At 45.9% G+C, this 288358-nt stretch overlaps 4 protein-coding genes across 8 annotated transcripts in view; 2 read left to right on the forward strand and 2 right to left on the reverse strand.

The window, feature by feature from the left end:
• Positions 1-12016: 12016 nt before the first annotated feature.
• ercc3 (excision repair cross-complementation group 3) lies at positions 12017-37739 on the forward strand. Its single transcript, XM_067986961.1, has 15 exons — positions 12017-12173; positions 15399-15607; positions 16572-16808; positions 19360-19409; positions 20465-20606; positions 21350-21517; positions 22485-22689; positions 25080-25394; positions 26022-26206; positions 28105-28307; positions 31550-31646; positions 34505-34622; positions 34945-35063; positions 36522-36674; positions 37411-37739. The coding sequence occupies exons 1-15, from the start codon at positions 12146-12148 to the stop codon at positions 37534-37536; spliced, it is 2355 nt and encodes a 784-aa protein (XP_067843062.1). The 5' UTR covers positions 12017-12145; the 3' UTR covers positions 37537-37739.
• pecr (peroxisomal trans-2-enoyl-CoA reductase) lies at positions 35604-63036 on the reverse strand. Of its 3 annotated transcripts, none has more exons than XM_067986962.1 (8): positions 62901-63036; positions 62119-62252; positions 58594-58759; positions 57583-57664; positions 47997-48093; positions 40263-40373; positions 39609-39720; positions 35604-36895 (listed from the first exon to the last, which is right to left on the reverse strand). In XM_067986962.1, exons 1-8 carry the CDS (start codon positions 63010-63012, stop codon positions 36660-36662), a joined length of 1050 nt encoding a protein of 349 aa, XP_067843063.1. In that variant the 5' UTR covers positions 63013-63036; the 3' UTR covers positions 35604-36659. The 3 variants fall into 3 exon arrangements, with proteins under 3 accessions (XP_067843063.1, XP_067843065.1, XP_067843064.1); XM_067986964.1 differs by lacking the exon at positions 35604-36895 and adding an exon at positions 38161-38304; XM_067986963.1 differs by lacking the exon at positions 35604-36895 and adding an exon at positions 38621-38859.
• A 13976-nt stretch (positions 63037-77012) lies between these two features.
• LOC137323251 (vimentin-like) lies at positions 77013-181036 on the reverse strand. The gene is made up of 9 exons (XM_067986743.1): positions 180708-181036; positions 150930-150990; positions 134063-134158; positions 127408-127566; positions 121984-122070; positions 105374-105567; positions 92626-92660; positions 79760-79827; positions 77013-77164 (listed from the first exon to the last, which is right to left on the reverse strand). Exons 1-9 carry the CDS (start codon positions 181034-181036, stop codon positions 77129-77131), a joined length of 1065 nt encoding a protein of 354 aa, XP_067842844.1. The 3' UTR covers positions 77013-77128.
• A 20772-nt stretch (positions 181037-201808) lies between these two features.
• The window catches only part of abcb6a (ATP binding cassette subfamily B member 6 (LAN blood group) a), a 183288-nt gene continuing 96738 nt past the window's right edge, over positions 201809-288358 (forward strand). For 2 of the 3 annotated variants that reach the window (XM_067986965.1, XM_067986967.1), the window contains exons 1-14: positions 201809-201930; positions 202935-203466; positions 216608-216745; positions 223839-224028; positions 240727-240819; positions 241870-242062; positions 251651-251772; positions 258072-258181; positions 260809-260874; positions 264590-264715; positions 266841-266917; positions 275283-275346; positions 277222-277307; positions 287194-287251. In XM_067986965.1, the coding sequence (XP_067843066.1) occupies positions 202951-203466; positions 216608-216745; positions 223839-224028; positions 240727-240819; positions 241870-242062; positions 251651-251772; positions 258072-258181; positions 260809-260874; positions 264590-264715; positions 266841-266917; positions 275283-275346; positions 277222-277307; positions 287194-287251 (1839 nt within the window). In that variant the 5' untranslated portion in view covers positions 201809-201930; positions 202935-202950. The remainder of the gene's footprint in view (positions 201931-202934; positions 203467-216607; positions 216746-223838; positions 224029-240726; positions 240820-241869; positions 242063-251650; positions 251773-258071; positions 258182-260808; positions 260875-264589; positions 264716-266840; positions 266918-275282; positions 275347-277221; positions 277308-287193; positions 287252-288358) is intronic. The other variant, XM_067986966.1, reaches the window with a different exon arrangement.

Here is a 288358-nt window from a genome sequence, read left to right on the forward strand (position 1 = left end):
CCTGAAGGTGTCGACTCTCGTTGGGGTACAGTTTCCATAGGGGTCAGGCACCCCCCTCGTACTTTGCCCATTTGGAGGACGGCTGCGCCAGAGCCACTGGGAAGGGTAGGGGGAGGTGTGTGCTGGTGCTTGGGGTGGGGGAATCCCTTATCGGTACACGGTCAGTGGGGTGGGGGGGGAGGTGTGGGCTGGTGCTTGGGGTGGGAGAATCCCTTATCGGTACACGGTCAGTGGGGTGGGGGAGGTGTGGGCTGGTGCTTGGGGTGGGGGAATCCTCTATCGGTACACGGCCAGTGGGGAATCCTCTATCGGTACACGGCCAGTGGGGAATCCTCTATCGGTACACGGCCAGTGGGGTTGGGGGGGAATCCTCTATCGGTACACGGCCAGTGGGGTTGGGGGGGAATCCTCTATCTGTACACGGTCAGTGGGGTTGGGGGGAATCCTCTATCGGTACACGGCCAGTGGGGTTGGGGGGGAATCCTCTATCTGTACACGGTCAGTGGGGTTGGGGGGAATCCTCTATCTGTACACGGCCAGTGGGGTTGGGGGGGAATCCTCTATCGGTACACGGCCAGTGGGGTTGGGGGGGAATCCTCTATCGGTACACGGTCAGTGGGGTTGGGGAGGAATCCTCTATCTGTACACGGCCAGTGGGGTTGGGGGGGAATCCTCTATCGGTACACGGCCAGTGGGGTTGGGGGGGAATCCTCTATCGGTACACGGCCAGTGGGGTTGGGGGGGAATCCTCTATCGGTACACGGCCAGTGGGGTTGGGGGGGAATCCTCTATCGGTACACGGTCAGTGGGGTTGGGGAGGAATCCTCTATCTGTACACGGCCAGTGGGGTTGGGGGGGAATCCTCTATCTGTACACGGCCAGTGGGGTGGGAGAATCCTCTATCTGTATATGGCCAGTGGGGTGGTCCACACCCCTGGGGTCTACCTGCCGTTCTCTGCCACGTTCCCGGGCTATGGGAGCCTTCTCTTTGGCACGTTTTCCATACTTCCTTCTGCTATTCTGCTGTAACTATTTACATCTCCTCTGGGCCCATCTTTTGTTTCCATACTTGTCTCATTATCACCTCATTTTGCCTTGCACCGCCGTCCCTTTTGTCATTTGATCACTCCTGCCCTCCTCCCTAGCACAGACTTGCCCTCTTATTCTTTTCCTGACGCCCTTTTTCCCCGGCTCTGCACTTGCTAAACAGCTGTTCATCTCTAACGTCTTCCAGTTTCTGACGAAGGGTCATCGACCTGATACATTAACTCTGTTGCGCTCTCCACAGATGCTGCCTGACCTGCTGAGTGTTTTCCAGCATTTTCTTTTTATTTACAATTTTTCATGTCTGAGCCTAGATAGTGAGTGTCAGCGGACTATTCAACCACGGTAGTAATCACGGCCTGCCTTCCCTCACCTGACGTCAGCCTCATGCACTTTCTACCTGGGGTCGTTGGGTAGGAAACAGGAGCAGCAATCAAGGAGCTAACTCAGCGACATCGTGGCCAGTTACAGTGCCAGTGCAAGCTGAGCGGAGTGAACTGCGCAGAGAGCGGGGATCAAACCGGGGCACGCTGCTCGGAGTGGCTCAGTTGTGCGCCGCCTTTACAAACTGAACAAACCACAGGTCCAGGTCCGTCATTCCCGACCGGTCGAGTTCACAATCTCAGCCGAGCTGTCGGTGGGGGGGGGGGAAAAGTGCCGAGTAAAAATTAAGAATTTACAGGGAGGGAAGAGTCGGATAAATTAAGCCAAACAATCCGATATCTGGGAGAGGACTGGCTACAGATCCTGATTTACAGACCTGGGCCCAGGTTGTCTGCTTACAGCTCAGTTAAGGAACAGAGTGTGAGCGAGGGGTGAACATGCAATGCCCCTGGTCCTATAAGTGCTCGTCCTGTTGTACGGGAATTACCAGTGTCTGTTGCTGTATCGTTGAATCATAGAAAGGTTACAGCACGGAAGGAGGCCATTCAGCCCATCGAGTCCGCACTAGCTCTATGCAAGAGCATTCCAGCTGGTCCCCCAGTCCCCCGCCTTATCGTTAGCCCTGCAAATTTTTTTCCTTTCAAGTACTTATCCGGTTCCCTTTTGAAGGCCATGATTGAATCTGTCTCCACCACCCCCTCGGGCAGTGCATTCCAGATCCTAACCACTCGCTGATTTAAAAAAAAGTTTTTCCTCATGTCATCTTTGGTTCTTTTGCCAATCACCTTAAATCTATGTCCTCTGGTTCTTGACCCCTCCGCCAATGGGAACAGTTTCTTTCTATCTACTCTGTCTGGACCCTTCATGATTTTGAATACCTCGATCAAATCTCCTTGCAACCGTCTCTGTTCCAAGGAGAACAACCCCAGCTTCTCCAGTCTATCCACGTAACTAAAGTCCCTCATCCCTGGAATCATTCTAGTAAATCTCTTCTGCACCCTCTCTAAGGCCTTCACATCTTTCCTAAAGTGCGGTGTCCAGAACTGGACACAATACTCCAGTTATGGCCGAACCAGTGTTTCATAAAGGTTCATCATAACCTCTTTGCTTTTGTACTCTATGCTTCTATTTATAAAGCCCAGGATCCCGTATGCTTTTTAACCACTTTCTTAACCTGCCCTGCCACCTTCAACAATTTGTGCACATATGCCCTCAGATCTCTCTGATCCTGTACCCCTTTCAGAGTTGTGCTCTCTAGTTTATATTGTCTCTCCTCGTTCTTCCTACCGAAATGTATCACATTGTATTTTTCTACGTTAAATTTCATCTGCCTTGTGTCCACCCATGCCACCAGCCTGTCTATATCACCTTGAAGTCTATCACTATCCTCCTCACTGTTCACTACCCTTCCAAGTTTTGTGTCATCTGCAAATTTTGAAATTGTGCCCTGTACACCCAAGTCCAAGTCATTAATATATATCAAGAAAAGCAGTGGTTCCAGCACTGACCCGTGGGGAACACCACTGTACACCTCCCTCCAGTCCGAGAAACAACCGTTCACCACTACTCTCTGTTTTCTGTCCCTTGGCCAATTCTGTATCCATGTTGCTACTGCCCCCTTTATTCCATGGGCCGCAATCCTGATAAGCCTACCGTGTGGCACTTTATCAAACGTCTTTTGAAAGTCCATATACACCACATCGACTGCATTGTCCTCATCGACCCTCTCTGTTACCTCATCAAAAAACTCTTATCAGGTTAGTTAAACACGATTTGCCTTTAACAAATCCGTGCTGGCTTTCCCTAATCAATCCACACTCGTCCAAGTGACTGTTAATTCTGTCCTGGATTATCGTTTCTGAAAGTTTTCCCACCACTGAGGTATAAGTTAGAGTTGGCTCATTGTGACCTTAGCTGCAGTTGAGGCGAATTAATGTTCTTCCTTCCAGTGTCACTCGGTTCAGATAATAACGCCTCAGTAAACTGGCCAGTATTGGATGCTACTGTTACACAGGCACTGCAGCCTCAATCCAAAGTGGTTTTGGTTGTGAATCAGAGCAAAGGTTTGTCTCTGGAGACTGCCACTAAAGCCCCAAGGTGTGAGACCCCTTGAAGGAGCCGTTCCCCTCAGCGATTTTTGCAGTTTACACCGAGTGAGGTCTAACTCCAACCTGGGATCCAGTGCCCTAGTGATTGAACTCTAGGCCCTGCTGTGGCCTAAAGGTTTGTGCCAGTCTTCATGTGTTTTAGGGTGACGGATAAACGCATTGCTTTTAAAAAAAATTATGATTTAATCTGTGCCAATGATTGAATTGATTTCAAGGCCAGCTACTGTGAGGAGAACTTGCAGCTTTGCAAAACGAGGGTTGTCAGATCGACCGCCTGTTACACACCACTCCCCATTACCCTTTACGTTGAAGTCAGTGGAAAGGGTAATCGGGCGGGTGTATAACGGGCGGCTGATCTGCTACCGCCCGTATTATGCCCCCCGCCCGAAGCTGAACACTCCGCCCAGTATGCCACCTTTCCCTTCCCAATGCCATTCGATCTGTTGCAGTGCTACTGATCAATACTTGACTCTACTAACCTCAGTGTCGGTTTAAGGGATGCCCATTTGACGATGTAAATGGTACTTGCGAGGTTGTTACTGGGTGTAACAGATTTCTATCTATAATCGGACAGAGTTCAGTGGAACTCTTAGTGTAGCGTGGGCTTGTATAGTTTCTTTGTATCATCATATTGTTAAGGAGCCTATGGCATCTTCGATTACTTGTATTGATGCATTTAAAAAATAATTTGGAGCTGTATTTTATATAATGGTACTTTCAAACCATTTAGTTTTGTTTCCACTTCTGGTAAACTGTACTGAGAATCGCACCACCTTCGATTGTGTCAGATCATTGGCCTTAAAGATTGTACGGTGTGAGTCTGGGGGAGGCTGGGGTTATTGCCCACTGTGTGTATGGGGCTGGGGTTATTGCCCACTGTGTGTATGGGGGGGGCTGGGGTTATTGCCCACTGTGTGTATGGGGGGGGCGGGCTGGGGTTATTGCCCACTGTGTGTATGGGGCTGGGGTTATTGCCCACTGTGTGTATGGGGGGGCTGGGGTTATTGCCCACTGTGTGTATGGGGGGGGTGGCTGGGGTTATTGCCCACTGTGTGTATGGGGGGGTGGGGCTGGGGTTATTGCCCACTGTGTGTATGGGGGGGGCGGGCTGGGGTTATTGCCCACTGTGTGTATGGGGGGGGTGGCTGGGGTTATTGCCCACTGTGTGTATGGGGGGGGGCTGGGGTTATTGCCCACTGTGTGTATGGGGGGGGCGGGCTGGGGTTATTGCCCATTGTGTGTATGGGGGGGGGGGGCTGGGGCGATTGCCCATTGTGTGTATGGGGGGGGGGGGGCTGGGGTTATTGCCCACTGTGTGTATGGGGGGGGCTGGGGTTATTGCCCACTGTGTGTATGGGGGGGGCTGGGGTTATTGCCCACTGTGTGTATGGGGGGGGCTGGGGTTATTGCCCACTGTGTGTATGGGGGGGGCTGGGGTTATTGCCCACTGTGTGTATGGGGGGGGCTGGGGTTATTGCCCACTGTGTGTATGGGGGGGGGGGTTATTGCCCACTGTGTGTATGGGGGGGGGGGTTATTGCCCACTCTGTGGGGGGGGGCATTATTGCCCACTCTTGAGATCAATCACAGGGGGATGGATTTCCTCTGGTCAGTATTTCGTAGTGACCAGGACAATTCTCCCCCTTCTCATCTGTCAGACATCCCTGTTCTAACGGGGTTTCCTTGAATTGCTTCCTTCAGCTTCTCCCAATCATGTTTAATTCAAACATTTAGATTTTAAAACATGTCCGAAAATGGCATTATTTTTTGTGAGTGGGAGGGTAAAGTTTGTACTGAACACAATCCGGAGAGACAACATGAATCTGATGCGTCCAGGTTCATGCTTCTGGGGGGAGGGAGGGAGGGAGGGAGGGTGGGTAGCAAATTGGAGGCCAATCAATGCAACAGAACAATTTATTTATATATGTGTGTGTGTGTGTGTGTGTGTATAAATTACTGAGTGACCTCCACGTACAAATGGTTAATGGTTATTTAGTTTAAACGCCTCCGTTAAATTAGCGGGGAGAGGAATTTGAGAGGAGCCATTGTTTAGTATGAGGACAACGCTCACAGTAATTTTGTCGTGTTATTTTTTTTTTTGTCCAGTCTGGACGGAGGTTTTGCTTCGTGAATTTGGGGAATAAAGAACACCGGCTCGTTCCAAACACTTTCCCATTGACAAGGCGCTAGGATAGGGCAGGATGGAACAGGCCAGATACAGGGTGGTATTGAACGCACTGTGTGACCAGCTGTTAAACACCACTCTGTTTAAACTCCGTATACAGTGTAGGGCCAGAGTCCTCTGCTGGTTGTACATTATGACTGTGTATTACATTTCTAATTGTACAGGTGTATAAAATGTTTGGGATTTTTATTTGTAATTATTCCTGATGTATTTACCTTCACTGCTTTTATTGGTTCTTTGTATCTATTGTAAAAGAAAGCCATGTTTATATTCGGTTTGTTACCAATAATCTTGTTTCTATGAAATCTGTATATTGGTGGTACGCATTCTTGTTTCGATCCGATTCTGCATGAGTTCAGTGGGACTAGTACACAGGAGATTGCCTTTTATGTTAGTCAAAGTGCGCAGGTTACTGCTCTGAACTGGAACCCTTTATGGGGGTCAGAGAGTCCACGGTATTTAGCACTTTGCAGAGCATTAATAAAATATTTATTTCACAGCTCCGTCCATTTGATTTCCATTCATTGTTTTTCTTTTAAACCCGAGGTTTAACAAGTGTCTTCTGATTGCACCAACTTCAAGCTCCGGTTGTCAGCAAAAGGGGCACAATGGGCCGAATGGCCTCCAGTGCTGCAAACGCGTACGGTGCTGAGTCTGGTCAGAAAGTGCTGTGTCTGTAATGCAACTCAGATATTGGAATTCAAAGTAAACTTGAAGAATAATTCTCCCCCTTCCAATTTTCCCTGCCTCAAGTGTTGACCCTTCTGGTTCATTGTCTGTCAGTTGCCTTCTGTATCTCAGCCAAGTAGTCCTCCTTCAAGTGTGATCCTGGACGGTAGCATTGTGGAACTAATGGGGGAGGTGTCGGCCGCCCAAGGCTTCAACCCACAATCAGCATCTGTCACACAAGGGCCCGACCTCCCTGCTTGGGCCCGGGCTGTCCGGCTCAATATTGGGACCTAGTATTCGGCTCCCTGACCAGTATTCCGGCCATTATATCCCTTCCACCGATGCAATCTCCACAACCTGTCCGAGCATTTGCCTCAGGTCCTTGAATCAAGATCTCTCTCCAGGTCAGTTTGAACACCAAACAGCTGCCTGAGAGCTTCTCCCACAGCCACAAGCAATCCTCACAAGAAGTGCAAAGAAAGCCGCAAGCGAGGAATTCCCTCCCCCCCACTCGTCCTCCCTAATGTCCACTCTTGTTTGGATATGTTAACGATATAGGCCCAGGGCATTGAGGATGTCCCAAGTAGCCCGTTGTCTTCAGAGACCAACCACCTCACCACACGGGCACCTGGTGTTTACTGATTTTCCAAGTGAAACTTGTACCCTGAAACTGGGCCATAATCTTGAAATAAAGCGATCAGATGGGAAGGATGGGCCGTGACTTCTGTGGCAGCAGTTAACTGTGGTTTACATGCAAACATCTCTGATTTTCTTCATTGCTTAGCCATGTGCCTTGGATACCAGTATCTGTACTCGGAGTAATTTCGAAGGGTTTAAAAACCACTGCACACGGTGATGTGGAGAGGGGAATCCTACCTCCGATTCGGTTTGAAGGAAAAGACAATTTTTTATTATCGACCTTTCGTGATCTCCCAGAACGAATTGAAAGTCTCTCTGTTGAACCTTACTGGGAGTTTGATCTTTTGTCCGTCAGTCTTCTCCACTCCTGGAACCATTGAATCTTTCCTTGGTGCTGTTCAACGAGCACATGTTGCTCAAGTGTTTCAAAATTACAAATTAAAAGAAATCTTTACGGAGGAAAATCTACTGGAGACTGAAACTCTGTAGCTCAGCTACCATCCAAAGCCACAGGGATAGGGCAACACGTCTCCCTTACTGTCCTCGGTTCACCTCACCCTCTCCCTTACTGTCCTCGGTTCACCTCACCCTCTCCCTTACTGTCCTCGGTTCACCTCACCCTCTCCCTTACTGTCCTCAGTTCACCTCACCCTCTCCCTTACTCTCCTCGGTTCACCTCACTCTCTCCCTTACTGTCCTCAGTGCACCTCACCCTCTCCCTTACTCTCCTTGGTTCACCTCACTCTCTCCCTTACTGTCCTCGGTTCACCTCACTCTCTCCCTCACTGTCCTCAGTTCACCTCACTCTCTCCCTCACTGTCCTCAGTTCACCTCACCCTCTCCCTTACTCTCCTCAGTTCACCTCACCCTCTCCCTTACTCTCCTCGGTTCACCTCACTCTCTCCCTTACTGTCCTCGGTTCACCTCACCCTCTCCCTTACTGTCCTCGGTTCACCTCACTCTCTCCCTTACTGTCCTCAGTGCACCTCACCCTCTCCCTTACTGTCCTCAGTGCACCTCACTCTCTCTCTTACTGACCTCAGTGCACCTCACCCTCTCCCTTACTGACCTCAGTGCACCTCACTCTCTCCTTGTACCTAGAACAGTAATCTCACTCCTCCCCTCTCTCTCGCTCTCTCTCTCTCTTTTCCCCTGTTCCTAGCTCTTTCCCTCCCCCCTCACTGCTTGTAGCTCTACTTGCTCAGTAACAGCTTGCATTTATATAGCGCCTTTAACGTAGAAAAACATCCCAATGTGCTTCACAGAGGGGAATTCAGACAAAAAAATGGATACTGAGCCTAAGAAAGAGATGGTAGGGTCTTAAAGGAGGACAAGAAGGTGGAGAGCTGAGGGGTTTCGGAAGGGAATCCCAGAGTGAAGCCTGAAGGTACAGCCACCGAGAGAGGGGCGAAGGGAGGGGGAATATTTGACTCAGGAAGGGAGGTTAGAGGGCGGGAGCAGGGATTGTGTTGGGCTTCAAGACTGGACTGAGGGTGGAGTGGGAGGTATGTCTGAGATGGAGGATTTACGAGGGGGCAAATGGTAGCTTTCATAATACTCAGACACAGAGAGAACATTTTATTCCAGCAATTGGATTAGTGTGTGGTTTCTTGTGGTTAACCTGCCCCAATCAGCAACATTAGTATCTCATTACGGTTTACAATCCCAATGCATTCTACTCTTAGACCCATTGACTCAAGATCAATGTTTGATCCCTGAGTACCACCACGGGGGATGAACGAGTTCACTAACAATCTCTTTACATTCTATTCTTAATGGGAAATTTGTGAATTTAAAAAGTTACAAAAGACTAACTCTACAAATTCAGCTGTCACATGTACACCGCCCATCCTGCGGAGCCTTCCACTGTACGGAACACTTCCAGTGAACCTGCGCTCAATATTCTGGCCGAACACCAGCAGTGTGGGAGAACCTGTAGTGGGAGCAGTCCCAGAGTTCCGGTGAGGATCTTCACTGAAGTGGATGTCGTGGTTCCTGGTGTTTTTTTTCGGCACTGGGATTTCAGTAACAATTTGCATTTATATAGCATCTTTAATGTAGTGAAACGTCCCAAGGCATTTCAGAGGAGCCTAATCAGATGGAAAAGAAATTGACACCAAGACAAAGGAGGAGACTTAGGGCAGGTGACCAAAAGTTTGGGCAAAGAGTTAGGTTTTAAGGAGCGTCTTAAAGGAGGAGAGAGGTTTCGGGAGGGAATTCCAGAACTTAAGACCTAGACAGCTGAAGGCACGGCCGCCAATATGGGGGCGAAGGAAGGCAGGGATGGAGAAGAGGCCAAAATTGAAGGAATGCACAATTCTTGGAGGGTTGTAGGGCTGTTGGAAGTTTCAGAGAGAGGGAAGGGTGAGGCCATGGAGGCATTTGAAATCGAGGATGAGAATTTTAAATTCGAGGCATTTTAAAAAATTTGTTTATGGGATGTGGACGTTGCTGGCAAGGCCAGCATTTATTGCCCGGACCGGGAGCCAATGTAGGTCAGCGAGCACAGGGGTGATGGGTGAATGGGACTCGGTGTGAGTTAGGATACGGGCAGCAGAGTTTTGGATGAACGCGCATTTATGGAGGGTGGAAGATGGGAGGTCGGCCAGGAGAGCAGTTGAGTCTGGAGGTAACAAAAGCATGGATGAGGGTTTCAGCAGCAGATGGGCTGAGGCAGACGATATTATGGAGGTGGAAGTAGGTGATTTTTGTGATGGGAGAGGAAATGGGGTCGGAAGGTCAACTCCAAAACTGCTTGGCTTGTTAGGTATTGTTCCTGCATAAGCACAGAGGACTTGCTTTGGTAGTAAGGGAGTCTTGCGAGTGAATCAAAAATATTGGCACGTAAAATCAAGGAAAACCCAAAGATGTTTTTATAAATACATTAAGAGCAAGAGGATAACTAAGGAAAGAGTAGGGCCTATTAGAGACCAAAAAGTTAAACTGTGTGTGGAGGCGGATGATGTTGGTATGGTTCTTAATGAATACTTTGTGTCTGTCTTCACAAAGGAGAGGGACGATGCAGAGATTGTAGTTGAGGAGGAGTGTGAAATATTGGATGGGATAAACATAGTGAGAGAGGAAGTATTAAGGGGTTTAGCATCTTTGAAAGTAGATAAATCACCGGGCCCGGATGAAATGTCTCCCAGGCTGTTAAGAGAAGCAAGGGAGGAAATAGCGGAGGCTCTGACCATCATTTTCCAATCCTCCCTGGCTACAGGCATGGTGCCGGAGGATTGGAGGACTGCTAACGTTGTACCAGGCCAGTCAGTCTAACCTCGGTGGTGGGCAAATTATTGGAATCAATTCTGAGGGACAGGATAAACCATCACTTAGAAAGGCACGGACTAATCAAGGACAGTCAGCATGGATTTATTAAGGGAAGATTGTGTCTGACTAACTTGATTGAATTTTTTGAGGAGGTAACAAGGAGGGTCGATGAGGGTAGTGCATTTGATGTAGTCTACATGGATTTTAGCAAGGCTTTTGACAAGGACCCACATGGCAAACTGGTCAAAAAAGTAAAAGCCCATGGGATCCAAGGGAATGTGGCAATTTGGATCCAAAATTGGCTCAGTGGCAGTAAGCAAAGGGTAATAGTCGACGGGTGTTTTTGTGACTGGAAGGCTGTCTCCAGTGGAGTTCCGCAGGGCTCAGTACTAGGTCCCTTGCTTTTTGTGATATATATTAATGATTTGGACTTAAATGTAGGGGGCTTGATTAAGAAGTTTGCAGATGATACAAAAGTTCCGATACACATTTAAACATAACTTCATAACACATCACATCATGCATGTATATACTGGGATACTTCTAGGTCGATTATATTACTATTTTGACTATTTCTTACTGTGTGATTGATAGTGAGGAGGAAAGCTGTAGACTGAAGGAAGATATCAAGGGACTGGTCAGGTGGGCAGAAATGTGGCAAATGGAATTCAATCCAGAGAAGTGTGAGGTAATGCATTTGGGGAGGGCAAACAATGCACAATAAATGGGAGGATACTGAGCGGTGTAGAGGAAGTGAGGGACCTTGGAGTGCATATCCACAGATCTCTGAAGGTAGCAGGACAGGTAGATAAGGTGGTTAAGAAGGCATATGGAATACTTTCCTTTATTAGCCGAGATATAGACTATAAGAGCAGGGAGGTTATGCTAGAACTGTATAAAACACTGGTTAGGCCACAGCATGAGTACTGTGTACAGTTCTGGTCACCATATTACAGGAAAGATGTGATTGCACTAGAGAGGGTAGAGAGAGTTACGAGGATGTTGCCAGGGCTGGAGAATTTTAGCTATGAGGAAAGATTGGATAGGCTGGGGTTGTTCTCTTTGGAACAGAGGCGGCTGAGGGGAGATTTAATTGAGGTGTACAAAATTATGAGGGGCCTAGAGTGGATAGGGAGGACCTATTTCCCTTAATAGAGAGGTCAATAACCAGGGGGCATGGATTTAAAGTGATTGGTAGAAGGATTAGAGGGGAGCTGAGGAGAAATTTTTTCACCCAGAGGGTGATGGGGGTCTGGAACTCACTGCCTGAAAGGGTGGTAGAGGCAGAAACCCTCAACTCATTTTAAAAAGTACCTGGATGTGCACCAGAAGTGCCGTAACCTACAAGGCTACGGACCAAGTGCTGGAAAGTGGGATTAGGCTGGGTGGCTCATTTTCAGCATGCGTGGATATGATGGGCCGAATGGCCTCCTTCTGTGCAGTAAATTTTCCTGAGATACTGCCACATAAATGATCTTTTTATGTCTTTGCTTAGCAGATTTTCATTGGTGTCACTGCAATAAATTAGCCATTTGACTGATTCAAATATATATATATATATATATATAGTTAAGTGTCCTCCACCTCTGCACCAGCTGTGTTGCTCTCAGGATCAGGCTCCAATTTATCAATGGGTGAGAGTGCCTCCACCCCCAGTCTCGCGATACCCTGGGTTCCCAGTCTCGCGCTGGCGGTCTCTGTCATGCGCAGTGGATCTACCTGAGTCTGCGCATGCTTGGCAGGGACACCGGGAGGCTCGGGCCTGGAACTATCTTCCGCTGAGCGGCGGACCCGGAGCCGGAGCCGGAGCCGGGGGCAGCCGGCGCCTCGGGCGCTGAGCCCGGACTATGGGCAAAAAGGATAAGTCGGACCGAGGTGAGGGCCGGAGTTTCAGGGGTCCCGGGCCGGGCGCAGGTACAAGGCCGGCGGGGCCTGAAGTAACAGAGAGCGCTGGACCTCCCCCCCCCCCGGACCCGCGTATTACCCCGCTCCCCGGCCCCCGGCCCCCGCACCCCGCTCCCAGACCCCCCACCCTCACACCGCTCCCCGGCCCCCGGACCCGCGTATTACCCCGCTCCCCGGCCCCCGCTCCCCGGTTTCGAAAGGCAGTTCTTGCAAATGTGCATTGACACTACTGGTCTGCTCAAAAAAAAAAATCAGACTGTCCAAAGCTCTGACTATTTTTTGATGAATTCTCGAGATGTGGGCGTTGCTGGCAAGGCCGGCATTTATTGCTCATCCCTTGTTGCCCTGAGAAAATGGTGGTGGGTCATCTGCTTGAAACACTTGTCGCGGTTTTGATACAACTGAGTGTTTTGCTAGGCCACTTCAGAGGGCATAAGAAATAGAATCATAAAACCATAGAAGTTACAACATGGAAACAGGCCCTTCGGCCCAACATGTCCATGTCGCCCAGTTTATACCACTAAGCTAGTCCCAATTGCCTGCACTTGGCCCATATCCCTCGATACCCATCTTACCCATGTAACTGTCCAAATGCTTTTTAAAAGACAAAATTGTACCCGCCTCTACTACTGCCTCTGGCAGCTCGTTCCAGACACTCACCACCCTTTGAGTGAAAAAATTGCCCCTCTGGACCCTTTTGTATCTCTCCCCTCTCACCTTAAATCTATGCCCCCTCGTTAGAGACTCCCCCACCTTTGGGAAAAGATTTTGACTATCTACCTTATCTATGCCCCTCATTATTTTATAGACTTCTATAAGATCACCCCTAAACCTCCTACTCTCCAGGGAAAAAAGTCCCAATCTATCCAACCTTTCCCTATAAGTCGAACCATCAAGTCCCGGTAGCATCCTAGTAAATCTTTTCTGCACTCTTTCTAGTTTAATAATATCCTTTCTATAATAGGGTGACCAGAACTGTACACAGTATTCCAAGTGTGGCCTTACTAATGTCTTGTACAACTTCAACAAGACATCCCAACTCCTGTATTCAATGTTCTGACCAATGAAACCAAGCATGCCGAATGCCGCCTTCACCACCCTATCCACCTGTGACTCCACTTTCAAGGAGCTATGAACCTGTACTCCTAGATCTCTTTGTTCTATAACTCTCCCCAACGCCCTACCATTAACGGAGTAGGTCCTGGCCCGATTCGATCTACCAAAATGCATCACCTCACATTTATCTAAATTAAACTCCATCTGCCATTCATCAGCCCACTGGCCCAATTTATCAAGATCCCGTTGCAATCCTAGATAACCTTCTTCACTGTCCACAATGCCACCAATCTTGGTGTCATCTGCAAACTTACTAACCATGCCTCCTAAATTCTCATCCAAATCATTAATATAAATAACAAATAACAGCGGACCCAGCACCGATCCCTGAGGCACACCGCTGGTCACAGGCATCCAGTTTGAAAAACAACCCTCTACAACCACCGTCTGTCGTCAGTCCAATTTTGTATCCAATTGGCTACCTCACCTTGGATCCCATGAGATTTAACCTAATGTAACAACCTACCATGCGGTACCCTGTCAAAGGCTTTGCTGAAGTCCATGTAGACCACGTCGACTGCACAGCCCTCATCTATCTTCTTGGTTACCCCTTCAAAAAACTCAATCAAATTCGTGAGATGATTTTTCTCTCACAAAACCATGCTGACTGTTCCTAATCAGTCCCTGCCTCTCCAAATGCCTGTAGATCCTGTCTCTCAGAATACCCTCTAACAACTTACCCACTACAGATGTCAGGCTCACCGGTCTGTAGTTCCCAGGCTTTTCCCTGCCGCCCTTCTTAAACAAAGGCACAACATTTGCTACCCTCCAATCTTCAGGCACCTCACCTGTAGCGGTGGATGATTCAAATATCTCTGCTAGGGGACCCGCAATTTCCTCCCTAACCTCCCATAACGTCCTGGGATACATTTCATCAGGTCCCGGAGATTTATCTACCTTGATGCGCGTTAAGACTTCCAGCACCTCCCTCTCTGTAATATGTACACTCCTCGAGACATCACTATTTATTTCCCCAAGTTCCCTAACATCCATGCCTTTCTCAACCGTAAATACCAATGTGAAATATTCATTTAGGATCTCACCCATCTCTTGTGGTTCTGCACATAGATGACCTTGTTGATCCTTAAGAGGCCCTACTCTCTCCCTAGTTACTCTTTTGCCCTTTATGTATTTGTAGAAGCTCTTTGGATTCTCCTTTGCCTTATCTGCCAAAGCAATCTCATGTCCCCTTTTTGCCCTCCTGATTTCTCTCTTAACTCTGCTCCGGCAATCTCTATACTCTTCAAGGGATCCACTTGATCCCAGCTGTCTATGCATGTCATATGCCTCCTTCTTCTTTTTGACTAGGGCAGGAATATAAGATATTAAGGGGAACAGATAGGGTGGATAGAGAGAAACTATTTCCGCTGGTTGGGGATTCTAGGAGTAGGGGGCACAGTCTAAAAATTAGAGCCAGACCTTTCAGGAGCGAGATTAGAAAACATTTCTACACACAAAGGGTGGTAGAAGTTTGGAACTCTCTTCCGCAAACGGCAATTGATACTAGCTCAATTGCTAAATTTAAATGTGAGATAGATAGCTTTTTGGCAACCAAAGGTATTAAGGGATATGGGCCAAAGGCAGGTATATGGAGCTAGATCACAGATCAGCCATGATCTTATCAAATGGCGGAGCAGGCACGAGGGGCTGAATGGCCTACTCCTGTTCCTATGTTCCTATAATAGGCCAAACGGCCCCTCGAGCCTGCTCCGCCATTCAATCAGATCACGGCTGATCTTCGGCCTCAACTCCACTTTCCCACCCGATCCAGTTAAGAGTCAGTTACGTTGGTGTGTGACTGGAGTCACATAGGCCCAGACCGGTTAAGGACGGCAGGTTTCCTTCCCTAAAGGACACTAATGAACCAGCTGGGTTTTTACGACAATCATATGGTCACACTTACTGCTACCAGCTTTTTATATTGAACTGAATTCACATTCTTAAACTGCCATGTTGGGACTTGAACTCACGTTATCTGGATTATTAGTCCAGGCCTCTGGATTACTGGTGCATCATACCCTACAGTGAATGCTCTTTATAAAGTGCTTTAATCATTTTAGTTGAATATTTTTTGATCAGATAAGAAAAAATTGAAGAAGCGTCGTAATGAGGAGGATGAAGAGGATGAGGATGAGCTCTCTACAGGAGTGGAGTCCCAGGAAGCTGTCCCTTCTGCTGCTGGTAAACAGGTGGAGCAGTCTGTGGTTAAGGAAGATGAGTACGGAGCTAAGGACTACAGGACACAGATGAATCTGAAGGACGATCACTCATCTCGGCCACTTTGGATGGTAGGTTATGGTGTGGAATGAAAGCGTATCTTGCCATACAGTCCGTGCTCTGTGCTCAATTAGCTGATCTCGGCCCAGTTGGCACCAACAGTTGGCCTCAATGCCCTGGTTGATGGGAACGGGGGGGAGAATCAGTCTGGATTCTCGCACCTGATTGCAATCCAGCGACCCTACTGGAAAGTGTGTGTGTGTTCGTCAGGCGAGGATTGGATTGGATTCGGCTGTGATGCCCCCGGCAGTGTAATAGTCTGCTGACACTTGCTGTCGGCTCACAGTTGCCAATGGAACTATCTCCGGCGCAAGTGAGTGCCTTTAGGAGTGGAAGGAATGGGGAAGTACATGTGATGCCTTTTTTTGTCCTGTTCACTTCGCTTTGATAATCAGTCAGTCATTTGGTGAGTGGCCTCCTGCACCAGGATTAACCCAAGCCTACGGGCAGTACTTCAAACCTGTCTGATCAAATTTCCAGGGATGAGGGACTTCAGTTATGTGGAGAGACTGCAGAAGTTGGGATTATTCTCCTTAAAGCAGAGAAGGTTAAGGGGAGCTTTAATAGAGGTGTTCAAAATTGAGGCGTTTAGATAGAGTAAATAGGGAGAAACTTTCCAGTGGCAGGTCAGTAACCAGAGGACACAGATTTAAGGTAATTGGCAAAAGAACCAGAGCTGAGATGAGGAACAATTTTTTTGCGCAGCGAGTTGTTATGATCTGGAATGTGCTGCCTGAAAGGGCGGTGGAAGCAGATTCAATAATAACTTTCAAATGGGAATTGGATAAATACTTGAAAAGGAAAATATTACAAGGCTACGGGGAAAGAGCAGGGAGAGTGGGATTAATTGGATAGTTCTTTCAAAGAGCCGGCACAGGCACAATGGGCCGAATGGCGGCCTCCTGTGCTGTATCATTAGCATTTTGCCTAACTTATTTATTAGTTCCTTTAATTGAAGTTTTTTTTCCCTTGCAGGCTCCAGATGGCCACATTTTCCTTGAAGCCTTCTCCCCAGTCTATAAATACGCACAGGACTTTCTGGTGGCCATCGCTGAGCCCGTGTGCAGACCCACCCACACCCACGAGTATAAGCTGACAGCGTACTCACTGTACGCGGCTGTAAGTGTCGGACTCCAGACTAGCGACATCATCGAGTATCTGCAGAAACTGAGCAAGACCACAATTCCTGATGGGATCCTACAGTTCATTAAGGTGAGTGGGTTTTTTTTAATATTGGTTCTCGGGACACCGGCAAGGCTGCATTTATTGCCCATCCCTAGTTGCCTTGAGGGCATTAAACGTCAACCACGTAGTGTGGGACTGGAGTCACGTGTAAGGTAGGGGTCGGCAGATTCCCTTCCCCGAAAGACATTAGTCAACCAGTTGGGTTTTTATGACAATCCGACAGCTTCATGTTCATTTTATGCCGTGCCAGCCCACAAATCACCAGATATAATGAATTCAATTTCCCAATTTGCCATGGTGGGATTTAGAAAAGACATACTTGCTCTCGAGGCAGTACAAAGAAGGTTCACTCGGTTAATCCCGGGGATGAGGGGGCGGACATATGAGGAGAGGTTGAGTAGATTGGGACTCTACTCATTGGAGTTCAGAAGAATGAGAGGCGATCTTATTGAAACATATAAGATTGTGAAGGGGCTTGATCGGGTGGATGCGGTAAGGATGTTCCCAAGGATGGGTGAAACTAGAACTGGAGGGCATAATCTTAGAATAAGGGGCTGCTCTTTCAAAACTGAGATGAGGAGAAACTTCTTCACTCAGAGGGTAGTAGGTCTGTGGAATTTGCTGCCCCAGGAAGCTGTGGAAGCTACATCATTAAATAAATTTAAAACAGAAATAGACAGTTTCCTAGAAGTAAAGGGAATTAGGGGTTACGGGGAGCGGGCAGGAAATTGGACATGAATTTAGATTTGAGGTTAGGATCAGATCAGCCATGATCTTGTTGAATGGCGGAGCAGGCTCGAGGGGCCGATTGGCCTACTCCTGCTCCTATTTCTTATGTTCTTATAACTCACGACCTCTGGATTGCGAGTCCAGTACAAGAACCATTAGGCTACCATATCCTCCTTACCTTGGTCCCAATGTATATTGTACACGTACAGGAGCTAACACAGCGACTCCTGTAAGCAATTATCAGGTACTCGGTCTGCTGTTTGTTTCCAGAACAATTGTGCCTTTCGCTCGCTCCCCTGATGACCTAGGTGAGTAAAGTAACTGCCCTCTGTAGCTCCAAGTCGTATGGACCTAAGGTTCGGTTCTTGGTCTGTTAGCTCTGAGATGGGGCTGCAATTCTGGCGCTACAATTAACCTCAACACTCCTTATTAGGGATGGGTAATAAATGCCGGCCTCGCCAGCAATGCCCACACCCCATGAACAAATTTAAAAAAAAATTACCTTGTAGCCCCCCTGCTGGAAAGTGCGTGTGAGAACAAGATCAGGCTCTGCTGTGAGGCCACCCACGGTCGGACAGTCTGCCGACACGCACAAAGAATGTTCATTTCCAAAGAGCTGCCGGGACCTCTCAACGAGAGTCAGCACCTTCGGGAGAGAAGGGGGAATGGGGAAGGAATGTAAAACGTGTTCTCAATTCCTAATACAATGAAATGAAAACATTTTACCTGTCGCTGATCCTTAAACTTAAGTTCATCCAAAGCACTCCAGTGGAATATCACGGAAGGGAAGGGGAGGGAGTGTGCTGGTCTGACTTACACGTGACACTCTGTGACTAGCATAATGCCCTCAGGGCCAAGAGTGAGGCTTTGTCAACATCGCCCACATCCAAAAAACAAATAAAGATACACTTTGGCAAAACTCACACTTGAAGCGAGTCTCCTCCTTCATTGCGAGGGTCGCTGGTTACTGTAATCCTCACGTGGCGGCTACAGGGTGAAGATCATGCAAGCAGGAAGTGCCCATTTGGGCACAGTGAATTGATGGCGATGTACACTATTTGATTCTGTAGCAGGATTTTCACTGTGTGAAAAGGAGGCCAGAGGAAAAATGGGGGAGAATACTATCCCAAAATTCCCAGTAAAAAATTCCTGACATCCCGGATAATAAGCCAGTGGCCCTGATTATAGGAACAGCAGCTGTTTGTATAATACAGACATGGAAAAATGGACAGATGCACAGAAAGCGGTCCCCAATAATCTCAGTATAATACGCATGGGATTTGATAGTTACTTTAACCAGCGACCCTCTCAATGAAGGAGGAGACTCGCTTCAAGTGTGAGTTTTGCCAAAGTGTATCTTTATTTGTTTTTGGGATGTGGGCGATGTTGACAAAGCCTCACTCTTGGCCCTGAGGGCATTACGCCAGTCACAGCGTGTCACGTGTAAGTCAGACCAGCGCACTCCCTCCCCTTCCCTTCCGTGAAGGACACGTGTGAACCAGTTGTGTTTTTAATGTTGCTGCCAGCCCAAATAATTGCCAAATTATTGAATTCAATTCTGCTGCTGGCAGTGGTGGGCTTTGAACCCGAGACCTCCAGGTTAGTCCAGTGCCATAACCGCTACCCCATGCCCATACCCAATACCCTGATGGTGAGTTCCATGTACAGCAGGTGCCAATTGGAGGACAGATGCTTCGGCTACAGGGAGGGAATGTTGCTGGAGACGCCTCCCCCACCTTTGGACCATGATTGTTCCAACTCCTGGGAGAAGGGGGGAAAATAATTGACTTTCTCTTCTGATAAAATGAATGTGCTTTGCAGAGTGTTCATGCCGTGTTTGTTCCTACAGCTCTGCACCGTTAGTTATGGGAAGGTGAAGTTGGTCCTTAAACACAACAGGTAGGGAAACAGTTTGATCTTCATGCTCAATTTCTCAGCTTGTTAAATAGTATCTTGAGTTTTTGGAGAAGAACTAACTTGCATTTATACAGCACCATAATCACATTCTCAGGACGTCCCAAAGTACTTCGCAGCCAATTATTTTTAAAGCGCAGTCACTGTTGTTATGTTGGAAAACACGCCAGGCAATTTGCAGTGGGTAGCATGCTCTCCTCTGAGTCAAGCAGGTCGTGGGTTCAAAACCCACTCCAGAGTCTTGAGCACATCTAGGCTGACACACCCGGTGCAGTACGGAGAGAGTGCTGCACTGTCAAAGGTGTTGTCTTTGGGATGAAATGTTAAACCGAGGCCCCATCTGAGCCCTCAGGTGGACGTAAAAGAAGAGCAGGGGAGTTCTCCCCCATGTCCTGGCCAATATTTATCTCTCTGAACTTCACCAAAAACAGATCATCTGGTCATTATCATATTGCTGTGTGTGGGAACTTGCTGTGTGCAAATTAATTACTATGTTTCCCTACAGTGATTAGACTACACTCTCTATCTAACCCATGCTGTACCTGCCCTGGGAGTGTTTGATGGGACAGTGTAGAGGGAGCTTTACTCTGTATCTAACCCGTGCTGTACCTGCCCTGGGAGTGTTTGATGGGACAGTGTAGAGGGAGCTTTACTCTGTATCTAACCCGTGCTGTACCTGCGCTGGGAAAATTCTGTTCCCCACCATAAAAGAGCACTTCGTTCCCAGACTCCGCCAAATCCCAGGGTTGTAGGATCCTAACCAGTTTACCCAGTTTGATTCCTGTTTTGTATGCAGCTGTTCTGTCTTTGCCGGTACCTCGTTGGATTACGTATTTCATGGGTGTTGGCGCCATACTGAAATGCACCTGATAAGAGGAATCAGCAGGCAGCTACTCTGCGCAGTGTACTGATGCTGCATTTTGCACGGGGATATTCAGTTTGTGGATGTTTGAGGCAGGAGGTCGTGTGAGGCTGACTGGCTGTGACCTCTCGGTATGGTCGCATTCTTTGGTTTGACAGAACCTCTTTTCCCCGACCAGGTACTTTGTGGAGAGCACACATCCAGATGTGATCCAGAAAGTGTTGCAAGACAAGATCATAAAGGAGTGTCGTCTGAGGACAGCAGAAGGTGACGAGACTGAACTCATTATGGGCACAATCTCCAGTAAATCTGCCATGTTGGTAAGTGAGTGCCCTTTATTGTGTGATTCAATCCTGGAGATGTAATGTTCCCCACTGGGAGGTGGGGGGTGATCGAGCTTTCTGGTCTCTTGGTTGCTTCATTTGAATGCACAAAATCTCAGCAACAGGAAAGGACCAGTAGGACCATCTGCCAGCTTGCTTGCTGTCTCCTTCGATCCTTTCTCAGCACAGGTTAGATACACAGAGTAAAGCTCCCTCTACACTGTCCCATCAAACACTCCCAGGGCAGGTGCAGCACGGTTAGATACAGAGTAAAGCTCCCTCTACACTGTCCCATCAAACACTCCCAGGGCAGGTACAGCACGGGTTAGATACAGAGTAAAGCTCCCTCTACGCTGTCCCATCAAACTCTCCCAGGGCAGGTACAGCACGGGTTAGATACGGAGTAAAGCTCCCTCTACACTGTCCCATCAAACACTCCCAGGGCAGGTACAGGGTTAGATACAGAGTAAAGCTCCCTCTACACTATCCCGTCAATGCCCCTCAGTCTGAGTTAAAGAGTGCCCCCTACTGCATTGGTGCGGCATTTTTCCACATCTGCCATGTTGGGGCCTCGCTGAGTGAGATTGCCAATTGGTGTTGAATTGGGGGTCTGGATTATCCACAGCCTAACATGTTTGGGATTGGAGTGGAAGCTTTTGATATCACTGCGGCTCGTGTGGACAGTCACAGGTTTCGGGACTCCATCCTGGCAAAGTTACAAACAGTGCTCTTTTCCACAGATGCCCAAACCTGGTCAGAATAACGGAGCTGCCTCAACCTCACAGAGCGTGGAGCCCACCCCCAGTAAGGCCGATGTCCCGGCAGACCTGATCGATTTCTATGAACAGATGGACAAGGAAGAGGAAGAGGAGGAGGAGTTGCAGACCGTGTCCTTTGAAGTCAAACAGGTGATCATTTATAATTTCATTCAACTAATAAACCCAATAGGGAATTCAGGAGAAACTTCTTTACCCAGAGAGTGGTGAGAATGTGGAATTTGCTATCACATGGAGTGGTTGAGGCGAATAGCATAGATGCGTTTAAGTGGAAGCTCGATAAACACATGAGGGAGAAAGGAATAGAAAGGTATCCTGATAGTGTGAGATGAAGAGGGGAGGGAGGAGGCTCCTGTGGAGCATAAACACCAGCACAGACCAGTTGGACCGAATGGCCTGTTTCTGTGTTGGTAATTCTGTGTAACTGGCAAATAAACCACACAGACCAGAGGTTCTAGGTTCCAGGTGCTGAGTCAGATGGTCTCAGCTGGGTAACACTGGGACACTCAAACTGGGTCACACTGGGACACTCAAACTGGGTCACACTGGGACACTCAAACTGGGTCACACTGGGACACTCAAACTGGGTCACACTGGGACACTCAAACTGGGTCACACTGGGACACTCAAACTGGGTCACACTGGGACACTCAAACTGGGTCACACTGGGACACTCAAACTGGGTCACACTGGGACACTCAAACTGGGACACTCAAACTGGGTCACACTGGGACACTCAAACTGGGTCACACTGGGACACTCAAACTGGGTCACACTGGGACACTCAAACTGGGTCATTGGTTAATACAAGATTTATTATCAGGGTTTGAATATCTACATAATACATTAAAAATCTCGGCTCTGTGTGCACTTCCTGCCCGTTTTTACCATTATAAATTCCTGTGTCCATATTTATAATGGAAACTGCCTATGTAAACTTGACACGCAGTAATTACACCCTCCTGCCTGTAGAGGCTCTGTTTTTCCAGTTGAGCCGGAGCCGGGCCACTCTAATCCCAGGCTGTAAACAGTAGAATGTGCTGTGATACAATCTGTGTTTTGTAATTCGTGGTTTTCCGGCCTGTACAAATTCCCGCAGGAAATGATTGAGGAGCTGCAGAAACGCTGTATTCAGATGGAGTACCCGTTACTGGCAGAGTACGACTTCAGGAACGATACCATCAACCCTGACGTTAACATCGATCTGAAACCCACAGCCGTGCTCCGGCCCTATCAGGAGAAGAGCCTGAGGAAGATGTTTGGGAACGGCCGGGCCAGGTCGGGAGTTATCGTGCTTCCCTGCGGTAAGTGTCGGGGGCTGTGTTCAGAGTTCCGGGTTCTGGATCTTCTGTCTCGCTTGTTGTACTAGATTGCGGCTGTCTGTTCTAAGCAGGAGCCCCGCTCCAGAATTTGGACAGATGTGCTTCTCACCAGATAGGCCCATTTGAGAGTGTTAACCAAATTAGCCAGGCTGACACCTGTATAAATGATGGATAATATATCATCCATCATCTTACTTTCTAATTTTGCAGTGGAGTATGAACTAAAGCCTCCTTTATGCGTGTCGAGAACATGTCTGATCAGAAGGCAAATGAGTCCTTGATGGTTTTGTGGCTGAACTTTTTGTCGGAGGCTTTAGATGCTCAGTAGAATTAAAACAGACCAGCCCTGTTACAGTCGGCCCAGCTGGTCTCTGCCGGTGTTTATGCTCCACATGAGCCTCCTCCCTCTCCCCTCTTCATCTCACCCTATCAGCATATCCTTCTATTCCTTCCTCCCTCATGTGTTTATCTAGCTTCCCCTACGTTAAACTGAGATCTCCCTCTCACGTGGATGTAAAAGATCCCATGGCACTATTTCCACGAAGAGCAGGGGATTGTCCTCAGTATCCTCTTAAAAATAAAAGCAGATGATCTGGTTATTATCACATTGCTGTTTGTGGGATCTTGCTGTGCACAAATTGGCTGCCGTGCTTCCTACATAACAGCGACTGCTTCAATAAGTATTTCATGGGCTGTGGAGTGCTTTGGGACATCCTGAGGTTGTGAAGGGCACGATATAAATGCAAGTCTTTTGTTTTATGTGGTAATGAGTTCCACATTCTCGCCGCTCTCTGAGTGAAGTGTATTTTTTGGGGGGGGGGGGGCAGGTTCTTTCTGTGGGCACGAGGGCAACATCTTGCACATGTCTGTAAATGCTGGGAGGCCATTGAAGATTGGTGTACAGTGGTGCAGGAGTTCTGTGTTACTGGACTAATAATCCAGAGAACGTGACTTTAAATCCCATCCTGGAAGTTTGAGAATTTAAATTCAGTTTAAATAAATCTGGAAATTAAAAGCTGGTCTCAGCAAAAGTGAAGCTGTCGGATTGTCGTAAAAACCCAACTGGTTCACTGATGTCCTTTAGGGAAGGAAACCTGCCGTCCTTACCCGGTCTGGGCCTATATGTGACTCCAGTCCCACACCAACGTGATTGACTCTTAACTGCCCTCTGAAGTGCACAAATCACTAAAAGTAGCAACACAGGAAAATAAGGCAATAAAATAAGCAAACCAAGCAAACATTTCTAGAGGGATAGAATTGAAAAGCAGAGAAGTTATTTTAAACTTCTGTCAAACCTTGGTTAGGCCACACTTGGAGTACTGTGCACGGAAGGAGGCCATTCGGCCCATCGAGTCTATGCCGGCTCTATGCAAGAGCAATCCAGCTAGTCCCACTCCCCCGCCCTATCCCCATAGCCCTACACATTTTTTCCTTTCAAGTGTTTATCCAGTTCTCTTTTGAAGGCCGTGATTGAATCTGCCTCCCCTCGGGCAGCACATTCCAGATCATAACCACTCGCTGTGTAAAAAAGTTTTTCCTCATGTCACCTTTAGTCTCTGGACCAGTTCTGATCTCCATAATATAAAAAGGATGTAGAGTCACTGGAGAAGGTGCAAAAAAGATTCACAAGGATGATACCAGAACTAAGAGGTTACACCTATCAGGAAAGGCTGAACAGGCTGGGGCTCTTTTCTCTAGAAAAGAGAAGACTGAGAGGTGACCTGATTGAGGTCTTTAAGATGATGAAAGGGTTTGATAGGGTAGACGTAGAGAAAATGTTTCCACTTGTGGGGGAGACCAAAACTAGCAGCTATAAATATAAAATAGTCACTAATAAATCCAATAGGGATCTCCAACAGGAGGAACTTCTTTACCCACAAAGAGTAGTTGCATTTAAGGGGAAGGTAGATAAGTACATGAGGGAGAAAGGAAGAGATGGATTTGCTGATAGGGTTAGAGGAAGAGGGGAGGGAGGAGGCTCGTGTGGAGCATTAACACTGGCAGGGACCAGTTGGGCGAATGGCTTGTTTCTGTGCTGTGGACTTTATGTAACTCGATATTTGTAGCCTAGCACTATTATGAAGAGTAGGCGAGTTCTCCCTGGTGTCCTGGCCAATATTTATCCCTCAACCAACATCAGTGAACAGATGATCTGGTCATCCTCTCACTGAGCTCAAATTGGCTGCTGCGTTTCCTACATTACAACAGTGATCCCACTTCAAAAGTGCTTCATTGGCTGGAAAGCGCTTTGGGACGTCCTGAGGTCGTGAAAGGCGCTATATAAATGCAAGTTCTTTCTTTCTTCCTTTATCTGATGATCTTTATCGATCCTTCGATTGGGTTTGAAGATGTGTTTCACTTGATCCCCCTAGGTGCCGGGAAGTCCCTGGTGGGGGTGACTGCGGCCTGCACCATACGGAAGCGGTGCCTGGTCCTCTGTACCTCGGCCGTGTCGGTGGAGCAGTGGAAGTCGCAGTTTAAAATGTGGTCGACCATAGACGACAGCCAGATCTGCCGTTTCACTTCTGATGCCAAGGACAAGCCGATCGGCTGCTCGATTGCCATCAGCACCTACTCCATGTTGGGACACACGACTAAACGTTCCTGGGAAGCGGAGCGCGTGATGGAGTGGCTAAAGAGCCAGGAATGGGGTCTGATGTTGCTCGATGAGGTGCACACCATTCCAGGTAATGACCCGCTGTACAGTGCAGCAGTCCATCAAAGCCCAGCCGCGGCCGCTGGATAGTGCGTACTGTAAATCAAAACTGGAGTTGGGGCAGAGTAACCGACAGCAGCAGTTTTCAAACTTGTGTGTGGGACATCCCCTGCAATCGTGAGCACAGAATGTCCTGGAGTGTTTGATGGGACAGTGTAGAGGGAGCTTTACTCTGTATCTAACCTGTGCTGTACCTGCCCTGGGAGTGTTTGATGGGACAGTGTAGATGGAGCTTTACTCTGTATCTAACCCGTGCTGTACCTGCCCAGGGAGTGATTGATGGACAGTGTAGATGGAGCTTTACTCTGTATCTATCCCGTGCTGTACCTGCCCTGGGAGTGTTTGATGGGACAGTGTAGAGGGAGCTTTACTCTGTATCTAACCCGTGCTGTACCTGCCCTGGGAGTGTTTGATGGGACAGTGTAGATGGAGCTTTACTCTGTATCTAACCCGTGCTGTTTGATGGATGAGTGCCTGCGGCAGAACGTTAATGAGCACAAAATTGGCACACATGATTCTTGAACAGTACTGGTATGTCGTGCCGTTGTGTACTTGGTTGCTGTGTTGATGGCGTTGATCCCAGTGCTCTTCTTTCCAGCGAAAATGTTCCGGCGTGTGCTGACCATCGTACAGGCCCACTGCAAACTGGGACTGACCGCCACGCTGGTCCGGGAAGATGACAAAATTGTAGACCTGAATTTCCTCATTGGACCAAAACTCTTTGAAGCCAACTGGATGGAGCTGCAGAACTGCGGTTACATCGCCAAGGTGCAGTGTGCTGAGGTGAGTCTCACTCACAGTGGTGGGAATCAGTACGGTTACTTCTGGCCAGAAAATATTGCTGGTAATCTAACGAGCTGCAGGCTAATTGGGCAGGCTGTCGTCTGGATCTTGCTTCAGATATGACCCAGAAAGGGTATGGTAGCGTCACGGTTATGTTACTGGATTAATAATCCAGAGAACTTGAGTTCACTTCCCACCCTGGCATTGTTCACAATCGGTGTCACCCTGCTGCAGTATACCAGCAAGATTATTTATTTTATTTCATTCTCAGGATGTGGAAGTCACTGGCAAGGCTGGTATTTATTGCCCATCCTTTTTTAAATTTTTTCATGGGATGTGGGCGTCGCTGGTGAGGCCGGCATTTATTGCCCGTCCCTAATTGCCCTTGAGAAGGTGGTGGTGAGCCGCCTTCTTGAACCGCTGCAGTCCGTGTGGTGAAGGTTCTCCCACAGTGCTGTTAGGAAGGGAGTTCCAGGATTTTGACCCAGCGACGATGAAGGAACGGCGATATATTTCCAAGTCGGGATGGTGTGTGACTTGGAGGGGAACGTGCAGGTGGTGGTGTTCCCATGTGCCTGCTGCTCTTGTCCTTCTAGGGGGTAGAGGTCGCGGGTTTGGGAGGTGCTGTCGGGCCTCCTTCCTGAACCACTGCAGTCCGTGTGGTGAAGGAGCTTCGACAGTGCTGCTTGTGATTCTTTGTCGCGATTCGATACAACTTGTTCGGCCACTTCAGAGGGCAGTCAAGAGTCAGCCAACGTTGGCGTAGGACTGGAGTCACATATAGGCCAGACCGGGTAAGGACAGCAGGTTTCCTTCCCCTCATTGGACAGTAGTGAACCAGTTGGGTTTTTACGACAATCCGTCAGCTTTATGGTCACTTCTACTGAGACCAGGTTTTTATTTCTAGATTTTTTTCTAAAAAAACTAAACTCAAATTCTCACACTGATAATAAGGTACTGTTGCGATTATGCTATTGGACCAGTAATCAAGGGGCTTGGACTAATAATCCAGATGAACGTGAGTTTAAATCCCACCATGGCAGTTTGAGAATTTGAATTCAGTTTAAAAAATCTGGAAATAAAAATCCGGTCTCCGTAAAAGTGACCGTGAAGCTGTCGGATTGTCATAAAAACCCAACTGGTTCACTAACGTCCTTTAGGGAAGGAAACCTGCCGTCCTTACCCGGTCTGGGCCTATATGTGACTCCAGTCCCACACCAATGTGGGTGTCAGCCGTGGCTCAGTGGGTAGTACTCTAACCTTGAGCCCCACTCCAGAGACTGGAGCCCATAATCCAGGCTGACGCTCCCAGTGCAGGACTGAGGGAGCGCTGCACTGTCGGAGGTGCCGTCTTACGGATGAGACGTTAAACCAAGGCCCAGTCTGCCCCCCTCGACTGTAGAAAATCCCACGGCACTAATTCGGAGAAGAACAGGGGAGTTCCTCCCGGTGTCCTGGGCCAATATTTATCCCTCAACCAACATCATTATCACATTGCTGTTTGTGGGACCTTGCTGTGCGAAAATTGGCTGCTGCATTTCCTACATTACAGCAGTGAGTACACTTCAAAGAAGTACTTCATTGGATAAAAAGCAACTTGGGATGTCCTGAGGTCATGACAGGCACTATATAAATACAAGTTCTTTCTTGTATAATTGGTCTTTCATCTGTGACAGAGTGTGCACGAGGCGGCACCATCTCATGAACAGGGTGAGATGGCCCTGGCGCTGTCTTCTCCCCACATCCTTTTCGTATATCGCACTTGTGGGATCTTGCTGTGTTGAAAATGGCTGCCCACCGTGGCAGTCACTGCACTTTGCAGTAAGTGATTGTAGGTGATGCCGTTTGAGAGGGGTGATCAGGCGCTTTCTTAATGCGAATCCCTGTGTGTTGTGTAGGTCTGGTGCCCGATGTCGCCCGAGTTTTACAGGGAGTACGTCGCGATTAAGACGAAGAAGCGGATGCTGTTTTATGTGATGAACCCCAACAAGTTCCGGGCTTGTCAGTTCTTGATTCGCTTCCACGAACGGAGGAACGACAAGATCATAGTGTTCGCGGACAACGTGTTTGCGCTGAAGGAGTACGCGATCAGACTAAATAAGTAAGTAAAATCCAGCAGGACCCTGGCTCTTCTGGTGCCTTTTCAGAGATCTGGGTCAGAGTGAAGCCTCGGTCACTGAGATGTAGAGAGCAAGACGGTCTTAGGTTTAACGGGGATGTCACAGTGGGCCTCAGTGCGCCTGGGCGAGGAGGGGGAAATCGGGCCGGGATGTCGCTCCTGATATGTGGACATTAGATCAGACTGGCATTGTGCATGAGGTCTCTGGCACAGCCCCCTGGTCAAACAGTTCGCTGACCATCAGTCTTCAGGCTTTCCCTTTCCTGCCTGGTGTAGACATTGTTTTTGCAACCTCTGAACTTCAAAGTCTGCACCACTCCCTTCCCAGGTTTTATTATTTCCAGTTTATACCTCAGTGCCATTGGAAGAAGCTCTCCTGAAATCTATGATTTCTTCCATTGCCAGGAAGCTGAGGCCGTGGTCTACTCACTGGTACTGCAAACTGTCCAGCTCAGGGTACCTCTAATTCCTGCACTGAGCACACTGCCTCCTCACTTGTTGCCCCATTGTTGAGGATCAGTCACCTCATTCCACGTATTTACCCTCTCCCTTTGAAAGCTCTCTAGCCTCATCCCACTCTAATTCCGGGTAGATGATTAGTCCGTCGTAAATACCCAGACTTTGTCCAGCACTCTTTCCCCCCCCCACCCCTCCCATTAGCTGCTTCCCTTTCACCTGATGGTCTTCAGTGATGCACAATTACACACAGAAGCAACTTGGTATCGGCCAATAGATATACAGAGTGAAGCAGACACCACCCTGCTGTGATCACTGAATCCAGCTTTCCTAGCAGACCAGACAAGCAAAGTATTAATTCAGCAGAAATCAGTGACCAATGGGTCAAAATTGAAAACCTCCCTGTTCCTGGAGGTGACTTAACATTAGTGATAATATCCTTTATTAAAAATATGAAGAATCTGATTTGACAGCTGTTTGAACAAGACTCAGTTGGCTTATACAGGACTCGGGCTTGTTATTGGCTGATTTTCCCGTTACAGGTGCTACAAAAGGGTTAATCCTTCAATAACTTCCACATGTGACTCAGGCACGAGTGGTTATTAAACAACAAGCTTTAACAGATTGACTCACAACAGTATTATATACAACTGCCTTCAGATTACATTAAATGACAAGCATTCAATACAATCTGGTTTACCCGCAAACTCAGACTGATCAGATCTGACCTCTGTGGGCAGCCTGGGCGGTGAATTTCCGATCGTCCTCATGAGAGCTCTAACCTTTTGGGAGGGAGCGTGCCCTATCTTTGTGCTATTCGGCTGCTATGTTCTGCACGTACACATCTCTGTCCTGCTCATAAATTACCCTCTCAAGCTGATGCTGTATCAACAACCCACAAGAGTTGTTCTCTGTTGTGTAGCTAATCGCCTAAAGCTGCATCTCTGTTGTTACAAACTATTACTGTCCTCTCGGAATGTGTGGCCCCCTTCCTTATCTGTGTTTTATAACCTCGAGTACCTTGTTTCGCTCCATAACTATTACTTTCTCAACAGTTACTGAATACTATCAGTTCTGTGAAAATGTTGGTTCCTTGGTTACCACAACTCCTAATTAAAGTGTGTCTCTGTAATTCTTTCTTGTGTTTTCTATTCTTATGGACTATCGGCCTCTTAGCAACTACATCTCTTATCTAGGTACTGTCCATCGCTGTTTTATAGTTCTGTCTTTGACAAACTGTCTTTGCTGTCACCCACAGAGACACGATTTTGCCTCTCCCCACCCCAAACATCCGTCCTCTTACTAAACTGCTGGGGAGCTCGATGTGACCTGTGCAAGATGGGATATTTGACCATGCTCGGTTTTAAACAATATTCTTACACTTGTAGGGAGCTTGTGGTTGGCGGCGGGGGGGGGGGCTCGGTGGGCCAGTGGGAGAGGTTTGGGGGGGGCGGTGGGCCAGTGGGAGAGGTTTGGGGGGGCTCGGTGGGCCAGTGGGAGAGGTTTGGGGGGGCTCGGTGGGCCAGTGGGAGAGGTTTGGGGGGGGCGGTGGGCCAGTGGGAGAGGTTTGGGGGGGGCGGTAGGCCTGTGGGAGAGGTTTGTGGGGGGAGGCTCTGTGAGCCGGTGGGTGGGGGCTCGGTGGGCCCGTGGGAAAGGTGAGGGGGGGCTCGGTGGGCCCGTGGGAGAGGTTTGGGGGGTGGGGCGGTAGGCCTGTGGGAGAGGTATGGGGGGGGGCGCGGTGGGCCAGTGGGAGAGGTTTGTGGGGGGAGGCTCTGTGAGCCGGTGGGCCCGTGGGAGAGGTTTGGGGGGTGGGGCGGTAGGCCTGTGGGAGAGGTGAGGGGGGGGCGCGATGGGCCAGTGGGAGAGGTTTGGAGGGGGGGGGGGGGCGGTAGGCCTGTGGGAGAGGTTTGGGGGGGGCGCGGTGGGCCAGTGGGAGAGGTTTGGAGTGGGGGGGGGCTCGGTGGGCCTGTGTGAGAGGTTTGGGGGGAGGCTCTGTGAGCTGGTGGGTGGGGGTGCGGTGGGCCTGTGTGAGAGGTTTGGGGGGGCTCGGTGGGCCAGTGGGAGAGGTTTGGGGGGGCTCGGTGGGCCCGTGTGAGAGGTTTTGGGGGGGGCTCGGTGGGCCAGTGGGAGAGGTTTGGGGGGGCTCGGTGGGCCAGTGGGAGAGGTTTGGGGGGGCTCGGTGGGCCCGTGTGAGAGGTTTTGGGGGGGGCTCGGTGGGCCAGTGTGAGAGGTTTGGTGGGGGGCTCGGTGGGCCAGTGGGAGAGGTTTGGGGGGGCTCGGTGGGCCCGTGTGAGAGGTTTTGGGGGGGGCTCGGTGGGCCAGTGGGAGAGGTTTGGGGGGGCTCGGTGGGCCAGTGGGAGAGGTTTGGGGGGGCTCGGTGGGCCAGTGGGAGAGGTTTGGGGGGGCTCGGTGGGCCCGTGTGAGAGGTTTTGGGGGGGGCTCGGTGGGCCAGTGTGAGAGGTTTGGTGGGAGGCTCGGTGGGCCAGTGGGAGAGGTGAGGGGGGGCTCGGGGACCCCGTGTGAGAGGTTTGGGGGGGCTCGGGGAGCCTGTACGTTCAGTGAAAGTGTCGATCAGTAATCATACTAATCTGACCCCAGGGTTGAGAGTTCAAATCCCACTGTGGCAAGTTATGAAATTGAATTCAATAAATCTGATAATTCTGGACTGGCAGTATTTTAGTTTTTGGAAACAAAAACTCGTTTGTTGTGCTGAGATTTGGTGTAACCGGAAACACCCATCGTGGCATTGTGGTTTTTTTTCATTTTAGGCCTTACATTTATGGCCCCACATCTCAGGGGGAAAGGATGCAGATTCTGCAGAACTTCACACACAACCCAAAAATCAACACCATCTTCATCTCAAAGGTGAGCGGTGAAAGCTGGAATTTATCGCTCGGTTACGTAGGCTAAATATGAACTAAGAGCAGGAGTAGGCCATTCGGCCCCTCGAGCCTGCTCTGTCATTTGATAAGATCATAGCTGACCTGATTGCGACCTCGACCCTACTTTCCCATCTACCTTTGACTCCGTCGTTAATCAGGAATCTATCTAACTCAGCCTTAAAAATATTCAATGACCCTGCCTCCACCGCTCTCTGGGGAAGGGAGTTCCACAGACTCACGACACTCTGAGAGAAAAAAAAATTCTCCTCATCTCCATCTTAAATGGGAGAGCCCTTATTTTTAAACTGTGGCCCCTAGTTCTAGACTTTCCAGCCAGGGGGAACACCCTCTCAGCATCTACCCCTTCTAGTCCCCTCAGGATCTTATATGTTTCAATAAGATCACCTCTCATTCTTCTAAACTCCAGTGTATACAGGTCCGACTTATCCAACCTTTCCTCATAAGATAACCCCCTCATCCCAGGAATCAGTCGAGTGAACCTTCTCTGAACCGCCTCTAAAGCAATTATGTCCTTTCTTAAATAAGGAGACCAAAACTGCACCCAGTATTCTAGACGTGGTCTCACCAATGCCCTGTACAACTGTAGCAAAACATCTCTACTTTTATATTCCATTCCCCTTGCAATAAATGACAACATTCCATTTGTCTTTCTAATCACTTGCTGTACCTGCATACTAACTTTTTGTGATTCATGTACAAGGACACCCAGATCCCTCTGTACCTCAGAGTTCTGCAATCTCTCTCCATTTAAATAATATACTGGTTTTCTATTCCTCCTGCCAAAGTGGACAAGGTCACATTTTCCCACATTATACTGCATCTGCCAAATTTTTGCCCACTCACTTAACCTATCTATATCCCTTTGCAGACTCCTTATGTCCTCTTCACAACTTATTTTCCTACCCACCTTTGTGTCATCAGCAAATTTAGCAACCATACATTCGGTCCCTTCATCCAAGTCATTGATATAGATTGTAAATAGTTGAGGCCCCAGCACTGATCCCTGTGGCACTCCACTCATTACATCTTGCCAACCTGAAAATGACCCATTTATGCCTACTCTCTGTTTCCTGTTAGCTAACCAATCCTTTATCCATGTTAATATGTTACCCCTACACCATGAGCTCTTATTTTGTGTAGTAGCCTTTGATGTGGCACCTTGTCAAAAGCTTTCTGGAAATCCAAGTACACCACATCCACAGGATCCCCTTTATCCGCTTTGCTTGTTACTTCCTCAAAGAACTCTAATAAATCAGTCAAACACGATTTCCCTTTCATAAAGCCGTGTTGACTCTGCCTGATTGCATTGAGATTTTCTAAGTGCCCTGCCATAACCTCCTTAATAACAGAGGTCGAAGATCAGCCATGATCTGATTGAATGGCGGAGCAGGCTCGAGAGGCCGTATGGCCGACTCCTGCTCCTATTTCTTATGTTCTAGCTGTTCCTGTATCTCAGCTACAGCTGTGTTCTGCTGGTTAGGGAAAAGGAAGGCCGCCTGAGTAGGGCAAGAAACAGCTTCAGGTGTAGTGTCGACACATCTGAAGCTGTAAATTCTGTCCTCATTTATTCATTCTGGGTTAAATATTCCCATGTGACATTCCTGGCGGAGAATGGTGCGCACGCAGGCCCACATTTCCGATGCATGCTCCCGGCGGGAGAGGCTCACGGGTCGGAGCATGAAGTTGGAAATGGTCCGTACTGTGTCACTAACCACGCCTGCCCGTGATTATAAGGTGTTCCAGTTCCTGAAGGGTAAGCAAGTTGGGTTTGTTTAGTTTGGAAAAGAGACTTTGAGGTCACCTGACTGATGAATCTGAGCCAGGCAGGTCATTCAGTGTAGTGAGATGATCAAAGGTTATAAAATAGGGAGTTAGGAGTGAGACGGAGATTCAGGGTGTGGAGCAAGATATTGAAGCAGCAAAGAAAATGAGATCTGTTTCCGGAGAGAGAACTGATTGAGGGATATGGGACGGGGAGGTGGGGTCGACCTGATAGGCTTTTCCTGTTTTTACAAGTCAGCATTCAGTGAGAGGTGTCTGATCAACTGCAGAGATTCCTGAAGGGATGGGCACCCCTGTATTTTCTGGGTTACATTGTGTGCCCCTGTGCCCGGGTGGGGGTTGGTGCCCCTGTGCCCGGGTGGGGGTTGGTGCCCCTGTGCCCGGGTGGGGGTTGGTGCCCCTGTGCCCGGGTGGGGGTTGGTGCCCCTGTGCCCGGGTGGGGGTTGGTGCCCCTGTGCCCGGGTGGGGGTTGGTGCCCCTGTGCCCGGGTGGGGGTTGGTGCCCCTGTGCCCGGGTGGGGGTTGGTGCCCCTGTGCCCGGGTGGGGGTTGGTGCCCCTGTGCCCGGGTGGGGGTTGGTGCCCCTGTGCCCGGGTGGGGGTTGGTGCCCCTGTGCCCGGGTGGGGGTTGGCGTCCCTGTGCCCGGGTGGGGGTTGGCGCCCCTGTGCCCGGGTGGGGGTTGGCGCCCCTGTGCCCGGGTGGGGGTTGGCGCCCCTGTGCCCAGGTGGGGGTTGGCGCCCCTGTGCCCGGGTGGGGGTTGGCGCCCCTGTGCCCGGGTGGGGGTTGGCGCCCCTGTGCCCGGGTGGGGGTTGGCGCCCCTGTGCCCGGGTGGGGGTTGGCGCCCCTGTGCCCGGGTGGGGGTTGGCGCCCCTGTGCCCGGGTGGGGGTTGGCGCCCCTGTGCCCGGGTGGGGGTTGGCGCCCCGGGTGGGGGTTGGCGCCCCTGTGCTCGGTGCGGGCAACCCTGGACCTGTCTGTTTCCCGCACTGTGCTCACTGTTGGGGGCGTGGTGAAGCTGTGCTGATACTCTGATCTCCTGTAGGTGGGTGACACCTCATTCGATCTCCCTGAAGCCAATGTGTTAATACAGATATCGTCACACGGAGGGTCCAGGCGGCAGGAGGCCCAGCGATTGGGCAGAGTACTGCGGGCAAAGAAAGGTGGGTGAGGGGATTCCCTGCTCTGGGAATGGGTGTGTGTGTGTGTGTGTGTGTGTGGGTGGGCGGGCGGGCACAGGGGTGGAGGTGTTTGTGTACGTTGTCCCAGTCAGTGGTTTAACACTCTGGGTTGAGCTGTCCACACTATCACTGTTCTACTTGCATTTCATGCAGTTGGAACTGATTGTAAATTAGCTGCAAGTCTCAGTGTTTGAACTGTCGCACCCGTCTATAAACTAAGAGGTCACAAAACGATCTTTGCCTTTTGCTTTGTGCTGCCCCTGATTCTCACGGAGATGTGTCCTGGATCTTGTCCTTTTCCCAGGGATGGTTGCTGAGGAGTACAATGCATTCTTCTACTCCTTGGTGTCACAGGATACGCAGGAGATGGCCTACTCCGCAAAGAGGCAGAGGTTCTTGGTGGACCAGGGCTACAGCTTTAAGGTAAGCTGGGCTGAGAAGGGAGCAGAGGGGCCCCCTTGGTGTTCGGGTTGTCTCCGTTTACGATAAATCTGGGTCACTGGTGTTGTCTGAAGCCTGAGGTTGAAACCTCTTGTTCTTGGACATTTTTCCCCTCCTATAAGTGTTTCCCCACCCTGTTGAATAGCAGCTGTTGGTGGTGATGGCGCACAGGGCTGGCTGTGGTATTCCAGTGCGATTCTGCAGGGTCTGGTCACCTCACCCACCCCCGCGGGACTCTGCGATGTCGCCTCAAATGCGAGTAGCAGACAGAATCTTTAGTGTCCGAGAGCTGAAACGGTTGGTGAAAATGGTCAAGATTATTGTCAACACTTGTGTAGGGACACGATGTGACGGTGTGACCGGGAAATGGTCCTTTGGTCAAGGTACGGAGCTTGCTCACACCGTCATCTCCTGGTGAATTTGACACCAGGTTCTTAGAATAGGCTTTGAGTACTTTGTTGACCGGAGGTCACCGGTTACGGTTATTGGCTTAGTACAAAGAGGAGAAGATTCAACGCTCTCTTAACTCTCAATTCGCTTTATTCACGCCGTTAGATCATATACATATAGCTTATACGTCTGGTTAGATATAGACATGCAGTTTGCACCAGGTTATACAGTTTTATACCCAAACTAGGATCTAAATGCTATACGTCTGGTTAGATACAGACATGCAGTTTGCACCAGGTTATACTGTTTTACACCCAAACTAGGATCTAAACGCACACCCACTAGGTTTCTCTGACACTCCGAGTGGTCACAGAATATAAAGGATAATACCCGAAAAGGAGAGCTGACGCTGGCCAGGCGTTCCGTTCTCTCTCTCTCGACGTCGTCACTACGTCCCTGACGTAGGTTCTTCCACTTCCACGATGGTTGGTCTCCGGAGTCTTCGCTCTGGCTCCACGCCCCAGATTCTTCATTCTTATTCCGAATCTTATCTCTTCAAGCTATGCTGTCTCTCTCTCTCCCTTTGGTTTAGGCTTGCTCGCCTAGTCTGTGTCTTCTCCTCATTGGCTCTGTCCCAAGGACTTAGGTAGCATTACCTCATTACTCCTTTTCTAAATAAGGACTTGTGTCTTATCACATCTCCTTTGTCTTTCACAAAACTTAGTTAATTCAAACCGATTCCAGCCAGCTCAGGCCAGCGACTGAACTCAGGTTACTTCAGTTCAAAAGTTGCTTTTGCCTGTGTGTCAGCAGTTTGGAATAAACTCCGTAGATTCTGCAGCCCCTGGCCAACAACGTCCACCACTTGAGTTTTCTCCATTTGATTTCCTGAAGGGTCTCTGCCACCCCCCCCCACCCGCGCTTTGCCCCAGGGGCTCACTGTCGTTTTGGTGCTGATCTTTAATCGATGCCCTCTAGATCCGGACTCACTGATTTTAGTCAAATCATCTCAAACAATGAATGAGAATGAGAACGTTAATCTCTCTCCAGGTGATTACAAAACTGGCTGGAATGGACGAGGAAGATTTGGCCTTCTCTACCAAGGACGAACAGCAGCAGCTTCTGCAGAAGGTTCTGGCAGCCTCAGACCTGGATGCGGAGGAGGAAGTGGTGGTTGGGGAATTTGGGTCAAAGATGGGACAGGTAAGAAGTTCCAGACCGATTCCTGAGCTGCTGAATAGGGCAGGAATTCCAGGAGAGGAACTGGTGGGAATTCCCGTGACCGGGCATAGGTGGGGATTCCCAGATTGGGCGTAGGTGGGGATTCCCGTGACCGGGCGCAGGTGGAGATCTGTTTTTGATGGCAGTTGAGGGGTGAGTGTTGTCCATGGCAGCGGGAGAACTCCCCTGCTCTTCAGGTATTGCTGTGGGATCATTAACAAACACAAACAGTGAAGGATGGGGCCTCGGTTTAACGTCTCACCTGGAAGACGGCACCTCCTACAGTGCAGCGCTCTCTCATTACTGGCCCTCCGACAGTGCAGCGCTCCCTCAGTACTGGCCCTCCGACAGTGCAGCGCTCCCTCAGTACTGGCCCTCCGACAGTGCAGCGCTCCCTCAGTACTGGCCCTCCGACAGTGCAGCGCTCCCTCAGTACTGCCCCTCCGACAGTGCAGCGCTCCCTCAGTACTGGCCCTCCGACAGTGCAGCGCTCCCTCAGTACTGCACTGGGAGTGTCAGCCTGGATTATCGGCTCGAGTCCCTGGAATGCGACTCGAACTGACAACTTTCTGACTCAGGCGAGTGTTACCCACTGATCCTCAGCTAACAAGTGATCAGAGGAGCCATCTTTGTACCCATGATCGCTCGCTGACTCGATCACCCACTGCAGCGCTGTGTTAAATTGTGACGTCCTCCTGTGATTTCTCTCCCGCTTTAGGTTTCTCGGCGTTTTGGTACGATGAGCTCCATGTCGGGGGCAGATGACACGGTTTACCTGGAATACAGTCGGTGCAAGACAATGGGCAAGAACATTCACCCTCTCTTCAAACGCTTCAGGAAATGAGAGTGGGTGAACTGCGCAAAGCGATTCTAAGCCGTGAGAAGCAGGCACCAGGTGTTAACAGAACGGCCATTCAGCCGGCTCATCTCGAGTACCGGCACGAACAATACTGCCCACTGTTCCATGTGGGAAAGTCAATGTGCTGAGTGATTTTCAGGTATTATTGTTTGGAGAGTTATTGGAATAATTAAATATTTTTTTCTAAATGTCTGTTTGTTTTTTAATGCACAGTCCCGCGCTCTCCCGGTCACGCGGTGCCGCGCTCTCCCGGTCACGCGGTGCCGCGCTCTCCCGGTCACGCGGTGCCGCGCTCTCCCGGTCACGCGGTGCCGCGCTCTCCCGGTCACGCGGTGCCGCGCTCTCCCGGTCACGCGGTGCCGCGCTCTCCCGGTCACGCGGTGCCGCGCTCTCCCGGTCACGCGGTGCCGCGCTCTCCCGGTCACGCGGTGCCGCGCTCTCCCGGTGCCGCGCTCTCCCGGTCACAAGACTTCAGGATCCAGATGTTGATGTGCTCTCACTGGGACATACAGCCCTCTGACAGATGCTTGTGGTTCTGGCCACTGAAGTGGGGTTCTGCTACTGTGCAGACTGAGTCTCCATCACTACAGCCAGCGTGCCACACGTTACCTGCCACATTGTGAATGGGCACGGCTGGGGAAGTTGTACCATGTTGTATTCCAACTCTGTCAAATGATCAGAGGAGTATCCATCTCTCTAAATCGGTCTCCGACAAGTGATCCTTTCATCAAACTCTGCAACTCCTGTATGTTGCTGAATGGATGTGGAAAATGAAAATAATGGTCACTGGTGTGGTCGGGGGGGGCACAGTGCAAAAGATGGAGCAATGCACAGTGATTGACGGGGCAGTGTAGAGGGAGCTTTACTCTGTATCTAACCCGCGCGGTACCTGCCCTGGGAGTGTTTGAGTTGAGTTGCTTTGGTTGAGACTGTGAAAGCAGCAATGGGGATCTGGCTGTCTGGAAGGATGAGCAAGAAAGGCCTTAATCATCCAAAGGATACCTGTGTACTTTGTATGCTCTGGCTCCGTGTCTGTGTTTAAAAAATCAGTCCTTTCGCCTAATAATACTTCAATTTTTCAAACATTTATTCCTTCGACCTCTTATCAGGTAAACATTTTGAGAAATTGTAACATAATAAATCAGCATAAATTGGAAGTAAATAGTTGCTGACACTGGAACAACCTGCTCGACCCTGCAGGAACTGCCCAGATTGCTCACAATTTCGAGGGAGGTTTCCAGGCGAGAAACACAACCAGAGCGCTGCCGGAATTCTTGCTTTCAGGAGCCGGTGGCCAACGATCGTGGTCTGATGAGGATTTAAAAGCAAAAATCGAAGATATGAGGGCCTTTCTACCCGACAGGGTGGTGGGAGCGGTTAACGGAGGATAATTGCCCCTCAGCTCAGCTCATGCTGACGGGGCATCGTTATATCTTACTGCTATTTAAAGGGCAAATGGTAAAACAAAAAGACTTATATTTATATAAACTGCGGGACGTCCCAAAGCGCTTTACGGCCAATTAAGTATTTTTAAGGTGTTGTAATGTGGGAAACGGGGCAGCCAATTTGTGCACAGCAAGATCCCACAAACTGAAATGAGATAAATGTCCAGATAATCTGTTTTAGTGATGTTAGTTGAGGGGGAAATAATGGCCCAGGACACTGGAAATGTTCCCTTGCTTTTCTTTAAAATAATGCCGTGGGATCTGACCCTCCGACTGTGTGGCGCTCCCTCAGCACCGGGCCTCCGACAGCGCGACGCTCCCTCAGCACCGACCCTCCGACAGCGCGGCGCTCCCTCAGCACCGACCCTCCGACAGCGCGGCGCTCCCTCAGCACCGACCCTCCGACAGCGCGGCGCTCCCTCAGCACCGACCCTCCGACAGCGCGGCGCTCCCTCAGCACCGACCCTCCGACAGCACGGCGCTCCCTCAGCACCGACCCTCCGACAGCGCGGCGCTCCCTCAGTACTGTACTGGAGTGTCAGTCTAGGTTTTGTGCTCAAGTCTCTGGTGAGTGAGTGAACAACTCGAATGCCGAGAAAGAGGACTCCTTACCCGGTATTTCCCAGTTGCTGTGGTACAGGCTTTGGGCGGCGTCAACTCTCACCGTCTCACCCGTTATGAAGGAAGCGGCAGGAGAAAGCAAGAAGCAAACGGCAGGGGAAACCTGGGGGATGGGGGAAAAACACAAACACAGAACTTTGTAACCGTCCGGATTCAGGCATCGGAATTGTCTGTGAAATGCAGTAATTGGGGAGACGTCAGACACCCCGAGAAACAGGAATACGTTACCACCCCTCAAAACACAGGCACCCGTCAGGAGTCTCCACAATCCTACACAGGGCGATGGGAGAGAAGGGTTTAGAACGATGAAAGGATAAGTCAGGGTAGATAGAAGCAAACTGTTTCCAGTCGTTGAGGGGCCACAGATACAAGATTAAATGGAAGAGATTCAGAACAGAGGGCAGGAGAAACACAGAGTTGTGGGGCTGTGGGATTCACTTTCAGGGTTAGTGGTTGAGGCAGAAACGATGTCAACACTCAAGAGTAGATTGGAGAGATGGATGAAGGGATACGGGAACAGGGCGGGTAATTGTGATTATTTTCTTGTGCGGAGGGTGAACGCCGACACGGACTGGATGGGCCAAATGGCCTGATTACGTGTTGTAACTCTATTAAGACAGTACTATTCAAACATTGAGGCCTCACCTCCTCTGGGACACCGAGTCTCTTCGCTGGGATTTTCGGGATGTAACTTTTTAAGAGTTCGGGTCCCAACACCCCGTAGTTGGCAGCTGCTGTTTCTGAGAAAATGGTCCCCTGGTAAACAGAAGGAAATGGAGTTTAGGGGGGTCACGGGGACAGAACGTCCTCAAATCTGCTCCCGCTTTGCCGCACTGACCTTGAGGGAAATGCAGAGGAAACCCTGTTTACAGGCCTGGTTACAACGGAGCAGGAGCAGCACTAAAGGAGATCGGGACCAGGGAGTCAGAGCAAGCGAGAGACCGGGACCGAGAGTGCGAGAGAGAGACAGAGCGAGAGACTGAGACCGAGAGTGCGAGAGAGACAGAGACTGAGAGTGCGAGAGAGATAGCGAGCGAGAGAGAGAGAGACAGCGAGCGAGACAGCCAACGAGAGAGAGAGACAGAGAGCCTGAGACTGAGAGAGAGCAAGAGACCGAGACCAAGAGTGTGAGAGACAGCGAGTGAGAGAGACAGTGAGTGAGAGACTAAGACTGAGACGAGAGAGAGACAGTGAGCGAGAGACCGAGGGAGCAAGAGACCAAGATTGAGAGCAAGAAAGAGAGAGAGAGCGCAAGTGAGAGACTGAGACCGAGAGTGCGAGAGACAGAGACCGAGAGTGCGAGAGAGACAGCGAGTGAGAGAGAGAGAGAGAGAGAGACAGCGAGCGAGAGACTGAGACCAAGAGACAGCAAGCAAGAGAGAGAGAGCGAGCGAGCAAGGGAGACAGAGAGCCTGAGACCGAGAGAGCAAGAGACCAAGACTGAGAGCAAGAAAGAGAGAGAGAGCGCAAGTGAGAGACTGAGACCGAGAGTGCGAGAGACAGAGACCGAGAGTGCGAGAGAGACAGCGAGTGAGAGAGAGAGAGAGAGAGAGAGACAGCGAGCGAGAGACTGAGACCAAGAGACAGCAAGAGACAGCAAGCAAGAGAGAGAGAGCGAGCGAGCAAGGGAGACAGAGAGCCTGAGACCGAGAGAGCAAGAGACCAAGATTGAGAGCAAGAGAGGGAGAGACAGCGAGCGAGAGTCTCAGCAAGAGAAATCGAGAGGGACCAGGACCGAGAGAGAGAGACCGGGAGCGAGAGACCACGAGAGCCAGGGACTGCGAGAGACCGGGAGCGAGAGAGACAGAGAGCGAGAGCCCTACATCAGTGAAAGCCACAGAATTGGAAAATCAGTGACAATGACAGAGCGAGTGAGAGGCAGCATCAGAGAGTAAGACTGAGCCCAAGAGGGCAACAGCCACAGACAGACAGACACCTGGTGCCCTGCCCTATAAAACCATAAGGGATAGGAGCAGGAGTAGGCCATTCGGCCCCTCGAGTCTGCTCTGCCATTTAATGAGATCATGGCTGATCTGATTTTTACCTCAACTCCACTTTCCCGCCCTTTCCCCATATCCTTTGACTCCCTCGCTGATCAAAAATTTGTCTAACTCAGCCTTGAATGTATTCAATGACTCAGCCTCCACAGCTTTTTGGGGTAAAGAATTCCAAAGGTTCACGACCCTCTGGGAGAAGAAATTTCTCCTCATTTCCATCTTGAACAGGCGACCCCTTATTCTGAGACTATGCCTCCTAGTTTTAGATTCCCTCATGAGGGGTAACATCCTCTCAGCATCTACCCTATTGAGTCCCCTCAGAATCTTATGTGTTTCAATAAGATCTCCTCTCATTCTTCTAAACTCCAATGAGTATAGACCCAACCTGTTCAATCTTTCCTCATAAGACAACCCTTCCATACCCGGAATCAACCTGGTGAACTTTCTCTGAACTGCCTCCAATGCAAGTATGTCCTTCCTTAAATAAGGGCACCGGAACTGTACGCAGTACTCCAGATGTGGTCTCACCAGCACCCTGTACAGTTGTAACATGACTTCCCTGCTTTTATACTCCATCCCCCTAGAAATAAAGGCCAATATTCCGTTTGCCTTCCGGATTACCTGCTGCACCTGTATGTTGACTTTTTGTGTTTCATGTACGAGGACACCCAGATCCCTTTGTACCGCAGCATTTTGTAGTATTTCTCCATTCAAATAATATTTTGCTTTTTTATTTTTCCTCCCAAAGTGGATGACTTCACATTTTCCCACATTATATTCCATCTGCCAAATTTTTGCCCATTCGCTTAACCTGTCAATATCCCTTTGCAGACACTTTGTGTCCTCATCGCAACTTGCTTTTCCACCTATCTTTGTATCAGCAGCAAATATGGCCACAAGACATTCTGTTCATTCAGATCTGATCCCTGCGGCACCCCACTAGTTACAGATTGCCATTTTGAAAATGACCCTTTTATCCCGACTCTTTGTTTTCTGTTAGTTAGCCAATCCTCTATCCATGCCAGTATATTACCCCCAACACCATGAGCTCTTATCTTGTGCAGTAATCTTTTATGTGGCACCTTATCGAATGCCTTTTGGAAATCCAAATATACTGCATCCATTGGTTCCCCTTTATCCACCCTGCCCGTTACCTCCTCAAAGAACTCTAATAAATTCATCAGACATGATTTTCCCTTCATAAAACCATGTGGACTCTCCTTGATTGTATTATGAGTCTCCAAATGTCCTGCTACTACTTCCTTAATAATGTATTCTAGCATTTTCCCAATGACAGATGTTAGGCTAACTGGTCTATAGTTACCTGCTTTCTCTCTCACTCCCTTTTTGAATAGGGGTGTTACGTTTGCGGTTTTCCAATCCGTTGGGACTTTTCCAGAATCGAGTGAATTCTGGAAGATTGCAACCAATGCATCCACTATCTCTGTAGCCACTTCCTTTAAGACCCTCGGATGCAAGCCATCAGGTCCAGGGGACTTGTCAGCCTTTAGACCCATTAGTTTACCGAGTACTTTTTCTTCAGTGATAATAATTGTTTTTAGTTCCTCCCTCCCCTTTGCCCCTTGATTTTCTACTAATTTGGTATATTATTAGTGTCTTCTACTGTGAAGACAGATACAAAATATCTGTTCAATTCCTCTGCCATTTCCTTGTTTTCCATTATTATTTCCCCAGTCTCATCCTCTAAGGGACCAATGTTTACTTTAGCTACCCTCTTCCTTTTTATATACTTGTCGAAGCTTTTACTGTCAGTTTTTATATTTCTTGCTAGTTTACTCTCATAATTTATTTTCTCCCTCTTTATTATTCTTTTAGTCATCCTTTGCTGGTTTTTAAAGTTTTCCCAATCTTCGGGCTTACCAGTAATCTTTGCCATGTTGTATGCTTTTTCTTTTAACCTGATACCATCCTTGACTTCCTTAGTTAGCCATGGTTGGTTCACCCTTTTTGTGGAGTCTTTCCTCCTCACAGGGATATATTTTTGTTGCAAGTCATAAAATATCTTTTCAAATGTTTGTCACTGCTTATAAGAACATAAGAAATAGGAGCAGGAGTAGGCCAATCGGCCCCTCGAGCCTGCTCCGCCATTCAATAAGATCATGGCTGATCTGATCCTAACCTCAAATTTAAATTCATGTCCAATTTCCTGCCCGCTCCCCGTAACCCCTAATTCCCTTTACTTCTAGGAAACTGTCTATTTCTGTTTTAAATTTATTTAATGATGTAGCTTCCACAGCTTCCTGGGGCAGCAAATTCCACAGACCTACTACCCTCTGAGTGAAGAAGTTTCTCCTCATCTCAGTTTTGAAAGAGCAGCCCCTTATTCTAAGATTATGCCCCCTAGTTCTAGTTTCACCCATCCTTGGGAACATCCTTACCGCATCCACCCGATCAAGCCCCTTCACAATCTTATATGTTTCAATAAGATCGCCTCTCATTCTTCTGAACTCCAACGAGTAGAGTCCCAATCTACTCAACCTCTCCTCATATGTCCACCCCCTCATCCCCGGGATTAACCGAGTGAACCTTCTTTGTACTGCCTCGAGAGCAAGTATGTCTTTTCTTAAGTATGGACACCAAAACTGTATGCAGTATTCCAGGTGCGGTCTCACCAATACCTTATATAACTGCAGCAATACCTCCCTGTTTTATTTTCTATCCCCCTAGCAATAAAAGCCAACATTCCGTTGGCCTTCTTGATCACCTGCTGCACCTGCAAACTAACTTTTTGATTTTCTTGCACTCGGACCCCCAGATCCCTTTGTACTGCAGTACTTTCCAGTTGCTCGCCATTAAGATAATAACTTGCTCTCTGATTTTTCCTGCCATAGTGCATAACCTCACATTTTCCAATATTGTATTGCATCTGCCAAATCTCCGCCCACTTACCCAGCCTGTCTATATCCCCTTGTAGGTTTTTTATGTCCTCCTCACTCTCTATTTTCCCTCCCATCTTTGTATCATCTGCAAACTTTGATATGTTACACTCGGTCCCCTCCTCCAAATCGTTAATATAGATTGTAAAGAGTTGGGGACCCAGCACCGACCCCTGCGGAACACCACTGGCTACTGGTTGCCAGTCCGAGAATGTACCATTTATCCCAACTCTCTGCTTCCTGTTAGACAACCAATCCTCCACCCATGCCAGAATATTACCCCCAATCCAGTGATTCTTTATCTTGAGCAATAATCTTTTATGTGGCACCTTGTCGAATGCCTTCTGGAAGTCCAAATACACTACGTCCACTGGTTCCCCTTTATCCACCCTGTAAGTTATAACCTCAAAGAACTCAAGCAAATTTGTCAGACATGACTTCCCCTTTGTAAAGCCATGCTGACTTTGTCCAATTAAATTATGTTTATCCAAATGTTCTGCTACTGTCTCCTTAATAATAGACTCCAAAATTTTACCCACCACAGATGTTAAGCTAACTGGTCTATAATTTCCAGCTTTCTGCCTACTACCCTTTTTAAATAAGGGTGTTACATTGGCAGTTTTCCAATCTGCCGGGACCTTTGCCGAGTCCAGAGAATTTTGGAAAATTATTACCAAAGCATCCACAATCCCTACTGCCGCTTCCCTCAAGACCCTAGGATGTAAGCCATCAGGTCCAGGGGATTTATCCACCTCGAGTCCCATTAATTTACTGAGTACCAATTCCTTAGTGATTTTAATCGTATTTAGCTCCTCCCCCCCTCAAGCCCCCTGTTTGTCCAGTGTTGGGATATTCTTAGTGTCCTCTACCGTAAAGACTGAAACAAAATATTTGTTCAGCATTTTTGCCATCTCCATGTTTCCCACCATTAATTTCCCGGTCTCATCCTGTAAGGGACCTACGTTTGCCTTAGTCACCCTTTTTCTTTTTATATAACTGTAGAAACTCTTGCTATCTGTTTTTATATTTTTTGCTAATTTATTTTCATAATCTATCTTCCCTTTCTTAATCAATCCTTTTGTTACTTTTTGCTGTCTTTTGAAGACTTCCCAATCTTCTATCCTCCCAATAAGTTTGGCTACCTTATATGTCCTTGTTTTTAGTCGGATACTATCCTTAATTTCTTTACTTAGCCACGGATGGCTGTTATTTCTTTTACACCCTTTTTTCCTCAATGGAATATATATTTTTTGAAAGTTGTAAAATAACTCCTTAAATGAACACCACTGCTCATGTACCGTCCTACCCTTTAATCTATTTTCCCAGTCCACTTTAATCAATTCCGCTCTCATACCATCATAGTCTCCTTTATTCAAGCTCAGTACGCTTGTTTGAGAACCAACCTTCTCACCCTCTAATTGGATATGGAATGTAACCATGTTATGGTCACTCATTCCAAGGGGATCCTTAACTAGGACATTATTAATTAACCCTGGCTCATTACACAGGACCAGGTCCAAGGTTGCTTGCCCCCTTGTTGGTTCAGTTACATGCTGCTCAAGAAATCCATCCCTAATACACTCAATAAACTCTTCCTCAAGGCTACCCTGCCCAATTTGATTTGTCCAGTTAATATGATAGTTAAAATCCCCCATAATTATAGCTGTTCCCTTATTACATGCCCCGACTATTTCCTGATTAATACTTCTTCCAGCAGAGTTGCAACTATTAGGAGGCCTATATACTACGCCCACTAGTGTTTTTTTCCCCTTATTATTCCTTATCTCTACCCAAACTGTTTCATTGTCCTGATCCTTTGTCCCAATATCTTTTGTCTGTATTAGTGATTCCTTCCCTTATTAACATAGCCACCCCACCTCCCCTTCCTTCCTGCCTGTCCTTCCTGATTGTTAAATACCCTGGCATATTTAATTCCCAGTCGTTGTCACCCTGCAGCCATGTTTCTGTAATGGCCACAAGATCATACCCATACGTAGTTATCCACCATCATCCCATCTAATCTGTTTACCCAGTCCACTTTAGCCAATTCCGCCCTCATTTCTTTATAATTGCCCTTATTTAAGTTTAATACAGTAGTTTCAGACCCAAGATCCTCGCTCTCAAACTGGATGTGAAATTCTATCATGTTATGATCACTGCTTCCCAAGGGATCCTTTGAGATCATTAATTAATCCTGTTTCGTTACCTATTACCAGATCCAAAATGGCCTGTTCCCTGGTTGGTTCCTCAACGTATTGGTCTAAGAAACAGTCCCTGATACACTCTATGAACTTCTCCTCAGGCTATTTTTGCCAATTTGATTTGTCCAATCTATGTGAAAGTTAAAATCGCCCATGATTATTGCATTACCTTTTTTACAAGCCCCCCTTATTTCCTGATTAATATTTTGCCCTGCAGTGTAGCTACTGTTAGGGGGCCTCCATTCCACTCCCACCAGTGATTTCTTTCCCTTGCTATTTCTTACCTCCATCCAAATTGATTCAAAATCTTGATCTTCTGAGCCAAGATCATTTCTCACTACCCTGTGGGACTGGGCCCTTCCCCTGGTGCCCCGAGGGACCGGGCCCTTCCCCTGGTGCCCTGTGGGACTGGGCCCTTCCCCTGGTGCCCCGAGGGACCGGGCCCTTCCCCTGGTGCCCTGTGGGACTGGGCCCTTCCCCTGGTGCCCCGAGGGACCGGGCCCTTCCCCTGGTGCCCCGAGGGACCGGGCCCTTCCCCTGGTGCCCCGAGGGACTGGGCCCTTCCCCTGGTGCCCTGAGGGACTGGGCCCTCCCCCTGGTGCCCTGTGGGACTGGGCCCTTCCCCTGGTGCCCCGAGGGACCGGGCCCTTCCCCTGGTGCCCCGTGGGACTGGGCCCTTTCCCTGGTGCCCTGTGGGACTGGGCCTTTCTGTTGGTGCCCTGTGGGACTGGGCCCTTCCCCTGGTGCCCTCTGGGACTGGGCCCTTCCCCTGGTGCCCCGTGGGACCGGGCCCTTCCCCTGGTGCCCCGTGGGACCGGGCCCTTCCCCTGGTGCCCCGTGGGACTGGGCCCTTCCCCTGCTGCCCCGTGGGACCGGGCCCTTCCCCTGCTGCCCCGTGGGACCGGGCCCTTCCCCTGCTGCCCCGTGGGACCGGGCCTTTCCCCTGCTGCCCCGTGGGACCGGGCCCTTCCCCTGCTGCCCCGTGGGACCGGGCCCTTCCCCTGCTGCCCCGTGGGACCGGGCCCTTCCCCTGCTGCCCCGTGGGACTGGGCCCTTCCCCTGCTGCCCCGTGGGACTGGGCCCTTCCCCTGCTGCCCCGTGGGACTGGGCCCTTCCCCTGCTGCCCCGTGGGACTGGGCCCTTCCCCTGCTGCCCCGTGGGACTGGGCCCTTCCCCTGCTGCCCTGTGGGACTGGGCCCTTCCGCTGACCTGTGCACACACAGACACAGATGCAAATTCACAACCACGTGCTCATGAGATAGACACACAGACAGATGTACCTACAGGAGCCACAGAGTTGACTCGTACCCCGCTGGCCGCCCACTCAATGGCCAGGCTCTTGGTCAGGTTGTCCACGGCCGCTCGCGCTGCTCCCGTGTGCCTTTGAATTAACAGAGTGAAACATGTGAGTTAAACGTCAGCGCCGACTGTGAGTCGACACGAGCTCAACGCTGTCCGCTGGAGGCTCTCAGACCAGCCGCACGTCTCACATCACCTCCTGATACAGCACAAGAGGCTCAACTCTCCAAGTAACCCAGTCAGATACACCTTCCAAACACAGTACAGTGAGATACGCCTTCCAAACACAGTACAGAGATACGCCTTCCAAACACAGTAGTGAGATACGCCTTCCAAACACAGTACAGTGAGATACGCCTTCCAAACACAGTACAGTGAGATACGCCTTCCAAACACAGTACAGAGATACGCCTTCCAAACACAGTACAGTGAGATACGCCTTCCAAACACAGTACAGTGAGTTACGCCTTCCAAACACAGTAGTGAGATACGCCTTCCAAACACAGTACAGTGAGATACGCCTTCCAAACACAGTACAGTGAGATACGCCTTCCAAACACAGTACAGTGAGATACGCCTTCCAAACACAGTACAGTGAGATACGCCTTCCAAACACAGTACAGAGATACGCCTTCCAAACACAGTACAGTGAGATACGCCTTCCAAACACAGTAGTGAGATACGCCTTCCAAACACAGTACAGTGAGATACGCCTTCCAAACACAGTACAGTGAGATACGCCTTCCAAACACAGTACAGTGAGATACGCCTTCCAAACACAGCACAGTGAGATACGCCGTCCAAACACAGTACAGTGAGATACGCCTTCCAAACACAGTACAGTGAGATACGCCTTCCAAACACAGTACAGTGAGATACGCCTTCCAAACACAGTACAGTGAGATACGCCTTCCAAACACAGTACAGTGAGATACGCCTTCCAAACACAGTACAGTGAGATACGCCTTCCAAACACAGTACAGTGAGATACGCCTTCCAAACACAGTACAGTGAGATACGCCTTCCAAACACAGTACAGTGAGATACGCCTTCCAAACACAGTACAGTGAGATACGCCTTCCAAACACAGTACAGTCAGATACGCCTTCCAAACACAGTACAGTCAGATACACCTTCCAAACACAGGACAGTGAGATACACCTTCCAAACACAGGACAGTGAGATACACCTTCCAAACACAGTACAGTGAGATACACCTTCCAAACACAGTACAGTGAGATACACCTTCCAAACACAGTACAGTCAGATACACCTTCCAAAGACAGTACAGTCAGATACACCTTCCAAACACAGTACAGTCAGATACACCTTCCAAACACAGTACAGTCAGATACACCTTCCAAACACAGTACAGTGAGATACACCTTCCAAACACAGTACAGTGAGATACACCTTCCAAACACAGTACAGTGAGATACACCTTCCAAACACAGTACAGTCAGATACACCTTCCAAACACAGTACAGTCAGATACACCTTCCAAATACAGTACAGTGAGATACACCTTGCAAACACAGGACAGTGAGATACACCTTCCAAACACAGGACAGTGAGATACACCTTCCAAACACAGTACAGTCAGATACACCTTCCAAACACAGTACAGTGAGATACACCTTCCAAACACAGTACAGTGAGATACACCTTCCAAACACAGTACAGTCAGATACACCTTCCAAAGACAGTACAGTGAGATACACCTTCCAAACACAGTACAGTCAGATACACCTTCCAAACACAGTACAGTGAGATACACCTTCCAAACACAGTACAGTCAGATACACCTTCCAAACACAGTACAGTCAGATACACCTTCCAAAGACAGTACAGTGAGATACACCTTCCAAAGACAGTACAGTGAGATACACCTTCCAAACACAGTACAGTGAGATACACCTTCCAAACACAGTACAGTCAGATACACCTTCCAAAGACAGTACAGTCAGATACACCTTCCAAAGACAGTACAGTCAGATACACCTTCCAAACACAGTACAGTCAGATACACCTTCCAAACACAGTACAGTGAGATACACCTTCCAAACACAGTACAGTGAGATACACCTTCCAAACACAGTACAGTCAGATACACCTTCCAAAGACAGTACAGTGAGATACACCTTCCAAACACAGTACAGTCAGATACACCTTCCAAACACAGTACAGTGAGATACACCTTCCAAACACAGTACAGTCAGATACACCTTCCAAACACAGTACAGTGAGATACACCTTCCAAAGACAGTACAGTCAGATACACCTTCCAAAGACAGTACAGTCAGATACACCTTCCAAAGACAGTACAGTCAGATACACCTTCCAAAGACAGTACAGTCAGATACACCTTCCAAAGACAGTACAGTCAGATACACCTTCCAAACACAGTACAGTGAGATACACCTTCCAAACACAGTACAGTCAGATACACCTTCCAAAGACAGTACAGTCAGATACACCTTCCAAAGACAGTACAGTCAGATACACCTTCCAAACACAGTACAGTCAGATACACCTTCCAAACACAGTACAGTGAGATACACCTTCCAAACACAGTACAGTGAGATACACCTTCCAAACACAGTACAGTGAGATACACCTTCCAAACACAGTACAGTCAGATACACCTTCCAAAGACAGTACAGTGAGATACACCTTCCAAACACAGTACAGTCAGATACACCTTCCAAACACAGTACAGTCAGATACACCTTCCAAACACAGTACAGTGAGATACACCTTCCAAACACAGTACAGTCAGATACACCTTCCAAAGACAGTACAGTCAGATACACCTTCCAAAGACAGTACAGTCAGATACACCTTCCAAACACAGTACAGTCAGATACACCTTCCAAACACAGTACAGTCAGATACACCTTCCAAACACAGTACAGTGAGATACACCTTCCAAACACAGTACAGTCAGATACACCTTCCAAACACAGTACAGTGAGATACACCTTGCAAACACAGGACAGTGAGATACACCTTCCAAACACAGGACAGTGAGATACACCTTCCAAACACAGTACAGTCAGATACACCTTCCAAACACAGTACAGTGAGATACACCTTCCAAACACAGTACAGTGAGATACACCTTCCAAACACAGTACAGTCAGATACACCTTCCAAAGACAGTACAGTGAGATACACCTTCCAAACACAGTACAGTCAGATACACCTTCCAAACACAGTACAGTGAGATACACCTTCCAAACACAGTACAGTCAGATACACCTTCCAAACACAGTACAGTCAGATACACCTTCCAAAGACAGTACAGTGAGATACACCTTCCAAACACAGTACAGTCAGATACACCTTCCAAACACAGTACAGTCAGATACACCTTCCAAACACAGTACAGTGAGATACACCTTCCAAACACAGTACAGTGAGATACACCTTCCAAACACAGTACAGTCAGATACACCTTCCAAAGACAGTACAGTGAGATACACCTTCCAAACACAGTACAGTCAGATACACCTTCCAAACACAGTACAGTGAGATACACCTTCCAAACACAGTACAGTCAGATACACCTTCCAAACACAGTACAGTCAGATACACCTTCCAAAGACAGTACAGTGAGATACACCTTCCAAACACAGTACAGTCAGATACACCTTCCAAAGACAGTACAGTCAGATACACCTTCCAAAGACAGTACAGTCAGATACACCTTCCAAACACAGTACAGTGAGATACACCTTCCAAACACAGTACAGTGAGATACACCTTCCAAACACAGTACAGTGAGATACACCTTCCAAACACAGTACAGTGGGATAGAATCAGAGAAGTTTACAACATGGAAACAGGCCCTTCGGCCCAACATGTCCATGTCGCCCAGTTTATACCACTAAGCTAGTCCCAATTGCCTGCACTTGGCCCATATCCCTCGATACCCATCTTACCCATGTAACTGTCCAAATGCTTTTTAAAAGACAAAATTGTACCCGCCTCTACTACTGCCTCTGGCAGCTCGTTCCAGACACTCACCACCCTTTGAGTGAAAAAATTGCCCCTCTGGACCCTTTTGTATCTCTCCCCTCTCACCTTAAATCTATGCCCCCTCGTTATAGACTCCCCTACCTTTGGGAAAAGATTTTGACTATCGACCTTATCTATGCCCCTCATTATTTTATAGACTTCTATAAGATCACCCCTAAACCTCCTACTCTCCAGGGAAAAAAATCTCAGTCTATCCAACCTCTCCCTATAAGTCAAACCATTAAGTCCCGGTAGCATCCTAGTAAATCTTTTCTGTACTCTTTCTAGTTTAATAATATCCTTTCTATAATAGGGTGACCAGAACTGTACACAGTATTCCAAGTGTGGCCTTACTAATGTCTTGTACAACTTCAACAAGACATCCCAACTCCTGTATTCAATGTTCTGACCAATGAAACCAAGCATGCTGAATGCCTTCTTCACCACCCTATCCACCTGTGACTCCACTTTCAAGGAGCCATGAATCTGTACTCCTAGATCTCTTTGTTCTATAACTCTCCCCAACGCCCTACCATTAACGGAGTAGGTCCTGGCCCGATTCGATCTACCAAAATGCATCACTGGCCCAATTTATCAAGATCCCGTTGCAATCCTAGATAACCTTCTTCACTGTCCACAATGCCACCAATCTTGGTGTCATCTGCAAACTTACTAACCATGCCTCCTAAATTCTCATCCAAATCATTCATATAAATAACAAATAACAGCGGACCCAGCACCGATCCCTGAGGCACACCGCTGGTCACAGGCCTCCAGTTTGAAAAACAACCCTCTACAACCACCCTCTGTCTTCTGTCGTCAAGCCAATTTTGTATCCAATTGGCTACCTCACCTTGGATCCCGTGAGATTTAACCTTATGTAACAACCTACCATGCGGTACCTTGTCAAAGGCTTTGCTAAAGTCCATGTAGACCACGTCTACTGCACAGCCCTCATCTATCTTCTTGGTTACCCCTTCAAAAAACTCAATCAAATTTGTGAGACATGATTTTCCACTCACAAAACCATGCTGACTGTTCCTAATTAGTCCCTGCCTCTCCAAATGCCTGTGGATCCTGTCTCTCAGAATACCCTCTAACAACTTACCCACTACAGATGTCAGGCTCACCGGTCTGTAGTTCCCAGGCTTTTCCCTGCCGCCCTTCTTAAACAAAGGCACAACATTTGCTACCCTCCAATCTTCAGGCACCTCACCTGTAGCTGTCGATGATTCAAATATCTCTGCTAGGGGACCCGCAATTTCCTCCCTAACCTCCCATAACGTCCTGGGATACATTTCATCAGGTCCCGTAGATTTATCTACCTTGATGCGCGTTAAGACTTCCAGCACCTCCCTCTCTGTAATATGTACACTCCTCAAGACATCACTATTTATTTCCCCAAGTTCCCTAACATCCATGCCTTTCTCAACCGTAAATACCGATGTGAAATATTCATTTAGGATCTCACCCATCTCTTGTGGTTCCGCACATAGATGACCTTGTTGATCCTTAAGAGGCCCTACTCTCTCCCTAGTTACTCTTTCGCCCTTTATGTATTTGTAGAAGCTCTTTGGATTCTCCTTTGCCTTATCTGCCAAAGCAATCTCATGTCCCCTTTTTGCCCTCCTGATTTCTCTCTTAACTCTACTCCGGCAATCTCTATACTCTTCAAGGGATCCACTTGATCCCAGCTGCCTATGCATGTCATTTGCCTCCTTCTTCTTTTTGACTAGGGCCTCAATCTTCCGAGTCATCCAAGGTTCCCTACTTCTACCAGCCTTGCCCTTCACTTTATAAGGAATGTGCTTACCCTGAACCCTGGTTAACACACTTTTGAAAGCCTCCCACTTACCAGACATCCCTTTGCCTGCCAACAGACTCTCCCAATCAACTTCTGAAAGTTCCTGTCTAATACCATCAAAATTGGCCTTTCCCCAATTTAGAATTTTAACTTTTGGGCCAGACCTATCCTTCTCCATAGCTATCTTAAAACTAATGGAATTATGATCACTGGTCCCAAAGTGATCCCTCACTAACACTTCTGTCACCTGCCCTTCCTTATTTCCCAAGAGGAGGTCAAGTTTTGCCCCCTCTCTAGTCAGGCCATCCAAGAACAGACTGAATGAGAAATTCCTCCTGAGTACACTCAACAAATTTCTCTCCATCCAAGCCCCTAATGCTATGGCTGTCCCAGTCAATGTTGGGAAAGTTAAAGTCCCCTACTATTACCACCCTATTTTTCTTGCAGCTGTCTGTAATCTCCTTACATATTTGCTCCTCAATTTCCCGTTGACTATTTGGGGGTCTGTAGTACAATCCTATCAAAGTGATCTCTCCCTTCTTATTTTTCAGTTCTACCCATATAGACTCAGTGGGCGAACCCTCGGATATATCCCCTCTCACTACAGCCGTTATGTTCTCCCTAATCAAGAACGCAACTCCCCCTCCTCTCTTACCTCCTGCTCTATCTTTCCTATAGCATCTGTACCCTGGAACATTGAGCTGCCAGTCCTGCCCCTCCCTTAGCCATGTTTCAGTAATAGCTATAACATCCCAGTCCCATGTGCCCATCCGTGCCCTGAGTTCATCTGCCTTGCCCATCAGACTTCTTGCATTGAAATAAATGCAGTTTAATCTAGACTTCCCTTGGTCTTTGCCCTGCTTTCTCAGACCATCTGTCTGGTCATGTTTTGTACACTCTCCCTTACTGCCTTTTGTTTCTGTCACCACTTTACTTCCCACTGACTTCCTGCATCGGTTCCCATCCCCCTGCCACATTAGTTTAAACCCTCCCCAACAGCACTAGCAAACACTCCCCCTAGGACATTGGTTCCAGTCCTGCCCAGATGCAGACCGTCCAATTTGTACTGGTCCCACCTCCCCCAGAACCGGTTCCAATGGCCCAGGAATTTGAATCCCTCCCTCTTGCACCATCTCTCAAGCCACGTATTCATCCTAGCTATCCTGTCATTCCTACTCTGACTTGCCCGTGGCACTGGTAGCAATCCTGAGATTACTACCTTTGAGGTCCTACTTTTTAGTTTAACTCCTAACTCCCTAAATTCAGCTTGTAGGACCTCATCCCGTTTTTTTACCTATATCGTTGGTACCTATATGCACCACGACAACTGGCTGTTCACCCTCCCCCTCCAGAATGTCCTGCAGGCGCTCCTAGACATCCCTGACCCTTGCACCAGGGAGGCAACATACCATCCTGGAGTCTCGGTTGCGTCCGCAGAAACGCCTGTCTATTCCCCTTACAATCGAGTCCCCTATCACTATAGCTCTGCCACTCTTTTTCCTGCCCTCCTGTGCAGCAGATACACCTTCCAAACACAGTACATTGAGATACACCTTCCAAACACAGTACAGTCAGATACACCTTCCAAACACAGTACAGTCAGATACACCTTCCAAACACAGTACAGTCAGATACACCTTTCAAACACAGCAGTCAGATACACCTTCCAAACACAGCACAGTGAGATACACCTTCCAAACACAGCACAGTGAGATACACCTTCCAAACACAGCACACAGTCAGATACACCTTCCAAACACAGCACAGTGAGATGCACCTTCCAAACACAGTACAGTCAGATACACCTTCCAAACACAGCACAGTGAGATGCACCTTCCAAACACAGTACAGTCAGATACACCTTCCAAACACAGTACACAGTCAGATACACCTTCCAAACACAGTACACAGTCAGATACACCTTCCAAACACAGCACACAGTCAGATACACCTTCCAAACACAGCACACAGTCAGATACACCTTCCAAACACAGTACAGTGAGATACACCTTCCAAACACAGTACAGTCAGATACACCTTCCAAACACAGCACAGTCAGATACACCTTCCAAACACAGCACAGTGAGATGCACCTTCCAAACACAGTACAGTCAGATACACCTTCCAAACACAGTACAGTGAGATACACCTTCCAAACACAGCACAGTCAGATACACCTTCCAAACACAGCACAGTGAGATACACCTTCCAAACACAGTACAGTCAGATACACCTTCCAAACACAGTACAGTGAGATACACCTTCCAAACACAGTACAGTCAGATACACCTTCCAAACACAGTACAGTGAGATACACCTTCCAAACACAGCAGTCAGATACACCTTCCAAATACAGTACAGTGAGATACACCTTCCAAACACAGTACAGTGAGATGCACCTTCCAAACACAGCACAGTCAGATACACCTTCCAAACACAGCACACAGTCAGATACACCTTCCAAACACAGTACAGTGAGATACACCTTCCAAACACAGCACAGTCAGATGCACCTTCCAAACACAGCACAGTGAGATGCACCTTCCAAACACAGCACACAGTCAGATACACCTTCCAAACACAGCACACAGTCAGATACACCTTCCAAACACAGTACAGTGAGATACACCTTCCAAACACAGCACAGTCAGATACACCTTCCAAACACAGCACAGTGAGATACATCTTCCTAACAGAGTGCAGTGAGATACACTGTCCCAAACACATTGCAGTGAGATACACCTTCCAAACACAGTACAGTGATATATACCGTCCCAAACACAGTGCAGTGAGATACATCGTCCCAAACACAGTGCAGTGAGATACACCGTCCCAAACACAGTGCAGTGAGATACACCGTCTCCCCAAGCACAGTAGTGAGATATGCCATCCCAAACACAGTACAGTGAGATATGCCATCCTAAACACAGCACATTGAGTTATGCCATCCCAAACACAGCACAGTGAGATACACTGTCCCAAACACAGTGCAGTGAGATACACCGTCCTAAACAAAGTACAGTGAGATACACTGCTCTAAACACAGTACCGTGAGCTACACCGTCTCCCCAAACACAATACAGTGAGATACACCGTCTTCTCAAACACAATCATGAGATAACACCATCCGAGACACAGTACAGAGATTCACCGTTTCCCCAAACACGGTAGTGAGATACACCATCCCAAACACAGTAGTGAGATACACCATCCCAAAAACAGCAGTGAGATACACAGTCCCAAACACAGCTCAGTGAGATACACCATCCCAAACACAGTAGTGAGATACACCATCCCAAAAACAGCAGTGAGATACACCATCCTAAAAACAGTAGTGAGATACACCATCCCAAAAACAGTAGTGAGATACACCATCCCAAAAACAGTAGTGAGATACACCATCCCAAAAACAGTAGTGAGATACACCATCCCAAAAACAGTAGTGAGATACACCATCCCAAAAACAGTAGTGAGATACACAGTCCCAAACACAGCTCAGTGAGATACACCATCCCAAAAACAGTAGTGAGATACACAGTCCCAAACACAGCTCAGTGAGATACACCATCCCAAACACAGTACAGTGAGATACACCGTCCCAAACACAGCTCAGTGAGATACACCGTCTCCCTAAACACAGCTCAGTGAGATACACCGTCCCAAACACAGCTCAGTGAGATACACTGTCTCCCCAAACACATTTACGAAGTGCTCCAGACTCCTGGCTGCGATCTCAGGGACACTTACGACATGCCCGGGAATCCTTTCCACATATCTGCCACAATGTTCACGATCGCTCCTCCGTTCTCCTTCATCCAGGCTCGATACACTGAAACACAGAAAGAACCAGCTCAGAGAACGGAGTGAAAACTCCCAGACACCCCAGGCCACTCTGCTCAAACCATCACAGCTCAAAGATGCTGTGGGATCAGGCTGGGCGATGGGCCGGAGAGAGGGCACAGTGTCCCTCAGCTCGGGAGAGGCAAAATCAGACAGGCTTCTTCCTCCGCCCCCCAACCCCCCTCCACCCAACACACCCTGCCCCCCACCCCATCCCCCCCACTCCCCCCGCCCCCCGCCCCATCACACTCCCCCCGCCCCATCACACTCCCCCCGCCCCCCACCCCATCACACTGTCCCCTGCCCCCCACCCCATCACACTGTCCCCTGCCCCCCACCCCATCACACTCCCCCTGCCCCCCAGCCCCACACTCCCCCTGCCCCCACACACCCCATCCCCCCCACACACCCCTGCCCCCCACACCCCCCTGCCCCCCACACCCCTGCCCCCCACACCCCTGCCCCCCACACACCTCTGCCCCCCACACACCTCTGCCCCCCACACACCCCTGCCCCCCACACACCCCTGCCCCCCACACACCCCTGCCCCCCACACACCTCTGCCCCCCACACCCCTGCCCCCCACACCCCTGCCCCCCACACACCCCTGCCCCCCCAGCCCCACACTCCCCCTGCCCCCCCACACCCCCATCCCCCACCACCCCACCACCCCACCACCCCATCCCCCACCCCCCACCACCCCACCACCCCATCCCCCACCCCCCACCACCCCATCCCCCACCACCCCACCACCCCATCCCCCACCACCCCACCACCCCATCCCCCACCACCCCACCACCCCATCCCCCACCACCCCACCACCCCATCCCCCACCACCCCACCACCCCATCCCCCACATCCCCCACCACCCCACCCTCTCTCTGTGCCACCCTCCTCCTCAGACCCCAGTGCCTCTACCTTCCCTGGAGCAGTAGAATGTTCCGGTCAGGTTAGTTTCGATGACGGCATTCCAGCCTTTGGCCGTGATGTCTTCGGCAGGACTGGGAAACTGACCTCCTCCGTTATTGACCAGGTAATCAATCCGGCCGTGTAACTCCAAGGTCGCTTTCATCAAACTCCTCACCTGAACAGATAAAGATGTCAGGACACAGGAAACTCGAGCTTCGAATGCCTGAACAGAGCTGCGTTATAGTGACCCCACCATTCCCGGCCAGAATGGAATTCCCTCGTCAATCACGCCTGGAGCCCGCACTGCTGTAAGTGACTGGGATTGATTTTATGCACATAATTTGTATTATGTAACTATCCTCCACTCACTGAAATTTGCTGGAGATATAATCCTGCTTTTATCGGGAGAAGTTGCTGTAGTTTCAGTCGTGGGTTCTGTTTGCTGTAGTTCGTAGAGACTCTGTTTAAATAGACTTTGTTTGCTGTAAGTCCTGCTATAAGTCCCACCCCGTCTCCAACTCCTTGGCTGATGCAGTGGTGCCAATACTCACTCTGCCTGAACGCACTGCTGCTTACCACGTACGGTCTCACCAGACAGTCAATGGCTCAGCTACACTGACCCACAGGTCCCCGGTTTGAATCCTATTTCTGGGTTGAGTTGGCTGCTCTCTACTGGACTGGAAGGGGCACTGTAGCTGACTCCAGCGGCCCAGGACTCCAACGGAGAAATAAAACTCTGCCAGGTTCCCACTCTCGACCATAACTGAGTGACCTGTGTGTCTGGACAGTGAGTGAGCACAGGATCAGACTCGGGCCCGAGATCCCCACACAGCCAAATACAACCTTGGTTAGACCACACTAGGAGGACTGTGAACAGTTCTGGTCTCCATATTATAAAAAGGATATAGAGGCACTGGAGAAGGTGCAAAAAAGATTTCCAAGGATGATACGAGAACTGAGAGGTTTTACCTATCAGGAAAGATTGAACAGGCTGGGGCTCTTTTCTCTAGAAAAGAGAAGGCTGAGGGGTGACCTGATAGAGATCTTTAAGATAATGAAAGGGTTTGATAGGGTAGATATAGAGAAGATGTTTCCACTTGTTGGGGAGACCAAAACTAGAGGTCATAAATATAAAATAGTCACCAATAAATCCAATGGGGAATTCAGGAGAAACTTCTTTACCCAGAGAGTGGTGAGAATGTGGAACTCGCTCCCACAAGGAGTAGTTGAGGCGAATAACAGAGATACATTTAAGGGGAAGCTGGATAAACACATGAGGGAGAAAGGAATAGAAGGATATGCTGATCGGGTGAGATGAAGTAGGGAGGGAGGAGGCTCGTGTGGAGCATAAACACCGGCACAGACCAGTTGGGCCGAATGGCCTGTTTCTGTGTTGTAAATGCTATGTAATATCCTTCAGACATTCACTGTCCAGGCTGAGACAGAATGATAATTCAGGTAAGATTCAAGGAGGGGACTGATCCTGGGGCTGGGTCGATAGTGAGGGGTTTTCAGGAGATGGTTGATGGGATTGAGTAGACGCTGGAGGAGGCGGGGCCTGTGGAATGTCCGGAATTGGCAGCAGGGTCAATGCTGGGCAAATGATACTGAAATACATTAACTTGCTTACAGTGGAGTGTTGCGTGGAGAGGGGTCTTGGCTAGTCTCAGCTTGGTTCAGTTGGTATGACTCTTAGTTCTGTCACAAGGCTGTGGGTTCATGTCCCCTTGCCTATGGACTTGAGCAAATAAACTAGACTGACAGTGCTGCACTGTCGGAGGGTCGGTACTGAGGGAGCGCCGCGCTGTCGGAGGGTCGGTACTGAGGGAGCGCCGCGCTGTCGGAGGGTCGGTACTGAGGGAGCGCCGCGCTGTCGGAGGGTCGGTACTGAGGGAGCGCCGCGCTGTCGGAGGGTCGGTACTGAGGGAGCGCCGCGCTGTCGGAGGGTCGGTACTGAGGGAGCGCCGCGCTGTCGGAGGGTCGGTACTGAGGGAGCGCCGCGCTGTCGGAGGGTCGGTACTGAGGGAGCGCCGCGCTGTCGGAGGGTCGGTACTGAGGGAGCGCCGCGCTGTCGGAGGGTCGGTACTGAGGGAGCGCCGCGCTGTCGGAGGGTCGGTACTGAGGGAGCGCCGCGCTGTCGGAGGGTCGGTACTGAGGGAGCGCCGCGCTGTCGGAGGGTCGGTAGTGAGGGAGCGCCGCGCTGTCGGAGGGTCGGTAGTGAGGGAGCGCCGCGCTGTCGGAGGGTCGGTACTGAGGGAGCGCCGCGCTGTCGGAGGGTCGGTACTGAGGGAGCGCCGCGCTGTCGGAGGGTCGGTACTGAGGGAGCGCCGCGCTGTCGGAGGGTCGGTACTGAGGGAGCGCCGCGCTGTCGGAGGGTCGGTACTGAGGGAGCGCCGCGCTGTCGGAGGGTCGGTACTGAGGGAGCGCCGCGCTGTCGGAGGGTCGGTACTGAGGGAGCGCCGCGCTGTCGGAGGGTCGGTACTGAGGGAGCGCCGCGCTGTCGGAGGGTCGGTACTGAGGGAGCGCCGCGCTGTCGGAGGGTCGGTACTGAGGGAGCGCCGCGCTGTCGGAGGGTCGGTACTGAGGGAGCGCCGCGCTGTGGGAGGGTCGGTACTGAGGGAGCGCCGCGCTGTCGGAGGGTCGGTACTGAGGGAGCGCCGCGCTGTCGGAGGGTCGGTACTGAGGGAGCGCCGCGCTGTCGGAGGGTCGGTACTGAGGGAGCGCCGCGCTGTCGGAGGGTCGGTACTGAGGGAGCGCCGCGCTGTCGGAGGGTCGGTACTGAGGGAGCGCCGCGCTGTCGGAGGGTCGGTACTGAGGGAGCGCCGCGCTGTCGGAGGGTCGGTACTGAGGGAGCGCCGCGCTGTCGGAGGGTCGGTACTGAGGGAGCGCCGCGCTGTCGGAGGGTCGGTACTGAGGGAGCGCCGCGCTGTCGGAGGGTCGGTACTGAGGGAGCGCCGCGCTGTCGGAGGGTCGGTACTGAGGGAGCGCCGCGCTGTCGGAGGGTCGGTACTGAGGGAGCGCCGCGCTGTCGGAGGGTCGGTACTGAGGGAGCGCCGCGCTGTCGGAGGGTCGCGACTGAGGGAGCGCCGCGCTGTCGGAGGGTCGGTACTGAGGGAGCGCCGCACTGTCGGAGGGTCGGTACTGAGGGAGCGCCGCACTGTCGGAGGGTCGGTACTGAGGGAGCGCCGCACTGTCGGAGGGTCGGTACTGAGGGAGCGCCGCGCTGTCGGAGGGTCGGTACTGAGGGAGCGCCGCGCTGTCGGAGGGTCGGTACTGAGGGAGCGCCGCGCTGTCGGAGGGTCGGTACTGAGGGAGCGCCGCGCTGTCGGAGGGTCGGTACTGAGGGAGCGCCGCGCTGTCGGAGGGTCGGTACTGAGGGAGCGCCGCACTGCACCATGCCGTCACTGCCCGGGCTGATTTATGTAGAACGGGCACTTGGGTTGACAAATGCCCAGTACCCTGTGAAACCCACAACCCAATCAGAGTCAGCCCTTTAAGGGGAGGAGAGAATTGGCAATAAAAAGAAATCCTTACCTCGTCCTCCTTGCGAATGTTACACTGAATTGGTGTCACTTTGGCAGGACTTGATGCCGGGATGGTAGCAGAAAGTTGCTTTGCAGCTTCTCTCAATCTTTCAATTTTACGGGACGCAATCACAACATTACATTCTGAGGAGATTTAAATAAGGAGCTTAATCATACAGCGAGCACAACCAGAGAGGCAAACAACTCGTATCTGTGCCTCTACTTAACTCGTTCTGTCGCAGAAGTGGCCCTTGAGTAGAAAATCGACTATATTTGAATTAGAAACTAATGGGTTTTAATGGTTCCCTCGCTCAATATCCGGCATCGCCAAATGGTCAGTGTTTAAAGCAGGGTGAGGGTCACTCACTGATGAGGTGCTGACCCCTGCATCCAGGTGATGACCCCTGTCACTGGTGATGACCTCTCCCCCCTGATGATGACCCCTGTCACTGGTGATGACCCCTGTCACTGGTGATGACCTCTCCCCCCTGATGATGACCCCTGTCACTGGTGATGACCTCTCCCCCCTGATGATGACCCCTGTCACTGGTGATGACCTCTCCCCCCTGGTGACAACTCTTCCCCCTGGTGGTGACGCCTGACCCCATTGATGACCCCTAGCCCCATTGATGACCCCTCCCCCTGGTGATGACCCCTAGCCCCAATGATGACCCCTGGCCCCCTCTCTTTTCAATGGTTTTTCATCCATAAACCCCGAGCTCCGCTGGGCCGGCGGAGACTCCGTGTTTCCCAGGCCAGGCCCGGGCCTTCCATTAATGTTTAACGCCAGACCTAATCCCAGCAGCTCGGCGGCCACGGCCGCGCCGATCCCGGTCCCTCCGCCCGTCACCACGGCCACTCGGTCCCGGAACAAACCCGCGCGGAACACACTGCCCGCCGCCATCGCCCGCACCACCTGACACAGGGTCAGAGGTCACAGAGCGCCCGGGGATTCCCCTGACAGGGTCATATGTCACAGAGCGCCCGGGGATTCCCCCTGATGGGTCAGAGGTCACAGAACGCCCGGGGATTCCCCCTGACAGGGTCACATGTCACAGAGCGGCCAGGGATTCCCCCTGACGGGTCAGAGGTCACAGAGCGCCCGGGGATTCCCCCTGACAGGGTCACATGCCACAGAGCGGCCAGGGATTCCCCCTGAAGGGTCAGAGGTCACAGAGCGCCCGGGGATTCCCCCTGACAGGGTCACATGTCACAGAGCGCCCGGGGATTCCCCCTGACAGGGTCACATGTCACAGAGCGGCCAGGGATTCCGCCTGACAGGGTCACATGTCACAGAGCGCCCGGGGATTCCCCCTGACAGGGTCACATGTCACAGAGCGGCCAGGGATTCCGCCTGACAGGGTCACATGTCACAGAGCGCCCGGGGATTCCCCCTGACAGCGTCACATGTCACAGAGCGCCCGGGGATTCCCTCTGACAGGGTCATAATAACTACGTATGGGTATGATCTTGTGGCCATTACAGAAACATGGCTGCAGGGTGACAACGACTGGGAATTAAATATGCCAGGGTATTTAACAATCAGGAAGGACAGGCAGGAAGGAAGGGGAGGTGGGGTGGCTATGTTAATAAAGGAAGGAATCACTGTAATACTGAGAAATGATATTGGGACAAAGGATCAGGATAATGAAACAGTTTGGGTAGAGATAAGGAATAATAAGGGGAAAAAAACACTAGTGGGCGTAGTATATAGGCCTCCTAATAGTTGCAACTCTGCTGGAAGAAGTATTAATCAGGAAATAGTCGGGGCATGTAATAAGGGAACAGCTATAATTATGGGGGATTTTTAACTATCATATTAACTGGACAAATCAAATTGGGCAGGGCAGCCTTGAGGAAGAGTTTATTGAGTGTATTAGGGATGGATTTCTTGAGCAGCATGTAACTGATCCTACAAGGGGGCAAGCAACCTTGGACCTGGTCCTGTGTAATGAGCCAGGGTTAATTAATAATGTCCTAGTTAAGGATCCCCTTGGAATGAGTGACCATAACATGGTTACATTCCATATCCAATTAGAGGGTGAGAAGGTTGGTTCTCAAACAAGCGTACTGAGCTTGAATAAAGGAGACTGTGATGGTATGAGAGCGGAGTTGATTGGAGTGGACTGGGAAAATAGATTAAAGGGTAGGACAGTACATGAGCAGTGGTGTTCATTTAAGGAGTTATTTTACAACTTTCAAAAAAAAAATATTCCAGAGGAAAAAAGGGTGTAAAATGACAGCCATCCGTGGCTAAGTAAAGAAATTAAGGATAGTATCCAACTAAAAACAAGGACATATAAGGTAGCCAAACTTAGTGGGAGGATAGAAGATTGGGAAGTCTTCAAAAGACAGCAAAAAGTAACGAAAGGATTGATTAAGAAAGGGAAGATAGATTATGAAAATAAATTAGCAAAAAATATAAAAACAGATAGCAAGAGTTTCTATAATTATATAAAAAGAAAAAGGGTGGCTAAGGCAAGCGTAGGTCCCTTAGAGGATGAGACCGGGAAATTAATGGTGGGAAACATGGAGATGGCAAAAATGCTGAACAAATATTTTGTTTCAGTCTTTACGGTAGAGGACACTAAGAATATCCCAACACTGGACAAACAGGGGGCTCTAGGGGGGGAGGAGCTTAATACGATTAAAATCACTCAGGAATTGATACTCAGTAAATTAATGGGACTCGAGGCGGATAAATCCCCTGGACCTGATGGCTTACATCCCAGGGACTTGAGGGAAGTGGCAGTAGGGATTGTGGATGCTTTGGTAATAATTTTCCAAAATTCTCTGGACTCGGCAAAGGTCCTGGCAGATTGGAAAACTGCTAATGTAACACCCTTATTTAAAAAGGGTAGTAGGCAGAAGGCTGGAAATTATAGACCAGTTAGCCTAACATCTGTGCTGGGTAAAAATTTCTAGTCTATTATTAAGGAGACAGTAGCGGAACATTTGGATAAGCATAATTTAATTGGACAAAGTCAGCATGGCTTTACGAAGGGGAAGTCATGTCTGACAAATTTGCTTGAGTTCTTTGAGGACATAACGTACAGGGTGGATAAAGGGGAACCAGTGGACGTAGTGTATTTGGACTTCCAGAAGGCATTCGACAAGGTGCCACATAAAAGATTATTGCTCAAGATAAAGAATCACTGGATTGGGAGTAATATTCTGGCATGGGTGGAGGATTGGTTATCTAACGGAAGCAGGGATAAATGGTTCATTCTCGGACTGGCAACCAGTAACCAGTGGTGTTCCACAGGGGTCGGTGCTGGGTCCCCAACTCTTTACAATCTATATTAACGATTTGGAGGAGGGGACCGAGTGTAACATATCAAAGTTTGCAGATTATACAAAGATGGGAGGGAAAGTAGAGTGAGGAGGACTTGAAAAACCTACAAGGGGATATAGACAGGCTGGGTGAGTGGGCGGAGATTTGGCAGATGCAATACAATATTGGAAAATGTGAGGTTATGCACTTTGGCAGGAAAAATCAGAGAGCAAGTTATTATCTTAATGGCGAGAAACTGGAAAGTACTGCAGTACAAAGGGATCTCGGGGTCCCAGTGCAAGAAAATCAAAAAGTTAGTATGCAGGTGCAGCAGGTGATCAAGAAGGCCAATGGAATGTTGGCTTTTATTGCTAGGGGGATAGAATATAAAAACAGGGAGGTATTGCTGCAGTTATATAAGGTATTGGTGAGACCGCACCTGGAATACTGCATACAGTTTTGGTGTCCATACTTAAGAAGACATACTTGCTCTCGAGGCAAAGAAGGTTCACTCGGTTAATCCCGGGGATGAGGGGGCGGACGTATGAGGAGAGGTTGAGTAGATTGGGACTCTACTCATTGGAGTTCAGAAGAATGAGAGGCGATCTTATTGAAACATATAAGATTGTGAAGGGGCTTGATCGGGTGGATGCGGTAAGGATGTTCCCAAGGATGGGTGAAACTAGAACTAGGGGGCATAATCTTAGAATAAGGGGCTGCTCTTTCAAAACTGAGATAAGGAGAAACTTCTTCACTCAGAGGGTAGTAGGTCTGTGGAATTTGCTGCCCCAGGAAGCTGTGGAAGCTACATCATTAAATAAATTTAAATCAGAAATAGACAGTTTCCTAGAAGTAAAGGGAATTAGGGGTTACGGGGAGCGGGCAGGAAATTGGACATGAATTTAAATTTGAGGTTAGGATCAGATCAGTCATGATCTAATTGAATGGCGGAGCAGGCTTGAGGGGCCGATTGGCCTACTCCTGCTCCTATTTCTTATGTTCTTATAAGTCACACTGTTCCTGGGGATTCCCTCTGACAGGGTCATAAGTCACACTGTTCCTGGGGATTCCCTCTGACGGGGTCGCAGTTCACACTGTACCTGGGGATTTCCTGCCAGTCACAGGTCACAATGTCCCTAGGGATTGCATGTAACAGGGTCACAGGTCACACTGTTCATGGAGATTCCCACTGAAAATCATGAAGAGTCTAGACAGAGTAGATAGAGAGAAACTGTTCCCATTGGCGGAAAGGTCAAGAAGCAGAGGACACAGATTTAAGGTGATTGGCAAAAGAACCAAAGGTGACATGAGGAAAAACTTCTTTGCACAGTGAGTGGTTAGGATCTGGAATGTACTGGTGGTGGAGGCAGATTCAAACATTGCCTTCAAAATGGAACTGGATAAGTTTTTTTATTTGTTCATGGGATGTGGGGGTCGCTGGCGAGGCCGGCATTTATTGCCCATCCCTAATTACCCTTGAGAAGGTGGTGGTGGTGAGCCGCCTTCTTGAACCGCTGCAGTCCGTGTGGTGACGGTTCTCCCACAGTGCTGTTAGGAAGAGAGTTCCAGGATTTTGACCCAGCGACGATGAAGGAACGGCAATGTATTTCCAAGTCGGGATGGTGTGTGACTTGGAGGGGAACGTGAAGGTGGTGTTGTTCCCATGTACCTGCTGCTCTTGTCCTTCCAGGTGGTAGAGGTCGCGGGTTTGGGAGGTGCTGTTGAAGAAGCCTTGGCGAGTTGCTGCAGTGGATCCTGTGGATGGTACACACTGCAGCCACTGTGCGCTGGTGGTGAAGGGAGTGAATGTTTAGGGTGGTGGATGGGGTGCCAATCAAGTGGGCTGCTTTGTCCTGGATGGTGTCGAGCTTCTTGAGTGTTGTTGGAGCTGCACTCATCCAAGCAAGTGGAGAGTATTCCATCACACTCCTGACTTGTGCCTTGAAGATGGTGGAAAGGCTTTGGGGAGTCAGGAGGTGAGTCACTCGCCGCCGAATACCCTGCCTCTGACCTGCTCTTGTAGCCACAGTATTTATGTGGCTGGTCCAGTTAAGTTTCTGGTCAATGGTAACCCCCAGGATGTTGATGGTGGGGGATTCGGCGATGGTAATGCCATTGACTATCAAGGGGAGGTGGTTGGACTCTCTCTTGCTGGAGATGGTCATTGCCTGGCACTTGTCTGGTGCGAATGTTACTTGCCACTTATCAGCCCAAGCCTGGATGTTGTCCAGGTCTTGCTGCATGCGGGCACGGACTGCTTCATTATCTGAGGGGTTGCGAATGGAACTGAACACTGTGCAATCATCAGTGAACATCTCCATTTCTGTCCTTATGATGGAGGGAAGGTCATTGATGAAGCAGCTGAAGATGGTTGGGCCTAGGACACTGCCCTGAGGAACTCCTGTACTTGAAAGGAAAAAAACTGCAGGGCCACGGGGATTGGGCGGGGGAGTGGGACTTGCTGGATTGCTCTTGCATAGAGCCGGCACAGACTCGATGGGCCAAATGGCCTCCTTACATGCTGTAACCATTCTATGATTCTGACAGCGTCATAGGTCACACAGCTCACACTGTACTTGTAGATTCCCTCTGACAGGCTCACAGCTCACACTGTTCCTGGGAATTCCCTCTGACTGGGTCACAGGTCACACTGTACTTGTGGATTCCCTCTGATAGGGTCACAGCTCACATTGTACCGAGGGATTCCCTGTCAGTTCAAGAAGGACTGCAGTCAGTAGTAATTGGGTATTACTCCCTTTTTGAAAATTGTATCATTTTTAAAAAAAGATTTACATGAAAGTCTGTTGTAGGAACCCAAATGACTCGTGTGTTTATTTAAAGCTTTCACAAACTGGTTCCAAACTGCTTTGTTATTTAAACTGACTTCCTCAATTGACTGTTACTATTTGTTGCTGTAAATGATTTGATCTGTGAATAAACTCTTCGGTAGTTTTAGACAGACTACCACCCTAATTATTTGATATTATTCTCTATACTGATCTGAATCTGCCACATACTGGCCCAGTCACCTATACGATCCAAATACTTCTAAACCCTGTTACATTGTCCCTGATTATCTAGTCTGCAAACGTGGAGATTACTTAAGACAACTTTCACTACTCTATCTACAAAGTTAAAACCTGTGCCTCTGGCGGTATCCACAGGGCAAGGGAAATGATGTTCGTATGGAGCAAACCAAACCGATTGGTACAAATTTTCAAGAAACAATCAAGAAACCCTTAAACATTGACTTCACTCTCTCTCAAGATACCTCCAACCTTCCCAGTCCTTTCAGCAGTCGTGTTTTGTTTATCCACCCCTCTACATTTCCCTAAAAATAGAATTTATAATATAAACACCTAGAAAAATCAATGTTTTAGAAAAGCGCACACAGCTGACCAATGAGGTTACCACTAAATGTTAGAATACCTTTATCAACTTTCACGCCTACGGGCCTCTCCGCTCTCATGAACCTTAGGCTTGCTACTGTTGTTTTTATATTTGTGGACGTGCATTTTTTGCTGCTTGGTATCTTTTAGGACTCAGCCACTCCTTCACCTGCAGTTTCTATTGTTTTCTCTTTTCTCTTTTAATAAGTAAATAGGAGTGCTCCTATTTACTTATTAAATTCTATCCATCCGCCGTTTCTATTCGCTTGTTTCCTTCTTTCAGTGGCAGTCATTCTTATTCTTTCGCCCCTTAATGTTGGTTTCATGACTTCTGTGCTTGCATTGTTTTCAGCCTGCTCTGCCTTTTGGTGCAGGGTTGTTCCTTTGCCCTGTCCATTCTTGCTTAAATCCTTCATTCTTTCTTGCTTGAGCCACTTATATTTATAGTTCCATGAGCAGGAGCATGTGAGATCCACCATATCATTGTAGTAAGTACAGGAGGAGCCCATTCAGCCCACCCCTATATTGTATAAGAATATATTATGTCACATGAAATTATCACACTTTCTATTATCAATGTGTATTATGACAAGGGAGCAATGCTGGGGGAGATCTGTATAATGTTATACCAAAGTAGGTACAGCACAGGAGGAGGCCATTTGGCCCATTGTGCCTGGGCCAGCTCGTTGAAAGAGCTATCCAATCTGTCCCATTCCCCAGCTCTTTTCCCTTCAAGTATTTATCCAATTCTCTTTTGAAAGTTACTGCTGAATCTGCTTCCACCGCTCGTTCAGGCAGTGCTTTCCAGACCATTACATTTCGCTGCATAAGAAAATATTTCCTCATGTGGCCTCTGGCTCTTTTGCCAATCACCTTGAATCTGTGTCCTCTGGAGTCCCTCATCTCTGGCACCATTCGAGTAAATCTCCTCTGCACCCTCTCTAAGGCCTTGACATCCTCCCTAAAGTGGTGCCCAGAATTGAACACAATACTTCAGCTAAGGCCTAACCAGTGTTTTATAAAGGTTTAGCATAACTTCCTTGCTTTTGTACTCTATGCCTCTACTAATAAAGCCCAGGATCCCATTTGCTTTTTTAGCAGCCTTCTCAACCTGTCCTGCCACCTTCAAAGTTTGTGTATGTACATCCACAAGTCTCTCTGTTCCTGCACCCCCTTTAAAATTGTACCATTTAGTTTATATTGCCTCTCCTTATTCTTCCTACCAAAATGCATCACTTCACACTTTTCTCCATTAAATTTCATCTACCACGTATCTGCCCATTTCACCAGTCTGTCTATGTCCTCCTGAAGCCTGTTACTATTCTCCACATTGTTTACTACATTTCCAATTTTTGTGTCATCTGCAAACTTTGAAATAATACCCTCTATACTCAAGTCCAGGTCATTAATATATATCAAAAAGAGCTTCGTTCCTAATACTGACCCCTGGGGAACACCACTGTATACTTCCCTCCAGTCTGAAAAACAACTGTTCACCACTACTCTCTGCTTTCTGTCCCCTAGCCAATTTTGTATCCACGCTGTCACTGTCCCTTTAATCCCATGGGCTTTAATTTTGCTAACAAGTCTATTATGTGGTACTTTATCAAATGCCTTTTGGAAGTCCATATACACATCAACCACATTATGCTCATCAACCCTCCCGTTACTACATCAAAGAACTCAATTAAGTTAGTCAAACATGATTTTCCTTTAACAAATCTATGCTGACTTTCATTTATTAGCCTATGCTTTTCCAAATGCCATTTAATTTTGTCCTGGATTATTGTCTCTAAAAGTTTCCCCACCTCCGACGTTCATAAAATCATAGAAAGTTACAGCACAGAAGGAGGCCATTCGGCCCATCGTGTCCGTGCCGGACGAAGAAGAGCTATCCAGTTTAATCCTGTAGGTTATGGCACTTCAAGTGCACATCCAAGTACTTTTTCTAATGAGTTGTGGGTTTCTGCCTCTACCACCCTTTCAGGCAGTGAGTTCCAGACACTCACCACCCTCTGGGTGAAAAAAATTCTCCTCAGCTCCCGTCTAATCCTTCTACCAAATACGTTGAATCTATGCCCCCTGGTTATTGACCCATCTGCTAAGGGAAATAGGTCCTCCCTATCCACTCTATCTAGGCCCCTCATAATTTTATATACCTCAATTAAATCTCCCCTCAGCCTCCTTTGTTCCAAAGAAAACAACCTCAGCCTATCCAATCTTTTCTCATAACTAAAATTCTCCAGCCCTGGCAACATTCTCATAAATCTCCTCTGTACCCTCTCTAGTGCAATCACATCTTTCCTGTAATGTGGTGACCAGAACTGTATGCAGTACTCAAGCTGTGGCCCAACCAATGTTTTATACAGTTCTAGCATAACCTCCCTGTCCTTATATCCTATGCCTCGGCTAATAAAGGAAAAATCCCGTATGCCTTTTTAACTACCTTATCTACCTGTCCTGCTACCTTCAGAGATCTGTGGACATGCACTCCAAGGTCCCTTTGTTCCTCTACACCTCTCAGTATCCTCCCATTTATTGTGTACTCCCTTGCCTTGTTTGCCCTCCCCAAATGCATTACCTCTCACTTCTCTGGATTGAATTCCATTTGCCACTTTTCTGCCCACCTGACCAGTCCATTGATATCTTCCTGCAGTCTACAGCTTTCCTCCTATCAACCACACGGCCAATTTTTGTATCATCTGCAAACTTCTTGATCAAGCCCCCCACAGTCAAGTCCAAATCATCAATATATATCACAAAAAGCAAGGGACCTAGTACTGAGCCAATGCGGGACACCACTGGAAACAACCTTCCAGTCGCAAAAACACCCGTCAATGAGCCAATTTTGGATCCAACTGGCCACTTTCCCTTGGATCCCATGGGCTTTTACTTTTTTGACCAGTCTGCCATGTGAGACCCTGTCAAAAGCAGTGCTAAAATCCATGTAGACTACATCAAACGCATTACCCTCATCAACCCTCCTCAAAAAATTCAGTCAAGTTAGTCAGACACGACCTTCCCTTAACACATCCATGTTGACTGTCCTTGATTAACCTGTGCCTTTCTATATGATGGTTAATACTGTCTCTCAGAATTGATTCCAATAATTTGCCCACCACCGAGGTTAGACTGACTGGCCTACAATTGCTGGGTTTATCCCTCTTTCCTTTTTTGAACAGGGGTGTAACATTTGCAATCCTCCAGCACCATCCCCATATCTAAGGAGGATTGGAAGATTGTGGTCAGAGCCTCCGCAATTTCCACCCGTATTTCCCTCAGTAACCGAGGATGCCTCCCATCTGGACCAGGTGATGTTTCTACTTTGAGTACTGCCAATTTTTTAAGTACCTCCTCTTTATCTATTTTTACCCGATCCAATATCGTTACTACCCCCTTTACTGTTACAATGGTGGCATCCTCTTCTCTAGTGAAGATGGATGCGAAGTATTCATTTAGTGCCTCAGCCATGCCCTCTGCCTCCACAAGATCTCCTTTTTTGTCCCTAATCGGTCCCACGCTTCCTTTGACTGCCCTTTTATTATTTATATGTCTATAAAAGACATATGGGGCCCGATACTACCATGGCGGTGGGTTTGCGGCAGGGGAGTCGATTGGGCGCGTGGGTAACGCGCCTGGTGAAATCAGTCTCCCCCGCGCGCAATCGCAGGCTGATTGGATCCACTTACCTGTTGTTCCGGGTTCCCCGCTGCTGATCTGCGCGGCGGGCGGACTGCGCATGTGCAGTAAGGTCTGTCAGCTGGAGAAGCTCTATTTAAAGGGGCAGTCCTCCACTGACTGATGCTGCAAGAAATAGGAAAAATTACAGCATGGAGCAGCCCAGGGGGAAGGCTGCTCCCAGGTTTAATGATGCATCACTCCAGCTCTTATTGGATGGGGTGAGGAGGAGGGGGAGGACAGAGATCTTCCCACCGGCGGGCGGGAGGAAGCGGCCTGCCTCTGCCACCAAGGCCTGGCTCGAGGTGGCAGAGGAGGTCACCTGCACCACCAACATACAGTGCAGGAGGCGCTGCAATGACCTAAGTAGGTCAGCCAAAGTGAGTACACTTACTCATTCCCCTACACTCCGTCTGCCACATCACCGCCCCCACACCACATCTCCTTCTGCACAGCCAACATTACTCTGTCACATCACCCCTCACACCCACACAAACCTCATTCTCATCTTACCTGCACTTACTCACCTCGCCAGTACTCATCCCGCCACTACCACTCAACCCAATCCTCATACAATCTCACGGCTCTATCTCATACTCACCCTCTCATGCATCTCTTTCACAGTCAGCCTCACTCAACCTGCCACTACCTGTGCTGCAGCCACAGGGCATGCATCACATATGTGCAGTGAGAAGCATAAGGCAAACGTGTCGTGAGCATGAAGAGGATGCACAAGGGTGTTTGAGGGTTTGTCATGGTTTTTACTTATATTTAATTTCTGACCAACTCACATCACATATTATATTGGCACCACTACTGCCACGTCTTTGTGAATCTTGTCTGATTTGTGCAATAATCCCCTTTCCTGAGGATCACAATGAAGACCCACAACTGATGCCACTCATTGTGTCACTGCAGAGGGGGTGTAGGTGTATTTGCACGGCTCTTTTGTGCAGACGACTGACAGACGTCGGCGATGTCCTGGTGGCACCCTGGAAGGATGCGGAGGAGGAGTTGTTGAGGGCAGTGGTGACTTTGACAGCAACAGGTAAGAAGATGGTGCTCGGAGCAGCTCGGCATGAAGGAGGCTGCAGATGTCCACGACTACATGTCGAGTGACTCTGAGCCTCCGTGTGCACTGCTGCTGAGAGGTCCAGGAAGCTGAGCCTCGGTCTCTGGACCTTGTGGCGAGGGTAGTGCCCTCTGCGACGCATCTCTCTCTGCGGTTGCCCTCCCTCCTGCTGTGCAGGTGGATGTGTCACAGCACTGTGTTGTGGAGCTCCACGTGTCAAAGGTAGACGGCGTGGCTGGTGATGCTGTTCACCCTCCGAGGAGGTCATGACTGCAGCTACGGCGGCCCCCAGCCGGAAGATGTACATCTGAGGGGGTCCGCAAGGTAGGTACATGTGTCTGGACACCGGGGTAAGTGTGCAAGTTGGTGAATTTTGTTGTTAGGAGGGTGGTGGAGGCCAAACTTTGTCCAAAGTGACAGAGTGGCCTCCTGCAATGAGTGAGGATCTCCCCCCCCACCTGTCAAATGGACCTTTGCAGCTGCCACAGGCTGATGGCTACAACACGTCCATTTGAACTGGGAGTGTTTCCCCCAGTACGGGAAACAGTCCCAGTTGTTTGCAAAATCCCACCCCTCCTAAAATATTCCCGTAATCAGGTCTGTTGACGACCTGAAATACTTAAATAAATACCTTAAGTAGCACCCTGCCGGCTTTAATTGCCGGCGGGAGTCCCACGTGCAGGGGCTGTGCGCACGTCAGCGCATCAGTGGGGAACCCGGAAATGGGGCGGGTTGGAGCCAGGCTCCCGACCCGCCCCGGGAATCCCCGATTTTTATAGCCCCCCCGCCAGGAACGTACCCGATCGCGGGTGCTAAAATCGAGCCCATGGGTTCCCTTTTATGATAGCCGGTAATTTCTCATACTTTCTCTTTGCCACTCTTATTCCCTTTTTTAGATCTCCTCTGCACTCTCTGAATTCAGCCTGGTTCTCTACTGTATTGTGAACCTTACTTTCGTCATAAACCTCCCTTTCCTGTCTCATTTTAATCTCGTGTATTGTGAACCGGTGATAGATGCAATGTATTAAAAATGGTGAGTGGGTGCAACATTCCGAGGGTATTGCGCCTCGTAGGGACGCTCCGAGGGTCACATTATGTGACCTATTAAGTACAGTAGGGTTCAACTAACATTACATGACGTCCCCACTGTAATTACCTTTACTCCTGTCCTTTAATATGAATAATGGTTTAGTAATCAACATCAGGTAACTGCATCATTTGTCAAACTCCTCATGATTTGTTGCAGTGTCTTGAAATGCATTGTGGTAAAAACAAAAGGTTCACGAACATGAGGACCACTAATGCCTGTACTGTATGTACATTGGCCTGATCGCTGCACCCAACATGGATGGAAACCCCTTGACCCCTCTCCACCTTCACTGAATGACTTCTCGGCAGTAGCTGTGAACCGGTAACAGATGCAAACAAATCTCGGTCATGATCAACTTCAGGTAGATAAGTGGCTCTGAATATTGGATTGGCCTTGGCAGAAAACGTCTTGCATAATCGGAGATCGGAACACCAACTGCCATGAGTGTCCCGAATGCCCAACTACGTTGGTCAGTGATATTGACCTTGAAGAAACCCCCACCCTTCTGCCTTGGAATTCCTCTTGCCTTGGTTGGACTTCCCATTCACAGACACCGGCCCTCCCCATTGCTGCTGGCTGCATTTCCCCATCCTTGACACCATCACCTCCCACTGGCTGGCTTTCTCGTGCCTTGACCTCTTGCAGACCTCAACTTCCCTCCTTCCGCACCCTCACCCTGTTGGTTGTATTTTCCCTTCCTTATCCACCCACCCCATCACCTGCCTCCCGTCCTCCTCCCCTGCCCTCACTGTTCCCACTCTGGTCCTATAATCCCCTCCCCCCCAAACCTTGCATGGCAGGAATACTGTTCCCGGTTAACTCCCTATTTTCAAAACCACACAAGATCAACTAGTAATATATCAAAAATCTTACCTCTGTGTGCACTTCCCATCAACTCTTTCCATTATAAAATCCCATGTCCACAATGAAAATGGAAGCTGCTTATATAAACTTGTCACAGTGGTGGTGCTGTAGTGCCCCAGTTTGGCATCTCCCAGCTCCTCAACAGTTGTGGAGGGGATAATTATTGAGTTCAGAGACACTGATCAAGTGAACTGCTCTGTTCTGGATGGTGTCGAGCTTCTCGAGTTGTTGCAGTTGCAACCATTCAGGCAAGTGGTGAGAATTTTATCACACTCCTGACTTGAATCTTTGGGGTAGTGGAGAGCTTTAACGGAACAGGAAGTGAAAAGCAGATTACCGGCTCTGCTTTTGTAGCCAGTGTTGACATGGTAAACTCAGCAATGGTGGTGCAGTTATAGGTCAAGGGGAGATGGCTGGGATTTCTCTTGTTAGAGATGGTCATTACCTGGCATGAATTCTTTCTGCCACTTGTCAGCCAAGGCCTGAATGTTATTCGGATGCTGATGTAGGCTGCCATGGGCTGCTTCATTATCAGAGGAATTGGAAATGGAGCTGAACACTGTGGACACGATAGTTATCCTGCTTTTTGTTTTTCATCCAATCACCTATCCGGTGATATACTTCATCCCCTATCCCATCACTCCTTGCCCTGTCCATGAACTGCCAATGTGGGGCTTATGTTGAAACATTTCTGAAACGTATTGCATTTCTCATGCCAATAACAGCTTCAAAATGCACCAACAAGTTGGTTAGGCATATATCCATTTCCTGAATCCATGCTGACTCTGCTTTAATAAGTTACGGTTTTTAAAGTGTTCCAACAGATTACTCAAAGTCGTTTAAAAAATGCTCCTACAACTGATAAACCTACTGGTCTCTAGTTTCCAATTTTGTTTCTTAACCCTGATTTAAAGAGGGTTATGTTAGCCACTTTCCAATCCTCTAAAATGTCTCCCAAATTTAACAAATGCTGAGATAGTTGAAGATTGAAAAAAATTCAAACCGTTGCCAGGTTTTCAATTTGGAGGATTCCCTGCTGCAATCTGTGTTGGGGAAGTGGACATTTAAAATTTAATCCTCCTTTCTTAAGACCCGTAGTAATGTTGGACGTGAGGGTCACACAGGCACCCTCATGTCCAGTGTTGCTAGGGCACAAATGATAGGAAATATGCCCGAATTATGCATCCGCCTCACTGGTAGTGGAAAGTTGTACGGGCGGGTAAAGGGACCTGGGATACCTGGGTCCTGCCTGCTGAGGTTATGCTGCTTTTGTACCACCAGGGCTAGAAATTTTAGAGCTATAATTTTTAATAATGTGTGCATCACATCATGAGTTCTTCCATACTATAAATATACAACATAAGAAACTGTATTAAAAATTATGAGTACATTTCTAGTAAACACAAATAGTGAAGCTTGAAAGCCCTTACCATTAAATTAAAATGAATTTCCCAGACAATCAGCACATGAAATTAGTGTGCCTGATATCAGATTTGGTGGCCATTAACTCATATTTATTCAAATAATCTAACAGTGCAACATGTGGATTTTCTAGTAATGTATTTAAGGTTAGAGCACTTCTCATAGAATGTAACTGAGAATGTGTGGAAGGCACTTAGATCTGCTTGCCATTTCATTTTCTACAGTCTACTGTTAGTCTTGATCAAGAGCGCACAAATCTTCATTTTCCTGCAGAAAACAGAGTTAGAATGAAGAAATTACAAATAATTGTGATAAATTTTCTGAAAGCATTCTCCCACCAAGGAGCCTCGCCCATATCGGGAAACTGAGGGTGGGCACCCCCATGATTTCTTTGCTCAAATAAATCTTAAATAGTGTTTAATGGATTCTTAGCAATTCTGTGGTTTACCAATGACACAGTAATAAAAAGATACAATTCTCAACTATAGTGGTATTTTTTAAAATTAATTTTCTCCAAATAAATATTTGTACAACTTCTGTATCCTGTTCATACGAGCTGAGCTTCAAACCAAAGATAGTCCATCACCAAATGTTTCATAACTTTGTCCACCTACATCTCTAGCTGATCCAGGCCATTGTCAGCTTACATCACTTGGATTGTCCAATGCTCTCCTTGCCAGCCTCCCGAGCTCTATTTTACACACATTCCAACTGATCCAGAACCCTGTTGCTTATCATATCTATATTAGGCCCTGCAGTCCTAACACCCATACTCGCTGACTTCTCTTGGCTTCCATTCCATCAGAAATTGGTTTAAAATCTCATTACAAATCCCTCCATAACCTCATTTCAATGTACCTCTACAATTTTCTCCAACTCTATGTTCACCTGAGAACACAGACAGGGCCCAGTTTAACATCTTGTCCAAAAGACAGCACCTCTGACAGTTCATCACTCCCTCGGTATTTCACTGCGGTGTCAGTCTAGGAAATATGTTCAAGTCTCTGGAATGAGACTTAAACCCACATTCTTCTAACTCAGAGGTGAGAGTGCTAGCAATGACTGAAGGCTGACACAAGTTTAGAAATGTAAAGTGTCAGACTTTGTTAAACAGCTGAAAGTTCAAGGGGAAAAACCTTTTATTGGTAACTCTTAATTTCAAAATGAACCTCAAGAACTTTGTGAGAAAGCCAAAATCAAGGGCTGAAATTGTGCAATCCCAGCATACTTTCAATTGGGGGCATAGGGGAAAGTCGGAAAACCAGGAAGGGTTTCTGCCCCTTCTAATCTTCACAGCAAATTGCGATCCAGGGCAAGGAGGACAGGTGCCTCTTCTGCTCGCTTTCCCCTCCACCACAACCCCCCCCCCCATATATCCTTGCAGCAGTTTGGTGGCATGTTTGAGAGGTGGGTTCATGGCTTGTCCTGGGAATCCTGCCTGATATGCCTCTGATTGGCCCAGCAAAACCTAGGCATAGGTTCAGTTATGAGCCTAGAGAAGGCCCCAAAGTTAAAAAGGCAAATGATGTCAGCATGGGACAGCATCAATTCTTAACTTTTGCTGCTTTTCCATTTTGGCTTAAGTAGCCACTTGCTCTCCCTCTTGAAGCAGCAGGGTGCCACTTCTAGATAATGCTGGCTCGGTGGGTTTGGTTGTTCTACTGCGATGTTACAGGAATGGGCACTCTTCTGTGTTATTTAAGTGACTCCATCTCTGGTTGGCTTTTTGTAAGTTATTTCCATGTCGAACATCTTTTTAAATTTTGACTTAAGCATCTGCTATTGAATTAGAAACACAGGAACAGGAGGAGGCCATTCAGCCCCCGAGCCTGTTCAGCCATTCATTTACATCATGGCTGATCTGTATCTCAACTCCATTTAACCGCCTTTGTTCATATTCCTTGATACCCTTACTTAACAAAAATCTATCAATCTGTCTTGAAGATTTCAATTGTGCCCCAGCATCCACAGCCTTTGGGGAGAATTAGTTCCAGATTTCCACTACCCTTTATGTGAAAACGTGCTTCCTGATTTCATTCCTAAATGGCCTAGCTCTAATTTTAAGATTATGTCCCTTTGTTCTGGATACCTCCACCAGAGGAAATAGTTTCTCTGAATCTACCCTATCGAATCCCTTTATCAGTTTAAACACCTCGATTAGATCACCCCTCAACCTTTTAAACCCAAGGGAATACAAGCCAAGGTTATGCAACCTATCGCCTTTTAGCCCTGGTATCATTCTGGTGAATCTGTACTGTACCCCCTCCAAGGCCAATATATCTTTCTTGAGGTTTGGTGACCAAAACTGAACACAGTTCAGTTCAGAATTCCTGAACAATTTGAATATCATTAAGATTTAAAAAGCTATGATTAGCATTAGTTTGAGAGCATCTGAAATATCTAAATTTTTTGGACAAATGTATGGTATTCTTATCATAGAAATTCGGCCCATCGTGTCTGTGCCGGCCTAAAAAGAGCTATCCAGCCTAATCCCACTTTCCAGCTCTTGGTCTGTAGCCTTGTAGGTTATGGCACTTCAAGTGCTTATCCAAGTACTTTTTGAATGTGATGAGGGTTTCTGCCTCTACCACCCTTTCAGGCAGTGAGTTCCACACCCTCACCACCCAATCTTTCCAGTTACACCAGTGAAGTTCATAATATGAATACCAAAAAGTAGAAACACCTTCTCAAACCAGGGTTTGGACCCTACTTTATAGCAATGCCAAGGCTAAGCCACCACTGTAACTTACTAATGTCTTTTTGCTACTATTGTTAAATACAGAAATTCTACTCCAAAGTAGTACAAAAGGTACTGACCAATCTAGTATAATTAATTAATTTTATATAATTTTAATCTCTCACCTCAGATTCCTTGTCCTCATCAGATGAAGAAAGTATACATGTCTCATTATTGTCTCTAGTGTCAGGTTCTAAAAGATAAGAATTATTCATTGTATTAGACTTATATAAAACTTACTTTTGGTTTTAGAAATGCTTCTCTGGTATCTGGATTTAGAATTCAGACAGCAACATTTGCCCTGTGGCTTTTGGATTTAAAAAGTACCCACCTGGTAGAGCAGATGTGGTACTATGTCTATGATCATTCAGTGTCTCTACTGGCACAGCAAGGGCTGGAGTGTATAAGACAATAACTGATTTTCTACTATTCACCCACATGCACTGAAGATTCATGCTGAAATTATTACTGGCACCTGCTACAGGCTTGACAAGATGAATAATTTTGTAAGCAAATTAAAAGGGCAAGAGAACATGGTAGCATTTGTATTATGGGGCTTTTTAATTACCCAACCATTAAGTGGTCTGATGGGAAGGCAACCAAGTTTCAAAGGAGGCAAAAAAGAAATATTTATTGATGCTGTTGGGGGAAATACTAGGAAAATAGTTGATGAGATTTAGTCCTTAGCAATGCTTCTGGGACGATATCCAATCTGGAGCACCTGACCAACAGTGAGCACTGTACATCAGATTTTAGCCGGTTAGACAAATTACTACTGCAGATAAATTAATGTTGGTTCCAGACTTCGGAAAGGCTCAATTTACAAGAATGAGCTCGGTAGATTGGGAGGTGGTGCTAGGCAAGAATAATCTGTACTCATGAACAGGGAAATTATGTAAGTTCCATGGATAAAGAGGAAGATACAGGGTCAAGTGGAACCTAACTGGCTAAATAGAGAGGTTCATAGGCAAATTAACCTCAAAAAGAAATAGTATACCAAATATAATGATAACTGTTAAAAGAATAGGGACAAGTATAAGATACTATTAAGAAACGTCAAAGCAGCACTAAAAAGAATTGTGGATTGGTGCAACAATGATAGTGAAGTGTTTTTCATTTATGTCAGAAGTCAGAAAGTAATTGAAGACCACATAAATTCTTTGAGAGATTCAGCAAGGCAGGCCAAATTGAAGACCAAGATATGGCTGAGTAGTTAAATAGATATTTTGCGTTTGTTTCACAATTGAAGATGTTGCTAAGGTGACAGTTGTGCCAGATAGGTGTGCCCCTAAAATTGATTCTATGGAAATTAATGCTGAAATGGTCTTAGCTAGGATCAAATTTTCCAGGGCAAGGAAGAGGTTCCCTAATTGTAATAATCTCTAACAGGTGCCTATACCACCGGCCTAATGGAGAGACTTTATAATGGGGCTGGGAAAAAAATGAAACTTCTGCCCCCAAGATGGACTCCACTTACACTGATTGGCAGACCAGTATATCTGCTTTCTCTTGGGGTACCAGCCCACTAATATCCTGCCAGGCCTGCGATGTGGAAACTCCTGGTTTGGATGTCTCCAGCCTGGCCACATTTCTTCTCTGCTAACTTTGCTTGGAACACATGCAGGCTATGCTTCCTACATGGTTTTGCAGGGCGGGACTAATTGGATAGCTTTTTCAAAGAGCCAGCAAAGTCATGCTGGGCCAACTGGCCTCCTTCTGTGCTGTAAGATTCTATGATAAGTGGGTTTGAGGAAGCTGATTGTTATAAAGAAACAGAGCTGTGGGTTATCATTATCCTCCAATAATCAATCCTTGGTTGTGATCTTCCAAAATTCCCTAGATTCCAGAACGGTTCCCGTGGATTGGAAGGTAGCAAATGTAACCCCACTATTCAAGAAAGTAGGGAGAGAGAAAACAGGGAACTACAGGCCAGTTAGCCTGATATCAGTCATCGGGAAAATGCTGGAATCCATTATTAAGGAAGTGGCAATAGGGCACTTAGAAAATCATAATATGATTAGGCAGAGTCAACATGGTTTTATGAAAGGGAAATCATGTTTGACAAATCTATTAGAATTTTTTTTGAGGATGTAACTAGCAGGGTAGATAAAGGGGAACCAGTGGATATAGTATATTTGATTTTTTAAAAGGCATTCGTTAAGGTGCCACATGAAAGGTTGTTACACACGATAAGAGCTCATTGGATTGGGGATAATATATTAGCATGGATTGAGGATTGGTTAACGGACAGAAAACAGAGAGTAGGGATAAACGGGTCATTTTCAGGTTGGCAGACTGTAACTAGTGGGGTGCCGCAAGAATCGGTGCTTGGGCCTCAGCTATTTACAAACTATATTAATGACTTAGATGAAGGGACCGAATGTAATGTATCCAAGTTTGCTGATGATACAAAGCTAGGTGGGAAAGTAAGCTGTGAGGACGACACAAAGAGTCTGCAAAGGGATACAGACTGGTTAAGTGAGTGGGCAAGATGCTGCCAGATGGAGTATAATGTGGGGAAATGTGAGGTAACTGATTTTGGTAGGAAGAATAGAAAAACAGAATCTTTTTTAGAAGGTGAGAAACTATTAAATGTTTGTGTCCAGAGATTTGGGTGTCCTCGTACAAGAAACATAGAAAGTTAGTATGCAGGTATAGCAAGCAATTAGGAAGGCGAATGGCATGTTGGCCTTTATTGCAAGGGGGTTGGAGTACAAGAGTAAGGACGTCTTGGTACAATTGTACAGGGCTTTGTTGAGACCACACCTGGAGTACTGCATACAGTTTTGGTCTCCTTATTTAAGTAAGGATATACTTGCCTTAGAGGCAGTGCAACAAAGGTTTACTAGCTTGATTCCTGGGATTAGAGGGTTGTCCTATGAGGAGAGATTGAGTGGAATGGGCCTATACTCTCTGGAGTTTAGAAGAGTGAGAGGTGATCTCATTGAAACATATAAGATTAAGAGGGGGCTTGACAGGGTAGATGCTGAGAGGTTGTTTCTTCTGGCTGGAGAGTCTAAAACTAGGGGGCATAGCCTCAGGTTAAGGGGTAAGCCATTTAAGACTGAGATGAGGAGGAATTTCCTCACCCAGAGGGTTGTGAATCTTTGGAATTCTCTACCCTGGAGGGCTGTGGATGCTCAGTCGTTGAGTATATTCAAGGCTGAGATAGATAGATTTTTGGACTCTAGGAGAATCAAGGGATATGGGGATCGGGCGGGAAAGTGGAGTTGAGGTCGAAGATCAGCCATGATCTTACTGAATGACGGAATAGGCTCAAGGGGCTGTATGGCCTACTCCTGCTCCTATTTCTTATGTTCCAATAGTGAGATGATTTGAGTAGAGGGAGGTACGGTAATGCTTGACATGAATAAACCAGGTGTGGCACTGGATGCCAAGTCTGTGGCCATCAGTCTTTCAGGAACAAAGATGGAAGCTAACCAGAGGAACTAGCAGGACAGGAGACTGTGAGTAATTTGGTGGGAGTGAAGGAATTAAAGGGAGAGTTGTTCAGCAGGTCAACAGCAGCAGTGATATCATATTGACTGGAAGGCCAGAGGAGAGGTAGTTTTAACTTGAGCTGGGGAAAGATTTTTTCCAAGGGTAGAAGACCAAGGTGATGGGGTTGGAAGGATGCAAGGAAATGTGGATAGTAATGGAGACAAAGAAGAGCTTAGAAATAGCCTTACTGCTTGAGACCTTGGAGGTGGCAAGGCCATTTGCAATGGCGAGGTCAAATGGGTTGCAAAGGATGTGGGTGGGAAGTTTAAGTGAAGGTTGAGCGTAAGTGCAAACAGGAGGCAGTGAGGTCACAGAAGAGGAGCAAGTAACTTGGATGTATATAAGAACATAAGTAATAGAAGCAGGAGTAGGCCACATAGCTCCTCGAGCCTGCTCCGCCATTCAGTAAGATCGAGGCTCATATTCGACCTCAGCTCCACTTTCCTGCCCAATCCCCATATCCCTTGATTCCCCTAAAGTCCAAAAATCTATCTATCTCAGCCTTGAATATACTCATCAATTCAGCATCCACAACCCTCTGGGATAGAGAATTCCAAAGGTTCACAACCCTCTGAGTGAAGAAATTCCTCCTCATCTCAGTCTTAAATTGCCAACCCCTTATCCTGCGACTATGCCCTCTAGTTCTAGACTCTCCAGCCAGGGGTAACAACCTCTCAGCATCTACCCTGTCAAGCCCCCTCATAATCTTATATGTTTCAATTAGATCACCTCTCCTTCTTCTAAACTCGAGAGTATAGGCCCATTCTACTCAACCTCTCCTCATAGGACAACCCTCTCATCCCAGAAATTAATCTGGTGAACCTTTGTTGCACTGTCTCTAAGGCAAGTATATCCTTCCTTAGATAAGGAGACCAAAACTGTATGCAGTACTCAAGGTGAGTTCTCACCAAAGCCCTGTACAATTGTATTACGACTTCCTTACTCTTGTACTCCAACCCCTTTGCAATAAGGGCCAACATGCCATTTGCCTTCCTAATTGCTTGCTGTACCTGCATACTAACTTTCTGTGTTTCTTGTACCAGGACACCCAAGTCTCTCTGGACATTAACATTTAATAGTTTCTCACCATTTAAAAAATATTCTGTTTCTCCATTCTTCCTACCAAAGAGAATAACCTTATACTCATCATAACATTATATTCACAAACATTACTCCATCTGCCACCTTCTTGCCCACTCACTTAACCTGTCTATATCCTATTTGTGTCCTCCTCACAGCTTACTTTCCCACCTAGCTTTGTATCGTCAACAAACTTGGATGCATTACACTCGGTCCCTTCATCTAAGTCATTAATATAGATTGTAAATAGCTGAGAGCCAAGCACTGATCCTTGCGGCACCCCACTAGTTACAGCCTGCCAACTTGAAAATGACCCATTTATCCCTACTCTCTGTTTTCTGTCCGTTAACCAATCCTCAATCCATTGCTAATATGTTACCCCCAGCCCCATGAGCTCTTATCTTGCGTAACAACCTTTTATGTGGTACCTTATCGAATGCCTTTTGAAAATCCAAATATACTAGATCCACTGGTTCCCCTTAATCTACCCTGCTAGTTACATCCTCAAAAAAACTCTAATAAATTTGTCAAACATAATTTCCCTTTCATAAAATCATGTTGACTCTGCCTAATCATATTATCATGTTCGAAGTGCCCTGTTACCACTTCCTTAATAATGGATTCCAGCATTTTCCCGACAACTGATGTCAGGCTAACTGGCCTGTAGTTCCGTTTTCTCTCTCCCTCCTTTCTTGAATAGCGGCGTTATGTTTGCTAACTTCCAATCTGCTGGAACCGTTCTAGAATCTAGTGAATTTTGGAAAATCATAACCAATGTATCCACTATCTCTGCAGCCAACTCTTTTAGAACCCTTGGATATAAGCCATCAGGTCCAGAGATTTATAGGCTTTTAGTCCCATTAGTTTCTCAAGTACTTTTTCTCTACTGATAATAATTACTTTAAGTTCCTCACTCTCATTTGCCCCTTGATTCCCCACTATTTCTGGTATGCTTTTTGCGTCTTCTACTGTGAAGACAGATACAAAATATTTGTTTAACGTATCTGCCATTTCCTTATTCCCCATTATAATTTCTAAAGGGTTGTAATTACAAAGGATAAGAAGTTCTGAATTCTGGTGAGGGGGAGGGTTCCTCTGGGGAGTGCAGCCAGAGCCAAGTTCACAGCACCATGGGTGATCATCTGTACAGGAGGGGAGGCGAAAGGTCAGGAGAGCAATAGCGGTAGGGGATTCAATAGTTAGGGGAACAGACAGGCGTTTCTGTAGCCACAGACATGAGTCCACGATGATATGTTGCCTCCCTGGCGCCAGAGCCAACGATGTCACTGAGCGGCTGCAGAACATTCTGGAGGGGGAGATCGTGGTCCATATCGGTACCAACAACATAGGTAGATGGAGGGATGAGGTCCTGCAGGAAGATTTTAGGGAGTTAGGAAAGAGATTAATAAGCAGGTCCTCAAAGGTAGCAATCTCCGTATTACTTCTGGTGCCATGCGCAATTGAGTATAGAAACAGGAGGATAGAGCAGATGAATGCATGGCTGGAAAGATGGTGCAGGAGGGAGGGCATTAGATTCTTGGGGCATTGGGACCAGTTCTCGGGGAAGTGGGACCTGTTCAGGCCGGACGGGTTGCACCTCAACAGAGCTGGGACCAATGTCCTTGCAGGGAGGTTCGTTAGTGCTGTGGGGGAGGGTTTAAACTAATTTGGCAGGGGGATGGGCACCAGGATGTAGCAGTGGAAAGGAGAAACAAGGTGCACAAAGGATTGGGAGAGACAGATAGCACTAAAGTATGAAATAGTACGGTATTAGGTGGGATCAGATTAAGAGCGAATACAAGAAGGTTAAGATAGGTTTACAGTGCATGTGTGTAAATGCACGAAGCATAGTAAATAAGGTTGGTGAGTTCAGGCACAATTAGCCACATGGGAATATGATGTTGTGGCGATAATAGAGACCTGGCTCAAAATAGGGCAGGATTGGGTACTAAATATTCCTGGATACAAGGTGTTCAGGAAAGATAGGGAAAGAAAGAAAGGAGGGGGTTGACAGTATTGATTAAGGTGAATATTGCAGTGCTGGAGAGAGAGGATGTCCTGGATGGGTCAAGGACAGAATCTATTTGGTTAGAGTTAAGAAATAATAGAGGTGCCATTACACTACTGGGTGTATTCTAAAGGCCACCAACTAGTGGGAAGGATATAGAGGAGCAAATTTGCAGGGAAATTTCAGAGAGTATAGTGTAGTGATAATGGGGGACTTCAACTATCCTAATATAGATTCGGATAGTAATAGTGTAAAGGGCAAAGAGGGGGAGGAATTTTTGAAGTGTGTTCAGGAGAACTTTCTTGACCAGTACGTTTCCGGCCCAACGAGGAAGGAGGCATTGCTGGATTTGGTTCTGGGGAATGAGGTGGGCTAAGTGGAGCAAGTGCCAGTGGGAGAACATTTAGGGAACAGTGATCATAGTATCATAAGGTTTAGATTAGCTATGGAAAAGGGCAAGGATCACTCTAAAGTAAAAATATTCAATTGAAGGATGGCCAATTTTGGTGGGATGAGAATGGATCTGGCCCGGGTAAATTGTAATCAAAGATTGGCAGGTAAAACTGTAATTGAACAATGGGCGGCCTTTAAAGAGGAGATGGTTCGGGTACAATCTAGGTACATTCCCATGAATGAGAAAAGTAGGGCAACTAAAGCCAGAGCTCCCTGGATGACAAAAGAGATAGAGAGTAAGATGAAGCAGAAAAAAGTGGGGTATGACAGATGTCAGATTGATAATACAAGTGAGAACCAGGCTGAATATAGAAAGTTCGGAGGGGAAGCGAAAAAAGAAAGAAGAGGGTCAAAGAGAGAGTATGAGAATAGACTGATGGCTAACATAAAAGGGAATCCAAAAGTCTTCTATAGGCATGTAAACAGTAAATGGGTAGTATGAGGAGGGGTGGGACCAATTAGGGACCAAAATGGCGGTCTACGCTTGGAGGCAGAGGGCATAGCTGAGGTACTAAATGAGTACTTTGCATATTTCTTTACCAAGGAAGAAGATGCTGCCAAAATCACATTAAAAGAGGAGGTAGTTGAGATACTGGATGGGCTAAAAATTGATAAAGAGGTACTAGAACGGCTAGCTGTACTTAAAGTAGGTAAGTCACCCGGTTCCAATGTGATGCATCCTAGGTTGCTGAGGGAAGTAAGGGTGGAAATTGCGGAGGTACTGACCATAATCTTTGAATCATCCTTAGATACGGGGGTGGTGCCAGAGGACTGGAGAATTGCAAATGTTACACCCTTGTTCAAAAAACGGTGTAAGGATAAACCCAGCAACTACAGGCCAGACAGTTTAACCTTGGTAGTGGGGAAACTTTTAGAAACGATAATCCAGGACAAAATTAAGTCACTTGGAAAAGTGTGGATTAATTAAGGAAAGCCCAGCACGGATTTGTTAAAGGCAAATCATGTTTAACTAACTTGATTGAGTTTTTTGATGAGGTAACAGAGAGGGTCGATGAGGGAAATGCAGTTGATGTGGTGTATATGGACTTCCAAAAGGCATTTGGTAAAGTGCCGCATAATAGGCTTGTCATCAAAGTTGAAGCCCATATGGAATAAAAGGAGCAGTGGCAGCATGGATACAAAATTGGCTAAGTAACAAGAAACAGAGAGTAATGGTGAACGATTGTCTTTCGGACTGGAGGGAGATGTACAGTGGTGTTCCCCGGGGGTCGGTACTAGGACCATTGCTTTTCTTGATATATATTAATGACTTGGACTTGGGTGTACAGGGCACAATTTCAAAATTTGCAGATGACACATAAGAAATAGGAGCAGGAGTAGGCTATTCGGCCCCTCGAGCCTGCTCCGCCATTCAATAAGATCATGGCTGATCTGATCCTAACCTCAAATCTAAATTCATGTCCAATTTCCTGCCCGCTCCCCGTAACCCCTAATTCCCTTTACTTCTAGGAAACTGTCTATTTCTGTTTTAAATTTATTTAATGATGTAGCTTCCACAGCTTCCTGGGGCAGTAAATTCCACAGACCCACTACCCTCTGAGTGAAGAAGTTTCTCCTCATCTCAGTTTTGAAAGATTATGCCCCCTAGTTCTAGTTTCACCCATCCTTGGGAACATCCTTACCGCATCCACCCAATCAAGCCCCTTCACAATCTTATATGTTTCAATAAGATCGCCTTTCATTCTTCTGAACTCCAATGAGTAGAGTCCCAATCTACTCAACCTCTCCTCATATGTCCGCCCCCTCATCCCCGGGATTAACCGAGTGAACCTTCTTTGTACTGCCTCGAGAGCAAGTATGTCTTTTCTTAAGTATGGACACCAAAACTGTATGCAGTATTCCAGGTGCGGTCTCACCAATACCTTATATAACTGCAGCAATACCTCCCTCTTTTTATATTCTATCCCCCTAGCAATAAAAGCCAACATTCCATTGGCCTTCTTGATCACCTGCTTCACCTGCATACTAACTTTTTGATTTTCTTGCACTAGGACCCCCAGATCCCTTTGTACTGCAGTACTTTCCAGTTTCTCGCCATTAAGATAATAACTTGCTCTCTGATTTTTCCTGCCAAAGTGCATAACCTCACATTTTCCAATATTGCATTGCATTGCATCTGCCAAATCTCTGACCACTCACCCAGCCTGTCTATATCCCCTTGTAGGTTTTTTTATGTCCTCCTCACTCTCTACTTTCCCTCCCATCTTTGTATCATCTGCAAACTTTGATATGTTACACTCGGTCCCCTCCTCCAAATCGTTAATATAGATTGTGAAGAGTTGGGGACCCAGCACCAACCCCTGCGGAACACCACTGGCTACTGGTTGCCAGTCCGAGAATGAACCATTTATCCCAACTCTCTGCTTCCTGTTGGATAACCAATCCTCCACCCATGCCAGAATATTACCCCCAATCCAGTGATTCTTTATCTTGAGCAATCTAAATACACTACGTCCACTGGTTCCCCTTTATCCACCCTGTACGTTATGTTAAATCTTGGAAGGGTAGTGAACTGTGAGGAAGATAGTGATAGACTTCAAGAGGGCATAGACAGGCTGATGGACTAGGCGGACATGTGGCAGTTGAAATTTAACGCAGAAAAGTGTGAAGTAATACATTTTGGTAGGAAGAACGAGGAGAGGCAATATAAACTAAAGGGTACAATTCTAAAAGGGGTGCAGGAACAGAGAGATCTGGGGGTATATGAGCACAAATCGTTGAAGGTGGCAGGGCAGGTTGAGAAAGCGGTTAAAAAAGCATACTGGATCCTGGGCTTTATAAATAGAGGCATAGAGTACAAAAGCAAGGAGATTATGATGAACCTTTATAAAACACTGGTTCAGCCACAACTGGAGAATTGTGTTCAGTTCTGGGCACCGCACTTTAGGAAGGATGTGACGGCCTTAGAGAGGGTGCAGAAGAAATTTAATAGAATGATTCCAGGAATGAGGGACTTCAGCTACGTGGATAGACTGGAGAAGTTGGGGCTGTTCTCCTTACAGCATAGAAGGTTGAGAGAAGACTTGATAGAGGTATTCCAAATCATGAAGGGTCCAATGTAAGGAGTCGTACAACACCAGATTATAGTCCAACAGCTTTATTTGGTGTTGTACGACTCCTTACATTTGTCCACCCCAGTCCATCACCGGCATCTCCACATCATGAAGGGTCCAGACAGAGTAGATAGAGAGAAACTGTTCCTATTGGCAGAAGGGTCAAGAACCAGAGGACACAGATTTAAGGTGATTGGCAAAAGAAGCAAAGGTGACATGAGGAGAAACTTTTTTACACAGCAAGTGGTTATGATCTGGAATGCACTGCTTGAGGGGGTGGTGGAGGCAGATTCAATCATGGCTTTCAAAAGGGAACTGGATAAGGACTTGAAGGGAAAAAATTTGCAGGGCTACAGGGATAGAGTGGGGGGGTGGGACTAGCTGGATTGCTCTTGCAGAGAGCCGGCACGGACTAGCTGGGCCGAATTGCCTCCTTCCGTACTGTAACCATTCTACGATTCTATGAGGAGTCGCTCAGTGCCAAGGTTCAGGGAGAAGATCTCACTGAGGAAAGTTGGGAGCCTGGTAAATGATGAAACCTTTGAAAGAGAGGTGGGAGGGATGGAAGATGGTAAGATACTTATAGGAACATAGGAACAGGAGTAGGCCATTCAGCCCCTCATGCCTGCTTCACCATTTGATAAGATCATGGCTGATCTGTGATCTAACTCCATATACCTGCCTTTGGCCCATATCCCTTAATACCTTTGGTTGCCAAAAAGCTATCTATCTCACATTTAAATTTAGCAATTGAGCAAGTATCAATTGCCGTTTGCGGAAGAGAGTTCCAAACTTCTACAACCCTTTGTGTGTAGAAATGTTTTCTAATCTCGCTCCTGAAAGGTCTGGCTCTAATTTTTAGACTGTGCCCCCTACTCCTAAAATCCCCATTCAATGGAAATAGTTTCTCTCTATCCACCCTATCTGTTCCCCCTAATATCTTATAAACCTCGATCAGATCACCCCTTAACCTTCGAAACTCTAGAGAATACAACCCCAATTTGTGTATTCTCTCCTCGTAGCTTAACCCTTGAAGTCCGGGTATCATTCTAGTAAACCGACGCTGCACTCCCTCCAAGGCCAATATGTCCTTCCGAAGGTGCAGTGCCCAGAAATACTCACAGTACTCCAGGTGCGGTCTAACCAGGGTTTTGTATAGCTGCAGCATAACTTCTGCCTCCTTGTACTCTAGTCCTTGAGATATAAAGGCCAGCATTCCATATGCCTTCTTGATTATTTTCTACACCTGTTCATGACACTTCAATGATCTATGTACCTGAACCCCCAAGTCCCTTTGGACATCCACTGTTTTTAACTTTTTACCATTTAGAAAGTACCCTGTTCTATCCTTTTTTGATCCAAAGTGGATGACCTCACATTTGTCTACATTGAATTCCATTTGCCACAGTTTTGCCCATTCACCTAATCTATCAATATCGCTTTGTAATTTTATGTTTTCATCTACACTGCTTACAATGCCACCAATCTTTGTGTCATTGGCAAACTTAGATGTGAGACTTTCTATGCCTTCATCTAAGTCGTTAATAAATATTGTGAATAATTGAGGCCCCAAGACAGATCCCTGCGGGACTCCACTAGTCACATCCTGCCAATGTGAGGACCTACCCATTATCCCCACTCTCTGTCGCCTTTCGCTCAGCCAACTTCCTAACCAAGTCCGTACTTTTCCCTCGATTCCATGGGCTTCTATCTTAGCTAACAGTCTCTTATGTGGGACCTTATTAAATGCCTTCTGGAAGTCCATGTAAGTAACATCCATTGACATTCCCCTGTCCACTACTTTAGTCACCTCTTCAAAAAATTCATTCAGGTTTGTCAGGCACGACCTACCTTTCACAAATCCATGCTGGCTCTCTCTGATTAACTGAAAATTCTCGAGATGTTCAGTCACCCTATCCTTAATTATAGACTCCAGCATTTTCCCCACAACAGATGTTAGGCTAACTGGTCTATAATTCCCCGGTTTCCCTCTCTCTCCTTTCTTAAAAAGCAAAGTGACATGTGCAATTTTCCAATCTCGAGGGACAGTTCCTGAATCTAGAGAACTTTGAAGGAGGAAATGGTGCCAGAGAAATAGGGTGAGAGCGCAAGATGGAACTTGGTGATGACAATGATGCCACTGCCTTATGTGAAATCATTATCCACGGGTTGGCTTCAGTAAAGGGAAATACGTCACTTTTGAGGCAGGTTTCTTTCAGGGCCAGGACAGCGATTGCTTCATTATGTCGAGGTTGTGGATGGCGAGGGCCTTGTTTATCACAAAGCATAAAATTCTGGAAGGCGATACGGAGTAAGGCAATAGATGATGAAAACAAGGTAAATGAAGTAACATTTCAAGGGAAGACTGAAGGTGGTAAGCAGTCCCACAGTTCTGAAGTCCTGAGAATAAGTTAGATCTGGAAAAAGTGCATTCAGTTTTGATTTCAAGATAGTGAGGAGCAAGAGAATGTAGGACGGTGCATAGAAGGAAGAAGAAAGGAAAGTTAAGAGGAGCAAATGTCATAGACTTTCCAGACATGTCTAACATGAAAGAAATGAGTTTGAATTGGAAGAATCTGAGCAAAAAGGACTAAAAGCCTTTTACCGCAGCGGGTAAAAGCTAAACTTATACTTGGGTTTATACGCAACACAGCAGGGAAGTGGTCACGTGGGAAAAACCCCTTATCCTAGATGTCAGCACAATCAAACTGTCTCGATAGGACATCATCCCTTGCAAGTTTTCCTCTCCACAACTTAACTGGCATCCGGGCTAACTCCAGAGATGTGCGGTGAACGTGTACGACAAAGAAAGAATGAAAAGTTAACATTATTCACAACGTTAGTTTAATATCAAACTGATTTAAAGTATACGCACCTTTATCAGTTATAGATGGTTGAGTGGAATAGTCCCTAAAAAGCAAGAAAATACAGTCAATTTTACAATTTAAAAAAAAAATTTTGTAAAATGTCAGGTTACTGACTTCTAAGTTTAGTTTTTCCTCATTCTTCAAACTGTTATCTTCCTTCATGGGTAACTCTGGCAATTCTTCAAGTAACCACAAGGGCAGTTTTACCTTTAAAAGACTTTTCCAACTGAACCCTTTCCTTATGTAGGTCAGCCTCTACCTGACTATCTTCATTTCTTAACCATAGGAGGGAGCATAGCAGATGGGTCGGTAAAAGCACCAGAACTGCAATTTATTTCCATCTTTTTTAAAAACTTAGGACAATAACTGTTACAAATATTGCTCAATAAGTAATAGCAATGTTAAAAAAAGTGTCATTTTTTTATAAAAACATGCACAAACATAATTGGGGCATATTTTCTGGCTGGTGAATACACTTGTACCACATTTCTATCTGTGCTATTTTTAATCAAGCATTACACTCAATGGAAAAATTATCCCAATAATACTTTATAATGTTGGCTATTGGGAGTTTCTTATTGACTGTAACCATCATCTGCATGTGAACTTCAAGGAGTTAGTTGAGCAGTGTCACAGTTTGGGATCTTTTGACTATTTTTCCACACACAGGATTTGAAAAAAAATGGTTACTTTAAATGTGTTTTAAAAGTAAAGTATATTACTGCAAGTAAAAATAAGAGGGTCTAAGACAGTAAGTAGTTATGATGCTAGCCTTGATGTCATTTCTTTACAGACTGTAAATAATAAGCAATTCAGTGGCTTGACTCACACATATTGTGTTGGAAGGTTTAACCGGAATAAAGCAGAAAGTGAGACACCTAGAAAGCATTCTAATAGAAGTTTTGCTGAAGCAGAATGGCTCCAGAAAAGGCAGGTTCAAAAAGGCAAAATTCGGAGGAGTTAGTCTGTTTAAATCAATCAATCAGGATTACCCACTGAAGTGGGGTAGTGTATCATGTGTCTTAGTTTCCTGTCACAATGTGGCAATAAGTTGTATCAATTGAACTATATGAATCTGATTATAATTATCACTGTACTATGTAATAAAGAAGCTTAACAATTTGAGCCCAGTCTCACTTCATCTAGTATTATCTAGGTAAGAAATACACATGCAAAAGACAAGGATATCCAGTTCAGGTCACAAGGGGAGTTGGGGGGGGGGGGGCGGGGGGATTTCCACTGTTTACACCCCCCGGTCCCAATACCGTACAAGTAGATATAAGGCAGTGTCGGTCAACACATAAAAGTAAGACACTTAGACCACTTACATGAGTGACTGGCGCTACTGAACCCAAGAAGGTATCCAAGGCAGACCTAAAGTCGTAACAAGCAGTTATATAGCAAAGAGAGGGAACTATCTCGTAGGTTGATTGGAACACTGAGCTTTAGAGGCCTGGGTTTGAACACGGCTCAGAATGATTGAATGTAAATCTCTCTCTACCTGCTATAAGAGCCTTTCGTGTAATGAATTGGGGCAGGCACAACTCACTTTCAATTAGATGAGAGTTTACAGTACAGGAGTACCATAAATCTAAACAAGTGAGCAATATCACACAAGAGGGCTCAAGAATTGCTAATGTGAGAAATGCAGAAATTATACTGGTTCAATAGAGAGTGTTCTTCTCTAATTATTGGGACAGTTCAGAGAAACCTAGGTCCAGATTCTATGAATGGGTGGGAAACCACGTTGCAGGATTTAAAATGTTTCAGGATTTAAAGGCCTACACCAAATTAAAGGGGCAGGCATCATCAAAATCATTTTGGGTGTACAGACGAAACTCAGGGCAGGATTTTCCACTCAAAACCTGAGCAGCATAATAGCAGAGAAGAATTGCTACCTGCCGAATAGAAGTGGGATGACCCTGCCAAATTTCCCAGGACCAGCTTAGCTTGTGTGCAGGCAAGCTCCAGGCAGTAACACTTGATTGGGAGCTCACCATTTGGGGGATGCTGCTGGATTTAAAGGACTGCAGCAGCTTAAAGGGGACACAGCATCAAAATCATTTTTGCAGCAAACTTCCACTTACTTCAAAAATATCTGCAAAGTGTGCAGAAGGGCTAAGACCACTCCTACCAATTCAGCGAGGAAATACAGCAGAATAAAATCCAAGTTCTGATAGCACCTTCATTGCTGCCTTATTTGGAAATCATAGAAACATAGCAAGGTTGCAGCACGGAAGGAGGCCATTCGGCCCATCGAGTCTGCGCCGGCTCTATGCAACTGCAATCCAGCTAGTACCATTCCCCCTAGCCCTGCAAATTTTTTCCTTTCAAGTACTTATCCAGTTCCCTTTTGACAGCCATAATTGAATCTGCCTCCGTCACCCCTCAGGCAGTGCATTCCAGATTACAACCACTCGCTGTGTAAAAATGTTTTTCCTCATGTCACCTTTGTTTTTTTTGCCATCTGTGTCCTCTGGTTCTTGACTCTTCTGCCAATGGGAACAGTTTCTCTCTATCTACTCTGTCTAGACCCTTCATGATTTTGAACACCTCTATCAAATCTCCTCACAACCTTCTCCATTCCAAGGAGAACAACCCCAGCTTCTCCAGTCTATCCATGTAACTAAAGTCCCTCATCCCTGGAATCATTCTAGTAAATCTCTTCTGCACCCTTTCTAAGGCCTTTACATCTTTCCTAAAGTGTGGTGCCCAGAACTGGACACAATATTCCAGTTGTGGCCGAACCAGTGTTTTATAAAGGTTCAACGTAACTTCCTTACTTTTGTACTCAATGCCTCTATTTAAAAAGCCCAGGATCCCGTATGCTTTTTTAACCATTTTCTCAACCTGCCCTGACAATGATTTGTGTACATACACCCCCAGATCTCTGTTCCTGTACCCCTTTTAGAATTATGCCCTCTTGTTTATATTGCCTCTCCTCGTTCTTCCTACCAAAATGTATCACTTTGCATTTTTCCGTGTTAAATTTCATCTGCCTTGTGTCCACCCATTCCACCAGCCTGTCTATGTCCTCTTGAAGTCTATCACTATCCTCCTCACTGTTCACTACTCTTCCAAGTTTTGTGCCATCTGCAAATTTTGAAATTGTGCCCTACACACCCAAGTCCAAGTCATTAATATATATTAAGAAAAGCAGTGGTCCCAGCAGCGACCCCTGGAGAACACCACTGTACACCTTCCTCCAGTCCGAAAAACAACCGGTCACCACTACTCTGTTTCCTGTCCCTTTGCCATGTTGCTACTGCCCCCTTTATTCCATGTGCCGCAATCTTGATGACAAGCCTACCAGGTGGCACTTAATCAAACGCCTTTTGAAAGTCCATATACACCACATCAACTGCATTGCCCTCATCTACCCTCTCTGTTACCTCATCAAAAACCTATCAAGTTAGTTAAACACAATTTGCCTTTAACAAATCCATGCTGGCTTTCCCAAATCAATCCACACTCATCCAAGTGACTGTTAATTCTGTCCTGGATTATCGTTTATGTATTTAAATACATCCACTCATGTTTGGCTGGATGCTATTGGTGCCGGATGGAAGTGATGCTGGAAAGTTGAGGTGGATGCAAAAATAAGCAGGGATCTGGTGTAACAGTCCCCACCCAAAGATCAGATGGTATGAAGATCTGACACCTGCACATGTGACAGATTGGACTCTGCTCGACACAGCAGGACTAAAGATACAACCTGCAGAAAGTCCATCTCAAGATTCAGCTACTGTGAGATGAGGACCACCTCAATTACAAGAGGCAACACAGCAGCCAGCTGACCTCATACCCTCTTGTCACTGAGGGGTACCCAGGAAAAGCACAAAGCTAGGCTTAAGAACACATTCTTCAAACACTAGCAGCAAGTGATAGCGCTGTAGTATGAAACATTAGGCACACAGACAATGTATGGTTACACTAAAGTTGTGTGGGCAGACATTGTTCTTGGATGGCGTGAAAGATGCTTTCATCTGCTCACAGAGAAGGGCCTGTAGGTGTTGACACATTTGTGGAAGTGGGGGGGAAGGAAGATGTACTCAATTGATGTATTAACCATATAAGGTAGCCAAGGTGTTTCCTGTATGAGTGATGCATAAATGTCTCTTGCAGCTGACAACAAGTTGTTTTTTGCATACTCTTCAGACTGCTCTTCTTGCTGGCCCCATTCTAGGCCATGGGGGCCCTTCTTCTCCTGGGCCTCAATAGTGAGGCCTTTCTGTAAGGCAAATTTGTGTAGCATGCATCATGCAGCACACAATCACAATTCTTGAAACAAATGGCAGGAAGCCTCAGGTCAATCCTAGCACCTGAAGCATGATTCAACCTGTCAATGATATGCTTAATTAGCACTCTGGTGTATGAATGGACCTCATTATACCAGTGCTTAGCTTGTGTGCAGAAACCACACACGTCATGACTCTTGATCTCCCAGAAGCCATCCAAAGACTTGCCTTGCCGGCATGGTAGATTACTTAAAGTGAGTGCATTGTGGCAACGCCAAGGGAAGCGAGCATTTCTTCTACGGTGCTGAGCTGCCGGACACAAATAACAACAACAACTTGCATACATATAGCGACTTTAACCTAGTAAAACGTCCCAAGGTGCTTCACAGGAGCAATATTCAGTGGGCTCAATTTTAACTTGTATCATCTGATGTTAATGGAGTGTTAATGGCCTCAAAATGGGGTTGGTAGCCTTCTGCCTCTTCGCCACGGGGTACAAGACTGGTCAGCATGCTCCACCACTTGTTTTCATTCTCAGGATGTGGGCATTGCTGGCATTTGTTGCCCATCCCAAATTGCCCTGAAAAAATGGTGGTGGGTCTTCTTCTTGAACTGCTGGCAGCAGGCAGTTAAGAGTCAACCAGTCACATGTAGGCCAGACCGGGCAAGGACGGCAAGTTTCCTTACCTAAAGGGCATTAGTGAATCAGTTGTGTTTTTATGACAATCCAACAGCTTTATGATGATTTTTACTGACACCAGCAGCTTTTTATTTCTAGACTTTTTTTTAAGAAGTGAATTCAAACTCTCAAACTGCCATTGTGGCATTTGAACTCACGTTCTCTGGTTTATTAGTTCAGTAACAAAACCACTGCACTACTGTACCCTAATAGTTGCTTGCCCAAAAATCAAATTCAACCCCAGTGTGTGGAATTATTTCATGTTGATGTGCGTTATGGATTGATCAAGGGAGAATATAGGGCCATTTGGGTGCAATCTACAATTTCCTGGCCACGAAAAATCCTGCCACTCTGTAAAATTGCAGTGCCCTGTCATGCAGTCGGCCACTGTTCATCGGAAAGATGAAACTATTTGCTCTAAGAAACAATGCACCCTAACTTGCCTAATGCAGATGATTGGCTAATGTTATTGATATCTACAATAGCAGCCTGGAATGACCCCAGAGCCTAAAAGTTAAAAGCAGCTGTTCCCTAAACAACCACCAAAAGTGCAGTGCCTGGAGTGGAGGCAAACTTAGGTTCAGTTGCAGCTTGCGGCATAACTCAGCGATGGTCTCCTTTGTAAAGCAGAACCTCCACAGCCAGTGATCCTCGGACAAATGCAGTTATGTGTGGCTGTGCCTACGTATGTTCTGCCATCGGGGTACCAGTATGTGCTGTGGACCTCCGGTGCTGCCTGACCAATCTGGCAATCCTCCACTCTTCTTCTAAAAAGAAAAGATATATGAGAATTCCCAATTGTGCCCTGTATGAAATGGAGAGAAAAATTGGCAGCCCCCAGTGCAAATGACACAAAGGCAGATGTCAAACTAGTTGGCAATGGTAAAAAAAAACCCCGAAGCATAAAATAACATGATGTGTAAATTTAAAGGGATGTGACAAGTTAGAGAGAAAAATGTTGGTAACCTTTATGAAGACTGCTGATATTTTAAAAATATATTTCAACAGTTGCCAAGGTTGTTTGGGTAACAAAAATGCTTGGTAAAACTCCAGCACAATAAATACTAAAGGCAGAAATTAGAAATTGTGGTTGAGTGATGGAGTTGCACAAAGCTAAAACTCCCTGTATGTTGTCTGGTGAAGTGGAGGAAGTGCAGAATAAGATGGTAGTGAGGAGGGTGGCACTGCTTGCTACTCCAGTGCATCCTTGCCATATGACAGTAATGCAGCGTGCTTAGAAGGAGGTGCAGAGACTTTGAGGGCACTGTTGTCTGCTTTTACTATCACTGCTTCAGCTTATCTAATGGTAGGTTTTCCTCATTGCTCTAATATTGGGATCAGCTTTATTATTCTTTGTGCCGCATCTAAGACTTGGTTGTCCCCTTTATCTCTTGTCACCACAACTGTTCACAGTACTCCATATATGGCCCAACAAGTGCACTGTATAGCTTCAGTATGACTGAGGATTTGAACAGATAATCTGTTTTTTTAGTAATGTTGGTTGAGAGATAAATATTGGCCAGGACACTGAGGAGAACTGCCCTACTCTTCTTCAATAGTGCCTTGGAATCTTTTACATCCAGCTGAGAGGGCAGACAGGGTGCTCGGTTTAACATCTCACCCGAAAGACGGCACCTCTGACAGCGCAGCAGTCCCTCAGTATTGCACTGAAGTGTCTAGATTATGTGCTCAAGTCTCTGGAGTAGGACTTGAAACCACAACTATCTGACTCAGCGCTGCCACTAAGCCAAGGCTGACACCTGTTCAGAGTGGGCGGAGATTTGGCAGATGCAATACAATATTGGAAAATGTGAGGTTATGCACTTTGGCAGGAAAAATCAGAGAGCAAGTTATTATCTTAATGGCGAGAAACTGGAAAGTACTGCAGTACAAAGGGATCTGGGGGTCCTGGTGCAAGAAAATCAAAAGGTTAGTATGCAGGTGAAGCAGGTGATCAAGAAGGCCAACGGAATGTTGGCTTTTATTGCTAGGGGGATAGAATATAAAAACAGGGAGGTATTGCTGCAGTTATATAAGGTATTGGTGAGACCGCACCTGGAATACTGCGTACAGTTTTGGTCTCCATACTTAAGAAAAGACATACTTGCTCTCGAGGTAGTACAAAGAAGGTTCACTCGGTTAATCCCGGGGATGAGGGGGCGGACATATGAGGAGAGGTTGAGTAGATTGGGACTCTACTCATTGGAGTTCAGAAGAATGAGAGGCGATCTTATTGAAACATATAAGATTGTGAAGGGGCTTGATCGGGTGGATGCGGTAAGGATGTTCCCAAGGATGGGTGAAACTAGAACCAGGGGGCATAATCTTAGAATAAGGGGCTGCTCTTTCAAAACTGAGATGAGGAGAAACTTCTTCACTCAGAGGGTAGTAGGTCTGTGGAATTTGCTGCCCCAGGAAGCTGTGGAAGCTACATCATTAAATAAATTTAAAACAGAAATAGACAGTTTCCTAGAAGTAAAGGGAATTAGGGGTTACGGGGAGCGGGCAGGAAATTGGACATGAATTTAGATTTGAGGTTAGGATCAGACCAGCCATGATCTTATTGAATGGCGCAGCAGGCTCGAGGGGCCGATTGGCCTACTCCTGCTCCTATTTCTTATGTTCTTATGTCCCTGCGGCAGTGTTCGTTTCCTGGTGCTTACCATGGTGATACTGTAGAGTGTATGTTGTTTACCTCCTAATCGCCAGCTTGTGGGAATAGCAAGTGTAGTGTGCCACTGCTGCTCTTCAATGGGGAATCTTGTAACTAACTTGTGGCAAATATCCTGTTTCTGCTGTATCATAAGACAGCCCTGCCATTGACGGCTCCTCAGCATATGCGCTGGCCAGCTACCAATCTCTTTAGCAGTCCTCTGAGGGAGCCAGCTGGGAGGGGCAGATGTGTGGGTCCTCACCCTGAGAGATCAAATCTTTAGTCATCATTCCTCCTGCCATGCCCCAGCTGCTGATTGCCCCTTGCAGGTGATAAGGGATCTATGTGAGGATATACCCTTGTCCATCACTTAAGGAGCATAAATCCTGCCATCAAGATCTTGTTAAACCAATCCACTAGCTTCCACAGACCATAAGAAGAGGCTCCTGTAAGTTGGAGCCCAAGGTCTCAATAGCAGTAGACACACTGCTGACAAACAAGACTGCTCTTGGACCATCAAGAGATCTGGAATCGCCTTTCATTCCATGGTGCTCTGCAAGTTCATGAAACCCTCCTGCATACCTACACAAATGTTGGAACAGAATAGCTGCATATTCTCCACCTTACCACACAGGAAACTCTGAAGATTCTCAATGGATTGCATGAAAGCTTCTTCTGATAAATCAGTACAACTCGGCATGAAGCCTGGTACGATATGAATCCAAGGGTCCTGCAGCAGTTTCCCCTCTAATGCTAACTCTCCCTTCCTCTGGTTGCTGCTCATCTGCCTTAGTGATCATTTCAACCTTGGCTCAGTGGTAGCACTCTTGCCTCTAAGTGAGAAGGTTGTGGGTTCAGGCCCCACAATCTAGGTTGACACTTCAGTGTAGTACTAAGGGAGCACTGTACTGCCGGAGTTGCTATCTTTCAGATCAGATGTTAAACTGAAATCCTGTTTGATCTCTCAGATGGATGTAAAATATCCTGTGGCACTATTTGAAGAAGAGCGGAGGAGTTCTCCTGGTGTTGTGGGCAACACTTTGTTCCTCAACTGACATCACCAGAACAGATTATCTGGTCATGTATCTCATTACCATTTATGGAACTTTGTTGTGTGCGAAATTGGCTGCCATTTTTTCCTACATTACGACAATAAAGTACTTCGAAAAATACTTCACTAGCTGTGAAGTGCTTTGGGATGTCCTGAGGTCATGAAAGATGCTATATAAAAGTGCACGTTCTTTCTTCCTACTTTACTTCTAATTCCACCTGGTCCTCCTCACAGGTGCTCGGAGCTCCCTTCTGACTACCCCTATCTGATTCCCTCAAAATGGATGTGTGCGGCCTGGTGCTTGCAGGGTCTAGGATGCTTGATGGGTACTCTTGTGATGGGGTTGCTTAGTGCTCCTTCCTGGAGCCAGTATCCTCACCTTGGGAACACCCTACAAAAGAGAAGGGGAGCATGTATTAGCATAAAGCATGCATACAATGGCTCTGCACACAGTAACAAGGCCAACAAAGTATATTGCAGCAGAGAGGATAGATGTGGGCTGCTTGTTAGTCACTAACTGAGTGGAGGTGCTAGCATGAAGACAAAGTAGAAGCAAACCCTTACCTTTTAGGATGGTACGAAGCCACCAAGCCCTCTCTCAACACTCTATTGATGGCCTCCACACATTATTTGATGAGCTTGCTCCTCATGTCAGTTAAGGTGTTGCAGGTTGCCTGTGCCACAGTGTGGTTTCTCTAATGATGGTTGTACACAGCCTTCTCCTTTGAAAAGAGACAGAAACCCTTTGAACATCAGAAGATAACTCAAGGGGAAGCACGATAAGCAGTCTAGATTCCACCTGGTGTGAAAGGATGAGCACAGAGCATGAATGAAAGCTATATAGTGAGTTGGTGAGAAAACATGCCAGAGTTGTGTGAGTGAAAAGCCTATACCTTTACAGCCACCAAGCTGGAGTTACAGCTGTGTAGACAGTGGTCACTGTCCTAAGCACCATCTCCTCTAGCAGGACTTCTTAGCTTTCCTCAGTAAAGGGGGCAGTTCTTGCAGCTCTACCAACCATCGTCTGGACACAAGTCAGCTTCCACCAAAACCTATGCTGAACCCTTTAAGTCGCCCGATCACGCAACTGGCCCTTTTGTTCCTTGGAAATGATAAGAGACATGCAAAGTCATTTGCCTGGAATTTCCTTGGAGCGGTTTCTGCTCTGTTGCTGTAACTTTGCTGGAAAGCCCCATTACATTTGTACAGTTTTGGCGAAGTTCTGACGATGGAGTAGAAGCAACTAAGAGAAAATTCTGGGTCATAGTTTGTTCAAAGGCAACTGAGGCTTTATCATGGTATTCGTTAAGAAAGAACTTGCATTTATATAGCACGAGTCACAAATTACAGCCAATGAAATACCTTTGAAGTGTAGTCAATTGTAATATTGGGAAATGTGTCGCCTATTTGCACATTCATGACATTAAAAAAAAATCCTCCCCCTGTTGATGGAGATTTTGAATCCATAACCTGACATCAATCACATATTTTTGGTTTCATACCAAGTTTGAACTTGTGGCTTGCTTCAAGAAAATAACTGCAGCTCAAAAGCTGAGAACAGATGAAGCACTATCTTAGGGAAATGTAACTGATGAAGGCCTGGGAAGAGCGTTGCATGTTTCTGGTTCCAAAAATAGTTTAAAAGGGAGAGACATCGTTTATGGTGTGGAGAATAAAATGAATCATTGAATATTAAAGCACAAAAACAGGCCATTTGGCCAGTTAAGTCTGCAATAGTGTTTTTCTCACGTGTAAAGCATGTTTTTGTACTCACTTGTCACATTCTTTTTGCACTTATCCGACATTTGTGTCCTGTTGTTACTGTCTCGTCGACCAGTGGAAACAATCCCTATTTATCTGGTCATAACCCACCATAATCTTCAAAATCATTATCAGGTCACCCCCTAACCTTCTAGCTCCATAGAAAAAAGCCCTGAAGTCTCTCTTCAAAACTGTAGCACCTCATCCCTGATCACATCTTAGTGAATCACTCCTTGTTTTAATATCCTTCTTATAATCGGCCTAGTCTTCTTCAAGCTCAACGGTACCTCCTTCTCTATTCTGAGCCTCCAGATACAAAACTCAGGATTCTGCTTGCTTTTTTAGCACCTTTATCCATCTGTGCTGTTACCTCTAAAGACCTGTGTACCTGCACACCAAGATCCCTTTGCTCTTATACTCATCAAAAACCTCAAACTCATGCACATGCACACATCTTTTTCAATAGTCCAGCCAGGGAAAAGAAAATTTTTGTCTAGTTATTCAACTCTCATAATTACAGGCAGCAGTCCTAAAATCAGACTGTCTTGACTCAAAAGTAAATGGGTGATGGCTGCCCTAATTAGAACTTATGCCTAGATCACACTCCCTGCCCTGCCGTATCTGTTTAGTTTTGGATTTGGTGAAGATGGTGCCCTGCCTTTCCCCATTTGCCTACATCCAGACCATTCGTTACCGGTTCTGCTTCTCCATCATAGCCAGACTATTCACAACTGGTTCCGCTCCTCACTTATCCAGACCTATCATTGCTGGTTCTGCTCTCCTCCTTATCCAGACCTTTCATTGCTGGTTCTGCTGCTCCTTATTCAGATATTTCATTTTCATTGCTAGCTCTGCTCCCACCTTATCCAGATGGTTCATTGCTAGTCCTGCTCCCCCCTTTATTCAGATAGTTCATTGCTGGTTCTGCTTCCGCCTTATGCACATATCATTGCTGGTTCCACTGGTCTATAAAATAAACCAAAGGAAGGAACAGAAACATGTAAAATGTTAAATAAAACAGGAAGTTCTGCAAGTACACAGCAGGCAAAACCTTTAAAAAAATTCATTTGTGAGATTTGGGCATCACTTGCAAGGCCAGCATTTATTGCCTATCCATAGTTATCCTTGAGAAGGTGGTGGTGAGCCTTCTCCTTGAACCGCTGCAGTCCATGTGGTGAAGGTGCTCCCACAATTCTGTTAGGTAGGGAGTTCCAGGATTTTGACCCAGTGATGATGAAGTAACGGCCAATATTTGTCCAAGTCAGAATGGTGTGTGACTTGGAGGGGAATTTGGAGGTGGTGGTATTCCCATGCAGCTGCTGTCCTTGTCCTTCTAGGTGGTGGAGGTTGCGGGTTTGGGAGGTGCTGGCGAAGAAGCCTTGGTGAATTGTTAGTGTTTCCTGCAGATAGAACACACAGCAGCCAGGGGGCGCCAATGGTGAAGGGCGTGGATATCTAAGCCAATGGATGGGGTGCCGATCAAGCCGATTGCTGTGTCCTGGATAGTGTTGAGCTTCGAGTGTTGTTGGAGCTGCACCCAACCAGGCAAGTGGAGAGTATTCCATCACATTCTTGATGTGCCTTGTAGGTAGTAGAGAGGCTTTGGGGAGTCACTCACCGCAGAATACTCAGCCTCTAACATGCTCTAGTAGCCACGGCATTTATGTGGCTGCTCCAGTTGAGGTCAATGGTGACTCCCCAGGATGTTGATGTGGGGGACTCAGTGATGGTAATGCTAACAGGTGGTGGTTAGGCTTGGAGATGGTCATTGCCTGGCACTTGTGTGGCACGAATGTTACTTGCCACTTATCAGCCCAAGCCAGGATGTTGTTCAGGTCTTGATGCATGTGAGCATGGACTGCCTCATTATCTGAGGAACGTGAATGGAACTGAACACTGTGCAATCATCAGCGAACAGCTCCACTTCTGACCTTATGATGGAGGGAAGGACATGGATGAAGCAGTTGGATCTAGGACGCCGTCCTGAGGAACTCCAGCACCAATGTCCTGGGGCTGAAATGATTGGCCTCCAACAACCACAACCATCTTCCCTTGTACCAGGTATGACTCCAGCCACCAGAGAGTTTTCCCCCTGACCCCACTGACTGCAGTTTTACTAGGGCTCCTTGGTGCCACACTCGGTCAAATGCCTCCTTGATGTCAAAGGCAATCACTCTCACCAGTCAGTTGGGTGATCCCAGCACATTTTCGAACTTCAGGCTTTTCAGCAGTTGTTGCACTGTTCCCTCTATATCTGTGGCACGCCGCAGAAACAGTCTACTTTCACAATCTCGTAAGAAAACAACCATTTTAAAAAGCCATAAATATAGTCCAGGTGATGACAGCTCCTAGATCTGTTAAAGACAATACTAACCTTGCTTTCTTTTCCACCTGACTCAGTAAGGTTTTGTAAGTAGCAATCTCTTGCTCAAGCTGTGTCTTTACATTCAATAGCTCCTGATATTCATTCGTGTGACGCACAATCTTCTTTTCCAGTACTTTACTGCATTCTCTCTGTTTGTTTATATCTTTGTCCTTTTCTAGCAGTGAATTCTTCATTAATTCATCCTTTTGAGAGACAGTGATTTCAAATACACCAGTTACATACATATCACAGTATCATAGTAGGTACAACACAGGAGGAGGCCATTCAGCCCATCGTGCCTGTGCAGGCTCTTTGAAAAAGCTATCCAATTAGTCCCACTTCCCTGCTCTTTTCCCATAGCCCTGTAATTTTTTTCCCTTCAAGTATTTATCTAATTCCCTTTTGAAAGTTACTACTGAATGTGCTTCCACCACACTTTCTGGCAGCACATTCCAGATCATTACAACTCGCTGCATAAAAAAATGTTTCCTCATGTCACCGCTAGCTCTTTTGCCGATCACCTTAAATCTGTGTCCTCTGGTTACCGAACCTTCTGCCACTGGAAACAGTTTCTCCTTATTTACTCTTTCAAAACTGTTCATGATCTTGAACACCTCTGTCAAATCTCCCCTTAAACCTCTCTGTCCTAAGGAGAACAACCCAAGCTTCTCCAGTCTCTCCACATATGCCTCTATTAATAAAGCCCAGGATCCCATTTGCTTTTTTAACAGCCTTTTCAACTTGTCCTGTCACCTTCAAATATTTGTGCATATGCACTCCCAGGTCTCTCTGTTCCTGTATCCCCTTTAAAATTGTACCATTTAGTTTATATTGCCTCTCCTCATTCTTCCTATTAAAATGTATCTCTTCACACTTCTCTGCATTAAATTTTATCTGCCATGTGTCTGCCCATTTCACCAGTCTGTCTATGTCCTCCTGAAGTCTGTTACTATCCTCCAAATTGTTTACTACATTTCTGAGTTTCGTATCATCAGCAAACTTTGAAATTATACCCTGTATACCCAAGTCCAGGTCATTAATATATACCAAAAAGAGCTGTCTTCCTAATACTGACCCTGGGGAACACCACTGTATACTTCCCCCCAGTCTGAAAACAACCGCTACTCACCATACTCTCTGCTTTCTGTCCCCTAGCCATCAACTACACTACCCTCATCAACCCTCTCTATTACTTCATCAAAGAACTCAATCGAGTTAGTCAAACACAATTTTCCTTCAACAAATCCGTGCTGACTTTCATTTGCTAGCCCATTCTTTTCCAAGTACCAATTAATTTTGTCTCGGATTATTGTCTCTAAAAGTTTCCTGACCTCAGACATTAGGCTGACTGGCCTGTAATTGCCTGGTTTATCCCTCTCTCCTTTTTTGAACAGGGGTGTAACATTTGCAGTCCTCCAGCACCATCCCCATATTTAAGGATGAGTGGAAGATTGTGGCCAGAGTCTCTACAATTTCCACCCTTACTTCACTCAGTAATCTAGGATGCATCCCATCTGGACCGGGTGGCTTTTCTACTTTGAGTATTGCTAATTTTATTAAGTACCTCCTCTTTATCTATTTTCATCCTATCCAATATCGCTACTACCTCCTCCTGTACTGCTACAATGGCAGCATCTTCTCCTCTCGTGAAGACGGATGCGAAGTATTCATTTAGTGCCTCAGCCATGCCCTCTGCTTCCACAAGATGATCTTTTTTTGTCCCCAATTGGTCCCACCCTTCCTTTGACTAACCTTTTATGTAAGCTGCTAATCTTGTCTCATACTGGAGGGAGGTGTACAGTGGTTTCCCCAGAGGTCGGTGCTGGGACCACTGCTTTTTTTGATATATATTAATGACTTGGACATACAGAAAACAATTTCAAAATTTGCAGATGACACAAAACTTGGAAGGGTAGTAAACAGTGAGGAGGATAGTGATAGTCTTCAAGAGGATATAGACAGCCTGGTGGTATGGGCGGACATGTGGCAGATGAAATTTAATGCAGAAAAATGCAAAGTGATACATTCCGGTCGGAAGAACGAGGAGAGGCAATATAAACTAGAGGGCACAACTCTAAAAGGGGTAAAGGACAGAGAGATCCGTGGGTATATGTGCAGAAATCGTTGAAGGTGGCAGGGCAGGTTGAGAAAGCATATGGGATCCTGGGCTTTATAAATAGAGGCACAGGGTACAAAAGTATGGAAGTTATGATGTACCTTTATAAAACACTGGTTCGGCCACAACTGGAATATTGTGTCCAGTTCTGGGCAGCGCACTTTAGGAAAGATGTAAAGGCCTTAGAGAGGGTGCAGAAGAGATTTATTAGAATGATTCCAGGGATGAGGGACTTTAGTTACGTGGACAGACTGGAGAAGCTGGGGTTGTTCTCCTTGGAACAGAGGCGGTTGCGAGGAGATTTGACAGAGGTATTCAAAATCATGAAGGGTCTAGACACAGTAGATAGAGAGAAACTGTTCCCATTGGTGGAAGGGTCATGAACCAGAGAACATAGATTTAAGGTGATTGGCAAAAGAATCAAAGGTGACATGAGGAAAACCTTTTTTACACAGCGAGTGGTTAGGATCTGGAATGCACTGCCCAAGGGGGTGATGGAGGCAGATTCAATCATGGCCTTCAAAAAAGAACTGAATAAGTACTTAAAAGGAAAAAAATTGCAGGGCTACGAGGATAGGGCGGGGTAGTGGGACTAGCTGGATTGCTCTTGCAAAGAGCCGGCGTGGACTCGATGGGCCGAATGGCCTCCTTCTGTGCTGTAACCTATGATTCTACTCTCAGTTTGCTCCTCTTATTCCCTTTTCCAGATCTCCTCTGTACTTTCTGTATTCAGCCTGGCTCTCTACTGTATTATGAACCTTACATTCATCATAAACCACCTTTTTGTTTCATTATCTCTGTATCTTTAGTCACCCAGGGAGCTATATGAATAGCTATGTTTTTATTACATCTAACCAAATACTGTGGCAAAACTGTGATATTTGTTTCACTAAACTGGTTTGTTAACTGATCACCACTGATGAAAAAAACAGTATAGATACGAAGCCAGGCAACTTGGCTTAGTTGATAACACTGTAGCTTCTGGGGCAGAAAGTTATGGAGTGAACAATTCAGAGCAATCCAGGCTAACACTCCAGTGCTGTCTATCTGTTCTATGGTTCACTTGGACGTTAAAGTTCCCACAACACTATTTAAAGAACATTTCATAGCTCTCTGTGTCCTGGCCAACAGTCTTCACTTAACAGACCTGCAGAGCACTGTGGGAGAACTGGCACATTTAAATAGAGCGCGGCAGAGCTGTGGAGCCTAAAACAAACTAAAGGCGAAATCTGAAAAAATGTCATAGTTAGCACAGAGGGAGAAATGGTGGAGCCCAAGGAATTTGAGCTCAGTATAAACCAATCAACTTAGTCATGAATAAATAAAGAGTAATTAATTACTAATTAATTTGATGTGGAGATGCCGGTGATGGACTGGGGTTGACAATTGTAAACAATTTTACAACACCAAGTTATAGTCCACCAAGTTATAGTCCACCAAGTTATAGTCCACCAAGTTATAGTCCACCAACGTTCACCTGAGGAAGGAGGAAGCCTCCGAAAGCTTGTGAATTTAAAATAAAATTGCTGGACTATAACTTGGTGTTGTAAAATTGTTTACAATAATTAATTTGAAATCAAGCTAAATATAATCTAGACCTCAAGTTATTCTACCGCTCATAAATAAATAATGAATGAATAGTAATGACAGCATAGGCCGCCTATCAAGACTGCAGCATGTGAGAGTTTATGAACAACGAAACTGTCCCTGACTGCCGCATCTGTAAAATCTGCCAAAACTGCTCACAATTCCAGGATCATCCTGGAATGCAAAGATAACCACCGGCTTCTATTTTCCACCACAAACCGTCTCCTTAAACTTCTAACCCCTGGCTCCTCCACCCTTAACTCAAAGTGCGAGGAGCTCATGGATTTCTTTGTCACTAACATCGAGAACATCCATTCAGCTGCCTCTGCTGCTTCCTTTTCTTCCCCAGCCCACCAAACCAAACTTCCCCTGGTTCCCCCGCCCCAGCCCTCAACTCGCACCTTTCTCTAGTTTCTCTCCTATCTCCTCTCATGCCCTCTTCGAGCTTGACAAGGTATAGTCCGAGAGGTTGTTTCCCCTGGCTAGAGTGTCTAGAACTAGGGGGCATAGTTGCAGGATAAGGGGTCCAGCATTCAAGACTGAGATGAGGAGGAATTTCTTCACGCAGAGGGTTGTGAATCTTTGAAATTCTCTACCCCAGAGGGCTGTGGATGCTGAGTCACTGAATATATTCAAGGCTGAGATGGATAGACTTTTGAACTCTGGGGAATCAAGGGATATGGGGATCGGGTGGGAAAGTGGAATTGAGGTCGAACATCAGCCATGATCTGATTGAGCAGGCTCGAGGGGCCTTATGGCCTACTCCTGCTCCTATTTCTTATGTTCTTATGAGCTCATCTTGTCCATATGGCCCACATCCTGCTCCCTTGACCCTATTCCCATCAAACTGCTGACCACCCAACTTCCCTCCCTGATGGACTGAGAAATTAAACAAAAATGTTTCCGTTATTAAAAAGTACATTTAGTCCGGAGCAGCACATTGGTCATTCACAACTGGAGTCAGACACCTGCTGCTACGAGAAGATTTAGCTTTGGAATGCTCTTGAATTGTGTTTTTGTTTCAGCTTCTAGCTTTACATCATCATCTTATGCATGATAATAAGAACATAAGAACATAAGAAATAGGAGCAGGAGTAGGCCAATTGGCCCCTCGAGCCTGCTCCGCCATTCAATAAGATCATGGCTGATCTGATCCTAACCTCAAATCTAAATTCATGTCCAATTTCCTGCCCGGTCCCCGTAACCCCTAATTCCCTTTACTTCTAGGAAACTGTCTATTTCTGTTCTAAATTTATTTATTTAATGATGTAGCTATTTAATAATGAAATACAGCAGCCGCTGTTTCATTGCTTTTAATACCAGGAAAACGGTCTGATATTGTTAACTGTTCCCTCTTCTCAGGTACTGTTCCCCTCCCCTTCAAATCATCACCACCCTCCTCAAAAAACCCACCTGACCCCTCTGTCCATGCAAACTTTCGCCCCATCTCCAACCTCCATTTCTGCTCCAAAGTTCTTGCATGTGTTGTTGCCTCCGAAATCCATGCCCACCTTTCCTCCAACTCCATGTTTGGACCTCTCCAATCAGGTTTCCTCCCCTGCCATAGCACTGAAACGGCCCTTATCAAAGTAACAAATGACATCCTATGTGACTGGTAAACTATCCCTCCTCATCCTTCTCGACCTGTCTGCAGCCGTTCCCCAATCATCCAGCTGGGTGGGACTGCGCTCACCTGATTCCATTCTTAACTAACCAATCAAAGCCAGAGAATCAGTCAGTTGTACAATCTCGCTACAGCAAGTCACAATAAGAATAAAACCGGACGGACCACCCGGCATCGGACACGACAAAGGCAAACCAAGCCCAGTCAATCCTGCAAAGTCCTTCTCACTAACATCTGGGGACTTGTGCCAAAATTGGGAGAGCTGTCCCACAGACGAGTCAAGCAACAGCCTGACATAGCCATACTCACAGAATCATACCTTTCAGCCAACGTCCCAGACTCTTCCATCACCATCCCTGGGTATGTCCTGTCCCAGCGGCAGGACAGACCCACCAGAGGTGGCGGTACAGTGGTATACAGTCAGGAGGGAGCGGCCCTGGAAGTCCTCAACATTGACTCCGGACCCCATGAAATCTCATGGCACCAGGTCAAACATAGGCAAGGAAACTTCCTGCTGATTACCACCAACTGCCCTCCCTCAGGTGATGAATCACTCCTTCTCCATGTTGAGCACCACTTGGAGGAAGCACGGAGGGTAGCCAGGGCACAGAATGTACTCTGGTGGGGGACTTCAATGTCCATCAGCAAGAGTGGCTCGGTAGCACCACGACTGACCTGGCAGAGTCCTGAAGGACATAGCTGCCAGACTGGGCCTGTGGCAGGTGGTGAGCGAACCAACACGAGGGGAAAAACCTACTTGACCTCGTCCTCACCAATCTATCTGTCGCAGATGCATCTGTCCAAGACGGTATTAGTAGGAGTGACCACCGCTCAGTCCTTGTGGAGACGAAGTCCCGTCTTCACACTGAGGACACCATCCATCATGCTAAATGGGATAGATTCAGAACAGATCTAGCAGCTCAAAACTGGGCATCCATGAGGCGCTGTGGGCCATCAGCAGCAGCAGAATGGGCAATAAATGCCGGCCTTGCCAGCGACGCCCACATCCGGTGAACGAATAAAAAAAAAAGAATTGTATTCCAGCACAGTCTGTAACCTCATGGCCTGGCATATTCCTCACTCTACCATTACCAACAAGCCAGGGGATCAATCCTGGTTCAATGAGGAGTGTAGAAGAGCATGCCAGGAGCAGCACCAGGCATACCTAAAAATGAGGTGCCAACCTGGTGAAGCTACAACACAGGACTACATGCATGCTAAACAGCAGAAGCAATATGCTATAGACAGAGCTAAGTGATTCCACAACCAACAGATCAGATCAAAGCTCTGCAGTCCTGCCACATCCAGTCGTGAATGGTGGTGGACAATTAAACAACTAACGGGAGGAGGAGGCTCTGCAAACATCCCCAGCCTCAATGATGGCGGAGTCCAGCACGTGAGTGCAAAAGACAAGGCTGAAACGTTTGCAACCATCTTCAGCCAGAAGTGCCGAGTGGAAGATCCATCTCGGCCTCCTCCAGATATCCTCACCATCACAGAAGCCAGTCTTCAGCCAATTCGATTCACTCCACGTGATATCAAGAAACGGCTGACTGCACTGGATACAGCAAAGGCTATGGGCCCAGACAACATCCCAGCTGTAGTGCTGAAGGCTTGTGCTCCAGAACTAGCTGCGCCTCTAGCCAAGCTGTTCCAGTACAGCTACAACACTGGCATCTATCCGACAATGTGGAAAATTGCCCAGGTATGTCCTGTCCACAAAAAGCAGGACAAATTCAATCCGGTCAATTACCGCCCCATCAGTCTACTCTCAATCATCAGCAAAGTGATGGAAGGTGTCGTCGACAGTGCTATCAAGCGGCACTTACTCACCAATAACCTGCTCACCGATGCTCAGTTTGGGTTTCGCCAGGACCACTCAGCTCCAGGCCTCATTACAGCCTTGGTCCAAACATGGACAAAAGAGCTGAATTCCAGAGGTGAGGTGAGAGTGACTGCCCTTGACATCAAGGCAACATTTGACTGAGTGTGGTACCAAGGAGCCCTAGTAAAATTGAAGTCAATGGGAATCAGGGGGCTGGAGTCATACCTAGCACAAAGGAAGATGGGAGTGGTTGTTGGAGGCCAATCATCTCAGCCCAGGGCATTGCTGCAGGAGTTCCTCAGGGCAGTGTCCTAGGCCCAACCATCTTCAGCTGCTTCATCAATGACCTTCCCTCCATCATAAGGTCAGAAATGGGGATGTTCGCTGATGATTGCACAGTGTTCAGTTCCATTCGCAACCCCTCAGATAATGAAGCAGTCCGAGCCCGCATGCAGCAAGACCTGGACAACATCCAGGCTTGGGCTCATAAGTGGCAAGTAACATTCGCGACAGACAAGTGCCAAGCAGTGACCATCTCCAACAAGAGAGGGTCTAGCCACCTCCCCTTGACATTCAACGGCATTACCATCGCCGAATCCCCCACCATCAACATCCCGGGGGTCACCATTGACCAGAAACTTAACTGGACCAGCCACATAAATACTGTGGCTACACGAGCAGGTCAGAGGCTGGGTGTTCTGTGCCGAGTGACTCAACTCCTGACTCCCCAAAGCCTTTCCACCATCTACAAGGCACAAGTCAGGAGTGTGATGGAATACTCTCCACTTGCCTGGATGAGTGCAGCTCCAACAACACTCAAGAAGCTCGACACCATCCAGGACAAGGTAGCCCGCTTGATTGGCACCCCATCCACCACCCTAAACATTCACTCCCTACACCACCGGCGCACTGTGTACCATCCACAGGATGCACTACAGCAACTCGCCAAGGCTTCTTCAACAGCACCTCCCAAACCCGCAACCTCTGCCACCTAGAAGGACAAGAGCAGCAGGCACATGGGAACACCACCACCTGCACCTTCCCCTCCAAGTCACACACCATTCCGACTTGGAAATATATCGCCATTCCTTTATCGTCACTGGGTCAAAATCCTGGAACTCCCTTCCTAACAGCACTGTGGGAGAACCGTCACCACACGGACTGCAGTGGTTCAAGAAGGCGGCTCACCACCACCTTCTCAAGGGCAATTAGGGATGGGCAATAAATGCCGGCCTCGCCAGCAATGCCCACATTCCATGAACGAATAAAAAAAAAAGCTGGACAATATCCAGGCTTGGGCTGATAAGTGGCAAGTAACATTAGCATCAGACAAGTGCCAGACAATGACCATCTCCAACAAAAGAGAGTCTAACCACCTCCCCTTGACATTCAACGGCATTACCATCACCGAAATCCCCACCATCAACATCCTGGGGGTCACCATTGACCAGAAACTTAACTGGACCAGCCACATAAATACTGTGGCGACAAGAGCAGTTCAGAGGCTGGGTATTCTGCAGCAAGTGACTCACCTCCTGACTCCCTAAAGCCTTTCCACCATCTACAAGGCATAAGTCAGGAGTGTGATGGAATACTTTCCACTTGCCTGGATGGGTGCAGCTCCAACCACACTCAAGAAGCTCAACACAACCAGGACGAAGCAGCCCACTTGATTGGCACCCCATCCACCACTTTAAACATTCACTCCCTTCACCACCGGTGCACCGTGTACCATCTACAGGATGCACTGCAGGAACTCGCCAAGGCTTCTTCAACAGCACTTCCCAAACCCGCGACTTCTACCACCTAGAAGGGCAGCTGGCACATGGGAACACCACCATCTGAACGTTCCCCTCCAAATTACACACTATCCTGACTTGGAAATATAATGCTGATCCTTCATCGTCGCGGGGTCAAAATCCTGGAACTCCCCACCTTACAGCACTGTGGGAAAACCTTCACCACACATACTGCAGCAGTGTCTCACCACCACCTTCTCAAGGGCAATTAGGGATGGACAATAAATGCTGGCCTTGCCAGCGATGCTCACATCCCATGAATGAGTAAAAAAAAAATCACTTGTAATGGCTTCTCTTCCCTCTCCCACACCATTATCTCTGGAGTCCCCCAAGGATCTATCCTTGGCTCCCTCCTATTTCTCATTTACATGCTGCCTGTCAGCGACATCCACAGCGACAGCGATGTCCATTATAAGGACATAACGTACAGGGTGGATACAGGGGAACCAGTGGACGTAGTGTATTTAGACTTCCAGAAGGTGCCACATAAAAGATGATTGCTCAAGATAAAGAATCACTGGATTGGGGGTAATATTCTGGCATGGGTGGAGGATTGGTTATCCAACAGGAAGCAGAGAGTTGGGATAAATGGTTCATTCTCGGACTGGCAACCAGTAGCCAGTGGTGTTCCGCAGGGGTCGGTGCTGGGTCCCCAACTCTTCACAATCTATATTAACGATTTGGAGGAGGGGACCGAGTGTAACATATCAAAGTTTGCAGATGATACAAAGATGGGAGGGAAAGTAGAGAGTGAGGAGGACATAAAAAACCTACAAGGGGATATAGACAGGCTGGGTGAGTGGGCGGAGATTTGGCAGATGCAATACAATATTGGAAAATGTGAGGTTATGCACTTTGGCAGGAGAGCAAGTTATTATCTTAATGGCAAGAAACTGGAAAGTACTGCAGTACAAAGGGATCTGGGGGTCCGAGTGCAAGAAAATCAAAAGGTTAGTATGCAGGTGCAGCAGGTGATCAAGAAGGCCAACGGAATGTTGGCTTTTATTGCTAGGGGGATAGAATATAAAAAGAGGGAGGTATTGCTGCAGTTATATAAGGTATTGGTGAGACCGCACCTGGAATACTGCGTACAGTTTTGGTCTCCATACTTAAGAAAAGACATACTTGCTCTCGAGGCAGTACAAAGAAGGTTCACTCGGTTAATCCTGGGGATGAGGGGGCGGACATATGAGGAGAGGTTGAGTAGATTGGGACTCTACTCATTGGAGTTCAGAAGAATGAGAGGCGATCTTATTGAAACATATAAGATTGTGAAGGGGCTTGATCGGGTGGATGCGGTAAGGATGTTCCCAAGGATGGGTGAAACTAGAACTAGAGGGAATAATCTTAAAATAAGGGGCTGCTCTTTCAAAACTGAGATGAGGAGAAACTTCTTCACTCAGAGGGTAGTAGGTCTGTGGAATTTGCTGCCCCAGGAAGCTGTGGAAGCTACATCATTAAATAAATTTAAAACAGAAATAGACAGTTTCCTAGAAGTAAAGGGAATTAGGGGTTACGGGGAGCAGGCAGGAAATTGGACATGAATTTAGATTTGAGGTTAGGATCAGATCAGCCATGATCTAATTGAATGGCGGAGCAGGCTCGAGGGTCCGATTGGCCTACTCCTGCTCCTATTTCTTATGTTCTTATCATCTGAAAAAACAGGTTCCACATATATGCAGACAGCAACCAGCTCCACCTCACCAACAACTCTCTCGACCCCTCCACTGTCTCTGATCTGTCACGCTGCTTGTCCAAAATCCAGCACTGGATGAGCAGAAATTGCCTCCAACTAAATATAGGGAAGACCGAAGCCATTGTCTTTGGTCCCCGCCACAAACTCCATTCCCTAGCCACCGACTCCATCCCTGTCCCAGGCCAGTGTCCGAGGCTGAACCAGACCATTCGCAACCGTGGCGTCCCATTTGTCCTTGAGATGAGCTTCCGACCACGTAAACGCTCCAGCACCAGGACCGCCTACTTCCACCTCCGTAACATCGCCCGTCTCCGACCCTGCCATCGCTGATCTGCTGCTGAAACGCTCATCCATGCTGTTGTTACCTCCAGACTTGACTATTCCAATGCTCTCCTGGCTGGCTTCCCAACTTCCAACCTCCATAAACTTGAGCTCATCCAAAACTCTGCTGCCCGTATTCCAGCTCGCACCAAGTCCTGCTCACCCATCATCCCTGTGCTCGCTGACCTACATTGGCTCCCGGTTCTGCAACGCTTCGATTTTAAAATTCTCATCTTTGTTTTCAAATCCCTCCATGGCCTCACCCCTCCCTATCTCTGTAACCTCCTCCAGCCCTACAACCCTCTGAGATCTCTGCGCTCTTCCAATTCTTGCCTCTTGCACATCCCCAATTTTAATCGGTCCACCAATGGCAGCCGTGCCTTCAGCTGTCTCGGCCCAAAGCTCTGGAATCCCCTCCCTAAACATCTCCACCTCCCTCTCCTCCTTTAAGACGCTCCTTAAAACCTACCTCTTTGACCATGGTATCATAGAAACAGCCAGGTTTCTAGGGAACCTAGAGGAAGTAAAGAAGAAGGTCCCGCAAACACTGGTCCTATCCAACAGGTACAAGGTACTTGTTACCTGTGAGGATAAGGAGAAAGACTGTGGGAAGGACTGCCACAATGCTAACCAAGACACAGAGGAGCAGAAGGCTGTCCAAAAGGGGGAGGAGCAGAATAGAAACGTGGTAGTTATAGGGGGATTCAATAATTAGAGGGATTGACAGCATCCTCTGCGGTCACGAACGGGAGTCCCAAAGGGCATGTTGCCTACCTGGTGCCAGGATAAGGGATATCTCAAAGTGGCTGGAAATGAACCTAGAAAGGGAGGGTGCAGATCCGTTTGTCGTGATCCATGTCGGGACCAATGGCATAGGAAAGAACATGGAGGAGGTCCTGCTGGGAGAGTATCAGGAGCTAGAAGCTAAAGGAAAAGACAGGACCTCGAAGGTAATAATCTTAACCTGAGTTATGTGCAAATTGTCATAGGGACAAACAGATTAGAAAAGTAAACATGTGCCTGAAGGATTGGTGTGGGAAAGAGGGGTTCCACTGCATGGATCACTGGCACCAGTACTGGGACAGGAAGGAGCTGTACCACTGAGTGGGCTGCACCTGAACCAGGATGTGACCAAGGTCCAAGCTGAAAAGGATAAACAGGGCTGTAGAAAGGACTTTAAACCAACAAAATTGGCGGGGGGATGGCGGTTCAGGCAGAAATAAAAATAAAAGTGAAAATAGTCTAAAGATAAGATAAAGGGATTAGATGCAAGTCCAGATCATAAACAGTGTTAAAGGTAATATAAATACTTCAGGTTCAGAAAAAAATATAGGAAATAATAAAATAACTGATAAATATACAACAGGTGTAATGAAAAACAAGGACTGTGATAAGTTAATTTATGTGAGTAAAACAGCACCAGGACAAAAGGGCAAGGTAGGATCTGTTCCCCAAACAAGAGTTCGAATGCACGTAGCATAAGGAATAAAATAAGTGAATTAGAAGTGTAAATTCAGCTTAAAGGGTATGATATAGTAACCATCACTAAGACTTGGCTACAAGCTGGGCATGACTGGGAGATAAGTATTCCAAGTTATAAGGTCTTTAGAAAGGACAGGGAAATTGGAAAAGGAGGAGTAGCAATATTGATAAAGGAACTATTACTGCATTTGATAGAGGGGATTATCAGTAAGCGTGAATAGGCAGTAGAAACGCTCTGGGTAGAATTGAGGAATCGAAAAGTATGCAAGACTTTGGTGGATTTGTCTACAGACCTCCTGATAGCAGCGATAAAGTAGCGGGATGCATAAACATGGAGATCAGAGAAGCTTGTTGCAAAAATAGAGTGGTAATAAAGGGAGACTTCAATTTTCATGTAGGCTGGGAGAAGCAGAACAGGTCGAGTTCCAAAGGCGATGAATTTCTTGGTAAGGAAGCACCTAGCTAACAACATGATAGAATCGATATTAGGTTTGAGAGGGAGAAGGGTGATTCACGAACCAAGGTTTTAATTTAGGTGAGGTGGACTTGAGGGATGAGGCAGAAATTGATCACAGTACACTGGACAGAATTATTAATGGCTAAAGCTACAGACAAATAGTGGGAAGTGTTCAAAGAAGTATTTGGTAGAATACAAGACCTGTACATACCCCTAAAGGGCAAGAGCTCTACTTGTGTAATGAAACAACTTTGGTCAACAAGATAAGATAGTGTTAAACTAAAAGGGCTTATACGAATGCAAATAACAGTAGAGATTCCACAGAATGGGAGAGATGTAAAGAACCATTAAAGGTTTTACAAATATATTAAGAGAAAGAGGGTGGCTAAGAGTAATGTGGGCCCCTTAAAGACAAATGCAGGTGATACTGTTATTAAAAAATCAGGAAATTGCAGACTTGCTAAATACTTACTTTGTATCGGTCTTCACAGTAGAGGATGAGGATAAAGTACCAGAGATACAAGGAAAAGTACAAATAAATCAAGGGGAGGAACTTATTAGATTTAATCTAAGTAAAAAAAATGGTAATGGAGAAAATAATGAGACTAAAGATAGACAAATCTCCAGGACCTGATTGTTTCTATCCCAGGGTATTAAAAAAAGTAGGTGTGAAAATTGTAGATGCTCTGGTCATGATCTTTCTAAACTCTCTCAATTCAGGAATTGTCCCATTGGATTGGAAAATGGCCAATGTCACTCCACTATTTACGAAGGGTAAGAGGAGTAAACTAGGAAATTATAGGCCTTTGGTCTAACAACTGTTGTGGGAAGTTACTAGAATCTATTATAAGGAACAGAGTGACTGAGCATTTAGACGAACATGAACTGGTCAGAGAGCCAGCATGGATTTGTAAAGGGTACATTATTTCTAACGAACCTAGTTGAATTTTTTGAGGCGGTAACTAACGTGGTTGATAAGGGAGTGTCTAGGGATGTTATTTATATGGATATCCAGAAGGCATTCGACAAAGTTCCACATAAGAAACTGTTAACAAAAACAAACGCACATGGAATTGAGGGCAACCTATTGACATGGGTAGGGAATTGGTTAGGAGGTAGAAGACAGAGGGTAGGGATAATGGGTATGTACTCCAATAGGCAGAATGTGACTAGTGATGTCCTCTAGGGATCTGTACTGGGGCCTCAGCATTTCACTATATTTATAAATGACTTGGATGAACGAATAGAGAGCCTTATAGCCAAGTTTGCAGATGACACCAAGTTAGGTGGCACAATAAATAGTGTAGATGGGAGCAGAAAGTTGCAAAGGGACATGGATAGATTAAGTGAGTGGACAAAACTATGGCAGATGGAGTTCAATGTGGGGAAATGTGAGGTCATCCACTTTGGACCTAAGAAAGATAGATCAGAGCAGTGAGAAGCTCGGAATTGTGGAGGAGCAGAGATTTAGGGGTCCAAGTGCAGAAATCAATAAAAGCTATTGGACAGGTACAAAAATAATTTAAAAGGCTAATGGAGTGTTGGCCTTTATTTCAAGAAGGCTCGAATACAAATGGGTGGAAGTTATGTTACAGTTATATAAAGCTCTGGTTAGACCCCATTTAGAGTACTGCATTCAGTTCTGGGCGTGGCACCTCGGGAAGGATATATTGGCCTTGGAGGAGGTGCAGCACAGGTTCACCAGAATGATACTGGGGCTAAAAGGGTTAAATTATGAGGACAGATTATATAGACTAGGCAACTATTCCCTTGAGTATAGAGGATTAAGGGGTGATATAATTGAGGTGCTTAAGATGATTAAAGTAGTTGATAGGGTAAATATAGAGGGAAACTATTTCCTCTGGTGGGGGAGTCTCGAACAAGGGGGCATAACCTTAAAATTAAAGCTAGGCCATTCAGGGGTGATGTCAGGAAGCACTTCTTCACACAAAGGGTAGTGGAAATCTGGAACTCTTCCCCCAAAAAGCTGGGGGTCAATTGAAAATGTAAAAACTGAGATTGATAGATTTTTGTTAGGTAAGGGTATTAAGGTTACAGAACCAAGGTGGGTAGGTGGAGTTACGATACAGATCAGCCAATATCTAACTGAATGGTGGAACAGGCTTGAGGGTCAGAATGGCCTACACCTGGCTCCTATGACTATACCACCAAGAGCAAATAAGCTGGCAATTCATGTCAATGCTGCTTGTGGAATGTTGCTGGCAGAAATAGCTGCCACATTTGATGCATTTAAGGGGAAGCTAAATAAGTAAATGAGGAAGAAAGGAATAGAAGGATATGCTGATAGGGTTCGATAAAGTGGAGTGGGAGGAGGCTCGTGTGGAGCATAAACGCAGGCATAGACCAGTTGGGCCGAATGGCCCGTCTCTGCTGTAAATTCTATGTAATTTGCCCACATAACAATAATCAATGCAGTTCAAAGATAATTTACTGTTGGCTGAGACATTTCAACATGATAAGGCACTATGTAAATTTATCCATTAAGACACACCACTGGTAGCAGCATAACTGCATGTAATAACATAATTTTCTGTAACATATCTATGAAGTTAATACAAAGTGTGTTCTATTCCAGGTATAAGTACTTAAGAACATACTCTTTCAATGGCTTAGCAGATAACTGCATCATACAATGTGGTACTGAATCAAAGACCAAGAAGGTCCCAGGTTTGGTCCCTACTCTATCCTGAGTTTAATGATCTCTGACAGTGCAATGTAGCTCACACAATACCTAGGGCTAAGAAGGGGAAAATCAGCCAGAGTTGCTACTCTTTATTGCTATCCAGTTACCCCTGCTGTTAACAGGTTTGTGTGGAGGTTAGGCGATGACAGGATCAGGCTCAGCTCTGATGCTGTTCACAGTAAAATAGCTTGCTGCCACTTACTGCCTGTGGAACTGCGACCTGGCATGAGCTAGATCTTCATGGATAGATGGAACAAAGTATAAAAAACAATAACTTTTTACTTTAAAAATGCAGATACAGTTAATAAAGAAAGAACTTGCATTTATATAGCACCTCAGGACGTCCAAAAGTGCTTTAGAGCCAATGAAATACTTTTGAAGTATGGTCACTGTTGCAATGTAGGAAATGGGGCAGACAATTTGCGCACAGCAAGCTCCCACAAACAGCAATGTGATAATGACTAGATAATCTGTTTTAGAGATGTTGGTTGAGGGATAATTATTGGCCAGGACATGGGGGAAGAACTCCCCTGCTCTTCTTCAAATAGTGCCGTGGGATCTTTTACATTTGACCTAAGCAGGCAGACGGTGCCTCAGTTGAACTTCTCATCCGAAAGTAGGCACCCCTGATAGTGCAGCACTCCCTCAGTACTGGCACTGGGAGTGTCAGCCTAGATTATGTGCTCAGTTCTCTGGAGCGTGACATGAACCCACAACTTTCTGACTCAGACGAGAGTGCTACTCACTGAGCCACGGCTGACACTTGGCGGGTATCCACATTGGTAAACAATGTACTAAAGGTTAGAAGGAGGGAGGATCCATCAAACCATCTGGGAGACAATGTGATCTATCAATAAATGATGGGTATAAAAGTGCAAATGGTTATATTAACCCAGGCAGGGTTTTTTTTAGGATTACTGGGAATGGGATGCCATGGGGCCATACAGCAGTAAGGTTAACAAAACAGAATGGATACACAACAGAAATACCAACTGACAAGATACTTACTTTCAATTTTAGCTCATTCACCTCTTTGCGATAGCATTCAAGTTCCTTCTTGGCATTTTGTTGTGCACTATTGTTTGCCTCCTCAAACTGTGAATGCAATAAGAGTAAATTATGCACTTGTGCCAGGAAATACATTATCCTTTTAATAAGAATGATCTTGATTTTTTTTTAAACAAATGAATTTTACTTAACTTGATCTCATTTCTACTTGTGATACAATAAAGTCATGTTTTTTCACAAGCCCAATAATTTTTTTTTTAGTACTTCAACAAAAATTATAGATTTACCTACCATACAATCACTAGGTTATCTAGCCAAGTGGGAAAAATCACAGGGACAACTATCCTTATAGCATTTTGGGTATTGCCAGCATCGCCTGAGCGTAATTTTATAAATTTATAATATTTCCGATATTAATTATATTATTAAATGCAGCAATTTTTGACTTAACATTTAGAGCCAACAGTCACAAAATCCAGGCTATTGCCACAGCCATTTAGAACGTAAATGAGGAAATTATGGGAAGTCACTGAATACATTCCAGACCACCAGCCATCAGACTCTTTACTTTTGGAAGCAGTTAGCTTTGAGACAGTAAAGTTCATTAGGTTCGATTCTAGGTATTGGGCTAGAATTGTTTTTATTGAATGTGCACAGCAACGGTGAACAGACATACGAGTGCTGCAAGTTCCCACATCAAGGGCATGGCATTTCATTAAAGGTGATAACTTTGACAGCTTGGAAGGCTAACCTCTGGTACAGAATGATGGTGGAGTAAGAGGACTTATTCACTCTCTTTCTCTAAACTGACACAAGAGACTCCAGGCTGAGGTGTTGTGTGCAGCCTTTAACAGAGGAAGTCATGATCAGTTAGTTTAAGACAACTAAATTGAAAGTGAGTGTCTGCCTAGAAAAGTAGCAAGGCTGTGTTTTTGTTGCTTTCCTTGTACAAGAAGTGGCAGGAATTAATGAATCTCGCAGTGAAAACTGTATTGTTCATTCACTTGTGTCACATAATAAACCTGTATGTTGACAGCAAGGACTTTATGTCACAACCCCTGGGTTACTCTATAATTTACTTAGATAAAGGCACGCTCTAGGTCATAGGGGATGTGAGGTTCACTGACGGGAGTGACTTGCGACACTGAACACAAGGGGACATCCAATGTAAGACGTGCAAAATTTGTAACAATCCCATTAAGACTTTCTTAAATCTTTCAATGATAAAGAAATTCCTAAGTGCAATAACAAATACAACAATAAAGACCAAATAGTGGGCTCAATTTTAAACTTAAATTACAGATGCGTTGGGGGCTGCGAAAATTGCAGAAATGCAGAGCCAGCTCCAACCCGCCGACTTCAGAGTTTTCCACAGATGCACCTGTGCGCGCGGGCATTCCAAATCCGAAAGTCCCACCGGCTTTAATTAAGTTCAAGAACCAAATGTACCTCATTGAGGTACTTAAGGCATTCTGGAATTAAAATACTAGTATCAGTAATGATGGCCATGAAACTACCGGATTGTCGTAAAAACCCATCTGGTTCACTAATGTCCTTTAGGGAAGGAAGCCTGCCGCCCTTACCCGGTCTGGCCTATATGTGACTCCAGACCCACAGCAATGTGGTTGATTCTTAATTGCCCTCTGAAATGGCCTCGCAAGCCACTCAGTTGTAAAATCTCGCTACGAAAAGTCATAATAAGAATAAAACCGGACGGACCACCCGGCATCGGACCACTAGGCACCGGACACGACAACGGCAAAACACCAAGCCCAGTCGACCCTGCAAGGTCCTCCTTACTAACATCTGGGGACTTGTGCCAAAATTGGGAGAGCTGTCCCACAGACTAGTCAAGCAACAGCCTGACATAGCCATACTCACAGAATCATATCTTTCAGCCAACGTCCCAGACACTTCCATCACCATCCCTGGGTATGTCCTGTCCCACCGGCAGGACAGACCCACCAGAGGTGGCGGTACAGTGATATACAGTCAGGAGGGAGTGGCCCTGGGAGTCCTCAACATTGACTCTGGACCCCATTAAATCTCATGGCATCAGGTCAAACATGGGCAAGGAAACCTCCTGCTGATTACCACCTACCGTCCTCCCTCAGCTGATGAATCAGTCCTCCTCCATGTTGAGCACCACTTGGAGGAAGCACTGAGGGTAGCAAGGGCACAAAATGTACTCTGGGTGGGGGACTTCAATGTCCATCACCAAGAGTGGCTCGGTAGCACCACTACTGACCGAGCTGGCCGAGTCCTGAAGGACATAGCTGCTAGACTGGGCCTGCGGCAGGTGGTGAGCGAACCAACACGAGGGAAAAACTTACTTGACCTCGTCCTCACCAATCTACCTGTCGCAAATGCATCTGTCCATGACAGTATTGGTAGGAGTGACCACCGCACAGTCCTCGTGGAGATGAAGTCCCGTCTTCGCACTGAGGACACCATCCAACGTGTCGTGTGGCACTACCACCGTGCTAAATGGGATAGATTCAGAACAGATCTAGCAGCTCAAAACTGGGCATCCATGAGGCGCTGTGGGCCATCAGCAGCAGCAGAATTGTATTCCAGCACAATCTGTAACCTCATGGCCCGGCATATTCCTCACTCTACCATTACCAACAAGCCAGGGGATCAACCCTGGTTCAATGAGGAGTGTAGAAGAGCATGCCAGGAGCAGCACCAGGCGTACCTAAAAATGAGGTGCCAACCTGGTGAAGCTACAAATCAGGACTACATGCATGCTAAACAGCGGAAGCAACATGCTATAGACAGAGCTAAGCGATTCCACAACCAACGGATCAGATCAAAGCTCTGCAGTCCTGCCACATCCAGTCGTGAATGGTGGTGGACAATTAAACAACTAACGGGAGGAGGAGGCTCTGCAAACATCCCCATTCTCAATGATGGCGGAGTCCAGCACGTGAGTGCAAAAGACAAGGCTGAAGCGTTTGCAACCATCTTCAGCCAGAAGTGCCGAGTGGATGATCCATCTCAGCCTCCTCCCGATATCCCCACCATCACGGAAGCCAGTCTTCGGCCAATTCGATTCACTCCACGTGATATCAAGAAACGGCTGAGTGCACTGGATACAGCAAAGGCTATGGGCCCCGACAACATCCCAGCTGTAGTGCTGAAGACTTGTGCTCCAGAACTAGCTGCGCCTCGAGCCAAGCTGTTCCAGTACAGCTACAACACTGGCATCTACCCGACAATGTGGAAAATTGCCCAGGTATGTCCTGTCCACAAAAAGCAGGACAAATCCAATCCGGCCAATTACCGCCCCATCAGTCTACTCTCAATCATCAGCAAAGTGATGGAAGGTGTCGTCGACAGTGCTATCAAGCGGCATTTACTCACCAATAACCTGCTCACCAATGCTCAGTTTGGGTTCCGCCAGGACCACTCGGCTCCAGACCTCATTACAGCCTTGGTCCAAACATGGACAAAAGAGCTGAATTCCAGAGGTGAGGTGAGAGTGACTGCCCTTGACATCAAGGCAGCATTTGACCAAGTGTGGCACCAAGGAGCCCTAGTAAAATTGAAGTCAATGGGAATCAAGGGGAAAACTCTCCAGTGGCTGGAGTCATACCTAGCACAAAGGAAGATGGTAGTGGTTGTTGCAGGCCAATCATCTCAGCCCCAGGGCATTGCTGCAGGAGTTCCTCAGGGCAGTGTCCTAGGCCCAACCATCTTCAGCTGCTTCATCAATCACCTTCCCTCCATCATAAGGTCAGAAATGGGGATGTTCGCTGATGACTGCACAGTTTTCAGTTCCATTCGCAACCCCTCAGATAATGAAGCAGTCCGAGCCTGCATGCAGCAAGACCTGGACAACATCCAGGCTTGGGCTCATAAGTGGCAAGTAACATTCGCGCTAGATAAGTGCCAGGCAATGACCATCTCCAACAAGAGAGAGTCTAACCACCTCCCCTTGACATTCAACGGCATTACCATCGCCGAATCCCCCACCATCAACATCCTGGGGGTCACCATTGACCAGAAACTTAACTGGACCAGCCATATAAATACTGTGGCTACAAGAGCAGGCCAGAGGCTGGGTATTCTGTGGCGAGTGACTCACCTCCTGACTCCCCAAAGCCTTTCCACCATCTACAAGGCACAAGTCAGGAGTGTGATGGAATACTCTCCACTTGCCTGGATGAGTGCAGCTCCAACAACACTCAAGAAGCTCGACACCATCCAAGATAAAGCAGCCCGCTTGATTGGCACCCCATCCACCACCCTAAACATTCACTCCCTTCACCACCGGCGCACTGTGGCTGCAGTGTGCACCATCCACAGGATGCACTGCAGCAACTCGCCAAGGCTTCTTCGACAGCACCTCCCAAACCCGCGACCTCTACCACATAGAAGGACAAGAGCAGCAGGCGCATGGGAACAACACCACCTGCACGTTCCCCTCCAAGTCACACACCATCCCGACTTGGAAATATATCGCCGTTCCTTCATTGTCGCTGGGTCAAAATCCTGGAACTCCCTTCCTAACAGCACTGTGGGAGAACCGTCACCACACGGACTGCAGCGGTTCAAGAAGGCGGCTCACCACCACCTTCTCGAGGGCAATTAGGGATGGGCAATAAATGCCGGCCTTGCCAGCGACGCCCACATCCCGTGAACGAATAAAAAAAAACTTGTGACATATTAGGTAGTTAGAACGATTTTTAAACTTACCTGGGTGGCTTTTCCATGGCTTCTGACTCACGCCTGGTGAAATCAACCTACCTTTCCACCCTGCTCCGACATCTCCTTCTCCAATCTCCCCCACCCCCTGATCTTCCAACCCCCACCCCGCTATTCCATTCCAACGCGGGATGACATTTCGCTCTCTCTCTCTCGCCGCCCGCCCTCCCCCCCCCCCCCCCCCCCCACCGCAAAAATATTTTTCCTCATGTTGCCTTTGATTCCTTTGCCAACTACCTTAAATTTGTGTCCTCTGGTTCTAAACCCTTCAGCCAATGGGAACAGTTTCTCTTTATTTACTTTATCTGAACCCTTCATGATTTTGAATACTTCTATCAAATCTCCTCTCAACCTTCTCTGCTCTAAGGAGAACAATCCCAGCTTCTCCAATCTATCCATGTAACTGAAGTAACTTTGGGTGAACATGGGCTCCATGCCACAGCACGTACACCAGTGGAGCAGAATTTTGGCTCCTTTTTCTCTATTTTTCTGTCTGTTTAGAGATGTTTATTTTGTAGCCAGTATTTAATCTATCTGGATTGTTCTGTTATGGCTTTGGTACATATGGGACATGGGAATCTGTTGCCAAATTCATACTACATCGGGGGAGGAGGTAATTATTTTTAATTAATTAATAATTCATCCAATGATTGTACAAAAATGTATCACTAAATATGCCACTGTAATGAATATTCAACTATTTTCTAAATATACCTTCTGCTTGTATCTTTCCATATCATCTTTATTCCTTTTAGCAAGCTGTTCATATTCCAAATGAATCTCTTTCAAAGCCTGTTCTAGGTCTGATTTATGTGTATCCGCTTGTTCAAGGTTCTGTAAATGATCTATCTTCTTCTGCCAGTAAACGCGCTCCTATAAGACAAAACATATGTAAAATCAAGGACCACAAAGGCCACGGCCTGTCATAGCACTCCCAATCATTTATTGTATGTGAAGCAGTTTGAGGAGATGGAGGTACAATAAAACGCCATATAACTTTTTTTAAACCTTAACTCACCCAGGTTAACATCCAGCTTCATTTCGAACCCTCTTAATGTCTTTGACTCTACCACCTAATCTGGCAAATCATTCTAACCATTCATCACCTTTTGAATAAAGACATTCTTTCCAATATCTGTTTTAAATTTACTATTCATTAATTTAAGTTTATGTCCTCTGGTTCTACTGGCCTGACTTACCTTGACATCATATTCTGGGCTCACTTTATCTATGCCATTCAAAACTTTATATAGAGTAAATTTTGTGCTATGCAGCCTGCGCAAATTGGAAAATCATAGTCACACTGCCTGTGATTTTCCAATTTGGTTTGGTGGTGAAGGGCCTCACAGTTTACCCTTACATATCTTCATTACAACCTTCCTTAACTTTGTTCTCTCTAGACTTAAGCATCTTTAATCTTTTTTCACAGTCTATTTTGATAAGGGTATCGAGGGATATGAAGCAAAGGCAGGTAAATGGAATTGAGGTACAGATCGGCCTTGATATAATTATATGATCTACTACAGCACAGCAGACTCTTGATTAAGTTCAGAGCATGTGGAATCAGGGGACAAGCAGCACAATGGAATCACAAACTGGCTACAAAACAGAAAAGAGAGAATAGGGGTTAAAGGTAGTTACTCAGACTGGCAGAAGGTGGGAAATGGTGTTCCACAGGGATCAGTGCTGGGACTCAGGAATCGGAAGCACAATTACAAAATTTGCGGACGACACCAAATTGGGAGTATAGTTAATGCTGAGGAGGACTGCTACAAAATATAGGAAAACATTAATAAACTTGCAGAATGGGCGTGTAATTGGCAAACGAATTTCAATATAGCTAAGTGTGAGGTGGTACATTTTGGTAGGAAGAATAAGGAGGCCACATCCTCCTTGGAAAATAAGGGGTTTATTTCTAGAGCGATAGAATTGAAAAGCAACGAAGTTATGTTAAACTTGTATAGAACCTTGCTTAGACCACCACATGGAGTACTGTACACAGTTCTGGTCTTCATATCATAAAAAGGATATAGAGGAACTGGAGAAAGTGCAAAAAAGTTTACCAGTATGATACCAGAAGTGAGAGGATATAACCATCAGGAAAGATTGAGCAGGCTGGGGCTCTTTTCACTAGAAAAAAGACTGAGAGATGATTTGATTGAGGTCTTTAAAATTGAGAAGGGTTCAATAGGGTAGACATAGAGAAGATATTTCCACTTGTGAGAGTCCAAAACTAGGGACATAAATATAAAAGATAGTCACTAATAAATCCAATAAGGAAGTCAGGAGAAACTTCTTTACCTAAAGAGTGGTGAGAATATGGAACTTGCTACCACATGGAGCAGTTGAGACGAATAGCATAGATGCATTTAAGGGGAAGCTAGATAAGTACATGGAAGAAAGGAATAGAAGGGCATGTTGATATGGTGAGATGAAGCAAATAGAGTGGGAGGAGGCACGTGTGGAGCTTAAACGCCAACATAGACCAGGCCGAATGGCCTGTTTCTGTGCTGTAAGTTCTATGTAATTAAATAGCAGAATAGGCATAAGGGGCTGAATGACCTACTCCCGTTCCTACGTTCCCGTTACACTTGGGATCCATCTTCTTGCTCTACTCTGCATGTATGTCTCTTTTGTAGTATGGTGACCAATATATTATGCAGTACCAGAAGTGTGATCTGACCAGTGTATTATAAAGCCTTAGGATAACCTCTGAGGGTTATTACTAGATAACCTATACCACACGACAATGGTTATGTATCCTAACATTCAATTTGCTTTTTAAATTACTTCTCCACATTGTCTCAAAATTAAGTGTTGAGTTTATTGTTACTCCCAGGTCCTTATGAAGTTTCTATGCTCATTCTAGTCCCTTCATTGTATATGATTTCTATGAGGGGTCCTAAAACAGCTGTTAGGCCCTTAATTAACATAAGCAATGAGCCTAGTGCCAGTTTTAGGCAGCCGCCCCAGATGCCTGAAAAAATAGCCCAACCCAATATCAGGTTGGATGTCTATAAAATTGGCCCTCGTTGCACCCTTTTTCTACCCCATACCTCCCACAACTACTCTCCATATCCTTTTTTTTTCCATCTTCTTATCCAGACCCATGTATACCCTGAAATCTCACGATTTTTAGTTTTATTAGGAGACTTTCATGTGGGGCCTTATCAAATGCTTTCCAAACAGTTATTATTGACTTTATTTGTAAAATCCACAAAGTCGTCGACGAGGTTGTCACTCGGGGACCTGTCTTTCTGAATCCACGCCATTTGTTTCTTATTAAATTATGCTATATAGATATTCCTGCATCCTATTCCTTAGAATGGTTTCCATTATTTTACTCACTATTGATGGTAGGCTAATAACCCTGTAGTTGTGGGGTCAGATTTGCCCCTCCCCCCTTTTCAGTATCACATTTGCTTACTTCCAATCTAAAAGCACAAAGTTCGAAAGGGTAGAGGGTAAATTGTATAGTATATTAGATTAGGCAAAGGGTCCACTTGTGTAGTTAAGCAACCACGGTCAACAAATGAGGTAAGAGACTAAAGAAAAGGCTTACCTAAATGCAAGGAAAAGTGAAAATCCAGTGGACTGGGAGAGCTATAAAAAGCAACAAGCAAAGTAATAAGAGGTGCAAAAAGGAATATGAAATAAAGCTGCATGGGGTATCAAAGCAAACACCAAAAGCTTTTATCAATATTAAGAGAGAGTGGCAAAGGGGAATGTGGGCCCCTTAAAGACAGATGCAGGCAAGACTATAAAGGATAATAAGGCAATGGTAGACGTGTTAAATGAAAACATATCTATTTTCACAGTGGACGAAGAGGACAAAATACCAGTGGTACAAGGGAACCTAAAAATAAGTCAAGGGGAGCAATTTAATGGATTTAAGTAAAAAAATGGAAATGGTGAAAATAATAGCATTTAAGATAGAAACTGCAGATGTGTTAGCTCTCGAGATTTAGGAATTGTGCCCTTGAATTGGAAAATTGCAAATCTCGTTCGACTATTTAAAAAAAGGGAGGGAAGGAGACACTTGGGAGGATAATTTTAACCCCCAAGGACAGGTGGGAAGTTAAAATAGTAAAACCCGACTCCAACCCGCCCACTTCCAGTTTTAAGGACGGCGGGTCGGCGACCAATCTGCTCTCAGGAAGCGGGTTGGTCAGTAAAATATTTTAAGGAGGCTGGTGCCTCCTTTTTAGTAGGTTTTTTATTTTTAACTTTTGGGGGCCTTCTGCTTCATGACACGTAAGAGGCGAGAAGGCCCGGATCAACAAGTAAGTGCCTTTAGTACACTACTTGTGGTCAGGAGGAGCAGGAGTGTTCTTCCAGGCCCAACAAGCTTACCTGCCGTGATCCCACATATTCGAATGGCCGACCCTCCCCCCGCCCCACGATCTCCGACCACCCCCCACGATCTCTGACACCCACCACCGAAAGATATAGTGATCTTGGAGGGAGTGCAACACAGATTCACAAAAATGATATCAGGGCTTACAGGGTTAAATTCTGAGGACAAGTTACATAAACATGATTTGCATTCCCTTGAGTTTAGAGGTTGAGGGGTGACCTAATCGTGGTCTTTAAAATAATAAAAGGGATTTGATGGGGTAGATTCAGAGAAACTATTTCCTCTAGTGGGGGAATCCAAAATAAGGGGGCGTAATCTTAAAATTAGAGCTAGTCCATTTAGGAGTGAAATCAGCCAACACTTTTTCACACAAGGGGTAATGGAAATCAGGAACTCTCTCCCCCAAAACCCTGTGGATGCTATGCCAATTTAAATGTTTTACTGAGATCGACAGATTTTTGGTGGGTAATGATATCAAGGGATATAGGACAAAGGTGGGTAAATGGAGTTAAGGTATAGATCTGCCATGATCTAATTCAATGGTGGAACAGGCCCGAGGGGTTAAATGGCTTACTCCCGTTTCTATTAGAATAGCGAGATCTGAGGAATGAAGGAAGAGGTTGAAGAGATATGGGAACAGGGTAGGTACGTGATCAGAAGTATTTGCTTGTGTGGAGGTAAAATGCCAACACGGACTGGTTGACGTGAATGGCCTATTTCTGTGTTGTAACGTCTTTCCTTTTCTATGTTAAAATTCAGACCTAGAATGAATTGCAAAATCATTTTCCTTAATAGCTCTCAGTTCTTAATTGAAATTAAATCTGAAGAATGGTGTTTTCAAGGTGCATATAGAACCTTTCTCTTTTAGTTTGTAAATTATTTGTATATTTTCTCTCGTTTCTCTTCTTTGAGATCATGCCAGACCATACGCCATATTCCAGCAAAGAGGGCAGGCAGGAAGGAGACTTTCTCCCAGCCTTCCACCAATGCCATTCTGTAACTGAAGTGCAAGAACCTCTTGGTGTGACTGTCCCTCCAATTTCTCCTCCTCCTTCTCTTTGGGATAATTCCTGACTCACTTGCCTCCCCATTATGACATGGTTGAGCCTGGAAACTCACTACATGCAGCATTATCAGCTTGAATCTATGAGGTGGAAATTTATTTAGGCCTGTTTCCTAGCCTGAAATAGATGGCGTGTTGGGAGCGCGTGACAGAAGCACGAGGCCTGAGGTTCACCAGAAATTGGGCCTCGGGCTGTACCAGCATTTTGCCAATGAACTGCAGATGACAATTGGGCATCCAGAGGCAGCTCACTTGTTCGATGAGGACGAAGTTGGACCGGTTGGTTCGCCGGCAGATATGTACTCGGAGGGAGACAGAGAATGAGAGGGGGGTGATTGTGGGCTGGCAGCGGGCTTCAGGAGTGCTGTGGAGGCAGAAGGAGTTCTCCGGCTCCTGTCCCACCTCCACATAAAAGGTTAAGTTTTAAAAGATTTACTTACCTTGAGGCCGCATTAGGAACCAAAAAACTAAGTAGAGCAAACTCAACACCTACTCCACTCAGTGCCGACAAATTTCACTGAAAGGCCCTTAAACAGACGTTAGGCTCCTCACTAGCATTCAAGGGGACTAATGCCTGTTTCAGGCGGCTGCCAAGGACGCCTGACTATTGTCCGGAGCCAATATGCCTGTATTTCAGGTGTCCTTGGGGCACAGGACATAGCCATGCAAAATTGGTTCTGTTTGTCCCCATTTCCCCTCAGAAAACAGGTGCAACGAGGACCAATTTCTATGCCTAAATCTCCCGATCTTTGCTGAAAATACAGAACTGTGTCCTAAAAACAAAGTACTGAATGTTAAATCAGAGAACTGAATGGAAACATTGGCCAGAAACCGATGGCTTACTTGAAGGAGCTGGGGTGTTCTTCATTAAGGTTAACTACCATCTCAAATTTTCCAGATCCATCCAGGAATCACTATCTTGTGTTCTAAAAAGGAAGGGCTACTCTAGCCGAGATATTTTCCTTAAAGTTTGTAATTTCCTTCTTCTACCCTGATGAGCATTTCTTCATGTTCCTTGACCACCTTGTTCCATTTCCCTGACTACTGCTCTTTTACACAGGTCTGTCAGATTTTCATAGTGGAAAAAGCTAACCTTGCCTGCTGAGCATCAATTCTTTTGCTTACAGTAGAGAAGAATGAGAGTGATTCTTAATGAAGTTTTCATGGTCCTTAAAGGTATTGCTAAGTTGAATTCTGAGAAGCTGTTCGTCATGACCCTGAAAACGAGAAGGGAAGGTGAATGGACAGATCAGATGTAATTGCTTCACACAGAGAGTGGTGAATGCTTGGATGGACAGCCCAGGGAGGAGCTTAAAGCTGACATCATCAGTGGTTTTAAGAGGGAGTTGGACTGCATTTGGAGAGAAAGTCAATTAACAGGTATAGTTAGTGGATTGTGCATTCAGTTTTGAATTTTGAAGCCGGCCAGATGAAGTGAAATGATCTGTTCTGGTCTGAACAGTTCCATGAAACTATTATATAACTGCCGCAAATTTATCATTTATATTAAAGATGCTGGGTGAGTTCCAACTCCCACCATGTAAATCTAACAGTGTCCAGGGAAAGAAAGCAGAAAGCAACAAACAGGGAGGATAATGGTACAGGACAATGCATAGATAATGGGAGCTCGCATAATTGAGGGCTTCGCTGTCCTGTTTTGTGAGTTCTCAAACTGTAGTTCACAAATTAAAGCGAGCCCTGGCAGCTACAATATAGATTTTTAACTTACAGACAGGAAACTTTCGTGATTAGCCAATGTAGTGTTAGATAATGTAAACAGCTGTGACTCATCACCACTGAGAAAACTTCTGAAAAATTCTGTAAAGTTAAAAAGTGTAGATATTCCCTAGTCCCTAGATATTTATTAAGGGCAAAGCATTAACTATATTATTTAGTATTGGGCCCTACAAATATATAGCAGGTAACAGGACTTTTCTTGTTGTACTCACTTGATCACGTATGTCTTCCAGTTGTGAGAGTTGTATTTCCAGAAGTTTAACCTTACGTTGAAGTTTATCTAATGCAACATTGGTTTCATCGGTTTTCTGTAAGTTCAATTTTACAGTATCAGTTCATATCAACTAAAAAAGGTAAACACCGAAATAGCTATGGAGCTAATTTTACTCCTCCGAATAATAACCATTTTCATACGTTGAGCGATTGTATAGAGACAAGCACAGCACAAATCACTGCGCAAAGTATTTTTGTCAGGACTACAGATTTGTGAAAACAATCTATGCATCCACTGCCTTAAGGCTTCACCTATGATTATATCACAATTTTAATTTTCACACATTTAATTCACAATATTTCTCATGCGATTATGGAAATTCCACTACTAAAGCTGGAAATAACTTAGCAGGATTTTTAAAAGTCATCATAACTAAATACTGTAAAAAGTAATTTCCACCCCTAATCTCTAAAGCCAGTACTGATGCCAATTATCTCACTTAAAAGGGAACCTCTACGGACTTGTAACCTTAGTTGTATATATCCAGTGGCCCACATTTTAAAAAATGTCAGCATATCTGTTACATATCAATTAACAATGCAATGATCAGGAGTATTAGTAACATGCAATCTTAACTCCATTTATCAGCACTGGTTTCATATCCCATAATATCCTTGCCAAACAAAAATCTATCAATGTCAATTTTGAAGTTATCAATTGACCCCCAGCCTCAACAGATTTTTTGGGAGAGAGTAGCAGATTTCCACTACCCTTTGTGTGAAGAAGTGCTTCCTGACATCACCCCGGAACAGCCTAGCTCTAATTTTAAGGTTATTCCCCCTTGTTCTAGACTCCTCCACAAGAGGAAATAGTTTCTCTCTAACGACACTATCAAATCCTTTAATCATCTTAAACACCTCAATTAGATCACCCCTTAATCTTCTACACTCAAGGGAATAGAAGACTACACAACCTGTCCTCATAATTTGTAAGTGTCTAAATAGGGTAGAGGAGCAAACGGATCTAGGGGTTCAGATTCACAAATCATTAAAAGTAGCAACATGGTTAACAAGGCCATAAAAAATACACTGGGGTTCATTTCTGGAGGGATAGAATTGAAAACCAGAGAAGTTATATAGAGGCACTGGAGAAGGTGCAGAAAGATTTACAAGGATTGTACCAGAACTGAGAGGTTATACCTATCAGGAAAGACTGAAGAGGCTGGGACTCTTTTCTCTAGAAAAGAGAAGGCTGAGGGGCTGATAGAGGTCTCTAAAATAACGATAGGGTAGATGCAAAGATGATGTTTCCACCGTGGGGGAGTCCAAAACTGGGGGTCAGAAATATAAGATAGTCACTAATATATCCAGTAAGGAATTCAGGAGAAACTTCCTTACCTAGAGATTGGTGAGAATGTGAAACTCGCGACCACAAGGAGTAGTTGAGGCGAATAGCAGAGATGCATTTAAGGGGGAGCTAGATAAGTACATGAGGGTGTAAGAAATGGGTTAATATTGATTTCTTTTATATTAATTTCTTTAATTTCTGGATTTTGCCTGCTAACTGAGTTTCTGTTAGAAAGCTGGAAAAGTTGTTTACCAGACAGAGGTTTTAGCTGATAAGCATTCAGCTACAAACTTTCTTTGTCCTAGCAGATGTCCTCCTAGGGATTAACTCCTCCAAGGACAAATGTTAGTTAGTGCTGTAAATTCTATGTAATAATTTAATCCTTTTAGCCCCAGTATCATTCTGGTGAATCTGCACCGCACCTCCTGAAAGGCCAAAGTATCTTCCTGAACTGAATGCAGTACCCGAGATGTGGTCTAACCAGAGTTTATACAACTGCAGCTTAACTTCCATGCCTTTGTATTCCAGCTCCCTTGAGATAAATGCTAACGTTCCATTAGCCTTTTTCATAGAATCATAGTTAGCACGGAAGGAGGCCATTCGGCTCATCGAGTCCGCGCCGGCTCCATGCAGGAGCAATCCAGCTAGTCCTACTCCCCCGCCCTATCTCCGTAGCCCTGCACATTTTTTCCTTTCAAGTACTTATCCAGTTCTCTTTAGAAGGCCATGATTGAATCTGCCTCCACCACCCCCTCGGACAGTGCATTCTAGATCCTAACCACTCGCTGTGTAAAAAAAAGTTTTTCCTCATGTCACCTTTGGATCTTTTGCCAATCACCTTAAATCTATGTCCTCTGGTTCTTGACCCTTTCGCCAATGGGAACAGTGTCTCTCTATCTCCTCTGTCTAGACACTTCATGATTTTGAATATCTCTTCCAAATCTCCTCGCAACCGTCTGTTCCAAGGAGAACAACCGCAGCTTCTCCAGTCTATCCACATAACTAAAGTCCCTCATCCCTGGAATCATTCTAGTAAGTCTCTTCTGCACCCTCTCTAAGGCCTTCACATGTTTCCTAAAATGCGGTGCCCAGAACTGGACATAATACTCCTATTGTGCCGAACCAGAGTTTTATAAAGGTTCATCATGACTTCCATGCTTTTGTACTCTATGCCTCTATTTATAAAGCCCAGGATCCCATATGCTTTTTTAACCGCTTTCTCAACCTGCCCTGCCACCTTCAACGATTTCTGCACGTATACCCCCAGATCTAAAGACTAGTTTCTTAGAGCAGCACGTTCCAGAGCCAACCAGAGAGCAGGCTATTCTAGATCTGGTAATGCGTAATGAGACAGGATTAATTAATGACCTCATTGTAAAGGAGCCTCTGGGTAGCAGTGATCACAATATGACTGAATTTCGCATTCAGTTTGAGGGAGAGAAGAGTAAGTCTAAGACTAGTGTATTAAACTTAAATAAGGGCAACTATGAGGGCATGAAGACAGAGCTGGCTAAAGTGAACTGGGAAATTAGGTTAAGGGATAGGTCAGTAGAGATGCAGTGGCAGACATTTAATGAGGTATTTCATAACACTCAGCAAAGATACATTCCAGTGAGAAAGAAAGACTCTAGGGGAAGGACGTACTATCCATGGCTAACTAAGAAAGTTAAAGATAGTATCAAATTGAAAGAAAAAGCATACAATTCCGCAAAGATCAGTGGCAGGTCAGAAGATGGGATAGAATATAAAAAACAGCGAAGAATGACTAAAAGAATAATAAGGAGGGAAAAATTACAGTATGAGAGAAAGCTAGCTAGAAATATAAAAACAGATAGTAAGAGTTTCTACAAGTACTTAAAAAGGAAGAGTAAGTAAAGTGAGCATTGGTCCTCTAGAGAGTGAGTCTAGGGAATTAATAATGGGGAATAAGGAAATGGCAGATGAATTGAACAGATATTTTGCATCCGTCTTCACTGTAGGGGATACAAATAACATGCCAGAAATAATTATGAATCAAGAGGTGAAAGGGAGGGCAGAACTTAAAACATTTACAATCACCAGGGAAAGGGTTCTGAAAAAATTATTAGAACTAAAAGCTGACAAGTCCCCAGGTCCTGACGGACTTCATCCTAGGGTCTTAAAAGAAGTGGCTGCAGAGATAGCAGATACATTGGTATTAATTTTCCAAACTTCCCTAGATTCTGGAAGGGTTCCATCAGATTGGAAAATAGCGAATGTAACTCCTCTATTCAAGAAAGGAGGGAGACAGAAAGCAGGAAACTACAGGCCAGTTAGCTTAACATATGTCACAGGGAAAATGCTAGAATCTATTATTAAGGAGGTTATAGCAGGGCACTTAGAAAATCTCAATGTAATCAGGCAGAGTCAACACGGCTTTATGAAAATTTATTAGATTTCTTGAAGATGTAACAAGCAACGTGGATAAAAGGAATCTTGTGGATGTGGTGTACTTGGATTTCCAAAAGGCTTTTGACAAGGTGCCACATCAAAGGCTACTACACAAAATAAGAGCTCATGGTGTCGGGGGTAACATACCAGCATGGATAAAGGATTGGTTAGCTAACAGGAAACAGAGCATAGGCATAAATGGGTCATTTTCAGGTTGGCAAGATGTAACGAGAGGAGTGCCACAAGGATCAGTGCTTGGGCCTCAACTATTTACAATCTATTATCAATGACTTGGATGAAGAGACCGAACGTATGGTTGCTAAATTTGCTGATGACTCAAAGGTAGGTAGGAAAATAAGTTGTGAAGAGGACATAAGGGGCCCGATATTAGGAGGGCTGCGGGTTTGCAGCGGGGGGTCTATTGGGCGCGTGGGTAATGCGCCCGGTGAAATCAGTCTGCCCCGCGCGCGATCGCAGCAGAATTGGATCCACTTACCTGGTCTTCCGGGTTCCCCGCTGCTGAGCTGCGCGGCGGGCGGACTGCGCATGCACAGTAAGGTCTGTCAGCTGGAGGAGCTCTATTTAAAGGGGCAGTCCTCCACTGACTGATGCTGCAAGAAATAGGAAAAATTACAGCATGGGGCAGCCCAGGGGGAAGGCTGCTGCCAGGTTAATTATGCCTCACTCCAGGTATCATTAGATGGGGTGAGGAGGAGGGGGAGGATAGAGGTCTTCCCCCCGGCGGGCGGGAGGAGGAAGCGGCCTGCCTCTGCCACCAGGAAGACCTGGCTCAAGGTGGCAGAGGAGGTCACGTGCACCACCAACATATCGCCCACCTGCATACAGTGCAGGAAGCGCTGCAATGACCTAAGTAGGTCAGCCAAAGTGAGTACACTTACTCATTCCCCTACACTCCGTCTGCCACATCACCGCCCCCACCCCACATCTCCTTCTGCACTGCCAACACTACTGTCACATCACCCCTCACACCCACTCAAACCTCATCCTCATCTTACCTGCACTTACTCACCTCGCCAGTACTCATCCCGCCACTACCACTCAACCCAATCCTCATACAATCTCACGGCTCTATCTCATACTCACCCTCTCGTGCATCTCTTTCACGGTCAGCCTCGCTCAACCTGCCACTACCTGTGCTGCAGCCACAGGGCATGCATCACATATGTGCAGTAGGAAGCGTAAGGCAAACGTGTCGTTAGCATGAAGGGGATGCACAAGGGTGTTTGAGGGTTTGTCATGGTTGTTACTTATATTTAATTTCTGACCAACTCACATCACATATTATATTGGCACCACTACTGCCACGTCTTTGCGAATCTTGTCTGATTTGTGCAATAATGCTCTTTCCTGAGGATCACAATGAAGACCCACACCTGATGCCACCCATTGTGTCACTGCAGAGGGGGTGTAGGTGTATTTGCACGGCTCTTTTGTGCAGACGACTGAGACACGTCGGCAATGTCCCCGGTGGCACCCTGGAAGGATGTGGAGGAGAAGTTGTTGAGGGCAGTGGTGACTTTGACAGCGACAGGTAAGACGATGGTGCTCGGGCCAGCCGGGAGCAGCTCAGCATGAAGGAGGCTGCAGATGTCCACAACTACATTTCGAGTGACTCTGAGCCTCCGTGTGCACTGCTCCTCAGAGAGGTCCAGGAAGCTGAGCCTCGGTCTGTCGACCCTGTGGCGAGGGTAGTGCCCTCTGCGAAGCATCTCTCTCTGTGGTTGCCCTCCCTCCTGCTGTGCAGGTGGATGTGTCACAGCACTGTGTTGTGGAGCTCCACGTGTCAGAGGTGGACGGCGTGGCCGGCGAGGCTGTGATGCTGTTCGCCCTCCGAGGAGGTCATGACTGCAGCTACGGCGGCCCACATGTACATCTGAGGGGGTCCGCAAGGTAGGTACATGTGTCTGGACCCCGGGGTAAGTGTGCAAGTTGGTGAATTTGATTGTTAGGAGGAGGGTGGTGGAGGCCAAACTGTGTCCAAAGTGAGAGTGGCCTCCTGCAATGAGTGAGAGTCTCCCCGCCCCCCCACCTGTCAAATGGACCTTTGCAGCTGCCACAGGCTGATAGCTGCAACACGTCCATTTCAACTGGGAGTGTTTCCCCCAGTACGGGAAACAGTCCCAGTTGTTTGTAAAATCCCACCCCTCCTGAAATATTCCCTTAATCAGGTCTGTTGACGACCTGAAAAACCTACATAAATACTGTCAAGTGGCACCCCGCCGGCTTTAATTGCCTGCGGGAGTCCCACATGCGGGGCTGCGCACGCACGTCAGCGTGTCTGTGGGGAACCCGGAAGTGGGCAGGTTGGAGCCAAGGAGTCTGCAAAGGAATCTAGATAGGTCAAGCGAATGGGCAAAAATTTGACAGATTGAGTATAATGTGGGAAAATGTGAAATTGTCCACTTTGGCAGGAGGAATAAAAAAGCAGTATATTATTTAAATGGAGAGAGATTGCAGAACTCTGAGGTACAGAGGGATGGGTGTCCTAGTACACGAATCACAAAAAGTTAGTATGCAGGTACAGCAAGTGATGAGGAAGGCAAATAGAATGTTGTCATTTACTGCAAGGAGAATGGAGTATAAAAGTTGAGATGTTCTGCTACAGTTGTACAGGGCATTGGTGAGATCACATCTAAAATACTGTGTGCAGTTTTGTTCTCCTTATTTAAGGACATAATTGCTTTGGAGGCGGTTCAGAGAAGGTTCACTTGACTGATTCCTGGGATGAGGGGGTTATCTTATGAGGAAAGGTTGGATAAGTTGGGCCTGTATACACCGGAGTTTAGAAGAATGAGAGGTGATCCTGAGGGGACTTGAAGGGGTAGATGCTAAGAGGATATTTCCCCTTGTGGGAGTGACTAGAACTAGGGGCCACAGTTTAAAAATAAGGGGATTGCCATTTAAGACAGAGATGAGGAGAAATGTTTTCTCTCAGAGGGTCGTGAGTCTGTGGAACTCCCTTCCCCAGAGCGGTGGAGGCAGGATCACTGAATATTTTTAAGGTTGAGTTTCCTGATTAACAAGGGAGTCAAAGGTTATAGTAGGTAGATGGGAAAGTAGGGTTGAGGTCACAATCAGATCAGCTGTAATCTTATCAAATGGCAGAGCAGGCTCGAGGGGCCGAACGGCCTACTCCTGCTCTTAATTCATATGTTCGTATGATCTCTGTTCCTGTACCACTTTTAGTGTTGTACCCACTAGTTTATATTGCTTCTCCTCATTCTTCCTACCGAAGTGTATCACCATTCATTTTTATGCGTTAAATTTCATCAGCCACGTGTCCGCCTATGCCACCAGCCTGTCTATATCCTCTTGAAGTCTATCACTATCCTCCTCACTGTTAACTACCCTTCCAAGATTTGTGTCATCTGCAAATTTTGAAATTGTGCCCTGTACACCCAAATCCAAGTCATTAATATATATTAAGAAAAGCAGTGGTCCCAGCACCGACCCCCGGGGAACACTACTGTACACCTCCCTCCAGTCCGAAAAACAATCGTTCACCACTACTCTCTGTTTCCTGTCACATATTTCCTGTCACGTAGCCAATTCTGTATCCATGTTGCTACTGCCCTCTTTATCCAAGGGCCGCAATCTTGATGATAAGCCTACCATGAGACACTTTATCAAACGCCTTTTGAAAGTCCTTATACACCACATCAACCGCATCGCTGTTACCTCATCAATAATCTCTATCAGGTTACTTAAACACTATTTACCTTTAACAAATCTGTTCTGGCTTTCCCTAATCAATCCACACTTGTCCAAGTGACTGTTAATTCTGTCCCGGATTATCGTTTCTATAAGTTTCCCCACCACAGAGGTTAAACTGACTGGCCTATAGTTGCTGGGTTTATCCTTACGCCCTTTTTTTGAACAAGGGTGTAACATTTGCAATTCTCCAGTCCTCTGGCACCACCCCCGTAACTATGGATGTTTGGAAGATTATGGCCAGTACCTCCACAATTTCCATCTATACCTCCCTCAGCAACCTAGGATGCATCCCATCTGGACCAGGTGATGTATCTACTTAAAAGTACAGCTAGCCTTTCTGGTACCTCTTTTTTAATCAAATTTTAGCAAATCCAGTATCTCAACTATATCTTCCTTTACTGAAACTCTGGCAGCATCTTCTTCCCTGGTAAAGACAGATGCAAAGTACTCATTTAGTACCTCAGCCACCCCCTCTGCCTCCATGAGTAGATCTCCTTCATGGTTGCTAGTCAGCCCTCCCCATCCTCTTACTACCTGTTTACTGTTTACGTGCCCGTAGAAGACTTTTGGATTCCCTTTTATGTTGGCCGCCAGTCTATTCTCATACTCTCTCTTTGCCCCTCTTATTTCCTTTTTCACTTCCCCTCTGAACTTTCTATATTCTGCCTGGTTCTCACTTGTGTTATCAACCTGACATCTGTCATACGCCCCTTTTTTCTGCTTCATCTTACTATCTCTTTTGTCGTCCAGGGAGCTCTGGCTTTAGTTGCCCTACCTTTCTCCCTCGTGGGAATGTGCCTAGACTGTACCCGAACCATCTCCTCTTTAAAGGCCACCCATTGTTCAATTACAGTTTTGCCTGCCAATCTTTGATTCCAATTTACCCGGGCCAGATCTGTTCTCATCCCATTGAAATTGGCCCTCCTCCAATTGAGTATTTTTACTTTAGAGTGGTCTTTGTCCTTTTCCATAGCTATTCTAAACCTAATGATACTATGATCGCTGCTCCCTAAATGCTCCCCCACTGACACTTGCTCCGCTTGGCCCGCCTCATTCCCTAGAACCAAGTCCAGCCATGCCTCCTTCCTCGTTGTGCCGGAAATGTACTGGTTAAGAAAGTTATCCTGAACACATTTAAAATATTCCTCCCCCTCTTTGCCCCTTATATTATTATTGTAATCCCAGTCTCTATTAAGATAGTTGAAGACCCCAGTTATCACAACTCTTATAGCTTTTGTACCTCTCTGTAATTTCCCTTCAAATTTGCTCCTCTATATCCTTCCCACTAGTTGGTGGCCTATAGAATACACCCAGTAACGTAATGACACCTCTATTGTTTCTTAACTCTAACCAAATAGATTCTGTCCTTGACCACTCCAGGACATCCTCTCTCTCCAGTACTGCAATATTCTCCTTAATCAATACTGCCACCAACCCCCACCCCTTTCTTTTCTTCCCTATCTTTCCTGAACACCTTGTATCCAGGAATACTTAGTACCCAATCCTGCTCTTTTTTGAGCCAAGTCTCCGTTATCGCCACATCGTATTCCCATGTGGCTATTTGCGCCTGTAGCTCACCAACCTTGTTTACCACGCTTTGTGCGTTTACACACATGCACTGCAAACCAGTCTCAGACTTTCTTGTACTCTCTGTCTGATCCCACCTAATACTGTATTATTACTTGCTCTAGTGCTATCTTTCTCCCCCGATCCTTTGTGTCCCTTGTTTCTCCTTTCCAATGCTACATCCTGGTGCCCACCCCCTGCCAAATTAGTTTAAACCCTTCCCCTACAGCACTAGCAAACCACCCTGCGAGGACATTGGTCCCAGCTCTGTTGAGGTGCAACCCGTCCAGCCTGTACAGGTCCCATCTTTCCCAGAACTTTTGATTTTTTTTTTGTACCTGTCCACTAGCTTTTAGTGATTTCTGTACATGGACCCCTAAATTTCTCTGTTCCTCCACAGTTCCTAGCTTCTCACCATTTAGAAAATACTCTGATCTATCTTTCTTAGGTCCAAAGTGGATGACCTCACACTGCCCCACAATGAACTCCATCTGCTATTTAAGTCTGATGGATTTGCTGCTACTGTCTCCAATCTAATCCTGAAATATCCATCTCCAGATCACTAACTATAATCTTGCAATAATCATTTTTTCCACCGACATCAGCAAGAGTGCCCATCACATCCTTGAAGCTATGTGTTCTTCAAGCCTTTGGCAGCAGCTCTGGAGGTTTTCCAGATCAACTCACATCTCCCGATAGGAGGATCCAGAGGCCTATCCTGGAGCCAAAAAAAATGTAAGATTTTTTAGTCCCAACTGCCTAGCCTTTAAATGCCATTCGCTGTGGTTTTCCTCAACTCCACCTTTGATGCCATTGACCCCTTTAGTCTCTTCCGTCCTGATGGTTCCCTTTGGAAAGAGGCACAGAATTGATCATATCTGTCACACAAGTGGTTGAACCATCCATCACCAGGTCTGGCTGGATCACATCAAATACTATCGGTCCTCATTCTCCTCTGCCAAAACCACCCACTACTCCTGGCTTCTTTTCCCCACTACCAACCATTTATTTAAACTCCTCTAATATAAAGTATTTCTTTTCTTTCTCTCCCTTACCCCTCCATCCTCACCTCCAATAACAAGTTCATGGACTTCTTTATCATTAAGATTGAGACCATGCATTCTGCTGCCTCTTCTTCTTCTTCTCCACCACCTCCCTTGCCCACCAAGCCAAAGCTCCCCTAAGGCTGCTCTCTGCCCTAGCCCTGAACCAGTGTCTTTCTCTAGTTTCTTTCCTATCTCCCCTCATGTCCTCTCCTAGCTCATCTTGTCCATAAGATCCATCTCTTGTTCCCTTGATCCCATTCCCAATAAACTGCTAGCCACCTACCTTCTCTCTCTAGCCCCCATGCTAGATGACATTATCCCCTCTAAACCCACCCCTCAGTTCTTGCAAATTACTGCCCCATCGTCAACCTGCCTTTCCTCTCCAAAATTCTTGAACAAGTTGTCATAATCTAAATCTGTGCTTATCTTTCCCATAACTCCACATCTGAATCTCTCCAATCAGGTTTCTGCCCCTGCCACAATGCCGAAACACCCCTAACTAAAATCACAAATGACAGGCTCTGAGACTATGACCGTGATGCATTATCCCTCTCTGACATCTCTGCAGCTTTTGTCACAACCATACTATTCTCCTCAATGCCTCTCCTCCGTTATCCAGTTCAGTGGGACTGCCCTCGATTTGTTTCATACATATCTATCCGATTGTAGCCAGAGCTTCTCCAGTAATTTATTCTCTTCCTCACTCACACTGTTACCTCTGGAGACCCCAAGGAACTGTCCTTGGCCCCCTTCGCTTCCTCATCTACATGCTGCCCCTGAGCAACATCATTTGAAAACAAGGGGTCATCAGCCATATATATGCGAATGACACCCAGCTGTACCTTGCCATCACATCTCTCAAACCCTCCACTGCCTTTATGTTGTCAGACTGCTTGTTTGACCTCCAGTATTAGATGAGCCACAATTTGCTCCAGCTAAACATTTGGAAGATTGATCTTCTTCAGCCCCTTGCCACCAATTCTATCCCCCTTCCCACCACTGTCTCAGGCTGAACCAGACAGTTCGCAACCTTAGAATCATAGAAAATTTAAGGCACAGAAGGAGGCCATTTGGCCCATCGTGTCTGTGCCAGCTCAGAAATAAGCCACCCAATCTAATCCCACTTTCCCACATTTGGTCTGTAGCCCTGCAGGTCACGGTTCTTCAGGTGCACATCCAGGTATTTTTTAAATGAGTTGAGGGTTTCTGCCTCTATCACCCTCTCAGGCGGTGAGTTCCAGACCCCCACCACCCTCTGGGTTAAAACATTTTTCCTCATTTCCACTCTACTCCTTCTACCAATCACTTTAAATCTATGCCCCCTGGTATTGACCCCTCCGCTAAGGGAAATAGGTCCTTCCTATCCACTCTATTTAGGCCCCTCATAATTTTGTACACCTCAATCAAATCACCCCTCAACCTCCTCTGTTCCAAGAAAAACAACCCCATCCTATGCAATCGATCATAGCTAAAATTCTCCAGTCCTGGCAACATCCTCGTAAATCTCCTCTGCATCCTCTCTCGTGCAATTACATCCTTCCTGTAATGTAGTGACCAGAACTGTGCACAGTACTCAAGCTGTGGCCTAACCAGTGTTTTATACAGTTCCAGCATAACATCCCTACTTTTATATTCTATGCCTTGGCTAATAAAGGAAAGCATTCCATATGCCTTCTTAACCACATTATCTACCTGTCCTGCTACCTTCAGAGATCTGTGGACGTGCACTCCAAGGTTCCTCACTTCCTCTACACCTCTCAGTATCTTCCCATTTATTGTGTATTCCCTTGCCTTGTTTGCTCTCCCCAAATGCATTACCTCACACTTCTCCGGATTGAACTCCATTTGCCACTTTTCTGCCCATTTGACCAGTCCATTGATATCTTCCTGTAGTTTACAGCTTTCCTCCTCACTATCAACCACACGGCCTATCTTTGTGTCATCCGCAAATTTCTTAATCATGCCCCCTACGTTTAAGTCCAAATAGTTAATGTATACCACTAAAAGCAAAGGACCTAGTACCGAGCCCTGCAGCACCTCACTGGAAACAGTCTTCCAGTCGCAAAAATACCCGTCAACCATTACCCTTTGCTTCCTGCCATTGAGCCACTTTTGGATCCAATTTGCCACATTCCCTTGGATCCCATGGGCCTTTACATTTTTAACCAATCTGCCATGTGGGACTTTGTCAAAAGCCTTGCTAAAATCCATGTAGACTACATCAATTGCGTTACCCACTACCTGCGCTAGTGTCATCAATTCTCCTTGTCACTTCCTCGAAAAATTCAATCAAGTTAGTCAGGTACGACCTCCCCTTAACAAATCCGTGCTGAGTGTCCTTGATTAGTCCGTGCCTTTCTAAGTGACAGTTTATCCTGTCCCTCAGAATTGAGTCCAATAACTTGCCCACCACCGAGGTTAGGCTGACTGGCCTGTAATTACTCGGTCTATCCTTCGCTCCCTTTTTAAACAACGGTACAATGTTAGCAGTCCTCCCATCCTCCGGCACTACGCCTGTATCCAGTGAAGTTTGGAAAATGATCGTTAAAGCCTCCGCTATTTCCTCCCCGGTTTCTTTTAACAGCCTGGGATACACCTCATCCGGTCCTGGTGATTTATCCATTTTCAAAGATGCTAATCCCATTAATACTTCCTCTCTCACTATGTTTATCTCATCCAATACTTCACACTCCTCCTCCTTAACTTCAATCCCTGCATCATCCCTCTCCTTTGTGAAGACAGATGCAAAGTATTCATTAAGAACCATACCCACATCTTCTGCCTACACACATAGTTTACCTTTTTGGTCTCTAATAGGCCCTACTCTTTCCTTAGTTATCCTCTTGCTCTTAATGTATTTATTAAAAATCTTTGGGTTTTCTTTGATTTTACCTGCTAATATTTTTTCATGCCCTCTCTTTGCTTTCTTAATTTCTTTTTTAACTTCACCCCTGCACTTTGTATACTGCTCTAAGCTTTCCGTAGTATTGAGTTCCCGGTGTCTATCATAGGCTTTCTTTTTCTGCCTTGGTATCCTATTCAACCCCAAGCTGAGCTGCTGACTCCATATCCTCTCCATCACAAAGAGCCCTCTACTTCCACCTCCGTAACATCACTCACCTCCGCCTCAACTCAGCCCATCTACCGCCGAAACCCTATTCCTTATCTTTGTCAAATTCCAGTGCTCTCCTCGCCAGCCACCCATCTTCCAACTTTGTAAACTTCAGTTCATCCAAAATTCTGTGGCCTAGAAATTCGATGGCGGCACGCCCATTTTTTGTGTGCTAAACGGGCGCCTAAGCTTCCAATATGGCAGGCAGGAAGTGTGCGCTCATTACAAGTTGGAAAAGCGCTGCCCACCGTATTGATATAGGCAAAAAAATAGGCCTGTGCCTGAAACAGGTGTTAGGTCCTTTGCATATGTAAATAAGGGGCCTAATGCCTGTTTGAGGCCTCCCTGTGCAAACTTGGGTTGCACTGAACGCAGCCGGTGACACGCTGGTTGTGTTCAGGAAAACCAGCTCTACATGCGGTTTAACTGGCAGTCCTTAAAGGGACCGTTGCAGGCAGTCATCAAAAAGGTACGTTTTAAAAAAAACTTAGCTGAATATGGAGCCGGGAGGAGCAGGAGTGCTCTTCTAGAATCCACACTTAAATTGCAGACCGCTGCCGGCCACCTCTCGCACCCAGTCCCAGATTCCACCCCCCCGCCTCACTAGTCACCCTCCCTTTCCCGGTTGCCCCCCCCCTTCCGATCGCTTCCCCTTTAACGACATACCTGAGTGCCACTGCTGGCGACACAGTGGCCCGAAATTCAACGCCTCTTTGCCGGCGAGCTGCCCGAGGATGCCCAGCAGGTGTCCACAGCTCATCGGTCTCATTTAAATGAGACACAAGGCCCAATATCGGCTGCACCTCGAGCCTATCCATTCTGGTGCAGGGATTGTTCCCTAGGCCTGTATCTTATCTCTCATCAAGTCCAGTTCACCCATTTCCCCTATCCCCCAGATAGACCCCCAGTTCCCCAAAACCTCCAATTTGAATCCTCCAGTTTAAAGCCCTCATGGCTTCATCCCTCTCTATCTCTGTAACCTCCTCCAGTACTATAACCCCCCTCCCCCCACCGAAATCTCCGTTGTTCTGATTCTGGCCTCTTGCATAGCCCCCTCCCTTCGACCAATCATTGGCAGCTGTGCTTTCAGCTGTCTAGGGCCTACAATCTGGAATTCTCTCTCCAAATGCCTCTCCACCTCCCTGTCCCTTCCATAAAACCCAACTATTTGACCAAGCTTTTGGTTAACTACCGTTTTATCTCTTTCTTTGGCTGTGTGCATGTTTTACTGATTATGCCCCTGTGAAGTGCCTTGGGGCAATTTCTTCTATGGCACTATAGAAATCCAAGTTGTTGTTGTAGTCTTCAGCTCCTATCAGAGCCAAAAAGCATTTTCATTCATGCGTTCCTCCAGGATTGATTACCTGAGTTTGGGCAAGTCATGGGGCCTTTACAGGGGCTGGCAAGAATTCTGTTGACGTTCTGCAAAGGCGAATGGTGCTAAATTCCCAAATAGTCCTGGAACTCCTCAGACATGCCTCTTAAAAGCTCACAAAAGCACACCATAAAGGCACAGGTCATTTTCCAATCTTTTGACTTCATGTTCAGAATTCTTTGAGCCTCTTTTCTTTTTGCTCCAATCCAGGAGAGAACAGAGTTGTTCCTGAACAAAACCAGCAGCTGCATCCTTTCGCTATCTTGTGGGGAATCAAATTCTTTATTTTATTTGGGAGCTCTATTTTGTTTAAATTATATACACAGCTTTGTACTGATAGCTCAGTCATGCTCCAAAGAGTACTGGATGGCATCTCCATTTTAATATGATCGGATCCATCATGCCTGAATCGCCCAGTTCTGAAGCTGAGACAAAGATCTTCTATTTTCTGGCTATATATCTCTATAACTAAACACATCAACTAGCTCTATTATTAGGTTACAGGCAATCAGATCTCTCTGCCAATACAAACAAAATTTTGTACAAAACCATGAAATTGTTCAGGTACTTGACCTGCATTCTGAGATTTTCACAATTTATTTTATCTTTTCTCGATTCTACCCTTTTGGTTTCTTTTTGGAGATACTAGTTTTGTGGGGACATTTTTAGAAAGCTAGGATTTTAGGAAACTGGTTGAAACAGCATAGATCATTGCCATCATTAGCAAAACAGTGTAGGACAGGGCAGCAGTTCACTCAACACATCCCACTCAGATACTGAAAATCTTCCATCTTATTATTTTAAAGTTTACCTATGTTGTATTATTTGCTTAGGCTGCGTATCTAATCCACATAACCACTGTTCTATGAGAGTTAGGAAATTGCTTCTAATCTAGTCTTATTTGAGGCTCATACATTTTGAAGTCCTGTCCTCTAGGTCTGTAATAACGGTTTAAATTGAATATCCCGTTTATACCCAGATTATCCATACCCTTCAAAACTTTTAATAACTGGATCACATCAGCTCACGGTCTTCTTTACTCAATGAAAACAAAGCTCAGTTCTGCATCCATCACTTACAGCCGCAATTCCTGCAAGCTTCCCTTTTGCTCTACTCTGGATCCTCTCTAATGTATCAGTCATTTTAAAGGTGAGATGCTCAGAATGGTGCACAATATTCTAAATGTGGCTTTATCAGGGAGCTATACAGGGTTACAGTAATCAGTTTTGACATTGCCTTAAGATGCATCCAAGTACTTGTTTAGCTTTGTTTCTAACAGTTTCATATCGAGCACACTCAGTGAATGGTTAATAGTAACATCCAAATCCTGGTGGAGGAATGATGGATAAATAGCTACAAGAGGCTCCAAACGTTGATTCCAGAAATACCAACATTAGTTGTTGTGAAAAGCGTCTCAGCATTCATTTGCAGAATTGGGATCTAGTTGATTTTTAAGAGAAGATGCTTGCTGGGTTTTCAAATCTACCAACTGCATTAGATAGTGCTAGGCGTAGCTTTATTTAATGCCTACAACATATTGAGCACAAGATAGGTCACAACTCCTGCACACTCCTCTACATTACTAATTTTTTTGGCTTCTTTGCTGAGAAGATTCCTTAGGCTCACTGTGTAGGTGGAGGACATCAGTTGGAGTCTGAAGGTTCTTCCCAGTCCAATGTTGCTATTTCTCTCTTCAGGATGATTATAATCTATTTCAGGCACTGATGTCCATTGGTGGCACCAATTGAAAAATTCAATGAGCACTGACAAATTCATGTTTCATGGGGTGATAGCAACTTGTATTTATTTAATGCTCTTCACGTGCAGAAGTTGAGTCAGTGTTTTATAATAAGGTGGAAAGAGATGGAATAGAACCTACACATAGGAAAAGGGGAGACAATTGGAAAGACTAGGTTGGGAAACCCTAGGCATGGTCAAAGACAAAAGTTTTATGTTTTATTTTGAAAGCATGGAGGCAAGGTGAAAGGAAGCGGGTAAAAAATTCTAGAGGGCATAGGAACAGGAGTAGGCAATTCAGCCCCATGGGCCTGTTCTGCCAAGCCATGCAGCAGTAATTTTTTTCAGTGAGCAGCTCAGTCACAATAATTAAGATTCAGGGCAAATCAAATGACATAATGTCATTATATCAAATACATCTCAAAATGGGCAATAGCTCAGTGATTTCCTACAAATAGGGCACCGAACGGCATATGAAGGATAATAAATTCATTGAATAAAATAGTTAACAATACAAAGGGTTAAGGAGTGCACTTGCCTTCCTTAATTCTTCAAAATCTTTTTCAGACTCCTTTCTTATTTGAATTTCTTTTTCTAATCTGTAATAAGAAGTATAATGTTAGAATTTACTAAACTGGATTACTGTGCATGACTGCTTGTTTTGCAAAATCTGCTTACACAAGTTCTGTTTAGATATTTTGGATCTGATAAACTCACGTTATTAAAATAATATGCAGTGTTCAGCACCAGAGTCGGAGAGTGCACGTTACCACCTGCAACTCCCCACCTGATGAGCTACCAGTCTTAGACGTGCTATTTTGGGGAGGTACTAGGGCCAATTTTCATCTTCAGGTCCAAGTCATTTCAAAATGGTTAACAATTCGTACAAATCCCATCTGAAAGGCCAAGTGTATATAGCATTCAGTTCTCTGGTGTAAGGTCATTTGTATAATTACTAGATGAAAGCTCAGACTGGTCTGGGGAGGACATGAGTAGTGGGAGCGGAAAAATTGCATCTAAGTCAAATTTAAAAGGTTGGGCATCAATTCCATGGGAGTGTCACAATGCGGAGGGGGGCAACAATTCTGAAAGCCTTAAAAAAAATTTGAGCAACTTAAAAGGCACCTCAACTCTATAGCAGCTTTGGTTAGACAGGGATTAAGAAAGAATAGATAAAAATAAAGTGAATCCATTAGGTGCAGGTATGAGTCAGAAACCTTCTAGGTGCAGATATGAGTCTGCAGACAAGTGTTGTGATGGAGCAACCCAGTTTGGTGGCTGCTGAAGTCCATGTGGTGCTGCATGAGGTAGTTGCGAGGGTTGCCTTCTGTGCAACTCCATAGCACCATCCCCATTGACGAGCGATGCAGCATGTCTGCAAGGAGATGCAGCCAAGTTTCACATTACAGCACATTAGTTACCCTGCATGTTCCAGTCCTATGCTGCATTGTACCTACAGGTGTCCCTGTAGCGCATGGCACAGCTCTGCATCTTTCTTTCTTGACCCAGATCCTGAGAAGACATGTCCCTATTGTCATTACCAGGTAGATGTGCCAGGCATGGCAGATATGATTGGTGACATTTTGGCACATGCAGCTAATCAGGTAACACTGGCTCTTGATCATCCTGGCCTACAGTATTAAGTAAGGCATGACAAGCTGTGACTAGTGTTTCTGAAGAAAAATCCAGCATAAGAGTTAGTCAAACATTCATATATTGCCATGGCACCATAAGAAGTTTGGTGGCACAGCTTCCTTTGGAGCTCCACCAGCACTATGTCTGCCAAAGGAATTTCACCTCTTTCTGCAGCTACGGGTGTGTGAATGCTAATGGGATGGCCTAGAGCACCTCTTGGACACCCTGACCTGTCTGGCATATCAATATAGGTCCTCTTCTTCTGAACACGTTAGCTCCTAGGATTCAAATTGATGCCAGGAAAGGTGCTGGGGGTGAAAAAATACAACAAATAAGTGGAACTGACACAAAGGCTCGTGAAAGCCTAAGTGCCAGTAAGAAAAAAAAAACAAAAATAATAATCAAAATGGCACAGAAATTATCTAAAACACTTACCGGTTAAGTACAGGGGCAATCTCTTCCAAGGCTTTAGGCCAGGTTCTCTGAGCTTGCTTTGGACTTGGGTTCCTTGAGGCCAGTTGGCCAGGAAATGGAATGGGGAGCCTTCTACACCTCCCTTTTAATAATGAAATGCAGGTCTGTCTGCGTTGGATGGAAGTTTCTACTGCCAGCCCCAGGCCCAACTGCAACATCGAACAGGGCATGACAAAGGCAGAAATCAGGAAGAAACATATTACATTACGCTCTGCTTGCCCCAAAAACAGGCGCAGATAGGGGTGTTAATGGACACTAAAATCAGGTGGCCTTATCAAAACCATGTCCTTTTCTTTCCAAAGGAAAGGATAAATCAGAGGGAGAATCACTGTAAACTAGTCTCACACACCTTGTAATAGTTGGCTATAATATGGCATATGTAGATAACTGTAAGCAGTTATTTCTCAACTCTCAGCCAGATATGGAGCAGGGAGACAACAGAAAGCAAATTTTAAAAATGTTTTAAATTCTGCACATGCATAACAACATTTCAATACACAGCTTTCTGATCTCTTGCACTTACTGTTCTAAACTGTATTAATCAGAATGCAAGAAATTAACGAATAAGAACTGTATTTTATCCCAACAAGCCAGATCAGAAAGAAAGACAAAAGCTGCATTTATATAATGACTTTCACATCCTCAGGATGTCCCAAAGTGCTTCACAGCCAATGAACTGCATTTGAAGTGCAGCCACTGTTGTTTTGTAGGCAAACATGGTAGCTAATTTGCACACAGCAAAGTCCCACAAACAGCAAGAGATAAATGACCAGATAATTTGTTTTTGGAGGTGATGATTAACCAGATATAATTTGTACTGTTATAGACCATCTATTGCAGGAAGGAAACCAGAGACTAACTTTCAAGAGACATTACCAAAATTTCTTCTTGACCCTTGACAATGAAGATAAAGTTCGGATATCCATCTAAAGTTACAATTCAACCCTGATTCATTTTATCCCTAAACAAAAGTCCCACGGTTCCAAAATTGAAACTCATAGACCGAGAATTTGCTCATTGTGATTTACACTGCTGTTGAATCTTTAAAAAAAGCTGTTGCATCCACCGATGGTCTCTAGAGGGAGATACACACAAGTTTCCTGGATCTGCTCCTTTCCATACCCATTGGTGCTGGCACTGGTGTAAAACCAGTGTAAGCAGGTGAATTACCGGGAAACATCACTGGATCTCACCCTCGTAAGCACCAGCTCAGATACTGGCACCACATGTACTTTAGAGGCTAGGCTAGGCGAATCACTGGGCACAAGTGTGCAGGAGCTAGGGCAGGAGGATACGACGCCACAGGTGCCAATTTGCCGGAGGGTGAGATCTCATACCAGTGAAGACTCAGGTGCTGATGTCAAGGGCCCAGTCTACCAAAGAAGACTCAAAAGCAAAATACTGCAGATGCTGGAAATCTGAAATAAAAACAGAAAATGCTAAAGGAGCTCAGCCAGCATCTGTGGAGAAAGAAACAGAGTTAATGGGGTCAATTTTCAGATGGCCAAGCGGGTGCGTTCGTGGCGGGGGGGGGGCTACTAAAATTGGGGATTCCCAGAGCGGATCCGGAGCCCGGCTTCAACCTGCCCACTTCCGGGTTCCCCAATGACGCGAATTGGTGCGCGTGGAGCCCCCGCATGCGGGACTCCCACCGGCAATCAAAGCCAGCGGGATCCCACTTAAGATCATTATCTGGGTACTTAAGGTCGTTTACAGACGTCATTAGTTGGAGATTTTAGGAGGATTCGGATTTTGGACTATCCAGAGCTTGTTTGCCATGCTGGGGGAAACACTCCCTGTTTAAGCAGACATGTTGCAGCCAGCAGCCAGCGGCAACTGCAAAGGTCCATTTAACAGGTGCGGGGTAAACCCTCATTCATTGCAGCAGGGCACTCTGTCACCTCAGACAAAGTTTTGCCTGCCACACCGTTGTCTCCACACTCCAAATTATTAAATCATACCCTAAACTCTGCTGTCCAAACACATTTACCTACTTTGTGGACCCCTTCACACTCACACCGTCAGGATGGGGGTCCGTTGCTGCATTCTTCACTCCATTGGAGGACGAGCAACATCACCAGCCTCGCCAGGCATGCCGTCCACCTCCACCACATGGAGCTACACAACACAGTGCTGCGCAACAGGCACCTGCACAAAGTAGTCGTGCAACTACACATACACCCACTATAGGGTGACCCAATGGGTGGCCTCAAGGGTGTTCATGGAGAACCTCATGAAAGGGCATTATTGCACAAGCCAGTCAAGAATGGCCAAGACATGGCAGTAGTGGTGACAATATATGTAATGCGACTTGATCAGAAATCAAATATAAGTAATAACCATGACAAACCCTCAAACACCCTTGTGCATCCCCATCATGCTCACGACACATTTGCCTCGCGCTTCCTATTACACATACGTGATGCATGCCCTGTTGCAGCAGCACAGGTAGTGGCAGCTTGGGTGAGGCTGACCGTGATAGAGATGCATCAGAGGGTGAGTATGAGATACAGCCATGACATTGTATGCGGATTGAGTTAAGTGGTAGTGGTGGGATGAGTACTGGCGAGGTGAGGAAGTGCAGGTAAGATGATGAGCTTTGTGTGGGTGTGAGGAGTGATGTGATTGATTAGTGTTGGCAGTGCAGAAGATGTAGGGTGGGGGCAGTGATGTGACAGACGGAGTGTAGGGGAATGAGTAAGTGTACTCACTTCGGCTAACCTACTTAGATCATTGAAGCGCACTGTATGCAGGTGCGTGATATGTTGGTGCTGGTGACCTCCTCTGCCACCTCGAGCCAGGCCTTGGTGGTGGCAGAGGCAGGCCACTTCCTCCCGTCTGCCAGGGATAAGATCTCTGTCCTCCCCCTCTCCTCACCCCATCCAGTAGGACCTGGAGTGAGGCATCATTAAACTAGGGAGCAGCCTTCCACCTGGGCTGCTCCATGCTGAAATTTTGGCTCCTTTCTGCAGCATGAGTCAGTGGAGGACTACCCCTTTAAATAGGGCTCCTCCAGCTGACAGCCTATGATGCAGGTGCGCAGTCCGCCCGCTGCGCAGCTTTCCAGCGCGAATCCCGGAAGCCAAGGTAAGCGGCTTCAATTTACTTACGATTGCCTGGGGAACCCATCGATTTCACTGGGCGGGTTACCCAGGCGCCCAGTCGACCCCCCACTGGCAACCCGCCTCCCTCCTAATATCAGGCCCAATGTTTCAGGTCGAAGACCTTTCATCAGAACTGAAAGATGTTAAAGAGTTAAAGTTTTTAAGCAAGTACAGAGCCAGGGAAAGGGGGAGGGGGGAGGGGAAATGAAGAAAAGGGGAGGTCTGTGATAGGGTAGAGGACAAGAGTGATTAAATGACAAAAGGGATGATGGTGCAAGGCAAGGAGGGTGGTAAAGGGACAGGTTAAGAAACAAAAGATGGGTCTGGAGTACCTGTGAATGGCAACAGCAGAACCATTAACAGCGCTGCTGTCTGAAAAAAAATGGGAGCAGAGGTTATGGTCTGAAGTTATTGAAATCAATGTTGAGTCCAGAGGGTTGTAAAGTGCCTAAGCAAAAGATGAGATGCTGTTCCTCGAGCTTCCGTTGAGCTTCACTGGAACAGTGTAAGAGGCCGAGGATAGGGGGTCAGTGTGGGTGTGGGACAGGCAATTAAAATGGCAAGCGACAGGCAGGACAGGGTCACGCTTGTGGACAGAGCGGAGGTGTTTGGCAAAGCGATCACCCAATCTGCGTTTGGTCTCCCCAAACTTCACTGGATACAGGCGTAGTGCCGGAGGATTGGAGGACTGCTAACGTTGTACCGTTGTTTAAAAAGGGAGCGAAGGATAGATCGAGTAATTACAGGCCAGTCAGCCTAATCTCGGTGGTAGGCAAATTATTGGAATCAATTCTGAGGGACAGGATAAACTGTCACTTAGAAAGGAACAGACTAATCAAGGACAGTCAGCACGGATTTGTTAAGGGGAGGTCGTACCTGACTAACTTGATTGAATTTTTCGAGGCGGTGACAAGGAGGATTGATGACACTAGCAGGTAGTGGGTAGCGCAATTGATATAGTCTACATGGATTTTAGTAAGACTTTTGACAAGGTCCCACATGGCAGATTGGTCAAAAAGGTAAAGGCCCATGAGATCCAAGGGAATGTGGCAAATTGGATCCAAAATTGGCTCAACGGCAGAAAGCAAAGGGTAATGGTTGATGGGTGTTTTTGCGACTGGAATGCTGTTTCCAGTGCGGTGCCGCAGGTACTAGGTCCTTTGCTTTTAGTGATATACATTAACGATTTGGACTTAAACTTAGGGGGCATGATGAAGAAATTTGCGAATGACACAAAGATAGGCCATGTGGTGAGGAAGAAAGCCGTAGACTGCAGGAAGATATCAATGGTCTGGTCAGATGGGCAGAAAACTGGCAAATGGAGTTCATTCGGAGAAGTGTGAGGTAATGCATTTGGGGAGAGCAAACAAGGCAAGGGAATACACAATAAATGGGAAGATACTGAGAGGTGTAGAGGAAGTGAGGGACCTTGGAGTGCACGTCCACAGATCCCTGAAGGTAGCAGGACAGGTAGATAATGTGGTTAAGAAGGCATATGGAATGCTTTCCTTTATTAGCTGAGGCAGAGAATATAAAAGCAGGGATGTTATGCTGGAACTGTATAAAACACTAGTTAGGCCACAGCTTGAGTACTGCGCACAGTTCTGGTCACCACATTACAGAAAGGATGTAGCTGCACTAGAGAGGGTGCAGAGGAGATTTACGAGGATGTTGCCAGGGCTGGAGAATTTTAGCTATGATGACAGATTTGATAGGCTGGGGTTGTTTTCCTTGGAACAGAGGAGGCTGAGTGGTGATTTGATTGAGGTGTACAAAATTATGAGGGGCCCAGATAGAGTGGATTGGAAGGATCTATTTCCCTTAGCGGAGGGGTCAATAACCAGGGGGCACAGATTTAAAGTGATTGGTAGAAGGATTAGAGCGGAAAATGTTTTCACCCAGAGGGTGGTGGGGGTCTGGAACTCACTGCCTGAGAGGGTGGTAGAGGCAGAAATCCTCAACTCATTTAAAAAATACCCGGAGAGCGTGAACTGCAGGGCTACGGACCAAATGCGGGAAAGTGGGAATAGGCTGAGTGGCTCGTTTCCTCAGCTGGCGTGGACACGATGGGCCAAATGGACTCCTTCTGTGCTGTAAATTTTCTACGATTCTATGAATGTGTAACAGGAAGGGACAGAGAATTTAATGGAAATAGTGCATCAGTGAATAAGGTCAATTCAGGGAGAAATAGTAAAAAATTAAAATTAAAGGTGCTTTATCTGAAAGCACGACGCATTCATAACATGATAGACAAATTAATGGCACAAATAGAGATAAATAGGTTTGATCTAATAGCCATTATTGAGACGTGGTTGCAAGGTGACCAAGGTTGGGAACTAAATATTCCAGGTACTTGACTTTTCAAAATGACAGTCAAAATGGAAAAGGAGTTGGGGAGGGGGTAGCCCTTATAACAAAGGATGACATAAAGACAGTAGTGAGAAAGGATCTTGGCTTGGAAGATCAGGAAATAACATCAGGCAGAAAATACTGGTGGGAGTAGTTTATAGGCCCCATAACAGTAGTTATACTGTTGGACAGAGTATTAATCAAGAAATAATAAGAGCTTGTAACAAAGGTAATGCAATAATCGTGGGGGACTTTGATCTTCATATAGATTGGGCAAATCAAATTGGCAAAAGTAGTTTGGAGGACGAGTTCATGGAATGCATTCGAGACAGTTTCCGAGAACATTACATTGTGGAACCAACCAGGGAACAGGCTATTTTAGATCTTGTCTTGTGTAATGAGACAGGGTTAATTAGTAATCTCATAGTAAAGCATCCTCTGGGGCAGTGATCATAATATAATAGAATTTCACAATGAGTTCGAGAGTGATGTACGTAAGTCCAGAACTAGAGTCTTAAACTTAAACAAAGTCAATTACATAGGTATGAGGGGTGAGTTGGCTAAAGTTGATTGGGAAATTAGATTAAAAGATATGACGGTAGATAAGCAATGGCGAACATTTAAAGAAATATTTCATAATTCTCAACGAATATATATTTCACTGAGGAATAAAAACTCCATGGCAAAAATGATCCATCGGTGGCTAACTAAAGAAGTTAAGATGTGGAGATGCCGGTGATGGACTGGGGTTGACAATTGTAAACAATTTTACAACACCAAGTTATAGTCCAGCAATTTTATTTTAAATTCACAAGCTTTCGGAGGCTTCCTCCTTCCTCAGGTGAACGTTGTTGGAAATGAAATCCTCGAAATGAAATCGCATTTATAATTCACAGAACAATGCTTGGTGATTACAGACAGTTTTTTCAACTGCCCGTTGCCAAGGCAATCAGTGTGCAGACAGACAGGTGTTACCTGCAAGGTCTCCGAATATACAAATCACCAAAAAAAACCAAAAAAAGAGATAGAGAGGTAGAAACATAGAAAAAACAGCAACTGACCCGTTATATTAAAAACAGATAACATTTGTTCGCTGGTGGGGTAACGTGTAGCGTGACATGAACCCAAGATCCCGGTTGAGGCCGTCCTCATGGGTGCTAACCACATAGTAAGAGTGCACATAAAAAACATTGCACTGAATTCCCTCAGCTAGTAACCACAGCAACAGACCTATGTTCTATGTTTCTACCTCTCTATCTCTTTTTTTTTGTTTTTTTGTTTTTATTTGGTGATTTGTATATTCGGAGACCTTGCAGGTAACACCTGTCTGTCTGCACACTGATTGCCTTGGCAATGGGCAGTTGAAAAAACTGTCTGTAATCACCAAGCATTGTTCTGTGAATTATAAATGCGATTTCATTTTGAGGATTTCATTTCCAACAACGTTCACCTGAGGAAGGAGGAAGCCTCCGAAAGCTTGTGAATTTAAAATAAAATTGCTGGACTATAACTTGGTGTTGTAAAATTGTTTACAATTAAAGAAGTTAAGGATAGTATTAGATTAAAAGAGGCTTATAATGTTGCCAAGAAGAATAATGGGCATCATATAAGCACCCGCTATCAGGTGTGTTCCTGGCGGTGGGGGGGGGGGGGCCCTGAAAATCAGGAAAGCCCGGAGCGGGACCGGAGCCCGCGTCGAACCCGCGCACTTCCGGGTTCCCCACTGACACGCCGGCGTGCACGCGCAGCCCCCGCTGGTGGGAATCCCGCAGGCAATTAAAGCCAGCGGGATGCCACTTGACGCTATTTACTTTGCTTGTTCAGATCATCAACTGACCTGATTAAGGGATTATGTGAGGAGGGGTGGGATTTTATAGCAAACTGGGACTGTTTCCCACAGTGGGAGAAACAATCCCAGTTCAAATGGACCTGTTGCAGCCACCAGCCTGTGGCAGCTGCAAAGGTCCATTTGACAGATGGGGTGGGGGGGGGGGGGGTGGGGGGAGACCCTCACTCATTGCAGGAGGCCACTCCGTCACTTGGGACAAAGTTTGGCCTCCACCACCGTCCTCCTGACAATCAAAGTCACCAATTTGCACACTTACCCCGGGGTACAGAGACATGTACCTACCTTGCGGACCCCCTCAGATGTACATCTTCCGGATGGGGGCCGCCGTAGCTGCAGTCATGACCTCCTCGGAGGGCGAACAGCATCACAGCCTCGCCGTCCACCTCTGACACGTGGAGCTCCACAACACAGTGCTGTGACACATCCACCTGTACAGCGTGAGGGAGGGCTACCGCGGAGAGAGATGCGTCGCAGAGGGCACTACCCTCACCACAGGGTCCACAGACCGAGGCTCAGCTTCCTGGACCTCTATGAGCAGCAGTGCACACGGAGGCTCAGAGTCACTCGACATGTAGTCGTGGACATCTGCAGCCTCCTTCATGCCAAGCTGCTCCCAGCTGGCCCGAGCACCATCTTCTTACCTGTCGCTGTCAAAGTCACCACTGCCCTCAACAACTTCTCCTCCGCATCCTTCCAGGGTGCAACCGGGGACATCTCGGATGTCTCTCAGCCGTCTGCACAGAAGAGCCCTGCAAATACACCTACACCCACTCTGCAGTGACACAATGGGTGTCATCAGTTGTGGGTCTTCATAGTGATCCTCAGGAAAGGGCATTATTGCACAAACCAGACAAGATTCGCAAAGACGTGGCAGTAGTGGTGCCAATATAATATGTGATGTGAGTTGGTCAGAAATTAAATATAAGTAACAACCATGACAAACCCTCAAACACCCTTGTGCATCCCCTTCATGCTCATGACACGTTTGCCTTACGCTGCCTACTGCACATATGTGATGTGTGCCCTGTGGCTGCAGCACAGGTAGTGGCAGGTTGAGTGAGGCTGACCGTGAAAGAGATGCACGAGAGGGTGAGTATGAGATAGAGCCATGAGATTGTATGAGGATTGGGTTGAGTGGTAGTGGCGGGATGAGTACTGGCGAGGTGAGTAAGTGCAGGTAAGATGAGGATGAGGTTTGAGTGGGTATGAGGGGTGATGTGACAGAGTAGTGTTGGCAGTGCAGAAGGAGATGTGGGGTGGGGGCGGTGATGTGGCAGACAGAGTGTAGGGGAATGAGTAAGTGTACTCACTGCGGCTGACCTACTTAGGTCATTGAAGCGCCTCCTGCATTGTATGCAGGTGGGCGATATGTTGGTGGTGCAGGTGACCTCCTCTGCCACCTCGAGCCAGGCCTTCCTTGTGGCAGAGGCAGGCCGCTTCCTCCCGCACGCCGGGGGCAAGATCTCTGTCCTCCCCCTCCTCCTCACCCCGTGTATTGATACCTGGAGTGAGGCATCATTAAACTGGGAGCAGCCTTCCCCCTGGGCTGCTCCATGCTGTAATTTTTTCTATTTGTTGCAGCATCTGTCAGTGGAGGACTGCCCCTTTAAATAGAGCTCCTCTAGCTGACAGATCTTACTGCGCATGCGCAGCCCGCCCGACATGCAGATCAGCAGTGGGGAACCCGGAGGACAAGGTAAGTGGATCCAATTGGGCTGCGATCGCGCGGGGAGCTGACTGATTTCGCCGGGCGCGTTACCCACGCACCCGATAGCCCCCCCGCCAAGAACCCGCAGCCCTGCTAACATCGGGCCCAATAAGTCTGATGACTGGGAGAGTTTTAGAAACCGGCAAAGGATGACCAAAAAATTGATAAAGAGAGAGAAAATAGAATGAGAGTAAACTTGCAAGAAATATAAAAATGGATCGTAAGAGCTTCTACAAGTATGTAAAAAGGGAGAAGGTAGCAAAAGTAAATGTGGGTCCCTCAGAGGCTGAGGCAGGAGAAATTACAATAGGGAATAAGGGAATGGCATAGGTGTTAAATATTTTGTATCTGTCTTCACTGTAGAAAACACAAAAAACATACCAGAAATAATGGGGAACCAAAGGTTTAATGAGAGTGAGGAACTTAAAGTAATTAATATTAGTAAAGAAAAAGTACTGGAGAAATGAATGGGACTAAAAGCTGACAAAACCACTGGACATGATGACCTGCATCCTAGGGTTCTAAGAAAGGTGGCTGCAGAGACAGTGGATGCATTAGTTGTGATCTTCCAAAATCCCCGAGATTCTAGAACGGTCCCAGTGGATTTGAAGGTAGGGAATGTAACACCGCTATTCAAGAAAGGAGGGAGAAAGAAAACAGGGAATTACAGGTCAGTGAGCCTGACATCAGTAGTCGGGAAAATGCTGGAATCTATTATTAAGGACATGGTAACAGTTGGAAAATCATAATATGATTAGGCAGAGTCAACATGGTTTTACGAAAGGGAAATCATGTTTGACAAATCAATTAGAGTTTTTCTGAGGATGTAACTAGCAGGGTAGATAAAGGGGAACCAGTGGATGTAGTATTTTTGGATTTTCAAACGGCATTCAATAAGGTGTCACATTTTTAACAATTCGTTCATGGGATGTGGGCATCGCTGGCGAGGCTGGCATTTATTGCCCATCCCTAATTGCCCTTGACAAGGTGGTGGTGAGCCGCCTTCTTGAACCGCTGCAGTCCTTGTGGTGATGCTTCTCCCACAGTGCTGTTAGGAAGGGAGTTCCAGGATTTTGACCCAGCGACGTTGAAGGAACGGCGATATATTTCCAAGTCGGGATGGTGTGTGACTTGGAGGGGAATGTGCAGGTGGTGGTGTTCCCATGTGCCTGCTGCTCTTGTCCTTCTAGGTGGTAGAGGTCGCGGGTTTGGGAGGTGCTGTCGAAGAAGCCTTGGCGAGTTGCTGCAGTGCATCCTGTGGATGGTACATACTGCAGCCACTGTGCGCCGGTGGTGAATGTTTAGGGTAGTGGATGGGGTGCCAATCAAGCGGGCTGCTTTATATTGGATGGTGTTGAGCTTCTTGAGTGTTGTTGGAGCTGACCTCATCCAAGCAAGTGGAGAGTATTCCATCACACTCCTGACTTGTGCCTTGTAGATGGTGGAAAGGCTTTGGGGAGTCAGGAGGTGAGTCACTCGCCGCAGAATACCCAGCCTCTGACCTGCTCTTGTAGCCACAGTATTTATATGGCTGGTCCAGTTAAGTTTCGGGTCAATGGTGACCCCCAGGATGTTAATGGTGGTGGTTGTTGGAGGCCAATCATCTCAGCCGTTGAATGTCAAGGGGAGGTGGTTAGACTCTCTCTTGTTGGAGATGGTCATTGCCTGGCACTTGTCTGGCACGAATGTTACTTGCCACTTATGAGCCCAAGCCTGGATGTTGTCCAGGTCTTGCTGCATGCAAGCTCGGACTGCTTCATTATTTGAGGGGTTGCGAATGGAACTGAACACTGCAATCATCAGCGAACATCCCCATTTCTGACCTTATGATGGAGGGAAGATCATTGATGAAGCAGCTGAAGATGGTTGGGCCTAGGACACTGCCCTGAGGAACTCATGCAGCAATGTCCTGGGGCTGAGATGATTGGCCTCCAACAACCACTGCCATCTTCCTTTGTGCTAGATATGACTCCAGCCACTGGAGAGTTTTCCCCCTGATTCCCATTGACTTCAATTTTACTAGGGCTCCTTGGTGCCACACTCGGTCAAATGCTGCCTTGATGTCAAGGGCAGTCACTCTCACCTCACCTCTAGAATTCGGCTCTTTTGTCCATGTCTGGACCAAAGCTGTAATGAGGTCTGGAGCCGAGTGGTCCTGGCGGAACCCAAACTGAGCATCGGTGAGCAGGTTATTGGTGAGTAAGTGCCGCTTGATAGCGCTGTCGATGACACCTTCCATCACTTTGCTGATGATTGAGAGTATATTGATGGGGCGGTAATTGGCCGGATTAGATTTGTCCTGCTTTTTGTGGACAGGACATACCTGGGCAATTTTCCACATTGTCAGGTAGATGCCAGTGTTGTAGCTGTACTGGAACAGCTTGGCTAGAGGCGCAGCTAGTTCTGGAGCACAAGTCTTCAGCACTACAGCTGGGATGTTGTCGGGACCCATAGCCTTTGCTGTATCCAGTGCACTCAGCCGTTTCTTGATATCACGTGGAGTGAATCGAATTGGCTGAAGACTGGCTTCTGTGATGGTGGGGATATCGGGAGGAGGCCGAGATGGATCATCCACTTGGCACTTCTGGCTGAAGATAGTTGCAAACGCTTCAGCCTTGTCTTTTGCACTCACGTGCTGGACTCTGCCATCATTGAGGATGGGGATGTTTGCAGAGCCTCCTCCTCCCGTTAGTTGTTTAATTGTCCACCACCATTCACGACTGGATGTGGCAGGACTGCAGAGCTTTGATCTGATCCGTTGGTTGTGGAATCGCTTAGCTTTGTTGCTTACGCTGTTTAGCATGCATGTTGTCTTGAGTTGTCGCTTCAACAGGTTGGCACCTCATTTTTAGGTACGCCTGGTGCTGCTCCTGGCATGCTCTTCTACACTCCTCATTGAACCAGGGTTGATCCACTGGCTTGTTGGTAATGGTAGAGTGAGGAATATGCCGGGCTATGAGGCTACAGATTGTGCTGGAATACAATTCTGCTGCTGCTGATGGCCCACAGCACCTCATGGATGCCCAGTTTTGAGCTGCTAGATCTGTTCTGAATCTATCCCATTTAGCACGGTGGTAGTGCCACACAACACGTTGGATGGTGTCCTCAGTGTGAAGACGGGACTTCGTCTCCACGAGAACTGTGCGGTGGTCACTCCTACCAATACTGTCATGGACAGATGCATTTGCGACAGGTAGATTGGTGAGGATGAGGTCAAGTAAGTTTTTCCCTCGTGTTGGTTCAGTCACCACCTGCCGCAGGCCCAGTCTGGCAGCTACGTCCTTCAGGACTCGGCCAGCTCGGTCAGTAGTGGTGCTACCGAGCCACTCTTGGTGATGGACATTGAAGTCCCCCACCCAGAGTAGTTTTGTGCCCTTGCTACCCTCAGTGCTTCCTCCAAGTGGTGCTCAACATGGAGGAGGACTGATTCATCAGCTGAGGGAGGAAGGTAGGTGGTAATCAGCAGGAGGTTTCCTTGCCCATGTTTGACCTGATGCCATGAGATTTCATGGGGTCCAGAGTCAATGTTGAGGTCTCCCAGGGTCACTCCCTCCTGACTGTATATCACTGTACCGCCACCTCTGGTGGGTCTGTCCTGCCGGTGGGACAGGACATACCCAGGGATGGTGATGGAAGAGTCTGGGACGTTGGCTGAAAGGTATGATTTTGTCAGTATGGCTATGTCAGGCTGTTGCTGGACTAGTCTGTGGGACAGCTCTCCCAATTTTGGCACAAGTCCACAGATGTTAGTGAGGAGGACTTTGCAGGGTCGACTGGGCTTGGTTTGCCATTGTCGTGTCCGGTGCCGGGTGGTCCGATGCCGGGTGGTCCGTCCGGTTTTATTCTTATTATGACTTTTCGTAGCGAGATTTTACAACTGAGTGGCTTGCTAGGCCATTTCAGAAGCCAATTAAGAATCAACCACATTGCTGTGGGTCTGGAGTCACATATAGGCCAGACCGGGTAAGGATGGCAGGTTTCCTTCCCTAAAGGACATGAAAGATTGTTACACAAGATAAGGGCTCATGGGGTTGGGGTTAATATATTAGCATGGATAGGGGATTGGTTAATGGATAGAAAAGAGAGTAGGAATAAACGGGTAATTTTCAGGTTGGCAGGCTGTAACTAGTGGGGCGCCGCATGGATCAATGCCTGAGCCTCAGCTATTTACAATCTATATTAATGACCTAGATGAAGGGACCGAATGTAATGTATCAAGTTTCATCGAATCATGGAAAGTTACGACACAGGAGGCCATTCGGCCGACTTTGTCCGTGCCGGCCGAAAAAGAACTATCCAGCTTAATCCCACTTTCCAACACTTAAAATCATAGAAAGTTACGGCACAGGAAGTCATTCGGCCCATCGTGTCCATGCCAGATGAAAAAGATGGAATGGGGATAGTGCAGGAAAATGGCGTTGAGGTAGAAGATCAGCCATTATCTTGTTGAATGGTGGAGCAGGCTCCAGGGTCTGGATGGCCTACTCCTGCTCCTATCCCTTATGTTCTTACATAAGAGCTATCCAGCTTAATCCCACTTTCCAGAACTTGGTCCGTAGCCCTGTAGGTTACGGCACTTCAAGTGCACATCCAAATACTTTTTAAATGAGTTGAGGGTTTCTGCATCTACCACCCTTTCAGGCATTGAGTTCCAGACCCCCATCACCCTCTGGGTGAAAAACATTCTCTTCAGCTCCAGTCTAATCCTTCTACCAATTACTTTAAATCTATGCCCCCATGTCACTGACCCCTCTGCTAAGGGAATTAGGTCCTTCCTGTCCATTCTATCTAAGCCCCTCCTAATTTTGTACACCTCAATTAAATCACCCCTCAGCCTCCTCTGTTCCTACGAAAACAACCCCAGCCTATCCAATCTTTCCTCAGCTAAAATTCTCCAGTCCTGGCAACATCCGCGTAAAACTCCTCTGTAGCCTCTCTAGTGCAATCACATATTTCCTGTAATGTGGTGACCAAAACTGTACACAGTACTCATGCTGTGGCCTAACTAGTGTGTTATACAGTTCTCGCATAACCTCCTTGCTCTTATACTCTATGCCTCGGCCAATAAAGGAAAGTATCCCGTATGCCTTTATTAAAAACCTTATCTACCTGTCCTGCTACCTTCAGGGATCTGTGGACATGCACTCCAAGGTCCCTCTGTTCCTCTACACCTCTCAGTATCCTCCCATTTATTGTGCATTCCCTTGCTTTGCTTGCCCTCCCCAAATGCATTACCTCACACTTCTCCAGATTGAATTCCATTTGCCACTTTTCTGCCCACCTGACCAGTCCACTGATATCTTCCTGTAGTCTATAGCTTTCCTCCTCACAGAAATCTTCAATTCATTTAAGTTTGCTGACGATACAAAACTAGATGGGAAAATAAACTGTGAGGAGGACACAAAGAGTCTGCAAAGGGATATAGACAGATTAAGTGAGTGGGTAAGAAAGTGGCAGATGGAGTATAATGTGGGGAAATGTGAGGTTATTCACTTTGGTAGGAAGAATAGAAAATCAGAGTAATTTTTATATGGTGAGAAACTATTAAATGTTGGTGTTCAGAGGGATTTGCGTGTCTTCGTACACGAAACACAGAAAGTTAACATGCAGGTACAGCAAGCAATTAGGAAGGCAAATGGTATGTTGGCCTTTATTGCAAGGGGGTTGGAGGACAAGAGTAAGGAAGTCTTGCTGCAGTTGTACATTGCTTTGATGAGGCCACACCTGGAGTACTGTACAGTTTTGGTCTCCTTACCTAAGGAAGGATATACTTGTCTTAGAGGTCGTGCAATGAAGGTTCACTAGATTGATTCTTGGGATAAAAGGGTTGTCCTATGAGGAGAGATTGAGTAGAATGGGCCTATACTCTCTGGAGTTTAGAAGAATGAGAGGTGATCTCATTGAAACATAAGATTATGAGAGGGCTTGACAGGGTTGATGCTGAGAGGCTGTTTCCCCTGGCTGGACAGTCTAGAACCAGCGGGAAAGTCTCAGGATAAGGGGTCGGACATTTAGGACTGAGATGAGGAGGAATTTCTTCACTCAGAAGGTTGTGAATCTTTGGAATTATCTATCCCAGAGGGCTCAGTCGTTGATTATATTCAAGGCTGAGATCGATAGATTTTTCGACTCTAATGGAATCAAGGGATAAGGGGATTGGGCAGGAAAGTGGAGCTGAGGTCGAAGATCAGCCTCGATCTTATTGAATGGCAGAGCAGGCTCGAGGGGCTGTATGGCCTACTCCTGCTCCTATTTCTTGCGTTCTTAAGGTAGTAAAATGTCCCAAGCCGCTTCACAGGAGCGTTATCAGCCAAAATGTGACACCAAGCCACATAAGGAGACTAAAGGCTTGGTCAAAGAGGTAGGTTTTAAGGAGCATCTTAAAGAAGGAGAGAGAGGTAGAGAGGCGGTGAGGTTTAGGGAGGGAATTCCAAAACATTGGTCCTAGGCAGCTGAAGACACGGCCGGCAATGGTGGAGCGATGGAAATCGGGTTGTAGAAGAGCCCAGAATTGGAGGAATGCAGAGTTCTCAGAGGGTTGTAGGGCTGGAGATGGTTGCAGAGATACAACAAGAACAACAACAACTTGATTTATATAGCATCTTTAACATAGTAAAATGTCCCAAGGCGCTTCACAGGAGCATTAGCAAACAAAATCTGACACCAAGCCACATAAATAGATATTAGGACAGGTGAAAAAGGTAGGTTATAAGGAGCCACCAATGGTGGAGCGATTAAAATCGGGGACACACAAGAGGCATGAATTGGAGGAGTGCAGAGATCTCGGAGGGCTGGAGGAGATTACAGAGGTAGAGAGGGGCGAGGCCATGGAGGGATTTGAAAGCAAGGATGAGAATTTTAAAATCGAGGCGTTCCCAGACCGGGAGCTAATGTAGGTCAGCGAGCACAGGGATGATGGGAGAACGGGATTTGGTGTGAGTTAGGATACATCCAGCAGAGTTTTGAATGAGTTCAAGTTTATGGAGGGTGGAGGATGGGAGGCCAGCCAGGAGAGCATTAGAATAGTCAAGTCTAGAGGTAACAAAGGCATGGATGAGGGTTTCAGCAGCAGATGAGCTGAGGCAGGTGCGGAGACGGGCGATGTTACGGAGGTGGAAGTAGGTGGTCTTGGTGACGGAGCAGATACATGGTCTGAAACTCATCTCAGGGTCAAATAGGACACCAAGGTTTGAATGGTCTGGTTCAGCCTCAGACAGTGGCCTGGGAGATGAATGGAGTTTGTGGCTAGGAAATGGAGTTTGTGGTCTTCCCAATATTTAGTTGGAGGAAATTTTTGCTCATCGGACAAGAAATAAGGCAAATGACAGACAGTGGAGAAGTTGAGTGAGGTGGTGGTGAGGTCGAGCTGGGTGTCATCAGCGTACATGTGAAATCTGATTATGTCACCGAGGGGCAGCATGTAGATGAGAAATAGGAGGGGCCAAGCATAGATCCTCGGGAGGACTCCAGAGGTAATGGTGTGGGAGCAGGAAGAGGAGCCATTGCAGGTGATTCTCTGGCTATGACTGGATAGATAAGAATGGAACCAGGCGAGCGCATCCCCAACCAGCTGGACGATGGAAAGGCGTTGGAGGAGGATGGTGTGGTCAACCACGTCAAAGGCTGCAGGCAGGTCGAGAAGGATGAGGAGAGATATTTTACCATGGTCACAGTCACATAGGATGTAATTTGTGACTTTGATAAGGGCCATTTTAGTACTGTGGCAGGGCAGAAACCTGATTGCAGGGAATCAAATATGGAGTTGTGGGAAAGATGGGCATGGTTTTGGGAGGCAACAACACGTTCAAGGACGTTGGAGAGGAAAGGGAGGTTGGAGATGGGGTGGTAGTTTGCAAGGGCAGAGGGGTCAAGGGTGGGTTTTTTGAGGAGGGGGGTGACGACAGCAGATTTGAATGGGAGGTGGATAGTACCCGAGGAGAAGGAACCGTTAACGATATCAGCTAGCATGGGGGCCAGGGAGGGAAGTTGGGTGGTCAGCAGTTTGGTGGGAATAGGGTTGGGGGAGCAGGAGGTGGGTCTCATGGTCAAGATGAGCTCGGAGAGGGCATGAGGGGAGATAGGAGAGAACCTAGAGAAAGGTGCGAGTTCAGGGCTAGGGCAGGGGGAACCTTAGGGGAAGTTTGGTTTGGTGGACTAGGAGAAGGAGGGGAAGCACCATGGGCAGCTGAATGGATGGTCTCAATCTTAGTGGCAAAGAAGTCCATGAGCTCCTCGCTGAAATGTCACTGGATATGCACGTGAATACTGACCACACAAAGCCTTCAGCAGGGGATCACAAAGAGCGCCCACCGCAAATCGAAAACTCAACCTCCCGCGATTCCTCGGCCATCGAAGATGAAGTAAATGAATCGTTAGGTTGAAGAAGTCACGCAGTCAGCAGCGAATGAGGCCTATCTCGGCCAAAAGATTTCCCTGAGTTTATTTTTAGAAAAGATATATCTGACTACATTGATAACTACCTTAGGAAATGCAAGCAGTTGTATGTTGAGGCTATTCTCATTGGAGGTGAGGGTGGAGGGGGCAGGGGAGAGGGGTTTAACAGCGGAGCGGAGAAGAGAAGCTGGGGGTTATCTTTGCATTCCAGGATGATCCTGGAATAGTGAGCAGTTTTGGCAGAGGAGAGGGAGAGATAGGGAGAGGAAAGGCCATGGAGGGATTTGAGCACAAGGACTTCCACCTCAAAGACACTGAGTGGCAATGCAGGAATGTGTGAGTCCTTTTCAGCATAAGGACTAAGAGCTCAGTATGTGCTTGAAATGTGTTAGTACAACAACTGAAACCTGAATAAGAATCTCTTTCTTGGAAATAACTCCTGTTAACTAAAGGACAGACAATTCCACATGTCATCTTGAAGTGGCCCGAACTGCTGCCAGGCTAGAATCCTTTCTACAGATGCAGCTCTGTTTCTGTCGATGGAGTTTCAACTGCGCCTGCATTTCCTGTCCATTTGAACTGTTTTCTGAGCTTTAATAACCTGAGAACACTTATCGATTCACTGATCCTCCTCTCCGATAGAGATTTGTGCCCCCGTACAATTTTGCAGATCTTTCCTGGCCCTGTTGTTCCACAAATGCATCTCACTTTCTATCATTCTAGTATCAATTGCTGCAGCATTTACACTGGCGGGAGGATATGATTACAGTGTGACAAGCTAATATAGGCTGTTTCTTTATAAATGCGGGTATAGGGATTTATAATGGGCGAAGTTAATAAGAAGTGGACACAATGTACAATTTTTAATATATTACTAGTCAATCTCCCGTAGTATGGTACACAGTAAGTCAGACAGTATGGTCACTTTCTTACCTGTCTCTGATGTCTTCGTATTTTGCTGTTTCTCTCTGTCTCTCCTCTCTTGCTTCTGTCTCTCTTGTCATTTACTTTTTCTTCTTTTCTGCTTTTTCTCCTTAACTTTTTTAGTTTAACTCTGTCGTCTTCTGCTTCTCTCTGTCTTTTTCTTTTCTTCTATCCTTTTGGGTGGGAGGTGGTGGGTGGTATGGTGTGGTGTGGCAGGAAAAGAATCCAACAAATACTGCAGGCTGCATATGGGGCGGAGGTTGAAGTAAAAATGTGGCCCTCAGCGGCTTCCTTCTGATCCTCTCCACCAATCATTGCTGCTTCTTCCCACCCCTTGTCCCCCACCCAGTCCCCTTCCTATCACCCCCTCACTCTTATCACTACCCCAACCTCTTCTCCTTTGAACTACCTGCTCTACTCATGTATTCTACCCTCCCCCTTCCTCTGTTATCAAGAACCTCCCTTCAACCCTCCAACTACTCCACCACTCCCACTGGCTCACACCAAGAGCAGGTGCAAAATGTTAGATGACCCCTCATTCTTGACCAGTTTCCCTCCTCCCACCGTTCTATCTATTTTCCCTCCAAGAGGATTTATTTGCTTTCAAACTTCAATTTGTTTTTAAAAAAAAATATCAAATTAGAATGAAGAAACTGTCTTCCTTTTTCTCTCACTCTCTCTCAACCTATCCCCCCTTTCTCTCCCACAACCCCTCTCTCAACCTCCCTACTGCTGGTGCGGAGGATAAACACCAGCACTAACTGGTTGGGCCGAATGACCTGTTTCCATCCTGTAATTTCTATGTAACCCTCCCTCAGTTTCAATCCCCCCCATAACTGTCCTGTTTCTCTCAACTTCTCTCTCTCAAACCCCCTCACTCTCCATCTCCACTCTCTCTCAACTCCGTTCGATCTCAATCCCCCTCTCCACCACCTCGCTCCTCCCCTCCCCTTTCTACCCCTTGCTTCCCTCAAAGATGCTGTTTACTCTCAAAATCTAACTTTGAAACAAAAATTAAATTAGATTGGTCAAACTGTGTCTGCCTTTCCTTCTATTTGTGCCTTTCTATCTATCTCTCAATTACCTCCTATCTCATATGTGCTAATCCCCAGTGTCACCTGCCCCAATAAAATCGGGTCTGTTGCCCGACAGATGTTCCCGCTACCTCTCACATTCTCTCCCAGGCCATTCCTCCTATCCTGAACCTTTCCTCTCAGCCCTGCACTGAAAAAGCCATGTTCCCAACTAAGGTCCATTACAACAACTTGTATTTGGATAGTGCCTTTAACATAGAAAAACTGCTCCAAGGCGTTTCACAGAAGCGCAATCAGACAAAAATAGATGCCGAGCCAAAGAAGGAGATATTACAAGGGGTGACTAAAAGCTTGGTCAAACAGATGAGTTTTAAGGAGGGTCTTAAAGGAGGAGAGGGAAGTGGAGAGGTTTAGGGAATGAATTCCAGAATGTATGGCCTAGATGGCTGACTATACGGCCATCAATGATGGGGCGACGCACAAGAGAAGAGTCAGAGGAATGGAGAGTTCTTGGGACAGGTTCTAGGGCTGGATAAGGTTACAGAGATAGGGTGGGGTGAGGCCATGAGGGATTTAAATACGAGTACGTAGATTTTAAATTTGAGGCATTGGGGGAACAGGAGCCAATGTAGGTCAGCGAGCACAGGGGTGATTGGTGAGTGGGACTTAGTTGGAGATATGATAACGGACAGCAGAGGTTTTGATGAACTGAAGTTTGTGGTTCGTGGAGGATGGGAAGCTGTCTCGCAGAGCACCGCACCTTCGGAAGGACATTTGGCCTTGGAGGGAGTGCAGCATAGGTTTACTAGAATGATACCCGGACTTCAAGGGTTAAGTTACGAGGAGAGATTACACAAATTGGGTTTTTTTCTCGAGTTTAGAAGGTTAAGGGGTGATCTGATCGAAGTTTATAAGATATTAAGGGGAACAGATAGGGTGGAGAGAGAGAAACTATTTCCGCTGGTTGGGGATTCTAGGAGTAAAGGGAACAGTCTAAAAATTAGAGCCAGACCTTTCAGGAGTGAGATTAGAAAACATTTCTACACACAAAGGGTGGTAGAAGTTTGGAACTCTCTTCCACAAATGGCAATTGATACTAGCTCAATTGCTAAATTTAAATCTGAGATAGATAGCTTTTTGGCAACCAAAGGTATTAAGGGATATGGGCCAAAGGCAGGTATATGGAGTAAGATCACAGATCAGCCATGATCTTATTAAATGGCGGAGCAGGCACGAGGGGCTGAATGGCCTATTCCTGTTCCTATGTTCCTATAGAGCATTGGATTGTTGAGTCTGGAGGTGACAATGGCATTGAGAATTTCAGCAACAGATGGGCTGAGGCTGGAGTAGAGGCGGGTGATGTTACGGAAGTGGGAGTAGGCGGTCCTTGTGATGAAGAAGATATGGGGTCGGAAATGCATGTCAGGATCCAATAGGATGCCATGGTTGCAAACAATCTGGTTCAACCCGAGACAGTAGCTGGGGAGGAGAATGCAATCGTTGGCGAGAGTAGTTTGTGGTGGGGGCCAAGGACGATGACTTCGGTCATCCTAATGTTTAACATAAGAGCATAAGAGATAGGAGCATGAGTAGGCCATTCAGCCCCTTGAGCCTGCTCTGCCATTTAATGCGATCGATCATGGCTGATTTGATTTTTACCTCAACTTCACTTTCCCGCCCTTTCCCCATATCCTTTGACTCCCTCGCTGATCAAAAATGTGTCTAATTCAGCCTTGAATGTATCCAGTGATTCAGCCTCCACAGCTTTTTGGGATAAAGAATTCCAAAGATTCACAACTCTCTGGGAGAAGAAATTCCTCCTCATTTCCATCTTGAACAGGCGACCCCTTATTCTGAGACTATGCCTCCTAGTTTTAGATTCCCTCATGAGGGGTAACATCCTCTCAGCATCTACCCTATTGAGTCCCCTCAGAATCTTGTATGTTTCAATAAGATCTCCTCTCATTCTTCTAAACTCCAATGAGTATAGACCCAACCTGTTCAATCTTTCCTCATAAGACAACCCTTCCATACCCGGAATCAACCTGGTGAACCCTCTCTGAACTGCCTCCAATGCAAGTATGTCCTTCCTTAAATAAGGGCACCGGAACTGTACGCAGTACACCAGATGTGGTCTCACCAGCACCCTGTACAGTTGTAGCATGACTTCCCTGCTTTTATATTCCATCCCCCTAGAAATAAAGGCCAATATTCCGTTTGCCTTCCGGATTACCTGCTGCACCTGTATGTTGACTTTTTGTGTTTCATGTACGAGGACACCCAGATCCCTCTGTACCGCAGCATTTTGTAGTATTTCTCCATTCAAATAATATTTTGCTTTATTATTTTTCTTCCCAAAATGGATGACTTCACATTTTCCCACATTATATTCCATCTGCCAAATTTTTGCCCATTCGCTTAACCTGTCAATATCCCTTTGCCCTCATCGCAACTTGTTTTTCCACCTATCTTTGTATCAGCAGCAAATATGGCCACAAGGCACTCTGTTCCTTCATCCAAGTCATTGATATATATTGTAAATAGTTGAGGCCCCAGCACTGATCCCTGCGGCACCCCATTAGTTACAGATTCCCATTTTGAAAATGACCCTTTTATCCCGACTCTTTGTTTTCTGTTAGTTAGCCAATCCTCTATCCATGCCAGTATATTACCCCCAACACCATGAGCTCTTATCTTGTGCAGTAATCTTTTATGTGGCACCTTATCGAATGCCTTTTGGAAGTCCAAATATACTGCATCCATTGGTTCCCCTTTATCCACCCTGCCCGTTACCTCCTCAAAGAACTCTAATAAATTTGTCAGACACGATTTTCCCTTCATAAAACCATGTGGACTCTCCTTGATTGTATTATGAGTCTCCAAATGTCCTGCTACTACTTCCTTAATAATGGATTCTAGCATTTTCCCAATGACAGATGTTAGGCTAACTGGTCTATACTTACCTGCGTTCTCTCTCACTCCCTTTTTGAATAGGGGTGTTACGTTTGCGGTTTTCCAATCCGCTGGGACCTTTCCAGAATCTAGTGAATTCTGGAAGATTACAACCAATGCATCCACTATCTCTGTAGCCACTTCCTTTAAGACCCTCGGATGCAAGCCATCAGGTCCAAGGGACTTGTCAGCCTTTAGACCCATTAGTTTACCTAGTACATTTTCTCTAGTGATCGTGATTGTTTTTAGTTCCTCCCTCCCCTTTGCCCTTTGATTTTCTACTATTTTTGGTATGTATTAGTGTCTTCTACTGTGAAGACAGATACAAAATATCTGTTCAATTCCTCTGCCATTTCCTTGTTAACTGGAGGAAACTGCGACTCATTCAAGACTGGATATTGGACAAACAGTCTGTCAACATTATATTAAAAGCACTTGCTTCCTGCAAAACTGACTGAGCAACATGTAAGATGTGCTTGTACATAAGAAAAAAGCAGATGCATAGGTCTAATTACAAAGCAGTTATCTCCAGTTCAGATAACTGTTAGAGATGTCTTCTTGTGGTTCATAAAGCTGTCAATAAGTTTACTGACTGTAATTTGCCAGATTATACAGAAACAGATATAATGGCAAACCCCACTTGTTCCAAAGACCTTTTATAATTAATTTCTGACCTTATTAGTCATCAATTAACCAGCCATTCCGCAATTCCTTCTTGTGCAGCCTCTCCTTATACCATGAAAGCTGCAATTGGTAAGACAGCAGGGTCTGATGGTAATAGACTGCCCCAATTACCATTATAGCTCTGGTACATCAGGACTTGCACTAAAACTAAGGTTCCCAGTTTTTGCCTAAGAACAGCACCAGAAAGGGAGCAAGACATGGGTAGGAGGATTCACAGCTTGAATTGTGATTTGATGTTACTGATAATGAAAATTCACAGAAAAGCTTAATTAAATAATAGCTTCACATCATAAGACACAGAAGCAAATGGAAAAACTTCTGTTCCAAAAATCAGAAATAATTTGCATTTTAGAAATTTTCAGACACTTCACTCAAAAGTGATTGTTATAAAACCAGTCTAATGACACACTCTAAACAAAATATCTCCTTCTTCCTACATTACAACAGTGACTTCACTTCATTGGCGTAAAGCACTTTGGGATGTCCTGAGGTTGTGAAAGGCACTCGATAAATGCAAGTCTTTCTTTTTTAATTCACAGTCCTGCAAGTTCAATATATGTGATGATACCTCTCTGCTCTTTGATGATACATGGCTAATTGGCATGACCATAGATTTCAAGATCAGGGAGATTTCACAAATGTATTTATGATGCCATTGCACAGTGACCAGAGGAATTCTTACTCCATGGAGCTGTGCTTATTTTTAAGAGTTAGATGCAGCAAAACAAGTTATATCTTTGATCTAAAATAAGTGATATTTGCAGATATATGCATGTAACAGGTTCTGATTCGATTACATGGCAAGTGAGAGATTATAAATTTTCAGAATTTCTGTTTCTCTGTCCAGTCACATTCTCCACCAGAGCAGCCATCTATCTGGTTTTGGTATAGAGTGGCAATGGGACGGGGGGAGCTACAGATCTGGGGGAAGACAAGCCATCGCAGGAGGGAGGGTGCCAGAGATCGGGGCTCGGTGGGGGGAGGTTGCTTATTGCAGCAAGGGGGAGAGAGAGGCCCCGGTTGGCAGAAGGAAGGCCTAAGGCTTCCTTGAGGGGCCGGGAGGAACCTCTCCTGCTCCTCCTGGCCCACAAGGAGTGCTATAAAATGCACTCACTTCTGGAGCCTACAGCTCCCAGCTCCATTTTGCTGCCGGGTTTCCTGAGCCCTGGGAAACCCGCGCGGCAACTGTTCAATTTAAATCAGGCTCCCAATTGCACTGTAGGAGCCTGATTTAAATATGTTAATAAAATATCCCGCCTCTCGTTCCCCATTTAAATTTTTTTTAACCCTCCCCAAATCCTCTCCTACCTGTCGTGGAGGGGGGTTAATATTGAGGTCCTAAAGTCTATTTTTAAAAAATATACGTCCATTCCCCCCCACCTCAACCTTTGCTTAAGTGTCTTACGTTGTTGGAAGCTTTAACTTTATTGAAGTTACTATAAGGTTTTCACTCATCAACAACTGTCACAAGATCATGCATTTCTGTAGCGCTTCTCACATACACAAAAATATCTCAGAGGACTTTATAGGATGGGGAACAAAGCGTGGACATCAATCAGGAGGGAGAAAAGGAAAAAATAGGTTGAGGAGGCAAAAGAACAGATGCAGTAAAGGTTTTGGAGAGGTTTTTTAGGCAGGTAGTGAATTGAAAAGGCAAGAGCAATGGAGAGAGCTGCAGACTGCAGAGTATAATGACTGAATGGATGGTCTCTGATAGTGGAGCGAAAGAAGTGGGGAACAAAAAGTAGGCCAGTGTCAAAGGACAAGAAGCTACATGCACAAACAGCTGCGGTGATCAACAAGATGGGACACAGAGGAATTTGAAAGTGAAGACAAAGACCTTCAAGTCAATTCTCTAGGAAACCAATGGATCTTGGCAAGGACAGAGGTAGTGAAGGTGAGGGTGAAAATGTGGGCAGGGGTGTTCTGGATGAACTGTAGTTTATGGAGGGTGGAGACTAGCAAGGCTTCTCAGTACTTTGAGGTAATAAATGTGTTGATAAGGATTTCAATTGCAGAGGGAAAGTGGGATGGGTAGAGACGGATGATGTTCTGGAGGTAGAAGAAAGCGATCTCGGTAATAGATCAGATGTCAGGTAGAAAGCTGAGCTCAAGTTCATGCTGCACACCAGGATTCTGCAACTCTGTATTTAACAAAAGTGGCAGCCGAGAAGATTAACAGTCAAGACCAGATGTGCAATACATATCTGTTGGAGACAAACAGATGGCTTCTGTTTTGCTAATATTTAGTAGGAAGAAGCGTTGTCTCATGAAATAGCAATAACAGCTTGCATTTGAACAGCACGTTTAAATTAATAAAATGCCACAAAATACTTCATATAGAAAGATGATCATTGAGTGGTACAGCACTTAGCAGAGTTAATCATAGACAAAATTAAACGGGATTGTTTTGAGTATTCTAAAGGCAGGGAGGGAAGTAGGAAGGCACAGTGGTCCTAGAGGGTGAGGCCGAGATTGTTTGGAAGGTTTGCACCAAGTGAAGTACTCCCCAAGGAGGGATGAATAGGAGGATCGTAGGCTTGGAGGTGGTTGAAAAGTTGGTTGGGACAAGGTAATAGAGGGATTTGTAAATGAAGAAATGATTCTGAATTTGGAGAATTGGGAGACAGGGAACCATTGAAGTTTACAGCACACAAGGAGGCTGTTCAGCCAATAGTGTCTGTGTTGTTTCTATGTTAGAGTAATCCAAAACTAATCTCAATGCCATGCTCTTTCCAATAGCACTGTACCTTCCTCTGCTTCAAACGTTTGCACATTTCTTCCTTAGAAGATACAATGGTCGCTGCATTAATTACTCCCTGTGGCAAATCATTCCATGCTCTAACAACACTTAATTTTGTCCTATTCTCTCTCCTCACTCTTTTAGTGAAGATCCCTGATCACCAGCTTCACAATGAGAAGAATGTTATTTCCTATTCATCCTATCAAAACCCTGCATAATTTTTTTAAAAACCCTATTCAATCTCCTCTTTGTCTTTGCTGCAGTGGAAGAAGTCCCAGAATGTCATCTCCTCATTATACTTTCGCTTCCCTAGTATCATCCTGGTGAATCTATGCAGTATGCTCTCTATGGCCTTAATGGCCCGGAATTTGCTGAAAAAATAACGCGAGTTAAAGGCGCACGCTATTATTAGTGTGTAAAAAATCCAGCAATTTGTGGTGAGGAAGAGATACGCCATGAGTTGTGAAATGCCACCAATTGCTGAACGATTTGCTCCGCCGTTAGTCTCACAAAAACCAAAGCTCGCAGTCAACCGCCCCATGAGTGTCAATAAATTGCCGCATTTGCACTGTAAAAACAAATTAAACTCACCGCAGAAAGTTAGAGCTGCTACTTAACGGTGTAAGGACCCTGTTAATGGGGTGATTTATATTTCCAATAGCCTTCCACTTTGAAGCCAGTTAGCAATTAAATGATAATTGTTCTGCACATGCCACATAAAGCACGCAACCAGGATGCAAGTTAAACTGATTTAGAACATAAGAAATAGGAGCAGGAGTAGGCCAATCGGCCCTTCGAGCCTGCTCCGCCATTTAATAAGATCATGGCTGATCTGATCCTAACCTCAAATTTAAATTCATGTCCAATTTCCTGCCCGCTCCTGATACAGCACAGGAGGCCATTCAGCCCATCGTGCCTGTGCCGGCTCTTTGAAAGAGCTATCCAATTAGTCCCACTCCCCTGCTCTTTCCCCATAGCCCTGCAAATTTTTCCCCTTCAAGTATTTATCCAATTCCCTTTTGAAAGATACTATTGAATCTGCTTCCACCACCCTTTCAGGCAGCGCATGCCAGATCATAATAACTCGCTGCGTAAATATTTTTTTCCTCATGTCGCCTCTGGTTCTTTTGCCAATTACGTTAAATCTGTGTCCTCTGGTTACCGAACCTTCGGCTATTGGAAACTATTTCTTCTTATTTACTCTATCAAAACTGTTCATGATTTTGAAAACCTCTATCAAATCTCCCTTAGCCTTCTCTCCTCTAGGGAGAACAACCCCAGTTTGTCGAGGCGCTCCACGTAATTGAAGTCTCTCATCCCTGGCACCATTCTAGTAAATCTTCTCTGCACCCTCTAAGTCCTTGACATCCTTCCGAAAGTGCGGTTCCCAGAATTGGCCACAATACTCCAGCTGTGGCCTAACCAGTGTTTTATAAAGGTTTAGCATAACTTCCTTGCTTTTGTACTTTATGTCTCTATTTATAAATCTCATATGTCTTTTCATCAGCTTTCTCAACCTGTCTTGCCACCTTCAAAGACTGGTTAGGAGTTGGGGTCAGGGGTCAGTGGTTAGGGTTAGGAGTTGGGGTCAGGGGTCAGTGGTTAGGAGTTGGAGTTAGGGGTCAGTGGTTAGGGTTAGGACTTGGGGATAGGGTTAGGAGTTGGGGTCAGTAGTTAGGAGTTGGGGTTAGTGGCTAGGAGTTGGAGTTAGGGGGTCAGTGGTTAGGGGTAAGAGTTGGGGTTAGGTGTCAGTGGTTAGGGTTAGGAGTTGGCGTCAGTGATTAGGGTTAGGAGTTGGGGTTAGGGGGTCAGTGGTTAGGGTTAGGAGTTGGGGTCAGTGGATAGGGTTAAGAGTTGGGTTTAGGGGGTCAGTGGTTAGGGTTAGGACTTGGGGATATGGTTAGGAGTTGGGGTCAGTAGTGAGGAGTTGGGGTTAGGGGTCAGTGGCTAGGATTTGGAGTTAGGGGGTCAGTGGTTAGGGGTAGGAGTTGGGGTTGGGGGTCAGTGGTTAGGGTTAGGAGTTGGGATTAGGGGTCAGTGGTTAGGGTTAGGAGTTGGGATTAGGGGTCAGTGGTTAGGAGTTGGCGTCAGTGATTAAGGTTAGGGGGTCAGTGGTTAGGGTTAGAAGTTGGGGTCAGTGGTTAGGGTTAGGAGTTGGGGTTAGGAGTCAGTGGTTAGGGTTAGAAGTTGGGGTCAGTGGATAGGGTTAGGAGTCAGTGGTTATGGTTAGGAGTTGAGGTTAGGGGTCAGTGGTTATGGTTAGGAGTTGGGGTTCGTGGTTAGGGTTAGGAGTTGAGGTTAGGGGTCAGTGGTTCGGAGATTCGATCAATAGTTAGGGTTAGACACCGCTTTTATCAGAAACACCTTCTTCCCATCCCCAATTTCTCTTCCCTCTTCCTCCACATACCACCCCCCTCTCCCCACACACGATCCCACCCTAAACCACCGCCACTTTTCAGGACTCACCTCTTCTTATATTTTTCCTTATCCGCCTTGAGGCAGTTCAGTTCCTTCTGCTGCTCCTCCAGCCTGAGCTTCAAGTCGTTCCTCGCCTTCTGGAAGATGGCTTCGACGCGGGCGGTCTCCTCCTTCTCGGCCAGCTTGAGCTCGGCCAGCAGCTCCTTGTTTTTGCGCATCAGGCTGAGGATGGTGTTGTTGATGTACTTGGCGAAGCGGTCGTTGAGGTCCTTGAAGCGCTCCTTGCCGTCTTCCAGGCCATCGTGCAGCTCCTTCTCCACCTGCTCGCCGGTTTTGTCGGGGTAGCTGGCCACCGGCCTCTGGCACGACGAGTGCATGTCTCCGCGATCGGGGTGGGGTACCCGGCAGCCGTCGTCGCTGCTCTTCTTTCAGTGGAAATTTTTTTTTTAAATGAAAAGAATGGAGTTAAATTCAAATTCTCGCCAGTTTGTTGGCGTTTCTCGGTGGTGGGGGGGAAGGGGGGGTTTTGGGGGGGGAAAAAAATAAAAACTCACAGGCGCGCACCAAACGCTTCGGCCAACCGTTTCGACGCCGTCCGTTTACTGTTGTCCGCTTCGAAGCCGTTAAACGCCGTCCCGCGCTCGCTCCCCCTCCCGCCTCGGTCTCAAGCCCCGCCCATTCAACCCAAAACAAAGCCTGCGCTCAACACCGCGCGCCCAACCGACAACCCGCGCGCCACCGCCTCGCGCGGCCGCGTGCCGGCTCCGACCTCGGCACGCGGCCACGCGCTCACGGCTCGAACGCTCCTCTTTCTTCGCGCATGCGCGCAAGGTTCCTCTTTCCCCGCTGTTCGACTCTGGCGCCTTTTTTCCCCTGGCGTCCGACTTGAAGGTTCACCCTCAGCGAAACAAAGCTTGCGTTATCCTGCGCAGAATGAATGCAGTAACCCCTCCCACGATTAATGGACTAAAGGTGGGTCAGTGTTATTATTTTTAATGATGCTAGTCCATCTCCAATGCCGATGCGTACAGGATGCAAGGCGAAGTGCCGCGTGCAAGCGAAGTAGGGTTTTTTTTAATTCGTTCATGGGATGTGGGCGTCGCTGGCGAGGCCGGCATTTATTGCCCATCCCTAATTGCCCTTGAGAAGGTGGTGGTGAGCCGCCTTCTTGAACCGCTGCAGTCCGTGTGGTGAAGGTTCTCCCACAGTGCTGTTGGGAAGGGAGTGCCAGGATTTTGACCCAGCGACGATGAAGGAACGGCGATATATTTCCAAGTCGGGATGGTGTGTGACTTGGAGGGGAACGTGCAGGGTTAGAGGACATAAGCGAGCAGTCATCAGTCAATTCCTTTTTTAAAGTCATAGAATGATACAGCACAGAAGGAGGCCATTCGGCCCATCTTGCCTTTGCCGGCTCTTTGAACGAGCTATCCAGTTAGTCCCTTTCCCCATAGCACAGCAAATTTTCCCCTTCAAGTATTTATCCAATTCCCTTTTGAAAGTTACTATTGAATCTGTTTCCACCGCCCTTTCACGCAGTGCATTCCAGATCATAACAACTCACATAAAAAAATCTCCTCATCTCCCCTCTGGTTCTTTTGCCGATCACCTTAAATCTGTGACCTCTGGTTACCGACCCTCCTGCCACTGGAAACCGTTTCTCCTTATTTACTCTATCAAAACCGTTCATGATTTTGAACACCTCTATCAAATCTCCCATTAACCTCCTCTGTTCTAAGGAGAACAATCCCAGCTTCTCCAGTTTCTCCACATAACTGAAGTCCCTCACCTCTGGTACCATTCTAGAAAATCTCTCCTGCACCCTCTCTAAGGCCTTCACATCCTTCCTAAAGTGCGGTGCCCAGAACTGAACACAATTCTCCAGTTGTGGCAGAACCAGTGTTTTATAAAGGTTCATCATAACCTCCTTGCTTTTGTGTTCAATGCCTCTATTTATAAAGCCAAGGATCCCCTATGCTTTCTTAACCGCTTTCTCAACCTGCCCTGCCACGTTCAATGATTTGTGCACATACATCCCCCGACCTCTTTGCTTCTGCACCCTTTTTAGAATTGACCCTTTAGTTTATATTGCCTTTCCAAGTTATTCCTACCAAAATGTATCACTTTACACTTTTCTGCGTTAAATTTCATCTGCCACATGTCCGCCCATTCCACCAGCCTATGTCTACTTGAAGTCTATCACTATCCTCCTCAATGTTCACTACCCTTCCAAGTTTTGTGTCATCTGCAAATTTTGAAATTGTGCCCTGTATACCCAAGATCAAGTCATTAATATATATCAAAAAGAACAATGGTCCTAGTACCGACCCCTCGGGAACACCACTGTACACCTCCCTCCAGTCCGATAAACAACTGCTCACCACTACTCTGTTTCCTGGAACTGAGGCAATTTTGTATCCATGCTACCACTGCCCCCTTTATTCCATGGGCTTCAACTTTGCTGACAAGGCTATTATGTGGCACGTTATCAAAAGTCTTTTGGAAGTCCATATATACCACATCAACCGTATTGCCCTCATTGACCCTCTCTGTTACCTCATCAAAAAACTCAATCAAGTCAGTTAAGCATGATTTCCCTTTAACAAATCCGTGCTGGCTTACCTTTATTAATCCACGCTTGTCCAAGTGACAGCTAATTTTGTCCCGGATTATCGTTTCTAGCGATAAAATCAGCGATAAAAGGAGGAGCGAGACAGAAGAGAGAGCGGAGTGTAAGATCAGTGATAAGAGGAGGAGCAAGAGGAGAGAGAGAGCGGAGCGCAGGATCGGTGATAAAAGGGGGAGCGAGAGAGGAGAGAGAGCGGAGCGTGGGATCACCAATAAGAGGAGGAGCAAGAGAGGAGAGAGAGAGAACGGAGCGCGGGATCAGCAATAAAAGGAGGAGAGAGAGAGTGGAGCGTGCCATCAGTGATAAAAGGAGGAGTGAGAGAGGATAGAGAGAGAGAGTGGAGCGCAGGCGGGGAGAGAGGTGATAAAAACAACTAATGTGATGTCAGCACAAGGGAAGGAGCTGATTGGTGAGTAGCTGGTGAGTGTTTTCTTTTTCTGGTGAGTGTTTTTTTTAAAGTCTTTAAGATTATTTTTATTAAGTTTAGTTAGTAATATAATAAATCGAGGCATGTCAGGGCAGCTCAGACCCGTCGAATGCACGGCCTGTGCCACGTGGGAACTCCAGGATGCTTCCTGTGTCCTGGACAACCACAGGTGCAGGAAGTGTCGTCAGCCCGAGGAGCTTGAGTTCCGGGTTTTGGAGCTTGAGCAACAGTTGGCGTCACTGCAGTACATCTGTGAGGCTGAGAGTTTTGTGGATGACACGTTCCAGGAGGTGGTCACCCCACAGCTTAAAAGAGTGCAGGGAGAGAGGGACTGGGTGACTGCCAGACAGACAAGGAGGACCTAGCAGGTAGCGCAGGAGCCCCCTGAGGGCATCGCGCTCTCTAACATAGAAAATAGGAACACGAGTAGGCCATTCGGCCCTTCGGGCCTGCTCCGCCATTCAAAATGATCATGGCTGATCGTCTAACTCAGTACCCTGTTCCCGCTTTTTCCCCATTTCCCTTGATCCCTTTAGCATTAAGAAATATATCTATCTCCTTCTTGAATATATTTAATCCCTTGGCCTCCACTGCCTTCTGTGGTAGAGAATTCCACAGATTCACCACCCTCTGAGTGAAGAAATTTCTCCTTATCACGGTTTTAAATGGCATACCCCCTATCCTGAGACTGTGACCCCTGGTTCTGGACTCCCCAGCCATCGGGGACATCCTCCCTGCATCTAGTCTGTCTAGTTCTGTTGGAATTTTATATGTTTCGATGAGATCACCTCTCATTCTTCTAAACTCTAGTGAATATAGGCCGAGTCGACACAATCTCTCCTCATACATCAGTCCTGCCATCCCAGGAGTCAGTCTGGTAAACCTTCGTTGCACTCCCTCCATGGCAAGGACATCCTTCCTCAGATGAGGAGACCAAAAGTGCACACAGTACTCCAGATGTGGTCTTACCAAGGCCCCAGTAGATTCAGAAGGGAGAGAAGCAGAGCTGGAAATGGAAAGCAGAAAATTAGTAAGTAAATTTGGAAGGCAGAGGAAACAAAGGTTAGAAACTAGACAACAAAAGAGTTTGGCAGTGCTTCACGGTATATACTTCAGTGCAAGGAGTATAGTGAATAAGGCAGATGAGCTAAGGGCATAGATAGACACGTGGAAGTATGATATCTTAGCTATTACAGAACATGGCTTAAACAGAGGCAGGAATGGCAGCTCAACGTTCCTGGTTACAGGGTTTTCAGATGAGATTGAGAGGGGTATAAAAAAAAGAGGGGGGAGTGGCAATATTGGTTAAAGAAACAATTACAGCTGTGAGGGGGATGATATGTTAGAAGGATCATCAAATGACGCCATATGGATTGAGCTAAAGAACAAAAGAGGGGCAGTCACACTTCTGGGAGTGTATTATAGACCCCCAAACAGTCAGAGGGAGATAGAAGAGCAAATATGTAGGCAAATTTCTGAGAAGTGCAAAACCAATAGGGCAGTAATAGTGTTTTTTTTTAACTACCCTAATATTAACTGGGATAGAATCAGTGCAAAAGGTATAGAGGGCACAGAATTCTTAAATTGCATTTAGGAGAACTTTTTTAGCCAGTACGTAGCAAACCCAACAAGAGAGGGGGCAGTTCTGGATTTAGTTTTAGGGAATGAAGCTGGGCAGGTGGAAGGAGTGTTAGTGGGAGAGCATTTTGGTGGTCATGATCATAATTGAGTTAGATTTAGCATAGTTATAGAAAAGGACAGAGATAGAACAGGAGTAAAAGTTCTAAATTGGGAAAGGCCAATTTTACTAAGCTGAGAAGTGATTTAGCAAAAGTGGACTGGAAACAGCTACTTGAAGGTAAATCAGTGTCAGAGAAGGGGGAGATTCAAGGGGTTCAGAGTAAACATGTTCCCACAAAGAAAAAGGATGGGACTGCCAAATCTAGAACCCCCTGGATGACAAGGAGCACACAGGGTAAGATAAGGCAAAAAAGGGAAGCTTCTGTCAGGCACCAAGAGCTCAATACTGCAGAAAGCCTAGGGAGTATAGAAAGTGCAGGGGTGAAATTAAAAAGGAAATTAGGATAACAAAGAGGGGGCATGAAAACATACTGGCAAGTAAAATTAATAAATTAATGTTTTATAAATACATAAAGAGGAAGAGGATAACTAAGGAAAGAGTGGGGCCAATTAGAGACTAAAAAGGTAACCTATGTGTGGAGGCGGACAATGTGGGTATGGTTCTTAATGAATACCTTGCGTCTGTCTTCACAAAAGAGGGGGACGATGCAGGGATTGTAGTTAAGGAGGAGGAGTGTGAAATATTGGATGGGATAAACATAGTGAGAGAGGAAGTATTAAGGGGTTTAGCATCTTTGAAAGTAGATGAATCGCCAGGCCCGGATGAAATGTATCCCAGGCTGCTAAGAGAAGCAAAGGAGGAAAGAGCGGAGGCTCTGACCATCATTTTCCAATCCTCCCTGGCTACAGGCATGGTGCCGGACGTTGTACTGTTTAAAAAGGGAGAAAGAGATAGACCGAGTAATTATAGGCCAGTCAGTCTAACTTCAGTGGTGGGCAAGCTATTAGAATCATTTCCCTTAGCAGAGGGGTCAGTGACGAGGGGGCATAGATTTAAAGTAATTGGTAGAAGGATTAGACAGGAGCTGAGGAGAAATTTTGTCAGAAGGTGGTGGGAGCCTGGAACTCACTGCCTGAAAGGGTGATAGAGGCAGAAACCCTCAACTCATTTAAAAAGTACTTGGATGTGCTCTTGGAGTGCCGTAACCTACAGGGCTACGGACCAGGAGCTGGAAAGTGGGATTAAGCTGGATAGCTCTTTTTCGGCCGGCACGGACACTATGTGCCAAATGGCCTCCTTCCATGCTGTAACTTTCTATGATTCAATGATTCTAAAAGTTTCCCCACTACCGAGGTTAAACTGACTGGCCTGTAGTTGCTGGCTTTAACCTTACACCCTTTTTTGAACAAAGGTGTAACATTTGTAATTCTCCAGTACTCTGGCACCACCCCAGTATCTAAGGATGATTGGAAGATTATGGCCAGTACCTCCTCAATTTCCACCCTTACCTCGCTCAGCAACCTAGGATGCATCACGTTGGGACCGGGTGACTTATCTACTTTAAGTACAGTTAGCTTTTCTTGTACCTCCTCTTTATCAATTTTTAGCCCATCCAGTATCTCAACTACCTCTTCACTTACTGTGATTTTGGCAGCATCTTCTTCCTTGGTAAAGACAGATGCAAAGTACTCATTTAGTACCTAAGCTATGCCCTCTGCTTCCATGCGTTGATCTGCTTTTTGGTCCCTAATTGGTCCCAACCCTCCTCTTACTACCCGTTTACTGTTTACATGCCTATAGAAGACTTTTGGATTCCATTTTATGTTAGCCATCAGCCTATTCACATACTCTCTCTTTGCCCCTCTTATTTCCTTTCTCGCTTCCCTTCTGAACTTTCTATATTCAGCCTTGTTCTCACTTGTATTATCAACCTGACTTCTTTCTTATGCCCCTTTTTTCTGCTTCATCTTACTATCTATCTCTTTTGTCATCCAGGGAGCTCTGGCTTTAGTTGCCCTACCTTTCTCCCTCATGGGAATGTATCTAGACTGTAGCCGAACCACCTCCTCTTTAAAGGCCGCCCATTGTTCATTTGCAGTTTTACCTGCCAATCTTTGATTCCAATTTACCCGGGCTAGATCCGTTCTCAACCCACTGAAATTGAGTATTTTTACTTTAGAGTGGTCCATGTCCTTTTCCATAGCTAATCTAAACATTATGATACTATGATCGCTGTTCCCTAAATGTTCCCCCACTGACACTTGCTCCACTTGGCCCACCTCATTCCCCTGAACCAGATCCAGCAATGCCTCCTTCCTTGTTGGGCCAGAAACGTACTGGTCAAGAAAGTTCTCCTGAACACACTTCAGAAATTCCTCCCCCTCTTTGCCCTTTACATTATTACTATCCCAGTCTATATTAGGGTAGTTGAAGTTCCCCATTATCACTATTCTTTGGTTCTTGCACATCTCTGTAATTTCCCTGCAGTTTACTACACTATATCCTTCCCACTAGTTGGTGGCCTATAGACTACATCCAGTGGTATTATGGCTCCTCGATTGTTTCTTAACTCTAACTAAATAGATTCTGTCCTTGACCCCTTCAGGACATCCTCTCTCTCCAGCATTGTACACATCTTGTACACATTTCAGGAATTCCTCCCCCTTTTTGCCTTTTACACTGTTACTTTCCCTGTCTATATTGGGATAATTGAAATCCCCCATTATCACTACTCTAAAATTTTTGCATCTTTTTGCAATTTGCCTGCAAATTTGCTCCTCTATCTCCTTCCCACTATTTGGTACCCAGTAGCGTAATAGCTCATCTATTGTTCCTTAATTCTAACCAAAGCAATTCTGTCTTTGAACCCTCAAGTACACCATCCCTTTCTTGTGCTGTAACAGTATCTTTGATCAATACTGCCACCTCCCCTCCATTTTTTCCTTCTCTATCTTTCCTGAATACATTGTTGCCAGGAATATTAAGTGCCTAATCTTCCCATTGTTTGAGACAGGTCTCCGCTATTGCCACTATATTATAGTCCCACGTGGCGACTTGAGCCTACAGCTCAGCAATCTTATTTACCATGCTCCGTGCATTTACGCACATGCACTCTAAACCCATCTTAGTCTGCCTCACATTTTCCCCCGATCTGATCCCTCCTTTTTCTGAACTACTCTTTATTCTGATGCTGTTTGTCTCTCCCAGTTCTCTGTGCACCTTGTATCTCCTCAGTAATGCTTCATACTGGTGCCTCTCCCCCTGCCAAATTAGTTTAAACCCTCCCCACAGCACTAGTTAACCTCCCCCCGAGGACATTGGTCCCAGCTCTGTTGAGGTGCAGCCTGTCCATCTTGTAAAGGCCCCTCCTGCCCCAGAACTGGTCCCAATGCCCTAGGAATTTGAAGCCCTCTCTCCTGCACCATTTCTCCAGCCACACATTAACATGTCTTATCTCACTGCTCCTATACTCATTAGCACATGGCACTGGGAGTAATTCAGAGATGGGCAATAAATGCTGGCTTCACCAGCGACGCCCACATCCCGTGAACGAATAAAAAAAAACTACCGTGGAGGATCTGCGCTTTAACTTCCTCCCTCGCTGCTGAAACTCTGTTGGTAGGACCGCAACCCTTTTGCTAACTGTATAATTGGCTCCAACATGGACCATGACTTCTGGCTGTTCCCCCTCTCCCTGCAAAATATTCTGCACCCATTCAGTGATGTCCGTTACCCTGGTACCAGGGAGGCAACACACCATGCGAGACTCAAGTCAGCAGCTGCAGAGATGCCTGTCTATCCCCCTGACTATCAAATCCCCTGTGACCACTGCACTTCTACACTTCGCTGTGCCCCATAGCGCCGTGGATGTGCTTTAGTCTGGATTCCCCGGGGTGTCTTCACCCTCACTGGTATTCAGCACTGAAAACCGGTTAGTGAGCGACACACCCCCAGAGAATTCCTGCACTGCCTGCCTCTTCCTACCCTGCTGGATGGCCACCCACTTACTAACCTCCTGAACTCTGTAGCTGTGGGGTGACCACCTCCTGAAACGTGCGCTCCAGGAAATTCTCAGCCTCCCGTATTACCTGCACTGACTCCAGCCACTACTCAAACTCAGAAACCTTGGACTTGAGTTCGAGCAACTGGCTGATCATGGCTGATCTTCGACTTCAACTCCACTTTCCCACCCTATCCCCATATCCCTTGTTTCCCCTAGTGTCCAAAAATCTATCTATCTCAGCCTTGAATATACTCAACTTTTTTTTCTTTATCCCACCCAGTCTAATCCCACTACCCTGCTCACTCCCCATTCCTTTTAATTCCCCTACTAGCCTAGTCCCACTGTCCTGCTCACTCATCATCCCAGTCTAATCCCACTCTACTGCTCACTCCCTATACCTTTTAATTGATTGATTAATAAACTTGAGGAGGTTTCAGTCAAAATAGAGGATATATAAGATGATGCTTTAACATTATTCAATAGAAGTTCTAGTATTGGTCTTTGTAATAGTTGGTAGTGATAGAAGTTGTAGTAGAAGGTGTCTGAGATTTTTGTCTGGTGTATGTAGAAGGGTCTTCCTGTAAAAGGAGGAAAATGCATCTCTGAAAGTCAGCCCTCCTAAGGACGAAGAGAGAGGGATTACAGATGTTAAAAGATTAACAGCTGTACTACCTAGATACAAGCATATCTAAGTGTGTCATTTAGATGTACAAGCTTCCATAAGACCAAGGGTGAGTGAGATTTAAGCCAGCTAGTTTAGGTAAAGCTACCAGCACAGAGGTTGGAAGCAGAGGATCCAAGAGAAATTGATATCGTCTTGATATAGATGGAAGTGCATCACTCTGACATCCCAGAAGGCTACCATCATCATCCCAGAGGAAGGCACAGCAACCAGCTCAACTGCAGGAGCTCCGAAGGACGAGGTCATAGAAGTTCTGGAAATATTGCTAACTACGAGCTAATTTTAATCTATCCAATAGACTGGCTATCCAATGCTATTAACTTGTCAGTTATCTAAGGAGTCTAACCATAAATTAATCTCTCCAATTTACATCAATCCCAGACACTGATCTCAACTGTAAATTGATAATCAGCAAGCTAATTGATGCTGTGTGTGTCTGTTATTCATTTAAATGTGAGGTGATGCATTTTGGTAGATCGAATCGGGCCAGGACCTACTCCGTTAATGGTAGGGCGTTGGGGAGAGTTATAGAACAAAGAGATCTAGGAGTACAGATTCATAGCTCCTTGAAAGTGGAGTCACAGGTGGATAGGGTGGTGAAGAAGGCATTCAGCATGCTTGGTTTCATTGGTCAGAACATTGAATGCAGGAGTTGGGATGTCTTGTTGAAGTTGTACAGGGCATTGGTGAGGCCACACTTGGAGTACTGTGTACAGTTCTGGTCACCCTATTATAGAAAGGATATTATTAAACTAGAAAGAGTGCAGAAAAGATTTACTAGGATGCTACCGGGACTTGATGGTTTGACTTACAGGGAGAGGTTAGACAGACTGGGACTTTATTCCCTGGAGAGTAGGAGGTTAAGGGGTGATCTTATAGAAGTCTATAAAATAATGAGGGGCATAGATAAGGTCGATAGTCAAAATCTTTTCCCAAAGGTAGGGGAGTCTATAACGAGGGGGCACAGATTTAAGGTGAGAGGGGAGAGATACAAAAGGATCCAGAGGGGCAATTTTTTCACTCAAAGGGTGGTGAGTGTCTGGAACGAGCTGCCAGAGGCAGTAGTAGAGGCGGGTACAATTTTGTCTTTTAAAAAGCATTTGGACAGTTACATGGGGAAGATGGGTATCGAGGGATATGGGCCAAGTGCAGGCAATTGGGACTAGCTTAGTGGTATAAACTGGGCGACATGGACATGTTGGGCCGAAGGGCCTGTTTCCATGTTGTAACTTCTATGATTCTTCTATGATTTTGTCATTTAACCCTAACTACTAAATATTTGCATACTCCTTGTTTAAACTTAAGTGCTGCTAATTATGATTCTGAAGTTAATAAACAATTGTTAGTTTGTAAATTATTTGTCCGGGCTCTTCTTGCTGATTTGGTAAGAAAGGGTTAATTCATTCGCTCAGTAGCTTGTGCGTATCCTAATTGGACGTTGGTAGTGTAAATGGTAACATAATCCAAACTGGATTGTGTTAGATAGTTTGGCAAGTTAAATTTAGGCATCATTCTGGAATGGCTGGAGTGTTGTCATAGAGTCATAGAGTCATAGAGTTATACAGCACGGATAGAGGCCCTTCGGCCCATCGTGTCCGCGCCGGCCATCAGCCCTGTCTACTCTAATCCCATATTCCAGCATTTGGTCCGTAGCCTTGTATGCTATGGCATTTCAAGTGCTCATCCAAATGCTTCTTGAATGTTGTGAGGGTTCCTGCCTCCACAACCCTTTCAGACAGTGAGTTCCAGACTCCAACCACCCTCTGGGTGAAAAAGTTCTTTCTCAAATCCCCTCTAAACCTCCCGCCTTTTACCTTGAATCTATGTCCCCTTGTTATAGAACCCTCAACGAAGGGAAAAAGCTCCTTAGTATCCATCCTATCTGTGCCCCTCATAATTTTGTACACCTCAATCATGTCCCCCCTCAGCCTCCTCTGCTCCAAGGAAAACAAACCCAATCTTCCCAGTCTCTCTTCATAGCTGAAGCGCTCCAGCCCTGGTAACATCCTGGTGAATCTCCTCTGCACCCTCTCCAAAGCGATCACATCCTTCCTGTAGTGCGGCGACCAGAACTGCACACAGTACTCCAGCTGTGGCCTAACCAGTGTTTTATACAGCTCCATCATAACCTCCTTGCTCTTATATTCTATGCCTCGGCTAATAAAGGCAAGTATCCCATATGCCTTCTTTACCACCTTATCTACCTGTTCCGCCGCCTTCAGGGATCTGTGAACTTGCACACCAAGATCCCTCTGACCCTCTGTCTTGCCTAGGGTCCTCCCATTCATTGTGTATTCCCTTGCCTTGTTAGTCCCTCCAAAGTGCATCACCTCGCACTTTTCCGGGTTAAATTCCATTTGCCACTGTTCCGCCCATCTGACCAACCCATCTATATCATCCTGCAGACTGAGGCTATCCTCCTCGCTATTTACCACCCTACCAATCTTTGTATCATCAGCGAACTTACTGATCATACCTTTTACATTCATATCCAAGTCATTAATGTAGACCACAAACAGCAAGGGACCCAGCACCGATCCCTGTGGTACCCCACTGGCCACAGGCTTCCAGTCACAAAAACAACCTTCGACCATCACCCTCTGCCTTCTGCCACTAAGCCAGTTTTGTATCCAAAGTGCCAAGGCACCCTGGATTCCATGGGCTCGTACCTTCTTGACCAGTCTCCTGTGGGGGACTTTATCGAAGTCTGCAGTTCTGGGCGCCGCACTTTGGGAGGGATGTGGGGGCCTTGGAGGGGGTGCGGAGGGGACTTGCTAGGTTGCTTCCGGGGATGAGGGGCTTTAGTTGTGTGGATTGACTGGAGGGGCTGGGGTTGTTCTCCTTGCAGCGGAGACGGTTGTGAGGAGATTTGATAGAGGTGTTCAAAATTATGAAGGGTCTAGACAGAGTAGATAGAGAGAAACTGTTCCCATTGGCAGAAGGGTCAAGAACCAGAGGACATAGATTTAAGATGATTGACATGAGGAAAAACTTTATTACACAGCGAGAGGTTAGGATCTGGAATGTACTGTCCAAGGGGGTGGTGGAGGCAGATTCAATCATGGCCTTCAAAGGGGAACTAGATAAGTATTTCAAAGGAAAAAAATTGCAGGGCTATGGGGATAGGGCAGGGGAGTGGGACTAGCTGGATTCCTCTTGCATAGAGCCGGCGCGGACTCGATGGGCCGAATGGCCTTCTTCCGTGCTGTAATTTTTCTATGATTCTGTCCTAGGCTTAAATTAGGTGACAAACCCCAGATGGTTCCTTGATGAGGAGTGTAGGTGAAGGGGTTAAGGATTCGTCTGGTGCCCTTAATAAATATTCTTGTGAGGGTACTAATCGCCATTTTCGTAGTCCCTGCTGTTTTATTCACCAAAGACACGGAGCATGTTATTTTAGTAGTACAGTACTATAAAAATTTCTCTGCAACCAGATGAGAAGTATAAGAAAGATGGAGGGTATTATTCAAAGCTGAGCTAAGAAATATCAGGTACTTTAAGGTATTGCATTAAATATTTACACAAAAGATATGGGTTTAATTATTCACCACTCATTGAAAGCTTTCAGTTGACATGAAACTGTTATCAAGAAGACTAATGAACTATTAGCATTTCTAGCTATCTGATTGTAAGTTGGAACAGGTTATTGTAAGCATGCGTGACTCAGATTGCAATGCTGTAACCGTTAAAAGGTCACTGAGAATACATTAGAGAGTGTTCAGGGAAGTGTGATAAGAATGATTGCAGGACTTTGGGCTCTTAAGTTATGAAAAGAAGCTTGGAAACTAAGCACAGGTTCATTGGAAAAAAGAAAATTGAGGCAAAAGAGGAGAAAAAACAGAATTGAAGGCAGCAGCGGAGCATGATTATCAGCATATATATGACTATAACTATAAATACAATTAGATATTTATAGTAAGCTTTTCAGTTAATTTGGGAATCTTGTGCTCTTGCACCTGCGAGATTTCTGTGCGCCTGATGTCAAATTCCGAGTTCCCAGTTTTGCTGTTGCTTCCAGCTGATGAACCCCATCTTTCACTTTAATGTAGCAAAAATGTCCCAAGGTGCTTCACAGAGTGGGGCTTCTTCTGCTGTCGCCAACTGCCTGGATCCCGACTGTCTGCAGTGACTTCAGTATTTTGGGATTAGAGACTGTCAGAACTGGTACAAGAAAGCAGGAGAACAGAATTTTTTAAATCTTTGTGTTTGGGATCCCCATGCAAATATTGACATATTTCCAGGGCTCCTCCGCAAATATTAACACACACTTGTTTTTAGGCATCACCAAGATATTTCCCTTCTGCTCTGCGCTAAAAATCACTCCCATAAGTAAACCCTCACTCCCACAAACCAGAATGTGCTTTTGCACGCACAATACCGGGTAATAGGAACAGGAGTAAGCTATTCAGCCCCTCAAGCCTTTTCTGCCATTCAATGAGATCATGGCTGATCTGTATCCTAACTCCATTTACCCGCCTTGGCTCGATATCCTTTAATACCCTTGGCTAGCAAAAGTCTATCATTCTCAGATTTAAAATTAACAATTGAGCTAGCATCTACTGCTTTTTGTGAGAGGGAGTTCCACACTTCTACCACTCTTCGCATGAAGAAGTGTTTCCTAACTTCTCTCCTGAATGGCCTGGCTTTGATTTTAAGATTACGTCCTCTTGTCCGAGACTCCCCCATCAGCGGAAAATGTTTCTCTCTATCTACGCTATCAATTTCTTTCAAAACCCTAAAAACTCCAATCAAATCACCCCTTAACCTTCTATATTCCAGGGAATACAAGCCTAGTTTATGTAACCTCTCTTCATAATTTAACCCTTGGAGCCTTGGTAATATTCTGCACTGCACTGTATTGCTACGAAGGCCAATTTATCCTTTCTAAGGTATGGTGCCTAGAACTGTACACAGTACTGCAGATATGGTCCAACCAGGACTTTGTATAGCTGTAGTAAAACTTCCTCCCCTTTATGTTCTAGCCCTCTAGATATAAAGGCTAACATTCCATTAGCCTTTTTGATTACTTTTTGTACATGACCACTACATTTTAGTGATCTGTGTACATGGACTCCTAAATCTCTTTGGACCTCCACTATTCCTAGCTTTTCACCATTTATAAAATACTCAGATCTATCCTTTTTTGGTCCAAAATGGATGACCTCACACTTACCTGTGTTAAAGTCTATCTGCCACAGTTTTGCCCACTTACTTAATCTATCAATATCTCTTTCTAATTTTATGCTCCCATCTTACTATGCCACCTATCTTTGTGTCAGCGGCAGACTCAAATATATGGCTCTGTATTGTGTTATCTAAGTCATTAATAAATATAGTGAATAGTTGAGGCCCCAGCACAGATCCTTGTGGGACACCAATAGTCACTTCCTTCCAATTTGAGTGCTTACCCATTGTCCCTACTCTCTGTCTTCCACCACCTAACCAATCTCCTAACCAGGTCAATAATGTGTCTTCAATTCCATGAGCTTCAATTTTAGCTAACAGTCTCTTATGTGGAACGTTATCGAATGCATTCTGGAAGTCCATATAAACTACATCCATAGACATTCCCCTGTCCACTACTTTAGTTACTTCCTCAAAAAATTCAATTAGGTTCGTTAGACATGACCTACCCGTTATAAAGCCATGTTGGCGCTCTCTAATCAGCTCAAATTTCTCTGAAGTGTTCAGTCATCCTTTTCTTAATTATAGATTTCAATAACTTCCTCCACACAGATGTTAGACTGACAGGTCTATAATTTCCTGGTTTCTCTCTCTCATCTTAAGTAATGGAGTTACATTTGCAAGTTTCCAATCTAAAGGGATAATTCCTGAATCGAGACAGCTTTGGAAGATTATGGTTAAAGCATCTGTAATTTCCTCACCTACTTTTAAAACCCTGGGGTGGAAACCATCAGGCCCTGAGGATTTGTCAGTCTTTAGTGCTATTATTTTCCCTAATACTGTTTTCTTGCTTACTTTAACTTTAGTGAATTCCAGTCCTTGATTCATCATTAGTTTCCCTGGAATATCAGGTATATTATCCTCTTCCTCTACTGTGAAGACTGATACAAAGTAATTATTCCACAAGTCTGCCGTTTCCTTATTTTAATTTGCAATATTACCCTCATCTGTTTTTAAAGGACCCACATTACTCTTGACTCCACTTTTTCTTCCAACATAATTGTAAAAACTTTTTGTGTTAACCTTGATATCTCTCACGAGTTTCTTTTCACATTCCCTTTTTGCAGCTCTTATTATCTTTTTTGTCTTCCTTTTCTGTTCTTTATCTCTCTCTCAGTCCCCTGAATCTACATTATTCTTTTCACTTTTGTATGCTCTTTCCTTTAATTTTATGTTATCTCTCACCTCTTTCGTCAACCATGGCTGTTTTATTTAGTAAGTAGAGCTCTTGCCCCTTTGGGGTAAGCGTTGAACATATAAAGCTTTGTTAATCTATTTAGTTTACCAGACATGACTTTGGAAAGTGGTAAAATAACCACTCTATCAGATTCTAGTTTAGGTTATAGACTGGAGAACAAGTTTAATTAGAGTAACGGATAAGCAACAGCAATAAACAATACAGCAGCTTGCACTGTCTTTACAGAATGTTAAACTCACACTTTATCCCTGTGTACAAAAATAATAAAACATGTGACTCTTAACACAGAAGGTTGTAGGTTCAAGTCCCACTCCAGAGATTTGAGCACATAACCTAGGCTAACTCTTCAGTGCCGTATTGAGGGAGCGCTGCAGTGTTGGAAGTGCTGTCTTTCGAATGAGACATTAAACTGAGGCCCTGTGTGGATGTAAAAGATCCCACAGCACTATTTTGAAGACGAGCAGGGGAGTTCTCTCGGTGTTCTGGACAATATTTTATCCCTCAACTAACATCACTAAAACAGATGATCTGGTCATTTGTTTAATTGCTGAGAGGAGCCGAGCGGAGCGGAGGGAGCGTCCGATAAAAGGCGGGAATTCAGAGCGCTGAGAACAGCTGAGAGGAGCCGAGCCGAGCAGAGGGAGCGTCCAATAAAAGGCGGGATTTCAGAGCGCTGAGAACAGCTGAGAGGAGCCGAGCCGAGCGGAGGGAGCGTCCGATAAAAGGCGGGATTTCAGAGCGCTGAGAACAGCTGAGAGGAGCCGAGCCGAGTGGAGCTGCGACCGAGTTCGAAGTGACGTCAGGAATCAGATCGGGACGCGACACAGGGGAGGCACCTGATTGGTGAGTAGGTTCAGGTGAGTATTTCTACTTATCTACAGTAACTAAAGTAAAAAGAAAGGGAAGGTCTGCAGGTCTTATAGGAAGTAGCGTTTATTTTTTAGTGAATCAAGGTCCCTAGTGTAGTTAACATTCTCTAAATTAAGAACAATTTAAAGGAGTAAACTCCTTAAAGGGAGTGGTAAGTAGTTTTTCTTTCCTTTTTTTTCTCTTTACATTGTAGTTGTTGTTAAGCTAACTTAAGGATTAAGTCATGGCAGGAGATCCCACAGCCGTGTCATGTTCCTCTTGTGGGATGTAGGAATTCAGGGATCCTTCCTGTATCCCTGATTCCTTCACCTGCGGGAAGTGTGTCCAGCTGCAGCTATTGTTTGACCGCTTGACGGCTCTGGAGCTGCGGATGGACTCACTTTGGAGCATCCACGATGCTGAGAAAGTCGTGGATAGCACGTTCAGTGAGTTGGTCACACCGCAGATAAAAATTACTGAGGGAGATAGTGAATGGGTGACCAACAGACAGAGGAAGAGTAGGAAGGCAGTGCAGGGGTCCCCTGCAGTCATCTCCCTCCAAAACAGGTATACCGTTTTGGATACTGTTGGGGGAGATGGCTCACCAGGGGAAGGTGGCAGTGGCCAGGTTCATGGCACCGTGGCTGGCTCTGCTGCACAGGAGGGCAGGAAAAAGAGTGGCAGAGCTATAGTGATAGGGGACTCGATTGTAAGGGGAATAGACAGGCGTTTCTGCGGACGCAACCGAGACTCCAGGATGGTATGTTGCCTCCCTGGTGCAAGGGTCAAGGATGTCTCGGAGCGGCTGCAGGACATTCTGGAGGGGGAGGGTGAACAGCCAGTTGTCGTGGTGCATATAGGCACCAACGATATAGGTAAAAAACAGGATGAGGTCCTACAAGCTGAATTTAGGGAGTTAGGAGTTAAACTAAAGAGTAGGACCTCAAGGGTAGTAATCTCAGGATTGCTACCAGTGCCACGGGCTAGTCAGAGTAGGAATGACAGGATAGCTAGGATGAATACGTGGCTTGAGAGATGGTGCAAGAGGGAGGGATTCAAATTCCTGGGCCATTGGAACCGGTTCTGGGGGAGGTGGGACCAGTACAAATTGGACGGTCTGCATCTGGGCAGGACTGGAACCAATGTCCTCGGGGGAGTGTTTGCTAGTGCTGTTGGGGAGGGTTTAAACTAAAGTGACAGGGGGATGGGAACCGATGCAGGAAGTCAGTGGGAAATAAAGTGGTGACAGAAACAAAAGGCAGTAAGGGAGAGTGTACAGAACATGACCGGACAGATGGTCTGAGAAAGCAGGGCAAAGACCAAGGGAAGTCTAGATTAAACTGCATTTATTTCAATGCAAGAAGTCTGATGGGCAAGGCAGATGAACTCAGGGCATGGATGGGACTGGGATGTTATAGCTATTACTGAAACATGGCTAAGGGAGGGGCAGGACTGGCAGCTCAATGTTCCAGGGTACAGATGCTATAGGAAAGATAGAGCAGGAGGTAAGAGAGGAGGGGGAGTTGCGTTCTTGATTAGGGAGAACATCACGGCAGTAGTGAGAGGGGATATATCCGAGGGTTCGCCCACTGAGTCTATATGGGTAGAACTGAAAAATAAGAAGGGAGAGATCACTTTGATAGGATTGTACTACAGACCCCCAAATAGTCAACGGGAAATTGAGGAGCAAATATGTAAGGAGATTACAGACAGCTGCAAGAAAAATAGGGTGGTAATAGTAGGGGACTTTAACTTTCCCAACATTGACTGGGACAGCCATAGCATTAGGGGCTTGGATGGAGAGAAATTTGTTGAGTGTATTCAGGAGGAATTTCTCATTCAGTCTGTTCTTGGATGGCCTGACTAGAGAGGGGGCAAAACTTGACCTCCTCTTGGGAAATAAGGAAGGGCAGGTGACAGAAGTGTTAGTGAGGGATCACTTTGGGACCAGTGATCATAATTCCATTAGTTTTAAGATAGCTATGGAGAAGGATAGGTCTGGCCCAAAAGTTAAAATTCTAAACTGGGGAAAGGCCAATTTCGATGATATTAGACAGGAACTTTCAGAAGTTGATTGGGAGAGTCTGTTGGCAGGCAAAGGGACGTCTGGTAAGTGGGAGGCTTTCAAAAGTGTGTTAACCAGGGTTCAGGGTAAGCACATTCCTTATAAAGTGAAGGGCAAGGCTGGTAGAAGTAGGGAACCTTGGATGACTCGGGAGATTGAGGCACTAGTCAAAAAGAAGAAGGAGGCATATGACATGCATAGGCAGCTGGGATCAAGTGGATCCCTTGAAGAGTATAGAGATTGCCGGAGCAGAGTTAAGAGAGAAATCAGGAGGGCAAAAAGGGGACATGAGATTGCTTTGGCAGATAAGGCAAAGGAGAATCCAAAGAGCTTCTACAAATACATAAAGGGCAAAAGAGTAACTAGGGAGAGAGTAGGGCCTCTTAAGGATCAACAAGGTCATCTATGTGCGGAACCACAAGAGATGGGTGAGATCCTGAATGAATATTTCACATCGGTATTTACGGTTGAGAAAGGCATGGATGTTAGGGAACTTGGGGAAATAAATAGTGATGTCTGTAGGAGTGTACATATTACAGAGAGGGAGGTGCTGGAAGTCTTAACGCGCATCAAGGTAGATAAATCTCCGGGACCTGATGATATGTATCCCAGGACGTTATGGGAGGTTAGGGAGGAAATTGCGGGTCCCCTAGCAGAGATATTTGAATCATCCACCGCTACAGGTGAGGTGCCTGAAGATTGGAGGGTAGCAAATGTTGTGCCTTTGTTTAAGAAGGGCGGCAGGGAAAAGCCTGGGAATTACAGACCGGTGAGCCTGACATCTGTAGTGGGTAAGTTGTTAGAGGGTATTCTGAGGGACAGGATCTGCAGGCATTTGGAGAGGCAGGGACTAATTAGGAACAGTCAGCATGGTTTTGTGAGAGGAAAATCATGTCTCACGAATTTGATTGAGTTTTTTGAAGGGGTAACCAAGAAGATAGATGAGGGCTGTGCAGTAGACGTGGTCTACATGGACTTCAGCAAAGCCTTTGACAGGGTACCGCATGGTAGGTTGTTACATAAGGTTAAATCTCATGGGATCCAAGGTGAGGTAGCCAATTGGATACAAAATTGGCTTGACGACAGAAGACAGAGGGTGGTTGTAGAGGGTTGTTTTTCAAACTGGATGCCTGTGTCCAGCGGTGTGCCTCAGGGATCGGTGCTGGGTCCGCTGTTATTTGTTATTTATATTAATGATTTGGATGAGAATTTAGGAGGCATGGTTAGTAAGTTTGCAGATGACACCAAGATTGGTGGCATTGTGGACAGTGAAGAAGGTTATCTAGGATTGCAACGGGATCTTGATAAATTGGGCCAGTGGGCCGATGAATGGCAGATGGAGTTTAATTTAGATAAATGAGAGGTGATGCATTTTGGTAGATCGAATCGGGCCAGGACCTACTCTGTTAATGGTAGGGCGTTGGGGAGAGTTATAGAACAAAGAGATCTAGGAGTACAGGTTCATAGCTCCTTGAAAGTGGAGTCACAGGTGGATAGGGTGGTGAAGAAGGCATTCGGCATGCTTGGTTTCATTGGTCAGAACATTGAATGCAGGAGTTGGGATGTCTTGTTGAAGTTGTACAGGGCATTGGTGAGGCCACACTTGGAGTACTGTGTACAGTTCTGGTCACCCTATTATAGAAAGGATATTATTAAACTAGAAAGAGTGCAGAAAAGATTTACTAGGATGCTACCGGGACTTGATGGTTTGACTTATAGGGAGAGGTTAGACAGACTGGGACTTTTTTCCCTGGAGAGTAGGAGGTTAAGGGGTGATCTTATAGAAGTCTATAAAATAATGAGGGGCATAGATAAGGTAGATAGTCAAAATCTTTTCCCAAAGGTGGGGGAGTCTATAACGAGGGGGCATAGATTTAAGGTGAGAGGGGAGAGATACAAAAGGGTCCAGAGGGGCAATTTTTTCACTCAAAGGGTGGTGAGTGTCTGGAACGAGCTGCCAGAGGCAGTAGTAGAGGCGGGTACAATTTTGTCTTTTAAAAAGCATTTGGACAGTTACATGGGTAAGATGGGTATAGAGGGATATGGGCCAAGTGCAGGCAATTGGGACTAGCTTAGTGGTATAAACTGGGCGACATGGACATGTTGGGCCGAAGGGCCTGTTTCCATGTTGTAACTTCTATGATTCTATGATTGTGGGAGCTTGCTGGGCATATTAGCTGCCGTGTTCCCCTACATTACAACAGTGACGACACTGCAAAAGTACTTCATTGGCTGTAAAGTGCAGTGGGATAGCCTGAGGTCATGAAAGGTGCTATAGAAATGCAAGTTCTTTCTTAATTAATGACACTTTCTAGACAGGGAGGATAGCAGTTTGTCGCTTAACAGATCCTGGCATTACAGAGGTCATTTGAAATCAATCAGGCTGTAGGATGCAGGGGAAGTTGAGGCAGTGTACTTGGCGCTGGAGGCTCTCGGATCCAAAAGAACAATGTGTCGAATACGGGCGCTAGGACCCAGTGAGCGTAGTGGAGCGGTGCGGATGGTTAGGAGGCGGCAACTAGGCCGCGTGTTGTATTATCGAGTGTGACCGGGTAGAGAGGACGGAGTTGGTGTTGCGCATTTAACTTGTTTGGCTTTTTACCCCTTCAAGTCTTCGGGGCGGGAGAGAGAGAAAATAAAGTGAGCAGAGCGGTGAGTGTTGGAGGTAGAGAAGAGCTTGGAGCACGGGGAGCTGCTGTCTGGTTATATTCTCCTCAATTTATTTCAAGCGTTTTTCATTCCTGCTTTTTGGTGGAACTTTCAGCTCCTGCAATCGGCACTGTAAATGTCCATTTAAAGGAGTATCGCTCAGAGTTCAGTTCAGTCAATTTAAAGTGACATTGCACAGTGTCAAAACATTAAGTGTGGTAGTGTCAAAAGTACCAAGTGAGCAGTGTCCGAGCACCAAGTGTGCAAGCACCAACTGCAGTGTCAAAGTACTAAGGGTGTAAAACACCAAGTGTGCAGTGGCAAAGCACCAAATGAATACTGGAATGTCCTACTGGGGCTTAGTGGCTGCTGGCCTGACCTGACTTATCAATGCTGTCCTGTAACCCAGACTAAAAATTCATGCTTGCCCCTGTCCCGCTCCTGTTTCTCACCTTAAGCCTCTGCCCTGCTGGCCTTCCTGATCTTTCTGCCACTTACCTTTTCATTGTTGCCTCACTTCCTGGTGCCTCAGCTGCTTTTTTATTATTTGTTCATGGGATGTGGGTGTCGCTGGCGAGGCTGGTATTATTGCCCATCCCTAATTGCCCTTGAGAAGATGGTGGCAAGCCGCCTTCTTGAACCGCTGCAGTCCGCTTACCTGATTTACCCTCTGCCCTGATCTGAAACGCAGCCTGAACGTACTTGGTGCTGGTTACAGCCCTGCAAAAGACAGATTACACGGTGGTAGCTTAACCCTCACCATTTACGTTTAATTTTTTTTGCAACAAAATTCATCCCTGTTAGATCTTCTTTGACTCATGCAACAGGCCTATCAATACCGCCATGGAGAAATAGTCATGTAGTGTAATGATAGCAAGTGAGCAAAAAATATTTGGTTACAAATGTGTATATGTTGAGTTAGTTTTAAATGTGCAACTGTTTTTGGTGGCTGCTGCAATTATTCCTGTTGGCCTCCTATGTACTCAATTAGTTATTTTGTTTTACAGCTGACTGTCCGATACAATGGCTATTCTTGAAGGTTACTGTGAAGGCAATGCATCCCTGTCAGAAGTATGGATACAACAAGGACTTTTCCCATGTTTTTATTTCACCCTTGTTCCAACAGTACTCTTGAGCATCAGCTTCCTCCTTGGTGCGTTGCAGTGTGTTTGCTACAACATGTATGGCACTACAATGGAGCCAAAGTATGTACCTCGCTCTCGTCTCTTCCTGCTGCAGTTGTTCCTATCGGTGATCCTGCTACTGCAGTTTGGAACCTATATCCTTTGGCAGTCCTTTGGCTTGGGCACAGTGTATGGATACACGATCATTTACTCATGCCTGTCTGTGGTTGGGTGGGTATGTACCATCTTTCTGCTGAACCTGGAACGCACCAGGGTGTTGGTACGGGACAGGACACGTGGTCACAGTACCATTCTGCTACTCTTCTGGGCTTTGGCTTTTGCAGCTGAGAATCTGGCGTTTGTGTCGTGGAAAAGTCCTCTGTGGTGGTGGTCACTAGACAGCACTGACCATAAGGTAGGTTCACTTGATGTGGAGCTAAAGGTGGATTGGGTATGTAAGGGTTGAGCTCAGCAAGGTGCTTCTCAGATCCATACATAATTGTTTTTTTTAATGCCTATCCGTGATTTTATATTGTCTGTTTATGAAGAAGTCGTCATGTTGATTAGAGATAAAACATAACATTCTGGAAACACACAATTTCCAGCATCTGCGAAGAGAGAAACAATGTTCCAGGTCAATGACCTTTCATCAGAACCGGGCCTCATTAACATGCCACTTGCCGACTTTCCGACCAAAAGAGCCAGGAATCGGCAGCCCGACCGTTAAAATCAGGTGGTAGGAAACCGATGCTAAGGACCTGTGAGAATGGTCCCCGGCACAAGGTAAGTGTTCCAGGAAGTGAGAGGGAGGAATACCTGGGATAGGGGAGACCCAAGGTTTCCTTGTGGGGCCCAGATGAGCTTTCCTGCTCCTCATGGCCCACAAGGAAAGTTATAAAAAAAAACATTAAAAACTCATCTTGCTTGGGCCTCTTCTAGCCCTGGCTCCTATTTCTGGCAGGTTTGGTCTGGCGGTGAAACCACTGCTCCCTCTGCTCAGGCCTCAGGTTAAAATAGCAGATAGCGGCCCCCGTGATGTCATCCGAGTCCAATCTGCATATTTAAAAAGGACCACAGTGACTTCAGTCTTTGCCACCTGCAATTTAATATTGTAGTCTGTCAGATCGGTGCGGAAAAGGAGTGAGTAAGTCACCGATCCATTTTAACTGTCCTCCCAGCTGGTTTCCGCCAGGGGAGGATGTTAAAATCAAATCCCATCATCTCTGACATGAGAAACTCAGGTAACACAAACATTGCTCACACTCCTAATGCACACTCACGCTCCATCTCCACTTTACTGAAGTACCGGTGGGAAATAAATCAGTCAAATAGGAACATAGGAATTGCTAGACGAAAATAGACCAAGGCCCATCTAGTTGGCCTTTTACATTCCTGGTGGGCACATGATACAACAATAATGAAGTTGTTGACTAATCATAGCAACAGACCCAGCTATGACACGAGGAAAACGTCAGCGGTGAAGAGTTTTGGGAACCAAAGGTCCAAAGTCACCTTTCTCCCCTGAAGCCTGCTCCACTTACCACATGTCATGTCTCGTCTCAAATGACTACGGTAGAAAAAAACCCTGAATAAATTTATATATCAGCTGGATAAAAATTATTATAAAGTGGTGCAGATGCTTTCTTACCTGATTTATTCAAGGTGGGTGGTTGGTGGGGGGGGAAACTTGCAGCGGATAGTTGAGGAATAATATAATTACAGGTGGTCGCTCATTTTTGCATGTTTTCAGCTCAGGATAAGATTTTGCTGCTCCCAATCAAAATAATGGATACCTGGGAGTGAGTTACAGGCTGGTGCATAATTGCAGGATTCAGATGGTTTATATATAAAATATCAGATACCCAGGAGTGACGTCACCTTCATTATAAAGAAAAACTTGCATTTATATAGCACCTTTTATGACCTCAGGATGTCCCAAAGTGCCTTACAGACAATGAAGTACTTAAAAAAAATTTTTAGCAGTGTAGGGAACTGCAGCAGCCAAATTGCACACAGCAAGGTCCCACAAACAGCAATGAGATAAATGACCAGATAACCTGCTTTAATGATGTTGGTTGAGGGTTAATATTGGCCAGGACACTGGGAGAGCTCCCCTGTGAAATAGTGGAGTGGGATCTTTTACGTCCACCTGAGAGAGCAGGCGGGGCCTTGGTTTAATATCTCATACGAAAGACGACACCTCCGACAGTGTAGCACTCCCTCAGTACTGCCTCTCCAACAGTGCAGTGTCCCCTCAATACTGCACTGGGAGTGTCAGCCTGGATTTTGTGCTCAAATCTTTGGAGCGGAGCTTGAACCCACAACCTTCTGACTCAGAGGTGAATGTTACCCACTGAGCCACAGCTGACACCTGATTATACCAATTATGTTAAATGTGGTAACTCACTCCAAAGATTTATTACTAGCTACAAAAAAATGCTAGAAAGATACAGCAGGCTAGTCAGTATCTAAAGGAGAAAGGTACATTGATGTTTTTGAATTGAACCCTTGGTCAGAACTGGTGAAGGTCACTCCTGAAACACTAACTCTCTGTGGTTGCAAGAGCCTGTATTGTATTACAGTGTACACTGCGCATTTCATGGTATAACATTCCTGTCACCGTAAAACAGGAACAGGAGATCCACCAGTATATGTTATAATTTAAGGACAATCGTTCCTCTCCCTTCATAAAGAGAGTAAGAATGGTTAGAAATTTGTGCACAGCATGCCCCTAGATTTCCAATATGCGTTGCCATCAGGAAAGACTTTTGTTTATTCGTTCATGGGATGTGGGCATCGCTGGCAAGGCCAGCATTTATTGCCCATCCCTAATTGCCCTTGAGAAGGTGGTGGGGCGCGGCTGCCTTGAACCGCTGCAGTCCGTGTGGTGAAGGGTCTCCCACAGTGCTGTTAGGTAGGGAGTTCCAGGATTTTGACCCAGCGACGAAGAAGGAACGGCGATATATTTCCAAGTCAGCTGGTATGTGACTTGGAGAGAAATGTGCAGGTGGTGGTGTTCCCATGTGCCTGGTGCCCTTGTCCTTCTAGGTGGTAGAGGTCGTGGGTTTGGGAGGTGCTGTTGAAGAAGCCTTGGTGAGTTGCTGCAGTGCACCCTGTGGTACACACTGCAGCCACAGTGCGCCGGTGAGGAAGGGAGTGAATGTTTAGGGTGGTGGATGAGGTGGCAATCAAGCGGGCTGCTTTGTCCTGGATGTTGTCGAGCTTCTTGAGTGTTGTTGGAGCTGCACTCATCCAGGCAAGTAGAGAGCATTCCATCACACTCTTGACTTGTGCCTTGTAGGTGTTGGAAAGGCTTTGGGGAGTCAGGAGGTGAGTCACTCGTCGCAGAATACCCAGCCTCTGACCTGCTCTCGTAGCCACAGTATTTATGTGGCTGGTCCAGTTAAGTTTCTGGTCAATGCTGATCCCCAGGATGTTAATGGTGGGGGATTCGGCGAATATCATAGAATCTTACAGCACAGAAGGAGGACATTCAGCCCATCATGCCTGTGCTGGCTCTTTGAAAGAGCTATCCAATTAATCCAACTCCCCCATCTCTTTCCCCATAACCCTGCTAATTTTTCCTTCTCTAGTATATATCCAGTTCGCTTTTGTATGTTACTTTTGAACCTGCTTCCACCACCCTTTCAGGCAGTACATTCCAGATCATAACAGAGGCGACATGACAAAACATTTATTTACACAGTGAGTTATAATGATCTGGAATGCACTGCCTGAAAGGGCGGTGGAAGCAGATTCAGTAGTAACTTTCAAAAGGGAATTGGATAAATACTTGAAGGGAAAAAATTTGTAGGGCTATGGGGGCAGAGCAGGACGAGTGGGACTAATTGGATAGCTCTTTCAAAGAGCCGGCACAGCCATGATGGGCCAAATGGCCTCCTCCTGTGATGTAACATACTATACTACGAGAACAGTCCCAGCTTTTCTGATCTCTCCATATAACTGATGTCCCTCATCCCTAGTATCATTCTGGTAAATCTCCTCTGCACCCTCTATAGGGCCTTGACATCCTTCCTGAAGTGTGGTTCCCAGAATTGAACACAATATTCCAGCTGAGGCCTAACCAGAGTTTTATAAAAGTTTACCATAACTTCCTTGCTTTTGTACTCTATGCCTCTGTTTATAAAGCCCAGGATCCCAAATGCTTTTTTAACAGCTTTATCGACTTGTCCTGCCACCTTCAAAGATTTGTACACGTAAACCCCCTTTAAAATTGTTATCATTTTGTTTATATTGCCTCCCCTCATGCGTTTTGGGAGAACGAATCGCAACACAACAGCTTGCATTTATATAGCACCTTTTAACGTAGTACAACGTCCCAAGGTGCTTCATAGGAGGGTAATCAGACAAAAATTGACACTGAGCCAAAGAAGGAGACATTAGGACAGGTGCCCAAAAGCTTGGTCAAAGATAGAGGTTTTAAGGAGCATCTTAAAGGAGGAGAGAGCACTTCACACTGCATTAAATTTCATCTGCCATGTGTCGGCCCATTTCTGCACACCCATATACGGCACAGAGTCGGAAAATTATCCCTTAGGTGATTTCTCATGCTGCAGCAATGTAAGAATGAATTGTCCTAACTTATGAATGAGAAGCACTAGTCAGCTTGTCTGTTGTTTTAATCCTTCAGACTCGCAGTTATAAATGGTTGAAGTGCTAGAGCAGTTTTGTGAACAACAATGTTTTTTTGGCATCTTTAACCGGAGCCAATGTAGGTCAGCGAGCTTAGGGTTGATGGGTGAACGGGACTTGGTGCAAGTTAGGTACGGGCAGCAGAGTTTTGGATGAGCTGAAGTTTATGGAGGGTGCAAGATGGGAGGCCAGCCAGGAGAACATTGGAATAATTGAGTCTAGAGGTAACAAAGGCATGGATGGGCTGAGACGCTATATTACGGAGGTGGAAGTAGACAGTCGTTGTGATGGAGAGGATATGTGGTCGGAAGCTCAGCTCAAGGTCAAATTGGGTGCCGAGGTTGCGAACAATGGTTCAGCCCGAGACGGTGGCTAGTGAGGGGGGAATAGAATCGGTGGCAAAGGTACGGAGTTTGTGGTGGGGGCTGAAGACAATGGCTTTAGTCTTCCCAATGCTTAAATGGAGGAAATTTCGGTTCATCCGAGGCTGGATATTGAACAAGCAGTCTGACAACACAGAGGCAGTGGAGGTTTTGAGGGAAGTGTTGGAGAGGTACTGTCATCAGCATACATGTGGAAGCTGACCCCATGTCTGTGGATGATGTCACCAAAGGGCAGCATGAGTAAGAGCAGAGGGCCAAGGACAGATCTTTGGGGGACCCTGGAGGTAAAGGTGCGGGGGTGGGAAGAGAAGCCATTGCTGGAGATGCTCTGGCTGCAATTGGATAGGTAAGAATGGAACCAATCGAGTTTTGTGAGGGTTTTGACTGATTCATTCCGTTTACTTTAAACCATGTCACAAATGAAGATAATAATGGAGTGAAATCCAGGTACAATCTACTTCTGTTAATTTAAGGTTGTTTTTGCATAAAATAAATTGAATTAACCAGTAATTAGAGTTAAGCAACTTAGTTAAAACAGCATATATCTTTTCCTTGTGCGCGAAGAACTGAAGTCATCAGATAATCTGAATTAAAGAACTGGATTAAAAGGATTAAGATTAAGGGGTGATCTAGTTGAGGTATTTACGACAATTAATGGAGTTGATAGGTTAGATAGAGAGAAACTATTTCCTCTGGTGGGGGAGTCCAGAACAAGGGGGCACAACCTTAAAATTAGAGCTAGGCTGTTCAGGGGTGATGTCAGGAAGCACTTCTTCACACAAAGGGTAGTGGAAATCTGGAACTCTTTCCCCCCCCCCTCCAAAAAAAGCTGTTGAGGCTGGGGGTCAATTGAAAATTTCAAAACTAAGATTGATATATTTTTGTGAGGCAAGGGCGTTAAAGGATACGGAACCAAGGCAGGTAGATGGATATGAGATACAGTTCAGCCATGATCTAATTGAATGGCGGAACAGGCTCGAGGGGCTGAATGGTTTCCTCGTGTTCCTATGTTCCTAAGGAATACTGTATTGTCCCTATTTAACTGAAAATGAAAATGAAAATTTAAAAAATAGTTAAAGTGGATTGGTTCTTTGACACCGTTCCTTTTAAGTGTTATTTTCTGCCTATTTTATCCTTGAGTATCTGGATGCTTGGGTGGGAGGCTGACTGCTCTGACTGTGTGTGGAACGGAGGCTTCATGAGGGAGAGGAGCAAGGCTGTGTGTGTACAGACATACTTTTAGTATTTGAGTGGTGTGCTGTAGCACTCTTAGATCTGTCTCTTAGTGGCCCCATTTCCTTTCTGTGCAATGCAAAATTTTATAATTACTATAAATTCCTCTTGAACTGAGGCAATGCACAAGTGTGTGTTTCTGTTTATATAATCCACTGCCAAGGCATGTGCAGTGACTCTGCATAATGAATCACGTGGTATTACTTCTTATTTACTTGCCTCGGAATAGTTTCACTGAGTCACTCAGTGTCGTGTCGTCGTCTTACCCTTTGTTTTCAAATATTATTGAAATCTTGTTGTTTGTGTTAATCTATTTGTGGAATTGGATATGTACTTGAAAAGGAGACTTTTGCAGAGCGATGGGAAAAGAGCAGGGGGTGTGGGACTAATTGGCTAGCTCTTTTCAAAGAGCTGGCACAGACACGATGGGCTAAATGGCCTTCTTTTGTGCTGTATGAATCTATGACTATTCAATTTTAATTGGTGCTAACTTTTACTTTGAGAATGAATGTTTGTTTTTAAACAGTTAGTTTAATTCAGTTTTGGTCAAACATTTCTTAGCAGCCGTGGATAGATTAGTGTTGGAGAGGGTGTGGCGGAGTGTATCTCCCTCTCGAATGTCTTCTGGACTTTTCCCTCTGTCTGATAACGTCGGCCCAGGATACTGCATTGTCTGTTTTATCATAGGGTCTCTGTTGCAGCAAATCTATTGCAACGTGCCTTGTGTCTTCCTGTGGAGTTCCCATTACACTCTAGAATAATGTACCTTCTCTTCGCCGTGCACTGTTCCTTCTTCCAGCTCTCTGGAAACAGGCAGCGATGTCCTCTCGCTTGCCGTGTAAGGAGCGACTATGGAAGGCGGCTCAATCTCCCTGTCTTACGAACAATTTATTCACTCCCGGCCCCCCTTCTTTTGAGTTATCAATCACAAGAAGAGGGCAGGCTTGTCCCGCTGCTGTGGGGCAAACCAGTGGACAACTTCCTGTGGGAGGGCAAAAATCACAAGAAAATGGGCAAACAGTAATCTGATGACGAGAAGCGTGGGAGCGTCTGGGCATTGTTAGGGCGGAGATGTTTATCTTTGTCTGTGTAATGGCAGAAGAAATAAAGTGCTCTTGAACCACCATCTGGGGAATAGACCCAAATACTAGTTTCCTCTTGATGCTCTGAAAATCATGCCTAAGACCCTCCAAGGGCCATATTAAATGACTTGCTCTCCCCTGGTCCCAAACACGCTTGCTTGCGTTTTGTTGTTGGATGTTGCTGGCATATTGTATAATGTTGATCTTTTAAGATTCATTCTTTATTTGTGTTTTTAATTGGTTTTGTTTAACTGCTCATAGTTACTACTCCACCCCAAAACTTTATAAATGACAGTTAAAACCTGCAGGTTCACCATTTTCATCATGTAATGAACATAAGAGAAGAACATAAGAAATAGGAGCAGGGGTAGGCCATACGGCCCCTTGAGCCTGCTCCAACATTCAGTCAGATCATGGCTGATCTTCGACCTCGACTTCACTTTCCTGCCCGATCCCCTTATCTCTTGATTCCCCGAGAGTCCAAAAATCCATCTATCTCAGCCTTGAATATACTCAACGACTCGGTATCCATTACCCTTTGGGGTAGAGAATTCCAAAGATTCACAACCCTCTGAGTGAAGAAATTCCTCCTCATCTCAGTCTTAAATGGTCAACCCCTTATCCTGAGACTATGTCCCCTAGTTCTAGACTCTCCAGCCAGGGGAAACAATCTCTCAGCATCTACTCTGTCAGCCCTCTCATAATCTTATATGTTTCAATGAGATCACCTCTCGTTCTTCTAAACTCCAGAGAGTATAGGCCCATTCTACTCAACCTCTCCTCATAAGACAACCCTCTCATCCCAGGAATTAATCTAGTGAACCTTCGTTGCGCCACCTCTAAGGCAAATGTATCCTTTCTTAGATAAGGAGACTAATGCAGTACTCCAGGTGACGTCTCACTAAAGCCCTGTACAATTGTAGTAAGACTTCCTTACTCTTGTACTCCAACCCCCTTGCAATAAAGGCCAACATGCCATCAGACTTCCTAATTGCTTGCTGTACCTGCATGCTAACTTTTTGTGTTTCTTGTTCCAACATTTAATAGTTTCTCACCATTTAAAAAATACTCTTTTTTCTATTCTTCCTACCAAAGTGAATAACCTCACATTTTCTCACACAATACTCCATCTTCCACCTTCTTGTCCACTCACTTAACCTGTCTATATCTCTTTGCAGACTCCTTGTATCCTCATAGCTTACTGTCCCACCTAGCTTTGTATCGTCAGCAAACTTGGATACATTACACTCGGTCCCTTCATCTAAGTCATTAATATAGATTGGCATGCAGTTTCAGCAAGCAATTAGGAAAGCAACTGGCATGTTGGCCTTTATTGCAAGGGGGTTGGATTACAAGAGTAAGGAAGTCTTACTACATTCATGACCTTCAAAAGGGAACTGGATTAGTACTTGAAAGGAAAAAATGTGCAGGGCTACGGGGATAGGGCGGGGCAGTGGGACTAGCTGAATTGCTCATGCATGGAGCCGGTGCGGACTTGATGGGCCGAATGGCCTCCTTCCGTGCTGTAACCTTCTATGATTCTGTGATTGTAAATATAATGGGGAGATGTCATTGTATTGCGGAAATTAAAAGGCTGCTGTTGCTGCATGCGGAATGTTGTAGCTAGGTTCAGTACCTTGAGCTGCTGTAGAACGATTAATCGCATGTCAATAATGATGGTTGTCATGAGCTACAAAAAGAGAGTATGAAGAGCTACAAAAAGAGAGTATGAAAAGAAGCTTGCAAGGGATATCAAAACCAATACAAAGAACTTTTATAGTTATATTAGGAAAAAGAGGGTGGTCAGGAGCAGTGTTGGCCCCTTAAAAACTGAAAGTGGGGATATTGTCATTCACAATGGGGAAATGACGGACATGTTGAATAATTACTTTGCGTCAGTATTTACAGTCAAAAAAGAGGATAGCATGCCGGAAATCCCAAGAAAACTAATATTGAATCGGGGACAGGGACTCGATAAAATTAACATAAGTAAAGCAACAGTAATGAAGAAAATAATAGCACTAAAGAGTGACAAATCCCCAGGACCAGATGGTTTCCATCCCAGGGTTTTAAAGGAAGTTGGTGAGTAGATTGCAGATGCCCTAACTATAATCTTTCAAAGTTCTCCAGATTCAGGAACTGTCCCTCTAGATTGGAAAATTGCACGTCACTCTGCTTTTTAAGAAAGGGGAGAGAGGGAAACCGGGGAATTATAGACCAGTTAGCCTAACATCTGTTGTGGGGAAATTGCTGGAGTCTATAATTAAGGATAGGGTGACTGAACACCTCGAGAATTTTCAGTTAATCAGAGAGAGCCAGCATGGATTTGTGAAAGGTAGGTCGTGCCTGACAAACCTGATTGAATTTTTTGAAGAGGTGACTAAAGTAGTGGACAGGGGAATGTCAATGGATGTTATTTATATGGACTTCCAGAAGGCATTTGATAAGGTCCCACATAAGAGACTGTTAGCTAAGTTAGAAGCCCATGGAATCGAGGGAAAAGTACGGACTTGGTTCGGAAGTTGGCTGAGCGAAAGGCGACAGAGAGTAGGGATAATGGGTAGGTATTCACATTGGCAGGATGTGACTAGTGGAGTCCCGCAGGGATCTGTCTTGGGGCCTCAATTATTCACAATATTTATTAACGACTTAGTTGAAGGCATAGTAAGTCTCATATCTAAGTTTGCCGATGACACAAAGATTGGTGGTATTGTAAGCAGTGTAGATGAAAACATAAAATTACAAAGGGATATTGATAGATTAGGTGAATGGGCAAAACTGTGGCAAATGGAATTCAATGTGGACAAATGTGAGGTCATCCACTTTGGATCAAAAAAGGATAGAACAGGGTACTTTCTAAATGGTAAAAACTACGGATGTCCAAAGGGACTTAGGGGTTCAGATACATCGATCATTGAAGTGTCATGAACAGGTGCAGAAAATAATCAAGAAGGCTAATGGAATGCTGGCCTTTATATCTCGAGGACTAGAGTACAAGGGGGCAGAAGTTATGCTGCAGCTATACAAAACCCTGGTTAGACCGCACCTGGAGTACTGTGAGCAGTTCTGGGCACCGCACCTTTGGAAGGACATATTGGCCTTGGAGGGAGTGCAGTGTAGGTTTATTAGAATGATACCCGGACTTCAAGGGTTAAGTTACGAGGAGAGATTATACAAATTGGGGTTGTATTGTCTGGAGTTTCGAAGGTTAAGGGGTGATCTGATCGAAGTTTATAAGATATTAAGGGGAACGGATAGGGTGGATAGAGAGAAACTACTTCCGCTGGTTGGGGATTCTAGAAGCATGGGGCACAGTCTAAAAATTAGAGCCAGACCTTTCAGGAGCGAGATTAGAAAACATTTCTACACACAAAAGGTGGTAGAAGTTTGAAACTGTCTTCCGCAAACGGCAATTGATACTAGCTCAATTGATGAATTTAAATGTGAGATAGATAGCTTTTTGGCAACCAAAGGTATTAAGGGATATGGGCCAAAGGCAGGTATATGGAGTTAGATCACAGATCAGCCATGATCTTCTCAAATGGCGGAGCAGGCACGAGGGGCTGAATGGCCTACTCCTGTTCCTATGTTCCATTGGAGCCTGTGTCATATCTGTTGCAGCATGAAATTTTGTAAAGTGGTTTCCAACTCAAGTTGGAATTGTTCCCCTTTGAGCAGAGAAGATTTTGGGGAGATTTAATAGAGGTGTTCAAAATTATGAAGGGTTTTGATAGAGTAAATAAGGAGATACAGTTTCCACTAGCAGTCTGATCGGTAACCAGAGATTTAAGATAATTGGCAAAAGAACCAGAGGGGAGATGAGAATTTTTTTTACACAGCGAGCTGTTATGGTCTGCCTGCCTGAAAGGGTGGTAGAAGCAGATTCAGTAGTAACTTTCAAAAGGGAATTGGATATATGCTTGAAACTTGCAGGGCTATGAGGAAAGACATGGGGAGTGGAACTAATTGGATAGCTCTTTCAAAGAGCTGGCCCAGGCGCAATCGGCCAAATGGCCTCCTTTGTGCTGTATGATTCTATTTCAGTGTCAACAGTAGAGGAGGGGAGTGGAGTAGGTGGATGAGTTGGTGGAATGGAATGTTGTAAGGGGAGGGGGGGGGACATTGCAAGATGGAGCATACGGTAACAAGGATTGTGGAACGACTGAGCTGGGGGTTTTAATCGAGTAATCTCATGGGAGCATCAGGTACTTAAGTCCATTTTTGATGGTGAAGTAGGACGGTAATCATGAACACAGGAAACATATCGTCCCTTGTGTAAAGTGTTTTGGTGGTTTCCATTTCTCGAGAAAGAAAGAACTTGCATTTATATAGCTCCTTTCTCGACCTCAGGACGTCCCAAAAAACTGTACAGCCAATGAAATACTTTTGAAGTGTAGTCACTTGTAATGTAGGAAACACAGCAGCCAATTTGTGCACAGCAAGCTCCCACAAACAGCAATGAGATAATGACCAGATAATCTGTTTTAGTGATGTCGGTTGAGGGATTAATATTGGCCAGGACTCTGGGAGAGCTCCCCTGCTCCTCTTCGAATAGTGGCGTGGGATCTTTTATGTCCACCTGAGAGGGGAAGACGGGGCCTCGGTTTAATGTCCCATCTGAAAGACAACAGTGCAGCACTTGTTCAGTACTGGCACTGAAGAGTCAGCCTAGGTTATGTGCTCAAGTCTCTGAAGTGATGCTTGAACCCACGATCTTCTGATTCAGAGGCAAGAGTGCTACCACTGAGCCAAGGCTCACACCTTGACAACTGTTACTAGTGAAATCTAGCCTTTTCTTTATAATAAATATATATGGTGTCCATCCTGACATTTGATGATTGTTTAATAATGATGGATATGGGGAAGGACGGGTGTTCTCTGGATCTGCCCTAGTTACCATTGGTGGCAGAGCAAACTTTCCTTGGGTCAGAGAACCATTTTGGAACAGATTGTCTGTGACCTGTGGGAGGAATGGGCTTAATGTGTCAAATTTCTTATTTCTATTCCATGCTTTCTTATGTATTCAATGTTTTACATTTGAATTTGGCGCTATGTTGGTTTGAAGTACTTGTACTATTTGACTCCTTTTAATGAGGACATTCAAAAATGTATAAAGTAGAACCATGGTTGCACACAGCCTGTGCGAGTTGGAGCTGTGAGGAATTGCTAACCATTTTCACCTGTCTTCTGACAAACTGGAAAGGGGATATGCTGGGAGAAACACTGCAAGAATAGGTGTATCAGGTAGAATAGCCATGGTAAGCTTTTCTATTTATATATACACACATATTAAAGACTAATGCTGCAGTAGTTGCAAATTGTGTGATATCAAGTCTGGAGTATAGCAGACATTACCGCACTAATTGTATGTGGAAAGAGAGGAAATATCGCCACGTAGTTAGGAGTATGTAAGGGAGTAACTGGTACAAATAGAGCTAGTTATGGCTGTACTAGAAGAAGATAAGAAAGGAAGACCATAACTGATATCCACGGTTTCTTATTCGTGAGTACAATGAATGAAAAACAAGTGGCGTAGCGCAGGCTTATTGGAAAGGATTACCTAATAAACGCCACTTTATGCAATAATGTAGTAGACTAGCGTATTCATATATTCCAGGCATAGGTAGGATGTGTTGGCATATTAGCATCACGTGATTAATCCTGTAGAGATATGACACTCCAGAGCTCCTTAGGGACTTCGTCCTAGTGCTGCTGAGGCTAACATGAGCAATCAAGATGACAAGCTTGCTGTATTCCTGAGGAGTCCTTTGCACATGTGTCCTATTGGTACCAGTCTTATGGGCACTGCATGTAAGGGGTAGTGCTATGTACTTGATTTGATAAATAATGAGTATTAATCAGATGTCTCTGTGTTTCCTCGTCATCGAGCTTGTATTAGAGGTACAGAGTATATGACAATATCCTATAAAACCTCCACATAAGGGCAAAGGATATATAACAACATCCTATAACAATCCAACAAACACGTTTCTGCAATTGTCCGAAAAAGCTCTTGTGGGAACCTTGTGAAGTACTACACAGTAACAATCAGTGAAGTAAACTCCGTCTGAAGTTCTGAGGAAGGGCACATATCCAAAACCGTATTTTCTTGTTACAGTTGCTGCTAACCCTGTTGTTTGTTTTCAGCATTGTATGTTGTTACTCCATCTCGATTAATGGCTGACTTTTCTATCTTGTCTCCCAGGTACACTTCGGCCTGTGGATGGTACGATACATCTGTACGTTTCTGCTCTTTGTCCTCGGGCTGAAAGCACCAGGTTTGCCTCGAAGGCCCTATATGCTCATGATTAATGAGGATGAACGAGATGTTGAATACAGCGAGGTATGTAGAACACACGTATTGTACTAAAAAAGAGCTTGCATTTATATAATGCCTTTCACAACCTCAGGACGTCCCAAAGAGCTTTTTGGAAGTGCGGCCATTGTTGTAATGTAGGAAATGTGTCAGCCAACGTGCACACAACGAGGACCTACAAACAGCAATAAGCTAATGACCAGATCATCCATTTTTTTTTAAGGTGGTGTTTGTGGGATAAATATTGGCCAGGACACTGGGGAGTACTCTGCTCTTCTTCGAATAGCATCATGGGATTTTTTTTATTCGTTCATTGGATGTGGGCATCGCTGGCAAGGCCAACATTTAATGCCCATCTCTAATTGCCCTTGGTGGTGGTGGTGAGCTGCCTTCTTGAACCACTGCAGTCCGTGTGGTGAAGGTTCTCCCACAGCGCTGTTAGGAAGGGAGTTCCAGGATTTTGACCCAGCGACGATGAAGGCACGGCGATATATTTCCAAGTCGGGATGGTGTGTGACTTGGAGGGGAATGTACAGGTGGTGTTGTTCCCATGTGCCTGCTGCCCTTGTCCTTCTAGGTGGTAGAGGTTCCGAGTTTGGGAGGTGCTGTCGAAGAAGCCTTGGCGAGTTGCTGCAGTGCATTCCCACCTGAGAGAGCAGACAGGCCCTCTGTTCAATGTCTCATTCGAAAGATGGCACCTACAACAGTGCAGGACTGCCTGAGTACTGCACTGGAGTATTAGCCTAGATTTTGTGCTCAAGTCTCTGGAGTGGGACTTGAACCCATAACCTTCTCAGAGGTGAGAGTGATACCACCGAGCCAAGACTCAAAATACTTAGAAAAGGTTCAATTACTCCACAGCCATGTATGATTATTTTGTCTTGTGCTATTCCTTTTTAAAAAAAAAATTCATCCTACGTCTCAGCGTAGTTCAGTTGATAATATCTCGCTTCTGAGTCGGTCGTTTTGCAGTACCGAGGAGTACTGTATTATCACAGGTGCTATCCTTCAGAAAGGCATTGTTTGAACCGTGGCCTCCCCTGCTGTTCTTTGAAATAGCGCCGTAGGATCTTTAACGCCCACCTGACAGGGCAGATTGGGCCTCAGTTTAACATCTCATCTGAAAGACGGCACCTCCGACAGTGCAGCACTCCCTCAGTACTGGACTGGAGTGTCAGCCTAGATTTGGTTCTCAAGTCTCTAGACTGGGGCTTGAACCCACAACCATTCTGTCTCAGAGGTGAGAGTGCTGCCCACTGAGCCACAGTTGACACTTAAAAGTTAAAATGGCTGCTTTAAATATTTAGGGTAGAGATTAAAAAATAATGTTGTGTTGGTGGTGGGGAATGAGGCTTGGAATTAAACTCCATCTGCCACAGTTTTGCCCACTCACTTAATCTATCAATGTCCCTTTACAACTTTCTGCTCCCATCTGCATTACTTACTGTGCCACCTAACTTAGTGAGGTGATTTCTTTGCATCTACCCTATCAAATCCCTTTGACGGACAGGGCTTGATTTAATTTTTCATCCAAAGTCGTACCTCTAGTGTGTTATGTTGTGGGCTTCATTTTGTGTTCCATATCGGGTAGTGGCAGAATACAACAAAACAGCCCATCCGTGCTCCTCGTAGTTTGTAGTGAATACACTCAGCGATGGGTAACTTTGAATGGTAGCAGCTACATTGACGATGTACAGGAACTATAAAGGCACTCAGCAACCACCGAGCACCTTGTTCAACAAATTTGCCCAGTCGGTGCACAGGCTGTACAGGTAAATAGCAAAAATTAACGAGAAATCGCTGACGAGCCACAGGTGTGGCTACGGCAGCACCATTTTAGCCACATGCACTAATCTTAGTAGAAAACGCCTTACACACACACACACACACACACACACACACACACACACACACCAGGTAAATGTATTACATCTGTATATGTACTTAACAAACGTCTACCACCATTCAGTAATTCAGGAAGTAAACCACTCACGATGATCAATAAACACTCACGCACTCTGCTTTTCATCTTACCATTGTACCAACAAACTCAGAAAAGGATTAAAGTTCACATTCATACACCATGCAAATATGAGTATTGAGATTCTAGAGGGATAGAATTGAAAAGCAGAGAAGTTATGTTAAACTTGTATAGAACCTTGGTTAGACCACACTGGGAGTACTGTGCACAGTTCTGGTCTCTATATTATAAAAAAAGATGTATAGGCATTGGAAAAGGTGCAAAAAAGACTCTCAAGGATGTTACCAGAACTGAATGGATATATTTGTCAGGAAAGGCTGAACAGGCTGGGGCTCTTTTCTCCAGTAAAGAGAAGGCTGAAGGATGACCTGATGGAGGTTTTTAAGATAATGAAAGGGTTTGATAGGGTAAACGTAGAGAAAATGTTTCCACTTGTGGGGGGGGACCAAAACTAGAGGTCATAAATATAAAATAGTTACTAATAAATCCAAGAGGGAATTCAGGAGAAACTTCTTTACCCAGAGAGTGGTTAGAATGTTGAACGTGCTACTATAAGGAGTAGTTGAGGCAAATAGCATAGATGCATTTAAGGGGAAGCTAGATAAACACATGAAAGGAATAGAAGGATATGCTGGTAGGGTTAGATAAAGAGGGGTGGGAGGAGGCTCATGTGGAGCATAAAGGCTGGCATAGACCAGTTGGGCTGAATGACCTGTTTCTGTGTTGTAGACTCGATGTAAGATGACAGACCCAACAGTGATGTCTATTACTCATTTTTTGTTTACTAACCCAAAATGCAATGATCCACACCTGGATTCCCAATTAGTCACTTGTGGCTAACGTATTGGCCAATACTGAACAAGCAGGCCTGGCTACTGCCTCAGTCACCCTTATCTTCTGTTTGTGCCCAATTGCTTTCTTCCCCTCCTTTCCTGAAAACTTTGACTCTGTTTTGCTGGGTTGTGCACCTACTAAGTGAGGATCAGCGGTCGACTTGACTGTAAAGGACATTGCAGCCAAGCCCAAACCTGTCTTCCCAACTTACGCACTTTCCATCATGGGTCACTGGACAGACATTGGGAGCACGAGCCCTGATAGGCGTCAGCCATGGCTCAGTTGGTAGCACTCTCGCCTCTGAGTCAGAAAAAAATTGCTAAACATTCTGAGCCTCACCATTTACACATTTTTTAATATCCACCTTAAATATTTAACGCAGCCATTTTAACCTTTAGCTCAGTGGGTAGCACTCTCGCCTCTGAGTCTGAGTGTCGTGGGTTCAAGTTACAATCCAGAGACTTGAGCACAGAATCCAGGCTGACACTCCCAGTGCAGAGCTCTCCTGTTCTTCTTCAAAATAGTGCCATGGGATCTTTTACGTCCACCTGAGAGGGCAGCTGGGGGCCTCAGTTTAACATCTCGTCTGAAAGACGGCACCTCCGACAGTGCAGCACTCCCTCAGTACTGCACTGGAGTGTCAGCCTAGATTTGGTGTTCAAGTCTCGAGTGGGGCTTGAATCCATGACCTTCTGACTCAGAGGCGAGAGTGCTACCCACTGAGCCACAGCTGACACCCAAAAGTTAAAATGGCTGTGTTAAATATTTAGGGAATCTTACAACACCAGGTTATAGTCCCAACAGTTTTATTTGAAAATCACAAGCTTTCGGAGCTTACCTCCTTCGTCAGGTGTGTGGGAGGAAAGCTTGTGATTTTCAAATAAAACTGTTGGACTATAACCTGGTGTTGTAAGATTCCTTACATTTGTCCACCCCAGTCCATCACCGGCATCTCCACATCTTGAATATTTAGGGTAGAGATTAAAAAATAATATTGTGTTGGTGGTGGGAGATGAGGCTCAGAATGTTTGGCAATTTTTTTTCCCTTCCCCGCCACAAAATAAATCTGGTTGAAAATTCTTTCCAACTTTGCAGTAGAGAAACCAGAAGGTTTATCTCGTTCATGTTTTTAGTAAGGCAGCCTGTTCAGTAACTGTAGAGTAAAGGGGCCCTCTGCTGGCCTGCCTCAGCCACTGCTGTCGGACACATCCAGTTAAGACCATTTTCTTTTAATTCATGTTCACTTCTGCCTCCCACCGTCTGTACTAGAACACAAGAAAAATCCCGTGCCTCAACAGAGTGTAACTTTCACCTTCAAAGCAAGCTGCCCTAAGTCACCAAGGGGATATGGACGACAAGGAGTTAGGAGAGATGACAAGAGGTGTGGTCAAAATCATCGGCAAGATTCTGAGGAGACCTTTGATGGCAGGGAGAGAGGCAGAGGAGGGTTTTAGGGATAGAATTCCAGAGAGTAGGACTGACGCAGCTGAAAGCAACAATCAGGGACTTGAGAATCCAGAACAAGTTTACAAAAAAAGGGAAGCTTTCCCCCTCAAAAACAAAATAAATATAAGGAGACAAGAAGCGGCCATTGTTTCAGATAAATGCCCTCAGCCAAAGAACTATAAGTCTGAAGGTTCCCCTTCCTGTTCAGAGTCTCTTTCTCCCCTCGCCCCAATCTGTCTGTGCTTTAGAAAATATCCACAGTCATAAATTGTATAAGTTACCTGCTTAATTGTCTTGCCTCCATTTCAGGCCTCGCTCTCTCCTCGGCTGCTCTGCTGGGTCACTTGGTTTTCAGAGTAGTGGGGGGGCTCCGGTAAATTTAGCGGGGTCGGGGGGGGTGTGGTTGGGTGTTTAGTCGGCCCGGGAGCCAGCCAATCCAGAGCCGCCGGACCCTAGACAAAACACACTTCCAGCTGAATGTGCAATACTACTGGGATTTAGCCGGCTGTGCACTTTTCCACAGCCAGGCGCCTCTGGGTTGGCTCTCGGGCCCGTCTGAAGTACTGCCCCCCACTCCTGCTGAAGTGAACAGAACTCTCCTCCAAGAGCAAGTTCCCCCACTTGACATTACAGGAATAGCTGAGGAGGGAAAGATCATGGTGAGTCTTCACAAGGCAGAAGAATAAGCTTGTGTTATAACCTAGGAACATTCAAAATGTAAAGGACCGGGAAAGGCTCTGCAGATCACTGACTCATCTGAAAAACTAACTCCATACCTCGTCAGACAGGCCACTCCACACGTTCAACACCCGTTGTGTAAATTAGTTCTATCAGTGCCCCTTCCCTGCCCTAAGCTTGCGCCTGTGTCCTCAGGTTCCAGAGCTGTGGCAGTCTTGAACATATTAAGGTAATTGATAAATTGAACTCCTTTTAAGAGGGACAAAAATCTCACTGCCCTTCCAGAGCATTCCCTCAGTAACTTGGACAGGAGTGCAATGGAAGGGGTAGAATTTAGGCCAGGGACCCAGATGCAAAGGGTTCCAGCCTTGCATGGGGAGTTCCAGCTCAGCCTTATTGAGGGTGGAATCTCCACCTGTCCCGAGCAAAGCCAATAGTGTCGGAGGGGATGGGGCCTGGGATTCCCAATGGGCCCCTGGCCCCTCAGAGGAGCAATGGATCACTGGCGGCCGGTACTCCTGGTGAAATTGAGCACACCAGGCTGCTAAATGACGGAAGTGGGGCCCACCTTAAGGTCCAGCTATGGATCGTGTCCTGGACCCCCAAAAATTCAAGTGTTATGGGTTTTTTTGCTTTTGGTATCGGCCCTTTTGCAAAAGAGCAGAGGAGGTCAAAAAGCTTCTTTCTGTGGGGGAGGGAATATGGCAACCATCGCCACCTAATGTGGCTTCTTCAATGGATGGGTACCTCAGATTCTTGCACCCGTGGAATAGATACCCACCATTTGGATGTAGATTGAGGGACCCACCCCCGTGATCTTTAGCAGGGTCAGCACCGGTGCTCCCAGGCTGATACACCCTGACACTTAAGCCGGTACACAGTACACCAGGTGTGGCCGACCCTGTGCCATGTACATACTCATTAACCCTTCCTGGGATTTGTGCTTTTTCCATCTGACTCTACATTTCAAGAACCAGTTAGTTTCCCTTACTGCTGCTGCTGCACTGTGCTGTTGGTTTAGGTGAGCTACCCACCAACACCTCCTGATCCTTCTCCTATGTTGTGTCTTGTAGGTGTCAGCCATGGCTCAGTGGTAGCTTTCTTGCCTCTGAGTCATATGGTTGTGGGTTCAAGCCCCACTCCAGAGACTTGAAAATCTAGGCTAGCACATCAGTGCAGTACTGAGGGAGTGCTGCAGTGTCAGAGGTGCCGTCTTTTGGATGAGACGTTAAACCGAGGCCCCGTCTGCTCTCCCAGTTGGACATAAAAGATCCCACGGCACTATTCGAAGAAGAGCAGGGGAGTTCTCCCGGTGTCCTGGCCAATATTATTCCCTCGACCGACATCACTAAAACTGATTATGTGGCCGTTATCTCATTGCTGTTTGTGGGACCTTGCTGCACGCACATTTGCTTTTGCATTTCCTAAGTTACAACAGTGACTAAACTTCAAAAGTACTTCATTGGCTGTAAAGCGCTTTGGGACGTCCTGAGGTCGTGAAAGGTGCTGCTTAAATGCAAGTTCTTTTCTCTTGTCTTTCTTTAACTTCATCAGGCTATCTGTAACCACTGCATCTGAAATTTCCATTTTTTTTTAGTACTTCCTGTTTTCCCACCCCCCTCAGAATCTCTGCCCCCATTTCTAGGTTCAGGACAAACAATGAAATAGAGTTGGGTTCAGGTCGCTAGTGCACTTCAGGTGCACTCCAACTACCTGGCTTCTAAGCACAGGAGGGGGCCAAAAAATCCAATTCATCGGTCTCTCCCAAATGGCTGACCAACATGTAGAGTAGCCTTGCTGGGTTAGAATATCTTGAATCACTCTTTTTAAATTGGATTTTCAAGAGTTTACATTGAGATGCACGTTTTCCTATGTCATTGAACATTTTGATCGCATGGTGCTTGCATCAATGCATTGGTTCCTTGGTGTAGTCATGCAGTGACAATGAGTTAACACAGTTTGTTTGGTGTTGGTCCTCGAGGTTTAGTTGGGGTGGAGCAGTGAGGGGGTTCTGCTGAACTGGTGGCCCTGCAGGTTGAGGTTGCTGTTATTGGCTGCGTTTCCATACTCTGCTCGACTTGCCTTTTCCTGGGAGGTGGCTTGGGTGTAAGGGTTGGGTTGGAGTCTCCACTTTAAAAGTTTTGCGTCTGAGCCTCTGAACATTTTCCTTTTCCTTTCCAGCCTCTCTTAAATCAGAACCAAAGCAGTCAATCAACATGGAAAGATTTCCGTACGAAGGTGTGCTTGCTTGTGCCGTACATGTGGCCTAAAGGGAATGTCTTGCTGCAGGGTCTGGTCCTTTTCTGCCTGGGTCTACTTGCGGTAGAACGCGTCATCAATGTTTTCGTACCCATCTACTATAAAAACATCGGTAAGTTCTTACATTTTTTTCGTTATTGATTTTATTTTTTTTCCCACGAGCTCCCCTGAAAACCTGATTTTGGTGCTTCCCCGGAGTGTGAAGACTGAATGCTGGGGGTAGGAGAACGGGGGAAGAGAAGGAGCTATAAACTATGCAGAGGAGAAAATATTTCCTACAGTATGTGTATGCCAGTATCAGCAATCCCTGACTGATCAGTATGGGGGTGGGGTTGAGGAAAGACACAGAATCAGAACTAAACTGTATTTGGGACGTTATGAGGTTGTGAAAGACGTTGTATACATGCAAGTGTTTCTGAACTGTGGCCTGACCAATGTCTTGCACAAAGTCAGTCTCACTTTCTTGCATTGATATTCACTGCTCTATATATAAAATCCAGAGTCCCATTTGATTTTTTTTTATGGCCGTTTTTAATTGTTTTCCTCTGAATATGTCTAGTTCCCTCTAAATTTTTTTAGGCCATGCACTGAATGAATTTGGGTTTGTGCACTGATATAAAGGTTGTGTGCGCCACCATAAAAAAAAAATCTCAACATTGAATAGAACATCTTTTTAGAAAACATTATTCAGGGTATATAACAAACAGAACAAATGTACAAAATAATGGATAATTGTAACAAGGCGAGCTGGCAAGGATTTTTAATTAAACAAAACTGGTTAAAGAAATTTCGGAAGTAAACGCTGCCACCAGAGGAATGGGGACATCCTGATTGAGACCCAGGGGGTGATTTTAACCCCCAAGAACAGGTGGGTTGGTGGTGGGTGGGAGTTGAAAATAGTTGTTTTTTGGGTCGCGACCACAAACCAGCATTATTCCCGGGTTTAACTTGGGCGCGTAAAAGTACAGGCTTCCCACCGGGAATGCAAAGTCCGAAAATTTTGCAGTTGCAACCCAAAAAAACCAACTATTTTCAACTCTCACCTGCCCCCATTGCGCCTGTTCTTCGGGGTTAAAATCACCCCTCCAGAGACTGTAGATGACGGGCCAGATGATAGAGAAGTAGAGGGTGACTGTCTCTGGTTCGAATGTTTTCATTGTGTAAATAAAGGCTGTGTCTCTGCTAGAAGCCTGTGGAGCAGCTATATGATTTAATGGTCCAGCTCAGTCTAAATGGGGCAGAACTGGCAAAACTTCTGAAAAATAATGAGGCATTGAGGTGCAAGTACATCAGGGCTTTATCAAGCCAGGGGTTGTTCAAGCACAAGGTGAAATTGTCCGCTAAAACGGCTATTGGCGTGTTAACTACCCCAATACACATGCGCCTTGGAGTTCATTATTTTCATGAGATCAGTAACTTTTTTGTGCCTGATATACAGTATATGTCTTGGACCTAGCATGAGTCCATCGCACTTGAGATGTCGCATTTCGGACATCATATTGGGTACGTCAAAAGTATAAGGAATAAGCCAGTCGTTTCCTTCTGCTTTTTCTGACCTTTCTTACCTTGTCTCTTCGCAAGGGTAGGAGCCTGGGATTTTTTGCTAGTATATAGAAACTTCCCTCAATAATTAGCCTCCAATAGACCTCAGAATCTGCCTATTGAGACCATAGTACAGAAGTTACTAATGTCTTTCAACACATTCAAATGCCATTGTTTCAGCAGTGATTATATCCCCTAACAGAGATGGAAGCAAACAACCACTGCTACTACCATGGTAAAAACCTAAGCCTTTACTACTTAGGCATGCAGATGCACAATGTTCCCCTGCTTCTGGAATCTGCCACTTTCTCCCCTTTCTCCTCTTCAGTTAGTGACTTACATTGAGGTACAGCTCTGAGAGTGTTAGCTGTCCTCCGGTACCTCATCCAAATGACCATTCTTCACATATGAGCCGGGACAGTGAAGGCTGTGTACTTCTGTTAGCGTTGCAGGCAGAGGTGACCCTGCTACCTGAGGTGCAGCTGGAAACATTTGTCTTGTTGGTGCTTCCAGCTTTGCCAATGCCACAGGTACATGGCACAAATGGGGTGTAACAATGGCTCATTTATTAATTTGCTGTGGAATCAAACCATGCATATTAGGTGCCAGGTCCAGTCCCTGGTCTGGCCTGTGCAATGCTGTGTTTGCCGATGGCTATTTGATCATGGGGGAAACGCAGCTGAAATTCAAAAATGTCCTTATCTGAATGCACGCACACTTTCCAGTAGGGATTGCTGGATTTAAGTCTGCAGTAAATACGGAACCTTTCTCCCCGCCCTAGTCCAGTAACACGGAAGGTAAGTGTAGTGTCCCCACCATTGGCTAACTCAGCCAGAGAGGGGATTGAACCTGAAGGGATCTTGATCTACAGGACCTAGTTGTTTACATACCCGACACCCGGGACACCCAACCCCGACCCCCAAACACCCGCCTCAAACTGATTCTTCATGGTCACGGGTGCGCACAGAGTTGGATCCAAGCACGGGCAGCAGGCCCGGGAGCAGCTGCAGACACAAAGCACGAGGACGACTAGGGCCTGTGCCAATTCCAAACTCCAGCGCATCCACTCCGCCGGATATGAAGATCCACCAGACGCAACAAGATAATTTATTTATATTCACCAGATGTGACTGATGGTGACACCTCATGGCCCAGGTTTGGCTCATGGACGGAATGAATAGGTGCGTGGCAAACAACAGACTGCTGCGCCGCCACGCACGGGCGCAGCTTAGAGGGAACAGTGGTGACAGCACTTGTTAGTTCTCATGGGTTTTAGGGTCATTAGTGAGCAGATTGGCAAGATAGGTTGGTTGAGTATGGGTGCATAACATTGGATTTTGAAGTGTTCAGCCACTCGCTCTACCCAGGTGGGCTGAGGACCACTGTGTTTGAAGATCAGGGAGTATTTATATGGGACTCTCAGGAGAATAACTAGACGGTGCAGAGTCCTTCGTAGAATGTTTTTATTTCCATTTACTTCAATGGGAGAGATGTAAAACGGCCTGCCAATTTGCTATCACCCGTTTTACACTAGCGCACAAAGTCAAAATCTACCACTAACTTTTCCTTGTAGGAAGATATGAAACAAGAATAGCAAATTAGATTTGAAATCTTTTTTTCTTTGTGCGTAATGTTGATGAACATAAAACAATTTCTGCCACAAAACACCTGGGTTAAAAAGGATTCTCTTCTCGCCCTGCTTCTGATTTAACTGTATAGCCAGCCGGTTATAAGCAGGTCGATCGTACATGCGCTGCAAGACCTCATCATTGCTCTGTCCCCACTGTTGGGCAGCTGCAACTCTCTGCCTATCCTCACTCTTCCATTTGGCTTTTCCGTTACACTCCTATCCCAGCTTTGGCCTCCTGTTATTCTTCTCCCAGCTGGGTCCCCATTCCACCGTCTTTCAAGGTGCCAGTCTTCAGCCACAGGGCACACGTGCCCTGCCTACTACAGTCATTTTGCCACAATGCGCTTTGTTACTTCTTGCAACACCTCAATTTTAAAATTCTCATCCTTTGTTATCAAATCCCTCCATCGCCTCGCCCCTCCCTATCTCTGTAACCTCCTCCAGCCCTGCAACTGTCAGAGATCTCTGCACTCCTCCAATTCTGGCCTCTTGCGCATCCCTGATTTTAATCGCTCCACCATAGGCGGCTGTGCCTTCAGCTGCCTAGGCCCTAAGCTCTGGAATTCCTTCCCTAAACCTCTCTACCTCTCTCCTCCTTTAAGATGCTCCATAAAACCCACCTCTTTGACCAAGCTTTTGGTCGCCTGTCCTAATATCTCCTTATGTTGGCTCGGTGTCAAATTTTGTCTGATAACGCTCCTGTGAAACGCCTTGGGACATTTCACTGTTAAAGGCACTATGTAAATGCAAGTAGTTGTTCTTGCAACGATTGCTTATTACTTTGATGTTGCTTGTTCCTAAGGATCCAAGCTCTGGCTCTGTGTATGTAGCCTCCGAAAGCTTGTGAATTTAAAATAAAATTGCTGGACTATAACTTGGTGTTGTAAAATTGTTTACAATTGTCAACCCCAGTCCATCACCGGCATCTCCACATTATGTATAAAGCCTCCTCATAGTATTGCCATGAACCCTGAATTGATTAGTGGGAGGCTCAAGGGTTACAGACATTTCGACATCAATACAGCTTGTTGATGATATGGTCAATCCACACAGTAAACTGGATCCAGCTCTATCTTCAGCACTCTGAGTAGTGATAGTTGGAAATGCTTTGAACTAGTGGCACTACTGCCTCACAGTCAGGAGAGGGCAGTCTCGGCCAGTCAAACCCAACTTCTTTTCAATATAAACAGTTGTCAACTAGAAACTATCATCATCCTTCAGCACCAAAAACTGATCCGCTTGTCAGAAAACATCCTGAGCTTTCCAAAGTATGAAACACAACTTTATTGTATGTCATATATCTATAGTGCCAGAATCCTGCTGGAACAAGCATCACTGAGTTAATAACAAGTAAAATAATACATTACAACAGATTTAAAAAGAAGGAAAGACTTACATTTATATAGCTTCCTTTCACAACCTCAGGATGTCCCAAAGCGCTTTACAGCTAATGAAGTACTTTTGAAGTACACACTGTTGTAATGTAGGAAATGCGGCAGATAATTTGCGCACAGCAAGATCCCACAAACAGCAATGAAATAAATGTCCGGATCATCTGTTTTAAGTGTTGGTTGAGGGATAAATATTGGCCAGGACACTAGGAGAACTCCCCTGATCTTTTTCGAAATAATGCCGTGGCATCTTTTATGTCCACCTGAGAGGGCAGATGTGGCTCATCTGAAAGACGGCACCTCCGACAATGCAGTACTCCCTTACTACGGACACTGGGAGTGTCAGCCTGGATTATGTGCTCAAGTCTCTGGAGTGGAACTTGAACCCACAACCTTCTGACTTAGAGGCAAGAGTGCTACCCGCTGAGCCACAGCTGATTCTGTAGTGTCAGCATACTGTAAATGCCCACAACATACCTCAGCATACCTGGAATAGAGGGGGGGAAATTCCTGCCAGCCAGTGACTCCTGCTGGAAGGTGTGTGTCTGTGTGCGTGAATGTTGGTGAGGACTTGATTCTCAACTGCAGTCCCCTGCGTAGGTCGCATAGTCTGCGACATTTCTTATCTGGGCTCGCGTGAAGAGCATCCACTTGGGTGAGGTGCCAGAGGGCTGCTGGTGTCTGGATCAGTATCTCAGTAAGAGTCGGCATCTTCGTGGCCAGGAGGTAAAATATACAAACTTTAAGGGGGTAGTAATCTAAACATTGCTGTATAATTGTAATTCAACAATGCACCGAGATGGGAGTGTAGACATTATAGACCAGTAAGCCCAACGTCGATAATGGGGAAAACTTTGGAGCATTGACCAGTATGTTGTCACTCTTCATCCAAGAAGCACAGAGATCATAAAGAACAGTCGGCAACAACAACTTACATTTTATATAACATCTTTAACATAAGAAAATGTCCCAAACTGCTTCACAGGAGCATAATCAGACAAAAATTGACACCGAGCCACATAAGGAGACGTTAGGACAGGTGACTAAAAACTTGGTCAAAGAAGTAGGTTTTAAAGAGTGTCTTAAAGGTGAAGAGGAGAGAGGTTTAGGGAAGGAATTCCAGAGCTTAGGGCCTAGATGACTGAAGGCACAGTCGCCAATGGGGGACGGGGGCTGAAGGGAGTGGGGAATGTGCAAGAGGCCAGAATTGGAGGAATGCAGAGTTTTCGAAGATTTGTAGGGCTGGAGGAGGGTCGAGGCAATGGAGGGATTTGAACACGAGGATGAGTCAGCATGGATTTAGAAGCAACAAGCCACGCTTCACAAATTTAATGGAATTCTTTGAGCTACCGTCTCCACCACTTATAGTAGGTGCGTTCATGCGAACGCGATTTGCCCGCTGTATTTGATGGTCGGTATATGATCTATTCGGGTACACCGGATGGTTTGTCTTGGAACTAATGATATGTGTAGTGTTCTGCCAGTGCTTCTTGCAGCGAGTGACTGAAGATTTTCAGCTGTCCCGGGCTCACCAAGCCCGTGTTCCGGAGGAGTCTGCTTACAAAGCCCACAACAACCACAATCTCCATGGACAGATCAGGCTGACTGAAAGAGCTGTCGATGAACCAGCGCCCGACAGGCTTACGGCAGCTTTGTTAATGCGGATAGAAATATATCTAGATTTAATCTTATATTTTGTTGCGAGTCTGTACACGGCCCAGAGTTTCCACTTTGCCAGCGCCCTTTCCCCAGACGACTTGCTCCGAGTCTATAACGTGGTAGCGACAGAGGACAGTTAGAATATTTGCAGACAGGAGCAGGATTCATGCAGTAATGACAGAAGAAAGCATTAAGGGAACTGTCCTTCAGCTGAACTAATACAGCCCACAATATTTATTGGGACTTGGGTAAAGACCAAAATGCGTCCATCGGTCTAGAACGGGGAGGCAGTTCTGTGATAAAGTTGATTAAACATTATCAATTTAATACTTTCCCTTGGCATTGGCTCTGTGAGTTCATAATAGATAAGAAAAGAGTAACAATCGTAGTTTGATCAGATGTCTGTGATGGACGGGTGAGTAAGCACAGCTTTTTCTACCTGAAATAAACGGAGCGCTTAAGACGCTATAACCGGCAACTTTGAAATTGATGTTAATGCAAATGGCTAATGGTTATCTCTTTTTGGCCGCTATAAGCGACTGTCCATTTTAGACATGGATGTTTTAAGTGGTGAGTGGTGGGAACTGTAATAATTCAAATTGAAAGACCAGGGCTGTCCTGGGGGCATAATTTACTTGGATTTTCAGAAGACAATTTTCTATTCATGAGACCTGTGACAAGAAAGTAAGAAAACATAGAACTAGAAAAGACCATTCAGCCCATGACGTCTGATTGTTGCGCAGACCATGTACATTCTACTATGGACTCTGCACTGACTATTTATTCTCCTGAGAGAGAGTCCCGTATAAATGCTCCCTGATCTCCAAACACAGTGGTCCTCAGCCAAGTGGGTAGAGTGAGTGGCCTGTTCGGTGGTGGGGGGGGGGGGGGTTGTGAGGGAGGGGGGATGGCCGGGGCAGGAAAGTGAAAAAGATCAAAGATTGTCGCGGTTTAATTAAAAAGCTAAGTTTCATTGCCTCTGAATGGCAGGGTACGAAGACGCTGCTGCTATTGCTATTTTGAAAGATAACTTAATTCAGCTGCACATCTTAAATTAAAGCTTCTCGAAGCAGTTAAGCTGCTCACGCGATTGATGAAAAGTGGCCCTGTAACTAATCAGAGCCAAATGGCACAGAACAGCTAGTTTACAGATTCTGTGTTTGGATTGAATCAAAATAATGTAAATCAAAGAGCTGCATGTTGAAGATGTGATGAGAGGGAACACTCAAACAATCCCAACTTTGGCGTTCAGAGATGTTAAACTAAGGCGTCAGCTACCTGTTCCGGTGGTTCAAGTGAATGTTGAAGACCCCTAGATTTGATTATTCATCCATAGCTCTGCTGCCTGTATCCTAACTAGCACCAAATCCCGTTCACTCATCACCCCTGTGCTCGTTGCTCGTTGACTTATATTGGATCCCGGTTTGGCAACGCCTTGATTTTAAAATTCTCATCCTTGTTATCAAATCCCTCCATGGACTCGCCCCTCCCTATCTCTGTAACGTCCTCCAGCCCCACAACCCTCCGAGATCTCTGCGCTACTCCAATTCTGGCTTGTTGTGCATTCGCAATTTCTTTCGCTCCACCATTGGCAGCCGTGCCTTCAACTGCCTAGGCCCTAAGCTCTGGAATTCCCTCCCTAAACCTCTCCGCCTCTCTACCTCTCTCTCCTCCTTTAAGATGCTCCTTAAAACCTACCTCTTTGACCAAGCTTTTGGTCACCTGTCCTAATACTTCCTTATGTGGCTCAGTGTAATTTTTGTTTGATAATCGCTCCTGTGAAGTGCCTTGGAATGTTTTACTGCGTTAAAGGCGCTATATAAATGCGAATTGTTGTTGTTTGAGTTCTCCTGCTGTCTTGTCTAACATTCCTCCCTTAATCTACACCAAAAGAAGATTGACTGGTTATTCATCCCATTGCTAATTGTGGGATCTTGCTGTTGCATTTGCCTACACAACAACAATCTCTACATAGCAAAGTAATTCATTTTGCGTGAAGCTCTCTGAGATGTTTCTAAGAGACGTGATAAGGTGTCCTACAAGACTATTTATTTGCTCTCAAGTTTTGGTTTGCATTTAAACAAATGAAGGGTCTGAACTGGGACCCGTGCTTCTGTTACAGTGTGAGCAATGATTGTCCACTGCTGATAAACAAACCTTATTGAGATGAATAATAAGGCAGCAGAAAGCTTAGAACTGGGTCTAATGTGTCCTACTGAGTTTTTTTAAAAAAGGGAACGTGCACACTGCACCCAACACATTTATTTTCACACCAGTTGTAATATGTCTTGGTGTTAGCATCAAAGATTAATTCTTAACGTCGAGGATAAGGATAGATTTTGTGTTCCGCAGTCAGGAGAAACCCCTGTCGGACCAGCCCCTGCTCTGGGGTCAGAAGGTCATGGTGGTCTAGTCCCTGAAACTCCTGTGGGTCCAGACTGTGTTCTGGGGTCAGAATGTCACGGTAGACTAGTCCCTATAGACCATAAGACCATAAGAGATAGGAGCAGGAGTAGGCCATTAGGCCCCTCGAGCCTGCTCTGCCATTTAATGAGATCATGGCTGATTTGATTTTTACCTCAACTCCACTTTCCCGCCCTTTCCCCATATCCTTTGACTCCCATGCTGATCAAAAATTTGTCTAACTCAGCCTTGAATGTATTCAATGACTCAGCCTCCACAGCTTTTTGGGGTAAAGAATTCCAAAGATTCACAACTCTCTGGGAGAAGAAATTCCTCCTCATTTCTGTCTTAAACGGGCGACCCCTTATTCTGAGACTATGACCCTAGTTTTAGATTCCCCCATGAAGGGTAACATTCACTCAGCATCTACCCTGTCGAGTCCCCTCAGAATCTTGTATGTTTCAATAAGATCTCCTCTCATTCTTCTAAACTCCAATGAGTATAGACCCAACCTGTTCAATCTTTCCTCATAAGACAACCCTTCCATACCTGGAATCAACCTAGTGAACCTTCTCTGAACTGCCTCCAATGCAAGTATGTCCTTCCTTAAATAAGGGCACCAGAACTGTATGCAGTACTGCAGGTGTGGTCTCACCAGCACCCTGTACAGTTGTAGCATGACTTCCCTGCTTTTATACTCTATTCTCCAAGAAATAAAGGCCAATATTCCATTTGCCTTCCGGATTACCTGCTGTACCTGTATGTTGACTTTTTGTGTTTCATTTACGAGGACACCCAGATCCCTCTACCGCAGCATTTTGTAGTATTTCTCCATTCAAATAATATTTTGCTTTTTTATTTTTCCTCCCAAAGTGGAAGGCTTCACATTTTCCCACATTATATTCCATCTGCCAAATTTTTGCCCATTCGCTTAACCTGTCAGTATCCCTTTGCAGACACTTTGTCCTCATCGCAACTTGCTTTTCCACCTATTTTTGTATCAGCAGCAAATTTGGCCACATCCAAGTCATTGATATATACTGTAAATAATTGAGGCCCCAGCACTGATCCCTGCGGCACCCCACTAGTTACAGATTGCCATTTTGAAAAAGATCCTTTTATCCCGACTCTTTGTTTTCTGTTAGTTAGCCAATCCTCTATCCATGCCAGTATATTACCCCCAAAACCATGAGCTCTTATCTTGTGCAGTAATCTTTTATGTGGCACCTTATCGAATGCCTTTTGGAAATCCAAATATACTGCATCCATTGGTTCCCTTTTATCCACTCTGCCCTTTACTTCCTCAAAGAACTCTAATAAATTTGTCAGACGTGATTTCCCCTTCATAAAACCATGTTGACTCTCCTTGATTGTATTATGAGTCTCCAAATGTCCTGCTACTACTTCCTTAATAATGGATTCTAACATTTTCCCAATGACCGATGTTAGGCTAATTGGTCTACAGTTACCTGCTTTCTGTCTCACTCCCTTCATGAATAGGGATGTTACGTTTGCAGTTTTCCAATCCATTGGGACCTTTCCAGAATCTAGTGAATTCTGAAAGATTACAACCAATGCACCCACTATCTCTGTAGCCACTTCCTTTAAGACCCTCGGATGCAAGCCATCAGGTCCAGGGGACTTGTCAGCCTTTAGACCCATTAGTTTACCTAGTACTTTTTCTCTAGTGATAGTGATTGTTTTTAATTCCTCCCTCCCCTTTGCCCTTTGATTTTCTATTGTTATTGGTATATTATTAGTGTCGTCTACTGTGAAGACAGATACAAAATATCTGTTCAATTCCTCTGCCATTTCCTTGTTTTCCATTGTTATTTCCCCAGTCTCATCCTCTAAGGGACCAATGTTTACTTTAGCTACCCTCTTCCTTTTTATATACTTGTCGAAGTTTTTACTGTCAGTTTTTATATTTCTTGCTAGTTTACTCTCATAATTTATTTTCTCCCTCTTTATTATTCTTTTAGTCATCTTTTGCTGTTTTTTAAAGTTTTCCCAATCTTCGGGCTTACCAGTAATCTTTGCCATGTTGTATGCTTTTTTCTTTTAACCTGATACCATCCTTGACTTCCTTAGTTAGCCATGGTTGGTTCACCCTTTTTGTGGAGTCTTTCCTCCTCACGGAGATATTTTTGTTGCGAGTCATAAAATATCTTTTCAAATGTTTGCCACTGCTTATCCACCATCATACCATCTAATCTGTTTACCCAGTCCACTTTAGCCAATTTAAAAAAAAAATTCGTTCATGGGATGTGGGCGTCGCTGGCGAGGCCAGCGTTTATTGCCCATCCCTAATTGCCCTTGAGAAGGTGGTGGTGAGCCGCCTTCTTGAACCGCTGCAGTCCGTGTGGTGAAGATTCTCCCACAATGCTGTTAGGAAGAGAGTTCCAGGATTTTGACCCAGTGACCATTCCTTTATAATTGCCCTTATTTAAGTTTAATACAGTAGTTTCAGACCTAAGATCCTCGCTCTCAAACTGGATGTGAAATTCTTTCATGTTATGATCACTGCTTCCCAAGGGATCCTTTACTTTGAGATCATTAATTAATCCTGTTTCGTTACCCATTACCAGATCCAAAATGGCCTGTTTTCTGGTTGGTTCCCCGACGTATTGGTCCAAGAAACAGTCCCTAATACACTCTATGAACTCCTCCTCAGGGCTATTTTTGCCAATTTGATTTGTCCAATCTATGTGAAAGTTAAAATCGCCCATGATTATGGCATTACCTTTTTTACAAACTCTCTGAAACTCCTGTGGGCCCAGTCTGTGTTCTGGGGTCAGAAGGTCACGGTGGACTAGTCCTAGAAACCCCAGTAAGTGCAGTTCGTGCTTATCGTTGACCCCCAAGACATGCACATAGCGTGGGTAGACCAGTTTGTAGTTACTTGCACTGAACTAGTGAACTTCACCCTCTCTGGGAAGTCCATGTGGAAATTCTAGTCAGGATCTAACTCAGACAAGCAGGAGCCCAGCACTTCTGAGCTGCAGTTATCAGTATTCTGCGCCCCCCCCTCCCCCCAGCCTCTCTCATTTCCCATCTCTCACCCCAAACTTAATTGATTGTCAAAAGAAAATGCTGGGTCTGTGCCCAGCCAGTAGGTCTGTTTAAATTTTAAATAGGGAAATGAATGGGTTAATTTATGAATGACATTATTGACAGTGTGCAGAACAGTCCAAGTAGCGATCTGAGAAAAGTAATTTGTGCGTGTGTTTTCACATGGATACCAACTTATCTCCCCATACAGTTCTTGGACATCAAGTGCCTTGATTGTGGGATTTCCCATACGCTTGGAGCAGCAGTCGCACTCAGACTCTGATAGATTCTAATGAAACTCGGCCCCACGCTTTGCTTTTTCTCTTTCTTTTTTTTTAAAGCAGTCAAATCTAACCCTTTTAAACAAAATCCTTACCGCTTGCCCTCTTTTCCCCCCTTGTTCCCTGAACCGGTTTCGAAGGATATCAAAAGGGCCCGTGAGCTCCTCCTGACCAGAAATGTGTTGGCGCGACATTAAAGAGACGGAGAGTTAAATGCCATCTTTTGAACGCTCGCCGACCTATGTGGGGGGAGGTCAGCTTTCTTGCCAGTTAAGATTAAGGGCAGTGCTCCTTTAACAAAGGCCATGCCAAGCTGGTTTACCGGCTGAGACAAGGCTTCTTTTGTCTGCTCGTGTAAACGAGTGCCAAAGTGAGATCGCTGAGAATCGGAGACTGACGTGGGACGTGTTTCTGCTTTTGTTTCTCAATCTGCATCTGCAGTGAAAAGACTGCAGTGACTTCAGAGAGTGGAATTAAGTTCAAAGGAACTGGCTGGAGCTGAGATAGAGGCTGACCATTTCAGGGGGGGGGGGGGGAAATAGTGCAAGTAACCAGTGAGTGCTTCTGCACAGCCATGATGCTGCTACTGCCAGTGGTCTCATTAATAGGACGATGGAAATTAAGCTGCCTTCTTGACATTGGTTGAGGTCCGAATGGACTCTGCTGAAGATGCAGTTACTTCAGATCACTCGCGAGAATCCTGAACATTTCCACAACTAAGATAAACCTAACAACTGTAGGCCAGTCAATTTAATCTCGGTGGTGGGGAAACTTTTGGAAACGATAATCCGGGACAGTCACTTGGACGAGTGTGGATTGATTAGGGAAAGCCAGCACGGATTTGTTAAAGGCAAATCATGTTTAACTAACCTGATAGGGTTTTTTGATGAGGTAAGAGAGAGGGTAGATGAGGGCAATGCAGTTGATGTGGTGTATATGGATTTTCAAAAAGTGCCACGTGGTAGGCTTGCTATTAAGTTTGTGGCCCATGGAATAAAGGGGGCAATAACAACATGGATACAGAATTGGCCAAATGACAGGAAACAGAGTGGTGGTGAACGGTTGTTTTCGGACTGGAGGGAGATGTGCAGTGGTGATCCCCAGGGGCCGGTGCAGGGACCACTGCTTTTCTTAATATATATTAATGACTTGGACTTGGGAGTACAGGGCACAATTTCAAAATTTGCAGATGACACAAAAGTTGGAAGTGTAGTGAACAGTGAGGAAGGTAGTGATAGACTTCAAGAGGATATCGACAGGCTGGTGGCATGGGTGGACACGTGGCAGATGAAGTTTAATGCGGAAAAATGCGAGACGATGCATTTCAATAGGAAAAATGAGGAGAGGCAATATAAATTAGAGGGCGAAACTCTAAAAGGGGTGGAGGAACATAAATCGTTGAAGGTGACAGGGCAGGTTGAGAAAGTGGTTTAAAAAAAGCATACCGGTCCTGGTCTTTATAAATAGAGGCATAGAATACAAAAGGAAGGAAGTTATGTTAAACCTTTATAAAACACTGGTTTGGCCACAACTGGAGTATTGTGTCCAGTTCTGGGCACCGCACTTTAGGAAGGATGTGAAGGCTTAGAGAGGGTGTAGAAGAGATTTACTACAATGATTCTAGGGATGAGGGACTTAAATTACATGGATAGACTGGAGAAGCTGAGATTGCTCTCCTTGGAACAGAGACGGTTGCAAGGAGATTTGATAGAGGTATTCAAAATCATTAAGGGTCTAGACAGAGTAGATGAAGAGAAACTGTTCCCATTGGCGGAAGGGTCAAGAACCAGAGGACACAGATTTAAGGGAATTGGCAAAAGAGCCAAAGGCGACATGAGGAAAAACTCATGGTGTGGTTAGGATCTGGAATGCACTGCCCGAGGGGGTGGTGGAGGCAGATTCAATCACGGCCTTCAAAAGGGAACTAGATAAGTACTTGAAATGCAACAATGTGCAGGGTTACGGGGATAGGGTGGGGCAGTGGGACTAGCTGGATTGCTCATGCATACAGCCCGTGTGGACTCGATGGGCCGAATGGCCTCCTTCCATACTGTAACCTTCTATGATTACAAGACCAAACTCTCTTTGACGAAAGGCCATCGACCTGCAAGGGTGTAACTCTGTTTCTTTCTCCACAGATGCTGCCTCACTTGCTGAGCATTTCCAGCATTTTCTGTTTTTATTTCTCTCTCATCCTGTTGGGTTTCCCTCACTGTAGAGCACCCTCAGCCAGGAGAGAGGGTAGGTTGCTGAGCCACTCTCAATCTTTCACTAAATCTGCTCTGATGTTAGTCGTGAGATGGACAAGAGTAACCTGATGTAACGCTCCTTTTTTCCCCTTTGTGGGGAAACGCTGCTCAACACTCATCCCTTGCATCCCCCTCCCCCCCAATAGTGAACAGTTGAGGATCTTCAGTAACCATCATCCTCACCACTCCATGGCTCACCATGTCTGGTGCTGTGTTACACAACCTCTGAACTCTTGTTTTGAGTACCCGTTTGGTACCTCCTAAGGATCAATGAAGTCAGAAAGACCCACCAATGGTACATTACAAATATAAAGTCATTGTAAGATCCCTGTCTAAGTGGTTTTCTACAGATTGCTGGTCTTGGGTTATGTATAGTCATAGAGGAGATTGAGAGGTGTTTGTTTAATATTATAAAGGGATCTGATAGGGTAGATAGAAACTATCTCCTCTGGTGGGGGAATCAAGAACAAGGGGGCATAATCTTAAAATTAGAGCCAGGCCATTCAGGAGTGAAATCAGGAAGCACTTCTTCACACAAAGGATAGTGGAAATCTGGAACTCTCTCACATAAAGGCTGTGGATGCTGGGGCACAATTGGAGCTTTCAAGACTGAGATCGATAGATTTTTGTTGGGTAAGGGTATCGAGGGACATGGAGCAAAGGTGGGTAAATGGAATAAAAACAGATGATGCTAGAAATGCTCAGCAATGAGGCAGCATCTGTGGAGAAAGAAATAGAGTTAACGTTTCAAGTTGAAGACCTTTCGTCAGAATGCCCCCTACCAGCTGCTGGTGTCAGCTGTGACTTTGCTCCACTCCTCCAACATTGTGATGTTTTTGACTGCTCTCCCTTCTGGTTCCTGACGTCAGTACGGGCTCCCAATTCTACTTTAAAATCGGAGACAGCCCAGCCCGATAGCTACAAGGAGAGGAGATTTCAAATCAGTGGCGGGAGCTAGGACTGAAGTCTGTAGGAGGGAGAGTCACCATTAAACACCACAGTGCTGGAGGAGCGGAGCCACAGCCGCCAGCGGGGGTAGGGGGGGTCATCTGAAAAATTCCTTGATCAGGAGGGAAACCCAAGAAAGCTCACAAGATAACCCTCCTGTTTTAATCCTGAAACAGTATCATCTTATAGGCAAGTATATTCAACACATCTTGAATAGGACAATCACCCCCTTACGAACGGTTTTGATAGAGTAAATAAGGAGAAACTGTTTCCATTGGCAGGATGGTCAGTAACCAGAGGACACAGATTTAAGGTGATTGATAAAAGAACCAGAGGGGAGATGAGGGGATTTTTTTTTTTACACGGGGAGTTGTTATGATCTGGAATGCACTGCCTGAAAGGGTGGTGGAAACAAATTCAATAGCAGTTTACAAAAGTAAATTGGATATATACTTGAAAAGGATAAATTTCAGAGGCTGTGGGGAAAGAACAGGAGAGCAGGACTAATTGGATAGCTTTTTCCAAGAGCCAGCACAGGAACGATGGGTCGAATGACCTCCTTCTGTGCTGTAGGATACTATGATTCCAACACTCCAGACATCTCCAACGGTCAAGTTACTCAGCCTCTTAAGGTACTGTACTTGGATTAAGGGCACTGTTAGAAAGTTACTGTGCCTGTGCCCACTCCTCTTCCCATACACCGTGCAGTCCTCTGTAGCAGAGAGGCTAATACTCGAGTACAACAGGCTGGTCAATGGTACAGGAGTCGTCTTATGTTTCTTTAAACCGCTGGTGTTGATCTGTTGCCAGTAGCACCTTTGCCTCCTCTCCTGAGTGGAGACTCCTGACTAAAGAAGAACTAAGATGTGCAAGGAAAGAAAGAAATTAGTGGGAAAATTACAAATAAAAGCTTCAAAATGTCTGTTTTTCATTTTTGAATTTCTTTTGCTTTCAAAAAAATCCTTAATTTTCTTTCGTAAAACTCTTTTGCATCAAATTAACATAAATGAGGAACTGGATAGAATTGTACAGAACGGTTTTACTTGGAGCTAAAGGAGCGCAGACAGCGTTATGGGTTTTAACTCAGAAGAAAGAAGGAACTTATGGCGCCTTTCACAACCTCAGGACGTCCCAAAATGCTTCAAAGTCAATGATGTAATGTATGGTAACTAATATGTTTTTAGTGATGCTCTTTGAGGGATAAATATTGGCCAGAACATGGGAAGAACTCCACTGTTCTTCTCCACATAGTGCTATGGGATCTTTTACATGCACCTGAGAGGGTTGACAGGGCCTCAGTTTAATGTCTCATCTGAAAGACAGCGCCTCCAACAGTGCAGCACTCCACTGTCGTGTCAGTCTAGATATTGTGCTTAAGTCTTAGTAGTGGGACTTGAACCCACGACTTTCTGACTCTGAGCCAAGAGTGCTACTCACTGAGCCACGGCTGACACCTTGCTAACGAGTGTGCTCAGATCATACATGCTGCTTGTGCTCGAGCTTTTCCTGCATAGTTACGTGCTCTTGCAATCTCTGAGATGTTAGTCGCATTACCCACGCCAGCATGCTCTTGAGGGTCACTTGCATTATCTGCGCTAATGCAGTCCCTTGACGAGACTTCCATTGCCACATTAATGTACTCTTCTTGTTGCGTAGTGAATAAGCTGAGTGAAGGAGCTGCCTGGAAGACTCTGGCCATGACTGTCTGCATGTACGTCTTCCTCAAGTTCCTGCAGGGAGGTGGCGCAGGTAAGTGGGTATCAAATTTTGTTACTTTATTAGGTATGGTAGCATAGTGGTTATGTTACTGGATTAATAATCCAGAGAACGTGAGTTCAAATCCTGCAGTTATCAGTTCAAAAATAAATCAGGAAATAAAAAGCTGATGTCAGTAAAAGTGACCGTGAAGCTGTCTGATTGTCGTAAAAACCCAACTGGCTCACTAATGTCCTTTTTAGGGAAGGAAACTTGCCGTCATTACCCTGTCTGGCCTTTACATGACTCCAGTCCCACACCAACATGGTTGACTCTTAACTGCCTTCTAAAATGGCCTAGCAAGCCATTCAGTTGTATCAACCGCAACTAGTTCAAAAAGACCCACCACCACCTTCTCAAGGGTAACTAGGGATGGGCAATAAATGCCGGCCTGACCAGCGACTCACCCAGAGAATGAATATAAGAAAAATTTAACTGTGCATTCAGATCACCGCTTCCGTATTGACTGTCAACTTAAGACAGTGTTGGATACAGATAGCCCACTGTACCCGGAATGGCAGGATCCACACAGCAATTAGGACTCCTTCAGCTCACCATAGCCTACGGCAGGGCCACCCTTCCTAGTTATTCTGATACCCAAGTGTTGAACTGGATCGGTGAAGTGAGCATCTATGGGTAGAGATGGAGCAGACGTACTGTCATCCCATTCCTATTGTCAGCCTTCTCTTCCTTTTGAGAGGTGTAGAGTTTGGCCGTAAGTGATGTCGCCCATTTGGATGTGCAGTTTGAGGGGGTAGACGGGGCCTCGGTTCAACATCTCATCCAAAAGACGGCACCTCTGACAGTGCAACACTCCCTCAGCACTGCACTGGAGTGACAGCCTAGATTTTGTGCTCAAGTCCCTGGAGTGGGACTTGTACCCATGACCTTCTGACTGAGCCACACCTGACACCTAATGTATGATTCTGCTGCATGATTTGTGGGTGCTGCAGTCATCCAGTTAAAAAGTTCGGTGAGGTCTGGTTGAGGGCGCTGCCAAGTGCATTGCAAGTTTGTGTATAAGTGCAATTTGTTTCTGTTCAGGCGCATCAGGTTTCGTAAACAACCTACGCTCCTTCATGTGGATTCGAGTCCAGCAATATACCAACCGCCAGGTACAGATTGGACTCTTTGGTCACCTTCACTCCCTTTCGCTTCGCTGGCACCTTGGCAGGAAGACTGGGGAAGTCCTACGTAGCGTGGACCGTGGCACCAGCAGCATCAACTCCTTGCTGAGGTACTTGGCGATAAGAGGAGCACCCTTTAGTACTCTTGATGGTTCAGCAGGGTTTCATGTACCTGATTCTATTTTTTTTTTCTTTGTGTGTAATTATACAATCTCTCCTACAGTTATCATTTGTCTCTGTGCATTTATACAACGCCTTTCACGGCCTCGGGATGTACACGATTGTACATCCCAAAGCACTTTACAGCCTATCATAGTAGGTACAGTACAGGAGGAGGCCATTCAACCCATCGTGCCTGTGCCGTTTCTTTGAAAGAGCTATCCAATTATTCCCATTCCCCAGAGCTCTGTAAATTCTTTCCCTTCAAGTATTTATCCAATTCCCTTTTGAAAGTTACTACTGAAGCTGCTTCCACCGCCCTTTCAGGCCGTGTATTTCAGATCTTTACAATTCGCTGCGTAAAATTTTTTTCCTCATGTCGCTCCTGGTTCTTTTGCTGATCACCTTAAATCTGTGTCCTCTGGTTACCGACCCTTCTGCCACTGGAAACAGTTTCTCCTTATTTACTCTATCAAAACAGTTCATGATTTTGAACACTTCTATCAAATCTCCCCTTAACCTCTGTCCTAAGAAGAACAACCCCAGCTTCTCCAGTCTCTCCTCATATCTGAAGTCCCTCATCCCTGGTACCATTCTGGTAAATCTTTTCTGCATCCTATTTAAGGCATTGACACCCTGCTCAAAGTGTGGTGCCCAGAATTGAACATAATACTCCAGCTGAGGCCTAACTAGTGTTTATAAAGGTTTAGCATAACTTCCTTACTTTTGTACTCTATGCCCAGGATCCCATATGCTTTTTTAACAGCCTTCTCAACTTGTCCTGCCACCTTCAAAGATTTGTGTATGTGCACTCCCAGGTCTTTCTGTTCCTGCATCCCCTTTAAAATTGTACCATTTAGTTTATATTGCCTCTCCTCATTCTTCCTACCAAAATGTATCACTTCACACTTCTCCGCGTTAAATTTCATCTGCCATGTGTCTGCCCATGTCACCAGTCTGTCTATGTCCTCCTGAAGTCTGTTACTATCTTCCACATTGTCATCTGCAAATTTTGAAATTATACCCTCTATCCCAAGTCCAGGTCATTAATATATATTAAAAAGAGCAGTGGTCCTAATATTGACCACTGGGGAACACCACTGTATACTTCCCTACAGTCTGAAAAACAGCTGTTCACCACTACTCTCTGTTTTCTGTCCCCTAGCCAATTTTGTATCCACGCTGCCCCTGTCCCTTCAATCCCATGGGCTTTGATTTTGCTAACAAGTCTATTATGTGGTATTTTAGCAAATGCCTTTTGAAAGTCCATATCCAACATCAACCGCACTACCGTCATCAACCCTCTTCGTTATTTCATCAAAGAACTCAATCAAGTTAATCAAACACGATTTTCCTTTAACAAATCTGTGCTGACTTTTATTTATTAGCCCATACTTTTCCAAGTGCCAATTAATTTTGTCCTGGATTATTGTCTCTAAAAGTTTCCCCACCTCCAACGTTAGGCTGACTGGTGTTTAATTGCCAGGTTTATCCCTCTCCCTTTTTTTGAACAGGGGTGTAACATTTGCAATCCTCCAGTCCTCCGGCACCGTCCCCATATCGAAGGAGGATTGGAAGATTGTGGCCAGAGTCTCTGCAATTTCCCTCAGTAACCTAGGTCCAGGTGACTTTTTGAATTTGAGTACTGCCAGTCTTTCAAGTACCCCCTCTTTATTCTTATCCTATCCAGTATCGCTAATACTTCCTCCTTTACTGCTACAGTGGCAGCATCCTCTTCGCTGGTGAAGACGGATGCGAAGTATTCATTTAGTACCTTAGCCTTTCCCTCTGCCTCCACAAGAAGATCTTTTTTGCCCTGAATCGGTCCCACCCTTCCTTTTACTGTTTATCTGTTTATAAAAGACTTTTGGGTTCCCTTTTATGTTAGCTGCTAATTTATTCTCATACTTTCTCTTTGCCCCTCTTATTCTCTTTTTTAGATCTCCTCTGTACTTTCTGTATTCAGCCTGGTTCTCGACTGTATTATGAACCTTACATTCGTCATAAGCCTCCTTTTTCTGTTTCATTTTAACCTCTATATCTTAAGTCATACAGTGAGCTCTAGCTTCGGATGCCCTTCCTTTCCCCCTTGTGGGAATGTGTCTATTCTGTACCCGAACCAACTCCTCCATGAAGGCCTCCCATTGTTCAATTACTGTTTTGCCACTAATTTTTTATTCCAATCCACCTGGGCAAGATCCCTTTTTAACACACTAAAATTTGCCCTCCTCCAGTTTAGTATTTTCACATTTGATTGTTCCATGTCCTTTTCCATAACTATTCTAAACCTAATGATATTATGATCACTGTTCCCCAAATGCTTCCCCACTGAAACATGGTCCACCTGACCCACTTTATTCCCGAGAACTAGATCCAGCACTGTTTCCTTCCTTGTTGTGCTAGAAATACACTATTCCAGAAAGTTCTCTTGTACACATTTCAGGACTCCCTCCCCCCTCTTTGCCCTTTACACTGTTACTGTTCCAGTCTATATTGGGATAATTGATTCCCCCATTATCACTCACCAGTTCTGGGCACAGCATTTTAGGAAGGATGTGAAGGCTTTAGAGAGGGTGCAGAAAAGATTTACTAGAATGGTTCCAGGGATGAGTGACTTCAGTTATGTGGATAAACTAGAGAAGCTGGGGTTGTTCTCCTGAGAGCAGAGAAGGTTGAGAGGAGATTTGATAGAGGTGTTCAAAATCACGAAGGGTCAGACAGAGTAGATAGAGATAAGCTGTTCCCATTGGCAGAAGGGGCAAGAACCAGAGGACACAGATTTAAGGTAATTGGAGAGAACTGAAAAAAACCAAAGGTGACATAAAGAAAAACATTTTTACACAGCGAGTGGTTATGATCTGGAATGCACTGCCTGAGGGGGTGGTGGAAGCAGATTCAATCGTGGTTTTCAAAAGGGAATTGGATAAGTACTTGAAGGAAAAAAAATTGCAGGGCTATGGGGAAAGGGCGTGGGTGTGTGACTAGCTGGATTGCTCTTGCATCGAGCCAGCATGGGCTCGATGGGCTGAATGACCTCCTTCTAAACCTAATGATATTAGGATGACTTTTTAAGACCAGTACGTTGAGGAGCCAACCAGGGAACAGACTATCTTAGATTTGGCATTGTGCAATGAGAAGGGGTTAATTAATAATCTTGTTGTGCGGGGTCCTTTTGGGAAGAGTGACTATAACATGATAGAATTCTTCATTAAGCTGGAAAGTGAAGTGGTCCAATCCGAAACTAGGGTCCTAAATTTAAACAAAGGAAACTACGAAGGTTTGAGGAGTGAGTTGGCTATGATCGATTGGGGAGCTTAATTAAAAGGCGTGACGTGGATAGGCAATGGCTAACATTTAAGGAACGAATGCATGAATTGCAACAATTATACATTTCTTTCTAGTGCAAAAACACTAAAGGAAAAGTGGCCCAACCATGGCTAACAAAAGAAATTAAGGATAGTATCAGATCCAAAGAGGAGTCATATAAAGTTGCCAGAAAAAGTAGCAAGCCTGAGGATTGGGAGCAGTTTAGAATTCAGCAAAAAAGGACCAAGAGATTGATTAAGAGGGGGAAAATAGAGTATGAAAGTAAACTTGCAAGGAACATAAAAGTGGACTGTAAAATTCTTACAAGTATGTAAAAAGGAAAAGATTAGTGAAGACAAATGTAGGTCCCTTACAGTCAGAAATGGGAGAATTTATAATGGGGAACGAAGAAATGGCAGAGCAATTAAACAAATACTTTGGTTCTGTCTTCACAGAAGAGAACACAAATAGCTTCACAGAAGTGCTAGGGAACCAAGAGTCTAGTGAGAAGGAGGAATTAAAGGAAATTAGTATTAGTAAAAAAAATAGTGCTGGAGAAATTAATGGGACTGAAAGCCAATAAGTCCCTAGAGCCTGATAATCTGCATCTCAGAGTACTAAAAGAGGTAGCCATGGAAATAGTGGATGCATTGGTTGTCATCTTCCAAAATTCTACAGATTATGGAACAGTTCCTGCAGATCGGAGGGTGACAAATGTAACCCCACTATTTAAAAAAGGAGGGAGAAAGAAAACAGGGAACTACAGACCAGTTAGCCTAACATCAGTTGTAGGGAAAATGCTAGAGTCTATTATAAAGGATGTGATAACAGGACACTTAGAAAATATCAGCGGGATTAGACAAAGTCAACGTGGATTTATGAAAGGGAAATCATGTTTGACAAATCTACTGGAGTTTTTTGAGGATGTAACTGGTAGAATAGATAAGGGAGAACCAGTGGATGTGGTTTATTTGGATTTTCAGAAGGCCTTTGATAAAGTCCCACATAAGAGGTTAATGTGCAAAATTAAAGCACATGGGATTGGGGGTAATATACTGGCATGGATTGAAAATTGATTAACAGACAGGAAACAGAGAGTAGGAATAAATGGGTCTTTATCGGGGTGGCAGGTGGTGACTAGTGGGGTATCGCAGGGATCGGTGATTGGGCCCCAGTTATTCACAATATATATCAATGATTTGGATGAGGGAACCAAATGTAATATTTCCAAGTTTGCTGACGACACAAAACTAGGTGGGATTGTGAGTTGTGAGGAGGTTGTAAAGAGGCTTCAAGGCGATTTAGATAAGTTGAGTGAGTGGGCAAATACATGGCAGATGCAGTATAATGTGGATAAAGTGAAGTTATCCACTTCAGAAGGAAAAACAGAAAGGCAGAGTATTATTTAAATGGTGATAGATTGGGAAATGTTGATGTACCAAGGGACCTGGGTATCCTTGTACACCAGTCACTGAAAGCAAACATGCAGGAGCAGCAAGCAGTTAGGAAGGCAAATGGTATGTTGGCCTTCATTGCAAGAGGATTTGAGTACAGGAGCAAGGATGTCTTATTGCAGTTATCCAGGGCCTTGGTGAGACCACACCTGGAGTATTGTGTGCAATTTTGGTCTCCTTACCCAAGAAAGGATATCCTTGCCATAGAGGGAGTGCAGCGAAGGTTCACCAGACCGATTCCTGGGATGGCAGGACTGTCGTATGAGGAGAGATTGGGTCGACTCGGCCTGTATTCACTCAAGTTTAGAAGAATGAGAGGGGATCTCATTGAAACATATAAAATTCTGACAGGGCTAGACAGACTGGATGCAGGGAGGATGTTTCCCCTGGCTGGGGGTCCAGAACGAGGGGTCACAGTCTCAGGTTACGGGGTAGGACATTTAGGACTGAGATGAGGAGAAATTTCTTCACTCAGAGGGTGGTGAACCTGTGGAATTCTCTACCAAGTCACCGAATATATTTAAGAAGGAACTAGATGGATTTCTAGACACAAAAGGATCAAGGGGTATGGGGAGAGAGCGGGAATATGGTATTAAGATAGAGGATCAGCCATGATTATATTGAATAGCAGAGCAGGCTCGAAGGGCCGAATGGTCTAATTCTGCACCTATTTTCTATGTTTCTGTACTGTAACTATTCTGTGATTCCATAGTTGTTGCATCTTTCTGTAATTTCCCTTCAAATTTGCTCGTCTATCTCCTTCCCACTATTTTGTGGCCTATAGTATACACCCAGTAGCGTAATTGCTCCTCTAGTGTCCCTTAACTCTAATCAAATAGATTCTGTCTTTGACCCCTCAACTACATCATCCCTTTCCAGTGCCACAGTAGTTTCTCTGATCAATACTGCCAGCCCCCTCCTTCCTTTCCTCCCCTATCATAAGAACATAAGAGATAGGAGCAGGAGTAGGCCATTTGGCCATTCGAGCCTGCTCCGCCATTCATTGAGATCATGGCTGAACTGATTCTGGCCCGCCTGTTCCCCATATCCCTTGACTCTCTTGCTGATCAAAAATTTGTCGGACTCAGCCTTGAATATATTCAATGACTCAGCCTCCACCGCTCTTTGGGGCAAAGAATTCCAAAGGTTCGCAACCCTCAGAGAAGAAATTTCTCCTCATCACTGTCTTAAATGGGCGACCCCTTATTCTGAGACTATGCCCCCTAATTCTAGATTCCCCGATGAGGGGAAACATCCTCTCAGCATTTATCCTGTCAAGCCTCCTCAGAATCTTACATGTTTCAATAAGCTCGCCTCTCATTCTTCTAAACTCCAGTGAGTATAGGCCTTACCTGCTCAATCTTTTCTCATAAGAAAACCCTTCCATACCCGGAATCAATCGAGTGAACCTTCTCTGAACTGCCTCCAATGCAAGTATATTCTTCCTTAAATAAGGGGACCAAAACTTCCCTGAATACCTTGTAGCCAGGAATATTTAATACCCAATCCTCCCCTTCTTTGAGCCAGGTCTCTGTTATTGCCGCTATATCATAGTCCCATGTGGCGACTTGAACCTGCAGCTCACCAACCTTATTTACCACGCTACGTGCATTTACGCACGTGCACTCCAATCTCATCTTTGTGTGCCTCCTGCCTGATCCCTCCTATTTCTGAACAGTTCTTTATTCTAGTGCTGTTTGTCCCTTCCAGACCTCTGTGCACCTTGTTTCTCCTCTAATGTTTCATGCTGGTTCCCACCCCCCTACCAAATTAGTTTAAACCCCCCCCCCCCCCCCCCACAGCACTAGTTAACCTCCCTGCAAAGACATTGGTCCCAGCTCTGTCGAGGTGCAACCCGTCCATCTTGAACAGATCCCTCCTGCCCCAGAACTGGTCCCAATACCGCAGGAATCTGAAGCCCTCCCTCCTACACATTTCTCCAGCCACGCATTTACCTGTCTTATCCTACTATTCCTATACTCACTAGTGTGTGGCACTGGGAGTCATCTGGAGTTTATTACCTTTTGAGGTCCTGCTTTTTAACTTCCTCCCTTTGAAAGGTCTTCGACTTGAAACGTTAACTCTGTTTCTTTCTCCACAAATGCTACCTGACTTGCTGAGTTTCTCCAGCGTTTTCTGTTTTTATTTCAGATTTCCAGCATCCGTAGTATTTTGTTTTTGAGACAGGTCGCACAAGCATTTTAATGTAGATAATTGAGTTAATGTATTTTGGGAGAACAAATAAGAAATCAGAATATGCACTCAATGAAAAGAAGATTGTGGATAAACAGAGACCTAGGGGTTCCAATACTTGAATTAGAATTGTAGAATCATAGGTTACAGCACGGAAGGTGGCCATTCGGCCCATCGAGTCCGCGCCGGCTCTATGCAAAGGCAATCCAGTTAATCCCACTCCCCCGCCCTTTCATCTGAAAGTGTGAGTGCATTAGGGATGGGCAATAAATGCTGGCCTAGCCAGCGACGCCCACATCCCATGAATGAATTAAAAAAAAGATAAAGCCATGAAAAAAGGCCAGTAGCATTTTGGGTTTTATAAATAGGGTATAGAGTACAGGAGTAAAGAGGTAATGATGACTTTATATAAAACACTGGTTGTTGTTGTCTTTGTACTATTCCCTTGGATAATAGTGAAGTAGTGAAAGGATTCGCAAGTTGATTAATAGTCTGTGACGTGAACGCTCCTTCCATGGCTGTAACCATCCGATAGGGGACTGTCTGGAGCGCCGGCCTCCCCTCGGCGGGACTGTCTGGAGCAGGGATCAAACCCTGCATCTTCGGACTCAGAGGTGGGAATGCTACCACTAAGCTAAAGGCTTGTATCAAAACATTGGTTAGTCCACATTTTAGCGTACAGTGTGCAGTTTTGGGTGCCACATTATAGAAAGAGTATTCAAGCCATTGACAGTGTTAGTGTAGATTCACCAGGATGATTCCACTAGAGCTGAGAAGGCTAAGGAGAGATTGCAAAGACATTTTTAAAATTAGGAAAAGCTTTGTTAGTGATTAGGGAAAAACTATTTTCTGTGGTTGGGGAGTCAGTGATGAGGGATCATCAAATTAAAAGTGTCACTGAGAGTATGAGGAGAAAGGTTAGGAGAAAATTCTTTAAACAGAGGGTTGTTGGAGCATGGAATGCTTTGTCATAAGAGGTGGCTGAGGCAGAGATCATTGCATCTTTTAAGGGGAAATTAGATAAATATTTGAAGTAGAGGAAGATACGGGGCTATGGGGAGAGGGCGGGGCAGTGAATTAGCAAAGAGTTGGCACAGACTCAATGGACCAAATAGCTTCCTTCTGAGCCTTGGACTCTGATGCAAGTCCATCTGTTTCCTCCATTCCTCACTTCTTTCTTCATCCTTGCAAGCCCCCCTCCTTCCGTGTATCTGTATGCATTCCCTATTGATAGAGCTATCACAGACTCCCACCCTCTCCCCAGCGATTAAAGGTAGGCCTGTCTGAGCTAACTTTTATTGACCTTGAATTATGTTTTTTTTAATGTTGCGGTGTTATCAGGGCGCTGTTTGAAATCCTGTTGCCGATCTGTTTCCACCGTTTAATAATAGAGGCACTTGGCTACACCCTGACAGGAACTAGAATTCACACAGAAACAATACTTAGGAAAGAGGAGTTGACAGAAATCGTTAGAAGTATTCTGGAATTTTTGTGTGTGGAGTGGGATCTAGGAGCGGGATCGCACCCTGGGGTCCACTGATGGGAGTGACATTGTAGACGTCGTTTTCTCCATATTATCGTTTGTTGCGACCTGGGATTGTTTCACTTTCTGTTCCCATGAATACAAACTAGTTTTGATATAATTCTTGCATTTACATAGTGCCTTAACACATCAGAACATCTCGGACAGCTTCACTTTTGAAGTGCAGTGACTGTTGTTACGTAGGTAAATGTGACAGCTGTTCTGTGACAGCCATATTCCATAAATGCTTATTTTGGTGGTGTGTTTTACATTTTTTTTTAAGTTTTGTTCACCACACAAGTGAAATTATGTTACGAGCTGATTCCCTTTATAATACTTGCAAGATGCCAAATTGGGATGGGTGGATCTGTGTATTTTACTATTTTTGTTGTTCCTGCTATCCTGGTTTCTTCCTCCAGACCTCTACCTTCTTGCATCCTTGTTCTGATTCTGCTCCTGATCCTTAAGAGTCAGAGGCAGCATGCACACGTGCTTCGGGAGCAGAGCTCTGAGTATATCGCAACTGGACAGAGATCAGAGGAAACAAAAAGTTGTGGGGGGGTGGTGGTTGGTGGTTGAAGAGGGCGGAAACAAATCGGCAATGTGTGGGACAGACGGAAAGAGAGCAAGATTGATCCAGACATGCTAATTGACCGATCCCGAGGGGCTTTGGAAACTCACAATCTAGCCCCTTTGTATGTAGTGATTCTGTGGTAGAACTGGAGTTCTATGAAAGCAGGCATTGCCTCAACGAACAAAATGTTTTCATTCTGCACGCATTCCCCCACTGACTCACTCCCATAAGACTCTCTTGTGCTGTCAGTAATGTAGCTGTTTCAGAGACTGTCACACAGAGGGTCCCTCACATTGCCCGTTGACTGGGGGGAATACTCTGTGCTATTTCTTCTAAGAAATCGCTATCTCTTTGACTATAAAAGAAGCATATGTTCGGTAAAATGGCCCCTCGAATTTTTAAATGGCGTGAGACAGTCTGCACTCAAAATGTTAAAGATTGTATATTGTAATCTTCCTTCATTCAGTGATAAATAAATTTTATTTTCCAGCTATATTGTTTTCAGCATCTTCCCGACGATTGCCGACATCATCATCGCCATTGTTTATTTCACCTCCAACTTCAATGCCTGGTTCGGACTCATTATCTTTGTTTGCATGGCTCTGTACTTAAGTAAGTGGTCCTAATCAATAAGTAAATTCTTCTTCGTACTATTGGAGAGTAAATTGTTGCCGACTTAGTGTTTAAATCCTCATGATAAGAAACATCATGCACTTTAAAACATGGACTGAGAGTGGCTAAATGGTTAATGATGCCTTTCCCAGCCAGGGGAAACTGCAACAGCTAAAAACCTGCAAAATCTTAACACTGCCTCTGCCTTAATGCAACACAACTGTGGGGACAGAATCAGACACTTACACCTGAAAAGGCCTGGTTCCTAATGGACACTGATCCATAGCCCATTACAGCAATAATTGGCACTAAATTGTTCGTCTGACTCAGTGAGACTGTGAGGGCATCTGCTGTAGAAAATGGAAATGTACATTAGTGAAGGATGATCTGCCCTTCCACATTTGGAGTTGAGGCATTTGTTGGGCAAAAACAGATTCAAGTTCCTTATGTAGGCCCAACATATGCTATAGCCACCCTGGGAGTGTTTGATGGGACAGTGTAGAGGGAGCCTTACTCTGTACCATCCACAGCATACACTGCAGCAACTCGCCAAGGCTTCTTCGACAGCATCTCTCAAACCCACAACCTCTACCACCTAGAAGGACAAGGGCAGCAGGCACATGGGAACAACACCACCTGCACGTTCCCCTCCAAGTCACACACCATCCCGATTTGGAAATATATCGCCGTTCCTTCATCGTCGCTGGGTCAAAATCCTGGAACTCCCTTCCTAACAGCACTGTGGGAGATCCTTCACCACATGGACTGCAGCGGTTCAAGAAGGCGGCTCACCACCACCTTCTCAAGGGCAATTAGGGATGGGCAATAAATGCCGGCCTCGCCAGCGACACCCACATCCCATGAACGAATAAAAAAAAACTCTCTATCTAACACGTGCTATACCTGGCCTGGGTGTGTTTGATGGGGACAGTGTAGATACTAAAAGAAGAGAGCTCTGCCCCTTTAAGACTTTGTAGATGGTAACACAGTTCTTGTCTCATTAGAGGGTCATGTGATGTTGATTTGATTTGTGTTCGACTGTCTGTCGGCAGCACAATGGAATCTCCGGCTTTTAAAGTGGTCTCATCTTACATCACTCAGTCATTCCTCAGAGCGAAAAAAATAAATGCTTTCTGCTGATAATTAAATCCTGTGTTCTTGGGAGAGAGTCTGCTCAGATGAAGCGCAAAGAGCAACCTCGAGGGCTTTTCCATGTAATCGAACATCACTCCCTTTGTTAGAAAGGCCGGCCATTTGTCTTTAATGTCTGAGATGGGGGAAACATGAAAGAGAACTATTTCACCTCTTATTGACAAAGAGCTGAAACCAGAGAATGTGTCTTGTTCCCGACAGTAGGTAATTGAGGGGGTTGTGCCCGGCCACGCTTTCCTGTGTTTGTAATGTCTGATATCAAAGGGCTGATTATCAGGAGTATCATTGCGAGGGCAGGAAGCTGACACTTTCATACGTCGTATATAGTAGCAAATGAGAACTGAATGAGTGAGTGCACGACTCAGCTTCTGTTTGCCGCAAGAATGTAGGAATTGCTAGATGGGAAAAGACAGAGGTCCATCTCGTTAGCCTTCCACCATCCTGGTAGTCCCACGTTACAACGATAATGGAGCTGCGGACGAATGACAGCAATCAATCTCAAAGAAATAAATAACTTGCAGCAAAAAAATACAGGAAAGGCGGGAAAGTGGAGTTGAGGTAAAAATCAGATCAGCCATGATCTCATTAAATGACGGGGCAGGCTCGAAGGGCCAAATGGCCTACTCTTGCTCCTTTCTCTTATGGCCTAAAACATTCCTCCTTGTCTTCCTCTGCCCCAACTCCTTCCAAATCACCGCCTGTGGCACTTACTTCCTCTCTCAGGCACACAGGGATTGCTCGATGAGAAAGGACTGAGATCCATCGAGTTCGCCTTCTACCATCCTGGTAGTCGCATGATACCACAACAATGGAGTTGTTCTCAGACAGCAAAGAAATGCGGTGTTACGTGCAGCACACTTTCTCAGTGGATTTCTAAAGATGTCTCTGCTTCAGTAGGCTGCCGTTTACTGCCACTGCGTGTATCTCACACTATCAACTCCACTCGCAAAAGAGAATAACCCAACCTCCATCTCTGTAACATCGCCCTTCTCCACTCCTGCCTCAGCCCATCTGCTGCTAAAACGCTCATCCGTTCTTTTGTTGCCTCCAGACTCGACTATTCAAATGCTCTCCTGGCCGGCCTCCCATCCTCCACCCCCCATAAACTTTAGCTCATCCAAAACTCTGCTGCCCGTATCCTATCCTGCACCAAGTCCAACTCACCTATCATCTCTATCCTGATAACCTACATTGGCTCAGTCTCCCAACACCTCCAATTTAAAATTCTTGTGTTTAAATCCTTTCATGGACAGAAAATCTTTCTTTTGATGGACAGAAGACCTTTTTCTCATTCCTACCATTGGTTTAATATTCTTTTGGTGATTTTTAAAATTTTACTTGGCATGTTGAAAGATAGCAATACTGATTAAAGAAGCACTTTTCCGCTTTTGGTACTCAGTATTAGCATTAAGCACTCCCAGAGTGGGTGAAAAGTAAAGCTGCTCCCACTCTACCCAACAATGTGCCTGAATCCTAATCTCAGAAGGGGCCTCCTAGTGCATTAATGGGATTTTTTTTTGATTTCTCACTCATCCTTGTGCCCAATTAGATTGCTGATTGAGCACCAAGTTTTAGGGTTGCCAATAGCCATGGTCTGAACACTAAGAATCCTGGACCCCAGGAAGACGAGTGCCCATTCTGAACATCTATGGTTTTCTCCTGTGCAGACCCTATAAGAGGAAAATGGGAATTGGACCTGTTGATGGCTGTGTTTGATCCCTACGTCTAAGATCTGATCCTGCTCTGTTTCCCATGGTTGGATTGGCTTCCTCCTATGCTTCGCTACTGGACAGAAATGAACTGATGCTGAGAGTTTTACCAGCCTTTCTAGTATCACAGGAACCTTCTTTATGCACCATTAGCATGACTCCCTCCTCCTAGTGCAGCACTGTAATGAATGTAGAGGGATTTCTGTGACTTGGAAGGCTGTGTGAGTTCTGCTTTCCATCACAGGAGCACCAAGATAAGTACCATTGAGGGAGGCCAGTCAGCCTGTCTCGCTCATCCTTCAATAGGAGCTGATGATCCCCCATTACCGTCTCCAACTGCCTCAAATAATTAGTGTTTGCCTCCACTGCTTTGCCCGGAGACCATTCTAGGAATTAATCAGTTTTCGTGTGAAGAAGTGTTTCCTGAAATTATCTCTCAATTTGCCTTTTACCCATGTCTCCTTGTCTTGATTTAACTTGAAATATTGCTCCAGATCAACCACTTATATAGCTCGGTAAGATTTCCTCTCATTTGCCTTCCTTTGAGAATAAAGAGTCCAATTTTTTTCAGCCTTTCCTCATAACTTATTCCTCTGAAGTTAGGGGACAAGCTCATAGCCCCCCTCTACACTGTAATTAATAGATTACGTGAATGGGCAAAACTGTGGCAAATGGATTTCTTTCAATGTAGGCAAATGTGAGGTCATCCACTTTGAACCTAAAAAGGAAAGATCAGAGTACTTTCTAAATGGTGAAAATCTCAAAACAGTGGAGGTCCAAAGAGATTTAGGGGTCCATGTACATAGATCATTAAAATGTCATGAACAGATGCAGAAAATAATCAAAAAGGGTAATGGAATGCTGGCCTTTATATCTAGAAGACTAGAATACAAGGGGGTAGAAGTTATGCTACAGCTATACAAAGCCCTGGTTAGACCACATCTGGAGTACTGTGTTCAGTTCTGGGCACCGCACCTTGGGAAGGATATATTGGCCTTTGAGGGAGTGCAGAGTAGATTTACTAGAATGATATCTGGACTCCAAGGGTTAAATTATGAGGCGAGATTACACAATCTAGGGTTGTATTCTCTGGAAGTTAGAAGATTAAGGGATGATTTGATCGATGTTTTCAAGATAATAAGGGGAACTGATAAGGTAGATAGAGAGAAACTATTTCCGCTGGTTGGGAAGTCTAGGACTAGGGGGTACAGCCTAAAAATTAGAGTCAGGACTTTCAGGGGTGAAGTTAGGAAACCCTTCTACACACAAAGGGTGGTAGAAGTTTGGAACTCTCTTCAAATGGCAGTTGATGTTCGCTCAATTGTTAATTTTAAATCTGAGATTGATAGATTTTTGTTAACCAAAGGTATTGAGGGATATGGGGCACGATTTTTACGTTGAAAAATGGGTGGATTGGGGGCAGGGCGGGGGGGGTGGGGGAACATTCAAAATCACAACCATTTCAGCTCCCAGGAGGCAGGTTGGTGATTAAAATCTTTCAAGGAGGCTCCGGGCCTCCATTTTTGTGTGCGTGGGAGAGCTTTTGACTCGCCCAACTCGGCTTCTACCTGGTTGCATGGGAAGTGGGAAGGAAAAAATAGAACAAGAAAGAAACAGTAAGAAAGTATCAGGGAATGAGTAACAAAGAAACCGAGAGAAAATACTGAAAGGGGCGAATGAGGAGACTTAAACCATGTACTGGACAAGCTCAGAAAAGGGACAGCCCAGTAATGCTTCTAACACTAGTGGTACAAGAACAGAGGATAGCCCGTTGATGCTCTTAATACTAGCGGTACTAGAACAGGAGACAGCCCAGTGATGCTTCTAACACTAGTGGTACAAGAACAGAGGATAGCCCGTTGATGCTCTTAATACTAGCGGTACTAGAACAGGAGACAGCCCAGTGATGCTTCTAACACTAGTGGTACAAGAACAGGGGACAGCCCAGTGATGCTTCTAACACTAGTGGTACTAGAACAGGGGACATCCTGAGGATGGTCTTAATACTAGGGATACTAGAACAGAGGACAGCCTGGTGATGCTCTTAATACTTGTTGTACTAGAACAGGGGACAGCCCAGTGATGCTCCTAATGGTAGTGGTACTAGTCATGATGTGGAGATGCCGGTGATGGACTGGGGTGGACAAATGTAAGGAGTCTTACAACACCAGGTTATAGTCCAACAGTTTTATTTGAAATCACACATCAAATTCAAATAAAACTGTTGTACTATAACCTGGTGTTGTAAGACTCCTTACATTAGTGGATGAGTGCAGCTCCAACAACACTCAAGAAGCTCGACAACATCCAAGATAAAGCAGCCCGCTTGATTGGCACCCCATCCACCACCCTAAACATTCACTCCCTTCACCACCGGCGCACTCTGGCTGCAGTGTATACCATCCACAGGATGCACTGCAGCAACTCGCCAAGGCTTCTTCGACAGCACCTCCCAAACCCGCGACCTCTCCCACCTAGAAGGACAAGAGCAGCAGGCACATGGGCACAACACCACCTGCACGTTCCCCTCCAAGTCACACACCATCCCGAATTGGAAATATATCGCCGTTCCTTCACCATCGCTGGGTCAAAATCCTGGAACTCCCTTCCTAACAGCACTGTGGGAAAACCGTCACCACACGGACTGCAGCGGTTCAAGAAGGCGGCTCACCACCACCTTCTCGAGGGCAATTAGGGATGGGCAATAAATGCTGGCCTCGCCAGCGACACCCACATCCCGTGAACGAATAAAAAAAAAAGGTACTAGGTCAGAGGACAATTTGGTGATGTTCTTAGTACTAGCGGTACTAGAACAGAGGGAAATCTGATGGTACTGCGCTGTTCTGCCATTCATACTGTGGAGTGCCTGACTCTTATCCTCTTGTTCATCACTGCATTTCTCAAAGATACAGTTTAGATAAGTAATGATTGTAGACCACAATTGACGTCCTTGCGATCTGGCTTCAAATGCAGCCCAAAATGGTGGGATAAAATTCTCCTTTCCCTGTGACGGTCACATGTGCTACATTAAGAAACTTTAATATTAGATGTGTGACATTTGCATACAAATGTCCACTTGAACTACACACCCAGCAATACAGTTATCGATTCTGCCCTTTCAAACTTGCCTGGGTAGAGCTTTTTAACTGTAGGGTGAACATTAGGATAGGGGAGGCTGAAGCGTGAGTAACTTGAAAGGATGAATTAAATGTAACGGCTTAAACTCCTTTCCATAGTGTTTCAGTACACTGTATAACAACACTGGGTCAGAGTCGCAGTCGGATTCCTTGTTGGGATGGGTCCACAGATTTACACTGAATGTTATGACCCGAGCTCCTGGCCCTGGGGTTTAAGTGAAGGCTATTGGCGTTGCTGAGTCTGTAGACCTAAGCAGTATCACTGTTTCATGCTGATTGCTGCTCTTCCTTTGGCCTGCAGCCATAACCATTGTGATAACTGAATGGAGAACAAAGTACAGGAGAGAAATGAACACCAGGGACAATGAAGCAAAATCCAAGGCCGTCGACTCCTTGCTCAACTTTGAGACGGTAATGCTGATTTGGCACGGTTGTTAATCTTCTGGTGTTGGACAGCCACTGGAGAGGAGTGGGAGATGTTGAAGGAATGCCGGGGGGGTGCGGGGTGGAGGGGGAGTGGAAGTAGGGCACACACTGGGGAAGGGCTGGTAGACAGGGGAAAGAAGTGCCAAGGGGTTGCTGGGGGTGATGGCTGGAGGTGGGGTTAGATGCCAAGTAGTTACTGGAAAAGGTGGGGGAGCATGGGGAGATGCAGGAGGTTATTTTTTCTAAAGTTCTGATTTTTGTTTTGTTTTGTTCTGGTTGGCGCCAAGTTTAGTCTTGGCTAATTCACTCCTGTCTGGTGGTAGTAGTGCTTGGCTTTCACCTCATTCACTGGGATAAAGTAAAAGAACGAAAGACTTGGATTTATATCACGCCTTTCATGACCTCAGGACGTCCCAAAGCACTTTACAGCCAATGAAGTACTTTTGAAGTGTAGTCACTGTTGTAATGTAGGGAAATGCGGCAGCCAATTTGGGCATAGCAAGATCCCACAAACAGCAATGAGATAACGACCAGATCATGAGTTAGTAATGTTGGTTGAGGGATACATATTGGCCAAGACTCAGGGAGAACTCCCCTGCTCTTCTTTGAAATGGTGCTATGGGAACTTTTACGTCAACCTGAGAGGGCAGACAGGGCCTCGGTTTAATGTCTCATCTGAAAGACGGCACCTCTGACAGTGCAGCGCTCCCTCAGTACTGCACTGGGAGTGCCAGCCTAGATTATGTGCTCAAGACTCGGGAATGGGACTTGAAACCACGACCTTCTGACTCAGAGGTGAGAGTATTACCCATTGAGCCACGGCTGAGATAGCAGTTGGCATAACACTGAGTCTTTGGGCAAACTGCTGATGTGGACTAATTCCTTCCAAACCCCAAGAGAGCGATGCCATTGATTCTTCTCCCATGTTACGGGATTTGATGATTTAATAAAAATATCCGAATGTAAAGATTGAGATGAACTCTGTCTTCTATTGTGGCTTTTGCTGCTTTAGTGAATCAGGGCCCTCCTAAATTACCTTTGATCTAATTACTGTTTTGGTGCTGGAAGGAAGTGAATTAGCGACATGTTTAACACAGCATAGCACTTTCTGCTCTGTTAGCCGCAGAACATGATGAGACGTAAAAGCTGCACCCGTGCTTTTAGGTCTCAAATTACAATCCTGTGCCTCGCAGCATTCTGGAAGGCCATCAAAGGTTTTAACATTTCCCACCTCTTCCTGATTCTTTCCTCTGAAACTTTCTGCTTTGCTACTGGGATCAAATGGACTTCAAAGCATATTTCAATTCAAAATGTTACTGATCAGGTAAAAAGGAATTATTTGCTTCCGTCTGGTATTCCATGGTTTGTAAGTGGCTCCCTGTCAACTCCTGCACATGTACAGTACAAAGTGAATGAAAAGGATCAATTCACTTCCAGTCAATGCTCTGAGGGACAGAAGTTGAATAAGCTTCCACGGGTTCCACACATCTGTGTGCCTTCTTATTATCCTTTCAGATGTTTCTTTGAGATCCTTTCTGTCCTGTTGGTTCAGGTGGACGTAGTAGATCCCATGGCACGAACTGAAGAATAGATTGGCAGCTTTGGCTCAATGGGCAGCACTCTCGTCTCTGAGTCAGAAGGTTGTGGGTTCATAATCCCACTCCAGCGACTTGAGCACATAATCCTGGTTGAGACACCCAGTGCAGTACTGAGCGAGGTGGTGCCGTCTTTCGGATGAGAGGTTAAACCGAGGCCCCATCTGCCCTCCCAGGTGGACAAAAAGATCCCACAGCCACTATTCGAAGAAGAGCAGGGGAATTCTCCCTGGCCAATATTTATCCCTCAACCAAAAACAATGAAACAGATTATTACATTGCTGTTTGTGGGACCTTGCTGTGCACAAATTGGTCACCACGTTCCCTACATTACAACAGTGACTACACTTCAAAAGTACTTCAATGGCTGTAAAACGCTTTGGGACATCCTGAGGTCATGAAAGGTGCTATATAAATGCAAGTATTTCTTTTCTCTCTCAAGGGGGTAATCCTGTGCTTCCAGTGGGGAGCTGAATTAAAAGTGGTACAGGACAAAGATGTAGCCCCAATTTTCATGATTGTGCTTCTGTCCGATGTAGTTCTCCCTAGGAGCGCAGAATCATCCCTCTAATATCCTGGCCAACATTTCCCCCCTCAACCAACACCACCAAATCAGATTAACTGGTCATTCAACTCATTGCTGTTTGTGTGCAAAAGTACATACCGCATTTGCCTACATTATAGTTGCTGTACTCCAAGAATAGTTCACTGTTTGAAGCACTTGGACACAGTGCAATAGTGGGATACGGTGCTATGTAGCTCCAAGCCGGTTTTTCTTCCCCACTGTGTATCCCCTTTCTCCACCTAGACACGTACACAGTGAAATTTTGGAATACAGTAAATTATTGTGTATGCAAAGCCTGTCTGGGAGGCAGTGCACCAATTGAAGATCCATCTGACTACTTCAGCCAAAGTGCATTTGAATCCATTTCTTTGCTGGCAAGGACCCAAGTGTCATGTTTCTCATTTGCGCATTACTGGCGTCACATAACTGACCTTGCCTTTCTTTCCCTTCAGGTGAAGTATTACAATGCTGAGGGTTACGAGGTGAACCGCTTCAATGATGCCATACTGAAGTATCAGGTAAGAGCGTCAGGAGAAGGACATCAGAATCTTGACAACTCTACAGAATAGTTCACCTGCTTTTATATAGAATCATAGAAAGGTTACAGCATGGAAGGAGGCCATTCGGCCCATCGAGTCCGCTCCGGCTCTATGCAAGAGCAATCCAGCTAGTCCTACATCCTCGCCCTTTCCCCGTAGCCCTGCAGATTTTTTCATTTCAAGTACTTATCCAGTTCCCTTTTGAAGGCCATGATTGAATCTGCCTCCACCGCCCCCTCAGTGCATTCCAGATCCTAACCACTCTCCATATAAAAAAAAGTTTTTCCTCACGTCACCTTTGGTTCTTTTGCCAATCACCTTAAATCTATGTCCTCTGGTTCTTGACCCTTCCGCAAATGGGAACAGTTTCTCTCTATCTACTCTGTCTAGACTCCATGATTTTGAACACTTCTATCAAATCTCCTCGCAACCGTCTCTATTCCCAGGAGAACAACCCCAGCATCTCCGTCTATCCACGTAACGAAAGCCCCTCATCCCTAGAATCATTTGAGGAAATCTCTTCCGCACCCTCTCTAAGGCCTTCACATCTTTCCTAAAGTGCGGTGCCCAGAACTGGACACAATACTCCAGTTCTGGCCGAACCAGTGTTTTATGAAGGTTCATCAAGACTTCCATACTTTTGTACTCTATGCCTCTATTTATTTTTTTTATTCGTTCATGGGATGTGGGCGTCGCTGGCGAGGCCAGCATTTATTGCCCATCCCTAATTGCCCTTGAGAAGGTGGTGGTGAGCCGCCTTCTTGTACCGCTGCAATCCATGTGGTGAAGGTTCTCCCACAATGCTGTTAGGAAGGGAGTTCCGGGATTTTGACCCAGCGGTGATGAAGGAACGGCGATATATTTCCAAGTCGGTATGGTGTCTGTGACTTGGAGGGGAACGTGCAGGTGGTGTTGTTCCCATGTGCTTGCTGCCCTTGTCCTAGGTGGTAGAGGTTGTGGGTTTGAGAGGTGCTGTCGAAGAAGCCTTGGCGAGTTGCTGCAGTGCATCCTGTGGATGGTACACACTGCAGCCATGGTGCACCGGTGGTGAAGGGAGTGAATGATTAGGGTGGTAGATGGGGTGCCAATCAAACGGGCTGCTTTGTCCTGGATGGTGTTGAGCTTCTTGAGTGTTGTTGGAGCTGCACTCATCCAGGCAAGCGGAGAGTATTCCATCACACTCCTGACTTGTGCCTTGTATAAAGCCCAGGATCCCGTATGCTTTTTTAACTGCTTTCTCAACCTGCCCTGCCACCTTCAACGATTTGTGCACATATACTCCCAGATCTCTGTTCCTGTACCCCTTTTAGAGTTGTGCCGTCTAGTTTATATTGCCTCTCCTCATTCTTCCTACCGAAATGTATTACTTCGCATTTTTCTGCATTAAATTTCATCTGCCACGTGCCCGCCCATGCCACCAGCCTGTCCATATCCTCTTGAAGTCTATCATTATGCTCCTCACTGTTTACTACCCTTCCAAGTTTTGTCATCTGCAAATTTTGAAATTGTGCCCTGTACACCCAAGTCCAAGTTATTAATACATATTAAGAAAAGCAGTGGTCCCAGCACCGACCACTGAGGAACACCACTGTACACCTCCCTCCAGTCCGAAAAACAATCGTTCACCACTACTCTCCGTTTCCTGTCACTTAGCCAGTTCTGTATTCATGTTGCTACTGCCCCCTTTATCCCATGGGCCGCAATTTTGATGGTAAGCCCATCATGTGACACTTTATTAAAAGCCTTTTGGAAGTCCATATACACCACATCAACTGCATTGCCCTCATCGACCCTCTCTGTTACCTCATCAAAAATCTCTATCAAATTAGTTAAACACGATTTGCCTTTAATAAATCCATGCTGGCATTCCCTAATCAATGCACACTTGTCCTAGTGACTGTTAATTCTGTCCTGGATTATCGTTTCTAAAAGTTTCCCCACCATTGAGGTTAAACTGACTGGCCTATAGTTGCTGGGTTTATCCTTACACCCTTTTTTTGAAGAAGGGTGTAACATTTGAAATTCTCCAGTACTCTAGCACCATCCCCATATCTTTGAAAGATTATGGCCAGTACCTCTGCAATTTCCACCCTTCTCTTAGCAACCTAGGATGCATCACATTGGGACCGGGTGACTTATCTACTTTAACTACAGCTAGCCTTTCTAGTTCCTCTTTATACATTTTTAGCCCATCCAGTATAGAATCATAGAAGTTTACAACATGGAAACAGGCCCTTCGGCCCAACATGTCCATGTCGCCCAGTTTATACCACTAAGCTAGTCCCAGTTGCCTGCACTTGGCCCATATCCCTCTATACCCATCTTACCCATGTAACTGTCCAAATGCTTTTTAAAAGACAAAATTGTACCTGCCTCTACTACTGCCTCTGGCAGCTCGTTCCAGACACTCACCACCCTTTGAGTGAAAAAATTGCCCCTCTGGACCCTTTTGTATCTCTCCCCTCTCACCTTGAATCTATGCCCCCTCGTTATAGACTCCCCTACCTTTGGGAAAAGATTTTGACTATCTACCTTATCTATGCCCCTCATTATTTTATAGGCTTCTATAAGATCACTCCTAAACCTCCAACTCTCCAGGGAAAAAAGTCATGTTTTCATGGGGATTCTCCTGATCTCCCACTGTAACTTCGGCGGTCATTCAGACTCAACTAAATCTTCCTTTATAGAGACTGTGGCAGTATCTTCTTCCCTGGTAAAGACAGATGCAAAGTACTCATTTGGTACCTCGCCCACCCCTTCTGCCTCCATGAGTAGATCTCCTTTATGGTCCCTAATCAGCCCCACCCCTCCTCTTACTACCCGTTTACTGTTTACATGCCTGTAGAAGACTTTTGGAGTTCCTTTTATGTTGGTCACCAGTCTATTCTCATACTCTATGCCCCTCTTATTTCCTTTTTCATTTCCCCTCTGAACTTTATATATTCTGCCTGGTTCTCACTTTTGTTATCAACCTGACATCTGTCATACGCCCTTTTTTTCCATTTCATCTTACTCTCTATCTCTTTTGTCATCCAGGAAGCTCTGGCTTCAGTTGCCCTATCTTTCTGTCTCGTGAGAATGTGCCTAGACTGTACCCAAACCATCTCCTCCTTAAAGGCCGCCCACTGTTCAATTACAGTTTTGCCTGCCAATCTTCGATTCCAGTTTACCCGAGCCAGATCTGTTCTCATCCCATTGAAATTGGCCCTCCTCCAATTGATATATCTCCACATCCGTGCCGCCGGCTCCCGACAGGCGGGTCTGCGCTGCCGCCGGCTCCCGACAGGCGGGTCTATGTTGCTCCTGGCTCCACCAAAGTAAACCTTGCCTGATTTACTACGGTTGGCTCTTCCCAACTGCAAGCCTTAGCAGACTGGCATATTTACTTTGATTGGCTCCATAATTCTATTCACCCCTAGGATCCGGGATCAAATCCTACCCTAACTGATGGTATGCAGTCTCCTCCATAAGGTATCAATGTGAAATGAGTTTGGGCGTCTCGATCTGCACGATGGGATCCAACACTAATGCAGACCAGTGTAAAAGCAGCTTTTGACAGGCAAGGATGTAAGAAAAACTCATCAAGTGCCAGACTGTTGTGAATTTGAGCGTTAGGTGGATTGATATCTTTGGCTCATTCACACTGGATCCTCGAGCTGGATCTGCTGCTCACACCTCTATTATTTCTGTTTAGATGGCAGAATGGAAAACGAGCGCCAGTCTAGCACTTCTAAACCAAGCACAGAACGTGATCATTGGCCTGGGGCTCCTCACAGGATCACTGCTCTGTGCCTACTTTGTCACAGAGAAAAAGTTTCAGGTAAGTGGCTCCTCGAACTCAGAGCCAGTGCTCAAAATCAGATAGAAGTTTTCATTTCCAGTAGAGGCTTCTTCTGTGTATTGTAGTCCCATCCTGTGCATTTTACACCCCATTTGTGTGCTTTTTTTTTTACTCGTTCATGGCATGTGGGGTCGCTGGTGAGGCCAGCGTTTATTGCCCATCCCTAATTGCCCTTGAGAAGGTGGTGGTGAGCCGCTGCCTTGAACCGCTGCAGTCCGTGTGGTGAAGGTTCTCCCACAGTGCTGTTAGGAAGGGAGTTCAGGATTTTGACCCAGCGACGGTGAAGGAACGGCGATATATTTCCAAGTCGGGATGGTGTGTGACTTGGAGGGGAACATGCAGGTGGTGTTATTCCCAAGTGCCTGCTGCTCTTGTCCTTCTAGGTGGTAGAGGTCGCGGGTTTGGGAGGTGCTGTCGAAGAAGCCTTGGCGAGTTGCTGCAGTGCATCCTGTGGATGGTACACACTGCAGCCAGAATGCGCCGGTGGTGAAGGGAGTGAATATTTAGGGTGGTGTATGGGGTGCCAGTCAAGCGGGCTGCTTTGTCCATGATGGTGTCGAGCTTCTTGAGTGTTGTTGGAGCTGCACTCATCCAGGCAAGTGAAGAGTATTCCATCACACTCCTGACTTGTGCCTTGTAGATGGTGGAAAGGCTTTGGGGAGTCAGGAGGTGAGTCACTCGCTGCAGAATACCCAGCTTCAGACCTGCTGTTGTAGCCACAGTATTTATATGGTTGGTCCAGTTAAGTTTCTGGTCATTGGTGACGCCCAGGATGTTGATGGGGGATTCGGCGATTGTAATGCCGTTGAATGTCAAGGGGAGGTGGTTAGACTCTCTCTTGTTGGAGATAGTCATTGCCTGGCACTTGTCTGGCGCGAATGTTACTTGCCACTTATGAGCCCAAGCCTGGATTTATCCAGGTCTTGCTGCATGCGGGCACGGACTGCTTCATTATCTGAGGGGTTGTGAATGGAATGAACACTGTGCAATCATCAGCGAACATCCCCATTTCTGACTTTATGATTGAGGAAAGGTCATTGATGAAGCAGCTGAAGATGGTTGGGCCCAGGACACTGCCCTGAGGAACTCCTGCAGCAATGTCCTGGGACTGAGATGATTGGCCTCCAACAACCACTACCATCTTCCTTTGTGCTAGGTATGACTCCAGCCACTGGAGAGTTTTCCCCCTGATTCCCATTGACTTCAATTTTATTAGGGCTCCTTGGTGCCACACTTGATCAAATGCTGCCTTGATGTCAAGGGCAGTCACTCTCACCTCACCTCTGCAATTCAGCTCTTTTGTCCATGTTTGGACCAAGGCTGTAATGAGGTCTGGAGCCGAGTGGTCCTGGCGGATCCCAAACTGAGCATCGGTGAGCAAGTTATTGGTGAGTGATTGCAGCTTGATAGCACTGTCGACGACACCTTCCATCACTTTGCTGATGATTGAGAGTAGACTGATGGGGCGGTAATTGGCCGGATTGGATTTGTCCTGCTTTTTGTGGACAGGACATACCTGGGCAATTTTCCACATTGTCAGTTAGGTGCCAGTGTTGTAGCTGTACTGGAACAGCTTGGCTAGAGGCGCAGCTAGTTCTGGAGCACAAGTCTTCAGCACTACAGCTGGGATGTTGTCGGGGCCCATAGCCTTTGCTGTATCCAGTGCACTCAGCCGTTTCTTGATATCATGTGGAGTGAATCGAATTGGCTGAAGACTGGCTTCTGTGATGGTGGGGATATTGGGAGGAGGCCGAGATGGATCATCCACTCTGTACTTCCGGCTGAAGATGGTTGCAAATGTCTCAGCCTTGTCTTTTGCACTCACGTGCTGGACTCCGCCATCATTGAGGATGGGGATGTTTGCAGAGCCTCCTCCTCCCGTTAGTTGTTTAATTGTCCACCACCATTCACGACTGGATGTGGCAGGTCTGCAGCGCTTTGATCTGATCCGTTGGTTGTGTGCTTTGCACCTTGTCCCATATATTTTACAATTAGTATACTGCAACTTTCGCCCGGTCCAGTGGACCCCCTGTGGATCACGTTATTGAAAATCTCTGAACTTTGAGTGTTGTAATTGAATGCCTGTCCTCATTTTTTTTCATAGGTTGGTGACTTTGTCCTGTTTGGGACTTACATTATTCAGCTTTACACTCCCCTCAACTGGTTTGGCACCTATTACAGGTTAGTGGCCTCTGATATTGCCGTGTGCTTCCTTCATTCTAACCCTCTCCGACAGCCCTCTGCTTCCTATGGAGTAATCCTTTCTTACTGTCGTGTGTTCCCTCACTGCAACCCTCTTTTACTGCCGTGTGTTCCTTCACTGTAACCCCCTTGTCCGGCCAAGGGAAACAACCTCTCAGCATCTACCCTGTCAAGGCCCCTCAGAATCTTATATGTTTCAATGAGATCACCTGTCATTCTTCTAAACTCCAGAGAGTTTAGGCCCATTCTACTCAACCTCACCTCATCGGACAACCCTCTCATCCCAGGAATCAATCTAGTGAACCTTCGCTGCACCGCCTCTAAGACAAGTATATCCTTCCTTAGATAAGGAGACCAGAACTGTATACAGTACTTCAGGTGAGGTCTCACTAAAGCCCTGTACAATTGTAGTACGACTTCCTTACTTTTATACTCCAACCCCCTTGCAATAAAGGCCAACATACCATTTGCCTTCCTAATTGCCTGCTGTACCTGCATGTTAACTTTTTGTATTTCTTGTTTCAGGACACCCAAGTCTCACTGAACACCAACATTTAATAGTTTCTCACCATTTAAAAAATATTCTAAAAGATTTTTCTATTCTTCCTACCAAAGTGAATAACCTCACATTGCCTTCAGGAGAGGAGGGCTGAAAACCAACTGTACCCCAGGGAGAGTCAGTGCATTCAGGAGAGGAAGGTGATAAACCAACTGTACCCCAGGGAGAGTCAGTGCTTTCAGGACTGTGGGGAACTTGAATCTTCATATAGACTGGACAGATCATATTGGCAAAAGTAGTCTGGAGGACGAGTTCGTGGAATGCATTCGAGACAGTTTCCTAGAACAACACGTCATGGAACCGACCAGGGAACAGGCTATTTTAGATATTGTTTTGTGTAATGAGACAGGGTTACTTAGTAATCTCACAGTAAAGGATCCCTGAGGAAGAGTGATCATAATATGATAGAATTTCACATTGCGTTTGAGAGTGACGTACTTAAGTCAGAAACTAGAGTCTTAAACTTAAATAAAGCCAATTACATAGGTATGAGGGGCGAGTTGGCTAAGATAGATTGGGAAATTAGATTAAAGGATATGACGGTAGATAAACAATGGCAAACGTTTAAAGAAATATTTCATAATTCTCAACAAATATACATTCTGTTGAAAAATAAAAACTCCACGGGAAAAGTGATTCATCAATGGCTAACTAAAGAAGTTGAGGATAGTATTAGATTAAAAGAAGAGGCCTATAATGTAGCGAAGAAGAGTAATAAGCCTGAGGATTTGGAGAGTTTTAGAAACCAGCAAAAGATGACCAAAAAATTGACAAAAAGGGAGAAAATAGAATATGAAAGTAAACTAACAAGAAATATAAAAACAGATTGTAAGAGATTCTACAAGTATGTAAAAAGGAAGAGAATAGCATAAGTAAACGTTGGTCTCTTAGAGGCTGAGACAGGAGAAATTATAATGGGGAATCAGGAAATGGCAGAGATGTTAAACAAGTATTTTGTATCTATCTTCACAGTAGAAGACTCAAAAAGCATACCAGAAATAGTGAGGAACTTAAAGTAATTAATATCAGTAGAGAAAAAGTACTGAGAAACTAATGGGACTAAAAGCCGATAAATCCCCTGGCCCTGATGACGTACATCCGAGGGTTCTAAAAGAGGTGGCTGCAGAGATAGTGGATGCATTGATTGTGACCTTCCAAAATTCCCTAGATTCTAGAACGGTCCCAGCGGATTGGAAGGTAGCAAATGTAACCCCGCTATTCAAGAAAAGAGGGAGAGAGAAAACGGGGAACTATACAGGCCAGTTAGCGTAATATCAGTCATCAGGAAAATGCTGGAATCCATTATTAAGGAAGTGGAAACAGGGCACTTAGAAAATCATAATATGATTAGGCAGAGTCAGCATGGTTTTATGAAGGGGAAATTGTGGTTTGACAAACTTATTTGTTTTTTGCGGATGTAACTAGCAGGGTAGATAAGGGGAACCAGTAGATGTAGTATATTTGGATTTTCAAAAGGCATTCGATAAGGTGCCACATAAAAGGTTGTTACGCAAGTTAAGGGCTCATGGGGTTGGGGGTAATATATTCGCATGGATTGAGGACAGAAAACAGAAAGTTGGAATAAACGGGTCATTCTCAGGTTGGCGGGCTGTAACTAGTGGGGTGCTGCAAGGATAGGTGTTTGAGCCCCAGCTATTTACAAACTATATTAATGACTTAGATGAAGGGACCGAGTGTAATGTATCCAAGTTTGCTCGCGATACAAAGCTAGGTGGGAAAGTAAGCTGTGAGGGGGACACAAAGAGTCTGCAAAGGGATGTAGACAGGTTAAGTGAGTGGGCAAGAGGTGGCAGATGAAATATAATGTGAGGAAATGTGAGATTATTCACTTTGGTAGGAAGAATAGAAAAACAAAATATTTTTAAATGGTGTGAAACTATTAAATGTTGGTGTTCAGAGAGATTTGGGTGTCCTCGTACAAGAAAAACACGAAGTTAGCATGCAAGCAATTAGGAAGGCAAATGGCATGTTGGCCTTTATTGCAAGGGGGTTGGAGTACAAGAGTAAGGAAGTCTTACTACAATTGTACAGGGCTTTGGTGAGACCACACCTGGAGTACGATGTACAGTTTTGGTCTCCTTATCTAAGGAAGGATATACTTGCTTTGGAGGCAGTGCAACAAAGGTTCACTTGATTGATTCCTGGGATGAGAGGATTGTCCTATGAGGAGAGATTGAGAAGAATGGGCCTATATTCTCTGGATTTTAGAAGAATGAGAGGTGATCTCATTGAAACGTTCTGAGGGGGCTTGACAGGGTAGATGCTGAGAGGTTGTTTCCCCTGGCTGGAGTGTCTAGAACTAGGGGGCGTAGTCTCAGGATAAGGGGTCAGCCATTTAAGACTGAAATGAGGAAGAAGTCTTCACTCAGAGGGTTGTGAATCTTTGGAATTCTCTACTCCAGAGGGCTGTGGATGCTGAGTCGTTGAGTATATTCAAGATTGAGATTAATAGATTTTTGGACTCTCGGGGACTCAAGGGATATGGGGATCGGGCAGGAAAGTGGAGTTGAGGCCGAAGTTCAGCCATGATCTGATTGAATGGTGGAGCAGGATTGAGAGGCCATTTGGCATACTCCTGCTCCTATTTCCTATGTTCTAGGAGAGGTGGATGAAAAACTACTGCACCCCAGCAATGCCATCTGGAGGGGAGGAGAGGGAACCCACCGACACTATTGGATCATGAGTCATTTTGAAAGTTTCTCACCTTTGATTTTTGGGATTTTTTAATTCCCTACATCACTGGAAGAAATGGGAATTGATATTTTTAATGCCATTTATGATTTTAGTTTATCTTGTGCCTGTCTCATTCTTCTCAGTAACAAAGCTTGGTCCGATTTTTCACCAAACTTCAAAAGAAGACACCTGCACTGACATCGCGCCTTATCACATCTTAAACATCGCAAAGTACTTCACATACGGTGACTATCTTTGAAGTGCGGTGTCAGTGGTTATATTGTCATCTGTTTGATTGAGAGAGGAATGTTGGCCAGGACACCAGCAGGACTCTCTGCTCTTCTTGAAATAGTACCTTGGGATCTTCAGCATCCTGCTGAACCGTGGGAAGGGGCAGGCAGTTTTATCGTCTCATGAAGGGCGGCCTTTCTAACAGTGTGACTCAAGGTAGTGTCAGCCTAGATTATGTGCTCAAGCGCCTGATATGGGGCTCAAACCCACAATCTCCTGAAGCTGAGCCAAGATAGCACATGATGAGTTTAGTTCCTTTTAAACCCACGTCTGCTAGGAAGTGCTTCTGTGTTCATTCATGTGTTCAAACCACAACATGTTGCCTCAGCAACTTAAGTGAAAATCTGAGATCGCTGTGGCCAAGTTGCGGTGTCCCCCACAGCAATGTAACAACATTAAACCTCAGTAAACCACCACACAATTACTATGTACAGGAAGGAGGCGAAGCTACTAAAGAAACATAAAGAACATTTTTATTCTGCTCTCATTTTATTTTGCACATGATCAAGATTTAGTGTGGGGGATGGTGTGCTGTTGTGGATGGTTTGTATACATGTCACTAACCCTTGCCCTTCACCTCTTGGTCCTCAATGTGTGATTGGAAGAGAGCACAGGCAGTGAAAAGCAAGGCACCGACAATCAACAGGCAAGGCTTTGAGGGATCAGCGGGAGGGCATCCTATTTGTGTAGAGCTGGCGCGTGCCTGATCCAATACTGGCGCAAAATCTGCCGCCCATTGCGGGGGGGGGGGGCCCAGTACCCCCCAAGCATCTGCCATTTGACCCTCTATGTAAGGGGGAACAACAGCAAGAAAAATACCTTATCTAGGAGGTCCAGGCTGCTCCTCTTGCACGAAAGTCCCTCCGCCCAATGGGGCCCACTTGCGGTTATCTGGGGGGCATTTTATCCCTTCTCTTTCCGGCTCCCAGGTTCCAGTAATACACCAGGTCTCTAAGAGCCGGGGAAGTGGCAATTCCCAGTGTAGGGAGTCCCTGCCGCCGGCTCAATCCTTTTGGTTCTGTCCCTTACAAGACTGACTGGAACCTCCCAGATTCAACTGGGACCCTCGATGCCTTATGGATTCACAGGCCCTGGTAACCCTACAATACCTCACCCAAGTGGCCATTAGGCTGTTTGACCGTGGCCGAGCCTAAAACCCGTCCTCACATGCAGGTACTGGATCCATCAAGTGACACCACATAGATCGTTGAGGCCAGTTGGAGCATCATTATCATAGAAAGTTATGGCACAGTAGGAGGCCATTCAGCCCATCGTGTCTGTGCCGGAACCATTACCACTTCCCAGTTTCCCGGACGTCCTAACGATTTTGTCGTAAGGATGTCTTTTTATTTTTTTTTGTCACTTTGCCGTCCGACAGACTGGCCTGATTGACAGGCTGGTCTCAGTCAAACAGGAGAGCAGCCAGGAAGAGGACGTGTTCAGGTAAGTCTTTGATTGTATGGATGGTGGAGGGCATGGGGCACCGGTGGGCAGGACTAGGGGTCTTCGCGGGTGTCTGGGATCGATTGGGGAGGGGGGTCGGAGATCGGTGGTGGGTCCACGATCGTTTGGTGGTGGGGGTGTTCCGCAATCATTGTGGGGAGGCTTGTTGGGCCTCGGGGAGGCACCTGCAGTTTCGGGCCTTCTTGCCTCCTCTCACGAGGCATGAAGTAGAAGGCCCGGGAATCCTAGCCCCCAGGGGTTGAAATTGCAAAATCTGCAAAAATGGGGGCTGCAGCCTCCTTGAAAGGTTTAAGTGACCAAACTGCCTCCTGGGAGTGAGTTGGTCGCCCGCCCCTCATCCCACCCCAGCGAAAACCGGAAACGGGCGGGTCGGAAATAATTGCGATTTTGAATGCCCCCAACCCACCGTTTTTCAATGTTAAAATCGTGCGCCAAGTAACTCAACACGCACTAGGGCCCCGATATTACCAGGGAGGCGGGTTGGCAGCGGGGGGGTCAACTGGGCGTGTGGGTAACCTGCACAGTAAAATCGGTGCGTTACTCACGCGATCGCGAGTAAATTGAAGCCGCTTACCTTGGCTTCTGGGTTTCCTGTTGGAAACCTGCGCAGCGGGTGGACTGCACACCCGCATCACAGGCTGTCAGCCGGAGGAGCCCTATTTAAAGGGGCAGTTCTCCAATGCTGCTCCTGCAGCAAACAGCCAAAAATACAGCATCGAGCAGCCCAGGGGAAAGGCTGCTCCCAGGTTTAATGACTCCTCATTCCAGGTCTTACTGAATGGGGTGAGGAGGAGGAGGAGGAGGAGAGAGATCTTCTACCCGGCAGACGGGAGGAAGTGGCACACCTCTGCCAACAAGAAGGCCTGGCTCGAGGTGGCAGAGGAGGTCAGCAGTACCAGCAACATATCCTGCACCTGGATACAGTGCAGGAAGCGCTTCAATGACCTAACTAGGTCAGCCAAAGTGAGTACACTTACTCATTCTCCTACACACCGTCTTCCACATCACCGCCCCCACCCCACAATTCCTGCACTGCCAACACTATATCACATCACTCCTCACACCCACTCAAATCTCATCCTCAACTTACCTGCACTTACTCACCTCCCCAGTACTCATCCCACCATACCACTCAACCCAATCCTCATGGCTCTGTCTCATACTCACCGTCTGCATCTCTTTCACGGTCACCCTCACCCAACCTGTCACTACCTCTGCTGCAGCCACAGGGAATGTGTCACATTTTTAAAAATTATTCGTTCATGGGATGTGGGTGTCGCTGGCGAGGCCGGCATTTATTGCCCATCCCTAATTGCCCTTGAGAAGGTGCTGGTGAGCCGCCGCCTTGAACCGCTGCAGTCTGTGAGGTGAAGGTTCTCCCACAGTGCTGTTAGGAAGGGAGTTCCAGGATTTTGACCCAGCAACGAAGGAACGGCGATATATTTCCAAGTCGGGATGGTGTGTGACTTGTAGGGGAACGTGCAGGTGGTGGTGTTCCCATGTGCCTGCTGCCCTTGTCCTTCTAGGTGGTAGAGGTTGCGGGTTTGGGAGGTGCTGTCGAAGAAGCCTTGGCGAGTTGCTGCAGTGCATCCTGTGGATGGTACACACTGCAGCCACTGTGCGCCGGTGGTGGAGGGAGTGAATGTTTAGGGTGGTGGATGGGGTGCCAATCATTCTCCGTCTATGAGTAGCAGGAAGCGTAAGGCAAAGGTTCCGTGAGCACAAAGGGGATGCACAAGGGTGTTTGACGATTTGTCATGTTTTTTATTTATATTTGAGTTTGGTTTAACTCACGTTAAATATTATATTGTCACCACTACTGCCACGTCTTGGCCATTCTTGACTTGCTTGTGCAATAAGTCCCTTTCATGAGGTTCTCCATGAACACCCACACTTGATGCCACCCATTGTGTCAACTTACAGTGTGTGCATGTGTAGTTGCATGACTATTTTGTGCAAGTGCCTGTGGCGTAGCACTGTGTTGTGGAGCTCCATGTGGCGGAGGTGGACGGCGTGCTCGGCAAGGCTGGTGATGTTGCTCGTCCTCGGATGAAGTGATGAATGCAGCTATGGCTGCAGGTAAATGTGTTTGCACAGCAGAGTTTAGGGTATAAATTAATAATTTTGAGTGGAAAGACAAAGGTGTTGCAGCCAAAACTTTGTCTGAAGTGACAGAGTGTCCTGCTGCAATAAATGAGATATTCCCCCCAACTGTCAAAAAATCCTTTGCATCTCCCACTGGCTGCTGACTGAAACACGTCTGCTTCAACAGGGAGTGTTTCCCACAGCACGGGAAACATGCTGAGGATCCATGAAAATTGCACCCCTGCCAAAATCTCCTGTCAATGAGGTCTGTCAAGTACCTCAACTAGTTAAGTAAGTATTTAAATTGTCATCCCGCCGGCTTTAATTGCCGGTGGGAGTCCCACATGCGGGACCTGCACACGCACCCAAACCAGTCACTGGGGAACCCGGAAGTGGGCGAGTTGGAGCCGGGCTCTGGACCCGCTCCAGGATTCCCCAATTTTACGAGCCCCAACGCACCCACTCGGCCATCCTAAAATTGACCCCTAGGTGTTAGCTGTGGCTCAGTGAATAGCACTCATACCCCTAAGTCAGAAGGTTGTGGGTTCAAGTCCCACTCCAGAGACTTGAGCACAAAATGTAGGCTGACACTTCAGTGCCAGTACTGAGGGAGTGCTGCACTGTTGGAGATGCCGTCTTTTGGATGAGACATTAAACCGAGACCTCGTTTGCCCTCAGGTGAATGGAAAAGATCCCACAGCACTATTTCAAAGAAGAGCTGGGGAGTTCTCCCCAGTGTCCTCGCCAATATTTATCCCTCAACAAACATCTTATTGCTGTTTGTGGGATCTTGCTGTGTGCAAATTGGCTGCCGCATTTCCTACATTACAACAGTGACCACACTTCAAAAAAGTACTTCATTGGCTGTAAAGCGCTTTGGGATGTCCTGTGGTCATGAAAGGCGCTATAGAAATGCAAGTTCTCTCTTAGGGGTCAACCCGGGACCTTCCTCTTCAGTGTGGTTCAGCTGGTCACTGTGCCGACCAGAAACGTGCAATGTGCTTCTAGTTCCATTAGTTAGAATGACCTTCTGTCTAGAACATGAATAGAGTGGTCTTATTGTGCGGGAGACCCTTGACAGTACACGAGAGACAAGTATATCAGAGTCACCGCAGAGAACTGGCCCAAAACGCTCACAGAAGGACGAATATCTTGGCAGCAAATACTTTCGGTGACTGCATTCACCTGGGTCCTTTAGATTTTTTCTTTAATTAAATACAAATGTCTAATCTTTCTCCTTCTGCCCTACAGGATGATCCAGAGTTCATTTATAGACATGGAGAATATGTTTGAGCTCTTCAGGGAGGATCAGGAGGTTGGTAGCTTGCCTTTTTTTTAAACTAACAGTCTAGTTTTAACTCTGGTTTATGTGAAAACAGGAGTGTAACAGCTAATGAACCAGTGAGGCTCCAGGAAGACTATCATTCGGGGGAGTTCCTCTGCAATCCTCCAATTTTGGCCTCTTCTTCATCCCCCACTTCCTTCGCCCCACCATTGGCGGCCACGCCTTCAGCTGTCTAGGCCCAAAGCTCTGGAATTCCCTCCCTAATCCTCTCCGCCTCTCTCTCCTCCTTTAAGTCACTCCTTAAAACCTACATCTTTGATCAAGCTTTTTGTCACCTGTCCTAATATCCCCTTATGTGGCTCGGTGTCAAATTTTGTTTGACAATCGCTCCTGTGAAGCGCCCTGGGAGGTTTTACTATGTTAAAGGCGCTGTATAAATTCAAGTTGTTGTTGTTGAGTTGCCAGTGATTTTGGATACTAATAGGAAGGGATGTCACACACAACACTTACCTCAGAATGGCATGGACGATCTCTAGGGTCATCCAACCAAGAAGCATAGTGTGGATTTTTGGAGGAGATGTAAAGTTCTGACACTCAGTCCAAGCTATCCAGCCAGCCGTCGGTGTGCAGTTTCTCCAAATTGCTGCATGTTGGAGCTCCAGTGTGCTGTCTGACCATGATACTCCAGCAGGCCTACAGTTTGAATTGGTATTATCGCTGGCTGCTTGGCTTGCAGTGATTCGTTAAGTATCAGCGGTTGGCATCAACCTTTTTTCTTTAACTTAGATTTTAAAACGTGATTGTTTGGAGCCAATTCTCTAGCACAGAACTATTATCCTTCAAGTCTTGTCGTTGAAATACAGATAATTTAAAAAGACTTTTTGTTGCAAATTTTGACCAAGTCTGCAGCACATAGTCAAAGCTCAAAATAATTCATAGAATTACATAGAATTTACAGCACAGAAACAGGCCATTTGGCCCAACAGGTCTGTGCAGGTGTTTATGCTCCACACGCGTCTCCTCCCACTCTATTTACTTCATCTTGTCTTATCGACATATCCTTCTATTCCTTTCTCCCTTATGTACTTATCTAGCTTCCCTTTAAATGCATCTATACTATTCGCCTCAACCACTCCTTGTGGTAGCGAGTTCCACATTCTAACCATTCTAAGTAAAGAAGTTTCTCCTGAATTCTTTATTGGATTTATTAGTGACTATCTTATATTTATGGCCCCTAGTTTTAGACTCCCCCACAAGTGGAAACATCTTCTCTATCGAACCCCTTCATAATTTTATAGACCTCTATCAGGTCACCAATCAGCCTGCTCTTTTCTAGAGAAAAGAGCCCCAGCCTTTTATTAAATTTGATCACAGGAGTGTGTTTGGCTGCTGCGGTTGGGCACCAAAAATCCATTGGGATTTTTCCAGGAGTCATGGTGTGTGTTAGCATGGCCTGCCCCCCACCCTTTGCATCCTTCAGTTTTTCTGGCTTTTTGCTCCCAGAACCCATGCAAAATGCCATTAGGTCTTTGGGAAAGGAACCAAAAGGGGTAATTTTCCAACTTGGTAGTCCAGGCGGGGAGCCGTCCCTCCCGACAACTCACAATGGAAATTTGGGCCAGACAATTCATTTCCTGAATTCCCACCGTGCATTCCTGGTGAGGAAGCTTGCCGATGGGAGGAAGAAGTCGGAAAATTACCCCTCGAGTTCAGGTTCCACCCCACAACTAGGGAAGGAAAATTGGGCTGTTCACCCCGGGGTAACTCAGATGCATGCTCTTGTGGCCAGATCGAGAGCAGTATTGACAGAAGCCTCAGCTGGGGAGTACTGCATTGCACAGAGAGGGCAAATAACTTTTTAAAAGAAAGAAAAACTACTGAAAATTATCATTCTATATCTTACAGATTACTGATGATATCAATGCAGCGAATCTAGTCTTCAGAGTCGGAAAGGTGGAGTTTGACGAAGTTTATTTCAGTTATGTCAATGGGTACGTAAATCAGCTGTCTGAATGAAGGCATGGAGCAGTAAGTACTGGACTAGGGCATGAACAACAGTGTCTCGGCTGGCACTGCAAAATTAATCTTCTTTGCCGTGTGCCGTTTTTCTGTTCCCTTTTATCAGATTGAGAAAGCGGTTACAAAAACATACAGGATCCTGACTTTATAAATAGAGGCATAGAGTACAAAAGTATGGAAGTTATAATGAACCTTAATAAAACACTGGTTCGGCCACAACTGGAATATTGTGTCCAGTTCTGGGCACTGCACTTTAGGAAGGATGTGAAGGCCTTATAGAGGGTGCAGAAGAGATTTACTAGAATGATTCCAGGGATGAGGTTTTCAGTTACGTGCACAGACTGGAGAAGCTGGGGTTGTTCTGCTTAGAGCAGAGAAGGTTGAGAGAAGGTTTGATCGAGGTGTTCAAAATCATGAAGGTTCTAGACAGAGTAGATAAAGAGAAACTGTTCCCATTGGCAGAAGGGTCAAGAACCAGAGCGCATAGATTTGAGGTGATTGGCAAAAGAACCAAAGGTGACATGAGGAAAAACTTTTTTACGCAGCAAGTGGTTGTGATCTGGAATGCACTGCCCGAGGGGGTGGTTGAGGCAGATTTAATCATGGCCTTCAAAAGGGAACTGGATAAGTTCTTGAAGGGTAAAAATTGACACGGCTATGGGGAAAGGGCCGGGGAGTGGGACTAGCTGGATTGCTCTTACAGAGAGCTGGTACGGTCTCGACGGGTTGAATGGCACCCATCCGTGCTGTAACCATTCTATGATTAGACACTTCCCCCCTCCCCTGCAGCCATGTAATCGCCTGGGAGAAGCAAAGAAAGAAACCCAGGGCCAATAAGGGGGAAAGAAAACACTGGAAAATTCCTCTCCAGCCACCCCAGGCGATCAAAACCAGTCCAGGAGATCATTTTGAGTGTGCGTACGTTAACTGTTAAACCACTTCCCTTCTATATGATGTGATCTCTGCCGCAGTCAGGAACCGGTCCAACAGAGCGTCAGCACCCACCACACCGGCCAGCAACACATTCCAGAGGCTCACTACTCTCTGGGGAAAGGGGAACTGCCCAACATCCAGTCTATTCCCAATTTTGAGTAGTTTAAATCCTTGTATGCAATGTGATTTTTCACCCTTTTAGTTATTTAATGCTTTAAAATGAGCCATATTATTAGAGAATCCCACTTTCAGTTCCTGGTCTGTCCTGAGCTAGGTGTTATCAGCTCCAGGTAGTAATCGGGGTGCTTCAAATTGATTCAGCGGCCCTAGACTAATAAAGGGAAAAAGAAGCCAGGGTTCTCACTCCTGACCATTATCCAGTCACCTCTACTGTGGAAAGTGTCTGCTGAGGCCAGGATCGGGTTTGACTACGAGTCCCTCCATGACCAAATAGCCTTATCTAGGATCACATGTGAAGAATGGCCACGTGGACAGGGTATAGGTGGGCCACTGGCGCCCGTGGAATATGCTGCAGTAAAATTTAACACCTCGTGTAGCAAAGGGAAAAAACCCCTATAATGCTTGTGTTTCCGCCCACTCGCTTTCCTATGTGTCGCTTTAAAACTGTAGCCAACCGCATCAAATTAAATTGTGTCGGCTCCAGATGTAAATGTGGACCCGATTTGTTTTTTTTCTAGAGCCACTCAACTCATTCACTGGCCAAATTAAAACAAAAATGAGCGCGTGTGTTTGTGTAAGTAATTATATACCTTGGCTGCTGTTAGCGTCTGGCTATTCAGCCCTCCAAACGAAACGGAACCAGGACTCTTAACTCAGATTTATATCATTTGCTATAAATACATGGAGAGACTGGAAAAGCTGGGGTTGTTCTCCTTAGAGCAGAAAAGGTTAAGAGGAGATTTCATAGCAGTGTTCAAAAATCCTGAAGGGTTTTGATAAAGTAAATAAGGAGAAACTGTTTCCAGTGGCAGAAGGGTCGGCAACCAGAGGGCACAGATTTACGGTAATTGGCAAAAGAACCAGAGCCAACATGAGGAAAAAAAATTTATGCAGCGAGTTGATATGATCTGGAATGCACTTCCTGAGGCCAATCATCTCAGCCCCAGGACATTGCTGCAGGAGTTCCTCAGGGCAGTGTCCTAGGCCCAACCATCTTCAGCTGCTTCATCAATGACCTTCCCTCCATCATAAGGTCAGAAATGGGGATGTTCGCTGATGATTGCACAGTGTTCAGTTCCATTCGCAACCCCTCAGATAATGAAGCAGTCCGTGCCTGCATGCAGCAAGACCTGGTCAACATCCAGGCTTGGGCTGATAAGTGGCAAGTAACATTCCTGCCAGGCAATGATTATCTCCAACATGAGAGAATCTGACCACCTCCCCATGACATTCAACGGCATTACCATCGCCGAATCCCCCACCATCAACATCCTGGGGGTCACGATTGACCAGAAACTTAACTGGATCAGCCATATAAATACTATGGCTACAAGAGCAGGTCAGAGGCTGGATATTCTGCAGTGAGTGACTCACCTCCTGACTCCCCAAAGCCTTTCCACCATCTACAAGGCACAAGTCAGGAGTGTGATGGAATACTTTCCACTTGCCTGGATGAGTGCAGCTCCAACAACGCTCAAAAAGCTTGACACCATCCAGGACAAAGCAGCCCGCTTGACTGGCACCCCATCCACCATCCTAAAAATTCACTCCCTCCACCACCGGCGCACAGTGGCTGCAGTGTGTACCATCCACAGGATGCACTGCAGCAGCTCGCCAAGACTTCTTCGACAGCACCTCCCAAACCCATGACCTTTACCACCTAGAAGGACAAGGGCAGCAGCACATGGAAACAAAAACCACCTGCACATTCCCCTCCAAGTCACACACCATCCCGACTTGGAAATATATCGCCGTTCCTTCTTCGTCGCTGGGTCAAAATCCTGGAACTCCCTTCCTAACAGCATTGTGGGAGAACCTTCACCACACGGACTGCAGCGGTTCAAGAAGACGGCTCACCACCACCTTCTCCAGGGCAATTAGGGATGGGCAATAAATGCTGACCTTGCCAGCGACACCCACATCCCATGAACGAATAAAAAAAAGGGTGGTGGAAGCAGATTCAAAAGCAACTTTCAAAAGGGAAATGGATAAATACTTGAAGGGGAAAAATTTGCAGGGTTGTGGAGAAGTCCAGGGGAATGGGACTAATTGGATAATCGGATACCTCTAACAAAGAGCCGGCACAGGTGTGATGGGCCGAATGGCCTCAATTTGTGCTGTATCATTCTATGATTCTATGATACACTAGGATTTCAGAGACTCAAACTGCTTGCATTGTACCCTTTCCTCACCTCCCTGCCCTCCCTTAGATTTATGATTTTAAAAAATCCTAGTATGGTGTCAAACTCTGGCAGTGATCCTCCTGCAGACCATCTGCCCATTTTTAATCTGTGTACCTGCCTAGGTACATGTATCATTATGTATATTATGCCTCTGTACTTGTCTCTCTTTTTCTGTCCCTGTGCATGTCATGGTGTCCCTGCCTTCATGTACATGCCAAGCCTCTGTGCCTCTCTTTGTGCATGTGAATGCCTCATTCTGTGCCCATCAGTCTGTGTGGCTTGTCCCTTCCTGTGTGTGCGTGCATGTGCGCAAATATCACAGTGTTTCTGTCTTTGTGCACACGTGAATGCCATGGGGGGCATGTCCTTATACCATTGTGTGTGTGTGTGTGTGTGTGTGTGTGTGTGTGTACCTATGCGCTTGTACCTTGGTGAATCTGCCCCTTTGATGTGTGCATGTATCCGTCCATGTGCCTGTCTCTGTACACAAAGACATAGATTTAAGCTGATTGGCGGAAGGATTAGAGGGGACATGAGGAAAAACAAAAAGTACCTGGACCTGCACCTAAAGTGCTGTAAGCTGCAGGGCTACGAACCGGGTGCTGGAAGGTGGGATTGGAATGGGCACCTAGTTGTTCTTCGAGCCGGCGCGGACACAATGGGCCGAATGGCCCCCTTCTGTGCTGTATCTTTTCTGTGGTTTTGCATACCTGTGCCAATCAACCTATATATGTTTTTTAATTATTAAGAGACAACCCAATGTTTACCAAGATTTACTAGGTTTCAACCAACTCTCCTGACTTAAAACGTTTCTTGGTTCTATTCCTTTTCTCATTTTATATGTTTTGGTTTAACCCATTGATGCTGTAGCAACTGCACTAATGCACACTAGTTTTATTGTAGTAAGATGTCTTCTGTTCAGCACAGTATTAGATGCTGAGATTTGCTTCCCCCCACAAACTCAAGACAATATAACTTCCTTGAGCAGATGAGGAATGGAAAACTAGGAGTGAGTGAGCAGCTTTTGGAGGAAGTGCTTAAGAAGGGCTTGTAATCTGAACACCAAACTTTAGGAGAGGGTGATTTGAGTTAGAAAGAACTGTTCTACCAGGTCTGGCACCTGGGATCGGACTATTGGGATGAAAGTTTCCCCTCTCTGCTGCTGCTAAAGGTTTTAAGTGAAATGAATTTGCAGCAGTTTCAAACTAGTTCCCAGTGGATGTGAATTCACAGCAAAAATCTGCCCATAGTTCAGAAATAGACGCCCTGAAGTCATTAAGAGTCAACCATATAGTATAGGACTGAAGTCACGTGTAGGCCAGACTGGGTAGGGGTAGTAGGTTCCCTTAACCTGAAGGACATTGAAAGAAAGACTTGCGTTTATAACGTGCCTTTAACAACCTCGGGGCATCCCAAAGCACTTTACAGGCAATGAAGTACTTTTTGAAGTGTAGCCACTGTTGTAATGTAGGAAACGCAGCAGCCAATTTGAGCACAGCAAGGTCACTCAAACAGCAATGAGATAATGACCAGATAATCTGCTTTTTAGTGATGTTGGTTGAGGGATAAATATTGGCCCAGGACACCGCAGAGAACTCCACAGTTCTTCAAAATAGTGCCCTTGGGATCTTTTACGTCCACCTGAGAGGGCAGATGGGGTGATTTTTTTTATGACAACCCAGCAGCTTTCATGGTAATTTGGTGCCAGCCACAAATTACCAGTTTTATTGAATTCATGTTCACAATTTACCGTTCTGGGATTTGAACTCGAGACCTCTGGGTTACATGTCCAGTACCAGAACCGCTGGCTACCGTACCGGTGTCATTCTGCTGCATTAGAGGTTTTTCACTCTTGAGCATGAGATTATGGTCCATTATTGGGGCCAGTGTAGACGCAGCTTTACCAAACTCAAAAGCCTGGAAGAACTGAATCAACCTGCATAGTTATAAATGTAAGGAGTCGTACAATACCAGGTTATAGTCCAACAGCTTTATTTGAAATCACAAGCTTTTGGAGCTTTGCTCCTTCGTCAGGTGAGTGAAGGGTTCCATAAAGGCACAGCATATATAGTCAGAGAACAATGCCTGGTGATTACAGATAATCTTTCCAACTGCCTGTTATCACACCTCGGCAGACAGATAATCACAGCAATCAAAGGAGTGGATGACGTTCAGACAGGTTAGTCAGGGAAACATTACATCCAAGAATACTGAATACACAAGCGGTCAGATCACAAAGACAGAGAGAGAGAATGACCAGTTATATTACAAACAGATAACTTTTTTTCGCTGGTGGGGTTACATGTAGCGTGACATGAACCCAAGATCCCGGTTGAGGCCGTCCTCACGGGTGCGGAACTTGGCTATCAATTTCTGCTCGACGATTTTGCGTTGTCGTGTATCTCGAAGGCCGCCTTGGAGAACGCTTACCCGAAGATCGGAGGCTGAATGTCCTTGACTGCTGAAGTGTTCCCCGACTGGGAGGGAACCCTCCTGTCTGGCGATTGTTGTGCAGTGACCGTTCATCCGTTGTTGCAGTGTCTGCATGGTCTCGCCGATGTACCGTGCTCTTTTCCAGCTTCCACCCTAACCTCGTCAAAGAGACCATCTCCTATGGACAGGCCCTGCGAATACACAGGATCTGCTCAGACGAGGAGGAACGCAATGGACACCTACAGACGCTGAAAGACGCCCTCGTAAGAACGGGATATGACGCTCGACTCGTCGATCGACAGTTCCGACAGACCACAGCGAAAAATCGCATAGACCTCCTCAGAAGACAAACACGGGACACAACCAACAGAGTACCCTTCGTCGTCCAGTACTTCCCCGGAGCGGAGAAACCACGCCATGTTCTTCGCAGCCTTCAACATGTCATCGATGACGACGAACACCTCGCTAAGGCCATCCCCACACCTCCACTACTCGCCTTCAAACAGCCACCCAACCTCAAACAGACCATCGTTCGCAGCAAATTACCCAGCTTTCAGGAGAACAGCGTCCACGACACCACACAACCCTGCCACGGCAACCTCTGCAAGACATGCCAGATCATCGACACAGATACCACCATCACACGAGAGGACACCACCCACCAGGTACATGGTTCATACTCCTGTGACTCGGCCAACGTTGTCTACCTCATACGTTGCAGGAAAGGATGCCCCGGAGCATGGTACATCGGCGAGACCATGCAGACGCTGCAACAACGGATGAACGGACACTGCACAACAATCGCTAGACAGGAGGGTTCCCTCCCAGTCGGGGAACACTTCAGCAGTCAAGGACATTCAGCCTCCGATCTTTGGGTAAGCGTTCTCCAAGGCGGCCTTCGAGACACACGACAACGCAAAATCGTCGAGCAGAAATTGATAGCCAAGTTCCGCACCCATGAGGACAGCCTCAACCGGGATCTTGGGTTCATGTCACGCTACATGTAACCCCACCAGCGAAAAAAAGTTCTCTTTTTAATACAACGGGTCATTCTCTCTCTCTCTCTCTCTCTCTCTCTCTCTCTCTCTGTCTGTCTGTCTGTCTGTCTGTCTGTCTGTCTTTGTGATCTGACCCCTTGTGTATTCAGTAGTCTTGGATGTAATGTTTCCCTGACTAACCTGTCTGAACACCATCCACTCCTTTGATTGCTGTGATTATCTGTCTGCCGAGGTGTGATAACGGGCAGTTGGAAAGATTATCTGTAATCACCAGGCATTGTTCTCTGACTATATATGCTGTGCCTTTATGGAACCCTTCACTCACCTGACGAAGGAGCAAAGCTCCGAAAGCTTGTGATTTCAAATAAAGCTGTTGGACTATAACCTGGTGTTGTACGACTCCTTACATTTGTCCACCCCAGTCCATCACCGGCATCTCCACATCATGCATAGATATAGCATTCACTGGGGATTAAACAGTATCTACTGATGTTAATCCAGTTTCCTCATTTGTCAGGCTCAGTATCTACTCACAACCAGTACCCTCGTTCTATCAGGCTCAGGAACTCCTTGCTCCCTATGCCCACCAGTACTTTTGTATCACACCGCATCTGTATTGTAGTTGTTTGCTACAAGCAATCCATCTCCAATGACCCCGCTGTGATATAAATAAGGTGGCATTAGAAAGAAAGAAAGACTTGCATTTATTTGGTGACATTCACAACCTCAGGACATCTCAAATCGCTTTACAGCCAATGAATTACTTTTGAACTGTAGTCACGGTTGTAATGTAGGAAATGCAGCATCCAATTTGCGCACAAGGTTCCACAAACAGCAATGTGATAATGACCAGATAATCTGCTTTAGTGATGTTAGTTGAGGGATAAATATTGGCCAGGACACAGAGAAGAACTCCCTTGCTCTTCTTTGAAACAGTGCCATGGGATCTTTTACAGCCACCGATGAGGCCTCGATTTAATGTCTCATCTGAAAGACGGCATCTCCGACAGTGCAGCACCCACTCTGTACTGCACCAAAGCGTCAGCTGGCTTTTGTGCTGAAGTCTCTGGAGTGGGGCTTGAACCCACAATCTTTTGACTCAGAGGTGAGAGTGATACCACTGAGCCATGGCTGACACCTGCCTCTGGCACCACAAAGCCCCATCTTAACCAATACTTTTTTCCCCCTACACCACTGGACGCGCAGTAAAAGGAAACATACGTGGCAGCACTCAATCCTAGATTCTGCAATTTATACTGGCCACATCGAGCCCACTCCTTTCACATTCCCCATCATGGACACAATCCCAACTATTTAATCTCCTAAATGTTCCCTGTTCTCCAAAGGTAAAAAAGCAAAACTTTAAAATATGCATCCATCCTCACAACTTCACTATTCAACCCTGGCATCTCCCCGGCATGTCCCACGGGTACCTGATCACCTTCCCTAAGACCTCTCATCCCATTCCCAAACAAATATTTACGCAGCTCCCTTTTGTAGGAGATAATTGGTCTCCACCTCAACTGGGATTCTGTTCTACATATCTACTGCACTTATGAGAGAAATAAAAAAAAAAAATTGCCTGGCACTTACTCATTTTAAACTTGTGTCCTGTAACTCAGTACTCATTAACTTTGGCTCAGTTGGTAGCACTCTCGCCTCTGAGTCAGAAGGTCGTGGGTTCAAGCCCAATGCCAAAGACTCCTTCAGTACTGCACTTAATCTAATCTAACGCTTAAGTGCAGTACTGAAGGAGTGTTGTGTTATCAGAGGTGCCATCTTTCAGATGAAATGCTTAACCAAGGCACATTCCACTTGTTCAGGCAAAAGATCCTATAGCACTATACGAAGAAGAGCAGGGAGTTCTCCCAATGACCTGCCCAATATTCATCCCTCAGCCAACACCATCAAAAAACAGATTTGCTTTTTTGTGGGACCTTGCTATGCACAAATTGGCTGCTGCGTTTGATTACAAAACAACAAAGGCTGCACTTCAAAAAAGTAATATGTTGGTTGTGAAGCGCTTTGGGACATCCTGGGGGCATAATGAGGTGCTGTGTAAATGCAAGTTCTTTCTTTTCTTTTTCATTGGTGATCCGTACAAGTGTAGAATAGCTCGTTTTGACTTGCAGCCAAATGCCCCTGTGGTGTAACCTAGTATTTGATAGTCTTGTTGATATCGGCTTCACATTCATTGAACACCCTTTCATCTTGTACACATTTGCTGTTTCCTGTTCCAGTGCACATCTTACATTACATTAAATTAAATTCAAGTGTCCATCTGGTTAATTAATCCAGAATGCTGTTTTATCCCCCACATTTGTCACCCAGCCACATTGCTTGGTGTCATCAACAAAGTTTATAATGCAAAAAGTACTCAGTTCTAAGAGATTTGTGAATAGCTTACAGAGCAGAGAACCCAGAAATGTGTAGTCTCTGAACCTTTTTCACTTGCCCTGCTTCCTACTGCCAATCCTGTTTTCAATCTGGCTAACTAATATGTAATTAATCTCATGAGCTTCAGTCTTCTTTAAAAGTCTCACATGTGGAACTTTATCAAATGCTTTCTAAAAATCTAAGTAAATGACACCAGCTGGATAGCCAACATCCACTAGTTTAGTCACCTCCTTGAAGAACTCTAACAGATTATGCTAACTGCTCCTATTAAATAAGTTAGTTAAGATAAAGGGATTTAAAACATGAGGATGAGAATTTGAAATTGGAGGTGCTGGGAGAACGGGAACCAATGTAGGTCAACAAGGACCGGGGTAATGGGTGAGCAGGGCAATTTAGGAGGAGGGCAACTTTTATTTTTAAAAAAATTTTGTAATTCACCGTTCCACTTTCTGGGCCAAATACTGGGAGGAGAACCAATACAGAAATGAAGTAAGTAGAATCTCACCCATTAAAAATTAAACATGTACAGTTTATTTCTGCCTCTAGAGGCTGCCTGTTTGTAAGGGCTGGAGTCCATTGTATGGTTACCTTGGATCTTTAGATACCTTTAGAATGTCGCTATATTTGGGTGGTAAATATTCATGAACCCAGAACTCACCTGGTAGGAGAGCCCTATGCAATTCTCACCCAGGAGCTGTTAACATAAGTTTTATTTTGTGCATTTTCTCTTACAGCAAAGAAATCTTGCAAGGCTTATCATTCACTGTTCAACCCGGACACACGGTGGCCCTGGTAAGTTAACTGCAGTGTGTTAGTAACGTGTCTCTTGTTTCGAGTGCCACCAAACTTGGTTCAAATTGATGTACACACCTTCGATATTGGTGGAGATAAATCAAATTGTGGTTAAATATTCATGAATCCAGTACTCACCCAGTCAGAGGGCCCCCACCCCATTCTCACCCAGTCGGCAGGCCCCCTAATATTCAGGCACTGATATTTATTAGTGTCTGGATAATTTATAGGATTGACTCAAATCGTGCTCAGGGATATGCAAGTAATGATCTTCAGTTTTCTGGACAGCACCCATTGTTTGGGGAGCACCATCACCACAAGGACTGTAGCAATTCAAAGAGAAGGCCCACCACCAGTTTCTCAGGGCAGATCGGGATGAGCAATAAATGTGGCCTTGCCAGCATCAGCCACATTCCCAGAAACCTAGAAAATAGGAGCAGGAGTAGGCCATTAGGCCCTTCGAGCCTGCTCCACCATTCAATATGATCATGGCTGATCCTCTATTAAAAAATAAAGAAGAATCCATTGACACTACACGGTGTAATAAAATGTAGTCCCCATTATCAGCTGGTGTTCCCGCCCAGATCGGTTTATAGAAAAGGTTGGATCTTGCAATTGAACATATTTTTAGTTGGTTTATAAAGTTCTTAGCATATTCTCCTCCATGCTGGCAAGTGTTTTAAAAGTTGACCCTCTCCTCAGCCAGTTATGTAACCATACTTCCCCTCTTCTCACCACCAAATGGTCCAATTACCGTGGTTTCTCTCTGCCTCCTTGCTTGTCACTGCATTGTCTCTGCCCCTCCCTCCTCCCAATCAGTCTTCTACCATGTTGCCCCTCCTGCCACAGCTGGTCCTGTTCCTTCCTTCAGGGAGCTGTTATCCTTTAAGAGTTAAGATAAGAGCTTTTTATTTTGGGTTGGGGAGCAAGTGTGAGAGAGATGGGCATGAATTCAAATGCTATTTGTGTACATTTGAAGAAGCTGAAACAAATATTTTATATCAAATGTACAAGCCAATAAGGCATTGAAGGCCTTTCTCAAACCTTTGTTCTGCACTGAACATTTTTCACAACTCGCAAACAAACGGTGAAACTATAGACGTTTAC

The sequence above is a fragment of the Heptranchias perlo genome, chromosome 7 (assembly GCF_035084215.1).
Source record: "Heptranchias perlo isolate sHepPer1 chromosome 7, sHepPer1.hap1, whole genome shotgun sequence".
Taxonomy (NCBI): domain Eukaryota; kingdom Metazoa; phylum Chordata; class Chondrichthyes; order Hexanchiformes; family Hexanchidae; genus Heptranchias; species Heptranchias perlo.

Excerpts from the sequence above, each read along its gene's own strand:
- ercc3 (XM_067986961.1), top strand. The coding sequence starts at position 12,146 with ATGGGCAAAAAGGATAAGTCGGACCGAG. Across the intron at positions 19,410-20,464 it reads TTGGTCCTTAAACACAACAG|GTACTTTGTGGAGAGCACAC; the intron begins GTAGGGAAACAG and ends TTCCCCGACCAG. Across the intron at positions 35,064-36,521 it reads ACCAGGGCTACAGCTTTAAG|GTGATTACAAAACTGGCTGG; the intron begins GTAAGCTGGGCT and ends ATCTCTCTCCAG.
- pecr (XM_067986962.1), bottom strand. The coding sequence starts at position 63,012 with ATGGCGGCGGGCAGTGTGTTCCGCGCGGGTTTGTTCCGGGACCGAGTG. Across the intron at positions 62,253-62,900 it reads CGCCGAGCTGCTGGGATTAG|AATGTAATGTTGTGATTGCG; the intron begins GTCTGGCGTTAA and ends AAATCTCCTCAG. Across the intron at positions 36,896-39,608 it reads CAGCAACTGGGAAATACCGG|CAATACCTGAAGAGCAGGGG; the intron begins GTAAGGAGTCCT and ends ATGATCCCACAG.
- LOC137323251 (XM_067986743.1), bottom strand. The coding sequence starts at position 181,036 with ATGCACTCGTCGTGCCAGAGGCCGGTGGCCAGCTACCCCGACAAAACC. Across the intron at positions 127,567-134,062 it reads TGGAAGACATACGTGATCAA|GAGCGCGTTTACTGGCAGAA; the intron begins GTGAGTACAACA and ends TTTGTCTTATAG. Across the intron at positions 92,661-105,373 it reads CAGGTGGAAAAGAAAGCAAG|GGACTATTCCACTCAACCAT; the intron begins GTTAGTATTGTC and ends CTTGCTTTTTAG.